Source organism: Budorcas taxicolor, chromosome 19 (genome assembly GCF_023091745.1).
Source record: "Budorcas taxicolor isolate Tak-1 chromosome 19, Takin1.1, whole genome shotgun sequence".
NCBI lineage: Eukaryota > Metazoa > Chordata > Mammalia > Artiodactyla > Bovidae > Budorcas > Budorcas taxicolor.
Window position 1 is genome coordinate 53,021,376 of NC_068928.1, and position 252,301 is coordinate 53,273,676.

General features: G+C 54.7%; 3 protein-coding genes across 4 annotated transcripts; 2 read left to right on the forward strand and 1 right to left on the reverse strand.

The window, feature by feature from the left end:
- The first annotated feature begins 47,558 nt into the window (after positions 1–47,558).
- DNAH17 (dynein axonemal heavy chain 17) lies at positions 47,559–144,744 on the forward strand. The gene is made up of 80 exons (XM_052658323.1): positions 47,559–47,903; positions 49,498–49,691; positions 50,481–50,673; positions 50,853–50,952; positions 51,207–51,292; positions 51,507–51,632; positions 52,366–52,518; positions 52,625–52,711; positions 54,359–54,526; positions 54,754–54,870; positions 59,432–59,697; positions 60,285–60,480; positions 61,429–61,575; positions 66,939–67,047; positions 67,366–67,469; positions 69,792–69,932; positions 71,351–71,494; positions 73,720–73,902; positions 77,043–77,297; positions 78,493–78,662; positions 79,203–79,425; positions 81,333–81,449; positions 81,545–81,631; positions 82,022–82,174; positions 84,936–85,184; positions 86,853–86,975; positions 87,942–88,289; positions 88,392–88,483; positions 88,889–89,015; positions 89,706–89,858; positions 91,139–91,264; positions 91,437–91,544; positions 92,051–92,182; positions 92,500–92,660; positions 93,335–93,491; positions 94,430–94,534; positions 96,083–96,240; positions 96,875–97,013; positions 97,166–97,393; positions 97,797–97,934; positions 98,782–98,914; positions 100,097–100,224; positions 100,902–101,050; positions 104,624–104,906; positions 104,990–105,163; positions 105,414–105,621; positions 106,042–106,207; positions 107,000–107,102; positions 107,749–107,896; positions 108,273–108,364; positions 110,098–110,259; positions 110,768–110,932; positions 111,025–111,216; positions 113,503–113,769; positions 114,484–114,645; positions 116,326–116,559; positions 117,649–117,813; positions 119,327–119,422; positions 119,564–119,781; positions 122,289–122,496; positions 122,741–122,856; positions 123,647–123,839; positions 124,122–124,357; positions 124,994–125,116; positions 126,609–126,813; positions 127,324–127,488; positions 128,114–128,254; positions 128,505–128,675; positions 129,085–129,207; positions 129,725–129,918; positions 133,802–133,950; positions 134,969–135,096; positions 136,671–136,898; positions 137,582–137,773; positions 141,143–141,322; positions 141,680–141,862; positions 142,493–142,675; positions 142,860–143,003; positions 143,461–143,686; positions 144,497–144,744. The coding sequence occupies exons 1-80, from the start codon at positions 47,559–47,561 to the stop codon at positions 144,742–144,744; spliced, it is 13,389 nt and encodes a 4,462-aa protein (XP_052514283.1).
- Positions 144,450–180,448, reverse strand: PGS1 (phosphatidylglycerophosphate synthase 1). Of its 2 annotated transcripts, none has more exons than XM_052658324.1 (10): positions 180,306–180,448; positions 171,344–171,533; positions 168,640–168,717; positions 166,951–167,050; positions 165,954–166,143; positions 165,153–165,331; positions 162,042–162,563; positions 153,639–153,787; positions 149,021–149,149; positions 144,450–144,589 (listed from the first exon to the last, which is right to left on the reverse strand). In XM_052658324.1, exons 1-9 carry the CDS (start codon positions 180,446–180,448, stop codon positions 149,030–149,032), a joined length of 1,671 nt encoding a protein of 556 aa, XP_052514284.1. In that variant the 3' UTR covers positions 144,450–144,589; positions 149,021–149,029. The 2 variants fall into 2 exon arrangements, with proteins under 2 accessions (XP_052514284.1, XP_052514285.1); XM_052658325.1 differs by lacking the exon at positions 180,306–180,448 and adding an exon at positions 171,845–171,940.
- A 15,774-nt stretch (positions 180,449–196,222) lies between these two features.
- On the forward strand, positions 196,223–199,411 carry SOCS3 (suppressor of cytokine signaling 3). The gene is made up of 2 exons (XM_052657622.1): positions 196,223–196,357; positions 196,936–199,411. The coding sequence occupies exon 2, from the start codon at positions 197,030–197,032 to the stop codon at positions 197,717–197,719; it is 690 nt and encodes a 229-aa protein (XP_052513582.1). The 5' UTR covers positions 196,223–196,357; positions 196,936–197,029; the 3' UTR covers positions 197,720–199,411.
- The last annotated feature ends 52,890 nt before the right edge of the window (positions 199,412–252,301 follow it).

Consider the following 252,301-nt stretch of genomic DNA (forward strand, 5'->3'; position numbering starts at 1 on the left):
ATCCCCAGTCCGGGAAGATCCCACATGCCCCGAAGCAACTAAGCCCCATGAGCCACAACTAAAGAGCCTAGTAGCCTAGTGCCCTTGATCCCATGTTCTGCAACAAGAGAAGCCACTGCAATGAGAAGCCTTCGCACCGAAACAGAGTAGCCCCTGCTCGATGCAACTAGAGAAAGCCTGAGCCCAGCAACAAAGACCAGCAGAGCCAAAACTAAAAAAAAATTATTTAGAAAAAAGTGATGCGTGGACACACCAAGCAGCTGCCCATTTGTACTGCAGAACATCAGACCCCTCCCCAAGGGCGCCAAAAGGAACCTTGGTGAAAAGGAAAGGCTGTGAGGCGAGGATCACATGCGAGTGGTAAATGCTGCCGTGTCTTTTCTTTCGTAGGTTGTTTGGGTGTAGGCACAGCAAGCAAAGCACGGGGCCAGCCCACTACTCCAGGCTGCCTGACACCCTGGACTCTGCCTCTCTGTTCCGGGGAGGTCCTTGTCTCACTCACATTACGGAACCGCGATCCCCTCTCTGGAGGGTCTTGACTCGAATGTAGACAGGCCAGCAGCAGCCCTATCATCAGGTCTTGCTGTGAAGTGTGTCTCTCTCCTTTCCTGCCAAGGGTTCTGCTAGATCTTCATGGTTTAGATCAATTCCAGCTTCTACCTGGAGTGAGATGTTTACTAACCTGGTTGACACGAGCGATCCACTGTGTGTGACCCTATCCACTGCGTGGAAGACAGTAAAAAATGTTGGCCCCGTTAGCCACAGATGGTCACATGACTCAGGCACCAGAACTCGAGTTCTGTACTGCGAGGGACCAGAGGCCTGCTGCCGGACTAGCCTTATCTTCCTTAATCCAACCTTCCTCTTGGTTTACCACACTGTATCACGTGGAATCAACTTTCTGCTCTTGGTTTAGATCTTTGTACAAACTCAGTGGAAGCAAATCTATTTATATTTCCTGATGCTTCAGGATTCTGCTTAGCATCTTTCTGGCCAGCATCATTAGGGTCACATCATCGGTGATTGTCATACACAGTCTCTTCTGACCTTAATGCTCTTAAGCAAGACGTAATTACAATTTATTGAGCACCTGTGTCCTGGCCGTTTTATTTCTTTACTATCCCTGTGAAAGTTGCTCAGTTCTGTTTGACTCTCTGTGACCCCAATGGACTGTAGCCCCCCAGCTCCTCTGTTGATGGGACTCTCCAAGCAAGAATACTGGAGTGGGTTGCCATGCCCTTCTCCAGGGGATCTTCCTGATTTAGGGATCAAACCCAGGTTTCCTGCATTGCAGATTCTTTACCATCTGAGCCACCAGGGAGGTCCCTGACTACCACCTAAAAAAATTAGCATCCTGCCAGGTGATAACATGTGCTCCTGGGTGTTGCTTGAACAGATTTATGACCTGCCAGTTTGGGCCATGTGGCCAGCGTCCTTTCCTGCAGCCTCTCCATCTCTGCAGGTGTCCAGAGCACACAGCACCTCCTGGACCTTGTGCTTGGCACTCCCTTGCAGGTGGTCTATTCACTTTCCTCTGGTGGCCTGGGTGAGCCCAGCCCCACCTCACTTCAAGCCTGTTGCTGCCCCTCTGGGCAGCTCCACTTTCTTCCTCCAGGATTCTGGACCTGCTTGTCTCCCACTCTTGGCTCCTTCTTGCCCCTTTCCTGGTTCCTTCCTCCCTCCAGCCTCTGGATTCTTAGCCCGGTTCTCAGGGACCGTCTGTCTCCCGGCTCCTCAAGCCGCTCTGCCTTCTGCTTGCAGGTTCCCCCATCTCCCTCATCCTGGGATGCTTCTGTTCATCCCTAAAGTCCCAACTGGGCCCCTCCCCACCTCATCCTCAGGAGTCCTCCCAGCCTTCATCCCAAATTCCCTGCCACTCCCTGGACTCTCCCTGTCGTGATTCACATCATGCTGACTCTTTCTTTTCTGTTTGGAAAGTAGCGCTCTTAATTGTGCTGCTTGCCGAGTTTCCCGTGATGACACTGAGTTTTAATTTCACAGCGGTGTGTCTCTCAACCTAGGCAAAATCCACGGGCACTTTCCTCACTTTGTGCTCTCAAAACAGGCTCCAGAGGGTGGGGAGGGGAGTGCTGCCTGGTCCTACAGCAGCTTGGTGATTTCAGACTGGCTGAGTCTCAGGCCAGCACCAGAGGCCCCTCTGGAAGCTCTCCGGGGCCTTCTCCCATCGTTCAGGGCTTGATTTTACCTGGGGTGGGGGGCCATCTAGCTCTTACACCCTACTTTCAATGGGCTCTGCTTCCCTCGCTGCCACAATCTCTATAGGGGCCACACTGTCTGCAGGCTGACCTCAGCCTTTGGACACTGGTGGGCTCTGAGGGTGAGTATCTGTGCAGGCCAGCCTGTCTGCTTCAGCACCGTCTCCCTAGCCAGCAGCAGAATGTGGTCCCTCTAAAGAGATCACCCTGTATCGAGGCGGGTGGGGTAGATAGACCCTCCATTCAGCAGCCACATGGACCTGACACCAGGATGGGGGATGTTTGCTCAGGTGCAGCCAACGAGGGTTCCAAGAGCGTCACATTTTCAGCCAGTCTCTCCTGCAAGCATCAAGTGCCCCTGTCTGAAGGCTCCCTGAGCATCTTCTAGGAATCAAAGCTGCATCTCCTGTTTTCTGAATCGGGGTGAAGATACCACCCCCTGTTGAGAATGCCGAACTTCATGCATCAGCCCCTTCCACAAGAGAAACTGTCATTTCTTCGCAGGGAAAGGTCACATCTGGGAAAAGTTTTTGTATCTGTATCACCCAGAGCCTACAGAGAAGTGGTTCGTACTACCTGTGGGCCTTGGGCCCTTCCTTGAAGCTGATACATTCTACGGATGGTCTGCCCTAGAAAAGTACACAGGAAGCCCCAGATGAGAAGTGGGTGGAGTCTCCGGGGGCTGAGTCCCTCCACGGCCCCAGTCTGAACCTTTGTCCTCGGAACTCAGAGGCACCAGGTGGATTGGAAAGGGAGGAGGCCTTGCTTAACGTTTGCTTCTTCACTGCGTCTGCTCCCTGTGTGCTCCATACCTATTCAGAGAAGAGATAATCTTTAAATAGGCCTATTTATCTTAGCCTGCTTAGGCTACAGGCTTCCCAGGTGGTGCCAGTGGTGGAGAACCCACCTGCCAATGCAGGAGACATAAAATGATGTGGGTTAGATCCTCGGGTCAGGAAGATCCCCTGGAGGAGGGCATGGCAACCCACTCTAGTATTCTTGCCTGGAGAATCCTATGGCGGGCTACAGTCCATAGGGTCGCAAAGAATCAGACATGACTGAAGCAACAACACACACACATGCTTGGACTACTGCAACAAAAATATCCCAGACCCGGTGGTCGAAACAACAGAAATTTATTCCTCCCAGTTCTGAAGGCTCTAAGTCCAAAGGCAAGGTGGCAGTTCCTGGTGAGGCTGTCTTGCCTTCTTGCTGTGTCTTCACCCACTGGAGAGAGAGGAAGCAAGCTCTGGGGTCTGTTGCTTCTGTTCCTCTGGAGAACCCTGGCTCACACATACGGCGCAGAGAAACCTGGGAAGAAACCCACCACTCTGGGGGAGAATTTGCTGAAGCGAATCTTAGCAGATGTGCAGGGGAAGAGCTGGACCTCACATCCTTTCATCTGTTTTACACTCTCATACTCAGCCTGCCTGCATGGCATTGGCTCTTCCCGGGCACGTGTGACACTGTTGACTCAGTTTGGCACCAGATCCACTCACACCTGTAAAGTATCTGCCTGTGGATGACGCTGACATCTTACTGGGCACCCTTTCCCCAGACTTCGGGTGCCACCTGCTGCACTTACTGGAGGATGATGTTGCAGGCCTGCTCAGCAGTGCTGGGGGACTCCCTTGGAGGCTGCAGGAGTAGGGACAGAAGGGCCCCCGTGGGGGTGGCATACACCGGATGTTAAACCGGGGGCATCTGCCTTCCTCCAGGTGCCCACCACACGGGGGAGACCCCACTGAAGTTCAGGCGTGCAAAGGATGTACCCTGGGTCTAGGGAGCCTATTGAAACAGAAGTTTGGGTGGTGTGCCCTGGGGACCAGGTGACTTTTTCCTTGACTTGGTCTCTGGATTGAAATATAAGGAAGCAAGGAGATAGTCCAAGTCACCAAATATTTCTTGGAGGTAGTCAGTTCCCAAGGAGCAGAGCCCAAACCTCAAATACACTCAGCTCTTGGCCTGTTCCTAGGTGAGTACAGGTTCCGGGCAAAGAGGATGTGGCTACATGCAAACACTGACTTTGATTGGTACGTGTCTTGTGTAATTGGCCTCGGTAAACTTTCCAAGCAATTACTGCTTATAGCCTTGTCTGTAGCTTAACCTTTACCTTTCAAAGGTTGGGTCTGGAAATGTCCACAGAGAGAAAATACGGGGATGTATTAGGAAGACGCCACTTCCACCTACTGTGAGTCTCTCCTTAACCTGTCACCAGATGTGTGAGGGTTGTCCCCAGCCAATCAGCCCTCCATGACACCAGCTGGATGTTTTCCAACGTAACTCAGTTCCGACACTACATACCCAGAGGCAGCATCAGATCCCACGGGTGAAGGACACAGTCCCACGAGGCTGCGCCCCCAACTTCAAATGCCAACCAAAAGAGGTGGGTCCCCAGGTCACCCACAGCTCTGTCCAGTTTGCCTCTGAATTGACATCATATGTGCTTATTTATAGATATTTACTGTTTATTTATAAACAGATATTTATGCGTGCGTGCTAAGTCACTTCAGTCATATCTGACTCTGTGTGACCCTATGAACTATAGCCCTCCAGGCTCCTCTGTCCATGGACTTCTCCAGGCAAGAATACGGGTGTAGGTTGCATTGGCAGGCAGATTCTTTAACCTCTAGCACTGCTTGGGAAGCCCCCAATGTATTTATAAATATTATAAAATTATTATAAATATTTTAACTATAGATATATTTATTATAAATGTATATTTAAATATAAATTAATATAAACATTGTTTCTATTTATTGTTGAAATTTTACTTTAATTTTTATTTATTTTTAAATTTTGCAGCCTCACTGTGTAGCTTGCAGTATCTTAGCTCCCTGATCAGGATGGTCAGGCCTCGGTGCTTCTGCTGCACAGAGGCCTAACCACCGAAACACCAGGGAAGTCCCTGAAATTTTACAAACACAAAGAAGCACAAGGAATAATACCAAAAGCTCATATTCCTACTACCCAGTATTTCCAACTATTCACATTTTGTCACTCCCCCAACCTTCCAATTTTTTTAAATCAATAAGCTAGATATTCTGGCTTTCATTTAGGACACAGAAAGCTGGAAAGAGTCACACCCTCATCCTAACAGGAGAAGTCTAGACAAATCTACAAAACCATTCCAAGCCCATCAAGGAGCTGCCTGAAATCTAAGACAGGCCTCCAAGGAAGGCAGGAGAGTGGATCACGGGGCAGAGCTGGGCAGGAGGTGAGCCGAGACTTCTAGTGAAGTGCAGCAGGCACGAAGCAGGCCAGCTGAGGGCGAGAGTCGTGGGTGCTGAGACCCATGGGGTCCTCCGCAGGGACCACGCCGTGCTCACGGGGTGGGGGCAGGGCAGGCAGCCGAGAAAACTTCCTTGAAGCCCTCAAAGTTCTCCTTACAGAGCAAAAGCCTGCAGTCACCGAGGGAGCAGCAGAAAACACAGGTGGAGACAGGCTGGAGGGTGGTGAGGCTGGAGGGTGGTGAGGCTGGAGGGTGGGTGAGGCTGGAGGGTGGGTGAGGCTGGAGGAGCAGAGGCCCTCTGCCTGTGAGGAGGCACACGAGGAGATATCCTACTCCTGGGAGGGGCAGGACCACGAGAAAGCCCTGCCCCGAGGTGCAGGGACAGGGACTGAGGTCCAAACCCAGCAGAAGAGAAGCCCTCTGCCCACATCCTGGTGCCCCAGCCCAGCCCAGGCCAGGCTGGAAAGTGCCCAGTCACAGCTGTCCTCTCCCGGGCAGGCTTATTGAGAGATCCCCACAACAAGAAGGCTGAGAGCAGTCCTTTGCCGCCCAGCACTCATGGCTGCATCGCCCTCCCTGAGGTCTCCCCGTTGGGTTACCTCCTGGCCCGTTGCCCTTTGTGCTGACTCCACTTGGCTGTGTGAATCATTAGACGCTGGGAGGCATTTCACTCTCAATCCATCCACCAGTTTTTCTCTGTTCTGAGCCATCTGTCACGAACCTGCATGGACAAGTCTTCCATTTAAGGATGGACAAGTCCATCCCCCTGTGTGGACAAGCGCTTCCATTTAAATCTCTTGGTAAGTACCCAGGAACAGGGTTGCTAGGTTGTAGAGCGAGCGCATCTTTGAGGGAACCACCAAACGTCTTCAAATAAGCTGTCCCTCACATTCTCGGCAGCAGCACCCTGAGTCCCTGCTGCCCTGTGTCCCTGCTGATGTTTGGTACTGCCAGTCTCTGGTTTCACCACTTTTAGTGGGGATATCAGGAGAAGGCAATGGCAGCCCACTCCAGTGTTCTTGCCTGGAGAATCCCAGGGGCGGCGGAGCCTGGTGGGCTGCAGTCCATGGGGTCGCTGAGAGTTGGACACGACTCACTGACTTCACTTTCACTTTTCACTTTCATGCACTGGAGAAGGAAATGGCAACCCACTCCATCACTCTTGCCTGGAGAATCCCAGGGGCAGTGGAGCCTGGTGGGCTGCCGTCTCTGCGGTCACACAGGGTCGGACACAACTGAAGTGACTTAGCAGCAGCAGCAGCAGCAGCAGCAGGGGGGATATCTCATAGTGGTTTTAGTTTGCATTTTCCTAGCGACATGATATTGAGCATTTTTTCATTGGCTTGTTCGCTGTATTTCTTCTTTGCCAAACTGTCTACTCAAGTCATTTGCCCATTAAAAAAAAAAAAAAAATTCAGGTTGTCTTCTTGTTAATGGGTTGTAAACATTCTTTACAGAATCTGGATACAAGTCCTTAATTGGATATATGTGCTGCAAATATTTTCTCCCAGTCTTGGCCTTGCTTTTAAACTTTTTTTTTTTTTTTTTCCTGCATCCAAAAAATAAATAAATAAATAAATCAGGATCTTAGTAAGTTCCCTGATTAGGGATGGAACCCATGTCCCTGCAGTGGAAGCAGACAGAATTGTGTGAATAGTTTATCTGAATTTGTTTTCTGTAACCCAAGCAAACGTGATTCAGGTGCATTAATAGTTTGTCAGGATGGTTGTTCTGACTCTTTTTAAAGTAGTCTAGATTTGTAAGGATGGAGGCAACCTGAAGATATAAGAGGGGACGCAGCACAGGCAGGAGAAAGAAGGAGCCTGTTTCTAGGGTTTCACCCCTGTCTTCTGACCCTTGACCCGTTTCTGTCCGCCTGATGGGTGCTACTTGTCCACTACGCTCCCCTCCTTACCCCTGGATTAGACAGCTGCTGCTTTTGTCCTTAAACAATTGGTGTGTCCAGATACTGTTGCGTCACCTTTGTGCCCAGGGTAAACAGAACGAGAGTACGGCAGCTTACCCCCCGGTTACGTCAGCTCTCACTCCTCCATTCCCATCATCGTCATCCCTGAATACTGACGGGTTAAACATCATGTGGATATCACTCTGCTATGCAGTGCCCTTCAGTTGTCTGGCATTTCATGTAAGAAATCTTGATGATTATCTGCTGACTTCCTACTATTGTCATAAACATATTATTTCTTTGGTAAGTCAGCTCAGGACCAGGACCCTCCTTGGAGGTGGATGTTTGCATAGGCAGGGCCTATGGTGAGGTAATCACCAGGGGCCCCCAGGCAGCACACGGTAAAGGTGGGATCCACATGCCGTTCTGGCGATCAGGACTCCCTCAAGTCAATCCTGGACTCAGGTAAGCACTGTGGTCTAGTGCTCTCCAGGCTGTGTGACTCATTCTCTTCTGTGTTTGCAAAGTAGGATGTTTTGCAATAATATGCAAAAGGGTATCGTTACTTTGATCCTATCTCTTCCTACACAGATTGAGTCAAAAGTCTAAGTGGGAGTGTTGGGGAAAACCCACTGAAACAATGGGAGTATGGTCAGACCACTGAATATGTCTCTTTCTCTTGTTCTCCATATTCCCTGCTTGACTAATTCCTGGCTTCCCTCACATGACCATTCAGCCCTCTCCACTGTAGGACTTCAACAGTCCGTGGTAACTCTGAGCCCACCAGATGTCAATTCCCCGAATGAACGGTAGCTTCCTTCTCTCCTGAGCAACAAAGACTGCTGCCATGTCTTGCCTGGGGTCTGCCGCACCTGGTGGGGTGTCACTCCAGGACCCCTGTCTAAGATCCTCTGTCCAGTGAACCATTGATGTCTCTGTGTTGTCTCTGGTCTCTTTCTTCAGTCTCGAGGCCGGGCAGCTACGAAGCTTGCTGGCCGGTGGGGTGCAGCCCACAAAAGGGTGAAGGGTGTTATTTGAGTGAATGGGTTGATTATGGCAGATGCAGAAACTGTCATTCAAACCATAGTCTGATATAGAATCCGAAATGCAGAGAAACTTCTAAAGGCCTGTTTAAAAATGGTGAGAGCGAGAACAAAAAATGCAAGGTTCCCCCAACTTTTCCCCAGAAGACCATCTTGAGTTAATTTACTTGAGGAAGCTGCCTCCCTGAGCATTATGGCCACAAAGAGGTCATTGTTTTAGGTTCCTCCTTCAGCTGCCTGGCTGGGACTGTTGACTAAATGCATTCTGAACGCTGAGTTAGTTTGGGCTCATGAAGAAGGGGAGACACGCACATGTCAGGCTGAGCAACATTGCATAATTGTCCCATCTCAATATTTCTTAGTGCAAGAAACACTAACCATACGTTTTTTAAAAAGAATAAATCAGACTTCACAAACTACAGCCTGGGGGGAAATATCAATATTTGCAATATAAAGAGCTGGGGAAAAGTGAGAAATGACAACTCGGGGGAGTTTTGATTTATATTTCCCTGACTCCTTATGTGATCTTCACATGCCAACATACATTCTTTTGCTGTATCCGTTTGAATTTTCCCCTCTGTGCATTGCCAGTTCATGCCTTGTGACTATCTTCCTTTAGGGTTGTCTTTATAAAAAAAAAAATTTTTTTTTTACATATTTAGTGATTTGCTGCATTCGGTCTTAGTTTTATCATACGAGATCTTTTGTTGCAGCTCACAGAGTCTCTAGTTGTGATGCAAGCTCAGTAGTTGTGGCACGTGGGATTAGTTGCTCCTCGACATGTGGAATCTTTGTTCCCCAACCAGGGATCAAACCTGTGTCCCCTGCATTGCAAGGCAGATTCTTAACCACTGGACCACCAGGGAAGTCCCTAGGGTTGTCTTTAAAAATTAACTAGTAGGTATTTTTGTGATATTAAGTGATATTAAACTTATGCTTACCTGTATATTATAAGCATAATCTAATATTAATAATCTAATCTAATAAATCTAATATTTGTCTTTGACTTTGTGTTATATTTTCCAAAATTTTAATTTTATAGAGTCAAATATGTCTATTTTTTTCTGTATGGTTTTGAGTTTCTTGTCTTAAAGAGGTTGCCACCCTGGTGGCTCAGAGGTTAAAGTGTCTGCCTGCAATGCAGGAGACCTGGGTTTGGTTCCTGGGTCAGGAAGATCCCCTGGAGAAGGAAATGGCAACCCACTCCAGTATTCTTGCCTGGAGAATCCCACGGACGGAGGAGCCTGGTGGGATACAGTCCCCGGGGTGGCAAAGAGTCGGACCCGACTGAGCGACTTCACTTTCACTTTTCTTCTAATATTTAATTTGAAATTTTTTTTTTGACCTTTGGATTTTTAATCCATCAAAGGTTCATTTTTGTTTATGTTATGAGGAAAGGATATACGTTTATTTTATTCCAGAGAAGTATTTGATAATGCCAACACAATCTATTAATTAAATTATCATTTTCCCATTGAGATACCACTTTTATCATGTGTTAAATTCCCATCTATTTTTGGAATGGCTTTTCATGTGCCAAGAGTACTCTTTTCGTTACAGTTGTTTCTAAGGAGGCTATTAATAGTTGGTGAGTCAAACCTCCCTTATTATTCCTTGGTTTTGAGATGTTCTTGGCTATCCTCAGACATTTATCCTTTCTCAGAAGCATTAAAAATATTTGTTTCTAGTTTGAAAAGCACAGATGGGGTCACAAGGCCAGAGAAATGCGAAGACTTGCTGCCCAGAGCATAAATGCGAGCTGTCACTTCTCTTCCCAGCCAGCTGTGTCCAGTTACCTGATCCAAGTAGCCATCTAGGGAAAAATCCTTTAAAAATCAATTAGAACGACTTGCCAGAGAGTGGGTATAGTTGACTTATCACAGCTGATCAGTGGGTCTTGGGGCAGAATTTTGAGCGATGGTGTCCTTCCGAGGGGCTTCCCAATGTTAAAGAACCCGCCTGCCTATGCAGGAGATGCAGGAGACGTGGGCTCAGTCCCTGGGTTGGGAAGATCCTCTGGAGAGGGAAATCAACCCACTCCAGTATTCTTGCCTGGAAAATCCCAGGAGGAGCCTGGCAGGCTAGAGTCCATGGGGTCGTAAGAGTCAGAGTCGGAAATGACTTGGCAACTGAGCACACACACATGTCATTCTGAGAGTCTTGGAAGAGCTGCTGGAGGCAGGTGGTGTGAGTAGGGAGCAGGCCTCTAGACCAGGGACCTTCTCGGGGGCTCTGACCCCTGACCTCTGGCAGGACCATGTTCTTGTGTTTCCTGGAGATGCCCCTGTGTGTCCTCCTTCTAACTGACATCAGCCTTCCAGCCCCTGGTGATTCCATTCTCAGCCCTGTCCTCGCTCTACCCAGCTGTCTGGGCATCTCTCCTCATCTCTATGACTCAACTCCACTTCACTGAGGCGGCTGAAAGCTAAGACGCTCTTTAGAGCTAGAAGAGAAAAAAAACGTCACCATCAGTCTGCATTGTGTGCAACTTCCTTCTGACGTGGTGGGGAAATGCTGATCAGTGGCAGGTGGCCACCTGGGAACAAAGGGAGCTGCTGACAGGCCCTTGGGGACAGGAACAGGTCCTCCTGCTCAAGTCCCACTTTCTCCCACCTGTTCATCTGCATCTGGTGGGCATTTCCTTGGGCAGAGCTAGTGAACAGCAGCAGCAGCCTGGCCTTTGTTCAAACGTAGAATGGACCCGCCTATTTGGTGGCATCGCCTGGTTGTCTGCCCCACAAGTGGCTCCTGGGCTTTCTGGCTACATCTTGGTCCACGTCAATAACGGAAACTGGGAGGGTCCACTTCCCTCCACTTGAGAACACTGAGGCTTGTTTATCAGCCAAATGGGTCAGGATTCCTAGATGTAAGACTTAAATAAGAAGGAGAGAGGCACCAGGGTCATAAGGATGAGAGAATCCCTAATGCAGATTAGTGGAATGATTCCTGATGGCCTGTTTTCCTTCTTCGTTTGATTCCATCACTAATTCTCAGCCGCCCTCTTCTTTCCTCCCCACCCCCCTGCCTGACATGGACACCAACTGCCTCTCCACAGTCCTGTCTCCCCCACATCACCTCCCCAACCCACACAGGGAAAGGCCCTGCCTTTTAGATTGTTTTCTTTTTTGAAAGAATTTCAAAAGTACAGAAAAATTGCCAAAAATTTTTACTATAAAGAACACCTGTATGCCCAAACTTAGCTGCTAATATTTCACCCGTTTGCTATTTTTGTGTGCTCTCTCTCTACCATTAGAAAGGTTACTTGCAAACACCCAGCCCTTTAGCTCTAAACCTTTCTGTGCATAATTGCTAGGAATAGGAATGTCCACTTACATAACCATAAAACCACTGTATAGTTACCAGCATCAGTAAATTTAACATGGATGCAACACTTTTGTCTGATTGACTGTTTGAATTCAGATTTGTCAGTTGACCCAAAGTAACGTCTTTTATGGCATTTTCCCTCCGGTCTAGGATCCAGTCCACAATCAGGCATTGCGTTTAGTTGTCCTGTTTCTTTAGCCTCCTTTAATCTGGACTTTCTATGGCTTTTCTTCATCTGCTATGACATGGACATTTTAAAATCTCTTTTTAAAAACATTTATTTCTTTTGCCTGCACTGGGTCTTCATTGTGGCATGCGGGATCTAGTTCCCTGACCAGGGATCCAACCTGGGTTCCCTGCAATGGAAGCTCGGAATCTTACACGCTGGACCACCAGGGAAGTCCCAACATGGATCTTGTGGGTTTTTTTTTAAAGAATAACCCCTCATCCCGGCCTTTTAGAAAATAATAGATTGCTCCTTATTTGGGGTTTATGTCACATTTCCTCAGGAGCAGATGGGGGTTATGCATTTTTGGCAGCAACTTGTATGGGGGTGCCGTACCTGCAAAAGGCACCCCATCAGGAGGCACCAAGGCCACACCCCTTACTGGTGGTGAGGGGGTTGACCGCCTGGTTCAGGTATGCTCAATTCCTCCACGGCATAATCGCTGTTTCTTTATTCTCCTTGCAGCTGATAGGCAATCAGGGAGGAGACACTTGGAGATGATGCAAATATGCTATTTCTCATGAACCCTCCTCCTAGACTGACCGCGAGAGAGTCCCAGCAGAAGACTCTCACCTGCTCCAGGCTTCACCTGTCAAGCATTTCTGAATCTCACAAGGGCTGTGAACTCAGGAGGATGCCATCATTAAAAAAAGGAAGCAGAGGAAAAAAAACAATGTTTGTCCTTTTGAGGGTTAACTTCCTTAGAAGTTTTCGTGACATTGATATACATCCTGATGTAATACCTGGCAGAAAAGACCAAGTTCTGGCACAGGCTGATTGGCTTGGATCATCTGAAGGTAACTGCGGTCCTTAATGATTGAGGCTCTTTGTATATTTGCTAAAAGCTATGGATAAATTTCCCAGAATTTGCACACGTCGTGCACTGATAACTTTCATGCAGTCTCAGTGATGTCCCTTCCCTAAAGCTGGTCCATGGCCCCACTCTGAGGACCCTGCCTGGAGGATCCCCCCAGCCTGGTGCTCTTTTCATGGTTTGCAGATCTGCAGGTGTGGGTGGAGAGCTACAGAATTCTCACTCTGAGTCTCTTCCCTGCAGAGCTGCTGCTTCCTTAGAGGACATTCCCCGCCAGCCGCTCACCTACGTACGCTATGCATGATGCCTGTTTTGATGAGGCCGTTGAATTGGTCATTTGTGGTCTTTTCATTAAGTGTATCAGGAAAGCCAGAATTTGTATTACCCACCATGAGGACTGTCTCAGGAATGCTTTGAGCTGCAGGTAGCAGAAGCCCAACCAACAGCGGCCTGAACAAGCAAAGGTGTCTTTTTCTCGTACAACGAGGAGCTTGCAGGCAGGTGCCTGCCCAGGGTGTTTCAGTCGCCCCGCCAGTTCAGCATGGCAGCGGTCACCCTCGTGGCTGCCCCATCACGGTGGTAGCAGCCAGGGCAGCCCCCAGCAGCAGGTCTGTGTTCTGGGCAGGAAAAGGGACATAGAGGAAGCAGTTTCAGCTGCAAGACAGCATCTGTTTCCTCACACACCCCATCTCAGTGCCACCCCAAGTTAGCCTCCCTGGCATCAGCGGTGATGGATGTCAAGGGGAGGGGCTCTGGGTGCAGCGTTGAGTTTCTCCATCTCTGGCACCTGCCAGCTCACGATCTTCGTGGATGACTCCTGCCTCCACACCATTTGCCCACCCGTGAGACGAACGCAGAAGACAGTGGCTCGAGTTGTCCCCACAACTGTGGATACTGTTGCTGCTGCTGCTGCTAAGTCGCTTCAGTCGTATCCGACTCTGTGCGACCCCATAGACGGCAGCCCACCAGGCTCCCCCGTCCCTGGGATTCTTCAGGCAAGAACACTGGAGTGGGTTGCCATTTCCTTCTCCAGTGCATGAAAATGAAAAGTGAAAGTGAAGTCACTCAGTCGTGTCCGACTCTTCGCGACCCCATGGACTGCAGCCCCCATGGATACTGTTAGTAGGGACCGAGACAGGCTCCCAGGCATCCGATACCCTCACCACCCCTTCACCCAGCTCTTCTCCTGATGTCCAATCTGCGGCTATGGCTGCAACATACTTTTTTAAAGCCTCCTTTAAAAATCCCATCCTGGGGACTTCCCTGGTGGTCCAGTGATTAAGAATCCACCTGCCAATGCAAGGGACCTGGGTTTGATCACTGGTCTGGGAGGATTCCATACACCTTGGAGCAACGAAGCCCAGGCACTGCAACTACTGAGCCTGCATGCCTAGAACCCGTGCTTCGTAACAAGGGAAGCCACCAGAGTGAGAAGCCCATGCACCACAACGAAGAGTCGCCCCCACTCGCTGCAACTAGAGAGAAAGCCTGTGCCCCCAGCAACAGGGCCCCTGTGCCACAGCAGGGACCTAGCACAGCTGCCCCCCCGCCAATTACAACAAATGAAAAACCAATTTTGTTGTTTCGAAATGGTGGAAAGCCAAACTGCTCTTGTTTGGAAGTGAAGAGCAGCTGTCATAAACTGTACTCCACATACATAGCAAGAGAATGGGCTTCCCTCGTGGCTCATCTGGTAAAGAATCCACCTGCAATGTGGGAGACCTGTGTTCGATCCCTGGGTTGGGAAGATCCCCTGGAGGAGGGCGTGGCAACCCACTCCAGTATTCTTGCCTGGAGAATCCCCATGGACAGAGGAGCCTGGCAGGCTATGGTCATAGGGTCGCAGAGTGGGACACGACTGAGCGACTAAGCGCAGCACAGCAAGAGAATAAGTATGGTTTTCGAGTCTAAAAAATGCAGTGGGCAAACACGTGGGGTGATGCCCTGGGCACCCCACCCACTGTCTGCAGACTGCCCCGTGTGCACCCCAGAACTGTGAACGTGCTCGGGGAGCCAGGCTGGAGATGGGAGGAAGGAGAGCTGGCCAGCATGTCCGTTCCTCCACCTCCCACCCTCAGTCTGGCTACAGCCCCTGACCACAGCCCGTGGCTCCTGAGGGTGGCTCTCCCCATCCTGCTGACCTGCTAACCCTCCCTCCACCTTTAAGCCCAAGGTGCTGGGGGGTCCCTGCTCCTCCAGCCCAGGGCCCAGCACTCTGCCTGGTCCTAACACCAGTGTCCTTCGAATCCAGCTCCAACCTCCTTAATCCTTCAGGAAATGTCCTTCTCTCTTCAGCCCACAGAGGTCTCTTGTTCTTCTCCCCAACTTTTAGCGCTTGCTTCCTTCAGCCAGCTTGACCAAACATCCCGTTTGCCCAGGACAGTCCCCATTTGTGCCTTTTGTCTCGTGTAGACTGTGGGGTCTATAAATGTGTGTGTGTGTGTTAGTTGCTAAGCCATGTCTGACTCTTGCAACCCCATGGACTGTAGCCTACCAGGCTCCATTGTCCATGGGATTCTCCGGCAAGGATTGTAAAACACATTACCCAATGGCAGGGTAACCGGAGGTTCTCCGTCACAGGCAATTCTCCCGCTATGAGCAGTCGCAGCCCCCATGGTGTCTGTCACTACAGGAGGCTCAGGGCGGGTGCTCAGGACCTGGTCATGTGGGTACAGAAGCTCTTCAGTGGTTCAGATTGAGCTTGGGTGCTTGCTCAGAAAGGGACAGCCACATGGGGGACAAGCATTCAGGACAACCTGAATCCTGCCACCTAATACGGTCATTAACTTTAGGCAAGAATGGGGTGCGTGCAGCAGAGTTGGATTCCCCAGCAAAACTGCCCTGTGGTAGATGGCCCTGACCTTCAAGTTCTGGATTCCCCTGTGGTTCCTTGTATTGCAGTCAGGGCCCTGGAAGGACCGGCCACCAATTGAAAATCACATCATGTTTAAAAAGTGATGACAGCTCCTCAACAGCCAAATATCCTGGCCAGACCTGTTCCCGTGACCAAGGAAACTGGGTGTGGGGTGAGGAGGGGCTGTCTTTGCAGCCAGGTGTGCGTGCTCAGTCGGTAAGTCGTGTCTGACTCTTTGTGACCCCGTGAACTGTAGCATGCCAGGCTCCTCTGTCCATGGGATTTTTCCAGGCAAGAATTTTGGAGGGGGTTGCCATTTCCTTCTCCAGGGGATCTCCCCTACCCAGGGATCAAACCCACATCTCCTGTGTCTCCTGCATCGGCAGGCGGATTCTTTGCCACTGCGCCACCTGAGATGCCCTCCGGCTCAGGTGAGCCATCCTCAAATGACCACTCACAGCATTCCTGGAGTTCCACATGCCTCCCCACAGCTGGGTTACTCTTCCTAGATAAGGAGATTGACAGATCGATAGAGTCCACATAGAACTGGGGGGACTTGAAAGGACCTTTAGCATTTAGTGTACCCCAAAGGTCCTCACATCTCAATACAGAAAGGAGATTCAGCCCACAAGTCAATGATTGGCCTGTGGTCACACACACAAGTTAGCAGCGAATCTGAGGCTGGGTTAGGTGTCCCAAGGCCTTACCCACCACTCAGTGCAGATCGCCCTGTTCAGAGTCCGCACCGACAAAGCGGCTTTTCTTTACTCTGTACAGGTATTTTCTTTAGGGAGCCCTGCAGGATTGGGCCTCGAATGTGGCCCATTCTTCTCTCTAGTTACATGGGCAAACACGTTTTCTAGAACACATGCAAAATGGCTTGAGATGAGTGCCGTGTAACTGGACACCTAGGAAGTAGGTGGACACCTAGGAAGTAGGAAGGCAGGACAAAGGACTGAAAAACAGCAAGACAGAAGCTCTGCTCTAAGGGAAGGGGCGGGGCCCTCCTTCCCAGGAGCCCCGGAAAGTGTTCTTCAGGAGGCATCGTGTGGATACTGGGGCACCTGGGGGAGGGAGGTCAGATCTGGGGAGACAGTGGGTCAGGGAAGCTTTGTGAATTGATTTTCACTCCAATTAAGTCTTTGGAGACGAAGGTAGAATTTCAACTGGGGAAGTTGGAGGAAAGTGGTAAGTGACATTGAAGGTGGACCCTGGTGGAGGGGAAGGGACCATCTGGGAAAGAGTAGCTTGTTTGGACAGAGCAATCTGAAAACTAGATTTATGGAAAAGAGATGGTTTTCTCTCCCCTTCTCACTGAGGCCACGCCTTCTGTTTGCTTTTCTGTGCTTCTCTTGCAGCAGAGTAGAGGGTGGACCGCTTGGCTCCTGGCTACTGTGGGCGACCGAGTTGTTGCCTTTGCTCCAAAATCAAGTGTCTCATTCAGTTAAATCCAGGAGAGAGCCAGGATCAAGGCTGCCAAAACTCTTGCACAGCCTGTGACCCATACTTAAAGTATTTAATCTCAGTAAGAATCTCTTTGTTACAGGTTGTGATGGGGATGATGGTGATAAACGTCTAAGACTACATGTATGTATGTTTGTCCATTTTGAAAACTTACTAGATGAGCCAGCATGATCAGACCACGTTTCTCAAACCATTGTTCTAAAATTTCAAGTTATTGGCATGAAATGGTACCTACAGCTTTCACATCTAACTTTCCTTCTTATTTGCAATAACTACACCCTCATTAGGGGCTTCCCTGGTAGTGCACCTGCTAAAGCACCCACCTGCAATGCAGGAGACGGTGGTTCGATTCCTTGGTCGGGAAGATCCCATGGAGAAGGGCATGGGAACCCAGTCCAGTATTCTTCCCTAGAGACTCGCCGTGGGCAGAGGAAGCCTGGGGGGCTACAGTTCATGGGGTCACAAAGAGTCGGACATGACTGAGTGACTAAGCACAAGACACAAGACAAGACGCTCTCATTCCTGATATGTATTTGCGGTTTCTCCATTTTCTTGATTAATCTTGCCAGACGCGTGCTTGTCTCGCTGATGTTTTCAAACTGCTAGTTGTCAGTCTCATTTTCAGATCTAGGATGAGTTTTCCTTGGGCTCGGGGAGATCTGGTCCTTTGTGTTTGCTTCTTTATTAACTCCTTTTTTTATCCAAGACGGTTGCTGTCCTTTTGTTCAAGTTCTGCGCTCAGCGCGCGGATGTCAATGTCTGTCTTAAAGCAGGCGTAAGATGCCAGCTCTCAGTCCGCGGTGTGCAGACGTGAGATTCTATTCTCGTCTCTGCTCAGACATTCCTCTGACAGGCCCTCATTCCTGCTTGACAACAAGAACACTAAATTTAACTCCCGTTAACCCAGTAAACAGTTCCGTCAGGCATTTTCCTCTAGCAGCATCTGGTTTAAAGCTTCATCCCTTTCAGGTAAATATCTGAGCCCATTCGAGGGTGAGTCCACAACCTCCGTCTGCTCCAGGCTCCTCTCCAAGCCCAGGCGCAGCTGCCAGGAGGGGAATGCGGGAGCCTTCTGACCCCTTTGCATCCCAGGAGCCCACGCCTGCAGTCTGCCGAGGGCGCTGGGCCTCGAGGTGTCACCCAGAGAGGTGCATGCCTGTGGCTGGCTGCGGGCTATGGGGGTGGGGTTCCCATCAGATTCTTGGAGACTTCTCTCGTGTCTCATGGTGACCCCTGGGTCTTCAGGCACTGTCCTCTCCTCCCCTAGCCAACCAGTGTTGGGGATCCTACAGAGTCTCTGCTCAGCACTGCTCTCATTCTTATGAGAAGGGGCACTCCCAGCCCACCAGTGGGTGATACCTGGGGAGGCATGGCTGGCCCTCCAGCCACGTCAGTGCCCTCCCGGGGTCCACAGGAACTCGAGGAATCCTGTCCCGTCCACCTTGACATGATGGGCACAGGTGGGCGCTGCCTGCCCTCCTTCCCCCAGCTCTTAGGTACCTGCGGGTCTGCTTCTTGGCTACCTTCAGGGGAAGGGGGTGCTTCTGGCTGAAACTTGAGCCCTTCAGACTTCAGGGAAGACGACTTTGTTGCTATGGGGTGGGGGGTCACTTTTCCACCCCACCGCCCAACACACAGTGTACTGTGCTGTCCTTTGTCTCACGGGATGATCTGCTGGGATGAGGATGGAACACAGGAGGGACAGCAGAGTGGTCCAGTGTCTTCAGTTACTGCCGGGACCGTCTCCTTCAGAATGTATTTATCTGAATGTGCTTTCCTTCCCCATGAGGTCTTTCCTCCAGAAACAGAGGAGAGAGGTGGGTGTGGTCAGGCAGCCTCTGATCTCAAAGCCTTTTCTTTTTGCTTTCTGGTCCACGGTGAGAAATCATCTGGCCATCTCGTTGCCCAGGACTGACCCTGGTGTGCGAGACGGGAGTTAAAGGCATGAAGGCGGGGAGCTTGCCTGCCTCTCCCCACTTCTGAGGCCTCCAGGAGCTTCAGTGATCCTTGGTCGGTGGCTGCATCTCTGTGGTCACGGCCTCTATGTCACATGCCCTATGCGCCTCTGCTTTCTCATAAGGACTCTCTCATTGGATGAGGGCCTACCCTCATCCAGGAGGATCTCATCTCACTAGTTACTTCCCAAATAAAGTCTCCCTCACAACTCCAGGTGGACATGAATCTTCGGGGGACCCTATCCAGCCCAATGTGGTATGGGACTCGGGGTCTCTGCTGAAGCTGACACCTTCCCAGGATCTCTCACCTCCTCTTCCGGTGAGCAGGCCAGATCCAGGGAACCGTGGAACATCATGCTGAAACCCACGTGCCTAGAGCCTGTGCTCCACAGCAAGAGAAGCCACTGCAATGAGAAGCCCACCCACCCCAATGAAGAGTAGCCCCTGCTCGCTGCAGCTAGAGAAAGCCCACACACTGCACAGAGATCCGTGCAACCAAATATAAATAAATAATTAAAATTATAACCAAAAAAAGTTACCATTTCCTGTCGATCTATGAATGTTTCAAAAGAAGAAATTGGTTATTACCTCTCACTAGTATAAGCCAGCTTCTTCTTGGTAGGGTATGCTTCTCATATCTAGTCCTGATCTTTCTGTAATTAAACAGAATCTCTTGTAATTAAAATGTAACTTGATAGTAATTTTTTTTTAGTCCAATCTGATAACCTTTGTCATTTTACTGGCAAATTTAGTCCATTCATAATCATAATTCCTATTCTGGGTTTGTATCTACCATATTATGAAATTTCTTATTTTACATTTTGTATATTTTCCTCTTTTCTTGTTTTTTTGATTAAGCTTTCGGTAATTCATCCCCACCCCAGTAGTTGGCAAATTACATAGATCTGTATTCTTTCTTTAGTTAGCCTGCTGCTGCTGCTAAGCCACTTCAGTCGTGTCCGACTCTGTGTGACCCCAGAGACGGCAGCCCAGCAGGCTCCCCCGTCCCTGGGATTCTCCAGGCAAGAACACTGGAGTGGGTTGCCATTTCCTTCTCCAATGCATGAAAGTGAAAAGTGGAAGTGAAGTCGCTGAGTCGTGTCCGACTCTTAGCGACCCCATGGACTGCAGCCTACCAGGCTCCTCCGTCCATGGGATCTTCCAGGCAAGAGTGCTGGAGTGGGGTGCCATTGCCTTCTCCGTTAGCCTTACATTGTGAGTATTTAGTCTAAAAGGAATCAGTGTTTCCTCATTTATTCTCAAAAAGTAGAACCATAGAATGTTTCAACTTCTACCATCCTTCCCAGTGTGTATTTAAAAAAAAGAAAAAGAAAAAAGCAGCAAACAGCTTCTTCATTTGAAATATTCCTAAATTGACAGGGGAACTTCACTGGTGGTCCAGTGGCTAAGAGTCAGCTCTCCTAATGCAGGGCCCAGGTTTGAACCCTAGTCAGAGAACAAGATCCCACATGCCACAATTAAAGGTCCCACGCCACATCTAAAAAAGATCCCATATAAATGTTAAAATGTTAAAAAATAAAATGACAGGAAACTGTACAGAGAGGTCCTGGGTACACGTCACCCAGTTTTCCAGTTGCATCTTACATGATTATAATACAGTATCAAAACCAGGAAACGGACACTCATAAAACCGGGTACAGTCCTCTCATTTGATCAGATGTGTAGAGTTATGTAACCACCACAATCAAGGCACCGGAGTATTCCCTCACTACCAAGATCTCCTCGACATCCTTTAGAGTCACACCCACTGCCTATAACCTTCCCCACTGCCTATAACCTTCCCCCACTGCCTATAACCCCTAGCAAGCACTGATCGCTTTTCCATCTCTGTGATGTTGTCATTTTGACAAAATGATATTAAATCATCCTGTATGTGACCCTTGGAGATGAACCTTTTTTCTCAGCGTAATGCCCTTGAGATCTATCCAGGTTGTTGTCAGTAATACTTTTTTTTTTGCCAAGTGCTATTCAAGGGTACGGATGCACCAGCTTTTGTTTAACCATCCTATTTCTACTGTCAGACATTTTACTTGTTTTTACTTTTTGGCTTTTATGAATAAAAATTGCTATAAATAATTATATACAAATTTTTATGTGGACATAAGTTTTCTTCCTCCAGGATAAATGTCTGAGACTATAATCCTGGGCCATATGATAACTGTATGTTTAGATTTTTTGAAGTCTTTATTGAATTTGTCACAGTATAGCTTCTGTTTTCTGTTTTGGTATTTTGGCCTCAAGGCATGTGGGATCTTATCTCCCTGACCAGGGGTTGAACCTGCACCCCCTGCATTGGAAGGCAGAGTCTTAACCACTGGACCACCAGGGAAGTCCTGATCAGTGTTTTCTACTTAGGTTTTTCCTTCATTCTCACTTTGCTCCACAAGGAAGTGGGGAGAGTTTGGGAGACTCCGAGGAACCAGCCCCAGAGCCCAAAATATGAAAAGACCAGACTGGGCAGAAATGAAATTTCCAGATCCTGACTCAAGGTTTTCCCTGATTGCTCAACTTAAAGCATAACCACATTCCAGGTAGAAGAAAGTCCATTTTTATTCTAAAAGCCCAGCATGCCTTGTGTTTTTGTTATTCTCTCCCCTTCAATCTCATAAACACCCTGAGAATGACTCACAGATGTAAACATCAATCAGGAACTGTCTCCAGCCTGCAAGACAAAATCCAGCACTGTCTGCAAAGCAAAGTTCTGCTCCCTCATTTTATCACTGTTTTGATTTCCAAGGGGTCCCCAGGGCATCTGGTTTCCATCAGTTCCCGCTTCCTCCAGATGGAATGACCCAGCCAGCTCCCCATGGGTCAGGCTGGGGTTCCTTCCCCACACCTCCTTCCTCACTTTTGGAAAGCTGGAGATTTCCTCTGCATTCCATGGTTTATGTCAGATATCTACACAGTCAAAGTAATCAGATGGTTGTGTGTATTTCTGCATTCCTTGACATGATGTGACTTGTCTCTGTCTTGAGCGCTGTGGCTGTTTTTTGTAAATCAGTGAAGAGTGGCAGAAACTGGTGGAAAGGGTCAGGGCAAGGGAAGAGCCTCAGACCCCTCCCACCCTGAGCAGACAGACCGCCAGCCACAGGGGGTCTTGGGTCCAAGGAGGGCCCCAGGTTGGCTTTCCCAAAGCCATTTCCAAAGCCCACATGCACTGATTCCCAAGTGAAAGAAGCCCCACCAGCAATCACCAGCTTTCCCCAAGCCTTCCCACAGGGCAAGTGTTTCCTGATGTTTCACAGGCAAAGACAGAATGTCAGGTGCTGAGGTCTTAGTCGACCGTTGGCGTGCTTGGGCATTAGAGAGACAGACCCAGGATACATGTGTAAACGAGCTAAATCACAGCACTGGGAAACATCACTAATGCTGGTTCTGGAAAGATTGGGTCACTCACAGCATCTGTAAATGTGGAAAAATGCTCCAGGGGTATGAAGGCCCGTGCTAATAAGAGCTGTGCCCCCAGGTGAGTCTTGAAGCTTCATTGAGTCAATATAGAATTCAGAGGTCCTCAGAGCCTGTTCAGCATTTCCAGGGTAGGACGCGTCACAACAGGAATGAAGCTCACAAAATGAAAGCTCGCTGCCCTGACCAGACAGCTGTTGTCTGATCCTGAGTCCAGTGTCCTGTGGACTGAACCCCAGGGTGCAGAGGTAGGAGGCCCTCAGGGATCACCCAGCTGGACAATTTTATAAATGAGGACTTGGCTCACCGAACACGCCTCCCCCTCCCTGCCATGTCAGCTCCTTGGAATATCTTTTCACTAAGATACTGAGAAACAGCCTTACCTCCTACGTGGAGTCTACAGCCCACACGCAGGTCCAGACAGTGCTACCAGGATCGTCTTGCCTGGGCTCTACTCTGATGCTGGCAGCTGTGCACTTGCAGATGTGTCCTCCGTACAAAATACAACCGTGTTTTGCTGCCAAGGATTGAGCAAATGGAATATGTAGCTTCTCGTTCCACGACGCAGTTCTATTGACTGTTACATTTGGGTAAATGGAAGTTTGAGGTTTTCATGGTTTTCTGGTATTCTGACCACACCACACCAAAACTTGGCACTGGTTGCTAACACACTGGATCAAGATTTAACCTGAGAAACGGGAGCAGCAGGATGTGTGTGTGTGTGTGTGTGTGTGTGTGTGTGTGTGTGTGTAGGCTTATTACAAGGGACTGGCTTATGTGATTGCGGTTGGCTTGCTAGGCAAGTCTGAATTCACAGGGCTGGCTATTAGAAAGGGCAGACTGGAACTGCTGAGCACTAGCTCAAGCTGCTGGCCACAGATAAAACTCTTTCAGATCTGCTTTTAGGGCCTTTCAACTGGTCGGGCGAGGTCCACCCCAATTATCCAGGCTATTTCCCTTTTGTAAAGCCAGTTGATGACGGACCTTTATCACATCCGCAAAATTACCTTCCCAGCAACATCTAGGTTAGTGTTTGAATGGATGGCTGGGGACTGTCGCCTGGCCACACAGACCCAGATCTGACACTTGCACTCTCTGTCCATGCAGAATGAGCCCTTTTATACCAGCCAATCCTTGAAATTCGCATTTGCTAGACTCTCTGATGCCACTGAGATAACAGACTTCACCGCTGACTTCACCAACTGACTGTTGACCAGTGGGGATTTAACAGCGGGCCCTGCTCGCCCCAGGCGTCCTTTGTGGGCACTCTGCACACAGCGTACCAGCTATGGACTCTTCTTGACTGAAATGTGTGCCTAAGAAGTGCACTTTGCTTGTGTCCCAGGCCTTCAGACCTCTTGTCTGCTAGTCTGGTGCTTCTCAAGCCACCTGTGGCAAAGGACCAGTCGCTTTGTTTTTCATTTCCAATCCACTATGCGACTTATACTGTTGTAAAATACGATAAAGATGAACCACCAGGAAAAATGAGCATGCATTTAGATGCCCAGGAGCTCTCAGAGTGTCTGGACATTGGCTCGTGTTTTCTGTGTCCACCACACAGAACAAGCAGTCTCAAAGCGTCACTGGGCACGGAGCAACTCCCGACTTCCTTCTGTGAATATTTCTCGAGTGCGTGCTATGTGGCGGGCACTGCCTTATCTCAGGGAACTTTAAATGGAGGGAGACAATGAAGAAACATCACAAATAAGTACATTAAACTATGTTAGAAGGTGAGAGCTAGAGGCAAGGAGAGGAGGAGAGTGCTGGGTTGGTTGGGCTTCCCACCTCCCGCCACCCTTGACTGGGAATATCAGGGTTCTAAATAGTGAAGTAAATCCATCTGTAGAAAAGTGTGGATGGTTGTCCTTACCTGTTAATGTGCACGCTATGTGGTAAGTTGCTTCATCGTATCCAACTCTTTGCAACCGTGTGGACTGTAGCCCACCAGGCTCCTCTGTCCTTGGGATTCTCCAGGCAAGAATACTGGAGTGGGTTCCCATGCCCTCCTCCCGGGGAATCTTCCAGACCCAGAGATCAAACATGTGTATTTCTTGTGTTTCCTGCATTGGCAGGCAGGTTCTTTACTGCTGAGCCACCAAGGAAGCCGAAGAATATTGGAGTGGGTAGCTATTTCCTTCTCCAGGGGATCTTCCTGTACCTTTTAAGTCTCTCGCACTGGCAGGTGGGTTCTTTACCACTAGCGCCACCTGGGAGGCCTTATCTCTTAATACACTTGTGTTTTAACAGTGATCTCATTGCACAGGATGAGAACTGAGAGCCCAGAGTTGACACGTGTGACACAGTTGTCAACCCTGGGGGCCTGGGATCTCTGAATCAGCAGCAGAAGCGCGTGGACGAGCCCCCGGGGATTTCTGAATGGAGATGGGAGCAGAGAGAGCAGGAGGAAGAGCCAAAGGTAAGAAAAGACTGAGGCTGAGAAGCCAGGCTCCCCAGGACTCCCCGGCGGCCCAGTGGTTAAGACTCTGCACTTCCACTGCAGCGGGCGTGGTCCCTGGTCGTGGAACTAAGATTCCACATGTATCATGGCAAGGTCAAACAGGGAAACAAGGAAGCCGGGTACACATCTCCCCCGGAGGAGGCAATGGCACCCCACTCCAGTACTCTTGCCTGGAAGATTCCATGGACGGAGGAGCTTGGTAGGCTGCAGTCCATGGGGTCACAGGGAGTCAGACACGACTGAGCGACTTCACTTTCTTTCTTTCTATAGTTCTTTTGGAGAATGAAATGGCAACCCACTCCAGTATTCTTGCCTGGAGAGTCCCATGGATGGAGGGGCCTGGTGGGCTGCCATCTATGGGGTTGCAAAGAGTCAGACACAACTAAGCAACTAACACACACACACACACACACACACACACACACACACACACCACCCTTCATGCTGAACAGGAGTGGGGAGGAATGTTTGGGGTTCATTTTAACTTGGTGGGTAGCAGCTTCAAAGGAGGGTGCTGGGGTCCCATAGACTTAGCACAGTGCAGACAATCTGAGAAATCATTAGTCTTGCTGCAATTAGCAATTTTTTTAGCAGCAATAATATGTTCATTGGCATCACCCCAGTGGACTGGGTGTTCAACTGTGAAGGAAAAGAACAAAATCTAAGAATGTGCATAAAGGGCTAGAAATAGAGTGTCGAGGCTGCCTAAAAACTGCCGTGAAGCCAGGGACCCTGGAGAGCTTTTTAGCTTCCAGGGTGAAAAGAAATTCCGGGAGAACATGCGAGTTTATTGTTCCACTTGACGTGTAAAATGGAGACGGGTGATAATAATAGGTGAGACAAAGGTGCCTGTTGTTCATCCACAAGCTGCCCTATGAGGGGGGGCACTTTCATTGTCCCCCGTTTTCAAATGAGGCCTGAAGGGCTGGCTGGCCAAGGCTGAGGGTGGGCTCATGCTGCAACCACTGGCCATTTGGCTACATGTCTGGGCCTCTACCCACATTGCCACCCTGCCTCTCAGGAGTACCCCGCATCCCTTTCAGCAAGCTGGGGGAGCTGTTCTGGGTAGAGGGAGCAGCCCTGCTTCCCCAGAGCCCCAACAACCCAGGACCCTCAGAGAGCTGGCACTTTGCCGGCTCAGCCAGTCAGAGACCAGTACCCAAGACAGTGCCTGTGCCCCAGGCCGGGCTCCAGTAAGCTAAGGCGGTCCCAACAAGAAGAGCCTGGGGTACTTCCTCAGAGCCGGCTGGGGCATGGAGCCTCCACATCACCTGTGTCTGGAAAGAGCTGGACAGAGGGATGGAAGGATGGAAGGATGGATGGAGAGAGGTGGACGGAGGGAGAGAACGAGACGGGGGACAGCCAGAGCAGTGGAGAGCTGCCAGCCGAACAAAGGCAGAGCTTTGCGTGAGCCCCGATTGGTGGCTGTCAGCATCAGGGAGCTGGCAGTGGGCTACTTAGAAGCAGGATGTCCTTTGTGATTGGTTATGGGACACATTTGTTTTCTGCATGTTGGCCCTGAGTTGAAAGCAGGGACAAAAAACCAGGGAAGCTGGCAGTCACTGACCAAGTCCTGGCTGTTTTGTCCTGTCCTAGCACAGGGCGTCATCCGAGTTCTATAGTCATTCACGGTCTGGCTCTTGTCTGTTTGATCGCTCCTGCTGAGAATGTTCTCCCAATGCAGGCTCCCAGGAATTGCACGTGCCCTGGTGGACATTGTGCCCCAGGAAGCTGAGGGTCCACTGTGCTCCTGGAAATGGACTCACAGACCCAGGAGCAGGGCGGCTCTAACGCCCTGGCATGGGGACGGAGGACTGCATCGTGGTCACAGATGGGACCTACCCCGGTCCTCTGTGGGGACTGAACTGAGCCTCAGGACCCCCTTGCGTGGCCAGATACCCACTGTTCTCTAGCCAGTTAGCTCTGAAAAGCCTGGGAGCTTGGGACTGGAAGTGGAGAGGAAGGAAGCCCAGTTAGGTGGCCTCATTTCTACACTCCTCTGCCCCCAGTGTCTTCAAGTCAGTCTCCCCTGTGCTGCCTTGCAATGTAGCACTGCTGCTTTGCTGTTGGTCACTGATTAGTTGGTTACTGCTGTTGCTGTTACTGATTAGTTGTTCAGTCATGTCCCACTTTTTTATAACCCCATGGGCTGGAGCCTTCCAGGCTCCCCTGTCCATGGAATTTCCCAGGCAAGAATACTGGAGTAGGTTGCCATTTCCCTCCTCCAGGGGATCTTCCCGACCCAGGGATCCAACCCGCTTCTCCTGCATTGCAGACAGATTCTTTACCACTGAGCCACCTGGGAAGCTCAGCACTGGTGCTTATCCTGTCTTTACTTGGAATATGCATATTTTGTTATCATGCATAATTTTCATTTACTCTGATTTCCTTCAGGTGTTGCATTGCATGTCATTTATCTTGATCTCTGAGTGTTAAGGATTCCCATAAATTCTGCACCCAAAGCAAGTGCCTCTCACTCCTTACCCCTCTACCTCCTTGCCTTCAAGCCCCAGGTGGTTCCCCCTAGGTGTCTAGTGTTAGTGTTCCAGGGCTGACGAGTAAATTATGCACATTTTTAATGGATTTGTTAGGGTTTCGGTCGTGGTTTCTGCTTCTTTTTAAGAAATTAATAATTAATGATTAATTCATTCCACAAATATTCCATAAGATTTTTATGGAAAAACCTGAACAAATTTTTTGGGCAACCCAGTTTTTCTTGCACCAACTCTGTTCCAAGGACCACGCCAGGGGCAGGGGATGCAAGAGTGAGCGAAACGACTGTGGGTGGGCTTGGCCCCATGGAGCTTACGAACCTCAGGGCAGAGTCCCGGACTCTGCAGCCCTCACACTCCTTGCCTTCGGCCTGGTGGAAAGAGGGTCCCTGGGCAGCATGCATGTTGAGGGAGTGAGCTGAGCCACGTGCCTCTGGTTCCTCGGGGACCAGTTTTGGCTCCACCAAGGTGGTGGCGAGCTCCCCCTGCCCAGCTGTCAGAAGCAGCCACAAGATGCCTGCACCAAGGACTCCAGGGATCGGCTCCGAGAGGCCTTGCCCTCTCTCTTTCTCCATCCTGGCCAGCATATTCCTGCTCTTTCATAAACACACTTGGAGTTTTGGAAACCAGTTCCAACCACCACCCCCAGCCCAGGACCTCACAAGAGGTAGACCATCTGTGGGTGTTAAACTAGGGTGAAGGGAGCAGCAGTGAAAGAGCCCCTCTTGCAAAACCTTTCATGTCATCTGCTTGGCAAGCTCAGGTGGAAATGGCATTGGGTCAGCCTTCCTCCTCACTGGCAAGCCTTCCCATTCACTTTGCAGGGGAGACGGTCCTGTCTGCAGGCCTGAGCTCAGGAACCCTCAGATCTTTAGGATAAGGAACAGATTGGTGTCTCTCAGCCTAAGGTCTGTGACGACACGGGCTCTCCAGCTGACCTGTACTCTTGCGCCTTCTCTGCTGTGACACCCTGTTTCACCGCTGTGCTATGCTCGTGTCCAATTCTTTGGGACCCCACGGACTGTAGCCCACAGGCTCCTCTGTCCATGGGATTTTCCAGGCAAGAATACTAGAGTGGGTTGCTGTCTCCTCCTCCAGGAGATCTTCCCAAGCCAGGGATCAAACCAGAGTCTCTTGAGTCTCCTGCACTGGCAGGCAGATTCTTTATCATGGCATCACCTGGGAAGCCCCTCTGTTTCACTAAAGCTCTGTGTTTTCTTGGGCGAGTTCCATAGCTCTGTGGGTTATTTTCCATGTCAGAAGTGTCCCATTTTGTGGTATAAAAGGCCCAAAGGTCTAAACTGTAACCTCAGTCTCTCATCCACTAAAAGGCTTCTCCATGGTCCTTCCCCTGCCCCCAACCTTTTCACTCTTGGCTGAGGCCTGGCTTGTGGAGTGGGAGGTGGTTAATGTATTTATCCATAGGCTGGATCGACACCCATGATCTTGCTATTTGTTTTCAACTTGTCCCATCTGTTCTCTTGTTCCCTTTTCCTGCTTTCTTTTAGATTATTTTTTATGATCCCATTCTATCTCTGCAATTGTCTTCCTGGCTGTTATGGACGGAATGGGGTCCCCTCAAAATTCCTATGTTGAAGCCCTCACCCCCAGTGTGATGATGGTGTTAGGAAGTGGAGGCTTTGGGAGGTGAAGAGGGTTAGGTGAGATCAGGAGGGTGGGGCCATCGTGGTGGGATTAGTGCTTTAATGAGTAAAGACACCTGAGAGCTTGCTCTTAGCCTCTCTCTACCATTTGAGGATTTATCAAGAAGTCAGCACCTGGGGCCTTCCCACAACTCACGTTTCCTGTGTTGGCAGGTGGGTTCTTCACCTCTAGGGACAGCTGGGAAGCCCCCATCATTTCACTGTCTCTCTCTGTGTGTCTATATCTGAATCTTCACATGGTACACATTAAACTAATACAATGCTGAATGTTATTTGTACCTCAATTTCAAAAACCCCTAAATTTTAAAGAATACCTGAAAAAAACTCAGACCTTCAAATCAAGAATTGTTTAGTCAATAGTTTGTTTTGTTTTATGAAGATATTTCTGTATTCCTCAGTACAATCCAGTAATTGCACACAAAATAGAAATTCAGTAAAATCAGCTCCATTTGAGGTTAACTTAATGTGATGATTATAACTTTCAGCTGTAATCGATTTTTTTAAAGTACCTTTAATTACAAACTTTCTTTATACGCCTAGATTTTTTAAAAAATTAAGTGGTTCATTTTGTCTTTGTTATCCTTGTAAACATTTCATTTCTGTAGGTTTCATAAAGTATTGTTGTTTAGTGGCTAAGTCCTATCTGACTCTTTTGCAGGCAAGAATTTCCCAGGCAAGAATACTGGAGTGGGTTACTATTTCCTTCTCCAGGGGTTCTTCCCGACCCATGGATCTAACCCCTGTCTCCTGCATTGGCAGCCAGATTCTCTACCACTGAGCCACCAGGGAAGCCCTTCACAAAGCATATTGTCAGTACTATAGAACATGAGTGTAATTCACAAACAAACACTTGCCCTGGGGGCAGGTAGTCAAGCATGTCCCCCAGCCAAGTGAGAGGGGCAGGGCCTCCCTGAGTTGCCCCTTCTTGAGGGCTCTTGAACTCATGAATAAGAAAATCAATAACATCTCCCTTTCTTTCTCTATGGTCAGCCACACCGCTAGAAAGCCAAATCAGGCCCTTCTGTGTGTTTTTGGAAGTAACTTTTTTTTTAAATTTATTTATTCGCTGTAAGCAGGGATTACTCTCATGTTGCACAGCAAGCACGGGCTCAGGCTTCAGCAGTTACAGCACATGGGCTTGGTTGCCCCGTGGCATGTGGAATCCTCCGGAACCTGTGTCCCCTGCATTGACAGGCGGATTCTCAGCCACTGGACCACCAGGAAGTCCTGGAAGTAACTTTTTATGGGAGCATGGCCATACCCACCATCCACATGTCACCTGTGGCGGCTTCAGAATTACGATGGCAGAGTTGAGGGGTTGCCACAGAGACCATCCAGATTCCGAAGCCTAAACTATTTTTACTATCTGGTCCTTTACACAAAAAACGTGCGCCTCCAGGCCCACTAACGTGGGCTGGGGACTTGAAGGGAACTTTTGCAGCAGGCCTGCCTCTCTGAATTCCTGGTAAGACTGGGAGCAGTTGAGAGCTCAGGGCTTTTGTATTTCAGAAAACCCAGTCTCCATGGATGCCAGCTGCAGACTTCCCAGCACAGCACAGAATTGTGTTTTCCCCTCTCGGGAACCTAGTTAACTAGGAGGCCTGTGAGTCACAGGTGAGGAGACCAGCTCTGTCCCTGACAGGCCACACCCGTGGAAAATGGGAAAGCCATCTCCTTCCATCTAAGCCAAAGCAGCGGCAAAGAGTCCAGCTGGATGGGCGTGGGAGCGCTGCAGATAGGACTCAGGGACCAGGTATTTTAGGTAAGGGGCCGGGAGAAGGAAGCTAGTCCAGCTTGCAGCATCTCAGAGGCTGCACCAAGTGAAGCCCAGAGTGTCAGGGGCGTTGCTCGGGCCCTCACAGTCTGCAGGGGCTTGGAATGACCTCAGTCTTCACAGTGACAAGGGTGCACCGTTCAGTGCCATGTGGGGGCTGGCACGCCCTTCCCAGCTTCCATCATCTGCGTGGTGGGGTCAGAAGCACTGGCCTCGAAAGATTCAGGGAAGAAAAGACAGACCATCGGCCCAGGAGCTGAAGAGAGGGGCTGACGCTGGACAGGAGCTGGTGAGTGTTCTCAGAGCTGGACCTCAGACAGGGCTGAGCCCCACGTCTTGGCTATTGTAAGTGGTCCTTCTGTGAAGACTGCGGTACATGTATCTTTTTCAATCAGAACTTTCACTGGACATATGCCCAGGAGTGGGATTGCTAGATCATATGGTAACCCTATTTTAAGTTTTGTAAGGAATCTCTACACTGTTTTCCATAGTGGCTGCATTTTTCTGTGTCTTTAAATAAGACCAGTGATGGTTCCAGCACCCCTCCACAGATTCTCCGCTTCTACCTCCCCATCCCTGGAGCAGGGCTTTGTCCTTGTGGGGAATAAAGCCCACTGGCACACACCCAAGGAATGGATTTGGAGACAAGAGGTGTGGCGGGAAGCGAGGCTTTAATGATGGTCTTGCAAGGTGGATTCTTTACCATCTGAGCTACCAGGGAAGCCCACGAATACTAGAATGGGTAGCCTATCCCTTCTTCAGGGGATCTTCCCAACCCGGAAATCGAACTGGGGTCTCCAGCCTTGAGGGTGGATTCTTTACCATCCGAGCCACCAGATGAGGTGACGTGGTGACATTGCAGGTTCTGATGGAGTTACAGGGTGGGATTGGAGAGTCTTTGTTTCCAGTTTTTTCCCAGATGGTCCGGTCAGAGGCCCACCCTTCAGGTAGGAGGCTCTCAAGCCTAAATACCTTAAAATAAAGCTTTGCAATTAAAGTGGTTCCTTGATTGGACAAACCAGCAGCATTTGGTGAATTGGAAAATCAGATTCCAAGCCTGGCTTCACTGATTGCAAACTGGGTGGGGTCATGAGAAAGTTCAAAGGCCTCTGAGAGCCATCAGGGAATTCTTAGGGGTTCCTGACTAGTCCACGGGAACTAGACAGTCATGTTGTTAGGACCAAACTGAAGCCAGGACAGGCTCTAAGGGGCAGGCTAGGCCTGAGGTTTAGTCTCTAGGAAAGCTGAGGCACTGGGAACTCCCACAGGCAGCGTAGCTTGACCAGTCAGAAAAAATCCCTGTAGCCCCCCGCCCATGCCAGACCTGAGCCAATCCGGATATGGATGCGAGGTCTAAAAGTCCCGTGTGCGTGTACGGTTTAACCAATCAGCTATGCTGTTACAGGAACAAAGAACCATCTCTATAAAAGTAGATGTGATTCAGAGCTAGGGGCTCTCATCAAGACTCCACTGCACTGGGTGAGACTTGAGCCCTAGCTCGAGCTAGCAATAAACCCCTTTATGCTTTTGCATTGCTGTGGATGTCTTATTTTTTCAGTTTTGGGGACTCGGACACTGCGCATAACATTTGGGGCTCGTCTGGGATCCCTTCAACTGGGAAGAACAACACTCTCCCAGCAAAAGGGGTTTCCTCACTAGGAGGAGAGATCTCTGAACACCGGTGTTAATTCTGGTAAAGTCCAGTGTAAGGCCGAGGCCCAGCATCGTGCTGGGGAGGTGGCTGGCTCTATTTTCTGGTTAAGACCAGCGTAAGGCCGAGGCCTGGCATCGTGCCGGGGAGGCGGCTGACTCTGTGGACGTCCTGCCGGTAAGATACTCTCAAGGGGAAAAAGTGTTAAAAAGGGGGGCCCGGAAAGACCTTGTGCTGTGTTCTGGGCCGATGTGTATTTGTTATCTGTTTGCCGTGTCTGTGTGAGTGCCGGCATTGTCTCTGCTCTTTGTGTGTTCACTTTGTCTCCTGTGTTCTTCTCTGTAATCATGGGGCAAGCGACTTCTACTCCTTTGTCCCTTATGACTGACCATTTTTCTGATTTCAAATCTAGGGCGCAAATTCTATCGTTATTGGTAAAAAAGCCGAGACTGACATCCTGACCACTCGGGGTACTTGGGGGCCAGCTTGCCTGCCAACGGACCAGACCCAGCGGCAGCAACCGGGACCCTTTCGTCCCTGGTCTCCTCCTGACACGAACAACTGGCCAGAGTGCCCCGACTGGTAAGGAACAAGAGACTTACTGACCTCTCTCCCCTCCTCTCTCTCTTTCCTCTCCTTAACCCTTCCTATCCTTCCCTGTTTTTCTAGTCCCTCCCCTGGTCCTGGACGCAAGAATCTGGTCGAAGGGCCCTGAGCCGGAGCTGAGGATTGGAGACTGATCACCTCCTTTTGGCAAAAAACTCGAATTCTGGTTCTGATTTCTGGTAGGGCCGAGTTCCAGTCCTCCCTTCTCTGGAGGCCCAGGGAAGAGTCCCGTAACGCCTGGGTATCTGTAGGTGGCAGGAGACGTTTGTAAGGCCACCCCTTTCACCCCCCTCTCCTGCCTCCTCCCCCTTCTTCTTTCAACCTGGCTTCCTTTCCTCCCTTGAAATCTTTGATGTTAGTACTTAGATCTGAAGTTCTGTGTCTCTATAGGAGGTTTCCTGAGAGACTATATTTTTGCATTTAAGGGCTTACGTGGTGGAGCCGAGGATAAAGCGTCTGCTGCCTGTAATATGGGAGACCTGGGTTCGATCCCTGGGTCGAAAAGATCCCCTGGAGAAAAAAATTTTGCTTTGTCTGGCCACCAGGTGGTTTAGACCTGCCGCCATTTTGTCAAAACTTGATTTTCTTTCCCTGTGCCTTGAGACCAGGGCTCTCAAGAACACTTATCTAGACCATCTCCAACTCCTGACACTGAAAAGAAAAAAAAAAAAAGAGACTTAAAGCTAGATCTTGCACTGTGTCTGTCTAAATGTCTTGGTAATATTTTTGTGGTTAATACGTATATGAGCTCTATTTATTTGGCTTAAAAAAAGGGGGGTAAGCGCTTACAAATCAAGTAATTCTAAATTAAACAATAAATTCCAGGTTCATGTGAACTGGGAAATATTCAGTGTTAAATACCTGATATTAATGTTTATCTGTTGACCTATCTAATATAGACATGTCTTAAGATAATTAACATTAAGTAAAATATTTTCATTGTACCTAGGATTAATATGTTAAATATTATATCTGTTACAAGTTTGTCAACAAGGAAATTACCTCCTCAAGTAAAAAAACTTCTAAAAATGTAAAGGAGATATGAGCTTTTATATCTCTAGCTAACTTTGGGGTGCTTCAGAGGGCCCCTGGAGCATCCCAAGGAGAGATATTAAACTGTGTTTATTTGGTTGGTTAAATTACATGGAAAAGATTATCAAATAAGTAATAAATCTGCTCATGTTATAATGTATGGTAAATTAACTAATACAGATATCCTAAAAATTATATGGAGTTTTTAACATTCTGATATGTCCTGGTATTTTAATAGAAAACCTGATGACTTCACAAAAGTTAACAAAAGGACTGAATAAACCAGTAAATATGCTTATAACTTTTATGGTTTCTATCTAAAAAATTATGGGTTTAAATCTTATGTTTTCAGGGAGTAGGGAAAATCTTCCTCTCAAACTAATTATGACAATACTTTGGTAAAATTAAACATTATAAACAAAACAATTATATTTTCTGACTCGTCTAAAAATTGGGCGTTCTTAGGTTTCCAGTAAGTTTATCAAATTAGTTAAGAAGGTTATATCTCATGGGTACAAAAATCTCAAGAAATTTTTGAGACCTTAAAAGGAAAAAATTCACCTAGATTTGTTAGGCAGAATCTGTGATAAGGCTTTGGTGTGAGTTTCCCAGCCCTGTTTTATTTTAAAAGTTCAGTCTGAGACTCTAAATGTTTCAGCAAAATAAAAAGCCTATAATCAATTATGGTTATAAAAATCATCAGACCAAAATCAGTGAGAACAGACCTATTTTGCAAATATACTGGCCATAATTTGGTTATATTTAATAAAACTAAGGGTAACTATAAGAAAAAAAAATATTTCAAAATGCTAAATCCCAGTTTGTTAATGGAGGTCTGCATCTAGTAAGACTCGTCTCTTAGATAGTTCTTTGTTGTTATGTGATATTGATGTAAAATTTACTTAAATTCTTAAAAAACACCCTAAGTTTGTTTCTGAAGCTTATCTCAGTAATCTATCTTTAGATGAAGATCAGATGCCTCATGACCTGCAACCAGGACTAAAAAAAGACGTAATTTAAGGGACTGTCTCCAACATATATGGAAGGACTTTTTTATCAGGAGAAACTACACTACACCAGGATGAGAAGACGACGACACCAGAGGGAGACAGCTTCCCCGAGATGCGGGACCTGATTCGTATGATCATTTATGTTTTCTTGACTTCTTAGACCTTTGCATACAAGTCAAATGCTTTTCTATCATAGGCCTGATCCTATGCTAGTTTTAAAAATCAATCCAATTGTTGGGTTTGTGGCCAATTACCTGTGTCTAGTTCTGGGTTACCTTGGTAAATTTCTCTACTACCAGACTCTAACTGGTTGGCCCTGAGAAAATTTACTTAAAAATTATAGTCATATTCAGGTTACTATGGTATTACTAGATAAGATCCCCTCACCAGGCCAATTAATAATGCCTGCTCTGACTCTGGCTATAAATTTGAGCTTTTTTCTACTACCCAAGCTCAATCAGAACAAAAAAGTTTCCACAAAAAAAGGGAAAAATCTCCCACAATTATGGGATAGATTTATATAAATAACACCAGGCTACAATAATTTAGATTTAAAGTCTCCTCTGTTAAAAATAAATAAAAAAATAAGTAAATCATACTAAAGATAATCAGTCTAGTAACACTAAAAAACTGGGCTATGTGCCTTACAGATGGTGCCAATATATAATTTCCCTGGAAGATAAAGATTCTACAGAACAGACTAAGTGAGATAACCTGAAGATATACTGGGCTACATCTAATGGAAGTTCTTAACATAAGTCTTACTTGTGACTTTACTAATACTGCTGGCTATGATATTTGTATTTCCCCGTCTTACAAAATTGCTATTTCTTACACTGTCAAACATGTGTATGAGGCCTCTAATAAAATAATATATAGTCCCATATAAAATTGATGATGGTAACAGTGTAACTCTAGATATGGCAAAAAGCAACAAGAGGAAATATTTTCCTGGACCAAGAAGCTAATAAGACAGGTGGTCCAGAGAATTTTGGATACTGTTTTATGGCCTAGTCCAGTAACAGCACATTGAGTGGCCTGTCAACAGAATCTTTTGCCAAACCTGAGGATGGACATTCTCAGCACCATGGGATAAAATGGTCATGAAGTGCCCCCCCTCATAATCATGGTCAAGTTTATGAGCAAAAAGGGGCTCTGCCAACTGAAGACTGACACTCGCCATCTGCATCTACAAAGATTAAATCATGGCCGCTGCAACTGCTGACTTTCAACGCCCCTGAAAGGAGTTCAGGGTGAAAATCAGGAATGGGGCACTCTGTGCTCTGGGAAAACTGGCAGAACAGGCCGTCAGATAGTTAGATCTTTTCAGGAGAAAATTTTATGAGTCCCAATTCTTGCATCTTCTCATATCTAGAGAAACACTGACGTCATTAACGGTGAAATCTGCTTTGGCTATTAAGAAATAGTTTACAAAAGTCAAAATAGAGTAGCTACGGTTCAGATATCCTGAAAAATAACTAGGTGATGCTATGGGTGAACTTTCAGATTAGAGCTTGTATTGCTTTAAGCTGGGGCAGTCCTATGCCCCATTTTGACAGGAAGTTATCTTAGTCATTGTTGCCTAGTTCCCTAAAATTAAAACTGAGCAGGACTCTGTGGGGCTCTGGAGTACAGATCTGCTCTGTGTTCTCCATTTCTTATCTGTAGGATATAGACTTTGTTCAGCCTCCTTGGCCTTCCCTGAATTCCAAAGCATGGATTCAAACAATTGCTAATCAGGGAAGGGAGGGGATACAAAAACAAAAACAATCAAAGGTTGGTACAGCTTCCAGACAGAGTCTTGGTTCCCACTCAAAAAAATATGCATAACAATGTCTTTGAGCCCCCACCCGGGTGGAAGATGGTAACTTCAGACTGAAAACAAGATTCTTGGAGCACTGCTCTGTTGCCTCACCACCAACCAATCAGAAGGGGTCACAAACCCTGTAACCCTCACCCCAAATGTTGCCCTCTGTTTCCAGGGATCAGAGATGACCATCCTGTTAAGTCTCTTGTTTGGCCCTTGTCTATTTCATCTCTGAGAGGGGCCAACTAGATTGCTGTTACTACAAGGGTAGAAGCTGGTTTCAGATGTGAAAAACCCCAACTTAGATCAGGTAGAGAGACTTCTGCTCTATTAGGCAGGCCTACACCCATGCACAGCAGGAAGAATATACAGAAGAAAGAGACCTCCGCCTCAATTCCCAAAAAGTATCCTGAGTATGAAGTCTCTCAGGGGGCCTATGTGCTGTGTTAGGGGAAGAACGTTGTTTTTATGTGAATCACTCAGGGGTAATCAGGGAGTCCCTGGCCAAGATAAAAGAAGGGCTTAAAAAAAAGAAAAAAAGAAAAAAAAAGTCTCAAAATTGATTTGAGTCCTGGTTCCAACAGTCCCTGTGGTTAACAACGCTAATTTCCACCCTGGTGGGCCCTCTAGTAGTGCTACTATTAATACTTACTTTTGGTCCATGCATAATAACTAAGCTTGCTGCCTTTGTAAAAGACCACGTCAATACCATCCAACTGATGGTACTGAGGCAACAGTATCAGGCCCTGCCCCCAAATAAAGAGGAAGATTCCTCTATGTAGCTGAAGACAGGGGGGAATGTTAGGACCAAACTGAAGCCAGGACAGGCTCCAAGGGGCAGGCTAGGCCTGAGGTTTAGTCTCTAGAAAAGCTGAGGCACTGGGAACTCCCACAGGCAGTGTAGCTCGACCAATCGGAAAAAATCCCTGTAGCCCCCCGCCCATGCCAGACCTGAGCCAATCCGGATAGGGATGCGAGGTTTAAAAGTCCCGTGCACGCATACGGTTTAACCAATCAGCTATGCTGTTACAGGAACAGAGAACCGTCTGTATAAAAGTAGATGTGAGTCAGAGCTCGGGGCTCTCATCAAGACTCCACTGCGCTGGATGAGACTTGAGCCCTAGCTCGAGCTAGCAATAAACCCCTTTATGCTTTTGCACTGCTGTGGATGTCTTATTCTCTCAGTTTTGGGGACTCGGACACTAGGCATAACAGTGTCACTTCTACTGGCAACAACCAGGTGACTGCTGATCTGAGTGGGCCCAGGTCTCTCTCAGAAAGTCTCAAGTTCTGGGGAGCGCCTTGGTTTCAGGCACACCAGCATGGCCACATGGGGTTCTTATTAGTGCTTTCCCACCAACAGAGATGCTTGGGGGGCTTCCCTGGTGGTCCAGGGGTTAAGAATCCACCTGCCAATGCAGGGAACACAGGTTTGATCCCTGTTCCAGGAAAATCCCACATGCTGCAGAGCAACTAGGCCCGTGCTCCACAGCTACTGAGCCAGCGCTCCAGAGCCTGCGAGCTGCCAGTAGCTAGCAGTACTGAAGCCTGGGTGCCTGGTGCCTGTGCTCCGCCAGAAGAGAAGGCAGTGCAGCAAGAAGCCTGCACACCAAACCAAGAGCAGCCCCTGCTCACCCGAGTAGAGAAAGCCCGAGGACAGCAGTGAAGGCCCCGTGCGGCCTAAATAAATACATACAATGAACAGTGCTAATAGTGATAGATGCTTGGGTGCTCAACAGAGCATAGGGTCCTCTGTCTCAGGGCAGGGTGACAGGGAAGGAAAGAGATTACTAGTATAGAACGCTTGTGAGAGATACAAGGGGGCTGGCAAGGGAGTGCCACGCTGAGAACTTGGTGGCTACGTTTTTTAAAAAATTTTAAGGGAGGGGACACGTATACCTTTGGCTGATTTGTGTTGATGTGTGGCAGAAACCAACATTGTCAAGCACAATTAAAAATAAATTTTTTAAAAAGAGAGAGCCTAGGCAAAAAACAAAGCAACAACAAAACCCAACCAATCCACCAACTTTATTTATTTTTGGCCGCCCTGCATAACATGTGGGGTCTTAGTTTCCCAGCCAGGGATTTAGTCCATGCCCCCTGCACCAGAATTGTGGAGTCTTAACCACTGGACTGCCAGGGATGTCTCTACATTTTTATAATCACAGGAGAAGTAAGGAGGGGAGAAAGACCACCTTCTTCCTGCTTCTCGAGTAGACGTCAAGCTTTCATCATTAGTTCCTCCTCCACGTTGGGCAAGGGAGTTTTCTTGTCCCTACACAGTCAAACTGGGGCTGCCATGATGAGTGGAGATGAGCAAAACAGCAGTAATATATGGCAAATATGGTAAATAGCTCAGGCTTCAGTATAAAGCCACCTTTTCCTTATGTCTTTGTTTTTAGTGCCCAGAGGACCATGACCTCACTGGGCAGGATGTGGGTCTCAGGCCACTGTTCTTTTATCATTTGGGGGTATGTTTCGTGTTTCTGTTGCACGGTTTTGTTGCTAGGCCATGTGGTTCCTGGTTTGTCGTGGTTCTGACTCATTGGAAAAGACCCTGATGTTGGGAAAGATTGAAGGCAAAGGAGAAGAGGGTGGCAGAAGACGAGATGGTTAGCTAGCATCACCGACTCAGTGGACATGAATTTGAGCCAGCTCCAGGAAATAGCGGAGGACAGAGGAGCCTGGAGTGCTGCAGTCCGTGGGGTAGCAGAGTCAGACATGACTTGGCAACTGAACAACAACAAACCTGCTTTCTTGAGCAATCACTAACTTATAGGGGTCTCCCATGTTTTTCCTTTCACCCTTAATGGAGTTAACTAATTACCTACTTTGTCCCCTTTACTCTGTCCCTATCAAAAGGATTGAAATTTACAGTTCCTTTTTGTTTAAGGAGTCTTCAGGGACAGAGGCCAGGCTGGAGGGGACACGTCGTAGGTGACAAACCCCCCAGTCGCGGCAGAGACCAGAGAGGGAGTCAGGGATGGCTGGCATCCACCACATCGCAGGCCAGTCCCCCCGGCCCTGTTTGTGCAGGCAGCCACCCTGCTTCCCGGATGACCTGTCCCCACCCAAGGCGTCTGGGAGATGCAGACACAGCCTGGTCTCGGCACAATGAATGTCCTCGGGCTAGATTTAGAGACAGATGGCTGAGTCCAACCACAAGCAGGAAATTTCATTTCCAGACCTCCATCAGATTCTTCTTTCCTGACTCATTATATTCAAAGCACATTTTGTTTTGCAAACAAAGCGGAGAAGGCCTTCCAGCAGAGGCCTAGCCCCCAGAGCCCAGGTCTCTCTCTCCCTCCCCTGAAGATGGAAGTTAGACTTGAACCTGCAGGCAAACAGGACATTGGTTGGTGGAAGCACAGAGCCTGTGGGAGGGCTGGCACGTTTCAGTGAGAAAGCCACCGTCTTGTAGCTTTTTGCTGGGGTGTCAAGTCCCATTTACTTAGGGTCCTTGACTTTCACCTTGAAGACACCGTTTTCCAGTATGAGATATTATAAACCAAGTCATTGAAGAGGAAATTACTCTAGAACACAGTTTAATTTTTTTTTTTTTTTTTAATATTTCAAAAGAAGTCTTTGTCCTTTTAAGAAAGAAATACTTGCGATTTCCAGTCTCTGGTGGAAGTTGAGCTGTAATGTTTTGGAAGCTGGTGGAGGGATGCTGGGCCACTTAAAGGCAGCCTGTCCTTGAACGCCCCCAGTCAAATACAAAGTGCGCCCGACTGGCCAGTGTGATTGATGAGCAGTTAGTTCGTGGAGACAAGGACGGTAGGGGAGGGGCAGGGAGAGGCCATCAGTGTGGGACTGCCCCTGGGGCCTCACAGGACCTCTCCTGCAAGGACAGCTGGGGACATCCGAGGTCTGTCCCCCGAGGGAGACGGTCAATGTGAACAAATCTGACTGCGAGGTTTTTGGGGTGAAAACTGCTCCCAGTTCTGGGCCCTTCAAGTATAGTTCTGTTATGAGCCCTGCCACACAGCGAGGGCACACTTTTCGCTTAGTCCACCCAAAGTTCTAGCTTGTCAGCGAGTATTCCGCTACAGCGGGGCTTCGAGGTAAGGAATCCACCTGCAGTACAGGAGACCTGGGTTTGATCCCTGGGTTGGGAAGATCCCCTGGGAAAGGGAATGGCTACTCACTCCAGTATTCTTGCCTGAAGAATCCCATGGACAGGAGCCTGGCAGGCTACAGTCCATGGGGTCGCAAAGAGTTGGACACGACTGAGCGACTACCACACACGCAACCATTCTGCTACAGTGAGCCACAGGCAGCCAGACTCTCCTCTGAGGGGCGCTCCCCTCCCGGGCCAGGTTTCTACACCTGCCCCTACTTGGAGCCAAGGAGGAGCTATGAACATCCAAGCATTTGGCCCTGACCCCTGGAGGTGGGGCCAGAACCCTGAGTTTGGGCGGTTTCCCAGGTGATTCCATTGCACCACCGCTGGGAGAAGCATTGTTTTCAAGGCACCTGCTCCTCATGTAACTGGTGGGCTTGTTGAAGAGGACTCAGGCCCTGGGAATGGGTTCTCCTCAAACAAGTAGGACCAAAATGAAAGGAAATACAGGAGGGCTCCATAGCTAAGAATTGGCTGCTTCAAATGGAAGAAACAGAGACCAAAATTCTACTCCAGACTGGTGGTTCTCAACTTCTAGAATGCATTAGACTCTCCTGGGGGCTTGTTAAAATTCAGATGGCTCCCCCTGCCCCCAAATTTCCAGCCTCAGCAGGTCAGGGTGGGCCCAAGCACCTGCATCCTCAACAGGCTCCCAGGGGATACTGATGCTGCGAGTCCAGGGACCCCCTGTGAGGACCACACTCTAAAGAGTGGAACAGAAATTAAAGGCTTGCTTGAAGTGGTTTTTTGTTTGTTTTTAATGAAAATGACAGGGTGTTTATCTTGGTGTCCCTGGTGGCTCAGATGGTAAAGAATCTGCAGACAATGCAGGAGACCTGAGTTCGATCCCTGAGTCGGGAAGATCCCCTGGAGAAGGGAAAGGCAGCCCAGTCCAGTATTATTGCCTGGTGAATCACGTGGACAGAGGGGCGGTGGCAGGCTACAGTCCATGGGGTCGCAGAGTCGGACACGACTGAGCGACTAACCCTTTCACTATTTTATCTCACGCTTAATAAAGAGATCACAGGTGCCATCAATTCTCAGGCTAAATTAAGTGTGCGCGTGATGAGGGGAGGAGGAGGCAGGGGGTGGGCAGCCTGGGACGCTCCCGGGACTTGGCTGGGTTGAGACAAGGCCAGCGCGCGACAGAGGTGCCCCGGCATCCACTGCAGCAGTTTGGAAGGGGAGGTGGCAGGAGGGACCGGGCACGAGTCCCAGGCGAATCGGAAGTGTAAATGCCTGACGTTAGGTTTCAAGCACCAAGGCATACGCTTCAAAAGACGTCCATCCTGAATGAACATGTTGCCGGCCGTGTGGCACAGCCACGTGCAGAGCATTCAGGCAGGCTGTTCTGCCTCCCACACCACGGAGGCCCAGGAGGACCCGGGTAACCAGGTGCCAGTGACCCCACCTCTAGCTTCCCGCACCCAATCTCTCCCTCTCATGCATCAGTTAGCCCACAAGGGACCCCTCAAAAACGCACACACCCCGCCCTCAGACCCTAAGAAAGGCAGAGCCTGGGGTCACCTCACTCTCTCCCGCACCCGCTCACCGTGTGGCCCTGGGCATGCCCTGTATCCACCAGGACCTGTGAGCGATAAGTCTTGTCCCTCTCCTGCCAGACAGAGTCGCCGGGAGGGAACTCTCTGGAGCCTGAGACACAGCTTGGCCTGCTCCCCAAACTCAGAGCCCCATCCTTGGACTGAAATCGGGCAAAGGCTCTTCTTGACCAAACTTTAGACAGGTTTTCCCAGGCCTGGTTCAGGACCTGCTAAGCCGGTCTTGGCAGAGAATCCTGCGATGTCACCCCCTACCATCGGCATTGGAGCAAGCTCCTTCATCCCCATCCCTGATGTCTACTCCTCGGCCTGCCTTTAACAAGAATTACCCTCCCCCGGAGCCTCCTGTTAGCAATTCTCCACCCATGGACCCCGCACGGCTCCCTGTCTGGAAGCCCCCAGCTGCCTCTGCTGTCCTCGGAGGTGAGCACAGCTTTTTCCTCTAACAGAGCAGGGCTGAATAAAACCTGGCTCAATCACCTCTTATCAGCATTGAGTTCATTTGACCTTGAGGCTCATCAGTCAAACAGCAGTGTTTCCACGGGCGGCCCCGCCCACCACCCCCTTCCTCCAGCAAGCAGAGGCCTTTGGGCTGCAAAACCCTCCCACTGACCTCTTTGCTTCACAGCCTGGCTGGAATCCGGGCGCGTCCATGCCTCACGTGGGGCGTCCCCCTGGAGCTCGCTAGGCAGAGACCCCCAAGCCTCCAGGGTGCCTGGCCTGACAGCGACATTCAGAAACCTCGTGAGTCGGAGACATCTCTCAGGCCACCCTGCCCGCTTTGTGAAGCCTGAGGTCCCTGCTGGGCCAGCTTGGCCGTGGGGTTCTGCTCTCCCTTTCTGCCAAGGCCAGGGGCAAGGACGCGCCTGGACAGAGGGCAAAGCCGCCTGACCTCCTGGCCCTTCTGGCGGGAACTCGGCCTGAGAATGCGGAGCAGCGCCAAAGCAGGCACGGGAGGCAGCGTGTGGTGGGGACAGTGACAAGACCCAGATGGCCCAGCCTCCCGCCCACCGTGAGTGTCCCCAGCTGAGGAAAATCGTCCTGCCAGTTGTATTTAATGATGGGTCACGACAGCGGAAACTTGTCTTCCAAGTTGATTCAGCAGGAGGAAGCGCTCCCTGGGGACTGTAAGTGGTGGGCGAGCTGTTCAGCTCGCCCTCCCCAGCTGTGACTGTCAGAGCAAAGGAAGTGAGGAAGCCACGTACCTCGGCAGGTGGCCCTGGAGGGGTGGACGCGGCCAGTCACCCACTGCTCAGCCCCACATGCACTTCCCAGTCAGGAAGCTTCTCCTGATGCCTGGCATTTCCCAAGGGCCCGCTGTTTCCTCCACTGTGTGGACAGAGCAAAAGCTAATGCTTCCATCTAGAACCCCGGGAGTCCTGTCCTGGCTTCTCGGCTCAGGTGGGACCTCAGGTGAGACCCGCTGGGAAGCACCTTTCTCCACGTCCCTCCTGAGTCTCTCCTCCATGCCAGACAGGGCATCCACCCTGAGCCCCAGGCTGTTTCACAGCCAAAGTGGAGGAGGGGTGGTCTGCCTGACTCCACTATTTCACCATCTGACATTTGGTCCTTTGTGCCTTGGGATGTGTGCTCCCTGGGGAGCACGATTTTGGTGGAAGTTGGACTTGTTATAATTTTCTTAACAGCAAAAGCATTTTGTATTGGGGTATAGACCATTAGCAGTGGTGGTGGTGGTTTCAGAGGAACCACGAAGGGACTCAGCCATACATATACATGTATCTATTCTCGCCCAAATCCCTCTCCCAGGCTGGCAACATAACATTGAGCAGAGTTCCATGTGCTATACAGCACAAACCAGTTAGAATCTTGATCTAGGGTTTCACACTGCTCCTCAGAAGAGTAATGGGACTTAAAGGAGAGAAGGGTTTCACACTTAGCCACGTTAGGGGAGGGGCTTCCCTGGTGGCTCAGACTGTAAAGCATCTGCCTGCAGTGCAGGAGATCCGGGTTCGATCCCTGGGTTGGGAAGGTCCCCTGGAGAAGGAAATGGCAACCCACTCCAGTACACTTGCTTGGAAAATTCCATGGAGTGAGGAGCCTGGTAGGCTACAGTCCATGGGGGTCACAAAGAGCCGGACACGACTGAGCGACTTCACTCACTTCACGTTAGGGGCAACACTGGGTTAGATGAGGTTAAACAGCCTTTGCAGCATGACTTACCAGAGTCTCCGTTGCGTCAGTGATGTTTATTGAAGGCCTCCCACAGGCCAGGCACAGGGCCAGATCCTGGGGTAGCAGTGCTCATCAAAAGGGATGGGCTCTAGGAAGGGGGGAAGCGGATGACTGATGCTTAATTAGTGCCTGACTGATTGTAGTTGTCATGGTGACACAGAGCAACGTGGGGTGCTCAGCAGAGATCGAGGGAGTGAACGGTCCAGGGGAGACCCTGGCCGGGAAAGATGTCGTAGCTTGGTGTCTGAGGGTGGGGAGGAGTGCACAGGTGCAGGATTCTATGCGGGGCTGGAAGGCCTTCAGGAGAGCAGGTGCCTTGGAGGAGCTGGAAGAAGGCCAGGGTGGCTGGAGCACGAGGGCAATCGTGTCGATGAAGAAGGAACTCACAGGGCCTGGACTCCATCTTAGGCCTGTTCATGCTGATCGTGCTCGGCCACCTTTCCAATGGACTCTGAACTCTGTGTTTAGCGCCTATGAAAACAGCAACAGAAGGATAAGACCCCCTCCAGACCAGGGAACCTTGAAGATCGTATCTAGGTTACTCGTCGCCTAAGAGAAACCATACACTAATCACCCCTTCCTCCAGACAGGCCATAAATTTTTCCATATCAATCAAAGTGTAACCTCGGGTCTATTGATTATTGGCTAATTGTTTGACTGTTTGAGCACATGAGCACGTAACACGTGAATGATGGGGTTACTGGGGTTGTATTTTCCTTGGTTTAAGTCTCAAGGAATTTGGAGTGGTGGGTTCAGACACGTACACATGGGGTCTAAAAGATTTTCACAAATGCTGGTCGGGGTCCTTGGCTAAGAGGAGACTCTGCCTTGGGCCCGCCGGTGTAATAAACTGCTCCCCACTATCTGCATTGTCCTTCTGAGTGAGTCTGTTTCCCGGAACGCGTGGCTCCAACACGGAGACCGGGAAGTGGTGCGAGCGAGCTGTTGATGGGTTTTAAGCGGGCGTTGGCGTGACAGTTGTCTTTTGAAAGGTGCTCTGGAGGATGACTTGCTGGGGACGAGAAGGGGTGTGAGAAGGAGAGAGGGTGTCCGTAGACCAGGGGGTGGGTGAGGGGTAACAGCAGCTTAGACCAGAGAGAGTAGCCATGGGGGATGGTGGGCCAGTCCAGAGATGCCAAGGAGGCAGAGCCGACTGGTGTCAACAGTGGGAACCAGGACCCTACTGGTGCCTCAGCTGCTGGTGGGTCAGGAAGGCCTTGCCCTTCTCTGAAAATTTATTCCTAAGTATTTCAATCTTTCTGATGCTATTGTAAATGGGTAATTGTTTTCATTATCAGGTTTCAATGAGTATGATTCTAATGTGAGTCAGGATACATATTATAATGTCCATGTGCCTCCAGGAAATGCAAGATGTATAATAGCCAAGATAAAGTGGAGGGAATGAAACAATAAAAATTAAACTAGAAGAGGCAAAAAAAAAAAAAAAAAAGGAAAAGGAATCTGGAAAAGGTAAAACAAATAAGCATGTAATAAGACAATAGATTTAAATCCTGATACATTTGTAATTTCATGAAATGAAAATGAGCTAAATGTTCTAGTTCAAAGGCAGCTTGTTCAGTCCTAGAGTCTTTCCCACTGTGGTGGGTGATGGACAGTTTCTCCTTTGCCACACCACAGTGGTCACTCAGGTCCTAAGAAAGTTCTAGAATCCCAGTTCCCAGGAGACTTGCAGAAGTTCCATGGCAGTTGACATCCCTCGAGGGACGGGAGCCATTTCCTTTACTGGTCTGGAAAGAGCTGCCAATCGCTTGGCTCTGCTAGCGACCTGAAGAGCTGTTTGCTGTCAGCTGGTGAGTGGGCAAGAATTGTGCTCAGGGGCAAAGCTGAGGGGGCTCAAGAGGACAGAGGTGGAGCCCAGGTGCTGGTGGCCAGTAGCCCCATTACCCTCCCCGCACCCCCCCACCCGCCGGAAGGTGCCCTGTTCCCTGCCCGTGGCCAGTCAGGGTTTGGAGCATCCCTTTAAATTTCACGCTCACAAGGAATGCCTCGTTTGTCTTGGTTCTTTGGGGCTTCAAGGGGGTCCCCCCCGCTCTCCAGTTAACCCTGTCCCTACTAGAGCTCTACAAGGGATTCTCCCAGAGGGAATGTGAGTGGCGGTCCATGGGGAAATCCCTTTATGGGCACGTGATGGGGGTTAGAGGGCGGAAGAGACGCTGAAGGGCAGGGCAAACGTTGGGGTACACTATGGCTGCTGTTAGGATGGGGAGAACATGAAATTCACCCGCTCATCGGGCCCACCCCCTTTGTCTGGCATCCTTGGGGTGTGATGTCCTCTTCCCGGGATCTTGCATCCAGGCCCTTCTGTCACTTCGTTCCGTGACATTTCCTTTCCCCATCCCCTCCCCTTCAGACTCTGTTACGATGATCCTTGCCTTTTCCCCAGGGGCCATCTCTGCCTTTCCCAGCCCATTAACTTGATGGTCACGGTGAACTCAAGCAGACACAGTGCTCGGTGGCCCTGCTCCACAGTGACACCTACAGCCAGGCAGAGGGCGGCTGTCCAGCTAGAACAGGACACAGGCTCCCAGTACCCCCACCCCACCCCCCAGCTGGAAGCAGTGTCTGCACGACGATCCTTCTTTCTCTCTTGATCGACCGGAATGGGCATTTCAGGCGGTTCCAGTGATGGGCGGGAAGTAAAGATTCCCTAGGAGATGGCCACTGCCTCAGTGCCTCTGTTCCCATAACAGGTGTAAGCGGACATCAAGATGACGATTCCCCCGGACGTCAGACTGGAGTATATGGAGAGTGTCACTTCCCTCATCCTGAAGTTCAAGCCAGACAAGTGGAGTAAAATGATTGGGATGGAAGAGAACATGGCTTTGTTCACCGACTTCTTCGAGAAGCCAGATGTTCTGGTTCTGGTGTTGACGCTCAACCCTGCCGGCATGATCATACCCTGCCTGGGCTTCCCGGCCTCCCTCAAGTCCAAAGGGGTGTACTTTGTCAAGAAGAGACCTGAGAACATCGGCAAGGACAACTACAAGGAACGTCTGGTCTACGGGGACATGAGCCCCATGCCTGTGGACCAGCTGATCGCCACTGTGGAGGAGGTAGACACACCCAGGCCTCGTGGTGGGGTGGGGGGAGTGGGGGGCTCAGGAGGAACAACGCCTGCTTCGCATGCTTTGTGTGCATGGCCTTGAACCCTGCTAATGAGGGGTGGGTCCACAGATCAACATCCACATTGCCTACAAGCAGGTCAGGTATTAGAAAGCTCAGGTCTGGCTGCCCTGGCCACTGAGACCGACTTGCTTTCTAACAAGACCTCCAAGTGATGCTGTGCGCATGAAGGCTGAGTGGCCCTGGCCACCACTTGTCTATCTTGAAGTCACTAGACCCTCCGTACTGCACGGGGGACAATCCCTGCCCACAGCCTCGAAAGGTGTGGCCCATTCAAGATGCAGTAGAAGGGTTTCCCAATTCTGAGACTTGGAGCAGAGAAAGGGGAAAGCAAGCGCTGTCTGACATGTTTGCCCACTGCCCTGCCTCCTCACCGTCGGCAGGTGGGGAAGGTGCAGTCCCCTCCGGACAGTCGGACCAGCCAGAGTTCCAGTGACTTAGCTCTCCTAGGCATCGCTCAGCTCGTCTGTGAGATGGGGGTAGTGGGCGTCCCCACCTTGTACAAATTCAGGCCACAGGGGTAGCTCAGTCAGGACCCAGACCAACCTCCCCTCACCTCCCCCGAGATGGCTGGCATGGCCTAAAACTGGTCGCCCAGTTGTGTCCAACCCTTTGAGACCCTGCAGGCTACAGCCCGCCAGGCCTCTGTCCGTGGGATTTTTCAGGCAAGAATCCTGGAGTGGGCTGCCTTTTGTGTCTCTATGGTAACTTCCCGACCCAGGGTGTATCCACTTCTCCTGTGTCTCCTGCACTGCAGGCAGATTCTTCACCCCCTGAGCCATCAGGGAAGCAACCCTGACAAAGCACCGGTGTGGAGGCTGCAAGTCCCAGGTCGACGCGTGAACAGGGCTGGTTCTGAGTCCTTTGTCCTTGGCTGTGGATGGCCGACTTCTCGTGTGTCCTTATGTCTTCTAAGGACGGCAGTCATACCGGGTTAGGGCTCCCCTTAACTGCCTCTTGAAAAGCCCTCTCTGCAAATCCAGTCACATCCTGAGGTGCCGGGGGTCACGGCTCCCACATGTGAATCGGGGGGACACAATTCAGCATATAACAGCACCCCCAGGCAGCAAGGAACGTCTGCCTTCAGCCAGGAGAGTGTGCTCTTGTGGCAAGAGTGTGGAGATGGCTTTGCCCCTACAAAGACACAGGCGCAGGGGGACCTGCCTGGTGATCCAGTGAGAATCTGCTTTGCAACGCCAGGGATTCAGGTCCAATCCGTAGTTGTGGAGCTAAGATCCTACATGCCACAGGGCAACTAAGCCCATGCGTTGCCACATGCCACTGAGACTCAATGCAGCCAAATCAATCAATCAGTATTTTTTTTAAAAGAACAGAAAAAAAAGACACGGTCAGGGGAGGCTTTCATCACCGGTCTCCGTACCTTGACCGGCCCCACCACCTTCTTCAAAGGGAGAAGGGCTCGATTCCCCTGGGTCCTGGGTCGCCAAGGACCCCACTCCTCCTGGGTGTCCCCCCACCCAGGTGAGAAGGCTCAAGCAGAGCCACAGAATCCTGTCCTTTCAGGTCCTCTACTCCCTGTTAAACCAAAGTGAAAACATGAGCGGCTGGCCCAGCGTGGTCTCAGAGGACATTGTGAAGCAAGTCCACAAGCTGAAGAACGAGATGTTTGTGATGAGTGGCAAGATCAAGGGGAAGACCCTGCTGCCCATCCCGGAGCACCTGGGCAGTCTGGATGGCACGCTGGAGTCCATGGAGAGGTCGGGGCCCTGTCGGGGAGCTGGAGGGGGTTGGTCCCTGAACCCTCAGGGCAAGCTCCCCACAAACTGGTCTTGGTGCTGAAGCCCAGGAGGGCAGGACTGTGCCTTTAGGTGCTGAGTCTGAGACGGGGCATTGGAGCCCCCCAGACTCCACTAGGCAACGGCTGGACCCCCGTGCTCCAGCTCCCGCTCCATCGCGCACAGGCTCTAGATCCTGCATCACCTGGCATGCCAAGAGCGTCACGTCATCTAGGGTCACACAGGAAGGGGGATCCCCAGCTTTAGGGCATGGGTACTGAGGAGCAGTGAGGGGCATGGAAGGGGTTTGCAGCAGGTGGAGGCTGCACTTCTGAGTGGAGGCTGGGGCTGCCCAAAGACCCCCCAGAAGCCCGAGGACCCCCAGGTGTCACCTTGCACCTGCCCAAGCGCCGTTTGCAACGGCATGGTGTGCGCAGCTCTTGAAGCTGTGGCAGTGCCCGCGTGCTCCCTTACTCCCTTCAGAGGGCAAGCGCTCCTGCAGGGCTCATCACACAGGCGGGCCCTCTAGGCCCCCAACACTCACCCTGTGGTGACCCGATCAGAACTGCCTGGGAGCCATGGCACAACGTGGATTTTATTCCAGAGCTGGCTCCCCTCATCCTCTTTCCTGGGGGGCACCGGTACCCCGGGCAAGACCCAGTGTTGTTTCAGGCTCTGTCCCGGCCAAGGGCCATTGAGGATGGAGCTGGAGGAAGCCTGCGGGTGTAGCTGAGAGCGTCCCCCACCCGCCCCCAACCCTCGGCTCTGCAGGATCCCCTCCTCTCTGGACAACTCGCTGCTGCACGCCATCGAGACCATCATCATCGACTGGTCCCACCAGATCCGGGACGTGCTGAGCAAGGACTCGGCCCAGGCCCTGCTGGACGGGCTGCACCCCCTGCCCCGAGTCGAGTTTGAGTTCTGGGATGCCCGGCTGATGAACCTCAAGTACATCTACGAGCAGGTGATGGCTCTTCTGCCCCCGGCGGCCGGGCGTCCACTGGAGTCCTGAGCACCCAGCCTCCCCGAGGGGACCCGGGTAACCCGGATGGATCCCTCAGTGCCGGCCTGGAGGTCAGGCAGGCTTCATCTGGGGTCTGTTAAAAAAAAAAAAAAAATTTGATCTCCTTTTCTCCTTTGCAGCTCAATAGGCCCAAAGTGAATAAAATAGTTGAGATCCTGGAAAAAGCCAAAAGTTGCTACTGGCCAGCCCTGCAAAACGTGTACACAAATGTTACTGAAGGTGAGCGGGTGGCCCTATGAGAATGTCCCCCCTCCACCAGAGGAAGGTGTCAGCAGCTCCTGGGCAGGCCCCTTGCCAATCCTGGGGATGAGGCGGGGTCTGCCTCCCCCCGTCAGCAGTTTCCTGGAGTCCCACCCTTTGAGGGAGCAGGTGTCTGTAAACACACTGAGCTGCCCGTCACCACTTCTCACCATCAGGGATGGGGGCCAGTTTCTGCTCCCATGGGGATGAGCCCCTGTTCTTGCTCCACGCAGGCCTGAAGGAAGCCAGTGATATTGTTCTGTACCTGAAGCCCCTGCGGATCCTGCTGGAGGAGATGGAACAGGCCGACTTCACGGCGGTACATCAGCTGGAGAGGGTCCCTTGGCTGGCTTGGCAGGCTCTGGGCTTGTGTCTTGGGGCAGCAAGGGGCTGCGGGCTTCCTGGCTGTGGTCAGGCACAAGTACTGGGTGGGGGCATCTCTTCTTGCCCTTGGAGTTTCCCCCTCCTGGAGCCGTGTGGAGTGGGGAGCTGAGGTGCTGTGACCGAGTGCCTGCCCGCCTATCTCTCCCCAGCTCCCAACCTTCATCACCAAGGTGCTATACACCATCTGCTTCATCTGGGCCACCTCCGAGCACTACAACACACCCTCCAGGATCATTGTCATACTGCAGGAGTTCTGCAACCAGCTCATCGACATGGTAGCCCCCAGGCCCCAGTGCCTTCCCTCCCCCACCCTCAGCGTTCCCCTCCCCCATCCCACCCTGCATCCCGGTCCATGTTCCCCAGCAGTTTAAAAACAGGCAAAGATGTGGGTGCAAGAATTTTCAGGCTCCAGGCTAAGGCCTGGCCACCCAGGGTTCTCCCAAGACCTGGGCAGAGCTAACCCAACCTGCCTCATGCTGGGAGGGAGGAGGAATGAAAGAGGGGCTGCTCACTGAGTCCTGGCACCCCAAGACTCAGCCGGGGGCTTTGAGGGGTTTATCTCCTCTGACAACACCCATTCCCTTTCATTCTTCCATTTCACAAGCACACGTTTCACAGCCTCCAAGGTCTGAGTTTCAGCTTTGGGCCCTGGGCTACCAGAGTGAGTGAGAATCAGGCTCGTGGTCCTGTCTCCTGGCCTAGAGGGACGCGGTGGCCCAGGGTCCTGCAGCCAGAGCAGGACTGCCTTTCTGGGCCCTTCATCATTTGCCTCCAGAGTCTGGTGGTGCCGTGACCTTGGCCTGGGCCAAGAGGCCCTGCAACTGGCCCTGGGTGGGCAGACTGGCTAGGCCACGAGCCTGAGGGACAGCGGGTGTGTCAGAAGAAGTGGTCTAGTGGCCTGGGGCAGGGCAAGAGGATCGTTTTAACCGACCATGTAGCTGTGGACCTGGGTATCATCTGGGTGTCACCCCTCCGGCTCAACTTGGGAACATCTTCCCTTCCGCCCAGACGCGGACCTTCCTGAGCCCCGAGGAGGTGCTGAAAGGCCTGCAGGGGGAAATTGAGGAGGTTCTGATTGGCATCTCTCTGTCCGTGAATGTCCTGAAGGAGCTGTACCGGGCCTACGACTTCTGTTGTGCAAACATGAAGCTTTTCTTCAAGGTACAGCCTGGGCTGCGGACAGCAGATGAGGGGAAAGAAGTTGGGGTGATGTGGACCCCATGGCACCCCATGGACCTGCATTTTTTCTCTCTCTCTCTCCTAGAAGAACAAGGAGCCGGTGCCTTGGGAATTCCCTTCTTCTCTTGCCTTTTCCAGAATAAATTCCTTCTTCCGCCGCGTCCAGACCATCGAGGTAAAGGTGGACTTTGGCTCCCCTCCCTCTCAGGAGAACTGTCTTCTGTCCTTGTCGTGCTTGCACATGGGCTGCCAGGAGGGAAATAAAAGTCACACCCAAACACCTGTGTGACAGCTTCCCCAGAGGGGAAGCCAAGTCCCTGGGCTGCCCCCACCAGGCCCAGAGCTGGTAACCCGGAACAAAGCGGCCCATTTCACTTGCTTTCCCCTTTTCTCCTGCCTTCTGTCCACAAGCAGGTTAATGACAAGTTCATTGACCTGGGTCAGGAAGCCTGCAGGCCAAGGGAGAGGGTGAGTGGGGCTAAGTTAGCACCGCTGAGGTCTGCAGAAGGACCTTCTTTGGATACATGGAACGACACGGGATACATGGAACGAAACGGGACAAATAACACTTTTAAAGAGGTTCAGAACAGGTTCCTCTGGGGAGAAGAGGTAAGAGGTGAAGGCACGTGTAATGCAGGAAGGTTTTCCTTCTTGTTTTGTATTCTGTAGGGGGTCTCTTTTTTTAGATATACTTTGTACACATGTTACACTATTTTAAAAAAATAAAGCAGGGTTGGGGGGTAGATCCTTGAACCACTGGGCAGTGATTTTTTGAGGGATGTTGTCAGCCGGGGCTCTGGGAAGGCCTCTATGGTTCCCATCCACACCCTCTGGGAGGCAGAGCAGGAAACCCCTTGAGATGCCATATCTTGGTCACAGAGTGTTTCTTCACGCCCCAAGGCTCCCAGCCCGAGAACTTGAGGGCCCCAGCCGAGTTTCTGGCCAAATAGCTGCTGGTTCCTACACTGTAGATTCTGAATCGGGATGGAGCTGCTGGGAAAAGAGGGGCTGCCGGGGAAAGAGCGGGGAACGGCCATGCTGCCCACCCTTGCCCGACGGGCCATGCCAGCTGCGCCACCCGCCTCTGGTGTGAGGGGCCCAGAATGTGGGGCATGGCAACGCTGCTACTTTCCAGTAGGTTCGCTTGGGTCATATCTCGATACACCTTGGATCTTTGGTGGGAAACGGCACCAACCTCGTCTCCGGCTTAGGGGAGGGCTGGAGCGCCCTGCAAGCACGGATCAGGCACACAGGGGCTGCTTGTGGTCCTCAATGAGGATTTGGGGGCCTCAAAGGGGAAATGAGAGCTACAGACAGAAGTAATAGATTGCTCAGTAGGACTGAATGGCGTTAAACGCCAAACCAGCGATCCTGGAAAGGAAGGTACCATCTCGGCTAAAGGAGCTGGAGAAGGCAAGTCTCGGAGGGAATGAGCAAGTGGGATTTACCTGTAAACATCCATCAGGCGCCCAGTACATGAGGCTGTGAGGGACCACCGTCTGCCTTTCTGACCGCTTCCTCCCACAGCCCAGGAAGTGGGGCCCCTGTAAAGTGTGATTTTACTCAGAGACGCATGTCACCCAGTGTTGGTTCAGGACAAGATCCCGACCTTCATCTCCTCCTCCTCCATGATCACAACTGGGAGATTAGTCACAGGACTCTTACTTCGGTCCCTCTGCCTGCATCCCTGAAACGGCTTTAGAGAACATTAACACTGATAAGCAGAGGGCCCCTCCGGACTGCTGTGTGGCCCAGGGGCTCCTCCCCTCGGGGGTCAGTCAGGAAACTGAATTGACCAAGGTGTGGGGATTTCCTCCACCAGGATCTTTATAAAACAGCCATCGAGTTTCTGAAGCTGGAGAAGATTGAGCTCGGGGGCGTGAGGGGAAACATTCTCGGAAGCCAGGTGGCCCAGATCTATGACGAGGTCTTCGAGCTGGTGAAGGTTTTCGCCGACTGCAAATATGATCCCCTGGACCCCGGAGATTCGGTAAGTTAGGGGGCCTGGGCAGGGTCAACGACAAATGCTCCGAGGGTGGGAAGGCATGCAGAGGGGAGCGCGTGTGGCGGAAAAAAGACAGCACAATAACTCTGCCCTCATGACAGTGAACTTGCTGAGAAGTAACCTGAATCCCAGTGGGTGGGCTTAGAGTGCGCCCACTCCCGGCTTTGCATGCTGGTCAAGGTTCTAAGCTTGGTGATTTAATTTGCTTCCAGAGTTTTGATGATGACTACGCTGATTTTGAGACCAAAATTCAAGATCTGGATAGGAGGCTGGCCACCATCTTCTGCCAAGGGTTTGATGACTGCAATTCTATTGAGTCCAGTGCAAAGGTAGGTGTGGGTGGGGAGTGTGCCCTGACAGGATTCGTCACACCGGCTCCGTGATGCTGAGAACGGTTGTTCAGTCACTCAGTCGTGTCCGATTCTTTGAGACCCCAAGGACTGCAGCACTTCAGGCCTCCTTGTCCATCACCAACTCCCAGAGCTTACTCAAACTCATGTCCATTGAGTAGGTGATACCATCCAACCATCTCATCCTCTGTCATCCCCTTCTCCTGCCTTCAATCTTTCCCAGCATCAGGCTGTTTTCCAATGAGTCAGTTCTTTGTACCAGGTGGCCAAAGTATTGGAGTTTCAGCTTCAGCATCAGTCCTTCCAGTGAACGGTTGCAGAATCGGTCTAATCATGCAGTCTGGAGATTGTAGGTGAAGAGCCAGGCCCAGAAAGGGACAGCAGCCTTTCTTAGTGCCTTAGAGAGTCAGCAGTCGGAACCTTGAGTAGCTTGTGAGGGGGTCTTACTGCTACCTCTCATCTTAAGAGAGGAAAGTGAGCGTGGGGTTATACTGAGTCCTGCTCTCCATTTGTCCTTCTTTGATTCGGTTCCCTCATTACTCATATAAGGAGCACAAGTTAGATGCAGAGTTGCTCTAAAAAATAAAACACATCCACATGTTGAGCTGCTGAACCACACTGACTCTTTCTTAACATTTGAGATCCGAGAATACACAGTATTCTGTGTCTATACACACAATACACAGTATTATGACAGGGAGTCATTTCTGGGTGGTGGGGTGACGGCTAATATTTTCCTGTCTTCTGTGTACCTTTCTACTATCTCCAGGTTGTGCGGGTTAGGTGTATAGCACTTGTACAGTTAGAAAAAGGAAATGCTTATGAAAACATTAAAAAAAAAAAAAAAACCAGATTGCAGAAAAGCACTAACGCCCCTAGAGACCATCAGTTTGAAAGAGAAACCTAAACGGCCAATACTTGCATAGGTTGTTGGTCTGGCCTCGCAAATGATCGGGAAAGTGCAAGTTAAAACCACAAGGGGCCTTTGTCACTGGTCAAACTGGCTGGAGCTGTGAGGAGCTGGACACTCGTCCCCTCTGTTGGTTAGTGCACCCCTCCCACAGGACCCCTCAGCAGCGAGCGTATCGGGGGCGGGGGGCACATGGAGATGGGTTCCTGGACCTTCCCGGTCCAAGTTCACGAGGCAGCCAGCATTTGGTGCCGACCTGCCAGGATGTTCCTTTGCCTTTTGAGTATTTCTAAAGCAAAAATGCTTGAGGACTTGAAGCTCTGCAAGTGAAACAATCAATTAAGTCTTGGATGGAGTTGGTGCTCCAGGCGAAATATCAATGAATGCAAATTAATACAGAGCCTCCGTGCTGGTCCCTTCTCTGAACACCCTTCCCCTTGGAGCCGCCTCGGGCACCTCCTTGGAGAGGCCCCCCACTCACCTCCTCCTCCCAGCGGGAGCTCTCCCCTCGCCGCCATTGCCAGCACCGACCTGCTTGGTTTTCCTTCTTCATGCTTGGCTCTCCCTGGCATCTGTTGTGTGCTGATCTCTTCATGTCTGTCGTCCTCCCAACTAGAATATAAACTCCCTGAGGGCAGGTGCTTGGTTCGGGTTGACGCAGAACCAAGCCCAGTGCAAAGCCAGGCTTTCCTGGTGGAGGGAACCGGCCCCTGCTGAGGCAGTGGAGCTGTTCCCTGCTGACTCCCTGGCAGACCTTAGGGAGGAACCAGAGGCTGTTAGCCCCAGGGCTACCCAAGTGCAAAGGGTCCCAAGTAAGGTTGCCAGCCGCACCTCCATTTGGAAATGCCGGTCCTCCCCTGTGGTGGGGTCTCCAGAATGAAGACGATGCTGGAGCTGATGGACTGCGGCACCAGTTAGCCCTTCTTGCCTGTGGTGGGGATGAAACCAGGAGAAGCTCACCCTCAGGCCTCTTGGAGGCTGGGTGCCACCTTGTGCTGTCTTTCGGTGATGGGGAAGGAGGTGGGTTGAGGTGTCCACGCCAAGTCCCCAGAGACCATAGGTTCCCCCTCGGAGGGGAGGAGCTGGCCAAGAAGGAACTCTGGGTGGCACGTGTGGGACTGAAGTCCACTCCCTGGGTGTTGTCACAGGCACTTCCCCACTCCGCCGTGGCCTAAATCAGCTTCTGTACTCCGCAAGAGAAAGTCCTTTTCAGACACGTGACTTTGTGTTAGATGAGAAAGAAAATAAGTCAGGAAGACTCTCGTAAACTATCCCTGTCTCCATCTGCTCATCTTCCTTCCCATACTGAAGAGCATTTTCTTCCCATTTGACAACCCTCTGCTCTAATTAGGACAGGCCCTTGGGGTGCCCTCCCGCCCATCCGCTTGACCCCCTGCGTGTTCCCCAGCTGCCGGGATGCTATTTCTCGCTGTCAGTAATTCACACGCAGCTGGGAAGGTTCTAGAGCAATTTTCCACACAACCTCCTCCTGGCAGAAAATGAAATTAACCTCCTTCCCAGAAGCCAGGGGCCAGAAAACATGTGAGCGTGAAATAAAGGGAAGAGGGAGGAAAAGAGTCAAGAGGGTTGTCAAGCAATGGAACTTGCTTTTCCCAACTGCTCTGTGGCAGTTTTCAGACAGGATACCGGTGACCTCGTGTGTGGGGAGCACTCGCCCCCCGCCACTGCAGGGAGTCGTGGTTAGCAACTCGGGGTCACAGCGTCTTCCCGGGAGTCAGCGGCTGCTCTGGTTGACTTTCAGGGACCTAAAAATCTCTCCTGCTTTCTCAGCAGCCACTATTCCACCCTTTCCCCAAAAGGCCACTTTTAGACACAGTAGTGGTCTCAGTTTTCATACTAAAAACTAGGCAAGTCTGAGACTTGGGTCCAGGCTTTCACGGTCCAAGGGCTCAGGCAGGCGTGGGGACTTCCCTGGTGACCCCTGGCTGGCTGGAATCTTCCTAAACGTCCAGCACATGTCACACAGTCCAGCCCACATGGCTACCCTCTGCAGGCTGCAGTAAGGGCCCCTTCCCCAGTGCTCAGGCACAGCCCCGTCCCCCACTGCCTCCAAGCCTCCCACCACCGTGAGAGGATTTTTTAAGAAACTCGCCTCTATGTCGCCACTTGAGCCACCCTCTGATGCCAGCCAGGACCGCAACCAAAACATCCAGGTGATCCTCCCTTATTCTCTTTTATGAGCTTTTTGTTTGTTTAGTGAATGTGAGTGCGTAGCATTCTCAGACCCTCAGTGTGATGAGTTCGCTACGTGCAGGGTGCTCAGGCATGGTTACTGCCCTCAGAGTGAGGTGACGACCCCTGCTGCAGTAATCAGGTCGGGGTGCTTGGGCTGGTAGGCCATGGGCACCTGAGCTGTCCCAGCTCCTTGAGGACTCTGGAAGCCCATGCTTGAACCTCTGCGGTCACGGCCTGTGAGTGTGCCAAGCTTTCCCTGTAATCTCCATAAAGCCCCAGGGCTGAGCACTCCCTGGAAGTCGGCACTTCCTGCCCTGGGCACCCGCACAGTATTTGAACCCCATCCCCATCCCCTCTGCCACCTCCACCCAGTCAACCCAGGGCTGAGCATGGGGCCCTTGGTTGATGGATTGAACTGAGTCCACTAGAGAGAAGTGTTGAGGTGCAGACCCCTAGGACCTGTGAATTATTGAAAATAGGGTCTCCCAGATGTAATTGAGATGTTCATTGAGGGCCTCCTACTGGCCTCCTGTGCCTTAATCCAGTGATCCTGGGATCTGTGTCAGAAGAAGAGGAAAGCCACAGGGCCAGACATACATAGGGAAGATGGCTCCATGACGAAGGGGGCAGAGGGTCCAGTGATGGGTCTACAAGCCGAGGATTGCTGGCCACCCAGGGACTCTCCCCTGGAGCCTTCAGAGGCAGCACAGCTTTTTCCACCTTGATTAAAACTTGTTGCCTCCAGGCTGTGAGGGAATTAAGTCTGCTGTTGAAGCTTCCCAGGTCACAGTGCTCTGTGATGGCAGCCCCGGGACGCTCCTATGGGCTCCTCCCCACACCAGCGTTTGGCAAGTTTAGTGGTTCAGGGACCCCACGTAGTGTAAGACAAGCCTGCCCCTCACCTCTTTTCCCCCAGAGCACTTTTCAGAGTGCTTCCCGAGTGGTTTCTCTTGCCTGGGTGGGTCCTTGAGGATCAGCGGTCTTCCCAATAATTCTCATGACAAAGATATTTCTCAATCCCGTCGTAGCGCAAGCCCTGGTTATATAGATAGCTGCTTTTCTCCCCCAATTTTTTAAAATGGTATTTCCTAACTGTTTAAATCTTCTTTGCCCAAACTCTGATTTCTCCTGGTCCTGAAACAAATCTTTTTCTAGACCTTGAACCTAGTTTGTACTGTTGGTTTATAAGCTGAGTATGTGGGGACCCAGCATACATCAAGATGGAAATCACAGAAGCAGCTGATTAGCCAGTTGCTACACAGAGGAAACTTCCTGGTGTTGAAGGCACGTGTCTTCCTACTTCTGAAGGCTGACCCCACGGAGTGTCCAAGCCATGGATGATGCCGGGCATGGGGGAGGGGATGGGCCCCCCCCAAGCAGGGCGCCCCCCAGCAGGGCCCCTTCAGCAAAGAAGATTCACTCCTTTCTCTCCAGCTTCTGCACATGTGTGGGGGCCTCTTGGAACGGCCTCTGATTCTCGCTGAGGTGGTGCCCAGGTACTCGGTCATGCTGGAGCTGTTTGACACGGAGCTGGACAACACCAAGATCCTGTATGACGCCCAGATCGCGGCCTCAGCAGACGGCAACATCCCCCCCATTCACAAAAACATGCCCCCCGTGGCCGGGCAGCTCAAGTGGAGCCTGGAGCTGCAGGAGAGGCTGGAGGCGCCCATGAGGGACCTCAAGCACATCGACCACCCGTGAGTGAGGGCCCTGGGCCGGCAGCGCTCCTCCGTCCCCACTCCGAGGCAGGCCCACGCCTCCCATCGGCCAAACCTTTCCTTCCCAGGGCACGGTCCCAGGAGAGACCCCAGGAGCGCATGCCCCCTACTCTGAACAGCTGGCCAGAGCAGGGAGTTGGCCACTGTTACTTGTGTCTGGCAGAGCCTGGAAGGCAGGCGGATGAGCATGAGAGCTCACAGCAGAACGGGGGAGGCTGTTGGCTTCGGGGCAGGAAAAGGGTGTCCTTTATGTTTGGTTGGAAGGCATATCTGGCTCTCTGGTTGGTCCTAAGTTGGAAGAGAAGAGAGGAATTCGGGAAGCCTGGAGGTTATGAATCAAGTCATGGCCATTCGGGGCCAATATTACAAGGGTTAGCATTTGACCTTCTGGATTAGATGCTACCTACATAGGGCATCGTCTATTTGTATGTTCAGGGTCTCAACCTGGAAGAAACGAGAGAGCTGGCTGGCTGCTGCAACACCCCGAGGTCTGAAAGCCTCGGTTGGGGTGCCAGTGAGGCCCCATGGGAGACAGTATCTGACCCTCCCCCTAACTCTGATTCCAGGGTCATGTCCAGTGTGGAGGCCAAGCTAATCTACCAGAAATATGATGAGATGATGGAGCTGCTGAGAAGCTACCGCGAGAGGATCTACCAGCAGTGGGTGGCGGGGGTGGACAAGGACTGCCACTTCAACCTGGGGCAGCCCCTGATCCAGCGGGACCCTGTCACCAATCTCATCCGTGTCAACTTCAGCAAAGCGGTGGGTGCCATCTGCTTCCTCACGGGGCAAGCTCATGCAGCTCTGAGGCTCACCCCCTCCTCCCGACAGCACAAATCTGTGGGGCTGATGTTTATGTCACATTTACCCTAAAGTGTTGCTTGAAGTGTGCCTGGGATATGTTTATGATATGAGACAATCATAGCATCCTTGAATATAGCTTGAATGAGCGTACTGTTTTAAAGCTGGGCCACGTTTCATAGGGTCCCAAGAAGAACCATCAGGTTGAGAATTTGAAAAAAAAAAGAAAAAAGGCCTTTGTAGGATCTGAATAAATAAGCCCCCTGGTCGAGCTGGGGATGCTGGAGGGAAGCCACACCATCTGGGGCTGAAAGCGGATGGTTAGCCATGTGCCAGGGCAGAATTGGGAGCAGCCTGGACCTCCACAAGCACGGCCCCACACAAGCGTGTCAGCCTTGCTTGTGAAGTCAGCAGTGATTTCAGCAAGGCAGGGCCCCCACGTGTGACTTTCCCTCTGGAACCGTCTCTTCCACTAACATCTGTTCTTTCATTCAACAAACATTTACTAAGCACTTATTTGTGTATGTGCTTGGGATAAATTAGCGAACCAGCAAAGATCTCTGTCCTTCTGGAGCTTGCCTCCTAGAGAGCGAAGGGGGCAGGCGGTGGTGGAAGGGCCAGGAGAAGCGGGGAGGGAGCAATAAACTAGCGTAACAGGTCTCACACGAGGAGGAGGTGGCGATCGGTACCTCAAAGAAAGGCGGGGGCAGGTGAGGGCCTCATGGACTGAGCTGGAGGAAGGGGGCATCCTGATCCTGCCAGCAGAGCCTGTCCCCCAGGGGCCCTCCCCCCAGCTCCCCCCAGCTCCCCGTGGGGGATGCAGAAGCCTCCCAGGGACAGACCCACACGTGTGCTGCCAAGCGCTGTGCCATGAGACCTGACCACTTCTGTCCTCTTCACTCGCCTCAGTTGGTGGCCGTGCTGAGAGAGGTCAAGTACCTGAGCTTTCAGCAGCAGCAGGACATCCCCAGGAGCGCCGAGAACCTGTTCTCCCAGCACGAAACCTTCCGGAAGTTCGTGGGCAACTTGGAGCTCATTGTCGGCTGGTACAACGAGGTGAGCTTGTGCTGCATTGCGTTTTTGGTCGCCGCATTTGGGGGGGTTTCGTTTAGGACAAAGGTGTACGAGCCCCACGTGGAGCAGAAGGAAGTGTGTTTCCGTGGATGAGTGGCTGGAGCCTCCCTCTGGGTGAATCCCTGTCCCTGCCTTTTCCACCTCCTACAGTCGCCCGCATTCCTGGGCTGGAGGCCACGTCACGCCACCCGCGGATCACAGCACCTCCGCTCCTGATCACAGCACGTCACACTCCCTTCTCATCTGTTTTATCGGCTCCCTCTTCTAAGGACCTTGCCATCCAGTTGGGCCCACCTGACATCAAGGTCCTTAAGTGAATCACGCTGCAAACCCTCTTTTTTGCCAAAGGCGACGTGGCATAGTGTCACAGGTCTTGGGAATTAGGAAGCGGCCATCGTTGAGGGCCATAATTCAGCCTACCATAGACGCCTCATCCAAAAGGGGTCAATGAGTTTCTCTCTCCTTGAACCTTGGGAATTTGGGTTTGTTTTGCCAAGAAAATGCACTGGTCATAGCAAACACCCTCTTCCAACAACACAAGAGAAGATTCTACACATGGACATCACCAGCTGGTCAACACCGAAATCAGACTGATTATATTCTTTGCAGCCAAAGACGGAGAAGCTCTATACAGTCAGCAAAAACAAGACCGGGAGCTGACTGTGGCTCAGATCATGAACTCCTTATTACCAAATTCAGACTTAAATTGAAGAAAGTAGGGAAAACTGCTAGACCATTCAGGTATGACCTAAATCAAATCCCTTGTGATTATACAGTGGAAGTGAGAAATAGATTTAAGGGTCTAGATCTGATAGATAGAGTGCCTGATGAACTATGGACGGAGGTTTGTGACATTGTACAGGAGACAGGGATCAAGACCATCCCCATGGAAAAGAAATGCGAAAAAGCAAAATGGCTGTCTGGGGAGGCCTTACAAATAGCTGTGAAAAGAAGAGAGGCAAAAAGCAAAGGAGAAAAGGAAAGATATAAGCATTTGAATGCAGAGTTCCAAAGAATAGCAAGAAGGGATAAGAAAGCCTTCTTCAGCGATCAATGCAAAGAAATAGAGGAAAACAACAGAATGGGAAAGACTAGAGATCTCTTCAAGAAAATTAGAGAGACCAAGGGAACATTTCATGCAAAGATGGGCTCGATAAAGGACAGAAATGGTCTGGACATAACAGAAGCAGAAGATGTAAAGAAGAGGTGGCAAGAATACATGGAAGAACTGTACAAAAAAGATCTTCACAACCCAGATAATGATGATGATGTGATCACTCATCTAGAGCCAGACATCTTGGAATGTGAAGTCAAGTGGGCCTTAGAAACCATCACTACGAACAAAGCTAGTGGAGGTGATGGAATTCCAGTTGAGCTGTTTCAAATCCTGAAAGATGATTCTGTGAAAGTGCTGCACTCAATATGCCAGCAAATTTGGAAAACTCAGCAGTGGCCACAGGACTGGAAAAGGTCAGTTTTCATTCCAATTCCAAAGAAAGGCAATGCCAAAGAATGCTCAAAGTACCGCACAATTGCACTCATCTCACATGCTAGTAAAGTCATGCTCAAAATTCTCCAAGCCAGACTTCAGCAATACGTGAACCGTGAACTCCCTGATGTTCAAGCTGGTTTTAGAAAAGGCAGAGGAACCAGAGATCAAATTGCCAACATCCGCTGGATCATGGAAAAAGCAAGAGAGTTCCAGAAAAACATCTATATCTGCTTTATTGACTATGCCAAAGCCTTTGACTGTGTGGATCACAATAAACTGTGGAAAATTCTGAAAGAGATGGGAATACCAGACCACCTAACCTGCCTCTTGAGAAATTTGTATGCAGGTCAGGAAGCAACAGTTAGAACTGGACATGGAACAACATACTGGTTCCAAATAGGAAAAGGAGTACGTCAAGGCTGTATATTGTCACCCTGCTTATTTAACTTCTATGCAGAGTACATCATGAGAAATGCTGGACTGGAGGAAACACAAGCTGGAATCAAGATTGCCGGGAGAAATATCAATAACCTCAGATATGCAGATGACACCACCCTTTTGGCAGAAAGTGAAGAGGAGCTAAAAAGCCTCTTGATGAAAGTGAAAGAGGAGAGTGAAAAAGTTGGCTTAAAGCTCAACATTCAGAAAACGAAGATCATGGCATCTGGTCCCATCACTTCATGGGAAATAGATGGGGAAACAGTAGAAACAGTGTCAGACTTTATTTTTTTGGGCTCCAAAATCATTGCAGATGGTGACTGTAGCCATGAAATTAAGACGCTTACTCCTTGGAAGAAAAGTTATGACCAACCTAGACAGTATATTCAAAAGCAGAGACATTACTTTGCCGACTAAATCCGTCTAGTCAAGGCTATGGTATTTCCTGTGGTCATGTATGGATGTGAGAGTTGGCCTGTGAAGAAGGCTGAACGCCGAAGAATTGATGCTTTTGAACTGTGGTGTTGGAGAAGACTCGTGAGAGTCCCCTGGACTGCAAGGAGATGCAACCAGTCCATTCTGAAGGAGATCAACCCTGGGATTTCTTCGGAAGGAATGATGCTAAAGCTGAAGCTCCAGTACTTTGGCCACCTGATGCAAAGAGTTGACTCATTGGAAAAGACTCAGATGCTGGGAGGGATTGGGGGCAGGAGGAGAAGGGGACGACCCAGGATGAGATGGCTGGATGGCATCACAGACTCGATGGACGTGAGTCTGAGTGAACTCCAGGAGATGGTGATGGACAGGGAGGCCTGGCGTGCTGTGATTCATGGGGTCACAAAGAGTCGACACGACTGAGCGACTGAACTGAACTGGATGTTATTCACTCCTGGCTGTGTGGGGTCTTCGTTGCTGTGCACGTGCTTCCTCTAGTTGTCTTCAGGCTTCTCGGTGCGCTGGCTTCTGCTGTTGCAGAGCACGGGCGCTGGGTCCGTGGGCTCCGCAGCTGTGGCTCACAGGCTCAGCTGCCCCATGGCATGTGGGATCTTCCCTGACCGGGATCAAACCTGTGTCCGCTGCATTGGCAGGATCAGCCGGGAAGCCCGAACCCTGGGAATTTGGAATTGGGTCCCAGCCTCATTTACCACTGGAGTCTTGGGGCAGCAGAGAAACCAGAGCGAGCAGAAACTCGGGCTGCAGAAGGAAGGGAGCAGATGGCCAGAGAGGCCCTGAGCGTGGCCTATGAACCATGAAATCCCAGGGCCTGCCTCAAGTGTATGTCCTCGAATTAGCTTCCTCCAGAATCAAGCTTCTTCAGGCTCAAAGAAGGTCGTGTTCATCCATTCCCTAGAACGCGCCCCCAGCCATGGCATTTAGGAAAAATGGAAGCCTTAGAGATGCAGTCACATGGAAAAATCTTCATGGGTTACTTTCAGTGCAAGAGTCTTTTGGGTATTTTTTTTAAGAATGATGCAATCAGAAACAAACAAAAAATCCAACAAATATTAGTTAGAATAAAATGGAAAACTACCTTCCACTTCTGTATTTCCAAACAAACCCCAACCAAGCACATGCAGGGGAAGCATGTTAGCTTCAACAGTGAATGACATTGTTCAAATAAAAATGTTGGACAAGAATGGACAACTGTTAGGCAATGTTAGACAGGACCTGGAGCTAAGTGTCTGCAATGACCCTTAGTATTGATACTGGCTTCCCTCTCTGGTGATGCTCCTGGGGTCCCTTAGATCAGGGGTCCCCAACCTCCAGGATCTGATGCCTGATGATCTGAGGTGCAGTTGATGTAATAATAGTAGAAATAAACTGCACAGTAAATGCAAAGCACTTGAATCATCCCAAAACCATTTCCACTTATCCCCGTCGATGGAAAAATTGTCTTTCACAAAACCAGTCCCTGGTGCCGAAAAGGCTGGGGATACTGCCTTTAAATGTGCTTCTTATTCTTAATATAGTTTCTGTTGTCGAGAGAGACCCCAGGCCCCCAGACTGCTCATATCCATTAATGCCTGAGCTAGGCAAGAGTGGAGGTGGGGGTGAAGCTTTAAAGAATCTGCTGGGGATGGGGTGAGGGAGAAGTCTGGGAAAAATGTCCTAAAGGTGTAGATATATAACATAGCTGTTGAAAAGTACTACACAGGGCATATTGAGTGGATCCCATGACCGTGAGCTTTGTTTACTCTGGGCAATCACAAAAGGGTAATACTATTTAGCTCTTGTCTGAGCTATTGGTGTACCTGTTTAATATCCAAAGGTTGATACATGGAATCAAAATTTCACATTGACTCACTTTATAATCCTGTCAGTACTCTTTTACTTCTGTCTGCTTTCCACTGGTAATAGCCACTAAGCTTTATTTCTCTGCCCATACTATACCTTTTCTAGGAATTAATTGTTTGAAAAGGAGGACATGGGTGGGGAGGGGGCTCCATTTAAAGTACTAAGTATATGTCAAGGGTTATTGTGAAAGGCAAATAGCATCTAACGTGCAATTTAACTTCTATGTACATCCCTCACTTTATATAGACCTATCCTTGAGAACCTTACGTGTAAATCAAAATGTTACCAGATAGGACAATGTTCTGAAGCACAAATGGTGCTTATTATTTAAAAGAATAATTTATATTTAAAAAACTGTGTACACCCTCCATCTGTTTTTCTCTTCTGTGAACTGATGCTTTCAACCGTTACATGAATTTCTTAGCTCGGGGCAGACCCAGATTGAGCCTGTGTGGAACCTCCCTTGCAGTTCATTCTGATGCTTTAACTAGTGGAACGGCTTCTCCACAGATCCTGGACCTCCTCTGTATAATCACATTTTAAGCCTTAAATCATGGCCCAGGCAATGTTCTGAGAAATGCCCCAGAAACGTCCCAGTTACCAGTGTGTATTCCTCTGATTTCCTTTTTTATGATTCTAAGCTTCCCGAGTGATTGAGTGGCAGAGAATCCGCCTACAATGCAGGAGACTCGGGTTCTATCCCTGGGTTGGGAAGATCCCCTGGAGGAGGGCGTGGCAACCCACTCCAGTATTCTTGCCTGGAGAACCCCATGGACAGAGGAGTGTGGCGGGCTACAGTCCACAGAGTCATAAAGAGTTGGACATGACTGAAAGTTTTGGATTATATACACGTTGCTTTTGCGTTAGTGAATTTCCTCCTCTTTCTATCCCATAACATAAGTGATTCAGAGTTAAGCATATACATAAATCCTTGATGATAAAAAAAAATAATTTTAAAAGTTGGAATCTCCTGAACTTTGTGCACATAATTCCCAGTTAAATCACACTAATGGTAGCTGGTTTGGTTGGTATTGAGTAATAAACACCCTTACCGGGAGACGATTTTAAATCTGCGTGCATTTGGAACAAATGCCCTGAAACTGTAGCCCTTGTTTTGCAGATAAAGACCACCGTGAAGGACGTAGAATTTCCACTGATAAAGTCAGAATTGGAGGCAATCGATGTCAAATTACTGAATGCTGAGACGACACTGTTCTGGAATGGCGAAGGTGTGAAGGCAATATTTGCTTCCCTTTGAGTTAAACTTGGGTGAGAGGGACGGTGGGGGCGTCCAACCCGTCGAGCATCTGGAGTTCTTGTGGAATCAGTGATCTGCCCACTTGGGGATGGGGAGGTCCTGATTTTGAGGGACAAATGATGTGTGTTATCCCTCCGTGCTGCCTTTCTGGAAATTCTCCACCATTTTCTCTGCTTCAGGCTCCAGAGAGGCCGAAGGACTTGCCCAGAGCTGTGTCACAATAATGATTGTCAAGTCAGCCTTTGCTAAATCGTTCCTTTTGTAAGATCCCTTCATGCTTCTCTCTCAGGTGTGTTTGAATATATTCAAGAGATGCGAGAAATTCTCCACAACTTGCAGAACAGAATACAAAAAGCAAAGCAAAACGTAGAGGGGATTTCCCAGGCCATGAAGGTGAGTAACCCGCAAAGCACAGCGTGCGTGTGTGTGCTAAGTCGCTTCAGTCGTGTCCGGCTCTGCGACCCAGTGAACCACAGCCCACCAGGCTCCTCTGTGCATGGGATTTTGTAGGCAGAAATACTGGAGTGCATGGTTGTGCCCTTCTCCAAAGGATCCTCCCCACCCAGGGATCAAACCGAGTCTCATGTCTCCCGCACTGGCAGGTGGGTTCTTTACCACTAGCACCACCTGGGAAGCCCCAGAGTGGGGCTTAAATAGGGACCTGGGAGAGAGTCCTGGGGAAACGGGCCCCTCGGGGATGTTCACGTAAAGTGCCCAGGGCAGCAGGGACCTGCTGGGTGAGGCTCAGGGCCACAGAACGGTGACATCAGGGTGGCTCCAGGGCAGAAAAGCCCCAGGTCGCTCTGCAGAGTTCCATTCCATTTGGTTGTGTTGAGCTCAGCAAACATGGGGGCCTCACCCTCTGCCAGGCGGATACCAAGAATGAGGGTGCAGTCAGGGAAGAGGTGCTAAGACTCAGCCCTGCTGGGAACACGTTCATCATTCAATGAAGAGCAGCATGGGTCCTTTCTCTCAAGCCCGATCCAGAAAACTGGGGGATAGCCTTCCCTGGCACCCCTTCCCCAACATGGTCTGTCATCAAGGCCCGAATCTACAGACACCTGCCTCGGGCCATCATAATCTGTTCATTAGAAAGCATCTCATCTGTGTTGAGACACCTTTGGCTTATCTCGGTATGAAATTCTTTCCTACATTATAGTTCACATTCTTTTTATCACCATCCACTTAGATGTAACTCAATAAATTGTAGGCAAAAGCCACTGCTCACCCCACATTTTTCTGATTCAATTTTCGCTTGATCAGACTATTTCCTCAAGTCATTGCCTCAGAAAGGATGTGTTGATGACCTGCTTTCTGAGTCCTTGCTTGTCTAAAGCTCTTTCTTTGGATCTCACCTAGCTTGTCCAAATAAAGGATTTTTTGATATGGTTCTTTTCTTTCAGTAGTCTAGAAAGATCTCTATATTCATCTGCTCTAGCTACCATAGCAAAGGACTGGGCAGCTTACACAGCAGATATTTATTGTCCCACAGTCCGGAAGGTGAGAAGTTCAAGGTCAAGGTGCCAGCAGGTTCGGTCCCTCCTGAGGCCTATCTCCTGGGCATGAAGATGGCTGTCTTCTCCCTGTGTCCTCTTCAGTTCAGTTCAGTCACTCAGTCGTGTCTGATTCTTTGTAACCCCTTGGACTGCAGCACGCCAGGCTTCCCTGTCCATCACCAACTCCTGGAGCTTACTCAAACTCATGTCCGTTGAGTCGGTGATGCCATCCAACCATCTCATCCTCTGTCATCCCCTTCTCCTCCCGCCTTCAATCTTTCCCAGCATCAGGGTCTTTTCCAATGAGTCAGGTCTTTGCATCAGGTGGCCAAAGGATTGCAGCTTCAGCATCAGTACTTCCAGTGAATATTCAGGACTGATTTCCTTGCGGATTGACTGGTTGGATCTCCTTGCAGTCCAAGGGACTCTCAAGAGTCTTGAACACCACAGTTTCTCTGTGTTCTAATTTCCTCTTATAAGGACACCAGTGGTATTAGATTAAAACCCGTCTTAATGACCTCACCTGAATCACCCCTTTAAAGGCCCTCTCTCAAATGTGGTAACATCCTGAGTGTTAGAGATTAGGACTTCAACATATAAATCTGGCGGGAGTCACAGTTCAGACAGCAGCCACCCCTTCTCATAGCCACGACGTTGGAAAGCCTGTCTGTGGTACGACTTCCCTTTCTGTCCCTGTTCTCTCCGACCAGAGGCGGACAGTCCTTGGTCATAATCAGGGCTCAGACACGTCACCAGCATGTGTCCAGACATGTATCTCCTTTTGTTAATGTCCCCTGGATTCACAAGGAGCTTTCAGTCTGAAAACAGCAGCATTTCCCCAGTCCCCAGGCACTTCCTCCAGTCACTATTCTCTCCCTTGTGTCCCTTTGGTCCTGGACACTGAGCATCTTCACACACGTCTCTGGATCAGGCCTCCATGTCCCCTCGCCTCCAGCTCCTGTGGTTCCTAATGAGAGGGTCAGATACTGCTTTCCCTAGGCAGGCTCCTTCCAGGCCCAGGGGTCTCTCTGTGGTCCCCCAAGGCCCCTGTTAGTTTTGAGTCACATCATTGAAGACTTTCTAACAGTGCTTGGTGGTCGCTCAGCCTCTATGAGGCCCACCTGGGGCGGGGACACTTACTCCTAAAGGTATATTGGGAAGGAGTGGGACTGGAAGCTTTTCTCCAGGCGCTTTTCTCCTGCTCGTGTTTTCCCTCCAGGACTGGTCGGCCAACCCGATGTTTGAAAGGAAGGACAGTAAGAAAGAGGCGCTGTTAGACTTGGACGGGAGGGTGGCCAACCTCAGCAAGCGCTACGCCGCAGTCAAGGACGCTGGCCTGAAGATCCAGGCCATGGTTGCGGTGAGGAGATGCCTGGGAGGGCCTTCGAGAGCCCGCGTGCTTCCAGTAGCCAGGGAGGAAGGAGCAGGGTGGGCAGGGGGCTGGAGGTTTCATAAAACGCCGGATGTCTGCAACCTTTAAGCCAGGAGTCTGATTTTATAACAGCAGACTCTGCTGATTGCTCACCTGGAAGCCCGATCCTCTGGCCACATGTCTGTCCTCCTCTAAGGATGTCAGAGCCTCCTCCCCTTACATAAATCGGTGTGGACAAGTGACATATTTCTACAGGGTTCCTGAGAGTAGCTGAATCTGGGGCCAGCAGGCCACCTTGGAGGAGGAGGGTCTGCTGAGCTGTTCTTTTGGTCAAATCATTGCTCAGAAGGTCCTCAATCCCATGGAGTGACTTCACTAGGCCAAGAAATACTTTTTTCCAGGTCCTTTTCCTTTGCCCTGGTGCCAGAAGGTCCCAGTAAATTAACTTGTTAAACGGCAAAAAGGTTACTTGAAAGAGTTAACTGATTGACCTGTTAACACTCCCAGATGTATTGGAAACAATACAGGAGAGAGAAAACTGGCTCAGGGTCAGGAAGAGGCTTTGTCATCACGTCCGTTTGCTGGAGTCCTCGACTCCCACAATAGTCCTGTGAAGCGTTGTTTTCTCCCTTACGCTGAAGCTATTGAAGCCTGTGTCTTTTCTTCCTTATTAGAATGTAACTGCCTGAGGGTACAGGCTGGGTCATGTTCATGTTCGTGTTTCCTTGTAGCTCTCAGTGTCTAATAGATTCATCTACCCACCCACCCAACCATTCAACCATCCATCCACCCATCCATATACCATTCACCCATCCGTCGCTCATTCAACAATCAACCCATCCATTCATCCATTCATCCATTCACCCACTTATCCACCCACCCGTTCACTCATCCACCCACCCACTCACTCACCCATCCATCCATCCACCAGCTCCTGCTCTGCTCCAGACATTCAGCTTAGTGCTGGAGGTATAATTGTGTGAAGGACAGTCAATTCCTGTCCTTGCAATGCTTGGCATCAAGGGGGAGGTACAGACCAAAGACAAACAGAATAATTCAGCATCGTCATCTGTGCCATTACAGACACAAATAATGGGTCACTAGAGGGAACGCAGGTGGGGGCCAGGGACAGGAGCCTAACCTGAGGTGAATGGGCGTGGTGATCAAGGAGGGTCAAGGAGAAGAAGGCCATACCTGGCATGAATGGGAAGGAACAGCCTAGACAAAGACACTGGCCTAGGAGAGGAGCCTGGCACATTCAGGAAGCCAAAAGCAGACCTCTGTGTGTGGAGTGAGTGAGCAAGTGAGGACAAGGGTAGTCCAGAAAGTCGTTGGATAAATTGGCTTAAAGAAGGGAACGGGTAGTCCCAGTGAAACAGCACTCAGCCATGTGGTTCTATTTGCAGGAAAATGCAGAACTCTTCAGAGCGGATACGACAAGCCAGTCCTGGAAGGATTACGTCAACTACATTGACAGCATGGTCTTAGATGAATTTGACCAATTCATTCGCAAGTCTCTAAGTTACCTGATGGACAACATGGTTGCAGATGTAAGTAACAGATGTGAGACTTATGTATATGCATTCACATATACATGTATTTGGAGAAGGCAATGGCACCCCACTCCAGTCCTCTTGCCTGGAAACTCCCATGGACGGAGGAGCCTGGTAGGCTGCAGTCCATGGGGTTGCTGAGAGTTGGACACGACTCAGTGACTTCACTTTCACTTTTCACTTTCATGCATTGGAGAAGGACATGGCAACCCACTCCAGTGTTCTTGCCTGAAGAATCCCAGGGACGGCGGACCCTGGTGAGCTGCCCTCTATGGGGTCGCACAGAGTCGGACACGACTGAAGCGACAGCAGCAGCAGCAGCTTATATGTATTATAAATATGAGAAAAGGTTTACATTGGAATCTATAATTGTGGTTTCCTGATGAAAGAACAGACATTAAAATCTGCCTAGGGTGACCAGCTTGTCCTGATTTCAAACCTGAAAGTCCTGCACCCTGGGACATCTGGTCATCCTGAATGTGCTGCAGCATAAATGGGCTAAGCACACTGCCACAGAGCTGAGCTGACCTATGTTGCTGCCGGGTGAGGATAAGCAGGCACCCCTGGCCCCTCCTCACGTTAACTGGAGGCAGGATGTGCCCTCCTGTTGGCAGCGTCATCCACCAACCCTCTCCACCCTCTGCCGAATCGAGCAGAAGCTTAAACCAGGTCAGCAGAGTGGGTCTGCTGGTTAATTGCATCCTGGCCTGTTCCCCTGAGCTGTGCCCTGCCTGTGTCTTTCACTACCGGGGCTCCCAAGTGGCTTTGGATACTGTCCAGGAGGGCAAGATCAGAGACCAGGCCCACTCAGCTCACTCTCAGGAGAGGGTGGTGGGCACCACAGTGAGACACCCTGACACAGCTGCAGAGGGTGGTTGTCACCAGAGCATCAACGAACCCCAGAGTCTGCTGGTGAAAGTAGATGGCATTACTAGCTGTAGGGCTCACCAAGGGCTTCCCTGGGGGCTCAGTGGTAAAGAATCTGTCTGCCAATGCAGGAGACGTGGGTTCAGTCCCTGGGTGGGGAAGATCCCTTGGAGAAGGAAATGGCAACCCACTCCAGTATCCTTGCCTGGGAAATCCCACGGACAGAGAGGAGCCTGGCGGGCTAGAGTCCATGGGGTCACAAATGAGTCAGACACGACTTAGACACTAAACAACAACAAAGACTCGGCAAGCAAGGTATAGCAACGCAATATCAGCAATGAAGGTAGCTAATGTGGAGCATTTATCCCTACAGAGAGAGAAGTCACAGTCAAATGGTCGATGAGGCCCTGATAACACAGTGTCCTTCCTAAAAAGTCCCAGGGAGGCTCTGTATTTGCAAGCGGCTAACCAGCAAGAGTGGCCCCCCCGAGACAGAGGCTCAAGAAAAGTCTGCTCAGCTGAGTTCATGACAGCTGACCTCTACCACTTAGCTCACTCAGGCACTAGTGCAGACTCTCCCTGACTCATAGAGCCGGGGGGCTTTTGAGCTGGCCACCCGCAGGGCCAGTGTGGACTATATTTGGAGGAAGGTTAGTGGCCGTGGAGCAGGTCCCGAGCACCCGTGGGCCTCGGTCTGCACTCTTGAGATTTATTGGTGCATTGGGCGGGCTCCATCCTGTCCTCTGACACCCAAGACCACACCTAGGATCTGCAAGCTCACAGAGAGGATCCACGAACAGACAGGGTTACGGTATGCCCACTTTGTAAACAGGACCTCTGTGGAACATGAGGCTTGTCCTTTCTGGAGCTCAGCAGAGGCCATCCTGCCTGGCTGGGATCCGCTCCCCCTGCCCCTGCCCAACACGTTCTGTATATTAACTATCCGTGTATGTTAACTAATCCCCGCGGTAACCCAAAGAGATGGGAACAATTGCCTCTGCTCTAGAAAGCAAGTCTGCTCATTTTATATATCTAGGAAAAGACATCGAGGTTCTCGCCTGAGACCATGCAGCTGGTCAGTCTCAGACATGGGCTTGAACGCAGGTAGTAGGTCTCCTCGGCGCTCAGTCGTTGCTGCTCCGTCTGGCTTGGACGCCCAGCCTGCATTTGGTCTGGTGGTGCTGCATTGGACCGCACAGTTCTTGCTCATGGGCCCTTGGTGGGGAGTGTGCTCTCTGTAGCGGTCCCAGCCAGCAGGAGCCAGCCCTAGACCTTGTTTGGTGTCTGGGTGAACACCAGGCATCGAGAACGGTTGGCCAAGGGCAGGGCCTTGACCCTGTAACACCCTGTTTTAGGAGAGCGTCGCGCCGCTGTTCGAGGTCCGCATGGAGCTGGAGGAGGACGGGCTGGTTTTCAATCCATCCCTGGAGGTGGGCGGGGACCGAGGCTTCCTGGCGCTGATCGGGAGCCTGGTCACCGACATCTACAACGCAGCCAAGCTCATCCCCAGACTGGCCAAGGGCAGGATGCACTATAAGGTCAGTCTGGGCTTGGTTACGGCCCCACCTCTTTCCCTGCCATCAACTGCTACCCGGGGTCAGAATCGCCTTACTAACGCGGCAGCGCTTGGTCACGTGTGTGTGTTTCATGGTGGTGGTCCCGTGTGTGAGGAGCCCAGGGGCTTCCGTTCTATCAGGTTCCCAGGGGATGGTGGCCTGGATTTCTCTTCCCCCCGAGTGGACCTGTCCTTGGTCGACCTGGTTTTCATTCCCTCAACACCTCCCCACCCACAGCGAGACGCCAAGTGTGCCTTCCCGCCACACTTCCTGCTATTTCCCTCCCTCCCTTAATTTACAGTCTGTGATCCTCTGAGCATGCAGGCTCTTCGACAAATGTGCCTTCCACTGGCTCCCACACCCGTTTGCTCTGAATGCATTAAATACCCACCCACGACATAAAACACAGATCAGATCCTGGGGATGCAAAGGCGGGGGAAATTCAGCCTCCCTGAAGGGGGAGGTCTGAGAAGGTGTGCTTGTTGGAGCACGATTTGTGGGGCAGTTAAACAAACGTTGGAAAAGACCTAAATGGCCATCAAATACAGGAGTCCTTCATAGCTTCAGGCCCATCTGGACAAAGGCGTCTAAATGAGTCACAAAAGGAAGCCTGGGATGGAAGGAGGCTCGTGACGTGTTATCAAGTATTTATCAAGCTGCGGAACTATGTTTAGAATGTGATTTCATTCATTTAAGCAAACAAAAGCCTGTCTTCCTAAGGACGCACTCCAAACTGTCAAGAGTGCTCACTTCTGGGAAACAGGATGGGGGCGAATGAGGCGGGAGGACAGGGGACATAAACCGGGCTTTTTGCTTCATATACTCTGCCTTGTTTGAACTTCTTGATGACGGGTGTATATTATTTGTAACAACAAACATTTCCAGCAAGACGCTCTGTGCTGTCAGGGACAGGTATGTGTGTACGTACGTGTAGTGACGTGAGGACAGGAGGAAATACCTGGCCAGGTTAAGGACAGCTCCCCAGAGCGGCTGATCTGCATTCTGAGTCGAGAAGGACGGGAGGAGATTCCCAGGCAGAGAGAACGGTTTGAGGATTCCTGAGCCACACAGAGGTAGTGTTCCAGGCCCAAGTGCACACAGTGAGCTGCTCTGGAGCTTAGCACAGAGTGAACCACACCAGCAGCGATCCACTCAGGCACAGACGTGTGGACCCAACACAGGCCGGTGAGAGCCGGAGCCTGACATGTGGCTCGAGAGTCTGAAGGGCCGCACCTCTGGGGCTCCTCCACCCGCCTGGGGTCCTCATGTGATGCAACAGAACAGAGCAAGGCAGAGTATGGGTCCTGGTGACCCGGCCACACCCCAGGCTATGCCCACCCCACCCTGGTCTCATCTGCAAGATTTTAACTTATCAAGGCAACTGAGTGACTACAGAGAGAGGTCAGTGCCACTGATAGAAAACATAATGTTGCTCACAGCTCCCCAAGAAAGGAGAGGCGCGGGCAGCCATGCAGGGGCAAAGTGGGGAGCCGCGGGTTTGGTCAGGAGGCAGGAGGAGGATGGAGGGAAGCCCAGGCCAGAGGCTGGTAGGGCTGGGGAAACTGCTCCGGACGGGCCCTGGGGTCATCTCTGGTTATCTGGTACCTGGCGCTGGGGTAATGGAGCAGGGGGAACATGGGCTTGGGATATGAGGGTTGGTTCAATGAAGGAGGTGATTGGGCATTTGGCTGGTTTGCACAAGAAAGGCGTGCCCCCATCCCAGCCCTTTGCGCTCTTAGAAGTGGCTGGCCCTGCGGGGGTGGGTGGGGATTGGGCAGTCTCTCCCCAGCCAGCAAGATATTTTTTTTTCTTCTTTTGTACCACACAAGACCCTTAAGAGTCCCTTGGACTGCAAGGAGATCCAACCAGTCCATTCTAAAGATCACTCCTGGGTGTTCATTGGAAGGACTGATGCTAAAGCTGAAACTCCAATACTTTGGTCACCTCATGCGAAGAGTTGACTTGTTGGAAAAGACTCTGATGCTGGGAGGGATTGGGCGCAGGAGGAGAAGGGGACAACAGACGATGAGATGGCTGGATGGCATTACCGACTCGATGGACGTGAGTTTGAGTGAACTCCGGGAGTTGGTGTTGGACAGGGAGGCCTGGTGTGCTGCAGTTCATGGGGTCGCAAAGAGTCGGACACGACTGAGCGACTGAACTGAACTGAGCTGAACCTGAACCACACCAGGCATCTTGTAGGATTTTTAGTTCCCTGACCAGGGATCAAACCCATGCCTGCAACAGTGAGAATGCTGAGACCTTAACCACTGGACAGCCAGGGAATTCCCAGCAAGATTTTTAAAGATGCCAAAACTTCTTACTGCTGCTATGTAGTCATTTCAGTCATGTCTGACTCTGTGTGGCCCTATGGACTGCTGCCCCCCAGGCGCCTCTGTCCATGGGATTCTCTAGGCAAGAATACTTGTTAAGATATAGAGACTTCAAAAAATATGTTTCGTACATACCCTCCACCTTGAGATTTTCCGGTTATGGGAGCCAATCACTACCTTTTCGCTAAGACCAATTTGGATTGCTTTTTCTGTCTCTTGAAATGCAAAAGCCCTGTCCAGCCAGGGCCTCCCCTGCCCCTGCTGCAGCCGTCCATGTGGTCTTCACTCAGGTCCTCAGATATGTGCCTCCCCTCAGCGCAGGCCCTTTGCTGTTTCTCTAGCTCTTCACCTCCCGTCCATCAGCTCTCAGACCAACAATCACTTCTCAGGGGGTGGCCCCCAACCTCCTCCTCGCTACATCTGAATACAAGGATGAGCGTTATGATGACTCAGTTTTTGATTTGCTGATAAACGTGTGACCCTAGTCCTGGACTATCCACATCCCCATGAGCCCTGTCCACACTCCCAGTGCCCTCTCCCACCATGTATACACAGCAGGTGAGTAACTACTAAATGAACGAAGCTAGGGGTGAGTCATCCTGGGGTCTGCCAGGCAAAAAGTCATGTCCGGCGTACCTTCACATGGGAGAACGTTGCCAATGGGCAAGTGTCCCCTCCTCTCATCTTGGGAGGTTAGCGGCACTTGAACCAACAGAGAGCTGCTCCCCAGGTCAGGGAGACCACGAGGCGAAGCCCTCACCCATCTGTTCCCCTCCTGCCCGCCTGCAGACCGACCTGGAAGACATGACGGACCTCATAGAGATGCGGGAGGAGATTTCCAACCTGGTCATCAGCGCCATGAAGGAGGCCGAGGAGTACCAGGACTCCTTCGAGCGCTACTCCTACCTGTGGACGGACGACCCCCAGGAGTTCATGAAGAACTTCCTCACTTACGGGTGCGCCATCAGCCGGGAGGGCCTGGACGGCCACCCTGAGGAGACCCTACCCAAGACGCCACCCACCCTCGCCCAGTTCCAGCAGCAGGTGTGGTATTCTCACTTCTGGAATCAACCACTCCCTCCCCACCCCCGCCACTGTGCAGAGGCATTGGGTTAGATTGAGAACTCGGGTGAACGTTTTTTTTAAATGTAGGTTTTATTATTATTCAAGTATGGAGAGACAAACAGACCAGCAGACAGCCACCATGAAAAGAGGGCTCCCGAGAGGACGGGGCACTCCAGGCCATGGGTGTCGCCAGCGGGGCACCAGTGTCAGGAGACAGAGAATGAGGGGAAAGCGTGACCGAGAACTCACGCGTGGGTCTTCATGGGAAGGAACAAGCCAGGCAGGGCAAGCCGGCTTCGGATGGGTTAGTTTGAGCCGTTTCAGTGACTCGGGTATATGGGCTGTCTCAGGTTGTCAGGTACCTGGCCCCTGGGTGATATCTGAGCAGGTGGACAGTGGCCTCAAGTGTGAGAGCAGGTGGTAAAAATTGGGGTGCGGACTCTGGTTCATTGTTTACACGTGAAACAATGTGGTCCTTGGTGGGGCGCGGGGGTGTGGGGAATTGTCTGCTATCTCTAGGAAAGAGCCAGCCTGTGACTAGGGGCGGGCTTGTCCCTCCAGGGTCAGCAAGGCCACCGATGCCAAAACATCAGAAATGTAGAACATGATGGGAATTTCCTGGTGGTCTGGCAGTTAGGACTCGACTCTTCCTGGGTTTGCTCCCAGGTCAGGGAACTAAGATCCTTCAAAACACATGGAGTGGCCAAAATATATATGTATATTATAACACAAGAAAACGTAATGAGCTTACAGACCTTCATGTCTTTTCCTGAAGCTTGGTGAGGGTGGCCCAGCCACAGGGGAGATGCTTGGGGTAGGGGACACAGTCTCTCCCACAGCGGGAGGGGCACAGCCAGCTGCCAATCTTGAAAGCCTCGAGGACAGGCAGCAGCACAAAGCTGGTGGAGTCAAGGGTGCCCCATGGCGCCTGGGACCCTTGCACCCCTCGGAGCTTAGGTCATGCCCTCCTTCAGAAGCCCTGCTGGCCTCGCCCAGCGATGTCCCTTTCTGACAGCCTGTATCCCATGTTCGGCGATAGACTTCTGGGCTGCAGGAGCTGTCAGCTGGGGCTGGGAGAAGGAAAGGAGCGCATTGTGAGGGCCTCCCCTGCTGCCACGCGCTGTGCTGGCCCCACCACAGCAGCCCGAGAGCTGAGCAGGTCCTTGCCTCCCAGATCGACTCCTACGAGAAGCTGTACGAGGAGGTGTCCAAGTGCGACAACACCAAGGTGTTCAACGGCTGGCTGCAGTGCGACTGCCGCCCCTTCAAGCAGGCCCTCCTCAACACCATCAAGCGCTGGAGCCTCATGTTCAAGCGGCACCTGAGCAACCACGTCATCAACAGGTGGGCACCAGGACCGCTGCCCCAGCCCACCGCCACCCCCACCCCCACCGCCCTGACGCTGACCACACCCCGGAGAGCCTTGTGCCAGGGCCCCCAGCCAGCTGGGTGTGGAGTTGAAGGTCAGGTTTAAAGACCAGCGGCCCCACGGAGCATGGGTCCCAGCAGGAAAGTGTCACCTGGCGGGGAGTGGGGGCCCTGGTTCCTCAATCATTGCTTCTTTACTGGGCACTTACCGTGTCTGGCCAACAGGTGCCAAGGAATCCTTTAGGAGCCCTGAGTTGGGCAGGGAAGCCTGGCATAAAACTCAAGGGTGGTACCTGTGCAGTTACAGGCGGTGGTGGGCTGGGAGTCACCAGGAGCCCCGAGAACGTGTAATCCCGCTCTTCCATCCAGGAGGCCCTGCAAAGGCCACCCTTAGATGTGACCCTACCCGGGACTCGCCGACCAGTTGAGCTAGTGAAACATGGGGTGCCAGGCAGACAGGGACACGGCCCTCCCCTAGAGGGGGGCGCCCATCACATGCGGCCTCATACCCACCAGCCTCGCGGACCTGGAAGCCTTCATGAAAGTTGCCAGGATGGGCTTAACGAAGCCCGTTAAGGAGGGGGATTATGAAGGCCTCGTGGAAGTGATGGGGCATCTGATGAGGGTCAAGGAGAGGCAGACGGCCACGGACAACATGTTTGAGCCTCTGAAGCAGACCATCGAGCTGCTCAAGTCCTACGGGGAGGAGATGCCCGAGGAGACGCACGTGAAGCTGCAGGTAGACGGGCCTGGGATGCCCCGTCGGGGGAGCTGGAGCCCCGCGGGGCATGGCCAGAGGAGGACAGGCCCTTGTGACCTGGAACCTGTGGGCCAAACCTCCTCTTCTAGACCTGAGATTACCGGGGAACAGTGGGGTGGGAGGACAAGGCTCTCCAGAGACGAGGGGACAGGCAGATTGCCTCCCAAGGGTGGGAGGGGAATAGTCCCTGCATTTAGCTGGCATTTCAATGGATTAGAAATGCCTTCATGTCCCATGCCTCCTCCTGAGCCCAGCGGGAGCCTGGGCATGAGGGATGGTGGACTGAGAACGGGGTCCGCAGAGGCCCTGCCAAGATTAGGGGCCAGCAGCGAGGCTGAGAGAGAGCCCTGGAAGAGAAGGCTCCCAGGCAGCTCCAGGCCGTGGAGCAGAGGGGCCACGGCAGGGGATGCAGGGACTTGAAGAATTCCGGCACTTTATGCTGATTTGCCGGATGCCAATGTCGGCGCCAATGCATCTGTGTGTGCGGCTGGGGTCGGTGGGGGGAGGGGGGACGGAGGAGATGGGTCCTGCAGGCAGGGTCAAGCCACCCCCCGGGCTTTGTCTCCTCCCAGACCTGGCTGCCTCTACCCACTTCCTTTCTCTGCCCTGACTGTGTCTGGTCACACAGGCCTGATTCCCTGTGCTGGGAGACACTGACGCCAGCCAGTGCCCAAGACCGCCGGCAGAGGGAGTGACAGGATGGTGTGGGTGGCTGTGGCGACCTCTCGCGCTGCCCAGGCCCTGATTTAGAGCATGTCATGTTTGGTCCCTTTTCCTCCTGCCCAGGGCTCAGTAAGGACCAGGATTAGAAGTGTTTGTGGCCAGGCCCAGGAGCTCTGGGGCCATGGACAGGGCAAGTGGGGTGGTAAAAATTCTGATAAATGTTTGAGGCCTGCCACTGCCAACAAAGACTGTTAGTTAATTGTAGAAGAAAGTGAAACAATACCTATTTGTGGGCAAAGAGATTAGGGGCTGGGATTTTTGTCTTAAAAATATTTTACGGCAAGTACAATATTTGCTCAATTGTGGAGAACTTGGAAAATACAAATCTTCATCTGATTGCTACAGTCATTCTTTCTTTATATATAAAAATGTATTTATTTTAATTGGAGGCTTATTACTTTACAACATCGTAGGGGTTTTGCCGTACATTGACATGAATCCGCCACGGGTGTACATGTGTTCCCCACCCTGAACCCCTCTCCCACCTCCCTCCCCATAACGTCATTCTTGAAATGACAAAACTACAGGAATGGAAGACAGGTTAGTGGCTGCCCAGGTTGGGGATGCAGGGTAGGTGCTGATGCAAAGAGCTGACACAGGACAGTTCCCTCGCAGGGACGAACAGCGAGGTATGTAGATTGTCGTGGGGGTTATGGGAACCTATGAATGAGACAAAAATGCCTAGGACTACCCCTGCCTACAACACACGCACTCACACGCACACGTAGACTGAGCCTAAAACAGGGTAAAACCTGACAAGTTCCGTCATCTGTTAACAGAAACACCCCAGGGTCCGATGCTGGCTTGGCTCTCGAGCCTTAGTTATATAAGATGCCAGCACTGTGGAAGCCTGCGGGGAGGCACACAGGACTCTTTGTGCTATTTTTTTTTCAATACTTATTTATTGATTGATTTGCCTGCCCTGGGTCTTAGTTGCAGCACGCAGCATCTTTGGCTGTGGCACGTGGGATCTAGTTCCCTGACCAGGAATCGAACCCAGGCCGCCCCCTGCCTTGGGATCGCAGAGCCTTAGCCACTGGACCACCAGGGAAGTCCCTCCCTGTGATATTTTTGCAACTCCCCATGAGTCCATAATGATCTCACACTAGAAAATTTTTAAAAAGAGCAGAAAAGGGAGTGGTCCTTGGCCTTTACCTGCGCAGGAACTGCCAGAGCAGTGGACAAACACCAAGAAGCTGGCCCTCCAGGTGAAGCAGAACGTGTCGCCGCTGCAGGCCAACGAGGTCAGCATCCTGAGGCGGAAGTGCCAGCAGTTTGAGGTACGGTGGCCTGGGGGGCGGGGCTGGGGTGCAGCCCCCACCACGGCCAGGCCCTGGGACGGGGAGCCTGAGTGTCTCACGTGGTCCTCCCTCAGCTCAAGCAGCACGAGTTCAGAGAAAGGTTCAGGCAAGAAGCCCCGTTCACCTTCAGCGACCCCGACCCCTACAAGTCCCTCAGTAAGGTATTTTTGCTCAAGGAGGAGATGCGGTGGTAACTCTGGGGACCCATCTTTTCTCAAGCTGCCATTCTCATGAGCCCAGAAACACGGCCTCAATGGGACCAGCTTTGCGGCCGAGCATACGTGTGTGTGTGTGTGTGTGGGCATGTGCGTGTGTGTGTGCACAGACATGCAAGCTCAGCCATCCTACGGGGCCTCCCTTCAGGCCCCATCAGAGAAACCAGGGGTGGCTGGGGGGACAGATAGGAGTTAGCTGCCTTCCTGTGTGCATGAGGTCGGAGTACAGTGTGCCGACGGCTCTGTGAGTCACTGGGATGTGACGAGTGGGGGCAGACGGGGAAGGCTCCACCGAGTGCGGGCACCCTGCTCACTGGCTTCCTCCCATGCCCGCAGCAACAAAAGAGCATCGCGGCCATGGAGAGCATCATGGAGGCGCTGTGCAAGTCCGGGAGCCTCTTCGAGGTCAGCGTCCCGGACTACAAGCAGCTTAAGGCTTGTCACAAAGAGGTCCGCCTGCTGAAGGAGCTCTGGGACATGATCATCATGGTGAGGGGCCATTCTGGCTTGGGGGGCGGGTGGGGCAGGTAGAAAGAGGGGGAGGTGGGAGAGGGGTCCACGGGCAGCATCCCAGCACCAAGAAGGGGCAGCTCCCGTTATCCCCCCATGACACCCACCTCTGATGGTTGATGGAGGCAGCCCCTCTTCCCAAACACAAGAGTGGGAAGCCTCACTCTCCGCCCCAGGGTCAAGACAGTGTCCACAGCACACGGGCATGCTAGTCCCCCACGGTCTCGCCTTTTGGCGCCTCTGTTTCCAGAGATATTTCAGTTCTTCTCTTTTTTCACTTTTTATGTATGGCAATATGTGTGCATGCGTGCAAAGTCGCTTCAGTCGTGTCTGACTCTGCAACCCCAAGGACTGTAGGCCACCAGGCTCCTCCATCCATGGAATTCTCCAGGCAAAAGTACTGGAGTGGGTTGCCATGCTCTCCCCCAAGGATCTTCCCGACCAAGGGATTGGACTTGCGTCCCCTGCATTGGCAGGCGGGTTCTTCACCACTGTGCCACCGACAAAGCCCTCATTGGAGAATAGCTGGCTAACAGTGCCGTGTCTCAGGTGTCCCGCAAAGTGACTCAGCTATGCATATGCATGTATCTGTTCCTTTTTGAATTCTTTTCCCATTTAGGTTATCACAGAGTATTGAGAGGAGTTCCCTGTGCTACACAGTAGGTCCCTACTGGTTGTCTGTCTTTTTTTTAAATAGATAATGCCTTGATTTTAATTTTTTTAATCTCTTGGCTGCACTGCGTGGCATGCAGGATCTTAGTTCCCTGACCAGGGATCGAACCCGTGCCCTCTGCAGTGGAAGCACAGAGACCCAACCACTGGGCCGCCAGGGAAGTCTCCCTGGTTATCTGTCTTAAATACAGCAGTGTGTGCCTGTCAACCCCAAACTCCCAACGCATCCCTCCCTCCCCACCCGCCGTGACCTTAAGTTCCTTCTCTAAGTCTGTGTTAGTTCTTCTCCTTTGTGCTCTTGAATGAACTTCAGAATCTGTCAAATCCTCCTCTCTTCACATAGAAAACTCTCAGACTACACACAGACTTGAATCTACTCTGTGAGCTCATCTGGGGAGGGTTCCCCTCTTGGCAGCAGTATTTGTCCCTGCCCAGGAGCAGGCCCTGTCTTGTCATGTATCTTGTTTTTTAGATTACATCTTAGTAAGATAATGTAAATGTCTATCCTGACCATGCTGAATTTATCTCTCATAGAGGGTGGAGTCAGGGAGAATCTTTGGAGCCACAGGCTCCATCACAACCGCCCGCAAAGGGAGAGAATCCATCAGAGCCTCTAGATACCTTTTTTTTTTTTTGCAATTCACTGAATTCAAGTGTCTCGTGCTCGAGTGACCTGACTGAACAATGCTGCTGCTAAGTCGCTCCTGCCGTGTCTGACTCTGTGCGACCCCACAGACAGCAGCCCACCAGGCTCCTCTGTCCCTGGGATTCTCCAGGCAAGGACTGAACAATAAGCGAAGTCAACTCAGAAAGCTGCACTGTCCCTTGATAAATACCACTTAGCACAGACCCAAGAATGCAGGTTGTCTTTCCCAGGAGATAACGATAAGCATTTCCGGTCAGGGTGTTGCAAGAAAAATTGACAAAACAAATGAGCCAGGGTACTTTTACGATAACAGGATACAGAAGCAGCTTGAACTTAAACCAGAAAGGGCCATCGATTTCCGTGGGGAATAATGCTTCAAGTCTCGGGATTTGCAGAGTCAGTCCCTTGTCAGCTCCCCAACTGTTGGTCATTGTCTGTCAAGGACGTCTACCAAGATCAGGCTGCTTTGCCCCAAGCCTCTGCCAGCAACCTCTGGCCCTCTCCAGGACCCCCGTCCAGCTCCCAAGCCATTCGCAGCCCACCCTGAATATAAGACTGGAGCTTCTTGGGTTTCCGCCTCCACTCTTGGCAGGGGGGTGCCCCAGTACCACCTGTGTCTTGTTTCACCCTGTTATGAGTGGAATTTCTTCTGGTGTGTCTTTGTCAGTGTAAGCTAGGTTGGGCTTCCCTGGTGGCTCAGTAGTAAAGCGTCCACCTGCCAATGAGGGAGACCTGGGTTCGGTCCCTGGATCGGGAAGATCCCCTGGAGAAGGAAACAGCAACCCACTCCAGTATTCTTGCCTGGGAGACTGCATGGACAGAGGAGCCTGGTGGGCCACAGTCTTTGGGGTTGCAAAGAGTCAGACAAGACAGTGATTAAACAACAACAAGTAAGCTAGGTTACTCTGCAGTAACAAACAGCCCTAAGACACAAAATCTCTGTGTTGTTAACCACAGACACATATTTTTCGTTCGTGCAAAGTCCACACTCCAGTTCCAGGCAAACCCTCCACAGCTCAGTGCATGTCCACAACTGCCGAGGCAGGTGGAGGGAACTGTGGGTTCAGCGTTGGCACCTCAGTGCCTCTGCCCCCCAGGTGACAGGTGTCATCCACATTCCTTTGGGTGGGGCAACTTTTGTGGCCTCAGCAAGACATGGGACAGAACAAGATCCTGGTGAGCAGTGACGATGCCCATGTTTTGCCAAAATCTCTCTTAACTGCTGACTTTTAAGTTAAATCTATCATGGTAGAACTGGGGTTCTTTTTGCCCCCCTGTATCTGGTCACTTTACCAAGCTCTGTCCTTAGTGCTGGAGACTCCTCATTGGATTTTTCCATCCAAGAGCAATGCCAGGAAGGTGGCATGGGTGCCTCCTGAACCATCCCCAGTAGAGGAGTCAGCGGGCGTTTCTCCACCTCAGGTCAACACCAGCTTCGACGCCTGGAAGACCACCAAGTGGAAGGACATCAACGTGGAGCAGATGGACATAGACTGTAAGAAGTTCGCCAAGGATGTGAGGTCCCTGGACAAGGAGATGAAGAGCTGGGATGCCTTCGTGGGGCTGGACAACACCGTGAAGAACATGATCACATCCCTGCGTGCTGTGAGCGAGCTGCAGAACCCTGCCATCCGGGACCGCCACTGGCAGCAGCTCATGCAGGCCACCCAGGTACCACACTGACGCAGGGGCGGAGGGCAGCGCTCCTCGGGAACTCGCTGCGGGAGTGGGGGGCTGACGCTGGCACAGCTGGCTTCACGCATGTGCACCCCAGGCCATCACACAGGGCTCCAGGCTCAGGTGGCCCCAAGCTGGGTTAGAGGCTCTGCTGTCACTATCTTGATTTCCTTGATTAATACCTTTTTCACACGGGATTCCATCATTTTCATTTTGTACCAGGCCCTGCAAATTATGCAGCCAGTACTGCTTGTAGCATGAATGGTAAATGTCCATGGGGCTCAGGAAGTTCGGGGTAGAAGAACAGTCCTGGGTCCCCCCACGTACCCCAGGAGCGTAGGGTCCTAGCGCCAAAATTTTCCCAGGGATGTTCCCAAGTGGGGAGTGGGAGGGACACTGGCCTTGACACTCACTGAAGGTGAATAGGACCATTCCCACTGTCAGCAGACACTGAACAAAACTCTATGGAACGGCTACTCTGCAGAGGCCCCACGTAGATGTCAAGGAAGCAGAGAGGTTGAGGACACGGGCCCTGCACTCAGAGCAGCAAAGGAAAAAAGGACACAGGCCATGGTGTTTGGGAGGCGGAGTGGGGTGCTCAGCGGCAGTTCTAGGGGTGCAGAGGAGGCAGCCACCTCCCCGGTTAGGGAAGCACGGGACCAGCATCAGGAACGTGTGGGGCGTGGCCTGGGCCTTGGGGAAGGGAAGGGAGAGACAGACGAGCAGAAGGGATTGTCTCAAATACGGAGACCACCGGCCTGCAGGCTCAGCTACCCCGTCCAGGGCCTGGGAGAGACCCCCGGGCAGTGATCAGCAAACAACAGCACCGTCCCAGGAATCGGGCCTCACCAAGGACTTGCTGAGACCTGGGCAGGTATTCTCCCAACCATGATTGAGAAACAGTCAATTCCATCAGTTGGTCAAACCAGTTTTTGTGGCAGGCTTGGAATCCAGGTTTGGAAATGTCTATGCGACAGCGAGAAAGATTTGAAGACTGGGTGACACCATGCAAATACCTGCTATTGTTACCAGAGTAACAGTACCTGTGACACAGCCACGCCTGTTGCTAACGTGGCAGCTTCCCCAGATGGATCGGGTCCTGCAGCTGCGGTCACAAAGCCCCACACGATGGGGGTCTTAAAACCACAAAATGTCCCTGGAGGCCGGAAACCGGAAGTCAAGGAGTCAGCAGAACCATGATCCCTCCGATGTCTAGGGGAGGACCCTCCCCTGCCTCTCCCAGCTTCCGGTGGTCCCAGGCGGCCCTTGGCTAGTGGCCATGCCCGAAGCATCCTTGCCTCCGCGGTCACCTGGCCTCCTCTGCATTTCAAACCTCCCTCTGCTTTTCATGTTGAAAACAGCTGCCATCACGTTTAGGTTCTGTGTAGTTGACCCGAGATGATTTCATCTCAAGATCCTTAACAACTGCAGAGACTCTATTTCTGAATAAGGTCACATTCTGAAGTCCTGGTGGGCTCTGTTGCTACCAGTTTTACAGGGAGGAGAGGCCTGGAGGAGTGTCTGCCCAAGTCATGGAACTCCCAACACCCGCTTCATGGCCTGGGTTCCTCCCTCGCCAGCCTCTACATGAAGGACAAAGGTGTCCCTCAACTGGAAAACATGTGACCGAATGTGAAATGTGCCTATTTTTTTCCTCTGCAGGTGAAATTTGAAATGTCAGATGAGACCACCCTGGCAGATTTACTCCAGCTGAACCTACACAAATACGAGGATGAGGTCCGAAACATTGTCGACAAGGCTGTGAAGGAGTCTGGGATGGAAAAGGTATCCTTTGTTGACAGTGAAGTGTGTTTTATACGGGATGATGCTGAACCTGAACCACCAGCCTGACGCCTGTTGAATGCGCTGATGTAGGGTTGAAACAAATGTACCACCAGTTAATGCCTGACTGAACTCTCCTTTCTTTCCGTGAAGCACCCTCCTCTGTGGTCCATCCTGCCTCAGCCTCTGCCTTCTGAGACGCTGAATGGGGCTGGGGCGGGGTAGGCAGTGGTCAGGAGGGCTGGCCATCAGCTGGTACCTAGGGGCCATTCCAGGACACATGAAAATGCTGGAGGATTCCTTTGCAATTCAAACCTCTCTCCTCATCGGTTTTTTGAGTTTGAATGGTCACAGTTGGGCTTGCTTTCTTTTTTAAACAGCTTTATTGAGCTATAAATCACATACCCATTCACCCATTTAAAGTGTGCAGTTCAGTGGCTCTTAACATATTTACAGAAATGTGCAGCTATCCCGTGTTAGAATTAGTCAATTTTAGGACATTTTCATCTCCTCAAAAAGGGATGAAACCCAGACCCTTTAGCTAGTATCTCTCCATCTTCTCACACCTGCACCCATCTCAGCTCTGACCTCCTGCTCCCTGTCTTCCATAGGATTGCCTGTTCTGTGCGTTTCATATACATGTAAACATATAGAATCTGGGCTTTTGTGTCTGACTTCTTTCCCCGAGCATGTTTTCAAGTTTCCTTCATGTTGTAGCATGTGTCCATACTTCATTCTCTTTTACAGCCAAATAATATTTCATTATATGAATACTCCACATGTCGTCAATCCATTCACCCACTGAGGGACATTTGGGTTGCTTCCATCTGTCGGCCACTGTGAATAATATTGGCACGAACATTTTGGCTTTCTGAGAGCAGGGCCTCCTTCCACGTTCCAGGAAACTCTGGGTCCTCTTCAGTGATTCTTGCCAGATCCTTGCTGACCCGGTTCCTGTTCCTCCGAAAGGTGCTGAAAGCCCTGGACAGCACCTGGTCCACCATGGAGTTCGAGCACGAGCCGCACCCACGGACGGGCACCATGATGCTCAAGTCAGACGAGGTGCTGGTGGAGACGCTGGAGGATAACCAGGTGCAGCTGCAGAACCTGATGATGTCCAAGTACCTGTCCCACTTCCTGAAGGAGGTGACCAGCTGGCAGCAGAAGCTGTCCACGGCGGACTCGGTCATCTCCATCTGGTTCGAGGTCCAGAGAACCTGGAGCCACCTGGAGAGCATCTTCATCGGTTCTGAAGACATCCGCGCCCAGCTGCCGGAGGACTCCAAGAGCTTTGATAACATCGACGTGGAGTTCAAGGTGAACACAGCTCTCCGGCTCCTGCCTTTGGGCACTTTTGGAAATGGCTCCCTTGGTGCAAACAGGGCTCCTGATGCCACGGTGATCCCTTTGTCCTCCCAGGCCCTGATGGAAGATGCGGTGAAAACACCCAACGTGGTCGAAGCTACCAACAAGCCTGGCCTCTACGACAAACTTGAGGACCTGAAGAAGAGGTGGGTCCCATACCTATCCAGACGAGGGACTTCACTGTGGCAGAAACCCAAGTCATGCGCCTTCCCCCGCTACCCTGCTGGCCAGGCCAGGAAACCCCCAGGTTGTGGGTTAACACATCCCCTCCCTAGAAGCACCTGCCACTTCCTCCACCCTAGCCACAGAGCCTGCCTTCAGCCTCAGAGGAAGCCACGATGGCAGAGATTCAACTGTAGCCCCTCCTGCCTGGGGACGTCCACAACTGTGGGGGCTGGCTGAGAACGAGCGTGTCCGCCTGGAAGATTTGAATTATACTGGGGCTGTGAATGGCCTGGGCATCTCCAGGGTCATCCATCCAGCACGTGGAAAGATGGGCTGAAGAGACCTTCTGTCAAGCAGGACTCAGCAGCCTCATTCCCTGCCCCTAGGTTGGCTGTGTGCGAAAAGGCCTTGGCTGAATATTTAGAGACGAAAAGACTGGCTTTCCCCAGGTTCTACTTTGTCTCTTCAGCCGACCTCCTGGACATTCTCTCCAACGGAAATGACCCCGTGGAGGTAGGTAGGCCCCTGATGGTCCGAAGGGGCACCAGGCCCCATGTCCGGGTGGCCCCGGGATGTTGGAGGAGTGTCCGAGAGGTGGCCCACACCAGAAGCCGCCCAGGGGCCGGGCTGTGACAGAAGGACCCGGAACCTCTCTCAGAGCTGGCCCTTCCCACCCTGAGCTCCATCATTGTGCTCTGGAAAATGGGTGAGTTGCCCATTTCTAAGACACAAGCCGCTTATCCTACTAAACCCCAGACACCGGGAGGAAAAGCCCCTGTGAGGCTCCTCTTCTAAAAGAGAGAAGGGCGAGCATCCAGGCAAAGGGAGGGGACCATATTTTATTTTAATCATGGGGTTGCAGATGTACGGTATGGGAGCCCCAGGGCGGCCCACGGTTTAGGTTCTGAGCATCTGACTTAGGGGCATAGGCCCCGTGCCCCCTGGGACAGAACCTTCTCAGGGAAGAGAAGAAACAGACATTCAGAAGATTCTGCCGAGCAATGTTTGCTGTTTCCTTTGTTGGTGAAGTGTGTTTAATCAGCATCCCAGAGGCAGGGGGTAGGGAGGTGGGGGAAAATAAGTAAAAAAAAAAAAGAAAATGATGCTTAAGACCGCCCGAGGGAGACCCAGGCCACGGGCATCCGCCTGCGAACCCCTGGGTTGCAAAATCCAACGTTCTCCCCCTCTGACCCCGAAATCCAGGTGAGCCGCCATCTGTCCAAGCTCTTCGACAGCCTGTGTAAACTGAAGTTCCGCCTGGACGCCAGTGGGAAGCCGCTCAAGTTCGGCCTGGGCATGTACAGCAAGGAGGACGAGTATGTGGACTTCGACCAGGAGTGCGACCTCTCAGGGCAGGTGCGAGCCGCCGCGGGGACGCGCAAAGCACTGCCCCTGGGGTGGCAGCGCCCCGTGGCCGGGACCGCACGGCCACAGACAGGCTGTCAGCAGCAGCCCGTGGCCAGCCCTCTCTCCTCTTCCCTCGGCCTCGCAGAACAAATGCTTAAGGGACGTCTTTCTAGGAGACCCTGCACAGCCTTACCTAGGCAGTCTGAGGTGACCTGTGCAAAGAAAGAAAGGGGAAATGAGGGGGGAAGGGAGGGAGAGAACAGATTTATTAATGCCCTTAAATCTTTGTTGTTTTATTATTATTAATGCCAAGGGGACCACTTTGGAGGGTGCCATGCACACCTGCCAAGGTCTCATCCCTATTCAGCACGATGGGCTTTACAGCTGCCATGTTTAGCAGAGGGCTCCCCTTACCCTGGGCAGCCCGGCCCCCTGTCCCACCTCCCCAGCCCAGGAGGCTGCTCCCTTCTGCTGACAGCAAGCTTCCTGGCTGCCCTCTCCCCCTTCTCTTTGCCCAGGTATTATTCAAGCATCCAAATCAATTCTTATATTTTGCCTAAGCAAAATGTAATTTGGAGGTAAATTGGCTTGGGGCATTAAAAATCTCATGCGAGAAAACTTGAGCTCCAACAAGTTGAATTCGGAGTGCCTGGCTGGACAGGGTCAGCAGGATCCATTCATCGATTTGTTCAGACACTTCCCACACTTAACCACTTACAGACGTAACCACTGATCTACAGCGAGCTTTGTGCTTCTATCAATAGCTGAAAAGAAAAACCAACCTGATTATCCCATTCGGGTATTTTCCCCCTGGTGGCAGTTAGCTGAAGGTTTGTATTTCAAAATACATGCAAGGCTCATCAGCCAGTTTGTCCGTGTGACCATCTCAGACCCTGAGAGAATGCCCTTGGGGACAAGTGGGGCTCTGCTAGTCAGAATCCGCCTGGGACACGGGGCAGCAAGGCCCAGGGGACAGTTGCCCTGTCCCGGAATATCAGCACCACTTCGTGGGCTCAGACATAGACCGTCTTCTCTAGCTTTTTCTCTCGCTCCCTCTCCCTTCTGTGAATGCACACGAAAGCCCAAGGCAGCTAGTTTTGTGGGTACAGCTAGCCTTGCTGAACACGTTTTTCCAGCAGGCCATTCTTGCCGCTCAGAAAACCTGGGCATTTCTACCCCTGGAATGATGATAAGGATGAGGACAAGTGGTCATTTCTTTCGTAAATGTCAGAGCATGTCCTCGGATGAGACGTGCTCACCCTCTCTGGTCCCCGTGGCTCCGTCCCCAGGTAGAGGTCTGGCTGAACCGGGTGCTGGACAGAATGTGCGCCACGCTCCGCCATGAGATCCCCGAGGCTGTGGTGACCTATGAGGAGAAACCGAGGGAGCAATGGATCTTTGACTACCCCGCCCAGGTCCGAGCTGGGTGGATGGGGCAGCTGTGAGATGCGGGGAGGGGTGGACGGAGCTCACTCATCCTGGGTTAGCCGCAGTCCGGCGGTGAAGAGCCACCATATCTGGTGTGAACTCTTCCGTCAGAAAACGGTGCTCACGTGGCGGGGGCCTGGGGCCCGCCTCTGTTTCCAGATCGCTCTCACATGCACCCAAATCTGGTGGACCACCGAGGTGGGCTTGGCGTTTGCCCGGCTGGAGGAAGGCTACGAAAATGCCGTCAAAGATTACAACAAGAAGCAGGTGTGTCCCGCCCACCCCAGGTCCATCCAAGCACCTTGCTCTGTGAGGCCCCGGCTTGTGCCTCTGCCATTCCTGAGTCAAAAGCAGCCAAATATTGGCACCAGCTGTTCTGCCCAAGAGTAACCGCTTCAGAAATACACGACTTTAATTCTCTATTTCGATTTGACTTTTTGACAGATTCTTGGTTAGAAATTTAGAAACCAAAGATAGTGTTTGAAATGAAAGATATAACCCTGTCAACAGACTCTTAGCTAACCTAGTGTACATATAATCAGTTCCTAGGCAAAAATATACGACTATCCAAGTGGCTTTAAAATCATGTTTTCACTCACTGTCTGCCATCTTTCACGACATCAGATCTTCATCTACACCATTTTTAGTGACTCCTTGATATTCCACCGGAGAGGGGTAGTTCCCGAGCACCTAGGGGGACCCGCCCAGCCCAGAGGCCACCCCTGAGGCCACCCCTGGAGCCGTGTCCAAGGGAGGCATGTTTGCTCCCGCAGATCAGCCAGCTGAACGTGCTCATCACCCTGCTCATTGGAAACCTCAGCGCAGGGGACAGAATGAAGATCATGACCGTCTGCACCATCGACGTCCACGCCCGGGACGTGGTGGCCAAGATGATCACCGCCAAGGCAAGGGCACCGGGGGGTTCCAGGAGCCAGGGTGGGGGCCTGGGGCTCAGGACTGCAGCCCACATCCCCCACCCCAGTTACCGCTTCTTCCTCAGTGGGGCAGGGGGGGACACTTCTCCAGGCAGCGGCTACCCCATCCTTCGCCCCTAGTCTAACCCCTGGTAAGCCACTGGACGAGCAGCCCAATCAGAAGTGCCCCCGGTTCAGCAGTGGGAGGGTGGTGTTAGGCTTGATGGGGCACCTGGGGAGGATGGGGAGCTGGAAGCACCCCAGGGTCAGGGACCGCTTGGAGGCAAGCCAGCCTGCTCCCCCTGCAGGTGGAGAGCTCCCAGGCCTTCACCTGGCAGTCCCAGCTGCGGCACCGCTGGGACGAGGAGCGGAAGCACTGCTTTGCCAACATCTGCGACGCCCAGATCCAGTATTCATATGAGTACCTGGGCAACACGCCACGCCTGGTCATCACCCCACTCACAGACAGGTGAGGGCCCCAGCCGCCTTCCCGTCTGGCCGTGAACAATGCAGGGGAGGGAATCGCACCCTTTCTCTGGGCTCTTCCCCACACGTCCTTGCACCGTCAGACCCAAATGTCCCCTGCTGAGGCTGACGGATGTGGGCGTTTGGGTTGGGGGACCTGGGTTCAGGTTCAGTTCTGCCTTCTTCCAGGCCCCCAGCCTTGGAGCTGAGACCTTATTCCCTCATTCTGACCCCGGCTGTGTGGCCTTAGGGGTGTTGCTTAGCCTTTCTGAGGGCCTGTAAAATGGGGACGATGTTTTATAAATCCGCAGCAGCTTGTCGAGGGTCAAGTGAATCACGTAACACCAGAAAGGACTCAGACCAGGTCCTCAGCGCCTGTGTTGCGGCTGTTGTGTTGGGCGGGCACCAGGTCCTTAGCATCTGTGTTGCGGCTGTTGCATTGGGCGGGCACCGTAACGTCCCCCCCAGCCCCCCAGTGCCGAGGCTGGTTCGGGCCTCACGTAGCGTCTGCTCCAGCAGGACGGCGTTCGCCCCTTGGTGACGTCTCAAGTCCTCCTTGGCCCCTTTGAGCCCCCTTTGGTGCCACCTTGGGGCTCAGGGGCCGTCACCGACCCACGGTAAAAGAAAGCGGGCAGCCCTGGGGTTGCCACCCACAGGCTGATTGAACATCCCTTACAGATGCTACATAACCTTGACCCAGTCCCTCCATCTGATCATGGGCGGAGCTCCCGCTGGCCCCGCCGGGACAGGCAAGACCGAGACGACCAAGGACCTGGGCAGAGCCCTGGGCACCATGGTCTACGTCTTCAACTGCTCTGAGCAGATGGACTACAAGGTATGCACCCCACGCCCAGGGGACCCTGAAGTCCCCTCCCCCAGGAGGCCGCAGCCAACACTCCCCAAGTGACCGCTGGGCGGGTGGCACTGCTGGCTGGCCTCTTGGGCATGTGTCTGGTAGAGGATCCCAGGGTGGACAAGACCCACCCCCAAACATCTCCCCCCACTGGGGAGGCAACCCTTCCCAACCTACATCCCAAGCTTGTCCCAGCAACTGGGAGCACCAGAGAGAGTGAGAGCCTTCAAGGGGGCAGGGGGTAGGGGGTGGCCCCTCGGGAGGGGCCAGGTCCCTGCGGTCACCAGAGGCTTTGCGGCACAGCCACAGTTCTTAAAGGGCCTAGGAAAGAAGACCGTGGAGGTCAGGCCAAAGCAGCCTCTGGTGGGAAGGGTTGGGGGGCACTGAGGTCATGAGCATGGCCCCCTGGGGCCTCCCTGCCCCATCCCCATGGGATCCCCAGAGTCCAGGAGACCCCATCTTGAGGCTGAGGGTGGGGACAGCAGCCCCCTCTGACTGTCAAGGCCACAGCCCACACCAACCTCCTGGGTTTTAGAGAAGTGAAATCTGAAGTTGGATCCTCCTAGAAGGAATCTTGTGTATAAACAATGAAGAATCACCCCGTTTATCCTTCAAGGGCCTGAGTCCGTCTCCTCCACCTTAGAGGGAAGGCCCCTTCCTTGTGCGCTAGTGGAAAATGCCAGGGTGAATTTTACACATACGGCCTTATCTGAGTCCAGGCAAAGCCCTCAGCCCAGGGAGGATCTGGGCTCTTCCTGGCACCCGGCCCCATGTAGTGTTGACTCTTCCAGGGAGTGGATGACCTGCCTCTAGCCTCCCAGGGGCCCCAAAGCTCCCCAGCCTGGGCAGGAGCTGACAGGGCAAGTGGAGGCTCCTGGCAGGACTCTCCATGGCTCACTTCTCCCTGTCACCTTTTCTAGTCCTGTGGAAATATCTACAAGGGCCTGGCCCAGACCGGAGCCTGGGGCTGCTTCGACGAGTTTAATCGGATCTCCGTGGAGGTCTTGTCCGTGATCGCTGTACAGGTAGGGCCCCCGTGCGGCCTCGGGGTCACCTTCAGGAACTCGCTGCCCTCCCGCGTCAGGGCTCGCCAGCTTCCCGGTATGGTCAGGTCAGCCTGAGTAGTGGGGGTGTGGCACAGAGGTGGGCGGGACCCCAGCCTTGTCCTTTGGAGGCGCGCAGTCTGGTGGGGCACACAGAAGGGTCAGACACAGCGGCACACTTGTCGCTGAATACGGATGAGGGGACAGTCAGTTTTGCCCAGTGTCCGGGACAGACGGCTTTGTTTCAGTTCGCAGTGGAGCTGGGCATTGAAGTATGCATAGGAGCTTGTCAATTACACAAGAGTGCTGGGAGAGAGGGAGGAAGTGTGCCCAGGTATTTGAGGAATACCCGTGATGGAGTGCGGGACTGCCTAGTTCTGGGCTCTATTTAAACTCTCCATGACTCCATTGTCTAATCCGTAGAATGGGTTTGCTGGCAGGATTCGGGGTGAGTGCGGGTAGCTGGCCTCCTTCACTGCTGTTTCCCTCCTGATGTAGACACAGAACTATCCCCAGGCCCTGGGACCAGAGGCCAGCAAGGCAAAGGGAAGATGGGGGCAGTCAGTGCCCCCTGGACTCTCTGGCAGTGCTGACCGCTGCCTTGGGGACCCCCAACCCCCAAAGTCAGTGCACAGACCCCAGGAAAATTATGCGGAGCTCTGAACTGAAGTAGAGGAGCAAGAACTAGAATGGAACATCAGGAGAGGCTCCACGTGGTGGTTTGGGGGGGCGGGGTCCCACCTCCAGGCCCCGCCCTGTTGGGGTGTGAGCCGCACACACCGCACACCTGTCTGGCAGGAAAGTCCTGGGCTTTGCTTGGGAGCCCCAGACTCGGAGCGGGTCTTAACCGTGGGTACAGGGCGCCCTCCAGTGGTGGCTTGGAGGTTTGCAGCTGCTCAGCGGGCACCAAGGGTCAAAGGCAGCTAAGGGTCCCAGAATTAAGATTTCACCTGATGCTGAGTATCTGATGTAGGGATGGCTACCAATCAGCCCTCCCACGGGTCACGGCCCGAGCAGGAACAGACACACAAAACGGCTAAGGGGCGGAACGTCACATAACAAGGATTAGCCTCAACCTGGAGGAACCCCCAGGGCGTCTCTCTGAGTTACCAAAGCCCGTCTGAGATGACAAACTGTACCATCCTACTTACTAAGGTTAATGGAAGACAGCCTTACAGAAACGGGAGCAGATGAGTGGTTGCAGGGAGTCGGGGGGTGTGGTGGCAGAGCGGTGGGGGTGGCTGTCAAGGGCGACTACACCTGAGGTCACGGAAATGTCTGTCATCTCCACGTTGCTGTCCTGGTGGTGATGCTGTAACGCGGTCACCACTGGGGGGCGCTGGGGAGGGACCCACGGGATCCCCTCTCTGTTCTTTCTTAAAACTGCACGTGAATCTACAATTGTATCAAAGTTTAAAATCCAAAGCTGCAAATCCACAGCCACTCACATGCCTTAGCACAAAGGAAGCTCCGTCCAGCCCATCGAATTAGCTGTTCCCGCATGAACCCATCTATGTACCAACCGTTTAGGTAAAATGTGTCCAAGATGCGATTCGGGCCAAGAAGAAAACGTTTAATTTCCTGGGAGAAATGATAAGTCTCATCCCCACTGTCGGCATCTTCATCACCATGAACCCGGGGTATGCTGGGCGCACGGAGCTGCCGGAGAACTTAAAGGCCTTGTTCAGGTGTGCGGTGGGGGCAAGGCCCAGGAGAGCGGCTGTGGAGGGCTGGGTCAACCCAGAGGGGGCTTGGGGAGGTGGGGATGGGAAACAAGGCCGGGGTGAGAGGGGCTAGCTGGCCAGGACCTCTGTAAGGAGCAGACGGTGTCTTCCCACTCTCTGATTCCCAAGGGGTGGAGAGGAAGGTCCCGTTTTAGGCATCCCCTGCCCACAGGTCGGGAAGATCCCCTGGAGAAGGAAATGGCAGCCCACTCCAGCACTCTTGCCTGGGAAATCCTATGGACTTAGGAGCCTGATGGGCTACAGTCCACTGGGTCACAAAGAGTCAGACACGACTGAGAGAGTAAGTGTGCACACAGCCGATTGGTACGAGGTGATGGGCAGAGACAGGGCTCAGGTGACTCTCAGAGGAGTTGAGTAAAGGGGGGCAGGGCCCGGAGACACCCCTGTGCAGAGCAAGGGAGCAACAGTAAAGATGGGAGGGGAGCCAAGTGGAGGGGAGGGGGTCTGGGAACCTGCCCTGCACCTAGAATCTCTGCCAGTAAGGCTGTGGTCTTCCTGGAAGGTGAGGTCCTGAGGGGCAGGTGGGGGCAGGGGTGGAGGATGGGAGAAGCCAAGACAGACCCCCTGCACCCCTCAGGCCCTGCGCCATGGTGGTCCCCGACTTTGAACTGATATGTGAGATCATGCTGGTGGCCGAGGGCTTTCTGGAGGCCCGCCTTCTGGCCAGGAAGTTCATCACACTCTACACCTTGTGCAAAGAGCTGCTGTCAAAGCAGGTGTGTGACTGTCCGGGGGCCCACGGAGCTGGGGGCGGGAGGGATGACAAATGCAGGCAGCCTGGGCTGCCTCCCAGATGGCCTGGCGAAGCTCCCCAGCCTCGGTCCCGGCATGTCAGGAGGCACGCTCATGCCTGCCCACCCACCCGCAGGATCACTACGACTGGGGCCTGCGAGCCATCAAGTCTGTGCTGGTGGTGGCTGGCTCCCTGAAGAGGGGTGACCCCAGCCGGGCAGAGGACCAAGTGCTGATGAGGGCACTCAGGGACTTCAACATCCCCAAGATCGTCACCGACGACCTGCCCGTGTTCATGGGGCTCATCGGGGACCTCTTCCCCGCCCTGGATGTGCCTCGGAAACGGGACCTGAATTTTGAGAAGGTGGGTATGGCTGGGGTGCCACCAGCGCCTCCTTGCTGCTGAGGACCTCACTTTCCACTATCACTTTCCACTACCTAAGTGGCAGGTACCACACGGGGATGATGGCCGTGTCTGCCAGCAGGCAATGGCCACACGTGCGTGTCTCCCTCTGCCCTGAGCAATGTCCCGAGGCCACAGACTGCCTCTCCAGCCCCTTTCTCAATACTGGAGGGTCAGAAGAAGCAGCAGAAGGGGCTTCGGACAAACCCATGCCCCGCATGGAGGTCTCGGTAGCACCCACGGCGGAGCACCTGGACACCCACACGGGCAGGGCCGCTGTTCCCTTCTGATCTCTTCCCTGGCAGAGGGCTCCCCAGTCCTGCATGGTGGGCCCAGCACCCCGTCCTGCCTGCCCCCCCCCAAGGTCATCAAGCAGAGCGTCATGGAGCTCCAGCTGCAGGCAGAGGACAGCTTCGTGCTGAAGGTGGTGCAGCTGGAGGAGCTGCTGCAGGTCCGGCATTCAGTGTTTGTCATCGGGAACGCGGGCAGCGGCAAGTCCCAGGTACGCGCCTTCCTGCAACCCAGCCCAGGGCCCCCGGGGCCCCCGAAGAGTGTCATGGGCTGGGAAAGGAGCTGTGCTGGGTGACAGGGACAGCGGAGGAGGTGCAGTGTGGCTGGGGAGCCTGCTCCCCCCTTAAGACCCTTCTCCCAGGCCTCCTCTCCTTCCGTTCCTTCTCCCTTGATGCTGGTCATCCACCTGTCTGCAGCCAATCCCCACCCTCCTGCCCCCTGCCATCGCCTGGGGCACAGTGGGAAGCAGAGGGTGGCGGCCAGCATTAGTGATACCCCTAACATCGGAAAATTCTAAACCAGCCAAGCACTCAGCTAGACGCCCACAGGATGGACAATTATGCTGTTATTAAAGATCATCTCTAAAGACTGAGTAACGCGAGGGATGCTCACTTCAAGTTATTTTTAAAAAGCAGAAACTGTATGAGCCAGTTCTCTCAAAAGGAATGTATGTATGTGTGTGTATCTACACGCATATCCACGTGAACCTCCTCAAATGTCCTTAAAAACTCTTCTCTCAGTGGGAGAGTTGCAGGTAATTTTTCCCAGCGAGCACACATTCCTTGTATTATCAGGAACAATGTGAATTTTCCCAGGCCTTGGCACAGCAGCTGTCCGCTGTGCACAGAGGAGCGATCGCAGGGCGCCTGGCGTGGCCCTGGGTGTTTTCTGGAGGATGCAAATGCACCTGCGTGTCTCCCAGGCGAAGCGGGCCCAAGGCGGGGCTTCTGCCCGTGGGTCTTCAAAGGCCCTGTGAGCTCGCACGAGGACCCTGGTGCGGGGTTTGGGCATGGGGCGCAGCCCCCGAGCCCCGCGTGAGCGGCGCCCCCTTGGTGCAGGTGCTCAGGTCTCTGAACAAGACCTACCAGAACTTGAAGAGGAAGCCGGTGGCCGTGGACTTGGACCCCAAGGCCGTCACCTGTGACGAACTCTTTGGCATCATCAACCCGGCAACCAGGGAGTGGAAAGATGGTAACAGAGCGGGGTCCCCGTGGGACTAAGGGGACCAGGGGTCAGAGCAGGCGTCCTAGGCCTGGGTCCATGGCCCGCCGATTTTGCTGTGGATGCTCAGCTGGGCTCCGTGCTGTGAACCCACAGCCAGGCCCCCGAGGGAGACTCTTGGCAGGGCCAGCTGGGGCAGGGGGCCGCACATACACACGGGGCATCCTGATGGCACTCACAGAGAGCAGGGAGATCACAGAGGGGAGCCGGCTCACTCCACCAGGCGGGGGAACCGGGGAAGCCACGGACACGTGAGCATCAGCACAGCAGCCCCGAGCAGGGCCACCACACTCTGGTCCACGGAGCGGGGAGGGACCCAGAAACACAGGCCGGAGCCTCGGGGGCTGGGAACACTGCTTCCCTGGAGGAGGGCCTATGACGAGGTCTGTGCTTTATAAAAAGAACGCGGGACACTGGGGAAAGGACAAGTGAGGGGCTGGAGGAGAGAGAGGGGCCCCAGGGGGAGGAAGGGGCACTGGAGCGGATGGAAGCAGGGGTGCCTGCGTCCTGGCGGCTCCCCTACCCTACCTGAGCTTCCATCACCCCCTTCCCGGGCTGGGCTGGGGCTCTGCTCCAGTCTCCCCTGCAAAGGTCCTTTGCCCCTCACCCTGCTTTCTCTTTGCGACACTGTATCTGTTTCTGTGTGTGTATCTTGTGTTTCCCTTGCCCCCCTCCACTGGAATGCAAGTTCTGTGAGGTAAGCAGGGGATTGTAACTATCCCCAAGCCCCATGCTCTGAGTCTGAGACTTGAGCACTCAGCAAACCTTTACTGATGGAAGAAAGGTGGGGAGTGAGGAGTGAAGGGGTGGGGTCCTGGTTGGGGTCGTGGCGCTCCACGGAGGGCTGTCGAATCTGAGGATAGACCAGACTTGCGGGAGGTGTTGTGGGGCAGGGTCAGGGGTGGAGGAATCAAGGAGGGGGCCTTGGGGTCAGGAGAAGGGCAGGAAGTGAGCTAGGTCCCCTCCCGTCTGAGCATCCACTGTCCCGCTGGGGCAGGGCACTGGCCACCTCTGAGAGAGGCCAGGGCCGGCCGGCCGGCCAGGCACAGGAGGGGGCGGGCTGGGCCTTGGCCCGGGGAATGCCCAGGGTGCTGTCAGCGCACCCATGGATTGCTGCCCAGAGCCAGGCCTGATCCACCCCACCGCCCGCAGGCCTCTTCTCCACCATCATGCGGGACCTGGCCAACATCACTCACGACGGCCCCAAGTGGATCGTGCTAGATGGAGACATAGACCCCATGTGGATCGAGTCTCTCAACACCGTCATGGACGACAACAAGGTGCGAGGGGCCCGCGACCCCAGAGCCGACCCCCCAGAACCACAGTGGCGAGGGGCAGGACCCGCTGTGAGTGGGGACTGAGGATGGGGCCTGTCTGGAGCTTTGCACAGAGTGTTATAGACAGCGAGGGGCCAGGGGAAGCCCCCATCCCGAGGCACAGTCCTTGCAGGATGCAGGCCCGCTGAGCCCAGGCCAGCTCAGATGCTCTTTGGGCAGCGTGGGCGAAGGGTGCAGGCACGGGGAGCGTTCCTACCTGACCACGTGGTGGGTGGCACCACGTGGGAGGGGAAGCTAATATCTTGGAAGGTGCAGATGACGTCAAGAATCGTCTAAAAGCAGTTTAAGAAAGTGATTCTCAACTGGGTGGAGGAGGGAACCCCAGCATTCCCCAGGAAAGGGAGGAGGAGTCATGGTTTGATGAGGCAAATTTAACCCCAGAGTGAAGTCCTGCATGGTCCACGCACATCTGGGTGCTCTCCATGGCCCTGGGGTGGGAGGGGTGGAGGAGGGGCTGACATCTAGGATGGCAGAGAGGTGCTGGGTTAGGGAAGCAGTTGGTGGCTGGTGGGGTGCAGAGGGTGTCGCTGGCCTCCCCCTCCTCTGAGATGGGGCCTGTGGCCGCCTCGGGACAAGGGAGCTCTTGCAGCTGAAACCCACAGGCCCACGCCCCTCTCCAGGTCCTCACCCTGGCCAGCAATGAGCGGATCCCCCTGAACCGCACCATGCGGCTGGTGTTCGAGATCAGCCACCTGAGGACGGCCACGCCGGCCACTGTCTCCAGAGCCGGCATCCTGTACATCAACCCTGCCGACCTGGGCTGGAACCCGTGAGTTGAGCTCTTGTTCTCCTTCAAACTATGCAGAGAAAAAGGGAAGGGTGGCGGCATTTCAGTGTTGCCTGGGCATGCATCCATTCACTCGCTTATTCATTCATACGGTAAGTGCCGTGTGCCAGGCCCTCCCCGGGCAGCATGGTCACTGCAATGCAAGGATGCAGGAGAGACGTGTGAATAAGTGATGACATGCCCGGAGACTGCATCACGGCGGCCGATGAAGCAAGTGGAAAGGGAGGGGCTGGGCCTGTCATGGAGACAGGAAGTCTTCCTAGGGCAGCTGGAGTTTGGGCGGACGCACCCCCCCCCCTCCCCCGAGAGGAGAAGGAGCTTTCCGAGTGGAAAGCGTTTCAGGTGAGAACCAACATTTAAGGCACATCGGAGCAAGAGTGTGAGGTTCCCAGGGATGGGCAGCAGTCTGGTGTTGGCGGATGGACCATGAAGCATCAAGATGCTCTTGGCAGGAAGGGACTGGCCTTGGACCAGCCTAGGGGCTGGCACAGGGGCCCTCTCTGATATGAAGGGTAGAGTTCATGCCAGCAGACGACAGGTGGCCACTGGGGATGGGGAGGAGGGGTGGATGTGAGAAATGTTTGAAATCGTGAGAAATGGAAGGCTTGGCGTTGAACTTGGAGGTACATTTTCGCACTTGGACCCATGGCTAGCAATTTACATGCCAGGACGTCCTGCATGGTCTTACGTAGAAACCCCGGTGCAGCGTTCCAGGACTGACAGGCTCGTGAGAAACACTGTGGCTGCGCTCATTCAGCCATCTGTCCATCCACCTCCTCAACCAGTGCTTCCTGTTGTGCGTGTCTGACCCTAGGCTGCTCCGTGCTGGGGAAACTGGGTCTCCAGGAGACGCATGGAGCGTGATAAGAGATGTGGGGAGGAAGCACTTCCAGAAGGAACAGGCGGCAGGGAAACGGGAAGGTGGCCTCCTGCACACCCAGGGAGGAAGAAGCCTCAGAAGGGGAGGCAGGGTCGAGAGGGTCGCGTCTGGAGCCTCAGGAGCCAAGGACAGAAAGTTGCCGCTGGATTTTGGCAGCTGGGAGCTGACCGCTAACTCAGGCAGAACAGCTTCCTGGCATGACAGAGCCAGAAGCCAGGTGGCAGTTCGAGGAGCAGGAACTGGGAGGAGGCCCTCGAAAGGAGGGTCTTTCTGGAAATGAGTCTTGAAGCAGCTGGGAAAGATGAGCGCTGCGGAGCAGAGGCAGGAGGGTTTCCAGGTGCAGGCGAGTGGGGGGAGCCGGGGAGGCGGAGAGTTGGTGCTCTGTGTGCCCAGCTCCCCACACAGCGAGGCGGGGGCTGGAGGGGTGCTGAGCGCCGTGGCCTGGCAGGGGTGGGACTGGAGCCGGCCTGACCCACAGGGGCCTGGGGGCCGCCGAGACCCGGCACCACTGCGCCATCTTCTTCAGCATCACCTGTCCGCCCTCTTTGCTGGCGTCCTGTGGCCGCTATGACCAAGGACCACAGACCAGGCAGCTGCAAACAATGGAGGGCTATCCTCTTCTGCTTCTGGAGGCCAGAGGTCTGAAACCAGGCCCTGGGAGGGCTGGTTCCTTCCAGAAGCTCTGAGGGGGCCTCTTCCAGGGCTCTCCCCCAGCTTCTAGCACTGCCGGCAATCCCTGGCTGGTAGACGGGTGTGGCCACTTTGTGAACCTCAGGTGCCCCCTGCCCCGCACATGCCTCTGTGTGTCATAATTTCCCTTCTTAGAAGGACCAGGCAGTGGATCAGGGCCCACCCTCCTCCATGATGTTCCAGTCTCGAGGTCCTTACCTTGATTTCATCTGCAAGCACCCTTTTCCCAAATAAGGCCACAGTCACAGACCGCAGGGGGACATGTCTTCCGAGGGACCGCCAACTCTGTCCACGTCGCACATCTGGGTTTTGCCAGGGTGGGCAGCAGACGAGGCAAGAGAACTGGAACAAAGTCCGGGCAGAAGCCACTAAGATGCAGGGGGACAGAAAGAAGCTGATGGGGCCGAGGGGCACCCAGGGGGACAGCCAGCAGGGGCGGGGAGGAAAGAGCCAGAAGATCAGCAGGGGTGGGCAGAGGAGGGGCACTGAGTGGGCTGAAGAAGACGCGCCCTTCGGCTGGGAGTGGTCCTTGGAGCTCCAGAGGAATGACCAGGAGACTCTGAGCGGCTTCTTGGGGACCAAGAGGAAACCTGGGTTTTGCTGGAGAGAAGTGGAGAGGCTAAGAGCCAGCTCAGGGCACCCCTCGCCCTAGAGGAAGAGCAGCACTCCCGCAGGGGCAGCCATCCCGGAGGGGGACGTGAAGCACAGTCCAAGGGTCCCCTGGCCTCCGGGGACAGGACAGGTGCCCACAGGGGAGCCTCTTGTCCTCTCGGTGTTATATATCTGAGCTGGCAGATCAAAGTCGGCACATGCGTTTGCATGCATTAAATGTCTCTAACAAGCCAAAATTTAAAATTTGATATATCCGCCTGCAAGATAGAAGGCAGATGCAGCAGTCTATGTATAGATTTGCAAATTGGTCTCCGTCCTGAAGACCTAGTGTACCTGGAATTCGGTTCTTAACTGCACATGGTTGCATGTGTCTGCTTGTCAAGTGTTTGAAAATCTGCCCTGTTACCTAGTTAACCCAGGAGCAACAGGGCAGAGGTTTTGAACTCTTGGTTCCCTCGTCTGCTGGCGATGTAGTGAGACTCAGAGCTTCCAGAACACGCACTCACTTGCAGAAAGGCATGTCTGCAGAGGGCAGGCAAGCTGCGTTGGGTAACGTGAGCTTCCTGCTTATGCTCTGGGCATCCTGGAAATGATAGCTTACTGAGCTCATCGGCCAGCACTCTTTACGCTTTTAGCAGGCGCCAATTTAGCACTTACTGTGGACCAGGCCCTGTCCTCTGAGCCTTAAAAATATCAACCCAGGTAGTCCTTCCAAATGGGAGTTATCATCATCACTCTCATCTACGGATGAGAAACCTGAGGCCCAGACGTGTTGAGTAACTTACCCAAGGCCACCGCTGGCCACGCCAGAGCCCATTCAAGTCAGGCACTCAGACTCTGGAATCCACACCCCTCACAGCCATGGTGGACCACCTCTGTGCAACCCACTCCAGGCAACATGGCTCCCCAGGAAGCCCTGTTGTATTGGTTTGGACTCTTCCACTGAAAGTGTCAATGGGCTCAATTCACCGAGCATGCTTCAGGCATGGCTGGATCCAGGCGTCCAGATACTCACACGATGTGTCCCTGCTCCTCTCCTTTTCTTCCCTTCCCGCCCCCTCCCTGTCTGTCCCCCAGACTATGTCATGAAACCTCTCCTCCCCTCTCCTCCTACATTGCAGCCCCACTGTCCTCAGCATCAGCCACATCTGAGGGTAGCAAGCGCGGCTCCCAGTTGTTCTAGGTAGACAGCATCCCACAGCTAGAATCCCAGGGAAAAAGCGTGCCCTCATCTGATCCTCTGAAGGTCTCAGGACCGGCCCTGTCACCAGGCAGGAGCACCAGAATCATGTGGAAGCCTTCAGCAAGGGGAGGGTCACCAGAGGGACCCCACCCAGTAGCCTGGTCCTTCAGCACCTTCCCGCCTTCCCCAGGGTGGTGAGCAGCTGGATCGAGAGGCGCAAGGTGCAGTCAGAGAAGGCCAACCTGATGATCCTCTTCGACAAGTACCTGCCCACCTGCCTGGACAAGCTCCGCTTCGGGTTTAAGAAGATCACGCCGGTGCCTGAGATCACCATCACCCAGATGATCCTCTACCTGCTGGAGTGCCTCCTCACCGAGAAGAACACACCCCCCGACTCCGCCAAGGAGCTCTACGAGCTCTACTTCGTGTTCGCCTGCTTCTGGGCCTTCGGGGGGGCCATGTTCCAGGACCAGGTGAGCAGCCGGCCGCCCAGGTGCACTCTCCTGGCATCCCTCCCAGGGGGACCCTTTCTGAGCCTCCCTTTGTCTCCCAACAGCTTGTAGATTATCGGGTCGAGTTCAGCAGGTGGTGGATCAACGAATTTAAGACGATCAAGTTCCCTTCGCAGGGGACGGTCTTCGACTACTACATAGACCCTGACACCAAGAAGTTCCTGCCGTGGACAGAAAAAGTGCCCGCCTTCGAGCTGGACCCTGACGTCCCACTGCAGGTAAACTGCCCAGAACAGCGACGATGGGCAGCGATTAAGGAGCGGGACTCAGAGCCCCACCCCACGCTTCTCATCGGGACGTCCAGTCGCAAACAGTTTCCATCAGTAGGACCTTTTCCGTACGACTGGGGGATCTAACACACTGCCCAGCTCTGCAAGTCTGTCCGGAGGTGGGACCTGGAGGCCCGGGTCTGTCTGAGGTCATGGCTCCTCCCTCGACATTTTCCCGCCCCACTCCGCCCCCAACCAGGCCTCGCTGGTGCACACCACGGAAACCATCCGCATCCGCTACTTCATGGACCTGCTCATGGAGAAGTCGTGGCCGGTCATGCTGGTGGGGAACGCAGGGACGGGCAAGTCGGTGCTGATGGGGGACAAGCTGGACAGCCTGAGCACCGACGACTACCTGGTGCAGGCCGTGCCCTTCAACTTCTACACGACCTCGGCCATGCTGCAGGGTGAGGTCGAGGATGAGCCCAGGTGCTCACTGCCTGGCCTGGACACACCCGGTCACTCTTGTCTGACATGCTGGCCCCCGATCCCACTCTGAGTTGCCCCGTCCCTTCTTACCACAGCCCCAGGAGCTCAACAGCTGCCTCTCCATTTCCCACGCCCCCCACCCACCTGTCTCTGTCCCCATAGTGGGGGTACCAGATCCCACAGGGAGCTCACAGCCAGTCTCGGGTGGCCCAAGGTCAATGGGACACAAGTTTCCTGTCCCCCTGCCTGGGAGCCGTGGTGCCCACCCCTCTCTCCTTCCCTCCCTGGGTGGCTGGAGTCCAACCCGCCTGTCCTTGGTGGCCCCCAGGGCTACCCTTTAGGCCGCTGCCTCTGGGATCGACCAGGCACCGTGAGGGCTACCCCATTCCCTTCTCTAGGGGTTCTCGAAAAGCCGCTGGAGAAGAAATCAGGGCGGAACTACGGACCGCCAGGCACCAAAAAGCTGATCTACTTCATTGACGACATGAACATGCCCGAGGTGGACAAGTACGGGACGGTGGCCCCCCACACCCTCATCCGGCAACACATGGACCACGGGCACTGGTAGGCTGGGGGTGAGGGGTCTGCCACGGGCGGGGAGGCAGGGCTGGGACACAGGACCAGGCTAATGGGGCTTCAGGCCTGGGGGGTGTGGGGTGGGGCGCTCAAGGCACAGAGGGGTCAGCCAGCCTCCCTAGAGTCCCAGTTGAGCTGAAACGTACACCCAGGCCTGCACAACGAGCCACTCCATTGCTTCTCGTTTCAAAAATTTTCTCAAAAAAAAAAATTTTTTTTTCCTCTAGAGCATGAAGTCCAGTTGGCCATTTCACATATAATCGATATTTATTGAGGTTTATGGTGGCTCAGATGGTAAAGTGTCTGGCTACAATGCAGGAGACCCGGGTTCGATCTCAGGGTTGGGAAGATCTCCTGGAGAAGGAAGTGGCAACCCACTCCGGTATTCTCGCCTGGAAAATCCCATGTCCAGAGGAGCCTCTTAGGCTGCAATCCATGGGGTCGCAAAGAGTCGGACACGACTGAGCGACTTCACTTTCACTTTCTTTCATTCGTTCATTTAGCTGCACTGGGCCTTAGTTAGCACGTGCGCAATACTTGATCTTTGTTTTGGCACGTAGGATTTTAGTTGCGCTGTGTGGGATCTAGTCCCTGACCAGGGGTTGAAACTGGGCCCCCTGCCCTGAGGGTGCAGAGTATTAGCCACTGGACCAGCAGGGAAGTCCCAAGGTGTTTGGTTTTCTTTTTTAACCCATATGCAAGGCATGACCCGGGTGGGTGGGGTGCTGGGTGGCTCCTGGGCACCAGCGGCAGGGCTTGATGCTGGCCTCCCCAATGCAGGTACGACCGACAGAAGCTGACACTGAAGGACGTCCACAACTGTCAGTACGTGGCGTGCATGAACCCCACTGCCGGCTCCTTCACCATCGACCCCAGGCTTCAGGTGGGCAGAAACCGGAGTTGTCTCGGTCAGCTGCATGAGTCTGAAGCTCATTTGTCCAAGGAGGATGAGAGCGTGGATGCGGGGTGGTGGGGGTGGCAGGCTGGCTTTCCCTGGAGCACGCCCCAGCCCTTCAGATATCAGCACATTCATGGGGATGTCGAGAGGCTGCCAGATTTAACAAATGAAAATACAGATGCCTGGGCAAATCTGCATTTCAGATAAACAGCAAATCACATCCCATACAATGTTTGAGATATATTTGTACTAAAAACTTTCTGTGTGAAATTTAGACTTAGCAGGATATCCTGTGCTGTGTCTGTAATCTGGGCAGGACCTCACCCTGAATTACCTTGGACAGATGGAGATCTGACATGTAAACCCAGGCTGTGCTGAGACACTCTATGGCCTCCGCCAAGTTGTCCCTGAGCGGGATGTGAATTTGGCTGTTTTGAGATGGAATCAGTATCTAAGGCGGTGGTGGGGGAGTAGTTCTCAGCACATGCAAGGCTTGAGGGAACCTGTCCATTCTGACCATGCCCACAAGACATCAGGAGACAAGGACAGAGTCTGCTCCCCAGGAAGGCAGCCCTGCCCCAAGCTGGTCCCCACGCTCGGCCTGACGAGGGTCTCTGGTTGTTCTGAGCAGCGCCATTTCTGTGTGTTTGCGGTGAGCTTCCCGGGCCAGGAGGCCCTCATGAGCATCTACAGCACCATCCTGAGCCAGCACCTGTCCTACCGCTCAGCACCCTTTGCGGTGCAGAAGATGAGCAGCCACCTGGTGGCCTCCGCCCTGGGTAAGCCAGCCAGCCTCGCCCCCTCTCCTGTCCGTAAGACCTGCTGCCTTATGGGGCCAACAGCAGCTTCATACTTTCCTCTGCTAAATATTTTATTTATACTTTCAAATCAATATCTTTTTTTCAATGACGCTATGTTTCAACAGAGGGTATTATGAGATCCAATTGCTCGATGGGGGAGGCGGAAGATAGCAAATTCTGTATATAGCAATGATTGACACATGAGTAGAGCGGCAAAATCCCTCCCCCTGCAGATTTCTTACTTAAATTGTCACCGTCTCACAGTCCATTTGCTTTAGAAACTATAGCTTAAGCTTTGCACTTCCTGAGGCCATTAGGAGTGCACAAGAATCGATGTGTCTTTTTCCTGGAACAGCCCTGCACCAGAAAGTGACATCAACGTTTCTTCCCACGGCCATTAAGTTTCATTATGTTTTCAACCTCAGGGACCTCTCCAATATTTTCCAGGTACTGCTCTCTTAGCGCTGTGTAATGCCCCCTTACGGCCAATGCCTGATCCACGGATGCTCTCCTCCCTTACCATTCTCGGGAGAGAAAGCAAAGTGACCTATGGATGGATGACAGTGATGGAGGGAGATATGATGTGATGATGGTTATGAGAGATGGTGATGAGGGTGGTGACCATGGTGATGATGGTAACTATGGTGATGGTGCCAGTGGTGATGGTGGTTCTGACGGTGACCATGCTGATAGTGATGATGGTGGTGATGATGATGGTGGGATGGTGGTCACTGATGCTGATGGTGACCGTGCTGGTAGTGATGATGGTGATGATGGTAACTATGGTGCTGGTGCCGATGGTGATGGTGGGTACTGATGCTGATGGTGACCATGCTGATAGTGACAATGGTGATGATGGTAACTATGGTGATGGTGCCAATGCTGATAGTGATGATGGTAACTATGGTGATGGTGCCGGTGGTGATGGTGGTGCTGACGGTGACCATCGTGATGATGATGGTGGTGATGGTGGTTACTGATGCTGATGGTGACCATGCTGGTAGTGATGATGGTGGTGATGGTAACTATGGTGATGGTGGTAACTATGGTGACGGTGGTGATAGTGGTGCTGATGGTGGTGATGGTAACTATGGTGATGGTGCCGATGGTGATGGTGGGTGCTGATGCTGATGGTGACCATGCTGGTAGTGATGATGGTGGTGATGGTAAATATGGTGATGGTGGTAACTATGGTGATGGTGGTGATGGTGGTGCTGTTGCTGATGGTGACCATGCTGGTAGTGATGATGGTGGTGATGGTGATGATAGGGGTGATGATCATGGCGGGAGTCATGGTGATGACGATGATGGTGGTAGTAATGGTGATAGTGGTGGCGATGTGATGGTGGGAGTGGGGACAGTGTGAGTCTGGATGGTGGTGGTGGTGGTATTTCCTCTTATGGATGGACTGAACTAGCCACTGGGTTTGGCCACTTACATCCCCATTTCCTCCTCCAAACAACACATAATGCTCAGATATCCCCATTTTTGCAGATGGGGAGTCCAAGGCTCAGGGAGGTTAAGTCTCGCCCATCTCCTCCCATCTCAAGTGTCAGCTCAAACATTGTGCCCCCAAGAGGCCCCTCCTCCTCCCCATACACCCTGTCCCACCGCCCCCGTGTATGTCACAGCACACATCACAGCAGGCGATACCATGTGACTTTGTCTGGTTCTGTCTCCCCACTACAAGGGGAGCTCCATGAAGGCAGAGTCCATCCCGTCATCGCTACACTCCCAGAACCCAGGACAGGGGCCTGGAAAATAAGCACCCATTGAACTTGCCAGGTCACTTGGTTGGCAAAGAGCTGAGCTAGGCCAGGCTGGGCAGGCTGGCTGCAGAGCTTGAGCTTGACGGCCGCCTCGAGGCCTCCCATAGTCGGCTCACACCTGATCAGACCCCTGTCCTTTTCTCCACCATCCACACCATTAGAGAGGGCAGCCCTTAACCCTGCCTGGTGAAGAGGATCCCCCCATCATCTCTCAGACCACAGACACCCGCCTCAGCCTCCAGGACTTGTGGCCTTGGCAGTCTCTAGTTTCCTGGGCCCCAAGTGGCTACTGTCCCACTCTACCGTATTACTTCCTGGGAAAGCAGCCACTGTTCTCGTTTGATCCGTGTGCGGCACTTGGCTTGCCTCCCAACACACCTAAGGATGTTGACCATCCCGCGTCTGGGGCAGGGGCTCCTGTTCTCCACCGCAGAGATCCTGAAATTCCCACTGGACCTCGTCCGCCTCTGGCTGCATGAGGCCGAACGTGTGTACGGCGACAAGATGGTGGACGAGAAGGACCAGGACACGCTGCGCAGGGTCACCGTCGCTTCCACCAAGAAGTTCTTTGACGTGAGTCATGCCACCAGGCCGCCCTGCCAAACCCAGGAAGGTTCTGAGGGGCAGGGAGAGTAGGGGCCCCCAACAATCCTCGCCTCCTTGCAAGGGCCCTGGGATGGGGATGGGAAGGATCACGTTGGGTCCCACGAGATGGCTCTGCCACGTGGGTGTGGCCCAAGCGAGGAGGAGAGGCGCTCTCAGCAGGTCAGGAGCTGAAGACCTCTCCCTCCAGCCACCAGGCAGAGACAGCCCGCTCTGGGCAACACTCTCCACTGGTGGGTCTGGGGTTTGCATGGTAGAATCGTTTTTCTGGACTGTTCATTCCCTTTGGGACACAGACCAGGAGCTTTTGCCCAGCAGTTTGCAGGGCCCCTGGCAGCATCAGTGTGGGCCCCAGCAGACGTGACCTGGCCTCCTGAGGCCGTCGGGCAAGATGCCAGGGCTGCTGCTTGGGCTCCGTGGGCCCGTGGTGGCCACCAGAACAGCATCTCCCCCCTCGCCCCCCACTGTCGACGTCTAGGATCTCGGTGATGAGCTCCTATTCGCCAAACCAAACATCTTCTGCCACTTTGCTCACGGGATTGGAGACCCCAAATACCTGCCAGTTACTGACCTGGCTCCTCTGAACAAGCTCCTGGTGGAAGTCCTGGACAGTTACAACGAGGTCAATGCGGTCATGAACCTGGTGAGCCGGGGGTTCGAGTGGGCAGCGGTGGGGCTGGGGCCAGGGGATGAGTGAGGGAGGCGCGTCGTCTCTCCGGCCCGGCTTCTTTTCAGGTGCTGTTCGAGGATGCGGTGGCCCACATCTGCAGGATCAACCGCATCCTGGAGTCCCCGCGGGGCAATGCCCTGCTGGTGGGGGTGGGCGGCAGCGGCAAGCAAAGCCTCTCCCGCCTGGCCGCGTACATCAGCGCCCTGGACGTGTTCCAGATCACCCTCAAGAAGGGCTACGGGATCCCAGACCTCAAGGTGAGGGCGTCGCCTCTCAATAAGCCACCCTTGGCAGTGGGAGGAGGGCGGGGGAGGAGGAGTCTTCCCACTCCCCGAAATGGAGCATCTGACGCAGAGACTGGGATGGTCACCGGCAGGGTCTTTATCTCAAGACGACATAGGCCAGGGACACATTTGGCTAGGGCCCACGGCCGTGTGCCGAAGGTAAATGGAAGTGTGGGTTTCCAGTAGATGAGAGCTGGAGTCCCCTCAGATAACAGCAGTGAGGGGGTTGGGTTCTTGCCTCTGGTCATCGCAGCCTGCCGCCTTGTCTTTCCCGGTTTTCCAGATTCAGTCTTTCAGAGCCGGTACTAACTAGTGGTCTCACCGCCTGCTCGGGGTTCTGCGAGGGCTGCTCTCTGAATTAATTGAATAAACATTAGCTCGAACAGGTCTCCCATCCCCAGGACGTGCCACCGAGGCTTTTTATTGATTTATTTTTCCGGAAAATTTGCTCTCTCGGGGAACTGTGAGCTAGTCAAACATGATTAGTCTAAAGCTTATCATGGCCGCCACTCAGATTAGAGCTGAAATTGATTTGACCGTGTCCCACGGTGCCTCTCTCCTTGCCTTGGTGCTTCTGTGGGCCAGGATGAGGCTGGCTCAGTGGACCTGCTTCTCTGCTCAAGGCTGCAAGGCAGTCACTGGCCAGGTGGCCTTGGCGAGGGGATGACCTGGACCCCCACCAGAGCCTGGCACCCTGGGATCTCAGCAAGAGGGCGGTCCCAGTCTGTGGGCTGGGGTCCCAGTCTGTGGGCTGGGGCCCCAGGAAGGATAACGGGGATGGTCAGCTGGCTCTCAGTCCTGCTCTCAGGCTGTGCCAGGGACTGCAGCCTCCAGGTGAGCGTCCGGCCTGTCAGAGGCCCCAGCGCAGCTGCTCTTTCTATCAAACACTAGCCAGCTCTAATTTTTAAACCCAAGCTTTAAGGGTGAGGTCTTCATAATGTAGGTCCTGCCTCCTGGATTGAATCAGAGCGTGCGGATTCTCAGCGGAGCCAAGAGGGTCCTCACTGACCCCCCAAGTGCTCTCAAAGTGGAGAGAATCCTTGCACCCAGAGCTGTGTAGTGTTACTGAGTTTTCTCCACTGATACAACTTCTAGTCTGTTAGCTTAATCATATTGCTTTTATCTTCATGATTGCGTCATACTCTTTGCCCTTGTGAGGGCTTCGTTCCCATTACCTCACCCCGGGACCACCCGTGGCTGTTGCTATTTTATTCCCTGGCATGAGCTATAACAGCTCTGTGATCTGTGTCGTCCCCATTCACTGCTCCTGCACCCCTGACGAGCCAGCTTTGCACTCATCCCTTGTCATCATTTATTAAGTAGCTTCTGTAGATTTGGAAGTAAGGACAGCTATAAACAGAGCTATAGGACCTTGCATCCTATTAGGGGAAGCAGACTCCTGAACGGTTAGAAGATGTATTATTATTGTTCTGATAGTAGTGTGGCAGTAAGAAGTTAAAAATGTAAATATTGTTGGTATAACAGATACGTTCACAACTATATTATAAAGTCACACCAACAGCCATGGGCCCCCACTAGAAGCCGGAGACTTGGAGGTGGGGGAAGGGTCAGAATCCAAGCCCAAGGGCCATCATGGGCCTCATGGAAAATCCTGGACATGGTCCCAAGAAAACAAGATACCATCAAGGACATTTGGGCAGAGGAGGGGCAGGATGTGGTGGTGTTCTGGGGCAAAGTGGAAGATGGCTTCAAGACAGCAGAGAGTGCTCAGGGGTGATGGTGGGCGGGGGGTGCCACAGGAGCCCCGGCGACCCACAAAGGCTGGAGCCGGGTGGTGCAATGAGAAGGGAGAGACAGAGCGAGCCCCTCGTCGTGGGCCAGTGCTCTGCCTGCACTCGGGGGAGTGAGGGCTTAGCTGGGCTCCCACCCACTGGGTCAGCTCCCCAGGGCCCTATACACAGTCCCCAGGCCAGGCAGTGGCATGCTTTTGACTTCTAGGAGCCCTCTTCCCGAGGCCAGAGTAGTGGCCCCTGGAGCTGGGCCGGACCCTCTGAAGAAATGCTTTAAGCTGAGTGAGGGGCCAGCCATGTGTCAGCAGCCCAGGACCCCGAGGATGCTTCCAGTTTGGCGCTGTGGCGAGCGGTGCCTCCACAAGTGGGCCTCCTCCCCTCGAGGCCCTAAGCTCCATCTACAGACCCTGCTGTTTCTTACGGGGCCGATCTGCGGGTGCCCCCCTGCCCTGGGTGGTGGTGGGAGATGCTTCGGCAAGACCTCTGAGGGTGTCTTCCTTGGGTCCAGCTCGACCTTGGTGCCCAGTACATCAAGTCAGCCGTGAAGAACGTTCCCTCGGTGTTCCTGATGACCGACTCCCAGGTGGCCGAGGAGCAGTTCCTGGTGCTGATCAACGACCTGCTGGCCTCGGGGGAGATCCCGGGGCTGTTCATGGATGATGAGGTGGAGAACATCATCTCCTCCATGCGGCCCCAGGTGAAGTCCCTCGGCCTGACAGACACCCGGGAGGTGTGCTGGAAGTTCTTCATTGACAAAGTGCGCAGGAACCTGAAGGTAGGGGGTCCTGGGGCCTGGAGGGTTCTGGGGGGTCTTCTAGGCTGGGTCTTCACTCGGGGAGGAGTTGGGGGCTGTTCTGCCTCGCACAGGAAGTAGAAAACTCTTAGGAGAATTCCAGTGGGCTGCCTGGTGGAGGTGGGCTGTTAGTAGTGCCCTGTGGCCGAAAAGAAGTGGTTTCTGTAGGCACTCCTCCCCCATAGAGCACATTTAAATAGATTCGTTTACCTCGACCTTCCACGTTCCCTCTTGGGGGATGCTGGCTAAGCTACCCGAGTTAGACTGGGTGCATGTTGGGTCCTTCTCTCCCTTCCTGTCTGTGTCCACTAGGACGTCTGCCCTCTCCTCTCCCTGCCCGCAGCCAGGTGGCGCTGCTCTTCCCATACCTCCCTCCCCGCAAGGACCAGACCTGCTAAAGGGACCTGCGTCCCTGCTGCCCAGCATGGATGCCCACTCCCCACTCCCTCAGGCACCCAGCCGTCCTTCCCTCTTTGCAAGGGCCACCTCAGGAGGGCTTGGGCTCCCCTGCACCCCCACATCACACAATGGCCACACTTCTCGCCCAGAATGGGGAATGTTCTCTGCACCACCCCCCAACCTCTGTACTTGGAGACAAATACCACACACAGTTTCCCTTCTAAATGGGATTTCTGCAAAAGCAGCGCCGTTTGGCATTGCCGTCCCCCAGCAAGCAACCTCTGTGTCCTCTTCTAGGTGATCCTGTGTTTCTCCCCCGTGGGCTCCGTCCTGCGAGTGAGAGCACGAAAATTCCCCGCTGTGGTCAACTGCACGGCCATCAACTGGTTCCACGAGTGGCCGGAGGACGCCCTGGTGTCCGTCAGCGCGCGCTTCCTCGAGGACACGGAGGGGATTCAGGTGAGTCTCGGGGCGCAGAGCCAGGAGGGAGGGGTTCCCCATCATTTACCTCCAGGGACAGGATTAGGGTGAGGCACTCGCCTCGGGTGCAAAACTTAGTGGGGCACCAAAAACTTCACTAGGATCAGCAATGTTTTAATGTGGTATTTTTAAAAAATCAATGCCGAAACATTCAAAATATCAAACTTATAAACAAAGGCCATCATTTGTTGATCTTGCAGCCCTGAGTCACTCTGACAGGGGAATGGTCATTTCAACCGGCTGGTGGTTCTGGGCTCCACAGGGCTGGTTCAGGGAGGTGTGATGCCCACATGAGAACAGATGGAGAAACCCGGGCTCTGAACATAGTCCCTGGTGGGAGCCTGCTGCAGAGCTTGTATTTACTTTAATACATGTATACAGGTGCACACTTTCTCCTCCTGCCTTGGGTCCCAACACAGCTCAGCCCAAGGGTCTCTGCCCAGGGCTGCTCCCTCACCTGTAACCTGCCTTTTATAGGGCAAGACAAGGACAACGGGGCAATATAAGTCGTCTTTACTTTTTACCTTTCATTTATCAAAAGACAGTGCCCACATTCACCATTTGAGTTCACTGCTGGCCTAGAAATGATCATTAAATTCTGACCCAGCTGATGCAAGTGATCACAAGCCTAGAAAAAAATCCCACGTGGTTATTGTGTCTGATTTATTTTGAACACATATACAGTGGGATAAAATAAGCCTGAAATTAACCTCCTCCCTGGCTTTAAAGATGGGTCGAGTTCCCTGCTTGCACCATTAGAGTGTTCAGCTGCGGGATGAGCCGTTCCTGGGAACGCCGCTCTGACCATGTGTCCTCCACGCCCCAAGTGAACGCAGAGGCGGGGGCCTCCTAGGACCAGGGAATGGCTCCACCCCTGGCACCAGTAACGGCTGCCAAGTAGATGCCAAAGAAACACGTGTTGGATGAATACCTTCCCAAATCAAGGTGGCGCTAGTGATAAAGAAGGGCTTCCCTGGTAGCTCAGTAAGGAATCTGCCTACAATAGAGGAGACCCAGGTTCGATCCTTGAGTGGGGAAGATCCCCTGGAGAAGGAAATGGCAACCCACTCCAGTATTCTTGCCTGGAGAATCCCAGTGGGCAGAGAATTCTGGCGGGCTGCTGTCCATGGGGTTGCAAAGAGTCAGACACAATTGAAGCGACTTAGCACGCGTGTACAAATGTTGCTCAGACAATTCGTGGGGCAAAGCTCCCAGTGCTTGTCTTCAGGCAGATTGGGGGTGCCCAGGTGGTAAGGGCTGTGATCCTGACCTGAACACAGGACAGAGGAGGCTGGGAAAGGAGTTACTAACCCCCCAGACCCACAACAGGAAATGCCCAATACATGCTTGCAGACTTGCCTGGTTATTCAAATATGTTGACTATATGAATGTGTGACTCAGAACAATCATAACCTCAGCTGTGAAAAGGTGCTCTGGTGGCGCCATGTCACCACTGCCCATGGGAGCCCTGCAGGCCTTGTTGTCTCGAGCCTCACTGGGCACCTGAGCTGCCAAGACTGAGGGGGGTACCTCTCACCCAGGGTCCTTGGCAAGTAAGGGATCCTACCCTATGGTCCACTATGGCCAGCAGCCTCCTCTTCCCCTGGGTCGCTTCCACCAGGGCACTGGGGAGTGAATGGGCCTGCCTTGTCTTTGTAGCCGGAAGTCAAGGCCTCCATCAGCCTCTTCATGTCCTACGTGCACACGACTGTCAACGAGATGTCCAAGGTGTACCTGGCCACCGAGAGGCGCTACAACTACACCACACCCAAAACCTTCCTGGAGCAGATCAAGCTGTACCAGAACCTGCTGGCCAAGAAGAGGATGGAGCTGGTCGCCAAGATCGAGAGGCTGGAGAACGGGCTGATGAAGCTGCAGAGCACGGCCTCTCAGGTAAGAGGAGAACTGGGCCATGGGATGAGCTTCCGGAACCATCCCCCAATGTGTGACATGCTGGTAAGGGGACCGGGACCCCCGCCTTGGGGAAACTTCCACTTGTAAACCAGAGCGAGGGTGTTGACCGTGACAGTGGGTCCCAGATCCTCTCGGGATGCTGATGCTGTGTCAGGTGCTTCCTGGGGGAGGGAGGCGCCCCGAGTCTGGAGGGGCTTGCTCACCCCGTCGGGTGCAGCCTTTGAAGGTGGGTCCACCCTGGGGTGCCGTTCACACTGCCGTGCCCCAGTGGACCAGTGTCTGCTGTACTTTGATGCCACGTTAATTGTTTAGCCTTCTGCCTGGTTTTGAGTGTCTTCCCTGGTGTAGCCCAGGCTCCCTCTTTATTGCCCACTGTTGGCGTCTCCCCAAGGGGCCTGGTAAACAGCCCCCGAGTCCCTGCCTCCCGGCCAAAGGTGCAGGTGGGGAACGACCCCTGACACAGGTGCTGCTACACGGGTCCGGCCACCCCGTGGGGGTTGAGAGGGGGACACAGTGGTGGGGGATGTCCAAGAAAGCGCTTACAGGAGCCGAGGAGTGGCCTGCCCCCTCCCTGGAGAGGAAAGAAAGAGGAGCCCGGCCCAGTGGGCGTTTCTTTTTCCTCAAATGTACCTTCTGGAAGTGGTCCTAGGACACAGTGAGTGAGCTCAGGTGAGGGCAGTTACAGCACCCGAGGGGCTTCCTCGATGGTAGAAATCACCCAGATGGGGAAGGATGTCTCACTCCGTCACTCACCACTTCCCAGTACCCCCTCCACCCAGCCGCTTGGGGCCTCACCGGAGCACCCAAGGGAGCATTTCATCCCCGACCCCCAGCTCTCACAGCCCCACCAGCCTCCCCATGACTCCTCGGCACCCCGGCCACCTTGACTGCCACCTCCCCAAGCCTCAGGAATGGGTCTTCTACTCGTGATGACCCTGTGTACACAGCTGGTGCTCAATGAACACTTACCTTGGAGAAGCTGATAAAGCATGGAGAAACGCGCCCCAGGGAGCAGTAAGCAACTGGCCGGGACCCCAGCCTGCCCATCTCCCTCACCTCCCCCTCCAGGTGGACGACTTAAAAGCCAAGCTGGCGGTTCAGGAGGCAGAGCTCAAGCAGAAAAATGAGAACGCGGACAAGCTGATCCACGTGGTGGGCGTGGAGACCGAGAAAGTCAGCAAGGAGAAAGCCATTGCTGACGAGGAGGAGATCAAGGTGGAGGTCATCAACAAGGTAGGCGGTGGGGCAGCTCCGCTCAGCCAGGTGCCTTCCCCGAGTGACCAGTATCTCCCTGCGGGCCCTGGCAACCCAGCAGGACCCCTGCAGGGAGGGCACCTCCCCCAAACACAGGCCCCCGACTCAGCAGAGGGCTGCCCTCCCAGGGCCCAGCAGTGGCATCTTCTGAGCTGGTAAGAAATGCAGGTTCCCAGACCCCGGTTCTGCTGAACCAGGTCTGCATCTGAGGGACATGCTCATGTAAGCCCATCAAGGCTTGAGAAGATGGCCTTGGAGCCCTGGGCCTCAGACTTCCTACAACGGGAGCCCCCAGAGGTTCCAGCACCCCTGACTCTGGTGGGCTCCACGCTGAAGGTCCCTGTGGTCGGGCTGATTTCTCATCGCCCCTGTCTGCGTGCGCTTTGCGTCATCAATCATGCCTCTGCCTGAGGGTCTAAATTAAGAGCCTCAATAATTGTCTGCTGTCTCTTGAGAGGGCCTGAGTCAGCCTCCTCCCACGGCCTACAGGAGGGGGAAGCCTGAATCCTTCCCACCAGCGCTGGAACAAGGGAGGGTCCCAGGAGCTCCCCTCCATCCTTCACCGTCAGCTGCATGACCAAAGCCCTGTTAGGGTGGCCGGAAGTGTGCCTGACGTCTCAAAATTAGCAAGTGATACAGCCAGGATCCGAGCCAGGGCCCACACCTGCACCCTGAACCCTGGGACCTGCCTTTTGATACTCACATGCAGCTTAACGTCTGGGCGCCCACCCCTCCTCAACCCCTGATCCCAAAAGGGCCCACCCAGGCGTTCTCCAGGGCCACTCCCAGCACCGCCGGCCGAGTCAGTGCCTTCCACGCCCTGTTCCCTGAAGTCGGGCACAGGGTGGGCTTCTCTGGGAGGTTCTTTGCAGAGGGACCCTCTTCCTTCTGTCCACCCTGCCCCGTGCCCAGCACAGCTCCCAGCCCCACGGCCTTCTTCGTCTCCTCCTGCTGTCACTCAGGTCCTGATTGATTGATAGGAAGCTTCTCCCAATCTCTCTGGTGCCTGGAAGCTCAGAGAGGTTCTTCCCAGCCCAACGAGTGAACGCATGCATGCATGAATGTATGAATGGATGTGTGAATAAGGGTGTAACTTTAAGAGGAGGATGGCCTGCACCTCCGAAACTGGCCCAATCTGGAGGGATTCCACAATGGCACCAAGAGACGAGGCCTCAAAGCCCTGTGGGGTGGCCTGCATGGCCCCAGGTTTCTCCTCTGGGCCTGGAAGCTGGAGCCAAGAGAAGGCAGTGTTTTCCCCTTCTGGAATCCCAGGTCAGCTGACGGCCCAGGGCCTTCTGACCTGAGTGTTTTGGGGCAAAGGAGCCAGCAGGCATTGGGGGGCAGGAAGGTGGGCTCCAGATGGTGACCCAGGGAGTGAGAGCAGAGGGGAGCGCCCCTCCTCACCCCTCCTCGCCACCCTTTAGGGTCCCCCTTCACACGCGCCATCCACATGGACCCCAGCATCCATCTTTTCCATCTGGCTTCCTTCCAGAATGTCACCGAGAAACAAAAGGCCTGTGAAACGGACCTGGCCAAGGCAGAGCCAGCCCTGCTGGCCGCGCAAGAGGCCCTTGACACCCTGAACAAGGTGAGGGCAGGAGGAGGAGGAGGAAGAATCAGGGCCCAGGAATTCTGAGCTGAGAGGAGATGCCATGGGGTCATTGCCGGGGGCCTCCCAGCCCTGTTGAGGGCTGAATCCCCACTCAGGTCCGCCCACCTGTCTCTGCAGAACAACCTGACAGAGCTGAAGTCCTTCGGGTCCCCCCCGGATGCCGTGGTCAATGTCACGGCTGCTGTGATGATTCTGACCGCACCTGGGGGCAAGATCCCCAAGGACAAGAGCTGGAAAGCTGCGAAAATCATGATGGGCAAAGTGGACACCTTCCTGGACTCCTTGAAAAAGTTCGACAAGGAGCACATCCCCGAGGCCTGCCTGAAAGCGTTCAAGTGAGTCGGGGCTCGGCCGCCCCCATGGGTTGCCAAGGTCTCATCTTGTCGGGAACACATCACGTTCAGGCCCTGTGTGGTTGCGAACCTTCTCCCGCCTGTCCCTGGCTGCACACCGCGTGGTCCCAAGGGAAGCCTGGGCTTGCTGGGGTCAGGGCAGGGTCTTGGGCAGCACAGAGAAGGCGGGACCCCAAAGCCAGCAGGCCAGAGTCTGGGTGCATCTACCTGGACCTGAGCTACCAGGGCATCAAGGTGAAACGTGATCCCAAGCTCGGGGGGAGCCTCATCCCCCTCTGTCTCCCCAGCCTTGGTCGACCTGGCTGCTTAAATGGGGTGAGGGTAGGGGTGGATTGGAGGGTGGGGTCGGAGGGGTGGTGCTGCGTGCAGAGATCAGGCACAGGACCCTGCTGCGGCTCCTGGCACTTTAGAAGCAGCAGTGAGTTTTAGCCTTTTTGTATCTTGTTCATCGTTTGTCCCAGCTGTGCGTGCATGTAGTTATTTCTAGCCCCTTGTAGTTTCTTTGCACTTGTTGCTCAAGGAGACGTTTGTCCAGGTGCAGTCACTGCAGCAAAGGGCCCCAGGTCCTAGTCTGTCTTGAGGTGGGACTTGGAAAGGTGTGCAGAGTGGGCACTCCCACATCTTGCCCCGTAAATCCAGTAACACCAGCACTGGTGAGCACTGCACTTGTGAGCAGACTTCCCAGGTAGCACTAGTGGCAAAGAGCCCCTCCTGCCAATGCAGGAGGCGTTAAAGACACAGGTTCGATCCCTGGGCCAGGAAGACCCTGTGGAGGAGGGCATGGCAATCCACTCTGGTATTCTTGCCTGGAGAATCCCACAGACAGAGGAGCCTGGAGGCGACAGTCCCCGGGGTCACAAAGAGTCGGACACGACTGAAGTGACTTGTGAGCACTCTGTGCCTAGCCATCCCCCCCCAAACCAATTTCAGGGCCAAGCTGACCTGACCCCAAGCGAGAAAGGGAGGCCTTCCCATGACCCCAGTGACCCCAGGTGAGACCCCAACCTCTCAGTTCCATCTGTATCAGAAGAGAGCTGGACGAATGAAAAGCATCTGATGACTAAGGACTAGTGTGAAGTTCAAGAGAAACACTTCCAGACTCGCCTCCAGGAAGCGGTCTGTGTTAACATCTGGCATGTTTCCTTTCAGTCTTTTTTCTGGATTTTCCCCCTGGTAGTTGAAAGAATACTGTCTATATGCAATTATCTGTTCTGCTTTTTATTTTTTACTTAACGTTGCAGGAGAAAAAATCTTTTCCCTATCTTGTCAAAACACTTGATCTGTTTCTTTTTTTTTTTTTAACCACAGATGAATTGTAATTTACTTAACTATACCTGCACTGTTGAGGGTCTAGGCTGTCTCCGTTTCTGCCATCATAAATAGTGCCATGATAAATGTCTTCTCCTTGTCACCCAGCAAACTTCGCAACTGCCACCTCCCCATGCTGTCTGGAGTGTGCTTAACAGATGCAGACCCACCGCCTAAACAGAGTGTAAAAAATGCCAGATAGAGGAGGTGATGGGCTGTGTTCCCCACCTAAGCTCAACTCACACTTCAGTTATGATTTTTTAATCATCCATTCAGAATTCCTTCTGCAGAAAGCTCAGTCCGTTAACGCTCAATGATGTCGCCATTATTTTAAAAACACTAGTTTCTAAGCTTCCTAACTGCATCTGCGGGCACTGTTCCGCATCACTTTTGTAAGCTAACCCTGGTAACGTCACCTCTTTGAAGTCTTACCTGGAGAGCCTTAGCCTCACCTGTGATGCTGGGCACTGGTTCCAACACTTCCTGTTGGCATAAATCTGGGCAAGCTGCCGACCCCTGAACACGTTTTCTTGCCGAGGGCCGCAGTGGTTGCAGAATGAAAGTGAGACCAGCTACAGAGGCAGCAGGGAACAGAGAGTTAAGGGGGGGCAGGGCGGGAAAGCAGCTTTTCTTCACCTTGATAGCACTACTTCTTTTCCCTTTCATAGGCTTCCCTGATAGCTCAGTTGGTAAAGAATCCGCCTCCAACACAGGAGATCCTGGTTCAATTCCTGGGCCGGGAAGGTCCGCTGCAGAAGGGATAGGCTACCCACTCCAGTCTTCTTGGGCTTCCCTTGTGGCTCAGCTGGTGAAGAATCTGCCCGCAGTGCAGGAGACTTGGGTTGGGATGGGAAAGGCCACCCACTCCAGTATTCTGGCCTGGAGAATTCCATGGACTGTACAGTCAGTCCATGGGGTCGCAAAGAGTTGGACAGGACTGAGTGACTTTCACTTTTTTCCCTTTCATACCCTTAATTCCACTGCAGAGGCCAGAGTTCTGAGTTTTGGTCTTGGCTTCTTCTTTCTATGATCATTAAGACACCAGAAGGTAGTATGTTCAATGTTCTGCTCCTCCTATGGCTCATAATGGCGCCGGAGTCACAGACAGAGGTGGGAGTAGAGGTGGCAGGTGCAGGGTGGCGGGAGCCTGAGTCCCCAGCCCGCTGTCGCTCACTCCCCAGGCCCTACCAAGGCAACCCGACCTTTGACCCCGAGTTCATCCGCTCCAAGTCCACGGCTGCCGCGGGCCTGTGCTCCTGGTGCATTAACATCGTCCGCTTCTACGAGGTCTACTGCGACGTGGCCCCCAAGAGGCAGGCCCTGGAGGAGGCCAACGCCGAGCTGGCCGAGGCCCAGGAGAAGCTCTCCCGCATCAAGAACAAGATTGCTGTGAGTGCGGCCCATGGGTGCGGCCGGCCACCGTCTCCACCTGAGAGGGGTTGGCCTGGCCACCCCTGTGAGTTACTGAGCATCTGATGTGGGGCCCAGAACACCCCCGAGGCCGCCTGCCTCGGCCATGCTTGTGGCCCTCAGGCCCCTCGGGGATCTCAGCCCTCCCAGGGCTCAGCTGCCTCTACTTCTGGGAGAGCCAGGGGCATCCCAATTTCAGGGCCTTCCTACCTTGTCTTTCCAGGAACTCAACGCCAACCTGAGCAACTTGACGTCGGCATTTGAGAAAGCGACGGCTGAGAAGATCAAGTGCCAGCAGGAGGCTGACGCTACCAATAGGGTGATCTCGCTGGCTAACAGGTGCCTCACCCCCGACCCCATCACAAGACTGTCCTGTCCTCAGACCCGCCACCCCCAAAAAGGATGAGCCCACAGAACAGCCTCTGGGGGGATAGGCCCCAGGTGCAGCCCCCGCTTTCTGAGCACAGAGAGTCGTGAGGATTAACCCTGGGAGGTCCCCAGGCTGCCTACCTGGCCTCCAGTGGGATGTGGACTCACCTCTGCTGGGACAGTCAAAGGTGGTCTTTCAGTCACCGGGAGGAAGGGCTGCTCAGGTGATGCCAGAGACACACCTCCGTGAGCCTAATCGGGCGTCTGTATTTCTGCAAACCTGGCCCTGCTCTCGGATGCTGGGTGTGCCGTTCAGGGTCGGGGACCAGCCCTCGGGCTAGTGGCCTGAGAAGCATGAGGCACAGCCTGGAGTCCCCACCCTACACGGGGCCAGGTGGCCGCCACTGGACTAGCCGCTGCCCAAAGCGTGTGCTCAGCAGTGTCCAGGCAGCGGCCTCGGTGGTCAGGTCATGTGGTCAGATAGCATCGCAGTGCCCATGAGGCCAACACCCTGGGGAAGGAAGCTCAGCATCCCCAACAGCACCCAGAAAGCATTAGTTTTGCTTCCCTAAAGCGTTCTCTCCCCTAGACTCCCCACAAAGCACAGTCACTCCTGAACCACTGAGCAAAGTAAGGCTTTGAAGCCACGAGGTCCGTGGTACCGATGGAGGCACACCTTTCCCGGCCCTCCAGCCTGCCCTCCCTCCCACCAGAAGCACGGGCTCCTCTTTCGTCCACTGACCCCTGGCTCCCACCTCAGGCTGGTGGGAGGACTGGCGTCAGAAAACGTCCGCTGGGCCGAGTCAGTGGAGAGCTTCAAAAGCCAGGGCGTCACGCTGTGCGGGGATGTCCTGCTGATCTCTGCCTTCGTCTCCTACGTGGGCTACTTCACCAAGAAATACCGCAACGAGCTGATGGAGAGGTTTTGGATCCCTTACATAAACCATTTAAAGGTAAGAGGTCCCGTGGTGGTCATCACTCAGGACACCTGGGGAGGTCCGTGGGGGAGGGGAGGGCAGACCCAGCCAGGTCTCACCGTCGCTCCTGCTATGAACAAGGCAGAGGCTGTAGGGTAGCCAGGGTGCAGAGGGTGGCCCAGCGTGGACGATGCTGACATCCTTTCTGGCCACGTCCCAAGGGGCTGCGAGCGGCTATCTGCCCCTGCGGCACAGGTGTTATTCAGGGAGCCGCTTCCCCCCGAGCGGTGAGTCAGGCCACACTGCCCCCCTCGGCAGGTCCCAGTCCCTATCACGAAGGGTCTGGACCCCTTGACCCTGCTGACTGACGACGCGGATGTGGCCACCTGGAACAACCAGGGGCTCCCCAGCGACCGGATGTCCACGGAGAACGCCACCATCCTGTGCAACACGGAGCGCTGGCCCCTCATCGTGGATGCCCAGCTGCAGGGCATCAAGTGGATCAAAAACAAATACAGCAGTGAGCTGAAGGCCATCCGCCTGGGACAGAAGAGGTGCGCGGCCACCGAGGCGGGCGGGATGGGCCTCCAGAGGCGGTGGCCAGCCCGTTAGCTCGGCCAGAAGTCTGCAAAGCCCACGCAGAGCCTTTCACTTGTTAGATGAATGGACGCGTCTTTGGAAACCAACACTGGCCCACAGGGGCGTGGATTTTCTTAGTTCTTAGACCCCGGGGAACAGCGCCAACAGTGAAGAAGCAAACTTGCTGCTCCCCTCTCCCCATTCGCTGCCGCTCCTGCAGGGGCAGCGCTGACACCTCGACTCCCACCTGCGGTGGTCCTGCCTGGTCACTGGCTGGCTGGGAGGCTGCGGCCGGTCGTCGTGCCATCTCTTCTCATAGATGGGAAGCAGTGCCCATAACACAGCTGCTGGACAGCCTTCCCAAGGTGCAGGGCAGTGGGAGGAAACGTAGATGTGGAACGTTGAGCTCTGCAGCCACAAAGCAGTTCCATGTTCAAACCTCCCCACCTGGGGGTGATTTACACAGTGAGCCCTGCGCTCCCCTCCGGAAGGACCCTTTGGGAGAGGAACGAACTATTGGCCCTTCAGTCACCTCTCCCGTCCCTCCTGGGGCATATGATTGCGTGGTCACCGGGCCCGGAGGCCTTCACGATCTCATGCTGTGCCCACAGCTACCTGGACATCATCGAGCAGGCCATCTCGGAAGGGGACACCTTGCTCATCGAGAACATTGGCGAGACCATCGACCCGGTTCTGGACCCTCTGCTGGGCAGGAACACGATCAAAAAGGGAAAGTGAGTGACAGGTTCCCCCACGTGATGGTCCTCAGCGCCGAGGTCTGGCCTCCGGACTGAGAGGAAGGGCAGGGCCTCTCCTTTCCTCAGAGCCGCAGGGGCTTCAGCACAACGCCGACGGGCGTGAGTGGGGGAGCCCCCTGGGAGGGGCCGCTGGGAGAGCAGTGGCGGGTCCTAAGACCTACACCAGCACTGCCTCAGCGATGGCCTGCGGACCGCCGTCCTTCGCGGTCATCTTTTTTCCTGTTTTCATGCGTTTTGCAAATCTTGAACCAGTATTACTCTTTCTTCCTATTTAGCTGAGATTCCTATAACGTAAAATTGACCAAAAGTAACCAATCTGGTGACCCTTAGGACATTCATGCCTGGTTTCTCTGAGTATCTTTTCGAGCTGTAGTAAGCATACATACTTCGTTCTTTTTTAGGGCTGATCAATAGTCCATTCTGTGGATCTGACACGTTCTGTTTATCCATTCATTGGTTGATGCACTGAGCTTATGTTACTTTTCTAACATAAAAACGTAAATCAACTTTAAAAATGTAAAGGTCAGAGTCGATCTGAGCCGCCTATCAACGCAGGGGTGTAGGCAGAAGTCCAGAATAGAGATGACGAAAGTGCTGACGTGCTAGATTCTGAGGAAGGCCTGGCCTGAGTGGTGATACCCAGGGGTGAAATTGGAGGCCCCCCAAAAGTGAGCTCAGCCAGAAAGGGGGTAGCAGGGGGGGAGCCAGAGAGAAACAACTCCCACCAAGGGCAAGCCGGCCTGCATTCCTGGCTGCTCATCAGATCTGCCCAGGGAGCTCCCAGATGTCCTGGTGTTCTGTCTTTCTGATGTTAATGGTGTTGGGGGGCAGCCCAGGCCTGAGTGTTTCTTCAGAGGCTCCCAGTAAGACGTAAGACGTGCAGCCAGGGTTGAGTGAACTCTCCTATAAGACCAGAACAGACCAGCTAGAGAAAGAGCAGGTGCTTTCTCTAGAAAGGCCAGTGGCACTCCAAGGAGGAAAGGTCTTCTGTTTTCTTTTTTCCCAAGTTTCAGATTATTTATTCATCAGGGTGAGCCCTGACACAATACACCATGATTTTATGCGTTTGTTTATTAAAAATTTTTTTTTTCTTTTGCTATTTTGGCTGCATCGGATCTTAGTTAAGGCTTGAGGGCTTAACTGTCCCTCGGCAGGTGGGATTTTAGTTCCCCAACCAGGGATCGAACCCACGTCCCCTGCTTTGGAAGGCAGATTCTTAACCCCTGGACCACTGGGAAGTCCCAATTTCATGTATGTTAGAGGGAAATGGTTTCCTGGTTAAGTAGGAAATTGTGCAGGCAGTTTCTGGAAGACCTTCATTCTAAGCAGCTTTATAGTGAAACATTTCATTTTAAAGTCCAGACTGTCCTCCCAGGCTGGCCGGAGTCCCGAGGGAGTCTGTGCTGCTGTCCCGAGGTCACTGGGGGTTGGGGGGTCCCTCCTAACACCCCCCCGCCACCGACCACAGGTACATTAAGATCGGCGACAAGGAGGTGGAGTACCACCCGAACTTCCGTCTGATCTTGCACACCAAGTACTTCAACCCCCACTACAAGCCCGAGATGCAGGCCCAGTGCACCCTGATCAACTTCCTGGTCACCAGGGACGGGCTGGAGGACCAGCTCTTGGCCGCCGTGGTGGCGAAGGAGCGCCCGGACCTGGAGCAGCTAAAGGTGCGACGGGTCGGGAGGAGCAGGGCAGGCGGCGGCTCAGACCAAGAGGGCAGGTCTCCAAGACCCCCACGTCCAGTGACTCTGAAGGGGCCCTTGCTTGTCACACCAAGTGTGCTTTGTACAACAAAATGAGTCACTCCTCCTCCCCAGCTACCCCCAAACCTGATTCTAAGTCAAGTGACAACTTCTCTGAGAGAATAGGAGTCCACAGTGGTGCCCTGGACGCCCAAAAGCACTGAGCTCCTGCCCCACAAGAATATCTTTGCTACCAGCCCCAGTGTACCAGTCCCCTCCTGGGCTGTCTTGAGTCACACCTGTGGGCTCTCAGGGGTCCCCGGCCCCCACATCTTCCACTGTGGTTCCCACACCCTTGCTGACTGCTCATTACAGGCAGCTGCAGGGGCCTTGGCTAAGCTGTTGAGAGACTCTGAACCCCCGAGCCCCCCCAAGGTGGGGAGGCCAGGCCTTGCCAGCAATTGAGTTTCCTTCCTGGGTCTGCCCCTCTTGCAGGCGAATCTCACCAAGTCCCAGAATGAATTTAAGATTGTTCTGAAAGAGCTGGAAGATTCTCTGCTGGCCCGGCTGTCGGCTGCATCCGGGAACTTCCTGGGAGACACTGCCTTAGTGGAGAACCTGGAGACCACCAAACACACGGCGAGTGAGATTGAGGAGAAGGTAAGAAACTATCTCGAGGACCCACCCCCTCGTACCCCCAGCCATAGCACACAGCGGGCATGGCAGGTGGGCTGATGGTCATTGAGAAGAGAAGTCACAGCCTCACTGGGGCCCCAGGACAGGGTCGGGGGCACGGATGCCCACCAGGCACAGCATCTTCACCTGCTGATGGACATTTTGGCCGTTTCCACGTCTTGACTGTTGTGAATAGTGCTGCTATACACGTAGGGGAGCATGCATTTTTTCGAATTATAGTTTGTCTAGTTATACACCCAGGAGTGGGATTCCCAGATCATATGGTAGTTCTATTTCAAGTTTTCTGAGGAATCTCCGTACTGTTTTCCATCGCGGCCGCACCAACTTACATTTCTACCAACAGTGAGAGCAGCGAAGGTTTCCCTTTGCTCCACATCCTCTCCAGGACGTGCAGGCTTTTTAACGAAGGCCATTCTGTCTGGTGTGAGGTGACACCTCATTGTGGTTTTGATGTGTATTTTTTCCTAACAGTCAGAAACGGTGAGCATCTTTCCATGTGCCTCTAGGCCACCTGCCTGTCTTCTTTGGAGAAAAGTCTACTTAGGTCTTCTGCCCTAAGTGACATTGGTTTGTGACTGCTTGTTTCAAGGTGCAAGAGGCAAAAATCACAGAAGTTAAAATCAACGAGGCGAGAGAGAACTACCGGCCGGCCGCGGCGAGGGCGTCCCTGCTGTACTTCATCCTGAACGACCTCAACAAGATCAACCCCATCTACCAGTTCTCACTCAAGGTGCAGCTGCCTCTGGGCCCGGGCTGGGGCCCTCGGGGTCCAGGCTGCAGCCCTCGGGGTCCGGGCTGCAGGTGGCCGTGAGGGGCGGGAGCTGGGGCACCAGGTCTGACCAGCACCAGCCCAGGGAGTGAGGGTCCGAGCAGGGGCCCCACACCCCCAATCCCAACGGAAACCAACCAGATCCAGCATGGGCAGCGTGGAGCAGGCTCAGGGGCCGTCCCCAAGCCCCTGCCTCTGGTGACACCCCCAGGCCTTCAATGTGGTGTTCGAGAAGGCCATCCAGAAGACGACCCCCGCCGACGAGGTCAAACAGCGTGTGATCAACCTGACAGACGAGATCACCTACTCGGTGTTCATGTACACGGCCCGCGGGCTCTTCGAGCGGGACAAGCTCATCTTCCTCGCACAGGTGGCATTTCAGGTAACATCCGGCCTCGGTGCCCTGGGACCCGGACCACGAGGAACCCCCAGGGGCAAGGTGGGGGCGTGCAGGGGACACTTCGGGGGTGCTGGAGATGCAGAGCCTCGGGCTCTGGCTCAGACCCAGTGGCTCCACGCCCACACTTTAACACCATCGATGGGTTTGAGGCACTGCTGGGGGACACCGCTGAGTTCATCCCAGGGAAGGTACCCTGATGGGAGCCGTTGAAGCGAAGGGAAAAACCCAAGCGAACTTTTTAGCCAACCCGATAAAAACAAATGAGGGGCTGGTCAGTGTTTCCCCTGCAAGTGGGGGGTGGGGTGCGCCCCTGTCCGCCTGCCCCCCCGCCCCCCACAGAGCTGCGGCACAACAGCTAAGCCAGCCTCCCCACCCCACCCCCGCCTCTCAGGTCTTGTCCATGAAGAAGGAGCTGAACCCGGTGGAGCTGGACTTCCTCCTGCGGTTCCCGTTCAAGGCTGGGGTCGTGTCGCCCGTGGACTTCCTGCAACACCAGGGCTGGGGCGGCATTAAGGTTGGTCTCAGACTTTGAACACCACGTTCTCTCCCTGCCTCGCGCTCTTTCCTGCCCAGCCCGAGCGTGTTTACAAGGCACTCGGGGCCGGACGTTCAGGAGAATGGGGAAGGACTGGGGAGTGACGGGCTGCCTGCCAGCTCATGGGGACCCTGCTGTCCTACTGGGTCACAGCAGCTCCATCATCACGCCCCTGCAGGTGGCTAACTGAGCCCCCTACTCACCTCCAGGAGAGTGTGCAAAGTGTCAAGGTCTGAGTCAAAAAGACCAGAGGAAGGCGGTCCCCTGGGATGAGCTGGGCCCCCCTCATTCCAAAGCCCCCCACCCACCCAGAAAAGCAGCTGAAAGTCACGTCCCTAGATCAGATTCCTCCTCCCTTGTCCCAGTGCTTTCTCTGGTTTGCCTCCAGACCCCGGCAGCTCATCGTTTGATCGGTCAGGCGTCTCCCAGAGCCTAGGGGCAGGGGTGGCCCCCCTGGGATGGACAGGGGAGAGCTGAAAGTGTGGTCTGCCCCCAGGCCCTCTCGGAGATGGATGAGTTCAAGAACCTAGACAACGACATCGAGGGGTCTGCCAAGCGGTGGAAGAAGCTGGTGGAGTCGGAAGCCCCGGAAAAGGAGGTCTTCCCCAAGGAGTGGAAGAACAAGACGGCGCTGCAGAAGCTGTGCATGGTGCGGTGCATGAGGCCTGACCGCATGACCTACGCTGTCAAGTGAGCGCCCCAGCCCGGGCCCCTGCCACCCCGCCCCGCCCTGCCCACCAACCCCCTGCTCTGAGCTCTCGGAGCACTGGGGCTCCAGAGGTGGCCAATGGGACTCCCCACCTCCCCCGACCCTGGGCGAGGATGCCCTGAGCTAAGTGACAGGAAGACAAGACTCCCTGGGTCTGCCACCAAGATTAAAAAAAGCCTGGGCACTGACGACCTCCACGACCACACGGGGTCCTTGTAGGATGCCGCGGGGAGGGAAGTGGCAGAGCCATCAGCATCGGAGGACATGCGTGGCCGCAGTGGCTGGACTGCAAGTAAATCTTCTGTTTTTACGGCTCATTTGCAAGGGGAACAGTTGTGATTTCGTGAGCAACCTCTCTGGACCTGAACCGCCTCCAGGACTGGAAACTTAACCATCGAGTTTCGGCTCCTGGTTCCTTTCACTCCCCAGAGCACAGAAAGACTCCAGGAATGGCAGCCGCTGTAACACACGCACACCAGCCTGGGCAGACCGCTGCGGTGTTGTGGGGAAAGGAGGGACCGGACCAGGCCCCGTTCTCTCGGAGCGGCTTCCTGGCTTTCCACTTGTCCCAGTGGCCTGAAAGCCACCAGATTTCCCAAAAGACGCCCACGTCCCTCATAGAATTCCCCTCTGACAAAGCAAAGGCCTGACTCACACCCACTGGTTGCTCACAGACCAGTTCGTTTCTGTTTTGCTGTTTTCCTGCGACCAAAGAGGAACAGGACCCAGAGGGGTTCTGGGCGCAGGAGGAAGCAGGTGGAGTGAAGGCAGACGTCACATCACACGGGTGAGAGCAGGACGCACCTGGGCTCAGCGCCAGAGGAAGGATGGACGAAGTCTGGGGAAGACCAAGGGGAAGGGCACTGGCCATCCCTCGGGACGCCACCCACCAGGAGGGCTGAGCACGTGCGGGTGTCTGGGCCCACTGCCCCCAGAGCACTCGTGAGTCACCCAAGTCACACGGGAGAAAGGGCACCAGGACCGCGTGGGCGACCGTGAACGCCAGGCGCTCCCATGTCACGCTCCATGATGGAGGCGAGGAGAGCAGATTCACCTCTCCGGTGAAACAGGGAGTGAAGCTCAGCAGCAAAGAGATCCAGGTCCAAGTCCACAGGGAATAGTAGCAACACACAGTCGGCAAGAGCCCAGGCGCCAGGCACCCCAGAGCCTCCCACCCAGGTTCACTCGGCCCTCCACCAAGCCCTCGAGCCCAGTGCCTTCCCTCCTCCCATCCACAGACCCAGGAGGGTCACTCGCCCATGGCAGACAGGGTACTGGCATCAGGACCCCCAAAACACCAGCCGGATCTGTACACCTGCCACCAAGCAGGCAGCTGGGGGTGGCTCTGGTATCCACGTGTCCAGGACGCAGCACCAGAGCAGCAGAGCCCACTCAGAACCAGGCGCCTGCTGTTCCGTGTCATCAACTCATCCGCAGAGAGTGACCACGTGGCCCGGCCACGTCAGGAGCAACAGTGAGCTCGTGACGTTCCTGCCCCGGGGCAGGACTTGCTACCTCCCGGACGTCCTTCCCGGGCAGGGATCCCCACAGTGACTTTCCAGGTCAATTTCAAAGGCAGGAGCTGAACACGATTGGAGGCCTTAAGCAGGAGCCCTCCCGGCGTGGGGTCAGCACTGAGCAGGAACCCCCCCAGCCTGGGGTCAGCACTGAGCAGGAACCTCCCCACCCGCCAGCCTGGGGTCAGCACTGAGCAGGAACCTCCCCACCAGCCAGCCTGGGGTCAGCACTGAGCAGGAACCTCCCAGCCTGTGGTCAGCACTGAGCAGGAACCTCCCCACCCGCCAGCCTGGGGTCAGCACTGAGCAGGAACCTCCCCACCCGCCAGCCTGGGGTCAGCACTGAGCAGGAACCCCCCGGGCATGGGGTCAGCACTGAGCAGGAAACCCCCGGCCTGGGGTCAGCACTGAGCAGGAACCCCCCAGCCTGGGGTCAGCACTGAGCAGGAACCTCCCCACCCGCCAGCCTGGGGTCAGCACTGAGCAGGAACCCCCCGGGCATGGGGTCAGCACTGAGCAGGAAACCCCCGGCCTGGGGTCAGCACTGAGCAGGAACCTCCCCACCCGCCAGCCTGGGGTCAGCACTGAGCAGGAACCCCCCGGGCATGGGGTCAGCACTGAGCAGGAAACCCCCGGCCTGGGGTCAGCACTGAGCAGGAACCCCCCAGCCTGGGGTCAGCACTGAGCAGGAACCTCCCCACCCGCCAGCCTGGGGTCAGCACTGAGCAGGAACCTCCCCACCAGCCAGCCTGGGGTCAGCACTGAGCAGGAACCTCCCAGCCTGTGGTCAGCACTGAGCAGGAACCTCCCCACCAGCCAGCCTGGGGTCAGCACTGAGCAGGAAACCCCCGGCCTGGGGTCAGCACTGAGCAGGAACCCCCCAGCCTGGGGTCAGCACTGAGCAGGAACCTCCCCACCCGCCAGCCTGGGGTCAGCACTGAGCAGGAACCTCCCCACCAGCCAGCCTGGGGTCAGCACTGAGCAGGAACCTCCCAGCCTGTGGTCAGCACTGAGCAGGAACCTCCCCACCAGCCAGCCTGGGGTCAGCACTGAGCAGGAAACCCCCAGCCTGTGGTCAGCACTGAGCAGGAACCCCCCAGCCTGGGGTCAGCACTGAGCAGGAACCTCCCCACCCGCCAGCCTGGGGTCAGCACTGAGCAGGAACCCCCCGGGCATGGGGTCAGCACTGAGCAGGAAACCCCCGGCCTGGGGTCAGCACTGAGCAGGAACCCCCCAGCCTGGGGTCAGCACTGAGCAGGAACCTCCCCACCCGCCAGCCTGGGGTCAGCACTGAGCAGGAACCCCCCGGGCATGGGGTCAGCACTGAGCAGGAAACCCCCGGCCTGGGGTCAGCACTGAGCAGGAACCCCCCGGGCATGGGGTCAGCACTGAGCAGGAAACCCCCGGCCTGGGGTCAGCAACAACTCGGGAGTCTGTGCAGAAGCCAGTAAAGGCCAGACTGCAGGGTGGGGGTGGGTGCAGCGAGAGACATCACTCCTGCAGGAGTAGGAAGGCCCGTCTGGTGCCCGCCCACTAACTCCCTGTTGATTCCAAGGGATGGTTTGACCCACCTGAGGGTCTTCACGGTGCTCAGAGCCTCAGGTCACTGACCTGGGAGTCATCTCTTAAGGAGGCCGCCGTCGTCCTTTCCAAGACCACACTGGACATAAGTTTAGCTCCCGTGGTTCATTCAGACACAGCGAGCTCAGCCACCTGTGGTCAAGAGGGAGGGGCAGAGAGCCGAGGTGAGATGCCCAGGGTCACCCTAAGAGGGGCCTTGACTGACCCCAGCTTTCTCAGGGTCAACACAGAGCCTGGGGCTTGGAAGAGAGAGGCGCTTATGTGAAAAGGATCTGGGGTTTTTCTGTGACTTTGCTGAAGATGCATGTCTTATGGTCCTCGGAGCTCGTCGAGGCGGCTCTAACGCACATGTGCTTCCTCCTCGGGCCCCTGGGAGATCACCAGGACCCGTAGATGGGTCTGGGTTCTGCTCCTTGTTGCTGCCTTGGTCTGGAGAGCGGATAGGAAATGTGCGGGAAGCAGGAAGTCTCTAGGGACAGGCCCCTTCCTTGGGAGCAGAAGTGTGGTCACCTGGACGCCATGGCACCTTGAGTCATGTCGCGGCTGACCCTGCACACCTCTGAAAGCGGGGGCGAGAGCCTCTCACCTGTCCACGTGCAGGTGGACGGGAGCCAAGGGCGCCCCAAGCAAGCACTGCACATGGCCTCCCTGCTTACAGGAGGCCCCGGCAGAAACTGGCTTTCCACCTAGAGACCTTCTCTGTGTCAGAAAGTCCCCCAGGGAAACAGGCCTTCCCCTTCAGGTCTGACCAAGTGTTGTCCCTCAGGAACTTTGTGGAGGAGAAGATGGGCAGCAAGTTCGTGGAGGGCCGGAGCGTCGAGTTCTCCAAGTCCTACGAGGAAAGCAGCCCCTCCACCCCCATCTTCTTCATTCTCTCCCCCGGGGTCGACCCCCTGAAGGACGTGGAAGCCCTGGGTAAGTGCGGCCAGCAAAAGGCAGCATCACGGATCCAAAGCACAGAGAGAGAGCCCTCTGCTCCCAGCAGCAGGGGAAGTGCCTGACACGCAGCAAGGACCACTGCCGGGGTCCTATGCACTGCTGGTGGGACCGCGAGCGGGTGGAAAGACGGCTGGTGGAAAGGTGGTCCCTCCTAAGTCACACGGAGAACCGTTGGACGGCCCAGCACACCCACTCCCAAACACACACTTCACAGGGACCGGCTCGCAGAGGCCAGAAACCCACAGGTCCATCAGCTGATGAATGGCTGAGCCTCCCGAGGTGAATCCACGAAAGGCTCAGTGGAGACACAGACACAGAGAACAGACTTATGCAAGTGGGGAGAGGGGCAGAGAGGCCGAGATGTATGGAGAGAGTAACATGGAAACTTGCTTTACCATACGTAAAACAGAGAGCCAACAGGAACTTGCTGTATGTCTCAGGAAACTCAAACAGGGGCTCTGTATCAACCTAGAGGAGTGGGATGGGGAGGGAGCTGGGAGGGGGGTTCAAAAGGGAGGGGGTATAGTATACCTATGGCTGATTCCTGTTGAGGTTTGACAGAAGACAACAAAATTCTGTAAAGCAATTTTCCTTCAATCACAAAAATAAGCGCTGACCCACCCTTGCAACATGGACAGCAGAGAGAACGTTGTGCCAGAGACAAGGAGCCATATTCTACAATTCCTTGCCTCCGAAACGTCGAATCCAAAGAGGCAGAAGGCAGATTAGTGGTCCCGACGCTGGGCAGGTGGGGGCAGTGGGATGGATACAGGGTCTCCTTCTCAGATGATGAAAATGTCCTGGAACCAGAGAAACGGTTGCACAGCGTTGCGAATTATGCCATGTCCCTAATAAAGATGGCTTCCAAAGCGGTACGCGTTGACCTTGTGTCAGATTTTGAGAGGGAGGGTGTGGAACTCCAAGCTGCGGATCACGAGCCTCTGTTTTTGTCATTCAGCCGTCCCCGTGCTTTTCCTGTTTTTCTTTCCTTCAGGGAAAAAGCTGGGATTTACCATAGACAACGGGAAACTCCATAACGTGTCCCTGGGGCAGGGACAAGAGGTGGTGGCCGAGAATGCCCTGGATGTGGCTGCGGAGAACGGACACTGGGTTATCCTGCAGGTGCGGGGGAGAGGGCGCCCGTGCCCCTGGGGGGAGGGCTCCCCCGGGCCTCGGCACCCGAGGGGATTGGCCTGAAGCCCAGAAGGAGGGGATTCGCATTCACCAGCCTGGCTGGGACTCCTGCAGCCTCTGAAGGAGGGCTCGGGGCGGGAGTCTCCCACACCAAGCACAGCTCCGCCTGGTCAGCAGGTGGCCTGGGGCGTCACCACTGTCCTGGTGATGCAAGTGCGGACCCTTCAGCAGTGAGAAAGACATCCCCCCCCGTCTCCTGTGCTGGCTCGACTGCCTCTCCTTGGCCCTGCAGCCTGTCCAAGCCCCCATCCTGGTCCCCGCTGGCCCCACTGCAGGCCCTCCCCGGGTTTGGCAGACCCCGCAGCAGGGCGGACCTCAGTCTACGGGGCCTGGCCTGGCCCCATGTGGGGACCCCGGGTTCAAATCCTTCTCTTAGTTCATTTTACAAAAACGATCCCCACTACAAGTCCGGTTACCAACCATCTGTCACCAAAGACATTACCTCACCTTCCCCACCATCCCCGTGACTCATCTGTTTTGTAACTGGAAATCTGCGCCTCGTAATCACCCTTCCATTTCTCTCCTCCCACCACCCCTCTGACAACCACCTGTTTGTTCTATCTATGACTCTGTTATGTTTGTCCATTTGTTTTCTGGATTCCACACGTAAGTGAAATCATATGCTATTTGTCTTTCTCTGTCTGACTTCTTTCACTGAAGCATATTCTCCAGGACTGGCCACGTTGTTGCAGATGGCAAAATTTCATTCTTTTTTAGGGCTGAGTAATATTCCACTGTGTGTGTGTGTGTGTGTTGCAGATGGCAAAATTTCATTCTTTTTTAGGGCTGAGTAATATTCCAGTGTGTGTGTGTCACACGTATATAGGTATACCACATCTTTTTTTGATATTATCATGCACTCTGATTTTATACTTTAAATCCCATGATACATTATTGTTACAGTCAGGAGAGATTTTTTAATTTACCCATATATTCACCCCACCCAGTGCTCACCGTTCCTCATGCCTCCCTGTGCTTCTGTTCTATCCACTCCCCTACTGATGGGCACTTAGGTTGCTTCCACACCTTGGCAGCTGTAAACAACGCTGCTGTGAACACAGGGCTGCGTGTATCTTTTGGAATCGGAGTTTTCATTTTCTTGGATAAATGTCCAGAATTGGGGTTGCTGGGTAACAACATAGTTCTACCCTTCATTTTCTGTGAGGAACCTACAAACTGCTACCCACAGGGGCTTCGCCAATTTACAATCCCACCAACAGTGCATGAGAGTAGCCTTTTCTCCAGGTCATTGCTTTCCACCCAAGCCTCTCAGAGGAAGGGCAGGGACCATGTAATCTCAGTCCTGATGCTGGGTGGAGGGCGGGAAGGACTCACCGAGGCGGGAGGCCCTAAACTAACTGAGCACCAGCCTCAACTCTGGGGCCTCAGTCACTGCGTGAGATGACCCAGTGTGGCCAGCGCCCCGGGGAAGGGCAAACGGCAGGGTCGGGGCCTGTCCTGGGGAGGAGCATGTGGGCGCTGAGCCCTGGTCTTGGCCGCAGAACATCCACCTGGTGGCCCGGTGGCTGAGCACCCTGGACAAGAAGCTGGAGCGGCACAGCGCCGGCAGCCACAACGACTACCGAGTGTTCATCAGCGCCGAGCCGGCCCCCAGCCCCGAGAGCCACATCATCCCCCAGGGCATCCTGGAGAACGCCATCAAGATCACCAACGAGCCGCCCACGGGCATGTACGCCAACCTGCACAAGGCCCTAGACCTCTTCACACAGGTGGGGGCGGCCTCCCTGACGCCCTGCGCGGGACCCCTCCCGCGCTTTTCACCGGCACTTTTCCCCACCGTGGCCACCCGATAGATGTCTGCCCCCGATCTGGCTTTCTGGCCCCAGGCCTGCCACCCCCACAGAGCACTTGGCCTCCGGGTGGTGCTCGCAGGCCTGAGCGGGGGAGGAGGACACAGCTTAGCTTCCAGAAGCCTCTCTGCTCAGAGCCACCCGCTTAGCAAAGACCAGTTAAAATCTCACCTGCCCAGAGAAAACTAGTGTTCAGACTCAGGGCTGGATCTGCCTTTCCCTGGGGCCACCTGCTTTCAGAAAGGCTTTGCTAAACATCCCCTCCCCCTTCACAGGTTGTTTTTGGAGAGTCTGGGGCGTGTAGACGATGAGGAAATGTTAATAATTGCCCAGGAATTATATTGGGGAATATTTTATTAGGAAGAAGTATCAGTATTTCACTTGTATCCAACACTTACGTGATACAGCTGCATTCAAAGCAAAGGCCAGCAAGCATTCTCTACCCGACTTTACAGACCAGTGCAGAGCAGTCAGTGGTCTTAGGGCCCACCCCTATCCTCAACCCCCCTTGCACCGCCAGTGAAGCAGCCAGCAAAGACGGCCCTGGCCCCGCCGGGGCGCCTGTGTGGACCCCACCTGACCCGGGGTGTGTCCTCCCGCAGGACACGCTGGAGATGTGCACCAAGGAGATTGAGTTCAAGTGCATCCTCTTCGCCCTGTGCTACTTCCACGCCGTGGTGGCCGAGAGGCGCAAGTTCGGGGCCCAGGGCTGGAACCGGTCGTACCCCTTCAACAACGGGGACCTCACCATCTCCATCAACGTGCTCTACAACTACCTGGAGGCCAACCCCAAGGTAAGGGCCAATCTGGCGCCCGCCCTTTTCCATTGCTCTGTCTCACATTTAAGAGACATTCCCTCGGTTCCATAAGCCAAAGGAAACCTGAACGTGTGAGGCTCCCCGTGACCCCACCCGTCTGAGAGCACGGTTAGCACCCAGGCCCTGGTCGGCCCCTCCAGCAGTCCTCAGCTGTCTGGCAATTTTTATGACTCCACGAGGGTCAGCATCTTTGGGAAGCCGCTCATCCTGCACCTGAACAGGGATTCCCCCAGAAAGGCCAGGCTCCTGGGCAGTGGAAGCCAACGAAGGGTCTCGGGGGCTGCAGGCCTCCCTAGTCAGTGTCTGGAGGCAGAACGCAGGATCAGAGGGCAGGCCAAAAAAAAAAAAAATCCCTGGAGACGCAGAGTGCTTCCTTTCGTTGTTGAAAATGGAGACAAACGTGTGAGGCGCTATGAAAGCCGCCGTGAGGGCTGCAGAGAGGCAGCTCAGCCAGGAACTCTGGCCGGAGGGCCCCAGCTGGCCTGTCTGTGGCCCAGAGAGGGGACTTGCGGGCGTGGGCCTGAGGTGGGGTGAGGCCACACATGAGCCCCAAAGCGAGGCGGCTATGGCCTTGGGAACTGAGAGCCGCCCGGCCTCCGGCCTACCGCGCTCCTCTCGGGATCTCCCTCGTGGAGTGGGGCCCTGGCACAGGACCCGTCTCTGTGAGCCCCCACCAGGAGGCGGCAGAAGGGGACTCCATAAACCCTGGGCTCCTCCACACTCCTGCACAGCAGCACCTTCCTACACTGACTGCGGTGGACGTTCCGCTGGCCCACGAGGCTCCCAGGGAACCCAGACTGCTGGGCCCAGTGCCTGGGGGGCGAGACACCTGCCCCAAGGATGTCTGAAGGCCTGAGGCTCAGAGCACCCCCTCCAAGCTCTAGGGGCTAAGAGACAAGAGGTGGAGAATACCCCCGCCCATCGTAAGAAAGCTGAGACGCACTGGGAAGAGGGGAGACCTGGGCCGGCTGTCCTCAGACCCTGGAGGAAGCAGACCTCCCAGGACGGCCGCCACCCAAGCCTGAGCCTGGAATGTTTGTTTGCTCAGTTCCTGGCAAAACACCCAACCGCAGAGAAAGCAGGAGGGCAGAGCGGGCGGAAGTCAGCCCTCCTCGGGGAAGGGGACGGTGGTCTCCGTCTGCAGGTGCTGGTGAGGGTCGGGGTCACATCACCGGCGACAGGGTCCGAGCTGCACATCTCAGGACACTCACACAAGCAAACAGACGCAGGAAGACGTGAAGGAAGAGCTGCATCATCACAGCAGCTTCGCCAGAGGTGTTCACTCCGGGAGACTCGAGTGGGGGAGCAGTGGCGCTGGGAACTAGGAGCCTGTAACAACATTTACGCAGAAGCTTCCCTCGTGACACACGGAACCTGAGTAAGAAACCGCTTCAGGACACAGGCCGTGTGCTCCCGTGACTGCCGGCGTGAGGGACGCTCAGCATCCCACTCAGCAGCGTGTGCTCAGGCCTGGGCCCCGGGCCTGCAAGGCCCAACCTTCCCTCATCCCAGCCCGTGGCCTCGGGGAGACAACATTGAGCAAACACCTGCGATGGGGTCACCCGCCGCCCACAGCCCATCCGTCCTCCCAACTCTGAGAAAGCCAACCAGGACTCTAAGGACAAGGCTTGGCAACTCGTCTCTGAGCAGAGCTCCAGGGACTCCATCCGGCAGGTGGGCACACAGCACCCGCCCCCGGGGGTCAGTCCCACCTCCCCGCCGACCCCGCGAGGAAGGGCCGTCCCGCCAAGAAGCCGTTTGCGGGGACCAGTGAGGCAGAGAGTGGGGTGTACCCGACCCCACGTGGCAGGAGAAACAGAGGCGGTCCCCGAAGCAAATACACAGAATGCAGAGAGCAGCTCAGCACATACTCAAGATAAGCAGAGAGAAAAAGTGAGTCACAGGTGACAACGAAGCGGAGATTAGTGTCCAAGTCAAGGTACGTGAGAGCACACCAGACGACTGGTAAGTTCTTGGGACTTCCCTGGAGGTCCAGCGGTTAGGACTGCACGCTCTCACCCCCGATGGGCTGGGCTTGATTCCTGGCTGGGGAATGAAGATTCCCACATATTGTGCGACTCGGCCCCCCAAAAAAGTCAACAAGTTCTTATTCAATTAACTATAACTTGTCTGTTCTTGGCAGCCAGCTGCCATCCAGGCAGGGCACTGCAGGAGCTACATCCATGCCCAACTTGCCCTTAAGCAGTTGCAATCCTCAGAGAAAATGAAGTGTGTGCAGTGAGGCCCCAGGCCGTGCGGTACAACGTGATGCACAGCACGTCTCAACAGAGGGGCACAAGACACTCTGGGTTTCAAAAGCTGGGTGCGAAACAACAAAAAAAGTGAAATACCTCGTTCATAGTTTTGGTGCTGAGTGCCTGCAAGAACAATCTTTCCACTTAAGTGGCTGCTGGAAAATCGGAAGTCTCGTTTGTGGCGTCCCCATGTGGCTCTCATTGCTGGACAGCGCTCTGCAGGAGGAGCAGCTACACGCTGGGACGAGGGGCGGGGAGGGGACGGGTTCCCAGCATTGTCGGGGGTGAGGGGGATCTGCACCCAAGTGGCTTCAGAGGAGCACAGTCGTGGCACTTGGTGGCTGAAGGAGTGGCACCCAGGCCAAGGGCACAGCGTGGAAGCGGGGACAGAGCCGAGGGTAGTGAGAGCGGCCGAGCGTGGGATGCGCACAGAGACCTGGCCACCAGTGGGGGGACGCTTGTGTGTGCTGCCTGGTTTGGTCGGGTTCCCTCAGGGCAGAATCGGGCTTTGGGGTCGGGGAGAGGGTACTTGCTGGAGCTGGCTCTGCTACAGAGCCCTCAGGAGCTCGCGTGGGCAAGGCTACTGGAGTATGCAGGGGACCAGGGCCCTGTGGGTGGGGTCAGCGACTGGACTGTGAAGACGAGAAGAACTGGACTGTGTGGCCAAAAGATCGCCGGTGCCCCAGAGCCAACACTCTGTCCACGGAGTTACTGCTCTTGTTGGAGATGGCGGTGCAGGGAAAGGTCCCAGGCGGCTCCCCGTTCCATCCCCACGTGGGGGAATGGGGGTGGGGTGGGCCTGCAGAGACTCAGTGCCGGTGCCGGGGGACTCACGTCAAGGGAGAGCATGGAGGAGGGGGGTGGGCACAGGGCCAGGGAGACGGGGTGGAGGCTGGAGAACCCCTCGTGGGAAGAGGGTCGAGGAGGGGCTGATCCCATTCAGCTGCTGGCTGGAGTCAAAGGGGAGGCAGGGCCAGCCCTGGGCCTGGTGACCGAGGGTAACGGGTGACCCTGCAGAACGGGTGGGGAGAAGGGGCAAGGGTGACATGAGGGCCTGGCAGGCCCCCTGATGGCAACTGTCCCCTCGAAGGTGCCCTGGGACGACCTCCGCTACCTCTTCGGGGAGATCATGTACGGCGGCCACATCACTGACGACTGGGACCGCCGGCTCTGCAGGACCTACCTGGCGGAGTACATCCGGGTGGAGATGCTGGAGGGGGAGATCCTGCTGGCCCCGGGCTTTCAGATCCCCCCCAACCTGGACTACAAGGTGAGGAGAGCACCCTCCAGGGATGGGGGAATGCGTGAGACACGGGCGCCCTCTGGGAGTCAGAGCAACAAGGGAGTGCTGGCTCATGGGCTCCCTGGTAAGGGCCTCTGTCTCCGACCTTACGGACAGACGCTCCAGGAGGAAGCCAGCGGGCAGAAAACAGAAAGAGGGTTTAAGAGGCAGTCCTCCATGGAGCAGGAGGGGAAACACCCTGTTTGCGGTGGGGGCGGCCCCAACAGGGAGTCGGCCCAGAGGGCAAGGGGTGGACGGAAGGTTCTGGGAAGCGAGGCTTCATGCAAGGACGACGCAGGCTCCAGCTCGCGCAGCTCTCCCTGCTCACCCAACCCCCTTTTACAGGGCTACCACGAATACATCGATGAGAACCTGCCCCCCGAGAGCCCCTACCTGTACGGCCTGCACCCCAACGCGGAGATCGGCTTCCTGACGGTCACCTCGGAGAAGCTGTTCCGCACCGTCCTGGAGATGCAGCCCAAGGAGACAGACTCGGGGGCCGGCACCGGGGTCTCCCGCGAGGAGAAGGTGGGTGTTCGACCCCCTCCCAGCAGGGGGCCTGCCAGCTGGCTGCTGCAGCCCCAAACTAAGCACTGAGTGCCGAGCTAGAGAGCGCCATCCCCACACGATGCCTCCCTCCCCAGGGCTCCCAATGGCCCTGGCCCTGCCCCGTGAGCACGGGGAAGGCGAGATTCTTGACTGGAGCGGAGCCTCGGTGCTATGAAACCCCACGACCTTTTCTCCAATGACTGACCAGAGGTCTACGGGTGGGCAGTGGTGTAAGGGACCACCACGGGGGCCACCCATTGAGAGGGTGTGACCAGCACGTCCCCACAGACAGCTCCCACCAAGGACAGGGTCACGACCCCACGACCACCAGGTGACCTGATGAGGGAGGGAGGCAGTGCCTTCAGGACGTCTGAAGGCGCCGGGTAGAGTGGTCACGCTCCCGAGGGCACAGCCAGGTGGCCTTGACGATGAGACTGAGGTCCCCCTCCCCAATGGAGCCCGGGGCTGCACCCCCATGATCCCCTTTTCCTGGCAACTCCGCCTGCCTCACTCCTGGGCTTGGAGGTGAACGTCGGGGCCGTGCCCTGGCCTGGCACTGGAGCAGGGCTGGGGCCCAGTGACATGAGGCGGCTGGGGCCTGGCTTCCAGGTGAAGGCCGTGCTGGACGAGATCCTGGAGAAGATTCCGGAGACGTTCAACATGGCCGAGATTATGGCCAAAGCCGCCGAGAAGACCCCCTACGTGGTGGTCGCCTTCCAGGAATGCGAGAGGATGAACATCCTGACCAACGAAATGCGGCGCTCGCTGAAGGAGCTGAACCTGGGGCTGAAGGTCAGAACAGGCGGCAGGACCTAGATGCAGGCTGACCGCCCTCGGCCACAGGCCAAAGAGCCTGAGGCCACTGAGCCGCACCCTCGAGGTCCCTGGGCTGGAGAAGTGGGCACCTCAGGGCCAGTAACGCCTGGGTCTGTGTCACTGCTGAGTGTCCCAGCAGCCCCGTCTGTGTGTCCCCCAGGGAGAACTGACCATCACAACCGACATGGAGGACCTGTCCACAGCCCTGTTCTATGACACCGTGCCCGACTCCTGGGTGGCCCGGGCCTATCCCTCCATGATGGGCCTGGCGGCCTGGTACGCTGACCTGCTGCTCCGCATCAGGGTAAGGACAGGCTTCCAGGGAGCCGCTGTACGCTCAGCAAACCCGTCCCCAGGGCCTGAAGAGCAAGGCTCGGGAGCAGGAGTGTGCAGAGGTCCCCGCTGGCCCGGCCTCGGTCAGAGCAGGGCCAAAAGCGCCTGGGCCACACCTCAGGGAGACAGGCCTCAGAGTGCAGGCACTTCCCCTCGAAGGAGGCCCAGGGTGAGCTCGAGGTGGCAGCTCCCGTAGCCAGAGATGCAGAGGCCCTCCCAGCAGGTCCAAGAGGCTCCAGAAACTCCCGTCGGGGCGGCCACCTCCTGGGGAACCCGGGATGGGAGCAGCAGCCTTTCAGACCCGAGCCTCTGACACTGAGCGCCCCCGCCCAGACAGCGAGAGGGCACCCTGGGCAGGCGGCCAGGCCCCACCGCCCACGTCAGTGGTGTGGGGGCGGGGCAGCTCCAGCTCAGCCCCGCCCCTCCAGGAGCTCGAGGCCTGGACCACGGACTTCGCGCTGCCCACCACCGTGTGGCTGGCCGGCTTCTTCAACCCCCAGTCCTTCCTCACTGCCATCATGCAGTCCATGGCCAGGAAGAACGAGTGGCCGCTGGACAAGATGTGTCTGTCCGTGGAGGTGACCAAGAAGAACCGGGAGGACATGACCGCGCCCCCCCGGGAGGGCTCCTACGTCTACGGGCTCTTCATGGAAGGTAGCTGGTGCTGGTGGCACAGGGCCCTGGAGCCTGGGACAGGTGTACCTTCTGAGGGCAGAGGGCCAGAAGCCCGCTCCACCCCAGACCCGAGGGCACGGCGGCCTGGCCCTCCTCGGAGCCCCGTGCAAGGCCATCACGGGGCCAGGTCCCAGGGGCCGAGGGGGGCTCAAGGCCGGCGCTCACTCAGTCCCCACCCTGTCCTGCACCAAGCGAGGCCGGACAGGACCGCTGAGTTGAGCGCCAGCCCCTCCCCCGCGACAGATGTCACCCCCGTACCTAGGGGGGTGTCAGGGGCCCCCCGCCCACATCCCCAGAGATAAACACAGCAGCAGACGTTCTCCATGTTTATTGTGGAATTACAGGAAATCTCAGCGTCATTAAATAGGGTGAGTAGAAATAGGTAGGTTCAAGGTAGCAACAGCTCTGTATGCGTATACACATTTACACTGCGAGTGGACAGGACAGACGCCACAGGGGGAGGGGAGCGGGGAGCTTTAATTGGTCACTTTAGCTGGAGTTAGTTTCCTGCCCCTGAAATCAAGAAGGCTGACACATGAGGCTCTGAAAACACCACAAATGTAAACAATGGAGGCCAGGGCTTCAGGGCTGAGCCATCCCTCCAACGTTCGCAGCGAGACGCCCCCCACCACATCCTCTGCTCGCAGCCCCACGTGCGGTGATCCCGGTGCCAGTCTGGCCCCGGCACATCTCTGCAGGCCCCGCCCCTCCCTCACTGCCAGCGCGACAGACGGGAACCAGTCCCCTCACCCTGGACTACCCTGACCCTCAGGCGTGCCGTCCCTGCAGGAGCTCGCTGGGACATCCAGACCGGAGTCATCGCCGAAGCGCGGCTGAAAGAGCTGACGCCAGCCATGCCGGTCATCTTCATCAAGGCCATCCCTGTGGACCGCATGGAGACCAAGAACATGTATGAGTGTCCCGTGTACAAAACGCGCATCCGCGGTCCCACCTACGTCTGGACCTTTAACCTGAAGACCAAGGAGAAGGCAGCGAAGTGGATCCTAGCGGCTGTGGCGCTGCTCCTCCAGGTCTAGCTGGAGAGAGGCCCACGCTGCCCTGGGCCAGGTCCTGACTGCAACTTCAGACTCACAGCTGGGATCCCAGTCTTGCAAATGTCATTTATTCTCACAGGAACGGATGGCTGCTTTTTGTTCTCCTAAATAATTGGGGCACTTCATAAGCACATCTGGACTCATCAGAGAGGGGGTGGATAGGATTAAAACAATGAAGCTACTGAGCTAGGCTTGTCTGATTCACTTGAGCTGGCCTTCAGCTCGGCGCCTGATGGCCACCAGGGGCCTGGCACAGGCCTGGGGGTGAGGCCCCGATTCCCAGCAGCCGGAGGAACATCCCAGGAACCAAACCCCCAAAGCCTGACTTCCTACTGGGGCTGCTGGCTTAATCTTCCCCCACCAGTGGCCTGGAGGGTTGGAGCTGGAGGCAGTCACACCCTTGGGCCTGATGCTACATGTAAACACCCACCACTAAGGGGCCAGGGAGTTCTGTTCCTGTATAAACAGGAGCTGCCACCTCCACAGGCACTGTCCCCTAAAGCATTCTTGCTTCTCTGAAGGAAGGAAACCTCCCTCAGTTATGGTAATGCCTCCTCCCTGCCCCAGAAATCTGGAAAACAAGCTGCTTCCAGACAGGGGCCACTTCCACGCACCTCGAGCCCTTCCCTGTCAGCTGCCTACTTTCTGAGGTTGCTGGGAGCCGGAGGGGCCACTCTGAACACAACGGGAGGCCACAATAAACCTGCTCCGTTCTGGGCAGCACCGTCGTTGTCTTTCAGCTCCCGCCCTTCGCCCCAGCAGTTCTCACTTACTGCCACCAAAACAGACTTTAAAGCAAAGTCTATAATAGACAAGGGCATCACGTAATGAAGGGCTCAACACAAGAAGACGTAACCTTCGTTACAGAAGCACCTGAACACATAAAGCAAATGTTAACGCGTGCAGAGGGAGAAACGGACTTTCACACCCATTTAGAACAACAAACAGATCACCCAGAAAAACCGGAAGGAAACAGTTGTCTCAAATGACACATCAGACCAGCTGGACTTTCTAGAAAACTAGCGCACATTCCATCCAAAAACAATGTACATTCTTTTCAAGTGCACGTGGAATGTTCACCAGGAAGCATCACGTGCTAGGAAGGAGATCAGAAAATACCTGGAGACAACGAAAATAAAAACACAACTTTCCAACATCTGTGGGATAAAGCAAAACCAGTTCTAAGACTTCCAGGAGATCCCAGTAATACAGGCCTACCTCAAGAAATAAGAGAAATTTCACACAACCTAACCCACCCACCATCTAGGAATCAAAATCAGAAAATGAAGGACAGACACCCAACTCAGCAGAAGAGGGCTGGCTACTCAGCGGCCAAGAAACCCTGGGGTGAGTGTGTCCTCGGGCACTGCGACCCGGGCTGAGCATGGCAGTGGGCACCAGGAAGGCCAGGGCCCCCAGGCCCCCTGTGCTTCTGGCACAGGAGACAAGGTTCAGGAAAGGTTCCCCCCCCCCCCCACGCCCTCCACACACAGCAAGCCAGCAGGGAAGGGACGAGAGGTGGCCCGTCTCATCGCACCCTGAGCTCCAAGGGGCACAGGTGGCCGCCCTGGTGCTGCTCCTGGAGCTGCCCGGGGAAGGCTCCTGTCTGATGGCTGGGGACAGTGTCCCTATTGGCAGCCAGAATGACCTCAGCAGGACCAAGAGCACCAAGGCCCAGACCTGCCTGACTCTGCGTGGCCGTGCCAACGCACATAGTTCAGAAAAGCAGCTGGGCTGCCCTTAAGGCTACCCCAGGGGATGGGTGCAGACAGAACGAGGAGACAAGGCAGGCACTGAGCAGGGCCCACAGACTCCAGATAACAGGCTCCGGCAGGGGGCGGCTCATGAGCTGGACCCTGTGTCTCCTGGCTTAGAAGCAGAGTAAAGGAGTCTGCCCCTCACCCCCACACTCCCCGCGCCAAGGGATACCTGGCCTCGCTTTCTAAGTTCACCTTGATTCTGAAGTTCTGTAAAAACCTTTTGCCAAGGATTCCCATCCAATCCATGGGTGAAGAAGCAGTCCTCGAAGGCCCACCTCTGAGGCCAGTGATCTGCAACAGTCCTGGGTCTGGTGGGGCTGAGCCGGAGAAGGAAAAGTATCCCTCAAATCCTCCTTCCCTGGGATCTGGAGGGTCCATGCCCCTTCGGAAGCAGAGGTTCTGGCCAGAGTCTGGATGCCGGGCAGCCGCCTCTGCTGGCCAGGAGGGGTCACTGTAGCCCTTGGTGTCCAGGCTGGAGGGACAGGAGAGCTACCACTCTGACTAGAGAACATAGGACTGCCAGTGGCCACCACGCAACTCATCCTAATCCCTGGTGATAACCACAGAATGGGGAGGTTTTCCAATTTTGCCTCCAGAGCCTGAAATAAAACAGTCATTCATTCCACACCACACACAGCGGGTCGGCAAAATTCTCTCCGTACTGTGTGAGACGATGCACCTTGGAGCTGCAATCCAGTCTCGGAAACAGAGACTGGGACGAGCGCTGCACTGCACCTGAAAGTGCAGCAGCCCAGCAGCAGCCCCGGGGGGAGAGGGGAGGGGCCCAGGCTGGGCGAGCCCCCGCCCCCAGGACGGTCCTGAAGGCAGGCGGCAGCCACAAGGCAAGCAGGCTGCCTATCGCTCAAGCCCGGTGTGGCACAGGCTCGCTCCGGGCCCACAGCCCCTGCAAGAATGGGAACGCTGTTTACCGAAAGCCTCCCTCCAAACAGAAACCCAGTGCCCGGCGCATTCCCCTGGCTTCCACCTCTGATCCTCCACAGGACGATTCAACAGCTGGCTTGAAGTCAGCGTTAACTGATGTGCCGCTGCTCCGGGCAGCGTGGCCGTGGCCGCGGCTCCACCCCACTCCCCAACCTGTCTGGGCCAGGGGCGGGGCCGGGGCCGCTCCAGGCTCAGATGGGGTGCCCCAGCCCCGGAGCCCAGCCCCCCAGGACCGGGCGCGAACGTGACCATCGGAGGCCCTCTGCAGGGAGACACGCAGGTCTGGAATCCTGTTTGTCTCCCCTCACCCCCAACTCCCTGCCACCGCCCCGCCTCTGCCAGGGGTGAGGGCCAAGCCTGGGGCCGGGAGGCCTCCTCTCTGGACCTGAAGCACCAGTCCTCTCTTCAAGCACCTGAAGGTGTGCGGAGCGGGCCACGCCGGCTGGGAGGTTTTTGAAATCTGCCCCCACAGACCCCAGGGGCAGGGGAGGAGCGCCCCGGGTAGAGAGAGACAGCAGCAGGCAGAAGAGGCAGCGTGGGGGAAAGGAAAGCAGCTGCATCTCGGCCTTCCAGCATTTGTTTACTCTCTGAATTTTTGTGCTATCTGAATAAAGTATAAAGTAAAACGCTGAGAAAAAAATGAACTGAGAAAATACCACCTTTTAAAGTGAGACTGAGGAGAGAACCGCGGTCCCAGGACACACACGGGGCGAGCAGGGGCCCCGCTCGGCCGCTCAAGCCTCCACCCTGTGCTCCTGCCTGCTCGCTCTCCTTCCCCCACGAGCCCCTCCGCCTGGCTGGACCAGTGGAGTCCGCACCAGCACGTCCCACCCCGAGACTGATCCGCCTGGGGCCAGGTCAGGGTCTAAAGGGATCTGAGCCCAGAGGGTCACACCAGAGGGATCCCAACCCAGAGGGTCACTCAGGAGAGACCCCGCCCCTGGCGGCAGCCCTGGGGGCCGTCCTGCGAGGCTCCTGTCCCTGTGGGACACAGCTGGTGGCCCGGGGCCTCGGGGCTCTCGGCAGGCTTCTGGGTGAGCACAGCGAGTCCCACCACCAGTCACCAAGACCACCGCGTGTCCGCAGGCGCACGCCAGGAGTGTTGGGGAGACGGAGTCACAGCCTGTCTGAGGCTCCATCCGCCCTGCACGGCCCAGGCAGCAAGCCTGGGTGCCCCCACCATGAGTGCTGCCCCTCCTCCCCGGCTGCCTCCAGAACCCCGTGCTCCTCGACAGACAGTAGGCACAGAATCTACCCCGCTGTCCGGCGGCCATGAGGCCCTGGCCCCAAGGCCGCCTCCGGCCCCCACATATGGGCGAGCATAGGCACGTCCCACCACACTGACCCCACCACGGCACTCGGACCCGACAGAGGGTGAAAGGGCTGCCTCATTAGCACCAGGCTTCCAAGCCTTCGATAACCACCCATGACCCCAAACACACACCCCTGGGCAGGTAACCAAGGACGGATCAGAGCGCCCGCAAGCCCCTGCAAGAGGCCCCAGGATCCTGGCTGGAGAGGACCACCCGTGGCCCCTACTGACCCCAGGTCAGTACCTGCCATCCTCAGAAGAAGTTCTTGATCAGCGGAGTCACCATCTTCACCCACAGCTTCACCTGCCGGCTCGGCTGCTCAAAGGTGGCAGAGGACACCACACCTGCCCTGCAGTAGAGCTGCTCCTGCTCCTGGGGAAGAGGGACAACCAGGAGTCACGGGGAGGCTCCAGGACCAGCCACTCAGCCTGCTGGGCCTGGGGCTCCGCAGGGGCCCTGGCACAGGTCGTCCCTGTGAAACATCCCTGGGGAAAGCTAGGAAGCCAGGGTGTCTACAGTTTTAAGACTGAGATGCGTGGGGGACTGGCAATTTAGAGCTGAAGGAATTCACCTGGTGGAGGAAATACTTAAAAGTGCACCCTCAATAAATGAGGCAGTGCAATTAAAATAACGAAGGTCCTTTTTTAAACGAGACACGGTTTTTCTTCTCTCAAGCTGGCATGAAGTTGTAACGTCATCAGTCCCTGCTGACTAAGGCCGAGGGAACAGGCATTCCTGGACACAGCTGATGGAAAGCAGGGGGCCAGGTCCCCGCCTGGAGAGCAACTTGGCAAAAGGTTATCGAAAGCTTTGAAAAGCTCCGCTTGCAAGAGTTTATCCCAAGAATGTAACTATGCAGTAAGATTTCTGTATATGCACATTTATCATGCCAACATTTATGACAGAAAACCTGGAAAGCACCTAAATGTCCAACAACCAGCTAATTAGGCATAACAGACCATAGGACACGCCAGCGTTCACCATGAGCTAACCACGCCCAGGAGAAACACGGACCTAACGACATGGGGAGGCACACCGCAGCCTGAGTACGAGGCACTGGCGGGGCATTAACTCACACAACACAGCCCTAACGCCATTAAAGAGAGAAAACCAAGTGACACTCTCCATAAGCCCACAGACCAAGACCGGCTAGGAACGATCGAAACAATTTCAGTGACTCTCTCTGGGTGAAAGGGTCAGCGTCTTCTAATTTTCCTTCATTTTTAAAGTGAACGAATATTACTTTCCTATTTAAAAGTGAGTTTAAAAAAGCTGACATAAGCCTTGTCTTACATGGTGTTTGAGAAGAGGACTGCACTGGTGGCCCAGCAGCTAAGGATCCACTTGCCAGTGCAGGGGCCGTGGGTCCAACCCCTGGTCTGGGAGGATCCTGCGTGCCGTGCGGCAGCGAGGCCCACGCCCTGGAACCTGTGCTCTGCAACGAGAGCAGGCACGGCAGCAGAGAGCAGCCCCCGCTCTACACACCGCAGAAAGCCCGCACCCAGCACGATGACCCAGCAGCCAACAATGAATGAATGAATAAAAAAATCTTTGAGAGGAAAAACTGCCTCTCTTTTAAAACATGACATCCTCGAAGCTTTCCCAAGGCAGAGGCAGCAGTCAGGAGCTGTGACTTCCCTCTCCGAGCCTCACGTCCCTTCATCTGTGAAACCCTGACTACCCCATGCCCCAGTGAGGCTCCCTCACCACTGGCTGTGCCAACACTCCAACCACGTTGGCACCAGGACCCCCAAGGGGGTGCCGGGGTGCCGCCCCCCGACCTGCTGGGGGCCGGGAACGGAAGCCGTGTCCCTGGCCAACCCCTGTGACCCAGTCAGGACGGGAGGAGGCGGGGACACGGCGCCCTAAGAACACGACAGCCTGTCCGCAGCTCTTCCCGTCAAGGGCTGGGGAAATCTAGTGCCCGACTCCACGTCTTCCTGCACAGCGTGCGTGCTCACTCCCTTGTGAGCTGGGCCGGGGTCCCTGGCGCTTCGCGTCCGAGCCGACTGTGCCGCCCACTGACCGCGGCTGGACGGGCCTGTCGGAGGAGCCGGCCTTGGCCTCCAGGGGCTGCTTTGCGGCGGTCTCCACAGACCCGGCTCCAGCTTTATGTTTTTCCAATGAATACGCAGCCAAGATCTCAATTAAATTACCAGAAACACTTTAAGTTTCCTCACAGCCTCCGCACAGGGAAGGAGAAGGAAGTCAGCTGCTCGGGGTCACAATGCTGTTCAAGAGAGGCTTCCCTAGGTCACCAGTGGGGAACCGTGCTCCCCAAACAAAACCAGGAAGCTTTCAGTTTTTACTGTACGTACTAAGTGAAGGGAAGGACTGTGGATTTGGATAAAAATATCTCCCCACTCCTGTGCTCAGGGAGACACGGACAGGGCCCTTCCCTGGGACCCCAGGAGGACTCCAGAGGCAGCTTCTGATGGCAGGGCCCTGGGCAGCGGGGTTTTAGGGACTTTCTGGGCTCTGGGGAGGTTGTACGGCTGGGCAGTCCCAGGATCGGGCCTCACAGGGGCCTCTCCAAAGGGTGGCTGTTGTCCCGGTATGTAAGTGCATAGGTGGGGTTACCCAGAAATGCCTTTCTGCATGTTAAAGGCACAGAGGTGAGCATGCCTCTAAAGAATGAAAGGGTTGCAGTGGCACGGACTGCCACCCTCCCAACAAAAGCCCTTGGGACTCAGGTTTGGGAAGGAAAATAAAATATCCCAAATATGTCATTTGGGGAAGCAGCTCCTGACCACAAGCAGCCCAACTTTTCTCAAGATTCAGGATGTGGGTTCAGCCCCCCTACTCGGGGAGCAGGGGGAGAGCGGCTAGCACCAGGACTCTGGGCACAGACTTGCTCCCCCAAATCAGCCCAGGCCCAGAGCCCCGGTCCTCGGGCCAGGCGCACCCTGACCCCTCTACGTCTGGGAAACCCAGCTCTCAGCAGCGAGGCCAAGGTCCAGGAGATGCCGCTGCTCCTCTCACCCCAGCGCCCTGAGGCCGGCCAGCCCCTGCTGGAACCTCAGCGGGCATTTGCTGGAAGCCTGACCATAGCATCTATGATCTGCTGAGCAGATCAGAGTCTCCCACTGGCCGCCCAGAGCCCGACCGCCGCCACTTCCCCTCGGCCCCGGTGAGGCCCTTCCCGGCACCAGGGCCCCGCTCAGGCACTGACAAGATTCCCAGATCGCAGGAGGCAGATCCCGGGGAACCAGGCAGTTACCATTTCCTCGTCCATCAACAAAGGCTCCAAGGATTTCGCAATAGTAATTCCCAAACACAAGAATAAAGGCTTAACATAGCCCCTGCACTTCTGAGGGCTGGCCTCCGGGGGTGTTATCTACGCTCCCATGACTCAGGAGGGAAGCTGGCACCTCCCCTGGAGAGGCTTTGTCGTAAAGGTCATAAATTCACGAACCCAAAGGATCACCCAGGCTTCACATGCACAGGTGCTGTGCTTACGTTCCCCAAAGTCCACCAGCACTGCTCCAGGCGATCAAACACAAAGACACACGTAGAAGCAGGGAGGATTCATCTGCACTCATTCTTGACTTTAAACGGAAAGACCACCACCGCGCAAGGAGGCTGAGACCGCTGCCCCTCTGGGTACCACAGCTGCATTCCTGACGCCGGGAGCCCAACGCTCTCCCCGCCCACCCCGCACCCAACCGTGGGCCCCTAGCGGCCGGCAGCAGGGGCTGGGGGTCCCGCGCCCCGTGACTGACTCTCCAGCCCCAGCTCGGGAGAAAGGCCTGCGGTCCTGTGAGCCACGCGGGGGAGTCTCTTCCCAGGGGAGTGGGAGGTCCTCGCTGGACCACACAACATGCCCACCGAGCCAAGCCAGACCAAGACCAAGCGCATTAGGTTCTCTCTTAGGACCACCCCTCCCCCGTCCCCTCGCTCTCAAAAATCCCTGCCTCCCCCTCTCACAGCTGCAAGGAAAAAAATCCTATTACAAGTCTGACAAAAACAACGGAGAAATTCCAAGACACCTTGGAAACAGGCCTGCCCTACCCCACCGCCATCCCCTGACATAGGCAGGTGGCAGGCAGCACACCAGCCTCCGCCCACCACCAGCCCCTACAAACGCACCACGCGGGGAGCCCCGCTCCTGGCCAGGCACACCTCCAAGCAGTCCCTCCACCACCACCTGCAGAGTCAATCCCAAACCAGATCACTACCCAGTGAAACACTCTGAAGGAAAACAAATAGAATCGAAGTTCTCAGCACAAAAGGATCGTCGTGCTGACTCGACGGCACAGCCGTCTGGGACCAGGACAGTCCGACCCCCACCACGGCGCAGCTCCAAACAAACCACCTCTGTCTGCACGGCCTCTGAGGCCATTCTATGGGTTGGCTCTTTTTTCTGGCTTCTGTCTCCACTTGCAGAGACTGGCTCCCCGGGTGCCCCTTCCGCCTGGGTGGCAACCCCACCTCCTGCCTCTCCCTCCTCAGACTCTGAAGCACCTCTAGGGGAGGGTCATCATCAGAATGACCCAGGCCACCCAAAGCTGCTCCCTAACAGACCTGGGCGCGGGTCCTGTGTGACCCTGGCTCCTACCCCAGAAGCTGATCCGCCGTCTCAGAAGAGGTTGGGACCAGGGCCGTACTCACATCCCTGTGAGAACAAAGCGTTCTTTGCCCATGTAGGGAAAGACCACCTCCGAGATGTGGGGGAGAGCGCCCGCCAGGGAAGGGCAGGCCCCAGGTGCAGGCAGAGGGATGCAGTAGGCCTCCCTCGGGACCGGCCAGCGGCATATGCTAGAGGACTCCGGTTCTTTCCCACCCTTGGGCCCCAGCAGGAGGCAGCCCCCAGGAACCAGGCACCTGACTATGCCCCCACCACCTCGCAGCCCCAACCAACCTGGTGAAACTGCTGCTGCAGGGCCCGGCTCTCCGTTACGATGGCGATCTGGGCCTCCAGGTCCCGGTGAACCGACCTGTACCCAAAATTAGGAGAGCCAATCAGCGTGAGACAGGGCAGGCTGCTCCCTGCCAGGTACAGCCAGAGGCCTGCAGGGAGAAGGAAACGTGCAGACAGGAAGTGAGCACGGCCGCCACCACAGCCTCTCCGCGCCGCGCTGACCTGGGGGAAAAGCAGGGCCACGGAGTCCCAGGAGCAAGGCCGGGGGATCCCGGGACAAGGGGACGGGCTCCCCTGGAGGATGGGCTCCTCCAGGGCCCGCTCTCAGCCCCGCGTGCTGACCTGGGGGAGAAGCAGCCCCGTGGGGTCCCGGGAGCAAGGCCGCGGGGACGGGCTCCCGGGGGCCAGGTCGGCCCAGCCCAGGCTGCCACGGTAGGGTCTGCAGGGTGCCCCGGTGCTCTGGGCCGGCGGGGACGGCGGCCCTTTCCGGTGCAGTGTGGCCCGCAGGGTGAGAAGCGGGCTTCTCCGGTGAAACCCGTGCTCAGGCTCTGTTCTCTCCCCCACCCTACCCCCTAACACTACTGGACACCCCCGTCACCCCTCCCAGACAGCGCGGGGCCTTTATTCCCCGCTCTCCACGCTGCCTCAGCCATGTCCTGGCCACCGTCCCGCCTCCCTGTCCTTTCACAGGCCCAGAGGGCAGGAGGCCCAGCAGAGCTCAGGTCACACCTGCTGCTCATTGAACAGGCCAGCTGAGCCCTAGGCTGGGGAGCAGCTACCCTTTCACCTGAGCCTGCAAAGAGGGTGACACCTGACTGGGTTTAAGAACAGGTCAGCTGGCCCAGCAGCCCAGAGGCACCTGCCCTTCCTCCTAGTCCCCCAGCCCCTGCCAGAGCAGAGGGGGGACGAGCCCTGCGCACTTCCCCCAGAGGAGCTCCCGGGGCCCTCAAGTCACAGCTCGGGACGTCTGGGCTCCCCTGGGGTTCTGTCCCAGGTGGTGAGGGTGGAGCCTGGGTGTGACTGAGTGGCGAGGGTCTGCTGCGGGAGCAGCAGCCCACATGCAGGCCGCTAAAGAGGCAGGGGGCACCGACGGGAGAGCCCGCATGGGCGAGCTGCGCCCACGTGCAGGTGAGCTGGCCCCGGGCCCCTCCCTCGCGCCCGCTGCCGACTGCGGAGAAGCCCACCAGAGCGCCGCAAGTCCGCCTGCTGGGGCTCGGGGGCTCCAGGCCAGAAAGGCAACATCCACTGGAGGCCGGTACAGCGCAGAACCTGGAGGCCCTGTGTGTTTCAGTCCTAGCCCAGAGAATGTGGTTCCCCCCTCTTTCCTTTTGCTAGAAAAGGAGCCAGTTAACACCAGAGACAGAGGAAGGCAGAGCGCGTGTGAGCAGCCACAAGGGGACAGCTCCTCCCTCGGCCTGGGAACACGCCGTCTTCTGGTAACACCTCGGCCACAGCTCTGTAACGACAGCCGCGGATTCTCTCGGAACCCTAGACGTCGCCTGAGATGGACAACACGCAGATCCCCTGCTCTGCACCGCATTCCATCCCCTCCCTCAATCCCAGGCCCTATCAGAACTACTTCTGTTCCCCAAACCTAACCTCTCCAGGACACCTGCGGCCCCAGACTCCCGTCCTCCTACGGGGCACCAGGCCTGCCCTCTAGCTTTCCCTCCACGCTGCACCAAGAACGCCCAGCCTGGAACACCCAGGGGGGCCGCCTGAGTCCTGGGCTCCTTTGCAGGCTGCCTGGTGCAGGGCTGGCCTCCTCACGCCCTCCCATCACCGTGGGTCTCTCTGCCGACAGGACCCTTCTGAAGGGCCCACAGGCACACACGAGCACCACGAGTGAATCAACGTGTGATACACACCAAGCTCCTAAAATAGAAGGCCATTTCCTAATTCTCACTCAGAACAAGAGCATTTCCAAGAACATCTTGGGTAAGAGATGACGATGCTCAGCTGCCTGTTCCTGTAATATGCCTGCCACCCCTCAACACACACACACTCACGCAGGGGCCACATCAAAGCCACTAGCTTGCCCGTTCGTCTCGCTCAACCGATTGCACCCCGCCCCACTGGGCCGCTGCATGTGAGCAAGCACGCGGCTCACCTGACCACGCGTCCAGACCCCGGGGGTGGGCAGGCCGGCCCCAGCGCCCTGCACCAGAGGCCCTGTCCTCTACAGGCAAAGCTCCCCACCTGCCCGAGGCTCAGCCTGACCGCCCCAGCTCTCAAGGCTGGAGCGGGGCGGGACAGGCGAGATCTCCACCAGTGGTTACTATTTCCACTATTCTGTTTTCTTCTTCTTTAATTTTTGGCTGCTCCACACAGCTCTGTGAGACTGTAGCTCTCCAACCAGGGGCTGAACTCGTGTGCCACCCGCAGTGGAAGCTCAGCGTCTTAGCCACTAGACTGCTAGCGGAGTCCCTGCTCCAGCCCTTCTGATGCCAAGAGCAGCCCCGTAAAGACGCTGGGTCTGCTCAGTGCTGCCTGTCCAGCTGCTCAGAGAGTGGACAGTGAGAGCCAGGACAGGGAGGCCCCGCCTGCACGGGTGACATATGGCAAGGCTGAGGAGGGCCACTTGCCACCCGGCCGAGGCCCCCGGACCCAGGTCTGCGGGGAAGGTTAGAGGGGCCTGGTCTGGCGTGCCCTCAGTTGTAACATTTGCCTAAGCAGGGACCGCTCCCTCGCACGGCAGTCTACAGGTCGGCCACCAGAGGCGGACGGCCCAACTCGGCCTGGCCCACAGCTCCCCCGCAGGACCACTGCTTCTCAACGAGTTTTCATCATGGACCCGAGAGGAGCTTTCCAGCCCCGCTTAAGGTGAAGATTGTTTTCTCAGCACTCCCCTGGAGAGCCAGTCTCCAGCCTGCGGGGCGCTGTCCCTCTGGCTGGTCATGCGTGACACACACCTTTCTCATCCTTCCTCTGCCCTCTGCTGCCTCTGCTTCCTCCAGGTGAGTGCCTGGATGACAGACAGCCCACCTTTAACCTACTAACCGCTCTGGGAAGGCCTGCTATCACCCCGCCAACTTCCCCTGCAGTCTCATCTGCACAATCTTTCTCCATCAAAAAGAAAACAGAAAGACCATGAATGGTGAGACGCCACCGTTGGTGCGTCGTGCTGGAGCAGGGCTAGTGCAGCGAAGGGAGTCAGGGGGACACCACACGGAGCCCCCAGCAGCCCAGGAAAGGGGAGCCGCTATGAACAAGAGCTCTTCTAGACTGAAGCTCGCCTAGTTAGGGGCTCTTAGGCTACGGGTCTGTGTCCTGAGGACAGCTGGGAAGCGTGCATGCGGGGAGGCGAAATCGAGAGGCCCTCTTGAGCTCCTGACCGTCTGAAGCTCCGGCCAGACCTGCGCTGCCACTCAGGATGTCAGGGTGAGGACACAGAGGGTGAGCCCGCTGGGCAGGGCTTGCTGTCAGGAAACCCAGCGCTCCCAGCCCAGCCGTAAACTTGTTATCAAGCCCCAGGTCCTCACCCCGGGGCTGACCTTCGGGCCCAACCCCTCCATCCCACATTCCCGGAACCTCTGATCAGGGATAGATTCTGCAACAGGAATGACAGTGCGGGAGGGGAGAAAGTGCTGGGGAGGGCCGGCGGGGTGGCGGGGGGTCAGTGCTGAACTTTAGCACCGCCGCCCAGGACAGCAGGTCTCACTGCAAAGGGAGCGTGCCACGCACGAGTACAAGGTGACGACTCTGAGGCCGACGCCTTCCACTGCCTCCCAGCTCTGCACCTAGACCTGCCTGAAGGAGGGGGACTGCGCGCACTGGCGGTCCCTTCGCAGGCCCAGCATCCTCCTCCAGGGGAGTCCAGTGGCCCCAGGCTCCCGCAGCCCTTGCTCACCCTGGGCTCCGAGCCCCTTCCCACCTCAGTGCCCAGCCTCCAACACCCCAGCCGTGGTCTTGGGGCTCCCTCCGCCCAGACCTCTCCTGCCCGGGGTCTCCGCTCAGTGTCACCTCCTCAGAGAGGCCCTCCCCGGCCATCTAACAGGCCCATGTGAGTCTGGAGTCCCCTCCTGCCCTCGTCTTCAGTCCTTCCTGAGATGTGACGCTGGATCTGGACGCATTCACCTGCTCACTATCTGCCCCCCGTGGACTGGGCACCCTGAGGCCAGAGGCGCCCTGCCTGCTGCGCCCTGGATGCCGCCTGAATGCCGCCTGGCACCTGCAGGCCCCCACAAACACCTGTGTGAACAAAGCAAGTAGAATGAGGACACTAAGGCTTCTTCCAACAGTTGATTAAGTATAAAAAGGCAAAAGGCTTTGAGGTTCTAGAGCAGGAGCACACGAACATTTCAGGTTAGAGGCCTTGAGGAGCTCCCCAGAAAACCGCAAAATCCAGCACCTGCCACCTCTCCCCCCACAATATCCTGCAATGAATTTCAAAAGGTTCTCAGATCCCTGTAAAAACCACAGGGGACACAAACGTCACAGAACTACCCTCAGATGGACAAGCATCACCTGCTCTGCGGCCAGAACAGCCAAGACACCACAGGAGGCAGGAGGCTGGTGCCAGCTCGGTCTCAGGCGAGCGGCACAGCCCCTGGGCACACCTGCTTTCCCTGAGTGAGAGCCGCCCCACATGTGCCCGGCACACAGGGTGGAGCTGCCCCCATTCTCGCAGCAGGTTCACCCCGGGCGCCGTGCCAAGCGGCCTATCGGGAAGGCAGTAAAAATAGTGACAGTTCTCACAATCATTAACAGACGCCTCTGTCAGCAGGAGCCAGCAATCTCTTAATCCGGGGCCCGCCCCGCCCTCGCCACACACGTTGTGCTGCTGTTCCTGCTGTTGTTCACGATGAAATCACTGCCTCCAGATGAAATCACCTCTCAGCAGCAGGCAGAGCCCACACCCCCCAGCACGGACGTGGCCCTGGCTCCAGCACCAAATCCCATGACGCCGCACACGGCACCTCTCAGGCCCACTCGTCCCCACGGGGCAGACAGCTAAGGTGTGAGAACTACGCCTGACACTCCTCACAATCTCTCGGACTTCCCTGAGGCTGCTGCCTGTCCAAGACCTAAGGAGAGGAGTTCGTTGGCACAGGTAGGCACAGCACTTACAACCGCTGACAGCAACCTCCCTGGTGGTCCAGTGACTAAGGCTTCGCGCTCCCAATGCAGGGGGCCTGGGTTCAATCCCTGATCAGGGAACTAGATCGTGCCTGCTGCAACTAAAGAGCCCACATAAAACACTGAGACTCAGGACAGCCAAATAAATAAAAACTTCTAAAAGAGAAGAGCTGCCAGCTGATGGACGTTGAAGGGGGACCTCTACCCTGCCCGTACCCCCAAAACTCCCGGGGCCAAGAAGATGCCAGTGACTTCCAGCCTCAGTGTCGCCTTCACTGACCCCCAGAGAGCAGGAACGGAGCTACAGGGCACAAGGACGCCTCTTCTCACCAAGGCATCCTCCACCCCCACGCACACAGCGTTTTGGCCACAGCCGCGGGGGCCCCAATCCTCCCGCACAGACCACCCGGTCATTTCACAGACCCTCAAGCACATGCACGCCACTGTTCCCTCCTGAGTGAGATCCAGAGCCATCGCCCCAGTGGACACGGAAGCGGAACCAGGCCCTCCACTCCTGCCAAACGTAAATGTGGGCTGAGAACCATGCTTCAGGAGAGACCCTCAGCCTGGGAACGTCTGCACCACATCTTGTTTACCCAGGCTCTCCCTGACATACGGAACAGACGTCCTGTGCAAGACTCCAAATAAAAACTAACCACATAAACCCACACTGCCACAGAGGTCTCTAGCACATGGCTTCAAAAAGTGGAAGGTCCCTCCAGTTCTTTGAAGCAACTCAACTTGTTAAAAGGTGACATATACTTAAGCCTGCTAAGAACCCAGCAAACAGCCAGTGCAGCGGCCTCCGCTCAGGCCTCTGGGCAGCACTGCTCCGGCCGGGCGCTCAGCCCTGCCCAAAGTTTCCCCAACACGCGTGAGCAGAAAACCCCAGAACACACCTGTCCACATGCTGTGCCGCCACAGGCTGCCCTGCTGTCCGTGGGCACCTGCAGACCGGCGTGGTCACTTGCCACAAGGCTGTTTCTCCCCCGACAGGGCAGGGCTTTCTTGCATCACAGGCAGGGGGCCGCCTGCAGGTTCACAATCAGGCCCAGAGCCTCGGGCTGCCTAACTCCCAAGGGCGCGCGACGCCAACAGACAACAGCTGGAAGGTGAGGAGCCAGAAGCAGGAACAGGGCTTCCCAGCTCCTTCTCCTCACCCAAGGGCTTCTGGGAGCAGGAGGAGCCAAGGTGAGCTCAGGCCTGTCCCACAGGAGCCTGGGGAAGGGAATCATAGCATCAGCTACTCAGCCCTCAGCAAGGATTTTCTAGGGCCCAAACCCTGATAAACCGCTCGCGCGCAGCATGGGCCCTGCGGAGGGCAGGCAGGCCGCAGCCGGTCCACACTCCCCAGTCCAAAGCCACGCGGCATCTGCACCGCCTGCTCGTTGTCCTAGCTTGCCTTGTGGAAGTGAGACCGTCCAAAGATGAGCCAGAAGGGGCGCGGACTTAAGAATCCCACTACTGACCACGGCGCCTAGGCAGGGAAGGACCTGGTCTCTCCCTGCAGCACTGAGTGACCTGAGCTCGGCTTCTGCCCTGAGGACAAGGTGCCTTCTGTGCAGAGAGTCCCACGCTGCCTACCCTGGCCATGCTCCCTCCCTTCCTCCCCCTCACCCCCCAATCGAACACACCCTGGGATTCCTGGCCTTCCCCACAAAGCCAGCTCCCAGATTGCAGGGCCCCACCCACAGCAGGGCGGGCAGGAGGGAGCGGCAGAAGCAGGCCAGTCCGGGAAAAGGCGAGACGCACTGGAAAAGCCGGTTGGGTGTTTCTGTTTCAACGGTAACTCAGAAGTCACCGCACGTTTCTCAGGGCAGCTTCACGGAAATAATCCACAGCGCGCTCAGAGCTGCCAGGCCAGGCTGCGCTGGGGGCCCCACCAGGACCAGGGACACCCCCACTACCACCCAGCCACAGGGCAGACGGGCGCCAGTGCGCTCAACGCACTTCCGTGCAGCTCGCCAGCCACACGTGTCCCCTCGAGCTCAGAGCTCCTCCCACCCCAGCTCTCCGTATCCAGGACCCCAGCCAGGCACTGCTGCTATTCTCAGAAGTAAGAGCCAATCCTAAAATACCTCCCACACCCCCACAGGCCAGCCTACCTGCCTGGGGACACCTGCTCACGACACATCCAGGGTCAGCCACACGGAACAGCAGCAGAGCGCACTTCCCACGGCAGGCAATGCCACCTGCCCAAGCAGGCACGTGGGCTGTGCAGGAGGAAGTGGGAACCACCCAACAGGCCAGGAGCTCTGAGTGGGAGCAGTGGTTCTCAAGGCATCAGAATCTCCTGGGGAGCTTTTCAAAGTTACCATGTTGGGGTCGACCCCAGAGGGCCGGACCCAGGAGGCTGGCCTGGGCATCAATACACCCCCAACGGAAACCAATGGCTTAAGGAAACAAAAGCCCAACCTGAAGTCTAAACAACACAGACAAGTGGCTGCGACATACCACCACCCCCTCCCACGGTGACCAGCCACTCTGGAGCCCCCAGGACCAGTGGAGAAGCAAAACAGGTCTCTGAACCACCAGCGAGAAGTCAGGAAAGCCAGGCGTTTCTTTTAGACGCAGGCCTAACAGAGTGGGCTGCGGGTGTCCCCGAGCACGGAAAGGCGCGGTCACACCCAGAGGCAGGTGCGCTCACATGGTGCAGCCACCAGCGGTCCCTCTGCTGAGCGCAGGGCTCTGAGCCCCGTGACTCACATTGTGGACATGCCCTGGGGTTGTGTCAATGGTGCTGCTCCACGGACGCACACAGCTGCCCGAGAAGGATCATTACATCACACAGTTCACACTCCAACCCACCCTGGGGCAGTCCTGCACACGTGGGCAGTGCAACCAGAGGGCCTCAGTTTCCTCCACTGCAAAAACAGAAAGAGTGAAGGTTTGACTCACAGAGGAACGACCAGCAACGGTGAGGAAAAGACGGAAAAACGAGGCTGTGACGAGGCCACAGTCAGTGACCCCTGGTGAGTCCTCTCTGTCCCCAAGAAGGGGAGGGCCGGCGCGGGAGAGCTCGGATGCTCGAGGGAAGCGCGCGTGCCTTGCCCTCCATGTGAGGGGAGAGAGTACGGGTACGCTTTTTAAAACAGCCACCCCAATGATCTGAGCATCCACGTTTTGGATAGACACAAGGGAGAGATTTCGCAGAGCTGAAATGGACACAGACGTGAAGATGCCGCCGCGACTGCGGGGCCGTCGTGAAGACAGGCGGAGGCGGGGCGGGGCTCCACGCAACGCCCAGCCCCGGGGGCGCCGAGGGCAGGCTGGAGAGTGGGGTGCACCGTGCGGGCCGCCCTCCGGCCAACGGCCGCCGCGTACCTTTGGCGTGGAACGTCCAGTCCCTGCGCCAGTATTCCTGCAGCCGCACGCGCTCCTGCTGCCCCAGGCTGCACACCGCACTGTAGAACTGCCGCTCGATGTGCACGTAGGCGGCCGGGATGGCACCCGCCACCCCCCTGGCCCCGAAGAAGCCGTTCACCTCCGGCGAGGCCAGCAGGATCTGATACTCAGCCCGTGTGCCCAAGACCAGGTCCATGTAGGCCTGGGTCAGGTTGAAGTAGCCAGTGGTGAGGTAGACCTTAGCACCTCGCTCGGCCTCCGTCAGCAGGGTCTCAGTGACAATCTCGTCGATCTGAATCTCAAACGGCTTCATCTGGATCAGGGGGTAGATCCAGGTGTCGGGGGCTGGCCTCCGGTCTCCAGCGGCGGCGGCGTCCTCCTGGGTCAGGAGGGAGTCGCTGTGGAAGGTCTGGGCATGCAGCATCTGCTGGCGCGTCCTGGCAGAGTTGATCACATCCATGACCCTCTTATTGGCTGCCTTGCAATACGCAGCCCGGTCACCTAGAGGGAGACACGGCAAAAGGGATCAGGGGCAGCAAACGGAGGCTCTGGACCCCCACCCAGCACAGTGGACACGGCGCCGGCACGTGACGGGCGCGCGCAAGCACCTCAGCTCGTCCTTCACCAGACACACAAGGCGCCGCCGTGAGGCTCCTCCTGGGACAGAAAGGCCCGAGAAAGCACCCTGACACAAGAAGCCTGCACCCAGGGGACCGTGGAAAGGCCTTTACCAATGCCACCTAATGGGAGTTCAGAAACAGGCAAGACTAGCTGAGGCTGACAGCAGTCAGAACAGTGGGCACCTTGGGGCGGGGGTCAGGCCTGGCTGGGGGCCCCGGGGGGGTGCATGGTACACGTCAGAAAGAGCACGTGTCCCACAGAGACACGTGTAAGTATGATCAGACAGCAGGAGAGAGCCAGGCAGGGTCAGAGGCGGACAGACGGGCTGGGTCTTGTTTGCACACGGCCACTAGAGACGAGTGGCTACATGGACACAATGAAAGGAAAAGAAGCGAGTCTCAAAGCTATCTCTAGATGATAAGAGAGTTAATGAGCTAAGCATCCAACTCAAGAAGTCACGGAGGAAAAAACAACAGGAAAAGACAAAATACAGCACAAGAAAGGAAACTGTAAGCAGCAGAAACTCCAGAACGAGAACAGCGACTTAAGACCTGAAAGTATGGAACTCCAGCACCATCAAAAGTCAATTCTCTGAAGAGACACAACAGCAAGCCTTGGGCAGGGCTGATCAAGGACAACCGAGCGGTGGGCAGCACGGCCATGCAGGTAACCGCTCACGAGCTCCGGCTGGGGACAGGCCCACAGGCCCGAGCGCCATCAGGCCTGGGTGGCCGCACGGAGAAGGAAAGCTCCCTGCCGGGATCCCCCCTTACTGACAGCGGCCAGCACGAGGGCCGTTCACTCGAGGGCCGCTCACTCTCGCGTCGGAAGGCGCTGGGGTGGGGGTGGGGGCTCTCAGGCTGCCCTGGTCCCCAGCACGGCTGTGCCCAGATCCCTACGCCCCTCGAGTGTGCTGACTCTCACTCTTCTCTGAAAGGGGGCCCTTTTCTCTGGCTATGCGTGCCAGGCCTGTTACGTGAGAACAGGGGTCAGCCAACATTTCCTGTACAGGCCAGACAGTGAATACGTTAGGCTTTATGAGCCAAAAGGTAAAACTGAGGACAACATGTAGGTATTCGTATGACCAGAGAGAATATAGACTTCCATAAATTTTTACTGGTGACATTTTAAACATAACACTAACCATTATACTTGGAGAAGGCAATGGCACCCCACTCCAGTACTCTTGCCTGGAAAATCCCATGGATGGAGGAGCCTGGTGGGCTGCAGTCCATGGGGTCGCTAAGAGTAGGACACGACTGAGCAACTTCACTTTCACTTTTCACTTTCACGCGCTGGAAAAGGAAATGGCAACCCACTCCAGTGTTCTTGCCTGGAGAATCCCAGGGACGGGGGAGCCTGCCGGGCTGCCGTCTATGCGGTCGCACAGAGTCAGACACGACTGAAGCGACTCAGCAGCAGCAGCAGCGACCATTATACTACTCTACACGGGCTTCCCAGGGGGCTCTGTAGTAGAGAACCCGCCTGCCAATGCAGGAGACACAGAGAAGTGGGTTCCATCTCGGAGTCGGGAAGATCCCCTGGAGTAGGAAATGTCACACTGCTCCAGTATTATTGCCTGGAGAATTCCACGGACAGAGGAGCCTGGCAGGCTACAGTCCATGGGGTCGCAAAGAGTCGGACATGACTGCGCACGCTCATGAACACACGCACGCCACTCTAAAACACTGACACACACACACACCCCCTCTAACACACTGCCATCCCCTCTCAGATGCTTCCTCTCTAGCTCTTCCCCTCACAAGGGCTGGGTTTAACCCATTCCCCACGCTGCTGACAGGGCTGCAAATTCAGCAGCAGACCTCCTTAAAGGCCACCAGGAAGCCACAGCCACAGGAATTGCAGGAATGCAAATACCCCGGGAACACCAGCCGCCAGGGTTTGCCTGTTTCCAACGAGCAGAGCCGAGGGCTCTCCCATTTCACGTTCCAGGCAGGAGGCCGCAGACCTCACTGGAGCCGAGAGCCACAGAGCTTCTGAGCTCTGGAGTTGGGAGCAGTGGCCCTGAGGGGGTGGCCATTTAGCAGGCTGCTTCCTGTAAGTGCAGGGCAGGTTCCTGGCTCATCCCATGGGTACCCAGACCCAGTGCCCACAGTCCCACCTTCCCTGGCGACTCCCTCACCCACAGAGCATGACGGATGGCCAGTGAGTCACATCATCTGTCTGGCTCCAAAGACAGAAGCAAAACAAAGCTCAGCCACTCAAGTCTCCTAAACCCGTGGCAAGGCCACCAGAGGCGTGCCCTCCTCACCCCCAGCCCAGGAGGCTGCAGAGCCCTGGCCCTACCTTTGTAAGGATGCACCATCCCCTCTACAGGCGCCCTCACCGCCCCAAGCTCGGAGGCTGCAGAGCCCGGGCCCTACCTTTGTAAGGATGCACCATTCCCTCTAGAGGGCGCCCTCCTCGCCCTCACCGCCCACGGCTGGGAGGCTGCAGGGCCGGCCCTACCTTTGTAAGGGTGCACCATCCCCTCGACCATCTGCACTGAGTCGTCCCCCTGCAGCTGCAGGGACACGTCCCCTACTGCGTCCACCAGCTCCGTGAAGAAGTCGGCGATCTCGGGACAGTCCTGCAGGAACACATAGCGGTCCTGCCGGTTGGTGAAGTAGGAGTCACTCAGGTTTGCCCTGCAGGGAGGAAAGCAGCAGGTGAGACTCAGGCAAGAGGGCGTGACCGCAGGTGCTGGGGAGCCCGTCAGGGTCACCGGCAGGAGCAGGGGAGCGACCAACCCGGGTCAGGACACAGCAGCAGCCAATCAACAAACAGCTAGTGAGCCCGGCCTCCTCCCAAGTGGTGGGCCAGAGCGACACCAAGGTGACACCGTGGAGTGACTGCAAGGCCTGCCCATCACTGAGCTGACCATCAAGAGGAGACAAGGACATTTTACAGAGCCAAGGACCACTCAGGCTCATCTCCAGGGTCCCCCAAAGGGCATGGCTTCCCACCTGGCCCTGCCCAAGTTACTCGTCCTCTGGGGTTTCTCCTGTTATCAACCCAGAGTGCGGGAAGACCTCGTGGGGTGATAGCACCAGAGGAGACGGCACGCGAAGGGCTCGCACAGCAGCGAGCATGCACTGAGGCCGCAGGGAACCATGGCCAGCGTGCCGCTGCCCTTCGTGGCAGTCGGGGCCCCAGGAAGAGGCCGAGAGCCAGGCAAGCAGAGTGAAACACGCCCTGGCAGGGCCTCGCGGGACGGACTCTCCCGTGCGCTCCACTGGCTCCCGCCCGGGGGCGGGGAAGCCAACTCACCCGCTGAGGATGACGTTGTTGTCGAAGAGGTACACCTTGATGTGCTGCAGGCCGATGGTCTCGTTGAAGCGCTCGGGGATGAGGAGCCGCAGGAGCCCGCGGAGGTTGGGCGTGTGGAAGAGCGAGACGCGGACCTGTTCTGGAAACCTCTGCAGGAGCGGGAGCAGCATGGTGCGCGAGTTCTTCCTTCCTGAAGACGTGGGCGAGCAGGAGAGAAGGGATGGGAAAGTGGCGCCAGGAGAAACACACAGCCCGCAGAGCAGGACCGCCCTCCGAGGGCCCGAGGTCAAGCCACCAGGCGCGGGCCGTTTCCAGCCAGAGGGGCCCCAAGACAGCTTCCACCTGGACACCCACGACCTCCCAGAGCAGGACCGAGCAGTCCGGGTAGCAGACATCTGCTCTTCCAGCCACCCAGCACCCAATATGCCCATCCCCGACTCTCGCACTCCACTCAGGGTGAAGACGGGTCTGTCCACCCTGGCCTCACCCCAGCTCTAAGGGGAAGGCACCCAGGCCAGGCCGGTCAGCAGGCTTGGAAGCCCCGACAGAGCCCGAAGCAGGCAACGCGGGAGCCTCGGTCTGACCCGGGGGGAAGCAGGTGCTCTTCAGGTGGACAAGACGCAGACTCGGGGGCTGCCAGAGGGTGCCACAAGGAGCCAGGGAGATGAAGCCAGCCCAAGGTCCAAGCCCCAAATCAAGACCCACACAAACGAGGTCAGATGTGTGGGAGTCAAAACAAATCTCTTTTCATGTATTTTTTTAAAATAAAAGTGTCAATATTTCTTAGGGGAAAAAAATTCCCTTTTTCTCAAAGACATTTTCACTTAGACTTCAGGTCACTAAGCCACAAAAGGAATCCTGACAGGCCGTCCTGGCCCATGCCAGACTGACTTCAAATAGCCTTGCTCCTGGCTGAGCCTGGAGTGAAGGTTCACTCTTAAAAACAGAGGCTCTGGACAGGGAAGAACCTGGGGGCCAGGGAGCGCATCAGACCTACCTCTCGAGCCCCTCGTGAAGTCTAAGAGGATGGACACCCTGAGGCCAGAAGGAAACTTCGCCTGGAGTGATTTTTCTAGAGTGCTTTCTAGGCAATCCACCTGCCAAGAAAAGAGCCGCAAGAACAGAAGTGAGAGCTGAAAAAATGGGTACGTGTTAAAGAAATGAACCAACCTGTCAGCTAACGCCCCCACAGTCCTCTGCGAACACTCATGCACACACCGATCTGCACACGAACTCCTGTACACACCATCCACACTTGCCCAGAAGCCAACGCTGTGAAACTGCTTCCCGAGGCAGCCGCCCTGGGCACAGTTAATTGGAAGACATGGTGTCTACAGCCCGGGCCAGGCAAGAAGAGGGCTCTGCGGGTCAGGGGCACGGTGCCCAAGGGTGTGGCCCTCACTGCTCTTGAGAACACTTGCTAAGACACGAGCTCCCACACACGTTCCAACAGATCATCCTCACAGGCACACAACAAACATCACCCCACACGTGGAGAACACTCAGTAAATATTTGCTGAACGAATGAATCCAAGACACAACCTGCCCACTGGCCACTCTCCATGGGCTGGACGTGGCATTCTTCTCCCAGGAGGACAAACAGGCTTCTCAAGCTGGCAGCTAACAGTACGTCCTGAAAGCGGGGCGGCCCCTTCCTCAGACAGAAGGGAGGGAATGGGGCTCTCCTGCCCTCAACCCTTCCCCTCGTCCTGTAACCACAACCCTGTCCTAGGGGTTTCTGAACAAGGACAAACCAAGAAACAACACTTGCTACGGGCAAGGGGCCCATCTTCTCCCTCAGAGTCGAAAACCACCTGAGAACTCAGACAACACAATGACCTCGTTCACACTCACTCTGGCTCAACCTGCCTGCAGACTCTGCGCTGGGCTCGTCCTGCAGGAGCACCCCTGCACAACAGGTGACGTGTGCCCCTTCCCAGCCCTGCCTGTCTCACTGGAGGGGACAAGCGAGGCCCGACAGCAAGTCCAAGCAGGCACCTGGCACCCACCGCCACCCCTGGACGAAAGCAGCGGCCAGCCCGACCTGCATGCTGGCTCCTCCGTCTAACACAGGCTCAGAAAGCCTCTCTGTGAAGGACCGGAGAGTAAACATTTGGAGCTTTGCAGGCCAGATGGTCCCTGTCACGGTTACTCAGCTCTGCCACCACAGCAAGAAGACAGCCACGGACAGAACCAAGACCAGGGTGGCGATGGAGAGCAGTGCACGTGCGGGCTCGGTCGTGTCTGGCTCTGCGGGGGAGAGCGGCTAGGTGCCAATAAAGCTTTATGTACGGACGCGGAAATTTGAATTTCATGTGCTTTTCATGCGGCACAGTTACTACTCCTCTTCTGACTTTTTGCCCTACACTGAAAATGTGAAAATCAGCTTTGGCCCACAGGCCACAAACAAGTGGTGGCCAGATCTGGCCTGCAGGTCGCAGTTCCCAGAGTTCCGGCCTGGCAGAGCAACAGCCTGGGGCCCCTGTACAGGCCGAGGACACGAACCAGCGAGGCCAGAAGGCCCAGGATCACATCGCCCCACAACCCCAGAATCTGGGGCCACAGGAACAATAGCTGGCCTGCAACGGTGGCCAAAGAGGGTGGCTCTACCCCAACCCCACGGTGCCACACGGCCTGAGGTTTCAGGGTGACCCGCTGCCGCCTCTAGGACTCCTCCAAACCTTACCAGTTCCTGTTCCAGGGGACCTATCCCCAGGTAGAGGGATGCCATCACGACCCGCCTCTTGGCTACTTTTATCTGCCCCTGAAGAAAAGAAACAATTCAAAATCCAGTCATTTGTTACGATTTTTTAAAAAGAAACATTTACTTTTATTTATTTGGCTGTGCCAGATCTCCAGCAGTGGCATGTGGGGTCTTTGAATTGCTCCATGCAGGATCTAGGTCCCTGACCAGGGATCGAACCTGGGCCCCCTGCATAGGTGTGCAGAGGTCTCAGGACCACCAGGGAAGTCCCTCACAGTCATCATCTTCATATTCGCTAAGAAAGATATAGTCCTTTGATGCTGGAAAGAAATAACACTCCAAGCTGAACTACCCTGTATCTTCACCAATTAATATTTAAAGCAAGACCCAAATGTGTGTGGTAATCTCACAAATAAGGACCCACAACTCTAATTTAAAATACGCAGCCTGAAAGTAAAGCCTGAGCTAGCCACGCTGCAAGATACAGCGCAGCCTCGAGAAGGAGGGAGGCCCGTGCACATGGCCTGAGGGGAGGTCCCCAGTGCACTGCAGAGACAGACACACGTCACTGAACAGCAAGCGCGCGGCCCTGCCGCCACCCCCACGCACGCTATACGTGTGTGTGTGTCCGAGAGGCAGAAGCAGAGGAGGGAGTACGGGTGCAAACTTGCACTCCACCCCCATCTGCACGAAGGTTTTATAACGAGCAGGTAACACTTCTGAAATGCAGACAGACAGGTACCTAGCTAGACACACCAACAGAACACTCAGCATCCAAAGATGACGCCTCAGTTCAAACATCCGCTCCTGAGACCCGTTCCAGCCACAGGACACCAGACCCCTCTCAGGAGCTGAGCGTCCAGGCCCTAGAGGAGGTCAAAGGCAGGAAGTAGGGCAAGCTGGCGAGGGTACCCAGAGAGGCAGGACGCACACTCCAGCTTGCTTTCCCACTTGGCCCCCACGGCCTGCACTGTCAACAGAGGAAGAGGGGTGTCTTGACGAGATAACAGACCAGCACAACGCTAAGAAAGGCTTCTATGCAAGGAACAAACAAAGAACTTCCTATGTTTGCTATTTCCTTCATCTTGTTATTTACTAGATGGTTGCTTGTGGGGAAAGTGAGCATGAAGACAGGAAAGAGGAAAGCAAGTAAGGAGAAAGGTGATTTAGTTCCGGCAGCAAATGACAAGACAACGCGACCGTCTGCTGTGACGCTGGGTCCCCTGGGCCAAGCCTGGCGTAACGAAGGCGGGGGCGCAGGCAGGCACTCTCCTCTCAGGGAACATGGGTCACTCTGTCCCAGGAAGAAACACAACCGCTCCGCATGGAATGGGCCAGGGAACCTGCCCACGACTCAGTGCAGGAAGCAGGAAACGGTGGCCTCGGCTTCCTCCTGGCCTGAGCCCTCCAGCTCGTCCCGGACTCGGCAGCCCCTTTCACCCTGGGCAGATGAGAGCATGGCCCGTCTCCAGGCCAGGAGACCCCCATGGACAGCCTGTTGTTTCCCAGGAGTTGACTGGGACACAAGACCAGCCTCCTTTGAAAAATCTGTTTCTTCAAGCCAAGCAGAGGACCAAGCAGGAGCAGAGAGTAAACAGTTTCAGCATCAGTTCTACACAAACAAGGACAAACGGGAGTCGAGCAGAGCAGAGGGGGCAGGGGGAGTGAGCGCGCACACAACGCGAGCGCGCGCACACACACCATAATGGAATAAGCCAGTGGGACATTAAGTGGAGATCTACAAAACCACAGGGCACAGGAGAAAGAGGCATGCAAGCTGCAACTGAGCTAGAGTGGCTGTGCAGAAAAAGGAGAGTCCACCCGCCTCTCCCGTGACCTCCCAGCACTCCTCCTGACCGCACCACACCTTGACTCCAGCATCCTCGTCCATACACTCAATCCACGTGAAGTTAGTGAGCGCTGCATTACTTCACTCCAATTAGCAGCTTAACCACAAACAACGAGACATGACGTGAGCGCCTGTGTAACGTACGAACACACCTGAACCCCCTAAATGCAAAGGTCAGCGTGTCTACCAGGAGACGGAAGGTACAAACTCCAGGTAGAATCACCAGAACCCTGAGACCTAAAAACCAGAGGCCCAGACTTCTCAGCTCTCTGTAAATGCTGTCCGCTGAACGAGAGGCTTCCAGCCACTTCCTACATATCAAATCCCACCCCGTAGGTCACTTGGGTCTCCATCTCTTGTCCACCACTGGATGGAGCGACTGGGTTCTGGAGACGCTGCCAGGGACCCCTAGGGGGTCTGCCCTGCCCTAACCAGAATGAGGTCCGTCCCCCACGCCCCTGGACACACGCAGCGCGGACAGCCTCAGCAGCAATGTGCCCGTGTGGTCCCCAAGCTCTCACTAACCTCCCAGCTAGCCTCCGTCGCCGACACGGAACAGTGGGACTCAACCTGTCCACGAGAACCAACACCTGGGACCCGACCCTCATGGGGCCCCCACGCTCTGAGCTGTTCTACCTCAGGCCTCCGCCATGCAAGGAGCCTCTGGTCATGGCGTGGCTCAGCCAGGTGTGAGCCTGACTCCTGACAGACAGAGCTGAGCAGCCATCGAAAGCTTCTACGACGGGTGTTTTGGCTCAGGGCTCACCCAACCTTATGCCCCGCCTCACCGAACCTCTAACCCCACACCTGAACCTCTCTCCCTTAGACACGACTTACCTTCATGAGCTCAAAAAACTCTGCTGGGGAAGAAAGCACCCTGACATGAGAGCTGGAGACGCCAAACTCTGGAACCAGGTTTCTGATCCACTGGAAGCGATGCACGCCCTCCGCACACAGGCAGCACGGAGGTGAGGTGACAGCAGGGACCACGGGGGACAGCAGAGGGGCCAACAGCAGCCATGGCGACCTGGGGAGACATACACAGTCCGTCACACGTCTCGCAGACTTCCTCACAAGTCTCTCTCAGCTCCTGCGGGCAAATAAGGAAAAATAATAATTTTTTCTTTTTGAGAATTTCAGATCTTCTAGACCATTTTAAGCGAGCCCCAGTCAAACTCTGCAAGAGTTTTTCTTCAGCCCCTACGAGTCAAGCAACTTAAGAAGTGCCAAAGCCTATATATAAACCCCAAACTTTATGCTGATTGCAGACAAAAATTTAGAGCAGCCACAAGTAAACTCAGAAGGCCATCACCTGGTTAATACTCCCAACAAACTCACCTGCAGAAAGCTGCCACAGGCCACCCAGAGCAAGGGCAGGTCTGGTCTCAGTCTGGTGACTGCAACCCAGACCCCTGGTTCTCTGATGAGATAAACGGCCTTTTATTCAGGGAAGGAACCAGAAAAAAAAAATTAAGTTTTCTCTTTAATACTCAGCTTCCCAGGTGGTACTAGCGGTAAAGAACCTGCCTGCCAATGCAGGGAACGTTTAAGAGACGTGAGTTTGATCCCTGGGTCAGAAAGATCCCCTGGAGAAGGAACTGGCGGCCCACTCCAGTATTCTTTGCCTGGGAAATCCCATGGACCGAGGAGCCTGGTGGGCTACAGTCCGTGGGGTCACAAAGAGTCAGACACGCCTGAAGCGACTGAGCACAGCACACACAGAAAGAAAAGCTGGAAGAGGCTGGGGAGGTGACCGTCTCAAGAGGAGCCAGCGGTGACTACAACTGCCCCTTCACCACTGGCCCCAGCCTCCTCGGGGTCACACCCCATCTCTGGAGGGCTCCAGGCCACTGAGGCCGAGCCCGCAGTGAAGGGCCCCCTGTCCGCTGAGTCTCATCCCTGTCTGGCTTCCAGCAAAGAGCAGCAGGAAAATCCTCTTCAGCCTGTGACCGTCACCACGGCCTCATGAGGGACTCTAGGGAGAGGAGGCTAAACACCCTGAGGCCTGCAGGGCCACAGATTCCAGGAAGATGAGTTCATTCACTTGTCTCCTGATAAAACACTGAATCTTCCCAGGGTTCGTGAATGTCCCTCCACACACACGCCAGATGGCCGGCAGCTGGGCTTCCCAGAAAGCCCACCGGGCCGTCACGGCGACTCACTGCCAAGAAAACTTTAGTCAACGGGTGGAAGGCACCGGCTCTGGACCCTGGGAAGCCAGGGTTTGCCACGGGCCTCCGAGCAGAGGTCCCTTCCCGCTGCCTCTGAGGAGGTGGGGACCATACTCCCAGGCGTCTCTTGCTACACTTCTCCTCCAGCTTCCCTTTAAAGAGCAGCAATGAAAGGCCTAGATGTGCGAACAAGGGGCTACAGCCTCGATTTTCCAAAACGGAGGCTGTGCTTCTGCTGCGCTCCAGGCCACCTTCCGGAGCAAGGAGAGCCTCCAGTCCAGCGGAAAACCATGAGAATGGGAACGTGCTCGACACTCATCGTGAAGCCCCAGAGGGGGCCTGAAGAGTCTAACGTGCACTAAGTGGCTTCAGTCGTGTCCGCCTCTTTGAGGCCCTATGGACTGCAGCCCACCAGGCTCCTCTGTCCCTGGGATTCTCCAGCCAAGGACACTGGAGTGGGTTGCCATGGCTTCTTCCAGGGGATCTTCCCCACCCAGGGATCAAACCCACACCTCTTATGTCTCCTGCATTGGCAGGTGAGTTCTTCACCACTAGCGCCACCTGGGAAGCCCCAAAAGTCTAATACTCAGTAATTAAATAGTCTGCTTGAGGTGGAAAACCCCTCAGCATCATAAGATCAACTCATCTCCCAGCCTCAGAGCACTTATATTGCTCAGACCAGATAAAATAGATCCAGAGCGATACCTGTGCCCCAGGCCATACAGTCAGTCCCCCACGCTCTTCAGATGAACCAACACTCAGAGCCACTCCCAAAGAGCAAGATGAGGAAACACCTCTTTGCCACAGAGCAACCCAGGAGAAGGCTAGTGCCAACTCAGGCCTCAGTCCAAGTGGTCACGTGAGCATTGATGTTGTTCGGGGGAGGCATGGCCGGCCCAGGGCCTGCCGCCCACAAACCTGGTGGCCTCAGCAGCTTACACACCTGAAATCATCTAAGAACACAAAGGAAACCGCTAAGACTGATTCAGGAAAAGTCAAAATACACAAACGGCGCACGTGCTTCAAGTGATCACACAGGGGAGCTGCCAATGCCTGAGCTGCTGGGGAAGCCTCACAACAACCCTCCCTCGAAAGGAGCTTTGATCCCCTGGTGGGATTCAGACAGGAAGTGCGGTGGGGGGCGGGGGGTTCCCAAGCCAGGACAGGTGTGTGCGAGGGAAAGAGACAGGGACTGCCAAAACCCACCGGCGCCAGAAAAACCCAGGAGGGGCTCAACAGGCAGTCCAGAGAAGACACACGGTGAGCGCAGCGGGGCTGGGGCCCAGCCACCCGAGAGAGGGGCTCAGCAGACCAGCCTGCTGGGGGCCACTGCGGGCAGGTTTCGGGCCTGCTGGGCCATTCCGCTGGGCGGCTCTCCCGGGAAGCTCCCACCCGGGCCAGGTTCCAGGCTCTGCTGAGGACTTTTTCACCGTCTCCTGTTTAACCTGTGTCCTGACAGGTTTATTTTTGTTAGAGAGAAGGAACTGAAAGCCAATTAGGTTTCAGGGACTAATTGGTGGTGGAGACCCAACCCTTGAGAGGCAGCTTTACATTCCAAAGAGAAAGATGCTTGGAAAAGGAGCGCAGAGTTTAATAAAGGCCCCACAAGGTCGACACAGGCAGGGGGAACCACACCCAGGCCCCAGACCCTCAAAATCTAACTGCCGCCCTGCCAGGGCAGAAGCAGCCAGCCCTCGGGGGCGGGTTCTCTGATCATCTCAGCCAGATCCCCATGGGGGTGACTTCTCGCTTTCCACGAGGGACTCCTGGGAATCTTCTCAGAAAAGGTCTCCCCCCGTGCCAGCCACAGCCCCTGCATGCTAATCCCAGCCTCCAGGGGCCCCCACCACCTGCACAAGCAATTCCCCCTGCCCCAGGCAGCTGTCCCAGGTCAAAACCCTGAACCCCGCGAGACGAGGCGGCAGGGCGCTGTGGCTCCTCTACAAAGAAAGCAGAGCTGCCACATTCACTACGCAGAGAACTAGACCTTCACACACACAGTTTCCACACCGAGCCCTGCGCTCCCCTGAATCATCTCTTTCTAGATACCATCGAGCTCCCATTTCCAGTTACAGGGAGGAGGAAGTGGCAGGGGCTGGGGGGCCAGATAAGGCTCTGCCTCCCTCTCCCGCCCTGACTCCGGGTTGCAGGGGGGTTTAGAGGACAGGGCTCAGGCCAGAGCAAGGGCGCGCCCTGGAACTCAAACTCAGGCAAGCTGAACGGCTTCGCTACAGCCCTCAGCTGCAAACAATGCCAAACAATCCTCAGCTCACAATTCTGAAGGCGAGATGGGAGAGCAACCTCTCCACAGGGCGGCTCTGGCCAAAACCCACAGGACACCTGGCTCAGGTAGAGGGTCAGCCTCATGACGGAGGACTTCCTGTGGAACCTTCAGACTAATTCCCTGAGCTGGGGAGTGCGCTGGGGCTAAGCTGAGGACCCCTGACCTGGGGCCACTCCCTCTACCCGGAGAGGGGCCTGGAGGCATGGGGTGAGAGGATGGGGGGGCAACTAGGCGGGCACAGTGAGTATGAAGCGGGGCAGCGGGGAAGAGAGGGAGGCTTCTTCCCAGCCTCTCCAAGAGGAATCCACACCTGACCCTCCATGATGATCTTGTCCGCGGACAGGCCCGCCATTAGACCAAGGATGGCAGAACCCTGCCCAGCTGTCCTAGACAGGACGGTGCACCGTGCTGATTCATGAGAGGTACTGGACAGCAGCAGAACCGAGAGAGGGGGCAGAAGAGCTGCTGAGACACCATCAACACCCCTTTGTGCAAGGGAAGCCCAGGGAAATGGGAGAAGGCATTTCTCCTTTGTGTGGGAGGACTGGAGTTTTTCATTCCACCAAACATTATGAAACTGCACGCACTCCGGGGGGAGAACTGCCACACATACCGCCTTCCCCCTCGACCAGGATGCAGACCGTGTGCCTGGAAGTCCGACCAAGCCCTCACGTGTCCTCACGGGGACCTCGGAGGTGCCAAGGAAAGCTGACACCCAAGAATCCCGCCTGGGTCTGCACTTCACCTCCACCAGGCCACCCGCAGCTCTCACAGCTGCAGAGGACACTGGGGCTCCCTGGGGGCAGCAGCAGTGCCACCCGCTACCTGTGGACACGAGGAAGCAGGCCAGCCTCCTAGGGTCTCTGCAAAACAGGGGCTGTGGGGCTCTGAAGGAAAAAAAAGCGGGGTACCGGAGGACTGTCTCCTACACCAACCACAAATCCACCATGGACAGCAGAGGGGCTCTGCCCCGTCCCACGCAAGGGCATTACCTAAGTGTCCCGCACTCAGGGTCACGGCCTGAATGTCCACAAACTCTCCGGGAACTGTACGGTAAGATTCGTGGTACACATGCTGTGGCTTGGGTCCCACCCAAATCGGTACAAAACGACAAGAAAAAAGAAAGAAGCTTTTAAAAGAAACAGAACTCTGGACTGCCATTCTTTTCAGAAACTGCTTTTTAAGAAACCCCCACCCCACCCCCGTCACACACACTTAAGCGTAAAGAGGTGAAGTGATGAGAAAAGGGCAACCGTCAGAACACTTCCTGAGAAAGGCTCGAGAAACTACACCAAGGGACCAGACTTCCTGCAGCCCTGGCAGCAGGCGGCCCTTCCTGACTAACGCAAGCCCTCACCCCGAGAAAGGGAAATGAGTGTGAATTCCCGTAGGTCACTTCAGAAGACCAACGGCCGCTGCACTCCTCCAAGAAGTCCAGCCCCGGGCCGGGGCTGCCAGCGTGAGTTACACGCGGCCCCGGTGACCCCCCTCTTGGCTTTCCAGAAGAAAGTCGATTACGTCGAGGGGACAGAGACCTAGTGCAGACTTCTGACCCTGATGCTCCTCGGGAGCCACGGGCTCCCAGCAGGCTCTGCCGAGAATCACTCACAGGTGCTACTAATCCACCCGGCTTCAACCAGCCCGACTTCCCTCAATCGGCTTGACTTCGACTTCCCTCAATCGGCTTGACTTCCCGGCAGCTTTGAAAACAACTCAGATCACTTGTTTACCACGGGATTATCTATCAGAATGCTTTAATCCCGGGCTCGTTTCTAGCCATCCACAAGTACACAGCTGGCTGACCAGGCTAATTCGTCACCAGTAGCAATGTGCTCAGAAGGTACTCAGGTTAATAGGATCTTAATAAAGCTACCATTTAAAGGTCAGTCGGCTGCAAATCTTAATTTAGTTCTCGACAAGATCTAATTTGAATTATTTGGGGAAATCATGCTTTGATTCTAAATGTCCTCCCCCTGCCCTCCCTACCCATTCTACTGCTGTAATAAATAACTAAGAGATGGCTCTACTGAACTCTAATGAGTAAGGGGGAACTGGGAAAATTCAGAGAAAAAGTAATTTCTGGAAATCTGGTGGTCCTCAGAGTGGAAACCACGAAGAAGTTGAACAAGAGTAGGCTGAGCTGGCATTACAAGGTAAAAGAAAAAGGGGGGGCAATAAAAAGAACAGTTTGCTGGTGACACTCCCCTCTGACAACTCAGGAAAGTCAGGACACCCCACCCCCACACCACCTCCACCCCCCCCCACACACACACACATGAATGCATACACACACCTAGAATAAATAGACCTCGGGTTTCAAAAATAGAGACTTTTCTGCACATAGCTCAAACTGAAAATAGCTTTTAAAAGAGAAAAAGGAGACCACAGAGAAAATATCTCCTTGTATGGCAGGCAAGCTCACTTAGGAGCTAAGGCCCTCCTGACACAGCTCCCACTAGGTCTCATCTGCTCCAAATAACAAGCTGGTTCTGATTAGCCCGAGGAGGCCAAGAGACTTCCCCAAGTTTGTCTCCCTCTCCAGGGCAACCAACCTGCCAGTCACCTGAACAGGGAGTGCCTTCGCTTGGACCCACCTGGATGCTAACTGACCTGCCCTGAACTCACCTTATCATCACCCCTCAACCTGGCCCTCTTTCCTACTCCCTGTCTTGGTGAAGCGTGCCACCATCCCTGTGGTTGCCCCAGTCAGAAACATGAGCTGCCTCCTCAGCAACCCTCCCACACAACCCGCACCGCGGCTGACTCCAATCCAACCCCCTCACCTCTTCCCGCAAGCAAGCCCCACCTCCTCAGGCCGAGACGGGTTAGCCAGAGAAACTGCACGGGGTCTCTCAGAGCGAGGGCCCCCAGGGCTCGGCCCAGCTCCCCTCTCTCCCTCCTGTCCCTCCTCCTGGCAACAGTCTGAGGACCTGTGGGACCTCAGAGCTGCCGTCCACTGCTGTCCCCATCAGCCTACGAGCACATCACTCACTATCCTCCTGTGAACACTGGCCCCCACTTGCCCACTTAGCCCACTTCGACACGCCTCGAAGACACAGCTCCAAGACCACCACCACCCGGAAGCCTCTGTGACTTCCAGCTGTGCATCGGTGCTGCCATGACCTTTCCTACCTTACTTTACTATTACTATTGTCTATTTATGGGTCTGAGTGCCTGGAAGGTGGCGCTCTGGATTTGTGTCCTTGGTACCTAACACAGGCACAGCAGTGCTCTATATATGCAGGCTGAATAAGCAAGTGGATCCAGCTGTCTATGAGGAGCCAGATGCCTGCTCAAGAGAGAAACAACAGTATTTCCAGATCACTAATTAGAAATAATTTTAAGTAGAGTTCTCTGTCACTATGGCTGTCTCTTTAACTAAAAGGAAACAACTGCAGTAAAGAACTGTTCCCTCTCACCACTCCCCTTGCTAGCCACAAGGAATCACCAGGCACTCCAACAGTTGAGTCAGACCGGCAAGCTAAAATCTAAAATAATGTTAAGTTCATGACTACACAAAATTATTATCAATGAATCAATGATCAGAATTACAAGAAACCACATCATTCGGGGAATGAGGAATTGGGAGGTGCAACTGAACAATGGAGAAGAAACGAAAGTCAGCAGCCACTAGAGGTGAGTGGCCACAGAGACATGAGTAACCCCAAACACCCAAGCCACAGAGAAGCAGAAAAAGTCTGCAAACCAAGTAAGACAAAGAAAGGGTCAGAAATCCACAGTACTGTAGTAATACTGCTGAAAGTGTGTATCCTCCACCCTAGCACAGGCATCGTAAGTCGAAAAATTTCGGGCAATTGCGTTTCTGTGATTTAACTGGATTCCTGATTTAATTGCCAACCCACAGAAACAAGTCTCTCAACGTAATCAATAAGAAACATGGAGCCACAACACCTGCAGCCACTGAAGCTATTTACAGAAGATCTTAAGAATTCAATTTAGACTATCACCCCTGCCACACTAACCCCTTCCCCCCACTGCCCCACCCCCACCCACTCAAGAGAAATGTCTGTCTTAGAAGAATTTGTGGCTATTGCCTCAACATCTTTTAGTAATCAATTTCAATGTTAAACAATGATTAACATGAAGTGTTTTCTTGTACAGTTTAAATATATACAAAGGAAATGACAAAACGGCCTAAACATCTCGTCCTTCAGAACCTTTTTTCAAACTTTAAACCAAATTTCTTAGTGGGTTGAGGTTAGGACAGAGAAGTCATTTGACTTGGCTACCCACTGGCGTGAACAGGTCTTTGTTAAGTACCAATTACAGAAAAGGGAGGCCACCTCTTCAATACACCACTCCCATTAGGTTCACTGATGTAAAATTTAAAGCTGTTCTGATCGGTAAGCTTCCAAGAGAACCAACCTATGCTGATTCTATCACAAAAACTTCCCCTAAATCAAACTTTAATTTTTCCCTGAAACTCTTCCAACGTCACCCAATATGAAGCAAGTTCCTTCCCATACCTAGAATCAACACTGGACTGAACCACAGATCTACCAAATGCCAGAGGTCAAATTTCACCCAAGTAGCAGATAAAAATCTAAGACAGGCACGACCTCTAGGAATGGATGCAGTTCTACGTTTGTTTGTTTTCTTAAAAAAATAAGTGTAAAGCTTGCGTTTCTTCAACAAAAAAACTGCAGATTTTTTTTTTTAATATTAGCAACAGCAGCAGGCCTCTTAGGTCAACATGTTCTTGGTAAATGTTTACTTTTAAAAATCACTGCCTGGGAGAATTGCTTCAAAGCCTCCTTCACCACTTGCATAAGTCACTTCAGTACTTTTCCAGAACACAGGCCCTTTGCAAAGTGTAAAAGGGGTTTCGAGTGGTTCCTCTTCCCTTGCCGGAGTGTTCCTGACTCAGGATTGCTTCACAGCCCTCTGGCAGGATGTGAGAAACGCTGCATGCACAGAATCCCAGCAGGGCTGATTCACTCCCGCCAAGTCACCCCCGCAGCTAGGATTATTTAAGGAAAAGACCCCTCCGGACCCAAGCAGTGTCTCCCGCGGAGACTCTCCAACACTCACACCCTGGGGCCCAAAGAAAAGCACGAACTCAGAACCCCACCCCACCCCACCCCCCGCCCAGAGTGCACACACAGGAGCCCCTTCGCTCCAGCGTACGCGGACCGGGGTCGGGCTCGCCCATCGCAGCTCCAGCCGATCTCGCTCACAGGGCCCCCGTTCCCCAGGAAGGCTGGCGGCAAAGTGGGGCCGGGGGGCCCACGCGGGGGACACGGAGGTCTCGCCGCCACGCCAGGGGGCTTGGGGTCCCGGTCGGGGGGGAGCGGGCGCGCCTGCAACCCCGCTACCCTCTCACCTCCTGCGCCGGCGGTCCGGGTTCCTGCCGAGGCGGTCGGACAGGCGCCCCAGAAGCGCAGCCAGCCCGGGGCGGCCAGGCAGAAGGCCTAGCAGCCGCCTCCAGAACACCGGCCCCGCCGCCGCCGCCGCCGCCGCCGCCATGGAGACTCGCCGCTTCCGCTTCCGGCGCGCGAGAACTTTATTGACACCCCGCGCGCGCGGACAGCGGCCGCGCGCGCGAGCCGGGAGCGCCGGCGGCCCGGCCCCTCGGCTTCGGTTTCCTGCCGGGTGGGCACAGGTGTGCTGCGAGCCGGAGCCAGGCCGTGGGAGAGCAGAGGGCGGGCCTCAGCATCCCCTGACTGGGCCTCGATACCGGACAAGGGCTGGAGAGTAGTGGGGGGGCATCACCTGTCCAGGTCCCGTGACCGAGTTCAGGCTGGACTTGAGAGGCCGAGTCCCGCCTCCAAGTATTGGGTAAGATGTCCAGAACGGGGTGACCCGTTGACTTACCCCAGCGCACTGAGAATGGGAAAAAACCCCACCAGACCCAGGCAAGACGATGTTTCACCTGGTCAGCTCCAGGCCTGCAGCTCGAGGACACAGAGCGGCTCACCCAGTCTAGGTGCAGTGAAGACACCTCTGTGGCCCAAATGCATACACACGTTATAACCTCCCTCTGGGAACTACGGCCCCATGGCCAAAGAAGCTGAAGGAGCTCATCGGTATAGCCAAGAACACTTCTCGTCACTCAGTTCAGTCACTCAGTCGTGTCCGACTCTGCCACCCCATGGACTGCAGCACACCAGTTCTCCCTATCCATCACCAACTCCTGGAGTTTACTCAAATGCATGTCCATCGAGTTGGTGATGCCACCCAACCATCTCATCCTCTGTTGTCCCCGTCTCCTCCCGCCTTCAATCTTTCCCAGCATCAGGGTCTTTTCCAATGAGTCAGCTCTTCGCATCAGGTGGCCAAAGTATTGGAGTTTCAGCTTCAACATCAGTCCTTCCAATGAACATTCAGGACTGATTTCCTTTAGGATGGACTGGTTGGATCTCCTTGCAGTCCAAGGGACTCTCAAGAGTCTTCTCCAACACCACAGTTCAAAAGCATCAATTCTTCAGTGCTCAGCTTTCTTTATAGTCCATACATGACTACTGGGAAAACATAGCCTTGACTAGACAGACGTTTGTTGGCAAAGTAATGTCTCTGCTTTTTAATATGCTGTCTAGGTTGGTCATAACTTTTCTTCCAAGGAACAAGCATCTTTTAATCTCATGGCTGCAGTCACCATTGCAGCATTTTTGGAGCCCCCAAAAATAAAGTCTGCCACTGTTTCCACTGTTTCCCCATCTATTTGCTATGAAGTGATGGGACCAGATGCCATGATCTTAGTTTTCTGAATGTTGAGTTTTAAGCCAACTTTTTCACTCTCCTCTTTCACTTTCATCAAGAGGTTCTTTAATTCTTCTTCGCTTTCTGCCATAAGCTTGGTGTCATCTGGATATCTGAGGTTATTGACATTTCCCCCAGCAATCTTGATTCCAGCTTGTGCTTCATCCAGCCCAGCATTTCTCATGATGTACTCTGCATATAAGTTAAATAAGCAGGGTAACAATATACAGCCTTGACGTACTTCTTTTCCTATTTGGAACCAGTCTTGTTCCATGTCCAGTTCTAACTGTTGCTTCCTGACCTGCATACAGATTTCTCAAGAGGCAGGTCAGGTGGTCTGGTATTCCCATCTCTTTCAGAATTTTCCAGTTTGTTGTGATCCACACAGTTAAAGGCTTTGGCATAGTCAATAAAGCAGAAATAGATGTTTTTCTGGAACTCTCTTGCTTTTTTGATGACTCAATGGATGTTGGCAATTTGATCTCTGGTTCCTCTGCCTTTTCTAAAACCAGCTTGAACATCTGGAAGTTCACAGTTCACATATTGCTGAAGCCTGGCTTGGAGAATTTTGAGCATTATTTTACTAGCATGTAAGATGAGTGCAATGGCACCCTGCATGGATTGAGGAGCCTGGAGGGCTGCAGTCCATGGGGTCGCTGAGGGTCGGACACGACTGAGCGACTTCACTTTCACTTTTCACTTTCATGCATTGGAGAAGGAAATGGCAACCCACTCCAGTGTTCTTGCCTGGAGAGTCCCAGGGACCGGGGAGCCTGGTGGGCTGCCGTCTATGGGGTCACACAGAGTCGGACACGACTAAAGTGACTTAACAACAGCAAGATGAGTGCAATTGTGCAGTAGTTTGAGCATTCTTTGGCATTGCCTTTCTTTGGGATTGGAATGAAAACTGACCTTTTCCAGTCCTATGGCCACTGCTGAGTTTTCCAAATTTGCTGGCATATTGAGTGCAGCACTTTCACAGAATCATCTTTTAGGATATGAAATAGCTCAACTGGAATTCCATCACCTCCACTAGCTTTGTTCGTAGTGATGCTTCCTAAGGCCCACTTGACTTCACATTCCAGGATGTCTGGCTCTAGGTGAATGATCACACCATCGTGATTATCTGGGTCATGAAGATCTTTTTTGTGCAGTTCTTCTGTGTATTCTTGCCACCTCTTCTTAATATCTTCTGCTTCTGTTAGGTCCATACCATTTCTGTCCTTTATTGAGCCCATCTTTGCATGAAATGTTCCTTTAGTATCTCTAATTTTCTTGAAGAGCTCTCTAGTCTTTCCCATTCTATTGTTTTCCTCTATTTCTTTGCACTGATCGCTGAGGAAGGCTTTCTTATCTCTCCTTTCTATTCTTTGGAACTCTGCATTCAGGTGGGTATATCTTTCCTTTTCTCCTTTGCTGATTTTAAGATGATAATGGATGGGACTTCCCGGGTGTCACAACGGATGGAAATCCACTTGCCAATATAGGGGACATGGGTTCAGTCCCTGGTCCGGGAAGATTCCACATGCCACAGCAGCTTCTAAGCCCATTGGCTGCAACAACTGCAGCCCAACCACCTAGAGCCTGTGCTCCACAAGGAGAAAGCCACGGCAGTAAGAAGCTCTTGTACTGCAAGGAAGACACCCACCCCCGCCCCCAGCAGCAACTAGAGAAAGCCCACGCGAAGCAAAGCAAGAAGACCCAGTGCAGCCAAAATAAATAAATTTTAAAGAAAAGTTAAATGATAACTTTATCTATAACAAGTGTTTCCTTGGCAGAACTCACATAGGCTGGGAACTGGAAACTGGAAAAGCTATAGGAGATGATGATATCCTCCTTATTCCAGGGGAGGTGTTGTATGGTTAAAAGAATATAGACACAAAATGGATACAAAAGAATATGGATACAAAATATTCTGAATTCTGCTTTCATTAAATTATCCTGAAGAAATCAATACACGTTCTCTACAAAAATGTTCATCTCAACTTTGTTTATATCAAAAGTATGAAAGCATTCAACAGTGGGGAAGTTAGGTAAATAATGGTACATCATTATGTTGGAAGACCATGCACTCGTTCTAAAAGTATGTTCTAGAAGAACAGTTAAAAGGAGTCCCCTGGCAGTCCAGTGGTTAGGACGCCATGCTTTCACTGCCGTGGCTCTGGGGTTCAATCCCTGGTTGGGAATTAAGATTCAAGCCAGTCCTCCATGCCATTCAGTGCAACAACAGCAAAAAGAAGAATGGTTAATGAAATTAAATGTAAAATCCAAATTTCAAAGAGTAGTATGGAGCGTATGCCATTCTGTTAAAAATTGGGAAAAGAGTGTGTGTACAAACAGACTGAAAGTAAATTACACCAAAATGTTAACATTGGTTATTTGGTGATATTTAACATTTTCCAGAGTGTTTACAATCAATGAATATTTCAGATTTTCATTTTTCCCTTAAGTTTCAGATAGCTTTACAAATACAGGGTGGAATTTGATTCAGCTCTTCCAAGTTAGAAGTGGTGAATCATCAAATTGCCTAATTTCCAGGAACTCGAGTGAAACCATTCTTTGCTTGGTTCCACTTTTGCATGGTGCCTGGCGCAGAGTAGCTGCAGAGTCAAGTTGCCGAATGGCCACACCATGATGCTGGGCAATGAGTACCACGTGGACCACAGGAGCATCCTGACCATCTGGAGAAGAGCTGGCAGTTTCTTTTAACATGTGATGCTTTGCTGAGTGAGGTATTAAGTGAGATAAACAACAACAGTACCACCCCACTGTGAACTTCTGATCTAAAGTAAACTATAGTAGCACACAGAGACATCAACAGTACGGTAAGTTAAACTAAGGAGTATTTACATTAAGCATAAACAGCGAGCAATGACCCCAGTCCTTTCTGAAGCCACACACGGAGAGCCTCTGGCCTTCGTGGCTACTTTGAAACAGAGCTACAACCAGAATGAGGCAACTACGATTTTGCCCTTCAACACGCACATTGAGAGGTTGCAAAAATTTTAAGTAATGGTTTTAAGGGGTTGAGCAATTTTTTACATGGTTACATTTTTCCATGGTGACAGGACAAACACTGCTTCCTCCAAGAGGTTTCGTCTGGTCTCGTTAGGGAGAATGAATAGAGGAGATAAGTCATGCTCAGCTAAGACAGGTGCCCAAGTCTGCTGGTAGTGCCCCAAGCTACTTGGAGGACAAGCAGTCTGGGCAGACACAAGGGCAGCTGCAAGTCACACCTTGATGACCTCGGGCAAGAAAGCATCTGTCCTCTGAAAACCCCCAGGTGTCTCGGAAGCCCATCGGCTGAGTCTCCCTCCCTGACCTCCTGTGCTCACACACTGCCTTCTGGTTAGTCTGCTCGCTTCTTCCCAAACAGGAGGTGCCAGGGCGAGAAAGACAGGGTTGATGGACTGATGACCGAGATCGTGTCTTCCCAAACGGAAAAGGAAATCCATTCACGAAAAGGAGAGTTGACGTCAAAGAGTGGTGGGCTGCCGCCCCTGATAGCGGGGCTGCTCTTGCAGGCAGGAAATACCAGGAAATCCTGAGCCAAGGACCCATGCCTCACTGTCTGTGATTCACTCCCTGAGCCGAAAATCATGCCAATGCAAGAGGAAGGCCCCTCTCCCAGCTTGCTTGGTGAGCAAGGGTCTCTCCCAAACACAGGGAGAAACTCAAGAGCTGGCCCAGGTGGCTGGCCAGCCCATCAGTGATGAGAAACTCTCCTAGGTTAGTTTGACATGGGGTCTGATTGCCTGTTTCTGAGGAGCATACTCGAGTTTTGTGCAGTGTTGGAGCAAGGATGGCATGAAACCTTGGGACCACTGCCTCCATTCCTCCGCCCAGGGACTGCCCGGCCTCACCAGCCTGGCCTTTTTACAACGCTTCAAACTCCCCAGCACAGGTTGCTGCCTTAGGATCTGTCTTCCACCTCGCACCCTGGAGCTTGTCCAAAGGTCACTTCCCTTAGAAGTGCCCAGCCGCCGCCCCCCCCCCCCCCCCCGCCCGCCGCCACCCGCCCCACTCCGTAACAGGACTTTATTTTCTTACTATTAAGAACTGTGATCTAATACTATTTATTGGTGGATTGCTGTGTCTTTTGTCTCCTTGCCCCCACTCCAAATGTGAGCCCTTAAAGCCCGGCACTAAGCACCCAGAACAAGACCTAGCACAGGAAGCAGCTCGTTCACTCATGCTTGACAAATGCACCTAGGGTAGGAGCTGTGAGCCCTGGAGCCTCCGCTGCAGGAGGAAATGGGGGCGACCGTGGCTTGGCCCCCTGGGATTTTACTGCCCTGCTGCCACAGATCCCTTTGCAAACCTGGCACCTCAGAGACCCCCTAGGTCTCCCTCCCAGCCACCAGCCCTTCTCTTGCCTTCATTTTCCCTGGGGTATGCTCTCCCCACTGAGCTGTTACTCTGATCTTTCCCAGACCCTGACACTCTAATTTTTTAAAAATCATTATTTATTTTTGGCTGTGCTGGGTCTTCATTGCTGTTCATGGACTTGACTTGCGGTGCATGGGCCTCTCTTTGCAGTGGCTTCCCTTGTTGCAGACCACGGGCTCTAGAGCGTGCAGGCTTCAGTAGTTGCGGCTTGTGGAGCCCTTGATACTCTTCCTCCCCAAAGTTAAGACCTGACCCCTGTCCTCCCTGGCATGAGACAAGCTTCTGTCCCCTCAGAGCAGGAGTTGCCAAATATTTTCTTAAAAGGCTCAATGGTAAATACTGAAGACCAGATAATTTCAGTGGCATCTACTCAAGTCTGGTGCAAAAACCACAAGCAAAACAAACCAATGCGGTTGTATTTTCAATAAAACTTTATTTACAATAGCATCCTGCCAGCTCTGCACCGTAGTATCCCAATGTCTGCTTCAAAAAACAGCTTTTCCCTGTGTTGCAGCCATGGACCTGTCAGAGGCCCCACAGCGCCTGTAGGGCCCCAAGAGAAGAGGTCTTCTGGCACCTAGGGTCTGAATCGGTTGGAATTGCGGGTGGTGAGGGACAAATTGTCCAAGCCACTGAATTCAAACCATCAACCTTGCTGACAGGGGTGGGGATGTGGTCAAGATTCTTGCATCTATCATTTAAACTTTTCAGTGTCGAAAATCTTGTCACAAAACCCCTATTGCTCAATGGCTCTCTCTCACCACAAAGAGGGCCAGGATAATCTGGCATTTCGTCAACAAGAAGCCAGAGCCCAAATTTCTGGAACTGCCTCCTGGGCAAAGCATGCCTGTTTGTTTCTCTGTCCCGGTGAGAGATAAATGCGGCTCTCAGCTTCAGGGGAATCTCAGCCTTTTGTGGTGTGGCAGGCAGCCAGCGCCACCCCAACCAGGAGCTGGAGGCCTCCTCGTGATCCAGCAGCCCAGCCCGTGGGGAAACACAGTGGCCGGTGGCCAGTTACATCCCAGGGAATCCCAGGATCCCCGGGCCCCGCTTGGGTAGTGGAGGTGAGCTGCTGGGGGGCTCCCTGAAGGAACCCCACCTCCCCTGCTTCTCCCTGCTCAGTCCGCATGGTGCAAGAGGCTAGGTGCGCCCCAGGGCTGGCAGCAGAGTCTCCAGCAGAATAAGTCTTCTTGTTGAGATGAAGCGAAGTCCGACCAGGCTCCAGCAGGTGAGAGATGAGGCTTCAGATGCCCAGGCCCAGGCTTGATTTATATCCAGCCTCCTGGAATTTAGGAAAGACACTCAAAGGAAATCCCCCGAAGTCAATCGCCCTTCTCACCTCTTAGCCTAGAGAGGTGGGAGGACACAGGCCAGGTAGAGGTGCCACCTCCGTGCCCGTAGCTCTTGGCAGGGAGAGGAGTAAGGGGAGGGCAGTGATCCTGGGAGGTGGGCTGTGCAGAGCTGGAGATCCCTGGTCCCAACTAGAGGGTCCACTTAGACCTGCCAGATCGGTCCAAAATTTCACCCTCAAGTCAAACACAAATGTGAAATTTCCAGATTTTTAAATGTTGTCTCTGGCTCAGATGGTAAAGAATCTGCCTGTGACATGGGACATCCAGATTCAATCCCTGCGTAGGGAAGATCCCCTGGAGGAGAAAATGGCAACCCACTCCAGTATTCTTGCCGGGAGAACCCCATGGACAGAGGAGCCTGGCAGGCTACAGTCCATGCAGTCGCAAAGAGTCAAACACGACTGAGCGACTGACACTTTCCCTTTCAAAAGGTTTAAATTCTGAGCTGCATTCAGTGTGTAACTCATCACTTTGCGTGCATCTTTAGAGAGATATATATATATATAGATATAGATATAGATATATAACGCCCCAGTTACCGCAGGAGGAAGGGTAATTGTAGCAGGCCACGGCAGTTCATCTGTCTGTTGCAGATGTTGGACTGCGGCTGTGCAAACAGCCGTCCTGCCTGTTCGTGAAACATCTTTGAGGTTTACAAAGTTCCAGAAGTCAAAGGATGCACCTGATTCTCCTCCCACAAAATGGAGTAGAATAGACCATCTTCTCTGCTTGGAGGTGTCTCAGGTGGAGCTCAGAAGCTGAGCTAAGGCTTCTGTCCCTGGAGAGTGCAAAGGGAGACAGAAGTGGACAGTGGGAAGACGCTCAGCGGCAGAGCCTGGGCACCCTGGAGCTGGTGGTGTGTCTGTCCCAAAGCTCCGCTTGCTCCTAGCACCTGTGAGCTGGGAGACGTGGGGAGACCTCTCCAGACCTCAGCTTCTCATCAGTCTGCACGTGCCCCTTCCTCAGGGATTTCCTCCAGTTGTCCCCCTCACCCACAGACTGGGGGTCCCCATCGTATGCTCACGTAGCCCCTGAGACTTCGCCGAGTACTTAACACAGTTGCAATTAATTAATCATGACATCAATTGTGGGAGAACCTTTTTCTTCTGGAAAGAATCTAAGCTCCTTGAGGGCCCAGACTGATAAATTCCAGGCTCCCAGACCAATCTCCGGTACGTAGTGGGTACTCAAAATTACCTCTTAAAGGAATGCATGAGGCCTTCCCCTGGTGGCTCAGTGGTAAAGAATCAGCCTGCCAATGCAGGAGACACAGGTTCCATCCCTGATCCGGGAAGATCCCACATGCCGCAGAGCAACTAAGCCCCATGCACCGCAACTACTGAGTCTGTGCTCCGGAGCCTGGGAGTCGCAACTACTGAGCCCAGGCAATAGCACCTCACTCCAGTGCTCTTGCCTGGAAAATCCCATGGACGGAGGAGCCTGGCGGGCTACAGTCCATGGGGTCGCTGAGAGTCGGGCACAACTGAGCAACGTCACTTTCCCTTTTCACTTTCATTCATTGGAGAAGGAAATGGCAACCCACTCCAGTATTCTTGCCTGGAGAATCCCAGGGATGGAGGAGACTGGTGGGCTGCCATCTATGGGGTCGCAGAGTCAGACACGACTGAAGCGACTTAGCAGCAGCAGCAGCATGCCGACACTACTGAGGCCCCAGCGCCCTAGAGCCCATGCTTCGCCCTAGCGCCCAAGAGAAGCCACTGCAACGAGAAGCCCAAATACTGCAACTAGAGAGTAGCCCACGCACAACAAAGAACCCAGCACCGCCAAAAATAAATAAAGTTATTAAAAATAATAATTTTAAAAAAGAAAGAGATGAATGAACGAGGGACTTCCCTGGGAGTCTAGTGGTTAAGTCTCCTCGCTTCCAGTGCAGGGGGGTTTGGGTTCTATCCTAACTAAGATCCCACATGCCATGTGGTCTGGTCCCTCCCCCAAAAAAGAAAAGAACGAATCGTTCTGTAAAACAAGTCTTGCGAGAGCAAGAAGTGGCTCTAAATAGGTCCAATTACCCCAGAAATCTGAACTGCCATCAGCAATTTTGTTTATAAGTATAGGGGTCTTATGAAATCTTCATGTGCCCGGGTGCAGACACTTGGAACTCCACTCAGGTGAGGCAGGTGAGTGCAGTAGGGGCGAGGGGAGAGCTGGAAAGGAAGGTCATGGGAGGGCCAGCTCCCAGAGTCACCCCTTGGAATCTCACCCCTGGAGATTCCCACCTCCCAGTCCTTCTGAGCTACTTCTCTGCCCTCCTGGCTGGTTTCAGCCAGAGAGAGGGTACATCACATCCCTTTGAACTTGACCCCGGAATCAGTGCGTGCCAATGTGTGATTCACACTGGAGCTGGGGACCTTCCTAGGTGGGAGTCACCACCTGTATGGGAGACGGCGACCCCGCCCCTGCAAGGGAGCCTGAGCGCAGACCCACACCGGGGAGGTCAGTTCAGATGCTGTGAGCATCTGACCCAGGAGCCCGGGGCAGCTTAGGAGCTCCCCTACTGCCTTGCTCCAGCAGCCAGCCTATCTGGCTATCTTGGGGCAAGCCAGCCCACGGCGTCCACCCGGTCCCCACCCATCCCGGCTCTCCAAGGGCGTCTGGGGCCCAGGAGCCTGCCTCGTCCTCACTCCCCGGCTGGCTCTCCCTCCAGGGCACTGCCACTTCAGCTCCAGGCACCAGGCCAGGCCTCATTTGCATTACAGCCCAGATGGTTCACCACAGCCTCGCTTCCCAGAACTGCCCGCTGCTCTGGTGTCTGTTCCCGAGCACAGGAAAGGGCACAGGCCACAGGCACAGCGGCTGCTTCAGGGCGAACAGAGCCTCTTACCATCCCAACCCAGGACACAGCAGGGCTGGTTTGGTTTGGGGTCAGGGGTGATAGCTGGCTGGAAGCCAACTCCCCTCCTCCTCTACTCCCAACTCTGAACTTGGAACAGATGGCGATTCCAACTGGAGCTGGGGAAGAAACCCCTCTCCCCTCCCAGATGCCCCCCCCCCCACCCCTGTACTCTCCAGGCTCCCCCTCCAGAGTCTGGGCGGGTGACTGGGGGCCCCCCTACCGACCTCGCCCAGGGCAGGGGGTCTGAGCTCAGGCCCAGCCCAAGTGCCAGAGGGAGAAGGAATCTCAGCAGGCCGGGTGGGTAAGTGGGTGGGTGGGTGGGTAAAGTGTTTTCTTTCCCCTCCCTCGGCACTTTTTCTGGGAAATGCCAGAGGCCGGCTGGGCCTGGAATGTCAGGCTTGAAAGAACTCCTCCACTGTTCACAGACATCTGAGCCACAAACCTTTTCATTAGCTCTCGGGCCCCTCCCGGCAGGAACAAAGGCCTGCAAACTGGAATGGCGATTCCTGCTGCAGACCATTGTCCAGGCCTCCCCAGCCCGTCCCTCGGCATTGTCTGAAGCCGGAAAGAGAGAGAGGTCGGGGTCAACCTGCTACACAACCCTTGGACCTTTCCAACTGCACGGGAAAGGTCATCTCTGCCATCACCCTGGGCACCAGCAAGGCTGGCTCCCACCATCAGTCCTGGCGGGCAGGGGCTTCAGCTAAGAGGAGCTAAGATGCCCAAGGAAGCCCAGCCCTGGGAGAGCCTCACTGAGGCAGTGAGGGGCAGGGTTTCCAAGAGATCAGGTGAGACACCCTACCCTCAAACACACACACACACACACACACACACACACACACACACACGCATTTTCTCCAAACTGTCCAAGAGAAAGGGCAGCAGGAAGGGCGAGGCTTCATTGCCTCCTGCATATCTGCAGTAACCATCAGCCCTAGACTAGAAGCTCCAGAGGGAAGGTACTAGAGTCTTTTCCTCACCATTCTGCTGGGCTCCTCTGTCCATGGGATTCTCCAGGCAAGAATACTGAAGTGGATTCCCATTCCCTTCTCCAGGGGATCTGCCAGACCCAGGGATCGTGCTGCTACGTTGCAGGCAGATTTTTTTTTTTACCATCTGAGCCACCAGGGAAGCCCCCATTGTGTCCCCAGGCCTCGACAACTGTCACACAGGAGAAGCACAATCAACACGCATAAGTCATATCAGGCCACTGGACAGTTGAACCCAGGGTGCCTCCTGGTGCTGTGGAAAGCCCACCAGTCTTGAGACAGAGGGAGGCCTTGGGCTTGGCATTGAGCAATTCTGTGGTCTGAGGCCAGTCTCCTAACTCATCCGGCTGCAAAGGCAGCCACCAAGCAGAACAATGGCAATGTGGGTGCCGGCCCCCAGGCTGGCCTCTGGAGCACACGGAGACCATGTGCGCAAGTGTGGGACCTTGTGTTCACCAAGGCGGCCAGAGCTTCCTGCGACCCCCCGATGGGCGCCAGCATTCCGATCTAGGAGGCTTGGGCAAGAGCTCATTGTCTGTCACACACCATGAGTAAGTGAAGCCCCATGGGCAGCTGAAACCGCTGTGTACTTCCCCTCCATCACGAATGAATCTCTTTATTATCTTTATGACCAAGCACCTTTGCCTGGAAATGGGATTCTGACTTCATAAGAAATGCTGCAAAGGAAGAGATTCTGAAAAGGCAGGAGGCTCCTAAACTCCTTAGCCAGGAAAACGGTGGGGAGGGACAGAGGGCGAGACTTGGAGAACATTTCTCTCCCCTGGAGTCCCCAGCAGACAGGGAAACTGTCTTAGGTCTGCCCTGCTCTGGGCATCTCTCTTGCCTGGAAGAAGGTCCCTGGGAGTGTGCCCAGTATCCGACTGGTGTCTCTTCCCTGACTTTTCCAGCAAAGTTTGAGTCTTCACTCCCTTTGTCTTCTGATTAGCAGGCCTAACAGTCTTCACCAGCCACACAGGGGCTTCTATACCGTTCTTCCCATCTAAACAGCCACTCCGTAGCCCTTCAGGAAAAAAACAAAAGATACTCTAGAAGAAAGCAGTTGGTGGTATCTAAAAATGATGGAAAATAAAAGTCAACACAATCCCTTATTTAAAGATCCACTGAGCCTTTCTATGGATCAGTTGGCTAGGTTTAAAAAGAAAAAAAAAAAAATCAACGACAGTTCCTTTCCTCTAGGTTATCAGTGGAGGAGGAGAGCATGTTGGTCAGCATAGAAGGAGCTACCCTGAAAGTTTAGACTGAGTCTGCCAAACCTTAAAGGAAAAGTAGAAATCAGCCAAGATGTGGAAGGTAGTCCCACCCAGAGGGAAGCAAACATGCAAAGAACCAGGCCTGGAGAATGTTTCGGACACTGCCTAGAGCTCCCGGTAGCTAGGGCATGAAGTGTCAGTAGGGCAGAGGTAGCTGATGAAGATGACGTGGGGGCGGAGAGCCTAGACATACACTCACTGGGAGGTGTTTGCACGATCCCAAAGGCCAACAGGAGAGCTTCACAGGTGCTGAAAAACCTGCAAGCCAACGCAGGAGACATAAGGGATGCCGGTTCGATCCCTGGGAAGATCCCCTGGAGAAGGAAATGGCAACCCACTCCAGTATTCTTTCCTGGAGAATCCCTTGGACAGAGGAGCCTGGCAGGCTACACAGTCCAGGGGGTTGCAAAGAGTCGGACATGACTGAAGCATCTTAGCACGCACGGAAAGGCAACAGGAAGCCCCTGAAGATACTAGAAAGCCAAAGGGGAACTGAGTGACTGGCTGAACTGTTTGAAGACAAACAGCTTTTTGGAATGTATCATATAGGAGATATATAGCTCTCCAAAACATCAAGCCATGTATAGCCTCATCCTTCCCCTAGTAGCCCAAGGTGCGGCAGCTCAGCCTTCCCCTCCTCCCTCTCCCCAAAGACTCCTCAATACTTTCCAAATAATTACAACTAACATTTGTCGAGCATTCACTACGTGCAAGGCACTATTCTAGCACATTGCATGCACTGGCTTAGTCCTCACAATCACCCGATGAGATGAAGTAGGTACTGTTTTCAGCCTATTTTACAAATAAGGAAACAGAGGCACAGCTGGGGAAGTCAGTGGCTCAGTCATACAGCTACTGGGTGGTGGAGCCAGAACAGCAGTTCAGTTTCCTGAGTCAGCACTCCGGGAGCCCTGCCCCTCCAGCAGGATGCACGGTGGCCCTGCCCCAGCTCTGTTCTTTCCATCATCCCTGTACTCTTGAACCCACTCCACGCCCCCCGGCCAGTCACATACCCTTTGCCGCTGGCCCTCGGCAGGCCCCAGGCTCACTGGGGTACCATGCTGTTGACATTAGGACTTACCTGTTGCAGAGCTTTGCATCTCTCTAAGCAGACTGGGACTCCCAAGCTCAGGGGCTGTTTCTTCCTGCTTGTCTCTCCCATTCCCACTTCTAACCCCCTCTCCCCGCAAGAATGAATTATCAGAGTCTCATAGGACTGATCGTAATGACAACCACTCCTTTCATACGACACCCATCACGTGGGGGGTCCCATGTCCCCTCACCTCATCGGCATCCCTGCAGGATTCACCCAGCATGACCGTGTTCCCAGCACTTTGCCCGGTGCCTGGCAAAAGCAGGCACTCAGTGAGGGTTTGTGGAATGGATGAATGAACCTGACTTGTGTCAGAGCCTTATAATTTACAAAGCACTCTCTCATCCATTAACTCAAGGGCTATTCCTTGTGAGCCTTCCTTGTCCTCCACGGGGCTCAGCACAGAAGTGGATAATCATGGTGCAGCCTCCTAATCAATGGATGAGAAAAAGAATGAATGCCTGAGTCTACTGAGAAGGAGAATCCATTTCATTAGCCTGCAAAGACCAGGTCTTCGTCGTCATTATATTTCAATGCCCAGCACAATGTCTGGTACACAGAGTCCAATATTTGTGAAATGTGTTGAATAAATCAATTCCCCCCTCTGCAGAAGTAACAAGAAGACTTCCTCCTAATGACTCCTCTCTCGAAGGGAGAATTGGACTGAATTACTGCCATTCCTAGCACATTTTGATGTGCAGGATCTTTTCTTATCTTTTTAATCTCAGATCTCTGATGGGAAAAGATTATTATTCCTGCTTTACAGATGGCAAAGCCAATTTCCAGAGAGGCTGGGTGTCCTACCCACAACTCATTTACTCCTCTGACATCTGTGGGGAGAGAGGTGAATGCACGGAGGAGAGAGTAGTAAACCAAAGGCGCGGAGAGGTGCCTATCAGCTCCCAGAGACGCCAAGGAGCCAGGTCTCCGGAGTGGAGTTTTCTTTCCCCCTCCCTTTCCTTATCCTCAGAGGCGGGGAGTCCGGGAAGAGGGCAGGGTCAAAGCTGTCAGCCCCTGCGTTCTGAGAGATGACAATCTAAGCGCTCCTAAACTGGTACTCAGGTGTCCCCAGCACCCCACTGCCTGTTTGGGGCGCAGAAAACTTTCCATCCTTCATAAAGCTGGCCCTGGTTAACCCAAACCACCCACATCCACGCCAACGTGACCAAGAACAAATCCGTTGTTCACCTTAAGCACCTCCTCTTCTCACCCCCGGGGGGAGATCGGACCCCCCACACTGGGGGAGCGGAGGGAGAATATTCTAGGCGGTAGGACTGAGTATCTGAAAGTGGGCTGAACTGAAAACTGCTTTCCGTAAACTCTCCTCTGCTGGAATTTTTTATTCCCAGGTCTAATTCCAGACTGTGATGTTAACTCTCCCTGGGTCCCCCACCCGCGACAAATTCCCCCGGCCCCAGCTCTTGCGCCAGCACGCCCACCGCCCCTGCGTTGCACGTTTCAGGGCTTGCGGAACTCCACTCCACCTCGCAGACCCCAGGGCGCCCTCTAGCGGACGCGGGGCGCGGGGTGGGGCCATCGCTCGCCCTCGGGCCCGTCCCGCTGCTTGAGGGCACCTGGCAGGTTTGGAGACTCAGAAGGGCCCGTGCGATTGCTGCTTGCGTCTGTGTCTTGGGAGCGGTGGGAGGCGGCACCCATGTCGGCAGAGAACCTAGCAGGGGGCCGATGGACTGAGACCGGACAGCTGCCACGCAGGCGGCGTTCCTTCCACGCTTAGGACTCCCGGCTTCACCTCGGGGACAGGCCCACGGGTGACGCTCGCGCTTTCTTCCGCCCCCAGGCTTCCAGGTCCGGTCCTAGTTTCGAGGCCCGGCTTTGGGAGTGGGGGTGGGGTGTCCCCAGTTCCCCAGAGGCGGGCACGGGCCTCCTGGGGCCGCGATCGGAACCCCGGGCAGGAGCGGGTGGGGGCGAGGTGGGTGGGTGGGTGGGTTGCGGGGGGTCTCCCCGCGAGGTCCGAGAAGAGGGAAGAGGGGGAAGCCAGGAGCCTCTCCCTCTTGGCCTCCTGGAACTGCCCGGGCTCCGGGAGCGGCGCCCCCGCCTCTGCCAGAAACTGGCCTTCTTAGAAGGGAGGGGGAAAGTGTGAATGAGAAGCTGGGGGCGGAGCGCGCGCGGGGGAGGGGCCGCTGCCAGGAACGCGCCGCCGGGGCTGGCGCCGCGCCCGCCGGGCCGCCCGGGCCGCCTCGCGAAGCGCTTTGTCTCTGCGCGCGTCTCTGCGGGTCCCCGGCCCCGCGCGCGGCCCGCCCTCGGCCGCCCGCGGCCCCTCCCTCCGCTCGGCGCGCAGCCTTTCATTGCTGCGAGTAGTGACTAAACATTACAAGAAGGCCGGCCGAGCAGTTCCAGGAATCGGGGGGGCGGGGCGCCGGGGCCGCGTATATACCCGCGAGCGCGGCCTCCGCGGCGGCTTCGACTCACACTCCCCGCGCCGCCGCCGCCGCCACTCCGGCCCCGCACTCAGCCCGCCCGGCCCAGCTCCGGTCGCGGCCCCTCGCCTCGCGCCCCCTCACCCCCCACCGCCCGGCCGGCCCGGGGGCGCGCAGGGGGCAGGGCGGGCGCCCCGGCGAAGCCCGAGGGACGCGCGCGCGAGGCCCCTTTGTGGACTTCGCGGCTGCCAACATCTGGGCGCAGCGCGGGCCACCCACCGCTGGCCGCCGTGCCTTGGGGACCGTAGGAGGCGCAGCCCCGAAGCCAAAGACTTCGGTTTGGGACCCAGGTAGGAAGGAGGGGCGCGGCGTGGAGCGGGGGGGGTTGGAGGGTTCGCTAGTCCCGGGAGCTTTTCCCGGTTTCCCCTCCCCTTCCCGGGTCATTCCCGGCAGGGAGGGGACGAGATAGGGGGCAGAGTGGATGGAAGCCGGAGATCCCAGGTTCCCGGAATACCCAAACTGGGGCCCTCCGGCTTCTCGGGTCCCCTCCCTACCCCCCTCCACCCCCCACCCCTTGCCTCGGATTTCTTTCTCCGTCCCTGACCCCCCGGGGCCACCGGACTGAGCGGCGCCCAGAGCGTCCCGGGGGCCCTTCTCTCCCTCCCCACCCCGGCCACGCTCCTGGAGACCCAACTTCCGCGCCCGAGTTTCCCACTCGGCACCTTACCAGTGCGCGCTGGGGAAAGGGCTGCCTGGAGGCGGGGGCTGGGCGGGCTCCGTGGGGCGTCTGGGTCGGAACGGGGGCCCAGGTGAGCGCCTCCGGGGTAGCTGGTGTCCTGGCCGCTCGGCAGAGGCAGGGGAGCCGGGGCGGATCGGGCGCGCTGGAGGGTTCCGGGCACTCACGCGGCGCGCGCCTTCTTCCCCGCAGCCCCCCGGGATGCGGTAGCGGCCGCTGTGCGGAGGCCGCCGAACAGCTGCAGCCGCCGCCGCCGCCGCGTAGATCCACGCTGGCTCCGTGCGCCATGGTCACCCACAGCAAGTTCCCCGCCGCCGGGATGAGCCGCCCCCTGGACACCAGCCTGCGCCTCAAGACCTTCAGCTCCAAGAGCGAGTACCAGCTGGTGGTGAACGCAGTGCGCAAGCTGCAGGAGAGCGGCTTTTACTGGAGCACCGTGACGGGCGGCGAAGCGAACTTGCTGCTGAGCGCCGAGCCCGCGGGGACCTTCCTCATCCGCGACAGCTCGGACCAGCGCCACTTCTTCACCCTCAGCGTCAAGACCCAGTCGGGGACCAAGAACCTGCGCATCCAGTGCGAGGGGGGCAGCTTCTCTCTGCAGAGCGACCCCCGGAGCACGCAGCCCGTGCCCCGCTTCGACTGCGTGCTCAAGCTGGTGCATCACTACATGCCCGCCGCCGGCGCCCCCTCGTTCTCCCCGCCCCCCGCTGAACCCTCCTCCTCGCCCTCCTCCGAGGTGCCCGAGCAGCCACCGGCCCAGCCGCTCCCCGGGAGCCCCCCCAGAAGAGCCTATTACATTTACTCGGGGGGCGAGAAGATCCCTCTGGTGTTGAGCCGGCCCCTCTCCTCCAACGTGGCCACTCTCCAACATCTCTGTCGGAAGACCGTCAACGGCCACCTGGACTCCTACGAGAAAGTCACCCAGCTGCCTGGGCCCATTCGGGAGTTCCTGGACCAGTACGATGCCCCGCTTTAGGGAGCAAAGGGGGCAGGGGTAGGGCGAGGGGGCCCGGGTCCCCTCTCCTCCGTGGCACATGGCACAAGCACAAGAATCCAGCCGCGAGAGTCCTGCCGCTCCCGCGTGAGCCAGGGCGCGGGGAGCCCCCTCCCGCCGGTCCTCCCCCCCGCAGAACAGGGCCGGCGGCACCTGGAATGTGTTTGAAGGGAGACGGAGAGCCACCGGAGCGCACCTCCCCGACTCGAGCGTCTCCGGAGGAGCCAGCTGGCCCAGGGGGACCACAGCAAGGACCGCGGTGGATGCTGTCCTCTCCCGCCTCCTCCACCCCGCTGCACTTCCAAACGGGGGACACCGCGGGGCGTGTTGAACTGTGAGAACTGCCGGGGAATCTGCGAACTTTCCAACGGAACTTGTTTGTTCTTTGATTTGGTTTAAAACAGAGCTTTAAACCTCAGCGGGTTGAGAGCCTGGAAAAGGGTGGAGGGGAGAGAGAGAGAGAGAGGGTGCCTCGGGGGCCCAGGGCTGCAGGCTGGCCAAGGAAATGGTCACTCCCACCCCTCCGCTCAGGTCAGGAGGGGCGGCTGCCTGCTCCATCTCTGGCTCTGCGGAGAAGGGTGACCCGAAGGGGACCTTTCTCTTCCGCCTTCTTCCTGCCCCTCACACAGCCACCAGAAACACAGGTCCTAGAGTCCATCTAGTGCCCAAGAGCCCAGAGTCCTTCTCCCCTTTTAAGGGGGGAGTGGCACTGGGGGCAGGGAATGGATGGGCTGGTCAGTAGTTCTGAACCCACCCATGCTCTACCTTTCAGCACCTGGGGGTGGGGGGTGGGGGGCGCGGGGCTGGAGGAGATGGAGGAGATGAGCCACCTTTGACCCCAGACAGAGACGATGGGGCATTCTACTTTGTGCCTCCTGACTAGATCTGGCTAGGAGATTTGCCTTAAATGCTCCCTGTCCCATGGATAGGGACTGGCACACAAGAAGCCACACACTCAGCCAACCCCAGCAGAGGCCAAAGGATTCTCAGATGGGCGCCCAGCGGCCACTCACCATTTGGTGGTGGAGGTCGGAGATGGATGGGTGAGGGGGCAGAGATCCACGCTGCTTTCTAGCTGAGCGCAGGAAGAATGCCAGCCAGCCCAGTGGATACTGGCCACCGTGGGACCTGGGCTGTGGTCCGAGGCAGAGCCACTGGGCCCCCCAGCCCCCAGCCCCTGCACAGACAGCCCTCCCTCCTCACTTTGGGGGACTGGCACTGGCAGGAAGTCATCAAGAGGCCCTGCCACCCAGCTGCTCCCACTCTGCAATAGCACTGATCAGCGAAAACTCAGAGGAATGTAGCAGCGATGGAATTACCTGGAACTGTTCTTTTTCGGGGAAAACCAAACACACAAAAGTTTTCTGTGTCAGGTATTGGGCTGGATGGGTCAGCTGTGTGTTGGGGTGTTTTTTTTGTTTGTTTGTTTCCTTGTTATTTTGTTTGGATTTTGTTTTTGTTTTTTAATAATGTTTACAATCTGCCTCAATCACTCTGTCTTTTATAAAGTTCCACCTCCAGTCCTCTCCCCTCCCCCTACCCAGGCCTTCAAGGCTGATAGGAGATGCTTGAAGAACTCAACAAAAATACCAATCCAAATCAAACTTTGCACATATTTATATTTATATTCAAAAAAGAAACATTTCAGTAATTTATAATAAAGAGCACTATTTTTTAATGAAAAACCTGACTGGAGCCTTTCTCCCACCCCCCACTGCCCCTCCGGCCTTGCTTTCTCTTTCACCCACACCCACACACTACATCAGAGGGTGGTGGCCCTACCCCCTCACTGCCCTGGTGCTTCTCGTGATGGAATCAAACTCTGGCTTCACGTCACTGACAACCGAAGGCAGCCACCTAGACTGTACCCAGTAGGGGTAATTCCTGCTAGTCTGATTCAGATCTGACCAGAATATGCAAAGCAAGTTCGAAGGAAGCGCTTCAAAGGGCTTGCAGGGAGTATAAACTGAGCTGTGGTCAAAGCTTTTAGAGGCTCCAAGCTATTAGAGGCACTGGGCTCCTTGGCAGAGAGGTGTTACGAGAAAGCCCAGACTATAGGGTCCTGGCAGTGACCCGTGACCTCAGCACAGCCAGGTCCCCGGGAGCTGGGGGGAGGGGCGGTCCCGATGCAAATCCTGCACGCAGTGGGGCCCTCCCACGGGTAGGAACCCCAGCCTGAGCAGTGGATGGGGCCACCCGCCTCCCAGTAAGAGCAGCCATCTATTCACCTGTTTTCAGCCACTCCCACCCCCGGGGCACTCAGACACTATCTGGGTTCACCTTCCTGGCCACCCCCACCAGGCAGGTGTTATTACCCCACATTCGCAGACCTAACTGCATGTTTCCTGGGAGCGGGGACTTGGACTGGTCGCTTCTGATGCCTAGAACTGGTGCTCAGTAAATATTTGTTGGCTGAGCCTGGGGGCAGCCTCTTAGGTTCACAGAGGTTAAGCAACCTGCCCAAGGACACACCACTTGGGAATGTGGGAAAGACACAGGTTAGGAACCCAGGAGGCTTTGATTTTCCCAAAGTCCATGAATCCTCTGCCTCCCTAAGTAAGCATGAAGTCTATGCCCAGGGTTGCCCCTAGGTGGGTCCCCCCTGCAAAGCCAAGAGTTTGGTAACCTCCTCCCCAATATGCACACTCAGCACTAGGGCTCCGCGAAAACACAAACTAAAAATGCCTGTTCTGAGACACTTCCCTTCCACGCTTCTCCCTCCCCCAAGCCCCCAAACCTAACAGATGGAGAGATGAGTGTTCCCCCACCAAGTCAGGGGCCCATTCCCTCATCTGCCTCGGATGCCTAAACAAATGCCAAAGCCCTCTTCCTGGCCCCCGATAAGCTGCTCCAGGAATCAGTGTCCAAAAGGCAACCGAGAGTAAATAAACAAAATCGTTTTTCTTTCCCATTTCCTGGACTTTGGGGGGAAAATAACCTAAAGTGACAAAGGGCCAGACCAGGCGTGAGATCACTGAGTGGACAGAGCACGTAGGAACCACACCAGACAGACTACCACCTCTAGAACTGGGGATGCAGACCCAGGCAAGGTCACCTTCCCAGAGCTCCAGGTCAGGTGAGGGGACCCAGTGGGGCTTGGCTCCCCAGTGCCTCCCAGGGGGAGGAGAGCTTGGGAAGCTTCTGGCAGGCTCTTCCCCACCCCAAGCCCTGCCAGCCTGCCACCATGTGCTGACATGACAGCCTCCGTGGAACCTTGGAACCCAGAATATACCAAAGCCCCATCCCCATCCTCCACCCAGAAGGCAGCTGTACAGCCAGAGTGTCCAGTATTCACAGCGCACTAAAGGGGCTTCCCTGTGGCTCAGACGGTAAAGAATCTGCCTGCAACGCTGGAGACCAGGGTTCCATCCCTGGGTCAGAAAGATCCCCTAGAGAAGGGAATGGCTACCCATTCCAGTATTCTTGCCTGGAGAATTCCACAGACAGAGGAGCCTGGTGCGCTCTCAAAGAGTCAGACACGACTGAGCGACTCACTTCACTCAAAGGGCCTGGTAAGGAAGTGGTTCCTTCATCCCTTGGAGGTTGAACTCAGAAGACGCCTGACTCCTTTCCCTCGCTACCCACCCCACCCTTCTTCCCATAGGTCTCTCCATTTAAAGACCACAGACTGGACCACCCTTCTGATTTGACAGACAAGTCAGACTGAGTGCCGAAGAAGGAAAGCAACTTACTGGAGTTCACACGGCAAGCTAGCTATTGGCAACACCAGGACAAGAAAGTCCAAGCTCGCTCTGCTCACCAGCGCTTTTCTCTGTTTTTCCCTCCTCACCCCAACCCCTGTTGCAGAAATCTGTACTTCTCAATCCTTTTAGAGGCAGGCATCCCTCCTCCAAAGAACTTCGTGGCGGGGACCCTCTGTTCTGGCCGCCAGCAGAGGGGTATGCCTGCTTCCAAGATTTGCTAAGAAGCGTCCCACAGGGAAGGAGGACAATTCTCAGCAGCTTGAGCAGGCACCCACGCCTCAAGAGGTTAAGCTTAGCTGGGGGTGCTTGGCCAAAACAAAGGCTGGAGATGCTCTTCCGCAGGCCCTGAGTCCAATCACCCTGCTTCAGGCGCTGTAGGAATTCACCCCAGAGGCCCTTATTCGCTCTCCGTTGGTGCTGTTTTGGGGCAGTCCGCCCCGATGAATTAAGAGCCAGGAACGGGGAAATCTAAAGCCTACTCTAGAGGAGGGAATGAAGGAGGCCACAGACCGGGGAGCTGGAGACGGGAAATCAGCGGCCACGTGTGTCCTAGTCTAAGAAACGAGTAAGGATGCTCGAGACGGGGTACGCCGGGGTACCAGGCAGAGAGAGTGCGAGAGAGACAGAGCGGGGCAGAGTCAGACAGCCACAGAGGGAGTCGAAGCAGAGACAGAAGTCGGCGGGGTGGGGGACCACTTGCACAGGGGCGGACCGGCAAGACCGAGACCGTGGTGGGATGAGCCCGCTCCCGGGCGCACCTTCCTGCGCGGCGTCCCGCCTCCTCTCATGCCGGCGGCCGCCGGGCGGGCGGGCAGGCAGGCAGGCGAGCGCGTCGCTCTGGAGGACGGCCTCTGCCAGGAAGAATCACTTCCCGGACACCGCGGGAGCCCTGGCGGAGCTATGCGAAGAATGTCCGCGCGGAGCCCGGCGGGTGGCACCTCCCGGGCCCGCGCCTCCGCTGCCTCCGCCGCCCTGAGGAGCGTGCGCGCGGACAGGCCACGCCCCCGCCACGCCCCGCCGCCGGCGGAGCGGTCACCATAGCAACGGGATTACAGGCGGAGAGCGCTGTTTATTCTCAAACGAGTGCCAGGAAATTCGGCCGGGAGGCTGCCAGGCGCACCTCCTTGGGGTGGGGGCTCGGGAGAGGGAGGAGAGAAGAGTGGACCCGCGAGCCCGGGGCTCCTGGGGGAAGGGAGGGAGAGAGAGGGGGAGGGAGTTCTTCGTCACTGGGGAGTCACTGACCCCTCCGAGGGGAGGCTGCTCAGGACGCCCTGACTTTTTGCCAGCCCTGAGTGGATCAAGTTTTCCCGGGGGAGCCGAGATTCCCCCTCCAGGCCGGCAGCGCCTCCACCTCCCCCAAACAGGCTCACAGCCCCTGCCAGTCAGTCAGTCAGTCACTCATTCATTCATTCACTCAGCAAGTACCTATTAACACATCCTGTGTGTTAATAGGATTGAGCGTGAACAAGACAAAGCCCTGCTCCCGCTCTCTCTCCAGAGATTTCGTGGGAGTGACAGACACCAGTTAAAATGTAAATAAAATGAATAGACTGCTATCTGCGCCCCGTAGACTCATCTTTAAGCCTCATTTCCAGTACCTCAGACATCCACAATCCTGTCTATCCTTAGGCACGGTGACTAGCTTCTCCTGGGTTAGTAGCTCTGAGTGTCCAGGACGTTTGAACACCCTTCCCTCAGGTCACACAATCATGTCAGTGATAGAGAAACTGAGGCTTGGATTACAAGGGCAGTTCTTTCAGGGTGGTGGGGATCATTAGAGAGGGTTGGAGGTCCTACCTGAGAATCCAGGGCTCTTTTGCCCCAACCCTTTCACCACCCAGGGCTGCCCCCCTTCCCAAGGCTCAAAAAACCTGCAGCCGTCCCCCAGGGAGTGGATGAAATTGCTGATTCCCGGACTCCAAGCCCAGCTTTTCTGAATCAGAAGCCCCAAGGAGAGTCAGCAAGCTCAATACTCAACACCACCTCAGGTGACTCTGAGACCACTCGCTGCCTTCGGGGAAGACAAGCCTCGGGCCTCCTCACTTCCTGGGACAGGGGATTTCCTCCTGGAATCTTGGCTAAGCCGGAGCTGGGAAATCAGCAGGGAGGGGAGGCCCAGGTTCACCACCCGCTCTAGAGGAGGCAAGTGCCGACAAGTGCAGCCCGTCCCTCTGCTGGGCTCCAGCCCCTGGGCCTCAGGCCGAGGATGGTGGCGGGTCGGGGGGAGGGGCACGGTGCGCCTTCCCCCCAGTGCTGAGCCCTCCCAGCTGTGCTGTGCTGGGAACAGGCCAGGCATTTGTGAAACCCTGGGTTAGCCTGACCCACTGTCATGAGGGCTGCCTGTGGAAGCTGGCGCAGGGAGGGGGGTGGGGGGCTGTTCCCAGAAGTGGGGAGAACTCTGGACTTCCCACTCCTGAGTGCTCCGGATTGCAGCACAGCCTTAAGCAACAGCGGTGGCCTGGAAGGCTGCGTTGCAGAGAGAACAGAGGCCCCCAGCTCTCATTTGAAGAGAAGCCAGGACTCTTGAGTGCTAAAACTGCATGCCTTCTTCGTTAATAACATCACAGCTGCTGTTCGTAGTAATAATTAGGCCCAGCCTTAGAGAAAGGTGGAAAACCTAGACTTCAAAGAAGAAACACACAGAAGGCAAGTTCAGTATTTACATTACACAAGAAAATGTGTTTCCTCTCTTTCACCTCCCCTCCCCCAAGTCTTAAATCTTTCCATACAGAAAACACTATGTGGTGTCCATGATGTATAGGATGATGAAGGTATAGACAAGAAACATGAAATCCATGAGGACCGGTCCTCCAGGAGGCCTGTGTGTGCACAACCACAGGGGGTGCTGTTCACAATATGATCTTTGTAGCTGGGGTCCCATGACATTGTACGATGGGGACTGTAGTGGTTATGAGCTGTAGGGTGCATTAGTACCTGATGCTTACCTGCCCGGTGCCTCCAGGCGATGTCAACGAAGGTGGGAACCCTGTTCTGGGCACCGGGGCCAATGCTGGAAAGACCACTGCCAACAGGGAGCATTCAGACTTCAAGAAGCATACATATAGTCTGAAAGGGGAACCAGACGTGAAAACCAAGAAGTATCCTAAAAAGGAATTGGTATAAAAATAAAATGGTATACAGGGTACAGCTGAGGGCCTCCAGGAGGAAATGACCTACAGTGCTTTCCCAGAAGAGATGACTCTGGTTGTGATGAGAAGTAGCAGGTGTTCTCTCAGCAGGCATGGGACAGCCAGGCATCCTAGTGATCAAAACAGGGAAATGGCCAAAAAAGGGAAAGGAAGACTTTGGGGAACTTCAAGACGTTTGGTGCGTCCCCATCAGGCACATCCAGGCCAGGCTCATCTTCCAGAAACGCTGCTTTCGTCACCACATGACACACACAGTCCTTCCCCATAGGACGCATACTGCTTCCCGGTGTGCTTTCCTCTAAGCCGGTTCCAGTATATTCACATTCTCATTCTCGAGGAAAGCTCATTGCTTTCAACTCCCCCACCCACTCCACCCCACACAGGGAGACTTAACTTCCTCCCTTCAGGGTGGTCTCCTCACCTGCCCACCATAGGCTTCCCACCTGTGAGCTTGGTTCATACGGGGGTCATCCCACCAGCCCAGACAGCCCTTCTCTCTCCTCGAATTCTGCCTCTCTTTCGTGGCTGCCAGTTTCTTCCAAACTGGACCATGAACTCTTTGAAGGAAGAACTCACTCTTATTCATTCCTTCAGCAATAATTTATTGAATGCCTACTCGGTACCAGGCACTGGATCTTCACAAAATCTAATAAGAGGGGGTCACGGTGCCTGGTGGAAACCCACCAAATACTTGACCCCAAATGCTTGACTGTACAAAAGAAGAAACTTCTTTACACAAAGGGGTTTCTGGAGTCGTTAAAATTTGATTTCAATCATTTACAACTTTTATTTTGGGAAGCAAAGAGGCATGTTTTATTTTGAATACGTTGCATTTTGTTTCTTTCAAGACATCTTAATATGTTATCTTATTCCTACCTGAGGCAGCCCAGATGAAATATATTGCATTTTCCAGATAAGCAAACTAAGGTGTCAGTGGATTTAGGCTTGCCTCAAGTCACACAGGGGCTTCCCAGGTGGCTCAGTGGTAAAGAACCTGCCTGCCAATGCAGGAGACTTAAGAGACCCAGGTTCGATTCCTGGGTCGGGAAGATCCCCTGGAGGAGGGCGTGGCCACACACTCCAGTATTCTTGCCTGGAGAATCCTGTGGACAGACGAGCCTGGCGGGCTGCAGTCCATCAGGTCACTAAGAGTTGGACACGACTAAAACGACTTAGCACGAACACACAAGTCGTACCGATGATCGATGGAAGGGGCAGACTCATTTTTTGGTTGCACTGAGTCTTATGGTGGCTCACGGACTGTGTTACCCCGCAGCATGTGGGATCTTAGTTCTCTGACCAGGGATGGAAGTGGCGTCCCCTGCATTCCAAGATGGATGCTTAACCACCGAACCACCAGGGAAGAAGTCCCAGGAGCAGACTGACCACCTGCCCTTTCCACCATTACCCGTATGTGCATGTGAGAGCTCCCCCATCCAGGATCTCCACTTAGCAGCCACTGTGAAGGCTCCCCAGGGGACCCAAATGGCTTCTGAATCCACACCTGGCTCTCATCAGAGACCAGTCAGCCCTGGAGGGCAGTCCTGGGGCTACCATTCCATCCGCTGAGGCCTTAGGAATGCCAGGATCTTCCCACCTCCCAGTGGCTGGGAGCCTCAGATATTCAGGGCTGGTATTCCCAATGGGCTAGAATAGCCAAGGAAACACTCCTGAGACCTCCGGCCAACCCAATGTGCAGAGCCTTGTGCGAAGCCTCAGAGAACCTCAGTATCACTCTAAACTATTCCTCTGAAAGCCAGGAAAGGGATGAGATGACCTCTATATCTCTTTCTGTTATAGAATTCTATGAAGAGGAGGCTGGAGGGAAAGGAGCCAGTTTGGGAGGGAGACAGGCTGGCTGGCTTTGGAGCATGGTCCTCTGGCCACTCACTGCTCTTTTCACTGTCCCTTGGCACCTGGTGAAAGTAGGCAAGGGTCTCTGGAGGGAAGGCCACCCAGAAGCTATTCAGAGACCAACCTGCATTGCCCGATGAGAGGGTGGGGACAGCCCGTGGCTATGGAATCTGTCCTCCACACTGGGGCTTCCCCACTGGACTTCTCAGACCATCACTCCAGGGGTTGCCTGGGAACTCCAGCAAGGACCCTGACCAGGCTCTGGCCGGAGCCCTGGAGTGGAGGGGAGGAGCCCAGGAGAGCAGCCCAGCCCTCCCCCAGGCGTCCTGCCAGGCCTCTCCAGCCTTAGAGGAGCTGCGAAGGTCAGCCAAGGGGCCCTGCTGCAACAAGAGACCTTGTGCCCACACCAGGATAAGGACTGAGCTGGTCCGTCCTGAGTGGGGGAAGGGAGGGGCCTCAACCACGGCAGAAGATACAAGGCCCTGGTACCGTCAGGCCGGACTTCGTCATTGGTATGAGAGACATCTAGAGAGGAAGATTCTATAAGGGCCAGATTCCCAGTAGAGGCTGCAGGCCCCTGAGAGAAAGATGGAGCAATGGCCAGAGATTCCTGGAGGACTTCCTGCACATGCCCGGGGTAGACACGTTGCTGCCCGCACAAGCTGCTCTGCACATTCTGAGCTCTGTCTGTAAACGCGATGCCCAGTACCATTCCTCCATTGTGCGCTGTACATGAGCTTTCCACAGGATGATGCATGATGGTGAATCACCCCAGTCTAGCTTCCCACCATGAGCAACACAGCAAATCCGGAGATGACTGACCAGGATCCAGCGGCAAGGTGATGGCAGGGGTCCGATCTCTTCTCCGGGAAGAGAAAGCGGGCCTGAACCAGGATCACAGGTTTTCTAGGCCTCAGAGGCACGATTTAAGCAAATGAGTCAGCCTGCTCAGGGTTCTGCTCCCTGGTCTCAGGGGCCCTCCCTGCAGGTTTCTGGAGGGTTCAGTGGGAAACAGACAAGGACTGCAGGAGAATCTGTCGACCGTGGTTCTCCCGCTGGCCTGTGGAGTAAGAATAAAGACGGGTTTACCAACCCGTAGCCGTCTTCTTGGCCCCGTCTCGGCAGGGAAAGAGCCCACCCCCATGCATCTTAAGTATCTCACATACTTTCAAGGCCTGCTTCTGATGCGCCGAGCACTCTAAGCCTGTGATAGGCAGGAACGTATTTAATTCTCCAGCAACACCCTGAGTTAGGTCCTATTACTGTCCCCGTATTTATAGTGGAGGGAACTACAGAACAAAGATGTAATGTGATGTGCCTAAGGTCACACAGCTACCCAGGAGCAGAGCTGGATCTAAACCCAAACATTCGAGCTGCACAGTGTCTGCCAGCCTCACTGAGGCACTGCACATGGGCACAGGAGCCCTGGACTGGCAGAGTGCCGGCTGTAGGGCAGGAAAGTCAGGTGGGTACATGTTTCAGATCACTGCTTCCTGGCAAGTGACCTGGAGTGGGTACCTCCAGGTCACGTGGGTAGCTCCATGACCTAGTAATGGTCTTGCCTTGGTTCTTTTTTAAAATTGTTTATCTAGTTGCGGCTGTGCTGGGTCTTCAGAGCTGAGCGAGCTTCTCTCTAGTTGTGTTGCTGCGGGGGCTGCTCTCGAGTTGCATTGCACAGGCTTCTCACTTTGGCGGCTTCTCCTGTCGCAGAGCATGGGCTCCAGCGTGCTCAGGGCCCACAGGCTCAGTTGCTGCAGCCCCCGGGCTCTAGAGCACGTGCTCAATAGTTGTGGCGCACAGGCTTAGCTGCTCCAGGGATCATCCCGGATCGGGGAGCCAACCCATACGTCCAGCATCGATGTGTTCTCAGTCCCTCAGTCGTGTCTAAATCTTTGTGACCCCATGGACTGTAGCCTGCCAGCCTCCTCTGTCCATGGGGATTTTCCAGGCAAGCATACTGGAGTGGGTGCCATTTCCTTCATTGGTAGGCAGATTCTCTACCACTGAGCCAGCAGAGAAGCCCTTGCCTTGGTTCTTAATCTATAATGGGCATCTCAACAAAACCTGATTCATGGGTTGTCGTGAGGTGGAGACAAGATCATGTCACAGGGTTAGTACTATGAGCAAGGCTTCCCTGGGACCAGCAAGATGCAAAATGACCTCCCACAGTCACCCCCATCAAACTCCCCACCCTCGTGCTATGACAGAAGTGGAGACTGACAAGCCTTGGCCACGGTTTCCTGTCCGGGTAGGAGGAGGGTGCTTAGGAAGCGTTCCTTCCTGTCTCCTCCTTGCTCTCTTCCAGGCTTTTGCTTTCCGTGCCTGCTGCATTTCCTTCTTGTTTTCCACAACTGCCCTCTGTCTGACATTTGGTGCTCATAGGAGTTTCCTGGAGCTGCTGTAACAAAGGTCCACAAACTAGGGGGTTTAAAACAACAGAAATGGATTTTCTCAGTCTTGGAGGACAGAAGTCCCAAATCAAGAAGTCAGCAGGGGGCTTCCCTGGTGCTCCAGTGGTTAAGAATCCGTCTTGCAATGCAGGGGTCACCAGTTTGATCCTGGTCTGGGAAGATCCCATGTGCCACCGAGTAATAAAGTAACAAAGCCTGTGCACCAAAACTACTGAGCCTGCGCTCACTCGTGAGCCTCCAGCCACAATTTCTGAAGCCCCTGGCCTGCGCTCCATAACGAGAGAAGGGACTGCAAGGAGACGCCCTCACACTGCAGCTAGAGCGGAGCCCCTGCTCAGCAACGAAGACCCAGCACAGCCAAAAATAAATGAATAAATATTTTTTTAAAATAGAGGTCAGCAAGGCCATGTGCCCTCTGAAGTCTCTAGGGGAGAATCCTCTCCCCAGCACTTGGTGATCATGGCAAGCCTCAGCAGTCTCTGGCTTGTAGGCGTCTCACTCCAATTTCCGCCCATCTTCAAACGGCCATCTTCCCCGAGTGCCTGTATCCAGGCCCATCTCCCTCTCCTCGTGTCCAGTCGTTGGATTAGAGCCCAAACAAACCCAGGATGACCTCATCTTAACTAAAGACATCTGCAAAGACCCTCTTTCCAAACAAGGTCACATGCAAGGCTCTAGATGGACACGGATGTGGAGGATTCTGTTCAACCCGGTACTGCCGACTGGTCCTGCAAGATCTAAAACTAAGAACATTTTATTTATTTTTTTTCTTTCCTTGCCTCTTCCAGGAAGAGAGCCTGACCAATGTGTCCTTCTTTGCTCTTGGGGGGAGGAAAGAGAGGAAGGCCCTTTTATGTTCCATCCAAGACACCTTGAACAAAGAACAGGCTGAAAAGATGCCCGGGGATGTACCCAGCAGATGGCCTGGCCAAGGGCAGGGCTGAGAGGCAGTCTGCATGGCCAAGGGCAGTCCTCTTGGGGAGGAGGGAGATGCGTCTGCAGCCTGCTTGGCATGGCCTGGTCCTCCTCAGACATTGCCTCATTTAGCTGCAGGGATATTTCCTACATTTCTCTGGTGAAGGGCTTCAGTATTAGCAACCTCAAATGACCCTACACACAAGAAAGAGCATCCTCTAGAAAGCTTATTCTGAGCTTCCATGGCCAAGAGACAGAAGGAAGGTGAAGCCTCAGGGCTGGGCGTAGGAGATCTGGCCAGTGCCACACCGTTGCTTGGCAATGTCACCTAGGGAAAAGTCCAGGGGATGCCCAACAGCGAGCTCTTTGCAAAGCCCTGGGTATCTGATGGTGAGGTGGACACAGGCGCACAGCAGCCTCCATCCCTCAGCTGCGCCTGTTGGACCAGACAACCAGGTTAGAGAGACAGCTAGGGGTATGAAGCGAAGGGACTTTCATCCGCACCTTCCATCACTGCAGCATTATCATCATCAGAGAGGAGGTGTGAAGAAGAAAGCTCCAGGTGGTCTGTTACAGCTGAAGGGGAAGTTCTCAGGTCCTGCCCTCACCCACAGCCTCGTAACCCCTTCCCTCTGCTCCTCAGTCCCTCACCTACATTTGGAGACTCTGGACAAACCTCTGGTCCTGAGAGGCTTTCTGGGGGCCCCAGGTCTGATCATCTCGAGCCTGGGAAAGGAGAAAGGGAGGAGGCCAAGAAGGCACTGGCTTTTGCTCTTACCTGAACCACAGGAAGGGGACCGCCTACCCCAGCATACCCGCAGGTGCTCTTCCGGGGACAGGAAGTCAGCTGAGTACTGAGCAAACGGCACGCTGGGGGAGGGGCTCAGGCACCTGGGCAGTCAGCTGCCCCCCTCCCCCACTACTTCTCTGCTTTTCTGGGCCACACTGGTTCCCACACTCAGGAGGCCAGACAGAGTGGGGATTAGGAGCCTGGGTTGTCTCCCCAGTTCAGTTTGCCTCCTCAAAGATCGGAGACCAGGGTAGGTCCTGAGTCTGCTCCCTACCTGTTACAATGGTAACAGGTAATAATACATCTCCGCTTCCCAGGGTTGTTGTCATAGGCCAGTGAGTGAACATAGTGAGCCCCGGGTCCACACTGGCTGCTCTGCTGCCCCTGGGAAGGGGCTGAGCCCGGACAATTTCTTGCAAATAATCTGGCATACCGCTTAAGGGAGAAATGGTGCCCTCCTGGCAGACCTACCTGGTCTGCTAACACTCCTTGGGAAAGCAGTAATTCCTGTCTCCACTTCTCACACTGCGTGAGCTCTCACCCCACCAGGGCCCCTCTCTGGCTGGCCTGCCCAACCACAGGACAATCAGGCTTTTAGCCAGGCAGTTACAGTAAGCCAGGCCCGCCCTTCCTTACATGGGGTACCACGGCTCTCAGGTCCTGGGGGCTTGGTTGTTTTCCCAGAGAGGAGACTAATGGGGGATCACCAGCCCCTTCCCAACCTGGTACCCTGGGCTGGCTCCTAACCCCATCTCCAGGACATGCTGGTGTTCCCAGCGATTTCCAGGGGCCGCTCAGTCCTGGCAACCAACCGGTCCAAGCTGCAAAGGGCAGCTGAAGCAGCAACTAACGTTTCAGAAGGAGCGACTGACTCACTTCAGCCAGGCTGGGCCCCCTGTTAATATTCTTGGACCGCAGCCTGGGATTCCTGCAGGTTCCGACAGCAAGTTAAGCCATCCTCTTGTAGGAGGCGGCTTCCAAGGTAACCCTGAGAGGAGAGGAGGAGGGGAGAGCCCTGGCAAGGGTGTTGATTCACCCAAGAAGCTCCAGGCCTGGGGGACAGGATAGCCCCCGGCCTGATTAAACAAGGAAGGGGGAGGAGGAGGGAAACAGGACCCTATCTACAGAGCAGGACAGATTACATAATTATTCTATTTTAATCACAACCACCCTGGTTAATAGATACGACTAATCGCTGGTTAATAGATGAGGAAACTGAGGCTGGGAGAGGTTAAGGAGGCTAGCAGGTGGGTGGAGGGTGGTGAGGGAAGAAGGCTGCACGGGCAAAAAGTGAGGTCAGCTCCCTTTTAAACAGCTCAGCCTGAGGGTCCAAGGAGGGTAACGAACAGCAGGGAGCCTGTGTTGCCCCGTCCCCCACCCAGGCGCACCTCTCGGTGGGCAGAGCCGGCACAGAGCCTCCCCAGGACCCGCTGGTCTGGGACTGCATCTGACCGGGACCCCGCCGGAGCAGGGTGTGGGCTCGGATGGCGGTGGCCCTGGAGGTGGGTCCCTGCCACCCCTCCCCCAGTCGGCGGGATCTCTAGACTCCTCTGCCCCGGCGGGGGGCTGGGCGCCAGTACACTGACCCGTACAGCGGTCGGGGGACGCTTTGATCCCGATCCCACCCACCTCGTGCGTGCCCCTGGCAACTGCGCCTCTGCGGGCTGCGTTTAAAGGGGACGTGTACCGACACAGACACACAGCCGCCCAATCTCGCCGCCAGCTGCGGATTCAACAGACCTTCCATCAGCGCGGCCGGCCCCCGACCGGCTTCCTCGCCGGCTGAGGTCAGCGCCCCGCCCCGCCGCCCCGCACCTGGCCTCGCGCCCGGGATCCCTGCCCCGGGTCCCCGGTCCCTGCCGCGCTCTCGGGTCCCCGCTCCCAGGCGCGGGGCGGCCTCTCTCGCCCGCCGCCCGCGGACCTCCCGGCCGAGCCCTATTTCGGGCGCTGGCGCCGCTGGCCCGGGCAACCCTGCCCGGAAGGCAGGCTATTCTGGGCTGGGCGGCCAGAGCAGCTGCGGCCCCAGGGCTTCCCGGCAGGGTGCGCGCCTGGGACAGAGGGCACGCTGGGGCAGGGCTCCCCTCCTCCCCCCACCGCCCCACCTTCCTTCCAGTCCACGCCCAGCTCCTCTCCCCTTTTTTTTTTGCCAGAACCAGGTCCTTCCCTCAGCCGGGAACATTCTCTGGTGCCTGATCGCGGATAGTGTCCAGAGCCTATGGCCACGATGCTCCTGCCTGCGGTGCCCAGCGCGCAGGTGCGGGCGCCTGAGCCTCTCGGTCCTCTGCTCCCATCTCCGTCTGGGGTGGTTTTCCTAGCGCCCTGTGCTCCTCTGGGAACAGCCACTCTCCCCGCGTGTCCCATTTACCTACCCCCCCCCCCCAACCCTACCCATGCGTCTATGTGGTTCAACACTGAATCCCCAGTGTCCAGCACAGGATTAGGTTTAGAGAGATTCAGTGGCTTGCTTCCCTGTCGAGGTCAGCGCCCAAGCCCAGCTGGCCGACAGAACATCCCCTGACCCTTGAGCCTTAGCTGTTGGGTCCCCAGGTGCCCCACCTTTAGCCCCAGGCTCTTTCCCTGGCAGTTTACACCCCTCACTTCTTTATGTACTTGGCTGTGTCAGGTCTTAGTTTTGGCATTGGAGATCTTTAGTTGCTGCTTATGGGATCTTAGTTCCCTGACAGGGGATCCAACCTGGCCCCCTGTATTGGGATTGGGAGTATGGAGTCTTAGCCACTGGACCACCAGGGAAGTCCCTCAGCTTCTTTTCTTTTTCTTTCAAATTATCCCACTAGTTCAGTTCAGTAGCTCAGTCATGTCCGACTCTTTTCGATCCCATGGACTGCAGCATTCCAGGCCTCCCTGTCCATCGCCAACTCCCAGAGTTTACTCAAACTCATGTCCATTGAGTCAGTGATGCCATCCAACCGTCTCGTCCTCTGTTGTCCCCTTCTCCTCCTGCCTTCAATCTTTCCCAGCATCAGGCTCTTTTCCAATGAATCAGTTCTTCCCATCACGTGGCCAAAGTATTGGAGTTTCAGCTTCAGCATCAGTCCTTCCAATGAATACTCAGGACTGATTTCCTTTAGGATGGACTGGTTGGATCTCCTTGCAGTCCAAGGGTCTCTCAAGAGTCTTCTCCAACACCACAGTTCAAAAGCATCAATTCTTCGGCGCTCAGCCTTCTTCACAGTCCAACTCTCACATCCATACATGACCACTGGAAAAACCATAGCTTTGACTAGACGGACTTTTGTTGGGATCACACTAGTACTTGTGCGTAAAACATGTGTACCAAACGTATACTTAAACTCAGTTAAAATAAATCAAAATAAGTGATATGTGAGTAAAAAATAAAACTTAGTGAGTAAAACACGTGTATCTGATGTATTCTGGAGGAGGAAATGACAGCCCATTCCAGTATTCTTGCCTGGAGAATCCCATGGACAGAGGAACCAAATGGCCTACAGTCCATGCGGTCGCAAAGAGTTGAACACGACTGAGCATGCATCTGATGTATACGTAAACTTGGTTAAAATAAACGAACAACCGGTTATATATGAACAAAAAAATAAAATTTAGTGAGTAAATTACATGTACCTGATGCATAGTTAAACTCAGTTAAAATAAACTTAAAAATCAATTATATGTGAATTAAAAGGAAAATTTATCCCCATGGCCAACTCATCCCGCCTCACTCCCCAGAAAGAGAAATACAATCTACAGTGTACTGCCAATGCTTTATGGCGTCATAGAGATTTGTTTATACCTTGAGTTGGTCAGGGTTAACACCGCAGGATATGGTAAAAGGTCAGGCAAAAAGCCACCAGACCTGCAATGGAAATCAGGTGAGAGAGAGAGGAAAGTGTGGTTCAAATCTGGGCCCAGGAAATGTTAGGAAACCACTTTCTCCCCAGGGCCCTTTCCTTCCATCTTGCAGGGCAAGCTGGAGCAGGTGAGGGGAAACCCAGTGGGGCGGGCACTCTGGCTCATGAATAAGTAAGTAAGAGCCACCCAAGGCTTTGACTCACTCAGTCAATAGATGGTTGACTTCCTGACAGAGAGGTTAGCGTCCTCACACTCACACGTGTAAGTGAACCAACCGGTAATCAATTGACAATTCATTAATTACAAGTGGAAGTTACTGGGACTCCACGACTCAGGCAAAACTTCCCCAGGGAAGGCTGCACTTTCCAGAGGTGTGTCTGTGTCAGAGGCCAGAGGTGCACCTGAAATGCACCAAAGTGGGGTGGGGTCCTAGTTTCCTGAAAGAACATCATCTTGGGGGCTTACCGTGGGGGCGGGCAGTGGCCTCAGGGCCAGAATGTATGGCAAGTTGGCTGGCGCGTGAGGTCAGGTCCCGACCCCACCAGCCACTCACTGCCAGTGAGGGTGGTGACACCCTGCAGACAGCTCTGGGTTCCCCACCTGACACATGGCAGGGTTTTGGGTCAGGGGGAGAGGAAGGGTACTCCTTTCCCCCGCCTTTGGGCACCCCCACCGGGTGCCCCAAATCTATTCCTCAATTCTGGGGCCCCAAAGAGGCTTGCAAGTCTAGTCTCTTTTCAGGAAGAAAGTCCTGGGGAACGGGAAAAGTCACAGGTCCTGTTTCTGAGAGGGAAGGGGGGCCCCAGGAGGTGGGGGGGAGGAAGGACTGGGAAGTCTCAGGTTCTCACTTCTGCTTTGCGGGTTATAGGCGCTGAGCTGCCCACAGCTCTCTCCTCCCAGAACTTCCTCCGAAGAGCCCGCTGGCCATTTGCATATATCTGGTTGAAATTCCCGATCAGAGCGTCACTCTCTCCTCCCCTCGGCCCCCAGAGGGTAGCTGGAACTTCACTGGGGAACCAGAGTGGGGACAAGTGGCCATGGGACTGCGCTGAGGGCCCCAAAGCTTCCCCCGCTGATTCACCCTTATTCAGTAGATGGGCCATTTTCCCTAGAATGTTGCAACAGGGGTATTAGGGTTTTTCCAGAACTTTCCACCCTCGATGACCCAACTCTGAACCCTCCAAGTGGAACTCAAGATGACTCCCACTGGCAAGGGCTGGGCACTTGCCCCCTGACCTTGGTGTCCCCTCCGTTTCAACGCTTTCTCGCGGGGCCGAGCTCAGTCTCCTGAGAATAGGCTCCTTGTACATCCAGCTGTGCACAAAGCAGGCTCTTGGCCTTGCAGTTTGCTTTCTTAATGCATATTTCTTTAATGGATGGGATGACTGGAAATTGCTTCCCCCTGATGAAGAAACAGGAAGGCAACACCATTTCAGAATTCTTTTAAAAAAAGAATCTATCCCGAGTTTACCCGCTTCATCTCTGTGCTTCTTCAGTTTAGGCTGTAAGCCCTCCAATTCCAAACCTAAGTTCTTAGCCATCAGAGGCAAAGCTTTTTGGGGGCAAGACCAAGTCTCATCTCTATCTGTCTTGTCTCTCCCAGCTCCCTGGCTCAGAGTCACAGAGTCGATGCCCAGTAGATTTTGTTCAATTGTGCTGCTTTTTCTTAGTCATTGTTTAGAAAATCAACCCCTTGCAGAGCCAGGCGTAGTATCAGTAGTTAATCTTGGCACTTCTCTGGTGGTCCAGTGGTTAAGAATCCACCTGTCAATGCAGAGGACACCGGTTCAATCCCTGGTCCATGAAGATCCCACATGCTGTGGAGCAACAAAGTTCACAGGGCATAAGTACTGGAGCCTGCACGCCTAGAGCCTGCGCTCAGCAACAGGAGAAGCCACCGCAGAGAGAAGCCTGCGCACCACAATTAGAGAGCAGCACCCGCTGGCTGCAACTAGAGGAAGCCCACGCAAAGCAACAAAGACCCAGCACAGCCACAAATAAAATTTTTTTAAAAATAGTTAATCCTTGGCTGAGCTGACGGATCACAGTGGCGGTGGGAATGATGCTGGTCTTTATCCCCGTGAAGGACCTGCTGTGTTTGAGCTCCAGGATAGGAATTTCATTGTGGGGTCTCTTTAGGGTGATTTCCTATGAGTTAATGATAGCTAAGGAAAGAAACACTGGGGATTGTCAGATGGGTTCTCTACACTTTAGGGGATGTTTTCCCAAAAACTTCAGGGAAACTCTAGACCAAAAAAGTTACAGGTTCTAGGAGTGAAAATGGGTCAAGGAAAATAATGAACTAGGAAAAAAAAAATCCACAGATCAGACAATCTGATCACAAAAGAGCTCTATGTGAAATAGTGTTGGTGGGTGAGGCTACTAAATAAAGCAGTTGTAGTAAATTCCCTGGCTGTCCAGTGGTTAGGACTCATTGCTTTCACTTCTGGGGCCTGGGGTTCTATCCCTGGTCCCCTGGTTGGGGAATTAGCTATGTGGTGCAGTACAAAGAAAAAAAAAAAAGCGCTTCTAGAAAGCTGAGGTCGTATTTCAAAAACACGAGGAGAGAAGAGGGAGGAAAGAAGACAGAAGGGAGAGAGGAACCTTAGGGAAAGACTGAATTGTGTCAAATGAAGGAAGAAGAGAGAGAAACCGCCTTGGCTGAGCACCTACTGCATACTGCTCCGATCCCAAATTCTGTCCATCTCACCCAAGCCCCGAAGAGCAGTGCCTTCTGCATCTTTCTCACAAGGGAGCCACTCAGGGTGGCCACACACACCCCATCCCCCAGATGGCCTCCCACGGCCTGCAGACCTGCTCTAAGTTTACCCACTCCTCCATTAGATTTAGAAAAGAAAGGAGGGCAGAGTGAGGCTAAGAGGGAACTGCAGTCCCAGATAGGAAAGGAGACCCTGAGAATGGGCAGGGAGTCTCTGAATCAACTGGTGTCAGCCCAGAGCAAGGCCGCTGTCTAGGGCCGGGGGAGGTGGGGGAGTTCGCACCCCTGGCTGGGCAGTCATGCACTTTCTGTCACCCCTGAGTTCCAGAGGGAGACCGGAAGATGGGCAAATCATGCCCCGCTGGAGCAGAAACCAGACTTGGGGAACTGGAAACCAGCGGGTATGATGTTAATCACCAGCAAAACTCTGGAATGAATCATTAAATAAATCCATTTATTCATGCCCTTAGTCAACAAATATTTACGGAGTGTCTCTAAGTATAAGCTACTGTATTAGGTGTTAAATTGGAGTGGACTAAAGGATTTGGCGGCTACAAGCAGGGAGATGATATTTATAATTATTATAATGGAAACAGGTTCACATGAGAAGGACAGATAAACACTATGGGGGTTCAAAGAGTACTTTAAAAAGGCAGAAAAAGATCTGAACTTCGGACTTCCCTGGTGGTCCAGTGGCTAAGACTGAGCTCCCAGGGTGAGGGGCCAGAGTTTCATCCCCGATTGAGGAACTAGATCCCACATGTTACAACTAAAGAACTGAAGATCCTGCATGCTGCAACCAAGACCAGGCACAGCCACATTAAAAAAAAAAAAAAAAAAAAGATCTGAACTTGTTTCAGGGAAGGAACCAGACACATAGTTAATAGGTCTATGTAGCAATGTGTATAAAGGTAAAACAACCAGAACCTAATAATAGGTGTCCGTATAATGGAATAGAATACAACAGAAAGTCACTTAGTCATGTCCAGCTCTTTGTGACCGCATGGTCTCCACAGTCCATGGAATTCTCCAGGCCAGAATACTGCAGTGGGTAGCCTTTCCCTTCCCCAGGGGATCTTCCCAACCCATGGATTGAACCCAGGTCTCTCCCATTGCAGGTGGATTCTTTACCAGCTGAGCCACAAGGGAAGGCCAAGAATACTGGAGTGGGTAGCCTATCCCTTCTCCAGTGGATCTTCCTGACCCAGGAATTGAACCGGGATCTCCTGCATTGCGGGCACATGGATACTTCCAGTCGTGTTCGACTCTTTGTGACCCCATGGACTGTAGCCTACCAGGCTTCTCAGTCCATGGGATTTTCCAGGCAAGAGTACTGGAGTGGGTTGCCAAGTGAGCTATCAACCAATCAAGACAGTTCATAATGGAATACTCTCTAGCCAATCAAAACAGCTTATAATGGAATACTATATAGCCAATCAAAACAGTTTAGCTGTACACTTATTCATATGTGAAGATATTCACAAAATATTAGTAATTTAAAGAAGCAGATAATAAAAGAGCATTTAGGTATGATGGAATTTTATGAATTTTTGACATACGTATTTTTAGATGTTTTCAGAAACTTGTAGAAATATATACCAAAATCTTTGAAGGGCTTATCTTGGCCTAGGGGGATTTAGAATGTTTTACAATTCTTGTCTTCTATCTGTATTTTGGAATCTTAATACAATGAGTATTGACTATCCTTTTTTCAAGGATAAAAAACTGTTAAACCTAACTATTAACAACTCAGGCCAAATAAGTCCTCATTTCTTTGACAAGATTGTCAGGTCATAGAAATACTATGGATAGGGAATTCCCTATTCCCTGGAAGTTCAGTGGTTAGACTCCCCACTTCCATTGCAGGGGGCCTAGGTTCTATCCCTGGTCGGGAAATAAGCTCCTGCAAGCCATGCAGCATAGCCAGGAGAAAAAAAAAGTTGCTATAGATCTAGAATACCTTGATTCCATGAGAACATCTGGTGGCACAGTGGACAGAAATCCGCCTGCCAGTGCAGGGTACATGGGTTCAATCGCTGGCCCGAGAAGATTCTACACGCCGCAGAGCAACTAAGCCTGTGTGCCACAACTACTCCGAGCTCTAGAGCCTGCGACCCACAGCTAGTGAAGCCCAGGAGCCTAGAGCCTGTGCTCCACAGTAAGAAGCCACCATAACGAAGCCTGCACACCACAATGAAGAGTAACCCCCGCTCGTCATAACTAGAGAAAGCCCATACAAAGCAACGAACATCCAGCGCAGCCAAAAAATAATTGATTTAATTAAATTAAAAAAAAAGGAAAGGTAGGCCTGAAAATAGTATGGTTAGGTTGTAGCAGGTAGAAATAGTTACTGAAAACAAAACAAAAAGTACAGGACTTCCCTGTTGGTCCAGTGGTTAAAACTCTGTGCTTTCACAGAGGGAGTGTGAATTTGATCCCTGGTCAGGGAAGTTCCACATGCTGCAGGGAGACACAACTAAAAAGGAAAAAAAAAAAAAGCAATTGCATGGGACTTACCTGGTGATCTGGTGATTAAGACTCCTTGCTCCCAATGCAGGGGACATGGGTTTGATCCCTGGTCAGGGAACTAAGATCCTGCATGCCGCTCGGCTAAGAACAAACAAAACCAAACAAAACACAAAATCCAAAAAAGCAATCAATTAGTAAACAGTGCCCATCTGAAGGTAAGTCTTTACAGCTGTGCCACAAATCTCTGGCCTTCTTGTTGAACGTTTTCATCCGTGACTGGAATGAAGATCAGGAAGGCAAATGACCAGATTTTCAAATAAAACAAAATTCAGGGGGATAATCCTGTTCACCTGGATTCAGACATGATGACAGGCCAGAACAACAAAATGAAAGAGACAGATGAAGTTGAAAAGGATTGAATAAATAGTCCTGGATCAGATGCTCCAGGGGCCCTGGAACTGAGATGCCTGGGTTCGGGGGAGAGACGTGGAAGAATGAAAACTCACAATCTGTGAGGGGGAGGAAGATGAGCTTCACCAGCTAGTTGATGATCCTGGGGAGATGGCTTCTCCAGGTAAGAGGACACGGGAAGTTTCCAGGACGCTGATTTCAACATGGTACAACGAAAGAGGAAACAGTGCTCCTCTGAGTGCCAGGTACTCGGAGCACCATTTCCTCCAGGCGTCCCAAGAGCTCACCCCATAATCCCCCAAGGAACTAGGGGACTGTGGGGAGCAGGGATAGGGCAGGACAGGACTGCTCCAGCAGAGGCTGGCACACCCCCAGGAGGCTGGACCAGAGGACCCCCAGCTCCTTTTCCAACTGACTGGGAGCACCTCCCCTGGGTCTCCCTTAGGTTTGCACCAAAGAAGTGGGAAGTGACCTCACAAAGCCAAGACAGGGCCCTTGAGTAGGGGTGTCCCTGGGAAAGCCAGCACTAGCCAGCTGGCCATTGGAGGATGACAAGTCTGCTGACAATGCAGAGAAGGAGGTGGAGCAAGGGAAGGAGAGAAAACAGAAGGGGAAAAAAAAGAAACCCCGACAAATGAAGAAAAAAATGAAGAAACAGCAAAACAAACAAAAAATAGGGGAAATAAAAAAAGGGAAAGCAGGGAAGAAGCAGCAGAGTGGGAAATCAAAAGGCAGAAAGAAGATAGACTTCCCTGGTGGTCCAGTGGCTAAGACTCCATACTCTCAATGCAGGGGGCCGGGTTCAATCCCTGGTCAGGGAACTGGATCCCACACGCCTCAACTAAGAGTTCACATGCTGCAGTTAAAGATCCTTTGTGTTGCGACAAAGATCTGGTGCAGCCAAATAATTTTTTTTTTAATAAAAGAGAGAAAGAGAGGAGCAAAGGGAAACACACAGGAGAGGGACCCTCAGGAACAGACAAGGAAGCTGCAGAGAGATCGGCCTGGAGGTGGGCGCCAGCAGCAGGCAGCTCGGGATCTCTCATCCACCGAGGAGGTGAGAGGAACAGGAGTGGGGTGGGGGTGGGTTTGAGACGGAGGACTGCCACGGGGCCAGAGTCACCCTCTATCAGACGCTCGCCCACCTGAAGCCGTGCCTGAGCACCCATGTGTCAGGGTGTGCTGGGTGCAAGGAGGTTTCAGAAAATGAGGACGCCCTCCTCCAGGCCACGCCTCCTGATTCATCTTGGAGCTGGTAGACAAGTGTGGGCACGTGAAAGACCACCCAAAGTCAAGGAGAAGGCACAGCTCATCTCAAGGAGCGATAAAGACACGGCGGACTCTGGAGTCAGGAAGACCCCAGTTCAGATCCAAACTCGGTGCTGTGTGGCCTCCGGCAGCTCAACATCTCTGAGCCTTGGTTTTCTTCTGTGTTATGAAGATACACAAGACAGTGGATGCGCAAGTGCTGGGTCACTTTCACCCCCATAAATGTAATCACACCTTAACTCTGAAGTGAGTAATCACAGCCCTAAGTGAGAAGAAAAGCTGGAGAGGTCAGGGCGTCTCCAAGGGAAGACAGCCTGGGCCCTGAAGCAATCTTCCTTCACTAACTATTTTGGTTTTGAACCCACCAATCAGAGAGTAGACAGGCTCCCAGCACAGATCTTAGAAGCAAGTGGAAAATGCCAGGGGGCTTGAGCCTTCCCAGGCTGGAAGGGCTGGGCCCTAGGGACCTAGACAGCCAAGCGTCTGCATGACTCCTGGATGCTAACAAGGCCCCTGGCCCAGGGACCTGGTTGTGGGCAACCTGTAAGGTCAGACACTTAGGCAGCAGCCGCCGGCTTTGCAGACAGTGGGGAGTCCATAAAGAGTGGCCCACAGGCTGGCAGATGGCCACACAATACCACAGCGGGGGGGGGCAGAGCTCAGAGAGGGTTCATTCGGCCAGTCCCCAGAGGGTCCGGCCAGGGCAGTGCTCCAGGTCCAGCCTCCAGAGTGGCACTCCCTGGGTGCATCACCGTGGGGTGCAGACCCCCCTCACTGGAGGCCATCCCTGGCCTGGAGCCTCAGCTGCTATCCCAGCCTCCAGGAGGGATGGGGCAGAGCCACCCGTGAGTCACTGTGCCCACTTCCTGCCACATGGAAGCCGTGGCTGAGTCACCGGCCCCCCAAAGGGAAAGACTGGCCACAAGGCCGGAAAGCTGGAGCTCGATGGTGGCAGGAGTGTGTGTGGGGTGCTGGCACGGCGAAGCCAGTGCTGCCCTGTCCCACGGCCGAGGTGCCTCCGGCCCAGCCTGGGGTCCTCCAAGCAGGACCAACCCACCCCCAGCAGGACAGGCTATTTCTCCCCTCTCCCCCAAAGCCCGACAGTAACAGTTGTAAAATGCCCTTCAAAACAAAACAGAAAATCCGAACTTTTTATTTTGAAATAACTGAGGCTTACAGAAAAGTTTCAAAAATATGACAAAAAACTCCCATATACCTTTCACCCAAATGCCCCAAACGTTCATGTTATTATGCCACATCCGTGTTATCACGTTCTTTCTCCCTCTCGCCTCATTTCCCCCGTCAGCTATGTGAGAGTAAGTTGCAAACATGATGCCTCTTTCCCCTGAAACACTTGGGCGGCTTGCGTTGCCCTAAAAAGAACGGTCCCTCACCAGAAGGTATACAGAACTTCCCTGCCCCAGGGATCGAACCCACGCCCCCTGCATTGGCAGTGTGGCGTCTCAACCACGGAACCACCAGAGGAGTCCGACAAGGGCATGTCTTGCAGAGGCATCAACGTCAGGAAAGGGACTTCACATCGGATGCTTGTTATGCATCTTCTCAGATGCTTCTGGCCTGCAGTGCCAGCCATGGGGGTAGGGTGCGGTCCCCATCTAGCCATACCTGGCCGGGGCCTCGCACCCCAAGCTCTTCCCTCTCGCCCCACCTGGAGTGCCGAAAAACTGCTAGGCATCCGTGATGTCTGGGACATCAATTCGCTGGAGGGTGAATCTGAGTATCAGTTCTGTGCTTTAGCTCATTCTATTCCGTCTCTTGAAGGACATCCCAGGTGACAGCGATCAGTCACATTACATTCTCAGGGGCAGACTGTCACACAGGGCCCACACCCGAAACAAAGCCCCGTGTTTGGGGTCTAGTGTTCTGCAGTCCCCTTGAAATTCTTCATAATGTTACATTTCAATCTGTGTTTTCTATGTGAAGCCTAATGGGATGATGGAGCTTGCACTGGGGGCTGGAGCCTCAGCTCCAGTGGGGTCCTGCCTCCCAACTTCCAAGGACGGGTTCTTGGTCGCGGCTCTCCCACCCCCAGCCAGCGACCCCTGCCGCCACCAACCCAGCCCTGCTGCTCCCACCATGCTCTTGCTTCTGCTCACACTGCACCCAAATCCCCAAGTATCCAGTCTCCCTGGCACAGGCCACCATGGGAGAGGGGAGCACAGCTTCCTGTCCTCCTGATAATCACAGCAGAAATGTCCTCTTCATTTCTACAGCCACTCCCCAAGCTAAACCCCCAGCGCTTTGTCAGCATCCCCTCCAGCAGGTACTGTTCTGCTACCCATTTTACAGATGAGGTAACAGAGTCTCAGAGAGGGTTACTCGCCCGAGGTCCACCAGCCATGAACGGAGCTGCTCGGAAGCCCGAGCTGTCACTCAGCCATTGATTTGGTTGTTTATGAGGTCTCTCCTCTTATCAACTAGAAGCAGTGAGTGTGTGTTTGTGTGTGTGTGCTCAGTCGTGTCAGACTCTTCACAACCCTATGGACTGTAGCCTGCCTGGCTCCTCTGTCCACGGAATTTTCCAGGCAAGAATACTAGAGTGGGTTGCCATTCCCTTCTCCAGGGATCTTCATGACCCAGGGGTTGAATCTGCTTCTCTTGTGCTTCCTGCCTTGGCAGGAGGATTCTTTACCGCTGCACCACCTGGGAAGAAGCAATGTAATTGATCTCATTCTGTGGACCACCTAAGAAAAAGCTCAGGACCTGGAGCTGGGAGTGAGGTTGGTGAGACCCATGAGAGAAACGCCGGTGCTTTAGGCCACGTGGGCCCAGGACAGGCTCTCCGAGGTGGCGGAGCTGGGGCTGAGTCTGGGCCAGTCCTGTGTTCTTGCCTGCAGCCCAGTTCGCATTTCCACCAGCTAGGGAAAGCAGGTTCTGAGTCACTGGAGTCCCTGTGCCTGACTCCTCACCCATACAGCTTGCATTCTGGCCCTTGGATCTCAGCAAAACCCCATTAACTTCTTAGCTCTCCCCACCTTCTTCCCTGAAAGAAATGAAAATCTCAAGCTGGGGAGGAGGTCGCCTGATCCAAGCTCTTTGTCTGCAAAAGAAGGACCTGGGTTTCAGACAGAGGTCCTGATGGACTGAAAGAAGCCTGGGCTTGCACCATGGGTGGAATTCCATCCCTGCTCCAGTCAACCTCTCAACATTCTCCTGGCTGGGGCTGATGATAGTAGTAACTTCCAGGAAGGATCCCCGGGACCATGAAATACAAGGGCCTTCTGGAGAGAGCTCTAGGGACTGCACCTGACACTTTGTGATGTCATCACCCCTGGACAGATCTGTTAGGGAGGCACTGTTAGCGTTCCCACTTTACAGAGGAGGAAACAGAAGCTCAGAGAGGTTAAGTAACCTGTCTAAGGCAGCCCAGCTAGCGAAGCAGAGCCAAGGTCTACCAGACAACTGTGCAGAGCAGCCACCCTTCCCATCAGACACTGGCTCCAGAGGAGCAGCAGGCACTGGCCACCCGCCTAGGGCTCCTAGAGTCCACGGCTATAAGCCATCCCACACCGGCCAGCCCCGGAGGAGCAAGGAAACCGACCCCCTCCAGATAAACAAAGCACTTCCTCCCCAAAGCCCAGGCCCAGAAGAAGGAGGAGGTGCCCCGAACAACTGTTTATAGAGACAGATGTTTGGGACGGAAAAAGAGAGACAGCCCTCCTCCATCCCCATGGAGACAGAGGAAGTTTGCAACTTGGGCAGAGGCAACTGGAATTGAAAAAGGAGAAGAGGAGAGAAGGGAGGGAACCAGATCTGACCCGCTGGAAACAGTCTGACATTTTCAGATGCTGGTGCCTAACAAAGAGGTGTTGCTGTGGCAACCAGGCCTGCAGGCTCTGGGCTGCCAATCTCGGCTGGACCCGGGGCCAGAGCCAGGAGATAAATCAGCACACGTGGGATAAATACCGCTGAAGAGCAAACAAATAAGCACATACTCACCTGGGGGCCTCTGAGCCCCTGGGCCTCCTGGGGACCAGAGCAGAGTGGGGAGGCTGCTCACGGTCCTCCCCTTCTCTCTCCTTACTTCCCCTCTCCTTTTATCCTTCTTTATTTTCTTCCATTTCCCCCTCTCTCTTCCACTCTCTCCCTCCCTCCTTCCCTCTCTCTTCCCCCATCTCCTTGCTTTGTTTCTCCCTAAGTGGTCCACCTTTGCTCCTGCTCTGGCCTAGGAACCTCATCCCCATCTTCCTGGTGGCAGCTGACAGATGACCCTCAGCTCGGTTGACAGCAGCAGGATGTTTTGCAGTAGAGTGAGGTGGGTGGTGGGCAGCACGGCCATAGTCTGTCTCTGGCTAGAGACCCTGGGCATTTCAGGCTGTAGTTATGGGGAATAACTGTAGTTATGGGGAAAAAAAAGGGGAGAGCTGGAAGAGAGCTTTGGGCTTCCATCTACTAAGGAATCTAGCTCCTCGGAGTTCCTCTGCCCAGCTCCCCAGCCCCTCCATCTGCACTTACTTCCCCTCCCCAGCAGAGCCATCCATCTCCCTGGGGTTGGCATTGCTTCCTCAAGCCTCTGGATGGAAACCCACAACGTCTGATGGTGACGCTGTCATCTCACTAACCCCCAGAGCCGTGACGTGCAACTGCGGGACCCGCACAGTGGCTACCCACAGTCTGATCTGTCCCGAGACCCTGATGCCTCGCAGCACCCCTGTCACCAGAATCCCAGCCTTCTCCTCCTCCAGCCCCATTGGAGGAACCCATCTCTCTCCTCCTTGTCTCTCTCCGGGGTGGGGGGGGAATGGGGGAACTTCCGATGAACTCTGGCCGAGGTGATGGGAATCCCTGAAGCCACGATGTTCTGTGGGAAAGAGCTAGAAGGGCGAGCTGAGCTGCAGTGGTCCTGGGGTCAGGGCCTGCAAGTCCAGAGGAGGGGCTTGTACCTTCCTGGCTCCAACCTCACAAACCTCCTGAGACTCCCGTGGTGGGAAGGGAGGCCACAGCTGGACCACATGTTTATCTAGCCTGGCCCGCCCAGGAGCGCGCCCCAATTCCCAGGCTGACGACGGGTCTGGGAAGGTGTCAGGGTAATCATCCTCCTCTGACATATGGGGAGGCTAACACTTGGCAAGAAGGATTGGAATGAGGGCTGAATAAAGGCCGGGGCCAGTAGGGACGTGTCCACAGCTAGGGGGCAGGGAGGACAGCTGTTACAGGCTGTGTTCTGGGGGGTTCAGACAGGGGGCTGAGGAGGGGCGACAGGGGGCTATGGAATCAGGGATCCATCTCCCTGGGTCTATCCCTGAGAAGGACACCCAGAACTGACTCACAGGGAATGCTACCATAAGGGCAGGGGCTGATGGGAACCTCCACCACTGCCAAGCAAGCTTGATAGCAAGGAGGAAAGGCAGCCTGGTCTTCCCAGCTGACGCCTGGAGCAACCAGGCCACACCTTCTAGAGGCCAAGCTTCAGGACAGAGGCCCAGGGTCAAGTCAGTGCTGTCCAGCCACCCAGGAAGCAACGTGTAAGCTCAGTTCCTCCTTCTGTCCCAGCTCGCTGGGTAACCCCGGGCCGGTTACTTAACCTCTCTGGGCTTCGGTTGCCTTGTCTACAAAATGAAGATAATAGCTATGCTTTGCTCACATGTTGTAAAGATCAAGAGACAAGGTGGGGACTTCCCTGCTAGTCCAGTGGCTACAATTCAGTGCTCCCAGCGCAGGGGGCCTGGTCGGGGAACTAGATCCCTCATGCCGCAACTAAGACTGATGCAGCCAAATAATTTTTTTTTTAAAGAGAGACATCAAAATAAATAAATAAATAAATAAAGAGAGAGACATCACCAAAAACTACCACAACATTGTCAATAGGCTATACCCCAGTACAAAATGAAAAGTTAAGTTTGGGGAAGAAAAAAAGAGAGAGAGGAAAGACAATGTGTAGGAAGCACACTTAACTGTCAAACACTTATTGAGCACCTACTGTGTGCCAGGTCTGGTGCTGGGCTATTAGGAAAGAAGCAGGGCAGGGCATTGGCGGTATGTCCCACAGGCTGGTCCCACCTGGTCAGGGAAGGGAGGTATCGGCTGTGGCCCAAGAGGGGCACAGCCAAGAACAGGGGGACAGCAAACCGTAGCCCACAGGCCAAATTCAACCTGCCGCCTGTTTTGGTTCAGTCCACAAACAAATGGTGTCTACATTTTTAAAGCGTCAAAAAAACAAACCAAAAAAATATTATAGAACATGTGAAAAGTATACGAAATTCAGATTTCAATGTCCATCAACAAAGTTTTACTAGAACACAGCCACATGCATTGGTTTCAAGTTACAGCAGCAGAGAATCAAATAGGGACCCCTGGCCTTTTTCAGAAAAAAGATTGCTGACCCCTGACCTCAAGAAAACATGTTTGCAGGCCAGGGGATGAGAGAGAATAAAACCTTCTGGACCCTGGGAGAAGCCTACTCCAGATGGGGTGGAGCTTGGTAAGGCTGCAGGTTGGCAGCGGTAGAGGAGGAGAGAGGCTGCAGAGATGAACTGCCCACCGCATCCCAACAAAGCTTGTCGGTGCCCACCCAGGAGAGGACAAGAGCTGAGGGTGGCTGGGCTCTGCTCAAGCCTGCTGGGGAGGGGGAGGAGAAGAAGGAAGGGGACAGGGTTCCCCATTCCTACTACTAAGAAGCAAGGAGCTGGCCATGGGAGGGCTTGGAAATCAGAACTCCCTCCTCCCTTCTGTGGAGCTTGACTATGCCTTCCTCTCTCAGGAGGCCAAGACTGGGGCTTGGGGCTCAGGGAGGGGGCGATAGGGAGGGTACTGGAAGCTGCTGTCCTGATTCCAAGGGGCCCCAGTGAGGCCCAGGGGGCTGTGCCCTCCACCTCTCTGCACTTCTGCTCAGTCACAGAGCAGAGAGAGGACTGTCCCGGGGGCTTGGGGTGGGCCCACATCAGGCCAGGGGGTGCTGAGGTCACATGGCTTCAAATGTGGGCAGAAGGGAATCAATGTTCAAGGCGCCCCCCAGGAAGCTGGGACCATGGGGGACTCTCAGGGGACCCTGGGCATCTATGGAACACACCATCTAGCTGGGGGGAGATGGTGCCCTCTCCCATCCCAACGCGACTTGGGGCTGTAAGACTGGGCTTGGGCGGGAAAGTGGTACAAGCCCATGAGCCTGGGGGGTGGCGGGCGTGTCTCCTTTGCGTGCCAGTGGGAGGGCGGGGCCAGCCCTTCACTGGAGTATGCAGACAAGATGGAGTCCAGGGCTCTCTCCTCACCACACCTGCCTGTGGCCTGTTAGTCGCTCAGTCATGTCCGACTCTTTGCGACCCCATGACTGTAGCCCTCCAGGCTCCTTTGTCCGTGAGATCTTCCAGGCAAGAATACTGACGTGGGTTGCCATTTCCCTCTCCTCCCTCACCCCACACAGACCTGCAAACAAGCCCTCTTCAAGAAGCTGCCTTTGTGCATTTGTCTCCGATTTCCCCCCCCAGAGGCGGGGCCCCTGGGCAGCTGCCTAAGGACGAGCCCCTCCAGGGCCACCCCTGGGAGTATTTGGGACCAGTTCGAGTGATTCTAGAAATCCCTGATCCTCAGTCATTTCTGGATTCCCCAAAGTCGAGGGCAGTCTCGGAGGCAGGGGTGGAGATGAGAGAAAGAAGCGAAGTGAGGAGGGGTCTCCACCCTCACCCTCTGGGCGCTTTAATGTGTGCTGTTTGTGCTGGGCGTCCCATTCCGGAGGACAGACATGGAAGTCGCCCGCTGGGCTGGCCCAGGTAGGAGGTGGTAGTAAGTCAGGTACAGGCTGCAGGCGAGGGGGCTGGGCGGGGTGAGTCGTGGGAGATGCAGGTCCATTCCTGCGACAGGGCTGCGGGAGAACCCATTCCTCCAGTTGGACCAGGGGAGAGCTGGCTGGAGGCGGGGATTCCTGCTGCCGCCTGGCCTGACTTCAGAGGCTCCCGCCTTCTCCAGCCTTGGCACAGCTACAAGAAGTGGGAGCCTGCGACCTCAGCCCTCCTAGCTCCTCCACACCCCCTGCCCTGCCCTCTGGGCTGCAGCCACCCCTCACCACCCCAGGTTCCGAGAGGCCTCCATCCCCAGGGTGGTGGCTCCAGGCCTGGGCTCCAGCCCTCTTCCCTGGGCCCACACCCAGTGGGTTCCATCAGGCAGGGGAGCCCCACCTCCCGCCATTCTTGGCTGGGGAACCGGGAACCCTCAAGCCCCTGGATGTTGCCTCACTTTTCGCAGCATCTCCCAGCCAAGGTTCCCACCCATGGCCTTTCCCACTCTTCCCTCCCTCTCTCTGAACTTCCTAGAGCCCCTCCCCTGCCTGCCTGCAAGTCACCTGACTGGGCCTCTGGATTCCTCACCCAATTCTCTGGGCTCTGGAAATGCCTACCCCCCGCCAGGGACTGAGAGTCACTTGACAGCTGGAGAGTCATCCGAGCACTCCTAGCCCCCATCCAGTCCCAGCCACACACTCCAAGAACACACCCACACCCACACCGGTGCACACACATTGTATATGTAATGCACATGTGTGCGCACAGGAATGCACCCGTGCCCACCTGTGCACATGCAATGCACAGCCATGAGGACAACAGGCACACACATACGCTGCACACGTTCATGTACATGCCTGGACATGCGCACACGTGCACACGTGCACACGCGCAGTCTTGTACCATCCCGTTGGTCTCATCCATGCTCCTTCCTCTCAGGCTCCCACAGTGCTCCTTCTTGCATGTTGGATCCCCTTCAGGGGCCTGCACTTGGGACCTGGGGTCAACATTTGCCCCCTCAAGGCTCCTCCCAGAGTGCACCCACCTCGCCCCTCAGGACAGTCGCACTCTCCTGCTCCCAGGAACTGGCGTCTTGGGCTACGATTCATTTTTTTTTACAGCTGAGATTGAAAGAAAAAAAAAGTCTGTCTGCTGTCACTGTTCAATATTGGTGAATGATTGTGGGTAGGGAGATCCCTGCCCACAAGGCTCAGTTTCATTGGGAAAGGGACTTTCCTTGGAAGAAACCAAGGCGTTTTGTATCAGATTTGGGAAGGGAGACTGAATAGCTCTTTACTGTAATTCTATCAATTAAATTATTCATAGAGAGCGGCAGACAGAGATTGGACGGTGACCAGAGAGCCAGGAGACCCCAGCCCAGCCCGATGACCTGGGCCTGGGGCTGCCTTTGCTCCTGGGGGGCTAGTTAGAGGGGTCTGGGAAGACTTGGCCCCAGGGGTCCCGCACAGATTCCATCTGGGAGGGAAGAAACTGAACCAAAGGGCCCTGGCCATGTGGGGAGGCACAGAACCCCTAGCCCTTCAGGGGCTTGTCTTAATGGAGGGAGCTCACCTGCTCTGGCCAGACAGACCCCAGGCCGCAGCAGGCTGGCACTGTCCTGAGAGGCCTCCAGCCTGGAACCTCCCCTGCTGTCCCTAGAGGCTGAGGTTGGAGGGGACTGCCAGGGGCCTGCCCAGAGCTGAGGCCTGGCCTCCTCCTCCCATAGGAGCCTCAGGATGGGGAGACATGGAACAGGTGGCCATCAGCCCCTCCCTCAGATTCTAAACACAGCCCAGCTTCCCATCACCTCTGACCTGGGCAGCACCTGGAGGGACAGTGGGTGAGGACTGCTTCTCCTGGCTCTTCTGCCGGCTTGGTCGGCCCTCCCCAGGCACCCCCTCGGCCCTGGGCCCTGGCCTCTGATGTCCCTGGGCCCTGACTGGGAGGGAGGCAGGGACAGAGAGCTCAGAATCAAGTCCTCAGGCAATCTGCTGGGGGCCCAGCTCTGAATGTCCCAGTGGAGGGAGTGACGGGAGGTGCCAGGGGAGGTGGGAGGATGGGGAGACTGGGAACATCCTCGAAGGTCTTCTAGCAGGAGTCTCCTTTCCCTACAAAGCTCAGGGGCCAGGGAGGCTTTCTGCCTTTCTCGGCTCGTCTTGCCTCCCGCCCGCAGCGCCCGACCCGGCGGTGAGCCGTACATGCGGATGAATGGACGCAGAACCATGCAAACCCCGCGCCCCGGCGCTCGATGAGGGAGTGCGCATGCGTGAGGCCACAGGCTCGGTTGAGAGAGGCCGGGCGGTGGAGCAGGAGAGGAGAGTGGGGGGAGGAAAGTAAGGGGGAAGGAGAAAGACAAAGGGGAGCCTCGTGGGGGCAGAGAACATGGGGAGGTGAAAGTCAGTGTCCCCGGAGGGGGACAGGGCGGGGCCGGAGGGGGACAGGGGGAAGAGGGCCAGCCTTTTGGAAAGTGGAGCCCTGGGGCCAGCACGTGCTGACTCACCCGCCTGCCTTCAATTTTCCCTGTTTCCTGGGGATTCTCATTTTATTTTCGGGAAAGCTGCCTGCTCCGTGACTAATTTGTTCTTAAACAAACCAAACCCAGGCGGTGGGGAGGTTGGGAGGGGCCTGAGTCACTCTCCGCCCAAGGGGACCACACCTCAGCTCTGGGCCTGGCTGCACCCCACCCCCCCACCCCCCCCACCCCCCCACCCCCCCACCCCCCCACCCCCCACCCCCTACCCCCCCGGCTCCTGGGGGCCCCTCAGCCCTGGCCTGAAGGTGACTCCGATGCTCCCCAGTGGGGACACCCTGGGCTCCCAGGGATCCCAGGCTGCTGAATGAGCACCGAGTGTCCACTGCCCAGAACAGTGCTGGGCACAGAGCCGAGACTCCCTGTTTGTTGACTGACTAACTGACTCTGATCCCTCCCTCTTCTCTCTCATCAACTCCTCCTTGAACTCTTCCTCTCCCTTGAAGCCCCTCAGTTTGGTGACACAGATTTTACTGTAATTAATAATAATGTCACCCTTCACAGTGAAAGTGAAAGTTGTGTCCAACTCTTTGGGACGCTACACAGTGCACAGAATTCTCCATAACAGAATAGTGGAGTGGGTAGTCGTTCCCTTCTCCAGGGGATCTTTCCAACTCAGGAATCGAACCCAGGACTCTCACTTTGCAGGCGGATTCTTTACCATCGGAGCCATCAGGGAAGCCCACCTTTCACCATACCCTAAGCTAAAAGTGTTAGTTGCTCAGCCATGTCCGACTCTTTGTGACCCCATGGGCTGTAGCCTGCCAAGCTCTTCTATCCATGGAATTCTCCAGGCAAGAATACTGGAGTGGGTAGCCATTCCCTTCTCCGGGGGATCGTCTCAATCCAGGGATCTAACCCAGGTCTCCAGCATTGCAGGCAGATTCTTTACCATCTGAGCCACCAGGAAGCTAGACACACAATAAATTCATTCTGTCTGAATCTATATTACCTGCCTGGTCCCTTGGGATGTGCTTCTAATTGCTGTACCACTCAGGGTGGCTCAGGGATACCCATGGCCTTTTTTGGTGACTCAGATGGCAAAGAATCTGCCTGTAATGCAGGAGACTAGGGTTTGATCCCTGGGTCAGGACGATCTCCTGGAGAAGGGAATGGTTACCCAATCAGGGGGCGGCCTGCACCCAGGTACTCTGCTAGGCAGCGGGAGATACTGTTCCCTCAAGTTTACAGAAGAGGACCCTGCAGCTCAGAGAGGCCAGAGGTCACTGAGCTAGAAAGCAGCAGATAGGAATTTGAACCCAGACTTCAGGGCACCCCCAGTATACTAGCATGCCATTTGCTACCCTCTGCTGAAGTGGGATCCAGGGCCCCCAAAGAGCTCAGCCTTGCACCTGGAGGGGCAAGATGATATGGATCCCAGTGGGAAGATACGGGTGACAGTTGGGGTGTTTTCTCCAACTTCAGGTCCAGCCTGGATGCAGCCACTGAACTTAGGTCTCTGAAGGGGGGGTGGGGTGCAAGACAAGCCATTGACATATGGAAAGAAACACAACCTTTCTATTTCTACTCTTTATTTCATCCTTTGAAAATTGCAACCTTTGTGGGTACATAATATATAAACCTAGCAATACGGTGCCTATGGTTTACAAGTAAATCAATCCACAAACTCTGGAACATTTCCTAGGGAAGAAACAGCCTGCCATCCCAGTGGGCTGCACCCAGGGACTCCCCCTTAATAAGTACCCAATAAATATTCTGTGCTTGAAAGGGTGCCCAGGGGTTCTGGTTGGAAAGCAGCAGGGAGGGGGCTCTCTTCCTGTAGAGGAGACGCGGCCCAGCCCCTCCAGGGGCCCAGGCCGACCAGCAACCTCGGGGGGCGTGACGGCGGCCGGCCCCTCCCCCTCCCGGCGCGGCACCACCTCCCTCCGCGTGGCCGCGAGGTTACCGGGAAGGGAGGCGGGCTCGCCGCTCAGCTGCTGACATCCCGCCCCACGGCTTCCCCGGCGGGTCCCCGCCCGCGGCAGCGCGCCAGCTCCCTCCCGCCTCCCACCCACCCCGCGGCGCGCCGGATCCCCCGAGGCCGACCAGCGCCCAGGGCGGCCCTGCGGGGGCGGCAGCCCACGGGCGCCGCGGTGCCCAGCCCGGCCCTCGGGCGAGGCGGCCTGGGGCTGCAGCCACAGAGCGGCTCCTCGCCCGGGAGCACGTTTCCAGGAAGCGCGCGAGGAGCCGGCCCGAGTTCCCGACAGCCGGCCGGGCGCGGGCGCACAGAGAGGCTGAGTCTACACCAGCGATCAATGCACGCCCGCCTCTAATCCCCCGGAGGCCGAGGCCGCCCTCATCGTGCGAGTGCCCTGGCTCGTTTCAGGGGTGGTTACCTTAGTCCTTCCTGGTGGGCACGTCGCTTCGCCTCCTGGCCTGTCTGTAAAACCAGAGGGCCGGTCAGCTCCACCCCAGAGCCCTTCCTGTGAGCATCAGCTGTGCAGGGACCCAGGACCCTGAATACGGACCCCTCAGAAGTCACCGCTTTTACTGCTACACAGCGGATCCCAGTGCAGGCCTTGCGGGCCAGGCCCACTGACCTGCAGTTGAACCAGCCAGCTTTTCCCCCTTAACTAGAACTATTCTTAACAAGAACTACCTCCTCCTGGCCCTTTTTTTAAAGTGGTGCCAGTGATCAGCAAATATTCCCTTGGAAAAAACTCCTAAAAGAAGGCAAGCAGGGTTTTGCTCTAGTCAAGGAGTGCGGGGCCTCGGATTTGCCTTCCTATTGCGGAGGATAGCCGTTCTGTGTGGGGCTGCAGCCTGGGGCTGGCTCGCCCGCCCTGGGGGTGCAGGGAGAGGTGGCCCGGGTGAGAGGGGCTTCAGCTCAGCTTCCCGGGTCTCCCCTGCCCTGATTTGGGAGGCTGGTGCTGACAGAGAGGGAAGGAGGGAGAGAAGGATGGAGTGGAAGACCTTTGGGGAGGCACAGGCATGGCCCCCACCCTGATGGGGAGGTCTGACAGGCGAACAGAGGGAGGGGCCCTGCAGGGCCTTTCCCCTCCCTGGGCCTGACTTTGGGACCTAAAGCATGAAGGGGGGCAGGCTCCTGCTCTTACTAGACCCACCTGTGTGAGCCCCTGGTTTTCACTGCTTTCCCAGAAGATGAAAAGGGGGTTTCTAATGGGGCCAGGTAGCTCGGTCAGAGTAGGAACTCTACCGCTGTTCAGCCCTGCACAGGGTTCCCCGCCTCCCCCCTCCCCACTCCCACCTCCCTTGCCCAGGTCACTGGCTCTCTGCTCACCTGGATGGGGAAAGAGGTCTAGATCTGGGAGGAAATCTGGATCTAAGCCCCCACCTCCAGACCCCACCAGGTTCAAGGCCCTACTTCACAGGGATGGCAGTGCGGAGGGGAGACCCCAGGGAGGTTTGGGGGTGGGGTTGGGATGAAACAGTAAGAAGTGCTGCTGTGGACTTGGAATTCACCTCTGGGTGTCTGGGAATGGCAGACTGAGAACCCGAGTCCCTTGACTTTAGTTGCAGGCAGAGTTCCTTTGAAGGGGACCCAGGTCTCAGGCCAGGCATGTATGTGGGCTTTGCAAGGTGCTGTCCTGCTCCAAGGTCCAATCAGGGTTACCATCCTGCCCTAAGCCTTTGTGTCTTCTTCATCCTGCCTGGAGTGCATCCATTCATGCATTCATTCGGATTCACTCATGCATCTCTTCATTCTCCCATCCATTCACGCATTCATTTAGTCTCTCATCCCACCTTTGATGAGGACCTTTGGTGGGTCAGACACAGCCTCAATCTGAAAATACTGTGAGGGGGCTCTGCTGTGATGGAAGGGGGATACCCCTTGCAAGCCTGGGCAGCTATGAGCACAGGGGAGTAGCCCTGAAGCCCAGCTTTGGCACCAAAAATAAATTCCTTTAATGGAAATTTGTATTAATGTAGATTCACAGGCAATTGTCAGAAATACCAGAAAGGTCCTCTCTGCTCAGTTCCCCCAGTGGTGTCACTTTTCAAAGCTACTTGCAATAGCATACCCAGCACAATGGCCTTCATACATCTGTCCACCTTATTCTGATTTCCCCAGATTTATTTGCATTCATTTGGGTGTAGGTCTGGTTGAGATAATCCTGTCATCTGTGTCTGTCACTCGTCGAGATGCTGACAAGGATGCAGCCATACATGACCCTGTGTAATCACACCCACCTCACCCCAGCATCCTCTGGCCCCCTGGCCAGATGTGAAATCTGAGCTGCAAGTAGGAGGCAGTTACTCTCACCCTCCCCTCCCCTAGCACTTGCAGGCTGCTTGGTGCCTTGACCTCCTCTCAAGGGGCATCTGTCATCCCAGGCTTGACCCAGAACCTGGTCTGCAGTGTTTGTGGGAGGAGGAGGCCTTACACAAATCAACGACCTGGAAGACAGGCCATCCACTGCCTTTGTCTGCTCAGCACCCCTTCCCCTTCTTCCCGTAACAGACCTCCAGTATGCGCTTCTCCACCGTTCTTGGTCTTTGCGGCTCATTGATGGGGCTGACCTCCCCTACCCCCTATAGGGGAGCAAGACCCAGGATGGCGCCATCAGAACATGCCCACATTTGCTGGTCCCAGCTTGGGGACAAGACCCAAGCAGCTCTGTGGCTAGACAGCCTGGTCTTTGCCCAGGTCTTCTGCAGCCATTTTTAGCCACTCCTAGGGAGAGCCTGCCTGGCTCTCTGGTGGCTGAAATCACCAGGACTGAGAGACAGAGAGAGACAGGGTCTAGGTGACACCAACGGGGAATCTGAATTCCATGGTTCAGTCCAGTGGTGCCTGAAGCCCAGCTCTCATCCTCTGCATTTTTGTCAAGGGAGCCAGTAACATAACCCCTTTCTGACTGCTTAAGCCAGTGCAAGTTGACTTCACACAGTCCTAATAGGTGTTAGTTAAATGACCTTGGGCATTTTGCATACATTCTGAGCCTCAGAAGATATAGTCAAGGACAGTAATACCTGCTCATATGGTTGTTGTGATATTTATATAAGACAATGACTTCAGTTACCTAAGTAGCACATAGTAAGATCAGTTGTTAGACTTGAGTTATTATTCTATAGGAGTTGGATCAGAGCTGCGTTAATCAAAAGACTACATATGATACAAATGAGATGTACTATCTTACTAGGGAGCAAAGCCCCATTATTGAGGAACCAGCCTTAGCTGGACTGAGATCAGAACCGTAGTGTCAGGAGGCAGAGACTGTCTCCCTCTCTGGAGCCAGCAAGACTCTGGCAGGAGAAAACCCCCCATAGCGTCTGTGGACAAACCCTAAGGTGACCCCAGAGCATTGCACTTGCATATAATCTCCTCTTTGTGAGCATGAGCAGAATCCAGGACTAGCTTCCCACCCACAGAATATGGCAAAGCGGATGGGCTCTCACCCCCACGATTACTGTATGTTATGTAAGGCACCATATCACAGCTTGGAGTGAGCACCACAATCCCTTTTCCCGTGAGCTTTTTCGTGGGGTAGTTTGAGCATCCTCATGGAATGGTGACTGGCTTCCCCAGTAGCGAGTGAGCCAAAAGACCGAGATGAAAGAGGCAACACTTGAGGACCCTGCGCTGGAAATTACACCCTGCCACTTTGCTGTATTCTTTTGGAATCAGACTCGATGTGGGAGGGGCTGCTGAGGGTGTGAATACCAGGAGCCTGGATCCCTGGGGCCATCTTGGAGGCACTCCACCAGATGAGGGATTTAGCAGTGGGGACAGGGGCCGGTGGGAGCTTGGAGAGGGCTAGGGAAGTAAGCCCGGGGCACTTGGGAAGCTAGAGCATACCCTGAGGCCCTAAAGTGGGACACCACCCCAGCTCGTTAATGAAGCGGTTCAGAGGATAAGCTGGGTGAAGGGAATCACAGCTCCCAATCCTGCTTCTCCAAACAGGGATGTGGACCCCTCTCCCGGGGAAATGGAGCCCTGCAGAAAGGGCAAGGGGAGGGGCACCCCATCTAGGCCACCTCTTTGCCATGTGGTCCTGGCTGGTAACTCCTTTCTCTGAGCTTCTGTCTCACCGCTCTCCATGTAGATCTGCTTATCTGCCCCCTCCCTCAACATGGAGATGAGGGAACTGGGGAGGGGGAGGTGAATGGGGTAACATCTACTGTTAACATGTGCGGCCATGGGTGGCCCTCTACAGCCTTCTCCCATTTACTCCCTGAAAGACTCTCAGGCTTGGTGTCCTCCAACCACAGGATCCAGAGGAGGAAAGCGAGGCTCAGAGGTCCTGAGGTGAGTAGGGTGGAGACTGGGGAAGAAGACTCCTGCAGCCAGGGCCCCCCTCCCTGGGCCACGCTGGGGGCCAGGGAAGGAAATGTTCTGGGGCGGAGGCTGGGAAGAGGGTTGGAAGCCCTGCCCAAGGCAATCTGAGACCCAGGTTCTGATGCCGCAGGCCTCTGGCTGCCAGCCTTCCCCCCATTGATCCGGGGAGTTCAGGCTGACATCTCTGGCTGCACAGGCTTCCTGGAGCCATGCTGCTGTCTCCTTTGGGGCTGGCCCAACCTGGCTGCCGCAGGGAGGCCACGGTGGAAGGAGGAGGGTGATAGGCACCCCTAGAGCCGGCTGGATATTCAGATCTCTGCCCACTAGAAGGCCTTGGACTCAAGGCCCTGGAAAAGGTCTGCTGACTTCAAGGAGGGGGGTCCAGCAGGAGTGCTGAGGCCAGATTTGCACAGGGAGGAAAAGCTTGTGGACCTGAAGTCCCAGACGGAAGAACAGGATAATCTCCCAGTCACATAGGTCAGGTAGAATCCCCAGGAGAGAATTCTTGAAGGCTGGCTGAGAGGAATGATATAGGAGGGGGCGCAGAAGTAAGGACAAACTGGGAAATCCCCCTACAGGGCCTGGGAGGTTGCTCCTGCCATGCCCTCTGGGCTCAATGCCCAGGCTGAGTTCCTCCTGCACAGAGCCCTACCAGGTGCCACCAGAGCATCCTCATCATGGTCCCATGGGTGGGGTTATTCCCACTCCCCATGGACCAGCATTGAGAGGTGGAGTCGCCCACTTTCCCGCTCCCCAGAGTTGCAGACCTAAAATCTAACATGAGGCTGACCTCCGGGAGGACCGTGCTCACTGCTTCCCATGTACAACTTCATCAAACATGAGAACCAGGAGACTGGGAGATGGCGAAGGACAGGGAGCCTGGTGTGCTGCAGTTCATGGGGTTGCAGAGTCAGACACAACTTAGCCACTGAACAACAACAACAGATCCCATGTCATAGACGAAAGGTCCAGAGGCGTCCAGTCATGTGCCCAGGTCCCCACCGCTCCTTGGTGCCAGGATCAACAACCGGACATCTCAGCCAAAAGGTGGGAGCAACCCAAGTGACTGTAGGTGGTTGAATGGTTGAATGGATAAACAAAACATGATCTATCCATACAAGAGACTCTGTCCAGGGGGGACTCTTAAAGAGGAAGGAAGTTCTGGCACACATGGCAATAAGGCTGACCTTGAAGACATTATGCTCAGTGAAGTCAGCCAGTCACAAAGGGACAGATATTGCGGGATTGCACTTCATAGAGGGTATCCAGAATAGTCAAATCCACAGAGACAGAAAGGAGCGTGGAGGTTGCCAGGGGCTGGTGGGGAGGGAGAGTGGGCAGTTAGTGTTGAAGGGGGGAGTTCCAGCTGGGCATGATGAAGGGTTCTGGAGACGAACAGGGGTGAGGGTTGGCCAACGACGTGAATGATGCTGCTGTACACGTAAAAATGGTTAAAGTGGAAAATCTTATGTTTTGTACATTTTACCACAATAAAATAAATATTAAATAAAAACAAAAAACCCAGGCAATGCCCTCGGTGTCCATGGTGCAACCACCAGACTGCACAAAACTGGCTGTGTGGTCCAAACCTTTGCTTCTCCCCATCCTCACATCCCGGGGTAGGGGGGTGGGTAGGGGGACGAGGTTGCCAACACACTGGAACACAGGATTCCAGAAGCCAGGAGCCTAGAAAACGTTTTGGAACAAGCCTCAAGGGCAGCGGCCCCTCAGGGCGATCGGATAGCGCATTGGGCAGCCAGGCCCAAACCGTCCCTCGCCTCCACGGATGCAGATCCAGAATCTAACATGAAGGCTGACCTCTGGGGAGACCGTGCACGTTGAGCCCCTCGGATCACCCCGACAGAGAAGACGGGGCATGCCCATGCCCTTCACACTCACCTACACACCCTGGGATACCTCGGGCAGACACAGACCTGCGATCCCTGGTTTCAAGGCAGTGCGCACACACAGGTGCCCTCCCCCAGGTCCCTGGAGCTTCCAGAACTGCACAGCAGAAAGGGGATCCATCCCCCTCAACTCCCCTCCCATCCCCCTTGCCCACCTCAACCACTCCCCCAAATAAGAGCTCAAGTGACCCCACACACGGGCGCCATGGCACCAGGCTCGAGGCAGGCTGGGGCCAAGACCTATACAGAGACTGCCTGGAAATAGTAGGGCAAAGAATGCAGTGGGCAGCTTGGCAGAGAGACAGACAAAGCTGCCGGGCTTCCAGGAACATGCTGGCCCTGCCCTGACCTCGCCCACCGGCCCAGGGACTCAGCCAATGGATGCTCGGTCCTGGGCTCCAGCCCCCCAGCCGCGCCCAGCCCAGCACAGCTGCTGCAGGCCCTCCTGGTCACCACCCCCTGCCCCCCGGTGACAACAGGACGGGAACTGGATCCCTGTCCTCTCAGGGTTCCAGCCGTGCCGGGAAGGGGGTATCTTTAGCTTCCCTTCCTGGAAGCCCACTGGCTCCCGTCCCACCGTGGCCGGCCTCAGAGTCCAGGCCACCTCCCCCTCTAGCACCAATTCCCTAGAAGAGGAGCAGCCACCCCAGAAAGCTCTGCTGGGCTGGCTCGTCCCCCACCCGCCCCAGGACCCCGTACCCAGCCTGACCCCTGTCCATGCCAGCCCTTCTCAAGCCCCATCTTGAAGCTGCTCATTCAGGGGAAGTGACTTAAACATGCCCCACCCCCAGTCTAATACAAGGCCCTTAAACAGCATCCAGGTGAGAGAAGACAGCAGCCTGGGGTCACTACAAACCGGGGCTGGACAAGGCCCCGGACCGTTCCCAACAACAGCAGTGCGTTTTCCTGGCAGTATGGTCTGAATCACAACCTGAAGCATGTATCCATGAAGTGACCTGTGCACCTCCTGGTGTGGGGCAGGGCGAAGTCGGGGCGCGGCTTCGGGGAAAGTGGGAGTCCAAACAACAAAGGATAGGGAGGGGCACATTCTCAAGGGCCGTGGGGCTGCAGGGGGCAGCCAGAGGAGAAAGGCTGGAGTCTCCAGAGGGGAGAAACAGCACCCACCTGTGGGGCTTCTCGCAGGAAGAGGGCCAGGCAGACAGGTGATAAGGAGCTGAGTCAGCCACCGGGCGGAGAGGACTGGCCGGATCTCAAGCTGCAGGGTGGCCCTGGGGCCTTGAAACTGGCTGAGGGTGCAGTGAGCCCCTGGTCCAGGAATGAAACTGGGCAGGTCGGGCCTGGCCTCACTTCCCAGCCCCGAAAAGTCACTCCACCTTGGATCCCTGGATCGTTCAACCAAGACCATGGTCCACTCTCTTGCACTGGGACTGGGGTGGAGGGAATATTGAGAAAGTCATTCTGTCTGTGCCCCCTCCCAGGGGCTTGTAGTGCGTGGGGGAAGGGAAGGCCCAGGGGGCAGGTAAGAAGAGAAACAGCGAGCACCCAGTTAGCTACAGTGTGGGAGGGAGCAAGCAATATCAGAAGAAAGGAGTTAAGTAAAATGCCTCCGAAGGTGAGCACATTTGCAGCTGGCTGCGGAGAAGCCCAGGAAGCCTGCAGGGAGGAGGGGGCATGAGAAGGGGACCTGACAGGGTGACCGAAGAGTGACGGATGGCAGACAGGCGGGCCAGGGGTCAGGGGGCACAGTGCATGGACGGCATAAAGGGATGCAAAGCGTGCAGTGCCCATGCCTGTGATTTCAGCCACCAGTAACAAAAGAGAGACTTGAGTCATAAAGACCATCACTGGGTTTCTGTTTCTTTAAGATTATTTTTATTTTATATAGTTTTAAAGGTTACACTATATTTATAGGTATTACAAAACATTGGCTATATTCCCTTTGTGTATAATACATTCTTGTAGCCTCTCTTACAATAACCATTGTTTATATAACAAGAAAGTCCAGAGGTTACGGGTTCCAGAGCTGGTTAACAACTCAAGGATATTGGCAAGGGCTAAGTTCCTTCTGTGCTTCCAGGCCACCAGTTTAAGGTGACCAATTATCCTGTTGCCCAAGACTTTCCCAGTTTTAGTGCTGAAAGTATTGCATCCTGAGAATGCAAATCCAGACTTTCAGTTACTCTAGTATTGAAGATGTTGCTCCTCATAGGCACAATATAGTTGCCACAGCACCAAGCATCACACCCTCATGAAATGACAGTGTACTGAGCAAGAAGAAATGGGTGCAAGCAAAGCGTATTCTCCTTGGACTTCTCAGAATCCTACAGACACTCCCCTTACATTTCATTGGCAGGCCCGAGTCTCATGGTCACCCTGGACCGATTGCTGGTATGACTGGCTAAGCCCCATCACTGTTCATCTCTGGGGCCAGGACTCTATTGATGAGGAGAAAGGGGGTATGGCTGCTTGGTGGCACCCAATATTGTAAGGCCGGGATGGACAAGCCACACTGGGGGACTCAGCCTGCTCTGAGTCCCAGCTTTGCTCTGTCATGGCAGGTTACCTGTGCTGGGCGAGTCTCACACTCCTCACCTGAGACTGGGGGAAACTAAGAGTGGTGTCCTTGCAGAGTCTTGGGAAGAAATGGAAACACGAAGAAGAGTACTGAGTGCAGTGCCTGGCAAACAGGAAACAGGATAGGGCTGGTGTCCGTGTAGACCAGCCATGCTCACCATTTTCAGTTCAGTTCCCCAGACGGCAGACGCTGCGGCACAGATCCCCTGCTCTGGGGCCTCAGTTTCCCCGCCAGAGGAGAGTGTACTGGATGGTGGGGGAGGGAGGGTCTTCAAGGGGAGCCTTGAATCTGCTCCACTGAATCTGGTTCTTTCTGCACAACTCTTTTCTTTCATGTAGGATTATTTCTTGAAGGTGTTTTCCCAGAAGTGCAAATACTGAATCCAAGAGAATGGACTTTGAAATGATGCTTTATTTTAAATTATGTATGTAATAGATGATCCTTGTAGAAAGTCAGAAAATACAGAGAAGCAGAAAAACAAATGTTAAAAACTGCCTGGCTGACTTTCTGTTTTTGGAAAAAAGTAAATCATTCTAAAACGCAGGCCTCTTTGGGGAAAGAAACGACTTGTACCTCACCCCAGTCCTGATGGAGGCCTCCAACCTGGCTAACCAGGGATCCAGGGAGTCAACTTCTCCAGTCCTCCTCCTCCTCCAGCTGGAGGAGGGAGAAGTTAGAGTGCTCTGGCCACAGCGGACTCAAGAAAGTGCCCAGAGGAGGGGAGGGGAGCAGGGTGTGAGAGACACGGGCTGGGCCCCTGGGGGACCCCCTGGGCAAAGCAGGGGCAAGGGAAGGCTCAGGGTTTCACTGGGGCTGAGAAAGTGGCTCTCGTGCTTACCGAGGGACTGGATGGTGGAGCAGAGACATAGGGGTCTGGAAAAGGAGGATGATAGCAGAAGAAATGGAGTGTCTCGAGGGACCTTCCCGGTGGTCCAGTGGCTAAGACAGCTTCCCCTGCAAGGGGCGCGGGTTCTAACCCTGGTGGGGGAAGATCCCGCACGCCACACTAAATAAATAAGATGGTTAGTTTAAAAAAAAAAAAAGATGGAGGTGGGGAGGCAACAGTGAGGCTGGAGCCCAGGGCGGGAGGGGAGAGAAGAGGCCGAATCCCGCAGGGCTAGGGGAGCCCTGGGAAGGAGCTTGGGTTATCTCCCACGCATAACCTGTTGACTCTGAAGCCAAATAACAAAACAACCAAGTGCACGATCAGATCTGTGTTTTAGGAAGACCTCCCTTCCTGCCCTCAGGAGCAAACCCCAAGGGGAGTGAGGAAGGAGGATCCGTGGGAGGCCATGCTGGTTCTGCCGCCGAGAGGTGGAGGGACCAGGACCAGGGTGTGTGAGGAGGGGCTGACCTCTGGGTCCACCCAGAAGGCAGAGCTGGAGTCACTGCCAGACTGAACGTGGGATGCAAGAGGAAGATGGGGGGTTGGGGGGTTGTCAAGGACAAAGGCACTGTCGGAGAGCTAGTAACTGACAGCATGGAGTTGCCTGGAAGACAATGGGAGGGGGCGAGAAGGGGAGTGTGGTTGGAACAGTGGTACCCAGCTTTCTTTGAAGGGCAGCCCTTCAAAGAGTTTCTACCTCTTCGTAGAAACTTCATAGAAATTCTGGGATTGTTATCGTCTCTAGCTCAGCGACTGTGTGTCCATCTGGAATGAACCCGGAAGAGGAGGTAGGGGTCCAGGCTCAGGCCTGAGCATGTCCCCAGCACCTCCCCTGCAAGCACCTGAGCGGTAAACCTGGCTGGGCTTTCTATATGCCCTTTCCTGAGCAGTGCCCTTGCCAGCTCACTCCTTGTGACTATTCCACCCCAGCAGGGACCTTCTCTGTCTCCTCACACCTCCCTACCCTCTTCATTCACAAATGCACCTAAAACTGAATCTATCCCTGCGGCCACCCAGCCTCCAGCCAGGCCACCTTGCACCACGAGCGGGACGCTCCCCAGCGCAGGTCCTCTCTCAGGCCCGGATGTCGCTTCTCCCTTCTTATGGTCACCTCCCCAGCAGTCTTCCTGTTATCTCCCCCCAAACCCTTTGCTGCCACCCACTCCCAGACCAGACACGCTGGGCCACCTCCTGTCTCTTAATCCCTCTCTGTACCCTACATTGCTCCTTCCTGTGTCTGCACTCCGATCCCTATGCACCCCCTCAAGCCCAGCAACGAAATATCCTGAAACCAGCATCTGTGTTCCCCCCACCCCCAGCATCAATTTGGTCCACTCAGGCTGGCTCGCGTCCTCACTGCACTTGTCAAGGTCGCCAAAGAGCCGCCCCATCGTCCCATCCTGGCCCCATAGCGTCTGCAGCAGCATCTGAGTCCGCTGGTCCCGCCCTCCCCTCAGACCCACACCCCCTCCCAGGGCTTTCCCCTTCCACATCAAGCAATTCTCCATGACCTCAGCTGGCTGTCCTACAATTTAACTCAATTCGGATACTGTCTGCCCGGAGATCTCACAGGTTAAGGACTCAGTTCAGATGCCAATCGTAAGCAGTAGGTCCCCTGGGGTCTCCCATGACTTCTGTTTCCATGACCTCCTCCCCCTTGGATTCGATTATTCATCAGAACAGCTCACAGAAGTCGGGGAAACACTGACATTTACCAGTTTATTATACAATGGATGGATGGATGTGTTAGTCGCTCAGTCGTGTCTGACTTTTTGCGACCCCATGGACTGCAGCCCACCAGGCTCCTCGGTCTGTGGGATTCTCCAGGCAAGAATACTGGAGTGGGTTGCCATTTCCTTCTCCAGAGGATCTTCCCAAACCAGGGATCAAACCCTGGTCTCCTGCATGGCAGGCAGACGCTTCACCATCTGAGCCACCAGGGAAGTAAAGGACATGAAAGGACACAGATGGACAGCAAACAGAGGGACACACACGGGGTGAGGTCAGGGAGGGTCGCCAGCACAGGAGCTCCCGTCACCCTTGGGGTGCTCACAACCTAGAAGCTCTCCAGACCCTGCACCTGGGGGATTTTTCTGGATCATTAACGCCATTCCCAGCCCCTCTTCCCTTCCCGGAGGGTGGAGGATGGGCCGCACATTCCTGGTTCCCAGAGGCTAATCATGGCTCCGTCTTTCTGGTGACCGGTCCCCAGACAGAGTCGCCTGGGTGACTATCGCCCAGGAAATTCCAAAGGCTTTAGGAGCTCTGCGTCAGGAACCAGGGTCAAAGACCAAATATTAGAACAAAAGATAATCTGAGTGTTGTTATCACTTCGGAAATTACAAGGGTTTTAGGCACTCTGTGCCAAGAACTGGGGTCAAAGACCACCACATATAATAACACATAATATAAGGTACTACTAATAAATACATATATATATATTTCTATTACTTCTCACCATTCACCCTTCACCACTTCTTTTTTTCCCCTTTTTTATGGCTGCACCTTGTTGCTTGTGGGAGCTTAGTTCCCTGACCAGGGATCGAACCTGGGCCCCTGGTGGCAAAAGGGCCAAGTCCTAACCCCTGGACAGCCAGGGAATTCCGCCCTCCCCCCACCCCATTTCAAACACCGTTAAAGTGAAGACAGACACGGAGAGCAGCATTCTCTTATAAACGGTACAAAGTACAACGCATGGGAGGCACCCCCACTCCAGTGCTCCCCAGGGTTTCCCACAAACTCAGCCCAGGGCCAGCATCACCATCCAGGCAGCTGACCCCTAAGATTGTGTGTTTGGGCATTGGCATGGCAACCCAGCCGGTACCCATGACTGGCCTGATTTCTGGGATATTCTCCCCATTTAAGGAATGAGGTCCCGTCCTGTGGTCACACGCAGGGGACGTCAGCCAGGGCCCAGGCTGATGGCTGAGACTGGCACACACTTTGCCACTTGGTGCCGATGTGTCCCAGAAACCCGGCAGGACAGGGTCTAGTGTCCACCGTTCCCACGTTCCCAGCCGTGCCTCGTCCATGAACAGCCATGGCTCCAGGTCCCCCCAAGCTCCAGGGGAGTCCTCTTGGTGGTTAACGCTCCGTCTGCCTCCTGGACCAGTGATGGTTCCTCAGTGACCACTTGAAGGCCTCCATCCCTTGGAGCACCCCAGGAACCTCTCAAGCCCTCCTTGGACACATCACCACCTGTGTCCGTCTCACCCCTGTGAGGCTGCCCCGAGGTCCAGGTTAGGATCAAGTAGGACAACCCTGTGTGGACTTCAGGGCTCTCTGGCAGAGGGACTCTGGAGAGACGTGGCCTGAAGCAAGAGCTTCCAGTGCACGCTTCCAGAGAGAGACAGCAGAGAACTCTTGGTGCGGGTTGGTGCATGTTGGGACTTGGTGCACACTGAGTTGGGAAATAACTGACCCAAGACCAAGGGTAGAAAGGTCAGAAAAGCAAAATGGCAGATCTGGGGTCAATATTAGTACTCTCTTGAGTCAGAATGTTCCAGAAATCAAGAAGGCTGCCTCCCCCCAGCAACAGGCTCCCTGTGGACGGACACTCAAGGAGAGACTGGCTCCTCCTGGGAATACAGAGCCTGCTAGGATGCTTTGGACTGCAGGGACACGAAAAGCCAAGTCCTCCCAGCTTAAACCTTGAGGGGCAGTGATCCACAGTTCTGGGAAGGCTCCTCCACCAGGGGGGCAGCCCTGATAGGTGCCCGCTTGCTGGGAACCCGCTCCATCCTGCCAGGCTCTCCTGTGTGATGGAAAGAGGCCTTTAAGCTGCTCCCCAGGACTTGTGCTGTTAGGTCCAAACCCAACAGAAAAGGAACACATCTGTGCCAGCCGAAGAAAAAGTCCAGGATCTACATCTCATGGGGCCCGTCTGGCCAGAGTTGGGATCTCTGTCCTGAGTTACTGTGGCCAAGGGGCTGAGGCATTAGTAAACCAATCAAGGCTCACGCCCAGGGGTGGAGCTGGGTCCACGGGGGAAGTGGACAGTGGGGAGGAAAGCAAGAAATGTCCACTCTAAGAGGCGGCTGGGGGGCCACACTTCCAGGAGTACTCTGCGTCCATAGGCTAAGTTGCTTCCGTCGTGTCTGACTCTCTGTGACCCTTCGGACGGCAGCCCGCCAGGCTCCTCCGTCCATGGGAATCTCCAGGCAAGAATACTGGAGTGAGTTGCCATTCCCTTCCCCAGGGGATCTTCCCGACAGGGACTGAAGCTGCATCTCATCTCCAGCATTGGCAGGTGGGTTCTTTACCACTATTGCCACCTGTGTCCGTATAATAGAAGTTTAATGAGTGGTTGTTGAATGAATAAATGAAAGAAACGAAGGACAGAGGGAGCAAGGAAGCAAAGAAGCAGGGGGAAGAGAGGGAAGAAAGGGCAGAGCCCAGGGCGTGTGGCTGATGCAGGCCGATTAAGAGCAGAGAGTCCCTGGGACTTCCCTGGTGGTCCAGTGGCTAAGACTCGGTGCTCCCAAGGCAGGGGCCCAGGTTCGATCCCTCGTCAGGGAATGAGACCCCACATGCCGCAACTAAGAGTTCAAATGCCGCAATGAAAAGATTCTGCATGGCATCACTAAAGACCTGACAGCCAAATAAACAAATATTAAAAAAAAAATTAGTGGAGGTTCCCAGGGACAAGGAGAGAGTTCCTCCTGAGCAGCGGCTGAAGCCTGCTCTTCCCTGGGGGAAACCAAGCCAAAGGTGGAGAATGAAGCAGGAAGGTGGCAGCCGCGGAAGGCAACTGCTCAGACCACCGAGCTGTGGTGCAGGGCCCAGGCGGAGCGGGCAGAAGCGACCTGCAGATGAGGTGCGCTGACCGGGGCTACTCTTGGGAGCCGTGGCCCGACATTCCTCTGACTTCCTTCCTGGCAAACTTGGCAGACGGGAGGTGGACTCTTGAATCAGAGACGGGTGGGGCAGGTGTGAGAGACACCCCGGCCAGGCTGCTGTGTGGGGAGACCAGGTGGGGGATGGGCTCCATTCCCTCTTAGCCCGTGACATCAGCGCCCCCTGCCCGGACCCCCACCCCTCCGGGCAGGCCTGTAACAGGCGAGGACCCGTGGCACCTGAGGAGGCCTCAGGGACCCCGGGTGGACCTCAGAGAGTCTCCCGCTCCGGCCGCTCTCCTGGCCAGGACACGGCCTGTTCCCAGAACACCGCCTGCCCCAGAGGCCATTCACCCTGGGCGGTCAGGCTCAAGGGCAGGGGCCCAGCCTAGGCGCCAGGGGTGAGGACTGAAAGGTGCCAGCTGGAAGGCGTGCCCACTCGGGCTGCCGGAGGGGGACGCCAAGGGTGCTCAGGGACACGGGCCTGCATGCGAGTGAACTGACTGAGGGGAGCACTCAGGCGGTGGCACTGCACGTTGGCCTCGGGGGACCCCCAGGGTGAACTAGGGGGGTCTGGGAGAACGGAGATCCCTGCTAACGACTTAGGGTGGACGAGTGTGAGCTCAGAAATGGCACCGCTGTGACTGGGGGACCCAGAGGTCTTCCACTTCCAGCTCTGGTTTAGGGGGAGCAACTGGCCGGGACGCCGGGTCGCGTGCGTGCCTGAGAAAGGAGGCAGGGAGCTCGCGAAGCCTGGCGAGAACCCGCTCCCCTGTGCCTTTCTGTGCGTCCTCTTCTCACGAAGCTGGCTCCTTGCCTGCTGAACCTGATGGCACAGGGACGGAGACAGGCGCGCTGGCCTGGCTGCCACATGTGCAGGGCCCTGGGGTCAGAGAGGACTGAGAATTTCAGGGGGTGACAGCAAAGCGTTAAGCCTGGCACAGGGTCCTTCTGGGCACAGGCAGAGGGAACAAGAGGAGAAAATCCATGGTGGGGGAGCAAGGACGGGACCGTCGGCAACTCAGGGCCACACGTGACACAGAGCAAGGCCCTGAGGCCACACGCCAAGGGGCCTAGCAAGCCCTGGAGTCTGCCTCCCTGCACATCCTGTGTCTCAGTTCAGCCTCTGAATCACGCCCCTCCCACACCAGAGAGCTATCATTAGTCCCATCTCTCAGAGGGGAAGCCAGGCTTGGAGGTGCAGAGACTTGCGGAAGGGGCTAAGAGCTGTCTCGGGCCTGTCCCTCCCCAGAGCTGTGGGGTCCAAGCCCTGACTCCCATGCTCTAGATTCAAACATCAGCTCTGGCCTCTTCATAGCTCTTATGGCAAGTTACTTGGGCTCTCTGGGCCTCAGTTTCTTCATCTGAAAAACGGATCTTATTTGAGGAGCTCCTACTCTCCATAGGGTTATTTCTCATCGTACACAGAACGCTTAGCACGGCACAGGCAGATTCGTTGCCATCTGAGCCACCAGGGAAGCTTTATTATACAGGAAAGGACATGAAAGGACACAGATGGACAGCAAACGGAGAGACACACACAGGCTGAGGTCACGGAGGGTCGTGAGCACTGTCACCCTTGGGGTGGTCACAACCTAGAAGCTCTCCAGACCCTGCACTTTGAGGATTTTTCTGGAGGCTCGCTCACGCAGCCATGAGGGATCATTAACTCCATTCCCAGCCCCTCTTCCCTTCCCGGGGGATGGAAAAGGGCATGGGCATGGAAAAGGCCCCTGTACGTGTCCTCCATTCGACCCATTGTGGTTCTTATCTGCTGAACTTCCTGCCCGGGTGCTGGCTCCCACCACACCCCCTAGCTTCTAAGTAGGTCCCGCTGCCATCCAGTAAACAGACCTCCACCTGCAGGAAGCCAGGCCACTGCCTACCACCCAGGTAGGACACACACACACACACACACTGCCCACCACCCAGGTAGGACACACACACACACACACACACACACACACACACTTTCTCCTGTGCGGGCAGCTGCACCCAGTGGCTTTGGAGGAGCTGAAGCTGGGCCATGAAGGTCTCCCTCTAGTGGCCCCAGAAACAATAGCTGCTTGCTTGTGCCTGCCACCGATCCCTCAGCAGAGGCAGCAGGAACCGGGCTTGACCCTGGCGCTGCAGCGGGAGAGACCCCAGCTCCCTCCCAGTGCCCAGTCCAGTCTGGCCGGATGTCTGCAGTCTGTGCGTTCATTCATCTTCATGGCGGGAACCTACACTTTCCAGCAGCAGCCCAAGCCCAGACTCAAATCTCAGAGCAAAACACAAACTGGAGTCCCAGGCTGGGAGGAGAGGTGGGGAGTGGGGTGGGGGGAGGAAGGGGCAGAACAGGCTGCTAGCAGATGCAGAGGGCCACCCCAGGATTACGCCAGATCTGGAGCATCAAAAGGAGGAGTATGGTGGCGGGGTGGGGGACGGGGTTGGGGGGGAATGGCGTCCCACAGCCCGACATGAGAGAAGAAAAGAGGGAAAAGCCGGCAGCCCCTGGAGGCCAGAAAGAGGAATGTTGGGATCTCTCGGCAGCTGGGCTTTGCTGGAATGGAAAGGAGGCTGGGGGCGCAGGGCAGGAAGAGATCGGCTGGAAGAGCAGAGTTGCTGCCACACCGAGTGGGCACAGCATGGACAAGTGAATGAAAACGAGTGACCAGTGGGCTTTGCCATCCTTGTATTACACAAGTGCCTCCACCCTTCCTGACAACAGATTCCTAGGCACCTTCTCCCAACCTGCTGACTCAGACTCAGCAGGAAAGAAGGCCATGTGATAACCAGCAGACCAGGGAACTCAGAGATCAAATCTGGAAATCATCTGGTTCCCCGAGGCACCGTTGAATTGCCTGGGCCGGCCCTAGGCCCGAGATGCTAAGACCTCCAGATTCCAGGGCAGAAGGTCCGGCGGTACTGAGGGAACTAATCCAGGCTCTGGTGACCTCAGCCGCTCCCACATTCTCTGGGCCTCTGGTCCCGCTCGGGAGAGAAGGCACTCTGTCTCCAATCTGCTCCAAAAGTGCTGGTGGACACAGACTGGGGCCCAGGCCGGGGACCTGCAGCTCCTGCCTCCAGCACATAGCAGTCACTTGTCCAGACAGCCCTGCTTGTCTCTCTGAGACTTGGCTTCTGCACAGCCGCATGGGACCGTAAAAGCCTACAGGCTCCTGTGAGCATTTTTTCCCCCTCTTCTTTTAAGAAAACTGTGGTAAAATACACATCCCATAAAAGTTGCCATTTGAATTCAGTAGCATTACATGCCTTCACAATGTTGTGCAAACATCACCACCATTAATTTCCAGAACTTTTGCAACTTCCCAAACAAAATCTCTATCCGCATTTAATACTAACTCTCCATTGCCCCCCTCTCTCAGCCCCTGCCATCCCCCCTCCAGTCTACTTCCTGTCTCTATGAATGGGACTGTTCTAGATGCCTCCTTTTGTTAGAGGCAGATTTCACCGGGTACAGTGCCCTCAAGGTTTGTCCGTGTTGCAGCCCGTGTCAGAATGTCTATCCTTTTCAAGGCCAGATAGCATCCCATTGTACGGAGGGACCACATGGTCCTCCAGGGTCATCTCTTATTTGATCCCATCCATGGGGCTGGTGCTTCTCAATGTTTCCATCTTACATCCTGGCTAGCAATAATAATAATGATGATGGGACTCCCCTGATGGTCCAGTGGCTAAGACTCTGAGCTCCCAGTGCACAGGGACCAGGTTCAATCCCTGGTCAGGGAGCTACACCCTTCATGCTGCAACCTGGTCTCCAGGTGGCCTAGGAAATAGTTGCTTCATCCCTTTGAAGTCCCCTGGGGAAGCCTAACTGCTAGGCTGGGTCCTGACCCTGCCAGTCCCATCAGGGGAGATACAGAGAGACCACTTCTTCTGAGAAACAGATCCCGTGTGCTGCAACTAAGACCCAACACAGCCAAATAAATAAATAAAATTTTAAATGATGATGATGATATTTCTTGAGTTGACCCCTCAAAATATGTCTACCCAGAAGCTGTGAAAGTGACCTTATTTGGACAAAGGGTCTTTGAGGATGCAGTGAAGTCAAGGATCTTGAATGAGGTCATCTGGACTAGGCTGCACCCTACATGCAGTGACAGGCATCGTAAGAGAGGGATGGGGTGGCAGAGTAGAAGGACCTTGAGCTCACCTCCTCTCATGAGTACACCCCAATCACAGCTACCTGCTGAACCACTATTGAGAAAAAAGGACTGTAACCTACCAAAAAAGATATTCTACATCCAAAGACAAAGAAGAAAGCACAATGACAAGTATCCTTCAAAGAGACAGAAAAGAAGAAACTCCTCTGGTGATCCAGCGGCTGCGACCCTGTCCTCCCAATGCAGGGGGCCCAGATTCGATCCCTAGTCA

Excerpts from the sequence above, each read along its gene's own strand:
- DNAH17 (XM_052658323.1), top strand. The coding sequence starts at position 47,559 with ATGACGATTCCCCCGGACGTCAGACTGGAGTATATGGAGAGTGTCACT. Across the intron at positions 51,633-52,365 it reads GCAACCAGCTCATCGACATG|ACGCGGACCTTCCTGAGCCC; the intron begins GTAGCCCCCAGG and ends CCTTCCGCCCAG. Across the intron at positions 124,358-124,993 it reads ATCCGCCTGGGACAGAAGAG|CTACCTGGACATCATCGAGC; the intron begins GTGCGCGGCCAC and ends CTGTGCCCACAG.
- PGS1 (XM_052658324.1), bottom strand. The coding sequence starts at position 180,448 with ATGGCGGCGGCGGCGGCGGCGGCGGCGGGGCCGGTGTTCTGGAGGCGG. Across the intron at positions 166,144-166,950 it reads CTTCACGAGGGGCTCGAGAG|GAAGGAAGAACTCGCGCACC; the intron begins GTAGGTCTGATG and ends CCACGTCTTCAG. Across the intron at positions 165,332-165,953 it reads AACAACGTCATCCTCAGCGG|GGCAAACCTGAGTGACTCCT; the intron begins GTGAGTTGGCTT and ends TCCTCCCTGCAG.
- SOCS3 (XM_052657622.1), top strand. The coding sequence starts at position 197,030 with ATGGTCACCCACAGCAAGTTCCCCGCCGCCGGGATGAGCCGCCCCCTG.